Below are 285,970 nucleotides of genomic sequence, written 5' to 3'. Positions count from 1 at the left end.
TTATTTTCTACAAAAATAACAACTGTCATAGCATCACTTGAAATAAAACAAATTCTGAAACAGATGAGGTATAAGAAAAACATATAAAAGATATATGCTTATTGGACTTTACAAGTGTCTATTTATACAATAATAATTTATAACACATGGCAGTGTAAATTATCTTTATAACACACGGCAGTGTAAATTATCTTTTGCATTTTATATTACTGAATTTATTATATTTTTTAAGTTTTGTTGTTCGTCTTTGTACTTTGATATCTCCATTAAAATTATCAATTAAACCTATTATTATACTTCTATAAATAATTATAACCTGTTTAAATTATTATATATCTCGGCAAGATATTTCATCAGTAGTATGCACAATGTAAAGTAATATTATACTTTAAAGCAATATTTAAATCCCTGATCAATTATTACAATATCACATTCTTTATTAGTGTTATTACGTTTGTTGTTTGAAACCGCCTGAACAAATAAGTTTATAACAATTGGATTAAACACAGTATAATTTAATCACTCATTTAAAAATATTATTTACTAGATTCATTCAGCGGTCAACGTAAATTCATGTTACATCAACTAATAAACAGTTAATTAAATGATAAATACTCTGCTTTCAAATGGAAAGAATCATTTGTTAAAATAATATTAGTTCTCAATAAACCTAGAACACACGAACTCTAAATAAAAATATTTAAATATTAACTTTATCTAACTTATAACACTCTATTCATACTTAAATATTATCAAAAACAGTAATCCCTTAACTTTCTCTGTTTTAAATAAAACAGAACAATGTTTTCAGTAGATATAGCAACTGATATTCTGATAAAATTAAAAATCAAATACTGGTTTCCTGTGATTTACTTTAAGAATCTTCAAATTGACCTTCTTCGAAGTTCTTCGACCAAACTAAAGTTCCGTCATTTAACATTTTCCTAACCCGGGATATTATTCGTGGCTGATGGGATTCAGCCGGACAATATAGAAGCTGTGATGGTCGATAAAACGTAAACGGTGAATACGTTTGCTTTCTTGGTTCTCTATTTTCTGAAAACAAAATATAGCATGCTATACCAGGAGATGATGTTAAAATAAATAGAACATCATCATTTGGATACAAAATCAGATTAAATGACTTGCAAAATAAATTTAAAACGAAATGTAAAGGATACAAGAAGAAAATGATTCATGTCCAGTGTTATTCCTTCACCTATTTTAGTTTAATCTTAAATGTGTTAAATTCTTACCATGAGGATCAAATTCATCAGCCGAATCTTCCGAAGTGTCCCAGTGTTCATTTGCGAACTGATTAGATGTGTTTTCAGGTCTGCAAAAAATAATTAGAATGTTAAATAATACATACATCTTTTATTCTAATTTAAAAATCTCAAACAGATGAAGTGCAATGATGAATCAATTCCAAGTGTACTTTGGGTGTTTCATGTGGTGAAAATGAAACGTAATTTATTGTTTAAAGATTTTCAAAGAAAAACATAATATTATATCATGTTTTCTTTTGCAACATCGATTATCAATCCTCAACATTAAGTACATTATCACAATCCTCAACATTAAGTCACTAAAGGAAAATTTAAGAAATTTTCAATTTGCGATATTATAAATTTTCAATTTTTTATATTTGGAAATTTGGAAATTTGATATGGTAATTTGATAATTTGGTAATTTGGTAATTTGGTAATTTGGTAATTTGGTAATTTGGTAATTTGGTAATTTGATAATTTGGTAATTTGGTAATTTGGTAATTTGATAATTTTGAAATTTGGGAGCCTGATATTACTACATTTGGAAATTTCTTAATTTGGTGTTGGTACATTTTTTAGTTCCTACATGCTTCGATTTGTCAATTTCTAGATTTCTAGACTTTTAGATTACTAAACTTCTACCTTTCTATGTTTTTTAATTTCTAAGTTTCTAGGTTTCCAAATTTCTATACTTACAGTTACACAGTTTTCAAAATTTCCAAATTTTTTAATTCTTAAATTTCATAATTTCTAAATGTCTCAATTTCTGAATTCCTAAATTTAAAAAATTGCAAAATGAAAATTCAAAAATTAAAATATTCATGAACCTATAAATTTATGCAGAAGTGATAAAAGTAGGTAAAAAGTAGAAAATTTGAAAACAATAATATAAAAAATATTAACGTATAAACAATGTAGGACTTGGAATATAAAGAATAGAAATACAATTCTAAACGTCGTCATAGAAGTGTTCATCGATAAAATTAAAGACCGATTATACCCCACTAAATACCATAAGATATAAATAAGTATAAAGAAAAAGAAAAGTGTGTATATATATATATATTCTTGAATTATGTTTTCATGTATCATACATTATGTACGTGTACACACATACGCAGAATTATCTATAACACACATGCGCGCACATGCATATATATGTATATTTTTTAAACGGATGAATTTCATAAGTGACCATATTCTGCATACGATTTTGTATGTAGCCGTGTGTAATTGGACACACAGAGTGGTTGTGCGTATAGATATATATAAATATATATATATACATATATATATACAATACAATATAATATATACAGATATCGTATATGTTTGTACCGTTAAAAAAGAGAATATAGGAAACAATAGATATAAACACAGATATATGAACTTAACAGAATTCTATATGCATAATGTACATTTGGGTGCAAGGATAGTTTCCTTTGAATTACGATTTGTCTTGGGAGAGGAGTTTTATCACTCACTTTTCATTTTGGGAACGCTAATGTGTAAATTTCAATTTTTGAAGTTTCCAAATTTTTACTATTTGAAATTTACACCTTTCTCAATGCCTGAATTTCTGAATTTTTAAATTTCTGAACTTCTGAATTTTTGAGTTTTTGAATTTCTGAATTTCTGAATTCCAGAATTTTTGAATACTCAAATTTTCGTACTTCTAAATTTCCAAGTTATCAGATTTTCAATATTCCCACATTATTAGGTTTCAAAAATTTTCAGATTTCCAAATTTCTAAATTTCCAACTTTGTAAACTCTCAGATCACATTTCTAGATTTTCAAATTTCTGAATTTGTGAATTTGTAAATTTCTAAATGCTCAATTTAATAAATCCCTAAATTTCCAAAATTCTCTGAAATTTTAAATTCTAAAATTCCAAAATTCCATAACTCCAAAACTCCAAAATACCAAAATTCCAAAATTCCATAACTCCAAAACTCCAAAATACTAAAATTCCAAAATTTCCAAATTTCACGCATATATGTATATAAAATATAAATCATCATCTTCCAATACCAACTAATTTAAAATCACTACAGATGCTTAAAATACATGATTTAATTTAGCAAAGAATTCAAAATGCTACATATCTTATCAGAACTTAGCACGTTCAAAACATGATACTCTTAAATATCATTAAACGAAGTAAATATTTTCCTTTTTTAATCTTTTTCTGATTATGTACTAAACATTCAATAAATTCCTTAGATCATTAAACATGTTATAGAAAAATACAGAAATTAGGAATTTAAAAACTAACGTCTTTAAAGATGAAAGAATTTTTGAAAATTTTAAGGTTTGGAAATTTTTAAATTTGGGGATTGGATAATTTAAAAGTTTGAAAATTTAATGATTTGTATTTAAAATCTTAGAAATTTAAAAATTTCGCAGTTGGAGAATTTGGGGATTTGAAAATTTAGAAATTTAAATGTTGAACATGTTATGATTTGAAAATTTGAGAATTTTGTATTTAATAACTGGAAGTTTAATAACTTAAAAATTTGGAAATTTGAATATTTGAATATTTGAAAATTTGGGAATTTGGGAATTTGGTAACTTGGTAATTTGAGAATTTGAGAATTTGGGAATTTGGGAATTTGGGAATTTGGGAATTTGGGAGCTTATGAACTTGGTAATCTAGTAATTTGGGAATTTGGAAAGTTGGAAATTTGAAAATTTGAGAATTTGGAAATTGGAAAACTTGATAATTTAAAAGTTTGAAAATTTTCCAATTTGAAGATTTGAAAATTTAAAAATTGAATGATTGAAAAATTTTAAAATTGAATGATTAGAAAATTGGAAAATTTTGTATTCGATAAATTCGATTGTGGAATTTAAATAGTTACTAATTTGCAAATTTGATAATTTAAGAACTTGAGTATATAAAAATTTAGGTTCAGAAATTCGAAAATCCCCTAATTAACATATTTGCAAATTCTGCATCTAACATCTGTGCAATTCGTAGATTTACTCGAGACTGAAATAATTTGCAAGTTAACAATTTAAAAATCCACTTTCCAAATTAAAAAATTTGAAACTCCAAAAATATATAAATTTGCACATTTAAAAACACGAAAACATTAAATCTAAAAATTGAAACTCAATACGGAACAAAGATATTATATGAAAAATATATTTCATGAATTATTATCAGACTAGTAAAATTTAATTTCACGATCGCATCCTTTTGAAAGCAGCGAATCAACCTTTCTGTATGAACAAGTTCCTGGTACCCACAATACAACGCTATAAGAGATTATTGAATGTGTACATTTAATCCGAGGACAGTGTACGAACTCGTAAACACAGGTACGTGTGCGGAAAGAGTTGTTTACGCACACTCACACAGCCGCACGCTTAAATGATAGATGCGACCATGCAAGAAACGGAAACGTACTGTCTTACAATAATGAGTCTCAAATGCGGGAACTTCCTTCCGTGCGCAACAAATAAAACTTAAGTTATCGCGACATTTTAAAAGCGTTAGAGATTTTCATTTAGGATTAAATATCGTTCTCTGTTTTTCTCCCAGCATTTCTTATTTCAGCGAGAAAAACGTTCGTGCAAAATCGACGGCAAATCTTTCGAATCGTAGAGAATGCGAGAAGTTCCGCGCCATATTTTTCATGGTTTTATAAATGTGTTATACTTTGTTTTAGGGGAATAACGAGCGAAGCTAACGGTGATTCACATTTACCATCCATTACATTTCATATTCAGAATTGCATATTTCAAGAGAAACATATTCCTATGCCACATATTAGTTCTTATCGCGCACTATATTATTGTTATTGCTATGATTATTTTACGATTTGTATTATTATTATTATTAATATTATTAATATTTTATTGCTACTGTTTAATATCACGTTAGTACAATTCTTGTCATTTAGAGTCGTTCGATGTACCGTACAAACTCTTTAACGGTACAGATTCATGACATTATTTATCGTGAATAATGCAAGGGAAGTGAACGAAAATAGTGTTTGTAATAGAACATTTATGCTTTCTATTTGTTATTAAGATCGTCGTTCAATGATTAACGGAAAGCGAAAATGTGTCCGCTAAGTTGGCGGAAGATAACCACGTGTTAACTTAGTGGACGCCATATTTTCAATGGATCGTAACGAATGTCGATCGATATCCGTTGTTACTATTATAAATTCTATTTCGTTCAAGCCTGATGAATTACAGAATTTTACTAGCGTACGTACGTTTATCGACGCAGGGCCGAATTAAATATTAAGATTAGGGTTAACCATTAAGGTTGAGGTTAACCATTAATTGAGGTTTTTGTTGTGAATTGTGTGTTTGAAAATTCCACAATTTAAGTCATGTGTAAAACTTATGTTTTATGGTTCTAAACTTACAAAGTACATTTCCAAAAATTCCACAAGTTCCAAGTTTAAAATAATAAAATGCTCAAGTCCGAAAAATTCCCAAATCCAAAGTTTTTAAAATAGTAAAGTCCTAAAATTACCAAGTTTCAAGATTCGAAAATTCCACGATCCAAATGTAGCCACATTTGCAAAATAGTAGAGCCCTCAAGTTCTAAAATTACAAAGTTTAAAAACTTTTAATTTTATAGTCCCAAATATCCAAAATGGCAGAGTTCGAAAGTCATAAATTTCCAAAAGAGTGAAATCCTAAAGTCTTAAATCTTCAATATAACATTTCCTTAAGTCCCAAAAGTACTAGCCCCACAATTAAAAAATTCCAAAGTTCTAAAATCCCAAAATTAAAAAATTCTAAGATCCTAAAATGCCAAATTTACAAAATAGTAAAGTTCTATAGTTCCAACATTGCCATGTCCCAAAATTTGACTAATCCACAGTCTTAAAAATCCAAATTGCTATAATAGCAAAATTCTAAAGCCCCAAATTTACCAAGTCCCAAAATTTCAAAATTCCGAAATGCAAAAATTCGAAATTTCCAAAATATTGAAGTCCTAAAACCCCAAATTTACCAAGTCTCAAAATTTCAAAATTCCACTGTCCAGAAATGCCAAATTTCCAAAATAGCAACGTCCTAAAACCCCAAATTTATCAAATTCCAAAATTCCAAAATTCCAAGATCCCAAAGTGCCAAAGTTGCAAAATAGCAAAATTCTAAAATCCCAAATTTACCAAGTCCCAAAGTCTAATAATTCTACAGTTCTAAAACCCAGTTTTTCAAAATAGCAAAATCCTAAAGTCCCAACTCTTCATATTAACATCTCCTATGTTCCAAAGTTCCCAATTCCCAAAATTTGTAAATTAAAAATTTGTGAATTTTAAACTGTACATTAGAAAATTTTGAGGTCTCAAACTCGTGTATAGTTTGCAATAGTCTGGGGACCCTAGAAGCTTTAATTCGGCCCTGCACCAGCGGGAAAAGTTGCGAATACAGGAATAAGCGAAATACGTGTTGATCGAAATTTATATGTATGTACACGTACGTATTCAAAGAACTTAGGCGAGAAACTGTCCCTCGAACGGCCACTACTCATTTAATATTTTAAGAAATACATATATAAAGTACACGCATATACATTTTCCGACATATTGTAAACGGTATGGAAGCGAAATTTTAAACAGATTCGTTCGCTAATGTTACTAAAGGTACTTAATTTCTGAAAGTAACAGGGTGCACTGTTTTTTTTTATCGTACGTATGTATTGATCTTTTAACATTTACACTTGCTTCGAAGAATTGTATTTAAAAATGATGTTTAGATTAATTTTTCAACGGATAGTTTTAGAACCCACAAAAACGACTGAACGAAAATTGAATACAGTTACAAGAAAAGATGAAAATGGAAAAAAATGATACGAAGAAAGAAAGAAATGTGACTCTTGTTAATGTTAATTTTATGCTAAAGTCTAGAATCTAGACGATTATACGAATACAAACCTCATTAATGACAGTGAAAACATGGATAACTTTATTTTAAAGATTGTATAGAGCATTTTCAGTATACATGTGTACGTATACATTTGTGTACAAAACGGAAATATATGCCTCCTAAATAAAATGAGCTGGCCTCTGCAAGCCCTGTTTTACGTAAGGACACGTGTTCTCATTTTTAAACCTTTCTCAAATTCAATATTTTCTTATTATTTAATAACATTAACGTCATCTTTAAACTACTTCAAACTGCACAAAAACAATTATTGTTCATAACAGAGAAGAATAAAGATATCAATATTAAATTGAACAATAAAATGATTTGTTTATTACATTATATCTATACACATTCGTATATTCAAAACGTAATACATTTTATAATCCAACACAAAAATCAGATCTTTGATTCAACTTTGGCTTATTTTAGAAACTAATAATTATTGCTATAGTATATATAAAAGTATAAAAAGTACAGTTGTGATTTCGCAAAATACTGCTAAAAGTACTGCGTAACATCGTGAAACTTGAAAACGAACATCCCTTGCATAAGAGTAGTTTTCAAAAATCGATGGCTAAAACGTTTACATTCTGTAATGGCATTTCGCTACGGTTGAATTTTAATTTCCGGCTGACTAATTTGCGGTTTTGCCTGCGTCGTTTTCACGTTACTTGCGTATCCAGAAAGCAGCTCTGGGATTCCGCCGAATCCAATTTCAAAGCAATCGAAATGCAGTACGTAGTTGACCCGTGGTGCCACCAGGTCGACGCACATGTGCACTTTATATCCAACGACCTCGATATCGTAGACGCGAACGCAGACTTTTCCGACTGGTACATAAGGAATCACTATGCAAATTGGTGGTGGATTTCTCACTGTAATAAATTGAAATCGCTGATAAAATCGATAGCAAATTCTTTGGTCAATTTCACTGAGGGAAAATTTACTTTCAATTTTTATTTGAAGAATATTGAGAAACAAATAAGTATTATGCTAAATAGAAATTAAGATGAAAGAGTTACCTGAAATAGTCTGTAAATTTCACTGAAGGAAAATTATTTAACTTTCAATTTTTATTTTAAGAATATTAAAAAACATTATGTTAAATAGAAATGATTACCTGAAATAGTCTGTGAAAAAAGTTCTTTCCCGTCTAGAGTCAGTAGTATTTTAATACCAAGGTCTTGTGGTAGGTAGGTAACTGCAACGCACGTTTTCCCATTAACGATCTTCGGTATGTCCAAAGTTGCGCAGCAATTGCAGGTTAGATTTTTGCAGTAACAAGGAGCATTATGGGGACATATGGTAGATTCTGCGGCGTTCAACTTGTCTTTTAATCCGGTTTTCCAATTGTAGTAAACGGAGTTCAACCAATTTTCATCTGTCAACAAAACGAATATACATTAATGGTATAGTCACATTTGACATTACCGATCTTAAAGTAGTTAATTTTTTTTGTATGTAAAAAATATTCATTTTCCAAACTTTTAAACAATTCTTTTTCATTTTATTACGAACCTTTTTCACCATAACTCACAGCATTATAGATGTTCTGTACAACGAACAGCAGTAGGAAAACGCTGAGAAGTTTGATGGACATAGTTGCACGAAGAAATCGGAAGTTAATTCTTTTGAAATCTAGAAGTGTAATCGAACAGCTGAAAAGAAGATAGTCTGATTGATTGCAACCGATACAGTCGCAGAATAGGAGATTTAAGGTTAGAATAGGAGTCATGTATTCTTTCTACCTGCAAACAGTAACCGTTCGTTGTTGATTTTATCGTTTGGGCCTCGACTGCTATGGTCATTGGCCCAACCGTTCGTTCATTAAAATCAATCGGAGCTTTTAGCTTATTTTATCCTTGCATCTAGGAATAATAGGGCACTGAAGTATCGTCATGTAACAACGATATCTATTTGATACCTTTAATTATAGTTTCAATTAAGCATAAATAAATTTCTGCCTTAAATAATATTAAACTCTTGGTAATTACTTATTAACATTGTAAAATTTCAAATGTTCCTACTATTCTTAATTAATATTCAACACACATTATCACAGTAACAACTACAACTAATTTTTTTATTAAAAAAAATGACTAATTATAATTAATTATTACTTTCATTACTATAATGAAAGTAAATATTTATTACTTTAGAAAATTAAAGTAACGTGTAAAAGAATATTATCTTGCTTAATCGTTACTGTACTATGTACAATTACATGAAGAATATTGTTTAACAAAAATATGGGTTTCTTTGTTTCAAAATGTTTGAACCGCGAAATTGCATTTGTGGATAAAATGAACTGCTACAGAACTGAATTTGTAAACAATTAAACAAACGATTAATTAACATCTTTATCCGCCGTAAATTAAGTTTTTCATTTTCAGCTAATTTAATGGAAAATTCAGAAAAAGTGTAGATACTAATCGCACAATATCCATGTAAACAAAGATCGTAAACCTACCCCTTCTGACTTTATGTAGATGTACTTCGACGTGCTGTCAAATATATTCAAAACTAATCGTAGACGTGCACAGTAAACTATGAAAAATTGTTTCGAGTTCAATCACATCTCGTTCAACGGCTACAATGAACATTGTTTATAGAAACCCACTCTCTAAATAGAAACTATAAGGCATAAGGACAATGCAGATCACGTGTACGAGTTCACATTTGATCTGCACACCTTAATTGTGATTGGTTCGACTACGCTTGGCGATAAAGAGCAACGCGCATGCACGTTTGCAATATCGTAATATGAAACACATTTTTATATATAGGATGTACCTGATATTAACAGTGAACATTGGTATATTTTATGGGGATAATGAAAAACTAAAGTACTTTATAGTATAAAAGCAATAAGATACATAACAGAGATTTAAATGAAATTTCCGTAGGAAAACATTGTTAAATATTGAATATATGTTAAATATATTTTTCGTGCAAATAATTTTTTATTTATTTAATTTCATGCATATTATGGTGAACTCAAACAATAAAATCAGTGTTAATTGAACTTTTACGGAAATTGAATTAGTGGCGCCATCTCTCCGGCAAACAGGGTGAACTACACACTTTTGAAACAGCAGCTTCATTAGTTCATACACACTATCGATAGATGACGCCATGTGTATCTTCTCTCGTTTCAATTCGGTTAATATAGTTTTTATTATACAGATTTTTATTATACAGATTTTATTATTATTAACAGATTTTATTATAAATTTTGTATATCTAGATCAGTGTTATGTTTATAATTACATCATTATTTATTATGTTATAAAATGTAATTCGGCGAATGAGCTCATTTCAAGGCTTTAATAATTACATGCATACATAATATAGTTGACTTTATTAATTTATTTGATTATAATATGAATCAAATTACGTTGTAGTGCAAGGCCAATTATCTTTGAATTGTTTTGACTTTACCAAATTATTATCAATTTTTTAAAATAGTTAGACGAATCCTAATTAGCCTGAGGATTTCGGTCTTATATGTTGCCAACTAGCGGTAGAAAATAGGAACTAATTAAACTGCAATTTCGAAAGTGTGTAGTTCACCCTGTTCGACGGAGAGATGGCACCACTTATTCCATTTTTGTAAAAATTCAATTAAAATTGATTTTATTGGCTTAATTAACTTTAACATGCATACAAAATTCTACAATTCATGCCAGAATGAAACTATAAAAATACTTTTAAGTTTTTATATGAATTACTTTAAAATAAACCGTTATATTCTACAATGTAAACCTTTTTATAACGCAATGAATAAAATTTTTAACATTTTGATATTTTCTTAAATCTTCTTTCTAAAATATACAATAAAACAGCTTTTTTTAAAATAAGCATTGTGTATATTTGATTATTTATCGATTTCGAAAATGGCTTCAATTAGCATAATGTAATAAGATTAAGTACCCCCTAAAGATTGAAAGCGATCTCCTGCGGTTATGGAAGTCATGCTGTATATTAATATAAATAAATTCCGTACCAGTTTAAGAAGTAGCTTTTAAGTATTGAATATTTTATTACTGCAAATAATACAATTATTTTCTACAAAAATAACAACTGTCATAGCATCACTTGAAATAAAACAAATTCTGAAACAGATGAGGTATAAGAAAAACATATAAAAGATATATGCTTATTGGACTTTACAAGTGTCTATTTATACAATAATAATTTATAACACATGGCAGTGTAAATTATCTTTATAACACACGGCAGTGTAAATTATCTTTTGCATTTTATATTACTGAATTTATTATATTTTTTAAGTTTTGTTGTTCGTCTTTGTACTTTGATATCTCCATTAAAATTATCAATTAAACCTATTATTATACTTCTATAAATAATTATAACCTGTTTAAATTATTATATATCTCGGCAAGATATTTCATCAGTAGTATGCACAATGTAAAGTAATATTATACTTTAAAGCAATATTTAAATCCCTGATCAATTATTACAATATCACATTCTTTATTAGTGTTATTACGTTTGTTGTTTGAAACCGCCTGAACAAATAAGTTTATAACAATTGGATTAAACACAGTATAATTTAATCACTCATTTAAAAATATTATTTACTAGATTCATTCAGCGGTCAACGTAAATTCATGTTACATCAACTAATAAACAGTTAATTAAATGATAAATACTCTGCTTTCAAATGGAAAGAATCATTTGTTAAAATAATATTAGTTCTCAATAAACCTAGAACACACGAACTCTAAATAAAAATATTTAAATATTAACTTTATCTAACTTATAACACTCTATTCATACTTAAATATTATCAAAAACAGTAATCCCTTAACTTTCTCTGTTTTAAATAAAACAGAACAATGTTTTCAGTAGATATAGCAACTGATATTCTGATAAAATTAAAAATCAAATACTGGTTTCCTGTGATTTACTTTAAGAATCTTCAAATTGACCTTCTTCGAAGTTCTTCGACCAAACTAAAGTTCCGTCATTTAACATTTTCCTAACCCGGGATATTATTCGTGGCTGATGGGATTCAGCCGGACAATATAGAAGCTGTGATGGTCGATAAAACGTAAACGGTGAATACGTTTGCTTTCTTGGTTCTCTATTTTCTGAAAACAAAATATAGCATGCTATACCAGGAGATGATGTTAAAATAAATAGAACATCATCATTTGGATACAAAATCAGATTAAATGACTTGCAAAATAAATTTAAAACGAAATGTAAAGGATACAAGAAGAAAATGATTCATGTCCAGTGTTATTCCTTCACCTATTTTAGTTTAATCTTAAATGTGTTAAATTCTTACCATGAGGATCAAATTCATCAGCCGAATCTTCCGAAGTGTCCCAGTGTTCATTTGCGAACTGATTAGATGTGTTTTCAGGTCTGCAAAAAATAATTAGAATGTTAAATAATACATACATCTTTTATTCTAATTTAAAAATCTCAAACAGATGAAGTGCAATGATGAATCAATTCCAAGTGTACTTTGGGTGTTTCATGTGGTGAAAATGAAACGTAATTTATTGTTTAAAGATTTTCAAAGAAAAACATAATATTATATCATGTTTTCTTTTGCAACATCGATTATCAATCCTCATCTTTAAAGTCAAATCAAAGTTGAACAATCATTCCACTTGATCATTATGTAAAATGTAAAACATAATGACAAATATTAATGATTACAGTTTTTTAACTTACGGCAAACCAAAATTATAACAATGTTCGGATGAACTATCTGTGGTCGTGCTTGATGAAACTGATCCACTGTTGTTGTCTGACCATGGTTCCAATAAGTATGACTTACATCCATTGTATGTTCTACCCTCTTCTGGCCAATGTTCTCTCAAATCATTTCGCATATTTTCATAAGAAGTATTCCTATTGAGCTATTGATTTGATCTATTAATATAAAAATCCGTGATAATCTTTCGAAAATAAACAAAGGCAACCGTCGAATTGTACGGAAGATTAAAATCTAGCCGTCACATACGGTTAATTTGCCTTCAGCCATGAGGCTTCCTTTTATATCCTTACCGATAAATTGTCAGTTGAAAAGTAGTTTTGCTCAAGATCCACTCCTACTAAATTTGCTAGACTCTTGATCTTTTCTGGTACTATTTCAAATTCATTATCGAATAGGTCTAAATAATGTAAGTTACTTAAAGCTTCTATACTCTCTGGTAATTTGTATAAATGATTACAGCTCACGTTTAATTCTTTTAGTGATATTAATTCTCCAATGTTCTCAGGGAGAGTTGTTAGCTGATTTCTATGTATTATTAGACTATTCAAATTTTTCAATGTACATATTGCATCGGGTAAGCAAAATAGGTCATTACAGCTCAAGTCTATCATAGACAAATTAACACACTTGCCAATATTATCAGGCACTGTTGAGATTCCTGTGTTGCAGGCATTAAGTTTCTTCAGGCTAGATGGTTTTTTCAACTTTTCAATTGGTACAGACCAAAACTGATTCTTAGAAAGAAATTTGGTATTTCCAATTAACAGCTCTTCAAGACTTGTCATTTCTGTGATTATATTTTCTACTATTGAATTAAAGAGCTGGCAATTCTTTATGTATAATTTCCTTACATATGATTCTGTTAGGTTTTCTGGTAAATTGAATTCTTTAAATTTCGTATTGTTCAGTGATACTGTTTCAAGCTTGTTATATTTTGAACTCAATATCCAGTTTGGAAACAAGGGGCAAATACCGTTGTTTTCTGCATAAAATGTGTTCAAGTTCCTGCTCTTGGGAAACACGTTCAAGTATGCATTAAAATTTAGTGAAAAATGAAATATTTGTAAATTTTCTATTCCATCAGCAATGCAACTTGGGATTCTTTTAAAGTTATTACGATTAAGAAATAAATTTCTTAATTCACATAAGTTTGCATAAGAACTTGGTAAGTTATTTAATAAATTAAAACTCAGATCCAACTCTTTCAACTTTGATAAATTTTCTAAATTACTTGGAACTTCCCTTAGAGAATTGTTATTTGCTTTCAGTGTTTTCAAACTAATTAATTCACACACAACATTCGGAAGATAAAGAAACTCATTACTCATTAGACTTAGATGCGTCAAATTTTTTAAAATGTTCATAGAATTTGGTAAATCATTTAGTCTGTTATCAGATAAATCAAGGTAAACTAGATTTATTATTGATTCTGTGAAACTACTGAATAAATGTGGCAACTGATTTCTTAACAGTGACTTTTCTACAATTTGCAATTGTCTTGTATCTGAAATTTCTTCAATGGTACCTTTTTCTTTGATTATAGTTAAATTCTTATTCTGCACAATATTGCTTGGATCATTTTTTAATGTCAACCGTAACGTGTTGAATGAGTTTACCAAATTTAATTCTTGACTCATATTCATGGTTAAACAATAAAATCTGATTACAAGATATACATATGAGTATAAATGTCACTACAAAATAAATAAAGCAATATTTATATTTTTATTTCATACATCCGTATGAACGGTTATATTATAAACGACTATGCTACTTTCGGCAAAAGATATTACCAATACTTTTTTAAATTATTTCTAGTATAGAGCACATGTAAATAGAAACAACAAAAATTTAGGTTAGAAACTACTCAAATTCATAACAATAAACACCGACGCATTTCTCCCACAAGTTGCTAAAATTTCTAGATTTTTACTTTGCGACAGTGCTACGATAAAGGCGAAATCACAGTTTATTTCATTTTTACATATGTACATTTGTGGGTCAAGCTAGGGTATTAAAAATTGAAAACGATTATTTTTTATTTATAACAACCAGTGTTTTTATTCTTTTGAATGATTTTACATAAGTTTGTTTCGATGTCCTAGTAGTGTTAGGGACTTTTCCAAGACTAATTAGCTTCCCTAGAATAAGTGGCAGCCTAGAGCAAGAGATTCTCATCACTTGTCATAAATTTTCTGAAATAAATGCTTACCTTTGAAACTAGGTCTGTTTGATTGAGACGCTCCGCGCCTAACCTAACAATGTTGAACGAGCGAGTAATTTCCAGGAGTGTATTTCAGCCCAGAGTGAAATGTTTTCACCCCTTAAACCTGGACGGCTCAAGTTGGTCTCGATATGTCCAAGAATATTTTTTGAACGAAAATATATGTATAAAACTGTATATTTATCCGGAAATAGTGTTTTTAAAATGTATGTGTTGAATATCAAACGGTGGGTGTTTTGCAATATTCCCAATAACATCAAAACAAAAATCACAATAATTAAGGTTTCTAGATAATTATCAGAAGAGAAGTAATTAATTTATAAATATCATTTAAATTAATTTTTAAATATACTTTAAATTAATTTATAAATATGCTTTAAATTAATTGATAAATTTAATTCAAAATATCGAATGAAAACACAATAATTAAGGTTTCTAGATTATTATCAGAAAAATAATTAATTTATAAATATAATTTAAAATAATTGATGAATATAGTTTAAATTAATTGATAAATTTAATTCAGAATATCAAAAAAAAACAATAATTAAGGTTTCAAGATAATTATCAGAAAAATAATTAATCTGTAAGTATAATTTAAAATAGATATAGTTTAAATTAATTTGCAAATATAGTTTAAATTGATTTATAAATATAGTTTAACTTAATTAAAATTTAATTAATTGAATTACGTATAATTCATCTTACATAAAATTCGCAAAGTTTCAAAGTTAATTTTGTAACAACTTTGATTCCTAAAAACAACATCCAATGAATAATTCGTCTGACGAGTCGAACTTTCTTCGAACTTCTCTTTCGGTTGCCTTTTAAAAAAGATTCGGCAAATTACTCATAAACGTCACGTACTTTTTGTGACCGTATAAGTTTCTAACTGGACAATGCGGAACGAGGATGTGCCGCCAACAAATGATTACGTAATTGATGCTTTCGTCCAAATTTTTTTCTCTCGACAAACGTTTAGTTATACATTATACTTAACTACCATATGTTTACTGTGTGTACTTGAAAATTTTATCGCTATAATGGAATCATCACCTTATATGGCACTTTATTTTTGCGGTATACGTTTTTAAAAAATTGGAAAAAAGTGATAGGGGAGCTTCCATTTTGTAAATTTTAACATTATTAGTTTTAACAAGTCGTGTAAGTTAATTTTGAACATTTGACAACTTCCAATTTTGTTGAAACCTGAATTTCTAAATTTCTCCATTTTCAAATATTCAAAGATTCAAGTTTTCAAATTCTGAAATTTTAAAATACTCAAGTTTTCAAATTCTGAAATTTTAAAATACTCAAGTTTCCAAATGAAAAAGTTTCTAAATTTTTTATTATTCAAATTTGTAAATTCTGTCATTTACAAATACTCAAATTTTCAAATTCCGAGATTTACAAGTATTTAAGCTCCCAAAATCTGAAATTTTAAAATACTTACATTTTCAATATTTCCAAAACCCCAAATTACCAAATCCTCAAATTACAAAATCCTTAAATTACCACATTTCCAAATTACCAAATTACCAAATTACCAAATTACCAAATTACCAAATTACCAAATCCCCAAATTGCCCAAATTCCCAATTCCCTAAATTGCCCAAATTCCCAATTCCCCAAATTCCAAATTCCTAAATTCCCAATTCCCCAAATTCTAAATTCTTCAAATTCCAAATTCCCCAAATCCCAAGTTACCAAATCCTCAAATTACCAAATCCCCAAGTTACCAAATCTCTAAATTACCAAATCCCCAAATTACCAAATCCCCAAATTATCAAATCCCCAAATTACCAAATCCTCAAATTACCAAATCCCCAAATCTCCAAATTCCCAATTCCCCAAATTCCAAATTCCCAAATTCCAAATTCCCCAAATTCCAAATTCCCCAAATTCTAAATTCTTCAAATTCCAAATTCCCCAAATCCCAAGTCACCAAATCCTCAAATTACCAAATCCTCAAGTTACCAAATCTCTAAATTACCAAATCCTCAAATTACCAAATCCCCAAATCCCCAAATTCCAAATTCCCCAAATTCTAAATTCCCCAAATTCTAAATTCTTCAAATTCCAAATTCCCCAAATCCCAAGTCACCAAATCCTCAAATTACCAAATCCCCAAGTTACCAAATCTCTAAATTACCAAATCCTCAAATTACCAAATCCCCAAATCCCCAAATTCCAAATTCCCCAAATTCTAAATTCCTCAAATTCCAAATTCCCCAAATCCCCAAATCTCCAAATCCACAAATCCCCAAATCCCCAAATCCCCAAATCTCCAAATCCCCAAATTCCCAAATTACCAAATCCCCAAATCCGAAATTTTTAATCCTCAAATTCCCGAACTCCGAATCTGCAAATCCCCAAATCTGAAATTTTTAATCCTCAAATTCCCGAACTCCGAATCTTCAAATCCCCAAACGTCCAACCTCAAAAAACATTGAAATCTCCACACTTCTAAATTCCTAAATATTTAGTAACAATTCGAATACAAAACCCACCCCTAACCTAAACCAACATTACTACATCGCAAATCGAAGCGTTTCGATTTCGAAGCGAATCGATTCAAAGCATTAGAAATACTGTAGAGTACACTCCAAAAACTAATATTGAATGACGTATGCACAATACAGGAAGCAGTTAGAACAGTGACCCTGACGACATATTCCAAGGTCACATTCCTATTTCTTACAAGTACGCACATTTCAACGATATTTAAACAAGCTTCCCTCTTTTTTAACGTAGTCAAATTAGTTTTTGAAAAATACATTTGTAAACATAGATTCCTAAAATTAATTTCACCAAGTGATACAATTGAAATTATTAATGCACATGTTACATTTCACATACGTAACAACGTTTAATACTCGAATGGCATGAACAATTTCAGGTATAATAAATTGCGCATAACATTTACATGCAATGATGCAGCTAGCTTTAATTAAAATAAGCAACGTGCTGTGCACATTATTATAGCACAGAGAAGGCCGGTCGTTTTGTGAGCGTCGCGTTATGTGAATCGATAATGAATTATATATTTCACTTTTCTTTGACCAACAATAAATTGATCTAATGACACATATCGGAGCATATTGTTGAATGTGTCAGATGTCTTTTATTAATCGTCGAACAGATTTTTATGTGTCTTCCGCATTACGTATTTTAAATTATTCATTACAAATCAACACGTGCATGGTTAATTCATTTTGTTGATTGATTACAATGTTGAAATATTCTAATATTAATTTTGTTGTTATTTATTAAGGTTAGGTTAGGTTAGATTATTGTTTTGTGATTTTAGCGCAAGATACAATTTTAAACAGTTTTTAGATTAAATTCATAAATTTCCAAGTTGCTGAATTTAACAAGTTAGATCCAATTTCTCAAATCCGTAAATTCTTAAATTTTCAAATTAATAATTATCAAGTTTCCAAATTTCTTAATTTGTAAAATTCCCAATCTCTGAATTTCCAAATTATCAGATATCCAAATCTCTAAGTCGTCCTTTCTAAATTTTCGATCTCTAAGTTCCCAGTTTTCAATTTCTAAGTTTTCAGTTTTCAGAAGATCTAAATCTCCAACATTCACATTTCTGAAGTAAATTGATTATTAGTAAAAGTTACAAAGTGACAAAAAACACTTTGTAAGTTTTAGGGGTGGAAATTATTTCCTCAACTACTAAGACTGTGAACTGTTGACATTTTCTGAAAAAAGTATTGAGGACAAAAATAATAGGAATAAAGAGGATAAAAATAGTAGAATTTTGAGTACCTTGATAATGACTTTGAAGTTGACCTTAAAGTCAATTTTCAAGATCGATTAACACTATAATGCAACTTTTACTCTGAAAATAATTAGTCAACTCTGACATTTAATTTTAAAAATTCCATCATAACATACGTAACTAAAATCAATACACTGAGATGATTCTATTGCAAGTTTAGTATTGCCACACATGTTCATAACACGTTCATACTTTATCATACATGCTTGTAATACATTGATACTTTGTCACATATACTTGTAACACATTCATACTTTGTCATACATACTTATAACGCACTTGTACTTTGTCACATATGTTCATAACATATTCATACTTTGTCACATATGTTCATAACATGATCATACTTTGTCATACATTTGTACTTTGTCACATATGCTGTAACACATTCATACTTTGTCATGAATGCTTATAACATATTGTATCCTACATACTTGTAGCACATTGGACCTTTATCACACATGTTTATGATATACACTGCTCAAAAGAAATATGGCATAGAAAAAATTTAGGCAAAAATTGGCCAAATTTGACTGATGATAACTCCGTGAAAAATCATCGCAAAGTTATGCTCTTTTTTTTAAATTAAAGCTTGAGATCTCTACTTTAAGACCCTGTAGTTTGATTTTAGATTTGATGCATCCCTACCACAATAACACCGTAAATGTGAGGTCATGTTTGCAATATTGAAAATTACAAAGTTTGACGAAATGCATGGACTTGCCACATTTTTTTGGGGCGATACTGTTTACAGCAGCATAAATTACAAACCTTTATCTTTAATTTCCAGTATGTGAAAAACCGCTACCATTTTTTTCTGCAAAGATACAGAACTTTAAAGAAACCCTTGCATTTATGGCATATACCGCCGCCATTAGCATTACCCGATGTGCAGGTCGGAGAGGTTGCTGGACAGATTTTGCACATTATATGGCTCTGACAGGAGCCTTTTCTGTGTGTATTTGTGTGTGAGAATCTGTGTGTGTGTATGAATTATCGTCGAGAAGCCTCGTTGAGAATCATTCTCGAATTTTGCAGTCCCAATTCAATTTGATTGCTTCCATATTCTGCAGTAAGTCCAAATTTGAACCCTATAGAAATTTAACAAGACAACCTACCAATCTGTAAGATCTATCGCAAGTCTTAACTGAAATTTGGAATGACATTCCACAGGAAGAAATTAGGGCTTGCATTAACATGAGTAATCGACTGCAAGGGATAATTCAACAACGCGGTGGAAACACGCGTTATTAGAATTCAAACATACAGACACACAGATACTCACACACAAATACACACAAAAAAAGGCTCTTGTCAGAGGCATATAATGCGCAAAATCTGTCCAGCAACCTCTCCGAGGTGCATATCGGGTAATGCTAATGCCGGCGGTATATGCCATAAATGCAAGGGTTTCTTTAAAGTTCTGTATCTTTGCAGAAAAAAATGGTAGCGGTTTTTCACATACTGGAAATTAAAGATAAAGGTTTGTCCTTTATGCTGCTGTAAACAGTATCGCCCCAAAAAAATGTGGCAAGTCCATGCATTTCGTCAAACTTTGTAATTTTCAATATTGCAAACATGACCTCACATTTACGGTGTTATTGTGGTAGGGATGCATCAAATCTAAAATCAAACTACAGGGTCTTAAAGTAGAGATCTCAAGCTTTAATTTAAAAAAAAGAGCATAACTTTGCGATGATTTTTCACGGAGTTATCATCAGTCAAATTTGGCCAATTTTTGCCTAAATTTTTTCTATGCCATATTTCTTTTGAGCAGTGTACTTTATCATACATGCTTGTAGCATATTGGTACTTTGTCACATATAGTAGTAACACATTCATATTTTGTCATACATGCTTATAACATACTTGTACTTTGTCATACATGTTCATAACACGTTCATACTTTGTCATAAATATTTGTAACATATTTATACCTTGTTACACATGCTTGTAAAACATTCATACTTTGCCACATATGCTCTTATTATATTCATACTTTGTCACACATGCTTCTAATAAATGTATTCGTTTCGTCAGTTTCTTACATGTGCCAGTGGTCATAAAAGTGATACAAGACAATATACCAAAAGAATTAATCTATTTACTTATTTGCATTATACAGATTAATTTTACTACGTTACAGGTAAACTTTTGTTCAAATATATGAAAACCAAATTGAACGAAATTTTGCAATTAAACAAAATTTAGTTCACAATATACAAATTTAGAATATTTCAACAATAATTGGCGGAAAGTTTAACATCGAAATTCTTTCAGACTTTTGACTTCCATAATCACCGACACATATTTACTCTTCCGATATTTACTCTACGTTTGAAAAGTTTCATGAATTCTTTCGGAACTATTATTAACCATGTGCTATATTGACGTGCTCCACGTGACACTGGTTGAAGTAAACTTTTATATTCTCGGAACGTTTGAATCTAAGGATAATTGTAATTTGCACATTTAAGGATCGCTAAATGCAAGACAAGCATGACATTTCAACTTTCTTCACCTTAACATTTTAATGAATAGCTCGTTATGTCTGCATCTGTCGAACAAATCGTACAAGGGGTTAATTACCTCCATAGTCTCAGCACATGTACATTTATTAGGTACTCAATTCAGAATGGTAATGTTAGAGTCACCGTTCAAAGGTTTACTATTTTTGAGTATATAAGTGTGTGAAATTTCATTGGAATCGGCGAGTGGCGGTTGGTAGCGTTATTTGTCAGAGTGGGAGAGTCAGGAGCGTATTATTCACCCCTCTTCGTCGCCCTGTTCACGAACACAGGTGACCGCGTCGTTTCATGATCACTCATAAAGCTCGCTTTCGAACGATCGACCAATACAGAGGCCGCGAAACGTTCCCGTGGTGTTGTTCCGCAAATTCTTCCAAATCGCGAAACCGTGCAGACTTTCGAAAATTCGTCACGTTCACGGTGTAATCCTCCGCGTAATTCCCGAAATTCATGTCAAATGTTCAGAACATCTCGTAGAGTTGCCGTGATCGTCGTACGTGGTAAATTCGGAGTGTGACGACCGGGAAGAAATCGTTGGCTCAAATTCGTATTCGCGATAGCAAGCATGAAGTTCGCCGGAGCGTGGGTGGTTTTTTTGTTGATAAAACTTTCGTATGCCGGAAAGTCGGTGGAGATTCTGCCATCGGGTGCGCTCAGCACCCTCGAGGAGGAAGAGATCCTTCGAGTTCTGTCGCACAATAAAAGCTTCTCCACGAACAATTTCACGTTGGTTGAATTAATCGGACACCTGAGGAACTACACGATCGAGCCGAGGAAAGAGACGTGGAGGAACGAGAAATATGAACATACGAATCCGTTTTACGGTGAGTTTTGATGTAATAGAGTTATGTTATCATGTAAGAGACGGGGGTTATTCATGTAGAAGAACGTAGGGATTTTGTTTATGATTTTATTTAAATATTAAAGGTTTTCAAGTTTACATATCTATGTACATATCTACATTATGAACTACACATAAAAAATACTAGATGTTTACTATCTAGCAATGTAACCAAAAAATGGACGAACTTACATGAAAAAGGGGGTGAAAAATATAAATGAAATTATTTAGTATCATTTCATTTTTCAGAAAATTAAATCTGAAAATTTATCATGTTTCTAAAAATAAATTTACGATACAAGCAAGAATATCATTAAAATAAATTAATTATTAAAATCAATAAATTAAAAGTTGCTTTAAAGTATTTCAACAATTAATAAAAATTGAAAAATAAACAATATTTACAAATTTTTAAATTGTAAGACTTGAAGACTTGAAAATTCGAAATTTGTCAAACTTCAAAATTTAAAAATAAAAAACATGAACTTCTAAATTTCATCAAGAGGGTAAATACTTGAATACATCCACCAAACGGGTAGATACTCAAATAAATTCACTGTATGATGAATACTTGAATAACCGTAAATATTCGAATAAATCTATCAGCAAGTATTAGATACTTGAATAAATCCACCAAACAGATAAATGCTTGAATAAACCCATAAAACAGATAAATACTCGAATAGTTCATCAAATAGATAAATACTTTAATAAATTCATCAACGCGATGTATGCTGGAATAAATCCATCATACAAATAAATACTCGAATAAGATCACCAAGTAAATAAGTACTTGAATACTTCCATCAAACAGAGGATTGGCTTGAAAAAATCTATTAAATAAATAAATGGTCGAAGAAATCCACTAAATAGCTAAATACTTGAATTCAGAAAAACAGATAAATACTATAATAAATCCACCATACAGATGAATCCTTAAATTCAGCAAGCAGATAAGTACTTAAATTCAGCAGTGAGATAAATACTTGAATAAATCCACCATACAGATAAATTCTCAAATAAATCCAAAAACAGTTGAATCCTTAAATCCACCAAACAGATAAATCCTTAAATTCATCAAACAGATGAATCCTAAAATTCAACAGTCAAATAAATACTCGAATAAATCCAGCATACAGATAAATACTCAAATAAATCCAAAAACAGATAAATCTAAAATTCAGCAAACACATAAATCCTTAAAATCAGCAAACAGATAAACATTTAAACAAATCCACCCAACAGAATACTAAAATAAGTCCGTAAAACAGGTTTTTTTCTATAAGTTCATGAAAGAGCTTCAATCAAAGCCACCAATGATACAAACCGATATCGAATAACGGAAAAAGGCAAAGCTACTTTCGATATTTCGAAAGATGTGTTACTGATGTTTGATTTTCATTCATGTGCAGTGTCTGCATACCGCGTGCGATTTCGTTAGCCATTGTATTGTGCGCGCATGATGTCAACTAAAGGAAGCAAACGACAACACGAAACTCTTCAAAAGACTGCTACGTTTTATAAATAGAAAGCGTCTATAATGTTCCCTATAGTCGAAAATAACACGATAAAGGAAAATGTTACGAACTTGGACGGAATTACTTACAATACTTTCTCTGTGTTTCAACACGTGCGATATTGTTTCTAAATTTTTACGCGTTGACCTCGGTCCGCGATCAACGTTGCAATGTACGGTTGGGTGCAGCACATTTTTAATCTTTTCACCTTGTATTTCTATTATATTTACATCTGCTACCTACATATTAGATATTTCCTGATGAAAATAAAATGCTGCCTTTCTGTGTTTAAGAATATTTTACCAGTTATAATTTTGAGATGAATATGAAAGATTTTTGTAAATTTGTAAGTTTGCAAATTTGAAATAGAGGTTTCTGATTCAAGGATAATTTATAGAAATAAAAATTTCATTTGTAACCTTGACAATTTCTGAACTTGTCTGCATTTAAAAATCTGAAAATTATGTTATTTCTCAGTACAAAACTAGGAGATAGATAATTTTTTAAAATTCATTTAATTGAAATTTTATAGTGATTCCACTTCTGAGGGGTGTCCCTCTAAGTACGTCACTGAAAACTAATTGTATATTAGTTTTGACAAAAAATATTGATTTCATTCTCTCCTGAGTTTCAAACTGAACACCACAATTTTTGCAGTCATAAAAAGCACATACACACGTGGTTAAAAATAATTTTGCAGTAAACGATTGCACAATTATCGACACCGTGATAACCGCAAACATTCAGTTCAAATTAAAGAACAGTTTTGTCTTTACCGTTTCAGATTACATCATGAGATGTATACATGGTAATTTTATAGTCTTACGATGTGACAACACCATTCTAGGAGTTCATTAATGAAGTAAATTCCACGTGGATGTTAGCATAAATCAAATAATGATTAACCGAAAAGGAAGTAGCTTTTCTAATTTGATACTTTCAAGTGTATCTGGTAGAGAATTGTGACTCTGCAAAAAACAGCTTCATTAATGCTAATGCTTAATACATTGAATTAATCTTTTTGGAGATATGTTTAGATTAATTTAAATATACAGAGTTCGAAATAATGATGCGATTTAGCAGCTAAGATGAATATCTCGAGTTTGATTCTGAACAGAAATAATTATGTGAGATAGAATATGGAAGGAGATTATTTTAAATTTTTTGGAGATATGGTTAGATTAATTTAAATATACAGATTTCGAAATAATGATGCGATTTAGCGGCTAAGATGAATATCTCGAGTTTGATTCTGAACAGAAATAATTATGTGAGATAGAATATGGAAGGAGATTATTTAAAATTTTTTGGAGATATGTTTAGATTAATTTAAATATACAGAGTTCAAAATAATGATGCGATTTAGCGGCTAAGATGAATATCTCGAGTTTGATTCTGAACAGAAATAATTATGTGAGATAGAATATGGAAGTGGATTATTTTAAATGTTTTTATTCGTGCGGGAAGATAATTTGAAGAAATTGATGAACGTAATAATCGCTCATTTATCTTCCAAGTTATTCGTTACCTTGACATTTTCGGGTACAGCGATCAGGAACAAAATTTGGAGGACATATTCAGATGTAGGAATTGTAACCTAACGGGATTGATTCTGTAACTGGTTATGTTATAAAGTTGCGGAGTTTCTGAAGAATTGAAAGATTTGCAAATTTGAAAATTTGTGGATATGCTAGGTCGGTAATTTAGACATTTGAGAATTTCGAATTTGGGTAATTTAGAATTTAAAAATTTGAAGGTTTGAGGTTTTGAGAATGTGGAAATTTGGGAAACTTGGAATTTGATGATTTCGAAATTTGGGAAACTTGGAATTTGAAGATTTGGAAATTTTGGAAACTTGGAATTCGAGGATTTGGAAATTTTGGAAACTTGGAATTTGAGGATTTGGAAATTTTTTAATTCAAATAGTTTAAAGTTTGGGACTTTGGTAATTTGTGTATTTGGGGGACTTAGAGAACTTAAAGAATTTGGAACTTTTAATACTTGGAAATTTAATAACTTAGATATTTAGTGATATTTAGAAATTTTAAGTGATATTTAGAAATTTTAAGATTTGAGACCTTTGGAAGTTTGGAAAACTGATACTTTAGGAATCTGGAAAATTTAGAAAAGTTGAAATTTTTATTATTTGGAAATTTGAAATTTTTTAGCTTTGAAATTTCAGAACTTGCAAATGTAGAAACATAGAAATTAAGAAATTTGATAATTTAAAAATTTAAAGATTTCAATATTTGTAAATGTAGGAGTGACAAAAGTGGGTGATTTGAAAATTTAAAAATATACATAGAAATTTAGAAATATAGAAACATCAAATTTGTAACTGGAAAAATTTCTAAATATAGAACTATATCAAATTTACAAAACTTTCAAATTTTCAAGTAACTGATTAGAAATTTGAAACCTTGATGATTCATAAAAAATTCATAGCATTCCAGCCGATAAAAATAGACAATATTGCAGTAAATAAAAAATTTTAATATTTCAATAATTCATTTGAAAAATTCATAACATTCCAGCAGATAAAAATAGACAATATTGCAGTAAACAAAATATTAAAATATTTCAATAATTCATTTGAAAAATTCATTGGTATGTTACAGAGCACGTATCTTCTCGTCTACATATGTGCATAATTTTCATAAGTGATTTCATTCAGTATGGAGTGATAATTATGTACTTAGTCATTTAAAAATTGCAATCACTAATTCAATGTTAATTGCAAATTCCACAAATTGTTTTCACGATAAAGTCATCGTTGTATCTCTAAAAGTTCATAGTATTACTATTACATACTTGCCTCATTTATGTAACAATATAGTGTGATGTGTTATATAATTTATATAGAATAAATAATTATAATGTTATCTAATATTAAAAATATAACAAATTACACGCTTATAAAAATACTTTAAAAAACTGAAAAAAGAAGTATGTAAGTCTTTTTGTAATTATTATATAAAAACTTTTAAGTACAATTTTTAGTATCACTGTTTTGATAGTTGATGTGTTATACTTTCATACGGAAATTTATTTTTTATGTTCCTAGTTAGGTTACGTTAAAATTACAGAATTAGATTACATCACAATTAGGTTAGCTCCATTTAAGACTAGGTTTGATTAGGTTGGGTTATCAGATCAGAATTATGTTGGTACTACATTATATCACAATTAGGTTAGGTTCATTTAAGGCTAGGTTTGATTAGGTTGGGTTATCAGATCAGAATTACGTTGGTATTAGATTATATCACAATTAGGTTAGATGTATTTAAAGTTAGGTTTGATTAAGTTGAATTATCAGATCAGAATTACTTTGGTATTAGATTATATTATAATTATGTTAGTTCCATTTAAGATTTTGTTGGTTTATGTTGGGTTATTAAAACAGAATGATATTGGAATTTGATTATATCACGCTTAGGTTGGCTCCACTTAAAGTTAGGTTTGGTTAGGTTAGATTATGGGTTATATTATATAAATTTCACTTTAAGTTAGGTAAATCAGTTACTCAGATTAGATCAGTTTAAATTGAATCATTGTTGTATAAATATTTAGTTAAATTAATAGCTAAATTACTACTTAAATTCATACATGTTTTCACACATACAAATTCACACATAAATACAATAAAAACTGATAGAAATGTACAGAATCACATAAAAATCTTCGACAAATACAAGTTAATTGAAAATTAATTATACACAAACATAAATTTCATACTAAATCTTTCGAACATAACTCTGAAATATGAAATCACGTAACTGAAAAAGTTTAGGACTTGCATCACGACGCGCGAGAATTAGAACTGTAAGAAAACAAAAAGCGGAAGGTGAGAACACAAACATAAAAATTCATTACTTTAGAAGGTAATCAATTCATTATCGTCAATTTGCACCGATTGAAGCTGAAAAAAATTATCAGCACGCTGTTTGCGTGGATACTGCAATAAAACAACGACAATTACTTGAAAAGCTTTTTCGTTTTCAAGAAGCTATTTCGAATATATTTTTATGCGATCCCTAGTATATTAAAAATAACTATTTTTACTATACATGGTCCGTTATTCAAACATAATCGATTTTAATTGTACATATATCGTTTTTAATAGCAAAAATATATATAGAACAGTATTTATATTTTCTTAACTAAAACATATATTTGTTATACTTAAATAATTAAGTTATAATAATAATTACAAAAAATTTATTTTAAATTTATTAAGTTTATTATCGTTTTGTTTGCATATAGTGTAAAAAGCATCTAATAAAATTGTATATAGTGTAATAGATAATAAAAAAAATGCGTGTGTTTTTATGTATCAAAACGCTGGGGTTATGTTAGCATAGGGTTAGGTTAGGTCAGCATAAGATTAGAGAGATTTGGTTATGTCGGAATAGTAATAAGTCAAATTAGTTGTTTCACTGTCAGGTTAGGTTAATCTATACTTCTACTAAAATTAATTTAAATTAAAATTAAAGGTTAGGTAAGGTTATATTAACTGAAGTCTAGGTTAGGGTAAGGTTATATTAACTGAAGTCTAGGTCAGCTCAGCAAATGTCATAAAAAATACAGTAGTAGATGTTTCAAATGTTTGAAAACCTTTCAAATACTTGAAAAGATAAGTTTTCCTCGTCAAGCTGTATTTTATAATTAATATTGCATCTTCTTCTATGCTGTTGATGAAATAAGTCAATTTGTCATGAACATTTCTTCGTATTTTCTCGTGTCATGTTCTTTTAACATTTAGACGTGTTAATTGAATACTTACATAGTCTATTCACTAAGCATTAAAGAATGTTTCTAAAGATGCGAATCTAAGACTTCTTAAGTTTTTAAACTAGAAATTTTCTAGTAAATTTTATTATTTTTTAATCTGAAAATTTTTCAATTTGCCAATTTTGTAAGTTTTTGAACGTGGCCTTATAAGCTTGAAATACTGAATTTATGAATTTATAAATTTGTAAATTTACAAATTTAAAAAACTCGTAAATTTTAAATATTTTATTTTCTAAATTTGAAATTACAGAAATAGAGAAAAGTATGAATTAAAAAGGGACAAAAGAAATTCAAATTTCAATTAAATATCCCTTAATTTTAGTTTAACTTTAAGTTAAAATTACCAAAATTAAGATTCAGTTCAAAAGTAACTTAAAGATTATTTTTCATTAAAATCATTTGTAAAAGTGTAACCAATCCGTCGATCATTTTGATCGGTGATGTGTAACACTGTTCATTATTCAAGTACATCAGCGAGTGTAATGACGATCGAAGATAGTTACTTGCGTACATGTTACGAAACACCTTTTATCAAGTTTGCTAACATACTACTCATAAAGCAATGTATATTGCAACTGAACATCAAATATCTATTGTTGAATGATAATATATAACAAAATTGTCACTTAACCTCTGTTTAGAGTACCAGGTAATAAATACCTTAAATCTTCAATAGAAAAGTCAGATAAAAATATTTAATTCTCTTTGAAAATAATTATGATACTGTATATATACATTATTTTAGTCGCAAAAAATGTGGACCGACAAACTTTTCTTCTCTTTTGTCATTCTTTCTATTTATATTGGTAATGAAAAAAATATTATAACTTTAGATAGTTATGATCACATTATACACAAAATTAAGTTAAGTTTTTCCATATGAGCTTAAATAATTTTAATAAATGAAACTTATACTAAAATAACATGTATTCACTAAACGAAAATAACATTAAAAAGATGTAATAAAGTCATGTAATACATGGATGATTTATTATAATATTACAATAAAAACAAATAAAACACAATGATAACGTAATTCGTGCGTATGCAGTTTTCCCGCCTTTTTTATAGGGAACCATTTTGTAACACCTTTCAATTACAAAATGGTGTCTACAAAACTTCCCATACAAATATGTTTATTACACGCTAAAAATTAGTATTAACTTTTTTATTTTTTAAAAAATTAAAAATATTTTGCAAATAATTTAATTCCCAAAAAAGATTTTATTTTCATAATGTAAATGCATGTATTATTATTTGTTATTTTTGTTTCCAACAAAAAACGCCGAACCTTAATCTGAAATATGAATCATCCAAGGCGAACGAAATATCCCGACATTGACATTTAAAGACTTATAACTCTATTTATAAAAAGAAATTTGTTGTCCATTACGTAACTACGTGCCCAAAAATATCAACGGATTAAATTCATCTGAGAACTGAAATTCATAGGTGTCCATGAATACTTAAATATTTTTGTTGCTGATTTATGGTTGCGAGATATTTTGATCATAATCGATGCTGTCTGAATGCTATCGTGAATAAATGACAGATGTATTCTATTATTACGAAATGGACGTTTACAAAGGCGATATATCCGGTTCTATTTTCAGTTCGTCGACCGTAATTGCAACAAAATGTCGTTCACCATTTTGTTGCGACAAAAGGGTGGAAATCGGGTCATCCTCTGTTGTAGTTATATTATTAATTCCGATGAACATTAGCTAAGCATTACGAAAATGATTTTAACTCTCACTTAGAACGCACTTTCTTAAATGTTCGTATGAGAATAATTTCAAACTCTCAAATTCACAAATTCTCAAATTCTCAAATTCTCAAATTTCCGAATTCCTAAATTCTCAAATTCCCAAATCCCCAAATTTTCAAATCCCTAAATTGCTAAATCCACAAATTTCCAATAATTCCATATTGCTCAAATTCTCAAATTCCAAAATCTCCAAATTTCCAAATCTCCGAATTCCCAAATCCCCAAATTCCCAATATTCACCAATTCCCAAATCTCTAAGTCCCCATATTCCCAAATCTCCGAATTCCCAAATCCCCGAATTCCCAAGTCCCCAAATTCCCAATATTCACCAATTCCCAAATCCCCAAATCTCTAAGTCCCCAAATTCCCAAATCTCCGAATTCCCAAGTCCCCAAATTCCCAATATTCGCCAATTCCCAAATCCCCAAATTCCCAAATCCCCAAAATCTCTAAATCCCCAAATTCCCAAATCCCCAAATCTCCAAATTCCCAAAATTCACCAATTCCCAAATTCCTAAATTTCTGAATTCCTAAACTCCTAAGTTCCAAACATTCACATTTCTAAATTCCCCTATTATCTAATCCGAAAATTCCAATCATCTCCATTTCCAAATCCCTAACTTTTCGAAATTCTCAAATTTTCAAATTTCTACATTGGCAAAACAATAATTTCTCAAATTTGTCTACACTCAACCCTTCCAATTTTCAACTCTACAAACGAGTCGTACCGTTAAAACATGAGTCCGATTCGTGGGAACGTTCTGAACCTGTCTCGACCTACGTCTGGCTACGAATAATTTACAAACTGAAAGAATGCCTTCGTCAAAGGTTTCACATGTGTAACAGAGTGCCAAAAAAATCTTGACTTGCACACAGAACACGTAGAGTCATTGCTTCATTGCGTCTTGCGTGAATCCCTATGAAGTGAAACGATTGTAGGAGAGTGAAAGTCTTTCTTAACACGTCTCTTGTCACCCTGCTCGATGTCGTCACAGTCTCCTAATGTCTGAACACGCGATACCGCGTCCTTGGATAGTAATCTTTGAACCCTTTTGTTCTCCTTGCTTTTATTTTGCATTTGTTATGCATTATACTATATTTGTTATGGTTAGGTTATATAATTGTTAGGGTTAGGTTATATACTTATCGAGATTATATTATACAATCATTAAGATTAAATTACACAGTTACTAAGGTTAGGTTACATACTTATTGAGGTTCGGTTATTTCAGGTTACGTTATACAATCATTCAGATTAAATTACATAGTTATTAAGGTTAGGTTACATACTTATTGTGGTTAGGTTATTTTAGGTTACGTTATGCAATCATTAAGATTAAATTACACAGTTATTAAGGTTAGGTTACATACTTATTGAGGTTAGGTTACGTTATACAATCATTCAGATTAAATTACATAGTCATTTAGATTACTTATTGTGGTTTAGGTTCTTTTAGGTTACGTTATGCAGTCATTAAGATTAAATTACACAGTTATTAAGGTTAGGTTACATACTTATTGAGGTAAGGTTATTTCAGGTTACGTTATACAATCATTCAGATTAAATTACATAGTTATTAAGGTTAGGTTACATACTTATTGTGGTTAGATTATTTTAGGTTACGTTATGCAATCATTAAGATTAAATTACATAGTCATTTAGATTACTTATTGTGGTTTAGGTTCTTTTAGGTTACGTTTTAAGATTAAGTTACATAGTTATTAAGGTTAGGTTATATACTTATTGAGGTTGAGTTATTTTAGATTACGTTTTGCAATCATTAAGATTAAAGTACACAGTTATTTAGGTTAGGTTATATACTTATTCAGGTTAGGTTATTTTAGGTTACATCAATTTGAAGGTTAGGTTATATACTTGTTAATGTTACAGTACATAAACATAATTATTGAAGTTAGATTATATACTTGTTAAAATTAAATTATATAATCGTTAAGGTTACATTACATAATTATTTAATAACAATAATATTACTGATCAATTTTAAATATGCTTATAATATAGACAAACTTTAAATAATTATTATTAATTATTAATAATAAACAAATTTGCTACAACATTTACAATATCATTACTATTAATTATTAATGAGAAGTGAATGTATTATAACATTTACGATATCATTATTATTAACTAAAAAAATGAATTGCTTTCACAGAAGTATAAATCAAAATTGATCGTTCAAGGACGGATAAATGAACCCAACAAAAACAAGATTGGTCATTCATGAATTAATTAATTAAAACAGTTAACTCAGCGTTAAACAAAAAATTGAAGAAAACTACAATGCTGTAAACAAAAATTCTCTGAAACGATGATATGACGTATAACAAATTCAAGTTACAACAAGAATTTCGTTAATTTCATTAATATTATTCCATATTTGTTTTTTACTATAACACAACTTCTTTAACTTGGAACAAATTAATTTTTGCCAAGGTTCAACAACATTCTCCCGCAGCTAAAGATATATTATCGCATCAAATATTGCTAGTCATCCACAAAAAATTAAATTCAAACATTACGTGCTACAAGGAAATAAATCTACAAATTTTATTTCACATTTTGATTACTCACTCCACTGAATATTAATGAGCACCAAATTCTTATGTAATACGTATCTACGAATAAATTTAAAAATAGAAGCCACTGAAACTAGTTTCCAGAAATCCCGTTAATATAAGTAACCAATAAAAATACGTGCGTTGTAAAATTTCGCGAATACGCAGAACCTTTTTGCTCGTTACGTCAAACGGATTCTAATAAACTATTTTTTTACAGATGAATTTTCAGAAGAAATTGATCGTGAAGCAAGAAGATTGTTACAAATTCTACCGGCGTATTACCCAGGTGTTGGTCGAGTGAGCCAAGAATGCAAAAGGGACGCTGGTATTTTTTATCGAGAACTTGCGAAATTTACTTTATGGGCCCTTAAAAGTAAGTACACGTATCTGGAAAGAATTTTAAAATGTTCCAATTTATTGATAGTTTTGTACCTTTTCGAAACATGTATTACATAGCTGAGACATTGTGTAGTAATGGAGACTGGTGTGTAGAAATATATGTTCAAAAGTTTGGTAGATATTTTACTACTATTTTTTCCTTGAATGTTTCCGAATTTTTAGTTTTTAGAAAAATTTTGAAGATTTTCGATATGTAGATTTGTAATTCACCAATTATATCTACAAGTTTTTAAATTTTTAAGTTTCTACCGTTTTAGTATGACCTCAGATTTGTGAATGATTTATTGAACGTTCAATTTGTAAATTTTTTAATTTACAGACCTGTAAATGTTTGAATTAGAAAATTATTATGTGCACAAATTTTTAGGATAGACATTTGTAAATTACATCTGCAACCTCTGAATTTATAAATTTTCATCTTCTGCAACCTCTAACTGACTAAATTTTCGTCTTCTGCAACCCTTAACTTTCTACATTTCCATCTTTTCCAAACCCTACATTTTTTCATTTCCATCTTCTGCAACCCCTAATTTTGTAAATTTCCATCTACTGCAACCCCTAGCTTTGTAAATTTCCATCTTCTGCAATCCCTAACTTTCTACATTTCTATCTTCTGCAACCCCTCACTTTCTAAATCTCCATCTACTACAACCCCTAACTTTCTACCTTCTGCAACCCCTAACTTTCTAAATTTCCATCTTTTGCAACCCTTAACTTTCTAAATTTTCATCTTCTGCAACCCCTAACTTTCCACATCTGCATCCTCTATAACCCCAAACTTTGTGAATTTCCAAATCTTCAAATCCATACACTTGCAACTTCCAAAATTCTCAAACCCCTAAATTTCCAAATTGTCAAATTACCATAATCAAAACTTTTCAGCATTTCAAATTTGCAAATTTCTAACTCCTTAAATACCTAACTTTGCACATTCCTAACCTCTAAAAATCTCTAAAATTGCAAACTTCCACAATTCGAAAATAGCAAATTTGCACATCTTTAACACCTCAAGTCTCCAAACTATGCACATCTTTAACATCTCAAGTCTCCAAACTATGCACATCTTTAACATCTCAAGACTCCAAACTATGCACATCTTTAACACCTCAAGTCTCCAAACTCTTAAATTTCAAAATTACCAAATTATCAAATTCCAAATTGCAAAATTTTCAAATCATTGAATTAAAAAATTTTCAAATTATACCTTACACATGAACCTCAACACAAATTCTATGTTACTGTTATAATAATTATGCAATTACTAAAATATAATCATAGAAATTTTTATTACATTCACATCCATAAGTTTTTTCACAGTTTTCACATTTTATGAACAATGAAACACATTTAAACAATCATCAGTATTCAAAATAATATACAATTCAGTATCAAAAATATTGCTTCAGTATTACTGTAAAAATTTAGTATTACTGTAAACTGTGATCACATCACACAATAAAGCACACGTTATTTTCGTGAGAACTTCGCAGAAAGGCAGAAGATACCTATAATCTCATTTTCAAATCAGAAAATAAAAATTCAGCAAGAGTTCTAGTCCCGCAAATAAAAATGTATTTATACAAAACAACATCGTCACTATGCTGTGTCTACCTGGCTACGTCTCACATATTCATTCTTCAAAAAAAAAAAAAGTGAATGACATTCTCCATGTTTCATTCAAATTCAAACCACATCCGGCATAATACGTACACTCGTCAGCAATATTAAACAATCGTACAAATTTTATTGTAAAAATTTTTTTTCACATTAAAGATTAAAAATTGTCGATGATGCACCACTATTCAAATTTTTGGGTTATTTTAATTATATGTAGGGAATTAGTAATATAGAAAAGTTTAGTGTAGCACATTTTAAATTGTAGCTACAGGAGAATGTTGTTATCACGATTAGGTTAGGTTACATATAATGTGGACATATAATGTGTATAGTCGTGTGGGACTGATTGTGTACGTGAGGTCATAAACCTGCCAGAAGCTACTCAGTTTTAAAATGCAAAAGTGATAAATCTGAGAATTTATAACTTTGTAATTTCTGTTATTAAAGTAATGTTGTATTTTTTAAATTTGAGATATGAAGATTTTAAATTTTGAAAATTTTTTATCTTCTGGATTTGGAAATTTTGTATTTTTTGCATTTGAGGTTTGAAGATTTGAAAATTTGAAACCTGGATGATTTTGGATTTAAAATTTGAGGAATTGGTCATTTTCAAATTTGAAGCGTTAAAAATTTTGTATTTTCGGGACTTGAGATTTGAAGATTTGAAAACTTGACAAATTTGAAACTTAAAAGATTTTGTATTTTCTGCATTTGCGATGTGAAGATTTGAAAATTGCAAGCTTTGAGGATTTGAAGATTTAAGGATATATATTTCTAGACAAGAAAATTTCTCAATTTGTACTTGTAGGTTTCTAACTTTATGAATTTCTGAACACCCAAATTTCTAAATTCGAAAATTCAAAAATTTTAAATTACCTAAATTTCTAAATAAGAAAATTTCTGAGTTTGAACACTCAGTTTAGCTTCTAGCCATATAAGCTTCTCAATAGCTAAGTTTCCAAACTTGAAAATTAGAGAATTAAAAAACTTAAAACTATCTAAATTTCTAAATGTGAAAATGTAAAATACTTACAGTTCCCTAAATTTATGAATTTCTGAACAGCAAAATTTCTAAATTTGCACACTTGAAAGTTAATCTTTAACGCTCCAAGTGTGCCCCTCAAGCACCGCCGATGAGCGGCGTTACATTACTCAATTATAATTAATAAAAATATTATAATCAAAATTATATTACTTTTGAGGTGAATAAAGAGTGTTCCACTTTAACCCTTTGGGTACATTTGACGAGTGAGACTCGTCATCTGTTTACTTGGGCGAAGTTACGGTGGACGAGTCTGACTCGTCATTCGAATTTAAGAAGACTTTTATATATTAATCCATATAGCGATAAATTAAATCCGACCCATGGGCATAAAAATCTTCAAATAATTCAGTACTCAAAGGGTTAATATTATTATTTGCACGTTATTGTCGTATTTAAAATCTGGCACATAAAAACTTGCATTTGATGATGAGAATAAATTGCAGTTGTCGACCCATATTCACATTTAAAGGTTGAAGCGTTAAGGCTTAATTTACAATTCACTTAAAAATTTGGAAACTTGAAGCTAAAGTGCAAATTCTAGGGTAAAAGTACTCCATTAGCCCCAGGGGTAGGTCTGATCTACAACCCACACCAAGCACCCCAATAATTTAATTCAAAAGAACTCATTCACTTTTATTTGCATTCACCGCAATTTTCTAACCTGACGCTTTTATTTTTGTTTCCAGTGTACGACGCAACGGCAAAAATGCCATCCGGTCTCCTGAGCGGAAACCTAAATCAATTTGGTGACTTCGATGAATGCATCGGAATCCAGGGAAGCGAAGGAATTCAAGGTCAATATTGCTTGACGTATCTGCAATTGAGTATCGACGAAACACGTTCAGATCTCAAGAACCTCGATCGCCTTCTGCATTCTCACTATGCTTTCAGAAGCAACATTACTGATGTAAGTACGTAAATATGTTTCTATTTTCATTGACATACCAATGCAAAATTTCGCAATGTCAATGACATTTGGAAGACAATAAACATTCGAAGAAGTGTTTATTGCTTCTAGGATTGCAACATGCTCATAACCCCTGTCGTACGATTTGTCAGGTGCGTCAGTCGGAACTGGCCATTCGCTGATATAATAATGAGACGAGTAAAATAGAAGTGTTATGTCTATTTTATATTCTGCGATTCTTAACTGGACAAATTCTTGACTATGTAATTGGATTTGGGTGTTGAAAGTTTCATTAGGATTTGTATTATTTCAAATGTGAGTGCATCACGAGTTAGATTCAATGAACAAGGGTTAAGGAAGATGTGTTGGGTACATTCTTTTATGATTAATATTAGACACTGATTTGTCGATAAATACACTGAAAATAATAATCTATAATAGGTGCACCTGATAATAAAGTTTGCAAAATCCATAAATCCCCAATCCTCCAATAATTTCAAACTCTAAAATTCTCAAATTCTCAAACTCTAAAATTCTAAAATTCTAAAATTCTAAAATTCTCAAACTCTAAAATTCTAAAATTCTAAAATTCTAAAATTCTCAAACTCTAAAATTCTAAAATTCTAAAATTCTAAAATTCTCAAATTCCCAAATCCCCAAATTTCTTAAAGTGTTAAGAAAAATGTGTTGAGAACATTCTTTTAATATTTATAAAATTTTTTCAAAACAAATACGTCTTTCTGATCCAATAAACATATACCAAATTATTTGCAAAAGAACTGATTCAAAAACATAAAATAAAATAAAAGAGATTAAAAACTGAAAATTAAAGAGACTGCATTGAAAAAAAATTTCAATGAAAGTGACTCCAGATTTAAAATTATTCTGAAGTCTATATTAATACACAGAACATTGACGCAAAACTATATAGTGAATGAATACAAAATCAATCAATTGACATGCAAGAGCTATGTAAATCAAAGTGCCTCAGAAGAAATTTCTCAGAGAATAAAGAACATGTAGTCGAATCGCAGTTGTGTCGAAAACGAGGACGTAATATGAATTTTAAGTAAGACATCTGACACCTTAAAGCATGCAGATCATTCTAAATAGCATGATGACGCAGTTATAAGTTAATTTTGATTCTAAACTATGAATAGGCTCTTTTGTGTTCTTAACCAAAAAAATGATAAAGTTACGTCACCGTATGATTAAACGATGACTCTAATTTTAGATATTAATTTAGTATTAAAACATTCAAAAAAACCTGTTTTGCAAAGCATTTTTGGTAATTGTTTGTTTTATTTACCGTTTTCTGAAAGTCACATTTTTTAGATTCATTGTAGTAGTTAATATTGTGTAGATGAGAAGGGTTTTAACGAAAAGTAAGTAGGTTAATTGGACCTAACTCAACCTTAAATTAAGCAAACATAACTAACTTAACCATTATTGAAAGCTTTAAAGTATGACTTAAAATAGGAAGTCATATATGAAGTCGAATCTAATCAAATATAAACTAATTCACCTAATTCTTATTAAATCCTTGCTACTCAATAATACTATTCATGATGATTTACGATAACTAACCTAATCCTTACCAAAACCTTATTACTCAATAATACTATTCAAGATGTTCCACTATACCTAACCTAATTTTTGCTAAATCTTTACTACTCAATAATACTATTCAAGATGGTCCACTATATCTAATCTAATCCTCATCAAATCCTTACTACTGAATAATATTATTTAGGATGATCCATTATACCAACCCAAACCTACCATTATCCTACCTTGTCAATTCAAATCTTCACAATACTACTTAAGATAGTAATCTTAATAACATACAACATATATAAACGTATAATTTAATTTAAACAAAATAATTTTCAATATTTTAGTCAAATCAATATCACTCCAAATTCATAATTCTATATAACCACAAATACATGTATTATTTAAAAAAAGTCAAGTAACATTAATATTTCATTAAAAAGAATTATTTAAAAAATTGTTAACATTCAAATACATAGCGAATTGAAAAATAATTTTTGCTTATAACCTTTTATTGCATATTGTTAAAAACATTTTAAAAATGGTTGTCATATACACTAAATATATTCTGAAAAAAATTTGAAAAAATAGTTTTGAAATTCTCTTACTATTCTTGCTCGCTTTCTATTATGACCGTTAAGTCATACAAGCGTCATATCAATGTAATAGTTTTAGACAACGTAATTGTAGAACGCGATTCCTAGTTAGAGTTGTAACACGTTTCGCATTGAAATTACACCCTGTAGTCTGAGATGTGACAACAATACCAAAACATAGTTTACAAGATAGTTATTTCGTTTTTGCACAATCACTGAATCAATAAATTCTTGAATTACAAGCAGATATCTACAGTTACAAATTTTTCTACATTAATATTTGAAATAATGATTTTACACTTTTCATTTTGAAACAGATATACAATTTTAATTTTTGGGCCTTGTATTTAAATGACACGACCTTGCAGTGATTCAAGGTTTTACTTTATTGCAAGTAGCGTTTCGAATTTATATTCTTTCGTTCATTATGTGGAAATGAAAGACCTCATTTAAAGAATTGAAAGTGGCCCTTGAGTAAACTTGATCATTTTTTACCTTGTTAGTCACATGACTATAATATATATTTATTTCTTTTAAGAAATGTTCAAATACCATTTAAAGCATGAAGGTGAAGTGAAGTAAGTGCAGACTGGTTTTTTTAAAGTTGGTATTTAAACGTAAGTATTTTCAGTCTGCTATGTAAATACTTAACGCTGTCGATATCGAACGCTTTGCACAATTACTACTATTTAATTAATATTAACTAGGACCTTAATTTTCCTTGTACATTTTGATTTTGATAGAAAATTGTTTAAAATGTCAACTACTCTGCACTTTCCCCGAAAATGGGGTAAGAGCGTAACTTGAAGTTAAATACTTTGAAACTTTATTTCATGTGCAATGAGGCAAGAGCAGAATTATTAACAAATTTACTATAAAATGCTTTTTACTGCATTATGCAAGTACTATATACTGCAAACAAGTACTCTTAGCTGAAATATAAAAGGGGATATAGTGAAACAAAACATACTAAATGGAGAAATTTCGCTCATATTGTAATCAAAATAGCCTGTATACGCACTTGCCCTGTTTACGAACTTACTCCACTTCACCTTATGAAAAAAAAAATTATTTTCTAACGAAACTCTCCAGTTTAAATACTTTTTATTTTCTAGCCTGGACACAGAGTGCCCCGATTCAATATAGTGAACTGGGGAGTATGTACACCAGCATCATGTAGTTCCAAAGATGTCGAAACGTCTGTTCGTGACATTGTCACAAGATACACCTCTCAAACAGGTCTCAAGGTTACAGTGAAGGTGAATGAAGAAATGTGTCAAGTAAAGAAAGAATCTATTCCAAAGGATACCATGTATGTTAGGTAAATGTCACCATTTTTTTTATAAAAATAAAATATTTATTAAAACTAACTTTTTAACACGTTGACTGTTGGATATACTTCTTTTTCTTCGAACAATATAACAAATATAAATTAAATTAAATTAATGTGAAAATTCTCAAAAATTTATTTTACGATTAAATGTTATATTATTGGAGTATATAATGAACCATCAAAGCTACCTATGATATTTTATTGTTGCAAGAATTCAAAATGTGATCAAAATAGAGGGTGACGCTATCCAAAATGGCGGCGTTAGCGAATGAAATAACAGTCAATATGTTAAAACAATGTTTATACAAGGCTTCAATAAAGCAATATTTTTTTTCAGTTTATTGTTTATGGCCATGTTTGTTTTAACAATCATAGCAGCATACTATGATCATTACGAAATACCTACTAATGAGCTACTGCTATGTTTCTCCTTAAAACGTAATTATAAGAAGCTTGTATCGTTAGAACGAAGTCAGAATGACATACCTACGCTCCATGGTGTGCGAGCAATAAACGCTGCAATGTTGCTTTTAGCTCACAAAAGCATGGCTCTTTTTTTTAACCCATATGTAAATAGAACAAATATGAGTGAGGTATGATTGCATTATTTGAAAATATTGGTATTGTTCCGCGTCAAATCGGTTTCTTTTTAAATTGTATTAGCATATTGCGATGGGACAACATTTTTGGAGTAAAATTGAGATGGGTGAAATAATTTGACTTGAGGAATCAATATTGTAATGATTCCAAATCTGTAAATTAATAAATTCGCAAATGATCAAATTTCTACACTTTGTAATTCTAAAATAGTTGAAATCTCAAATGTTTAATCCAAATTCCTAAATTGTTAGATTTAAAAATTTCAAAAATTTCTAAATTAGCAAGTTTGAAAATTTCTAGAGTACTAAATTCCCAAACTTCCTAATTCTCAAGTTCCCAAATTTCCAAACTCTCAAGTTCCAAAACTTCCAAATTCCCAAATTTTCAAATCACCAAACTTGTTTTAATCCCAACACCCCACATTCCTATATATCTCAATTCTTCAAAATTCATAAATATTACATCATACAGTAGACTTTCGTTATATTGCCACCACCATCTACTGTACATTATTTAAAAAAAAACAATGCAAATTAAAAAGTAATCGATTCGACGCAAAATGATCATGAACCGATTTGACAAATGTAAAATGTACTTTTAGTACCTTGGTAAACCATGGACAGTGATAGGAAGAGCGGCTAGTCTTTACACGGATCCATTTATAATGCTCTCAGGACTTCTAACGTCGTACTCTTTTATTGGTAAATTAAAGAAGACTGGAAATTTAGACATAAAAAATGAATATTTATCTCGTCTGATTAGGTAATAAAGATAATTTATACTTTAATATCAGTAACTAACAAATTACCCTTAATCTATGTATATTGTTTTTCTTAATAATTGATTCTTAATAAACATTCTTTCTTTTCCAGACTAGTTCCATCGTTAGCGGCATTAATGTTATTTTGCACTTATATAATGCCACACATTGGTTCCGGACCGCAGTGGAACTTGGTAGTAAATGAACATGCAAATATTTGTAAAAGAACATGGTGGAAAAATTTCTTGTTTATACATAATTATTTTGGATTCGAATCAATGGTACGAAATTACATTTTATGAAATTGAAAGAACAGATGTATTGAGAAGTACTTTATGAGCATCTTCTTTCATTTTAGTGTCTCACGCATACTCATCATTTAGGTATAGATACTCAACTTTTTATGTTGTCTCCTGTAATGGTGCTTCTTCTTCACAAAAGTCCAAAGATTGGAGCTATTATACTTACTATTTGTGCACTATTTTCGACTGCACTCCGATATTTTGTAACATATTATAAACAATTGAGTAACTACATTTTCTTTGGCACATCGTAAGTAATAATATTAATAAATAATTATTTACTTCAACTATGTTTACCAATATAAATCAGAAACCTTAATTGTACATACTACATTGGACATCCATGTATAATTTTAATGCTGCATACGTGTTCACAGAATTAAGCAATTATTTGAAACTGCGAATTACTCGTACACTCTACCATCCCATAGGCTGACTGTTTATATACTAGGAATTTCTGTGGGTTATTTATTAAGATATTTGCCTAGGGATTATAAGATGAATAAAGTAAGCAAAGATACCTACATTTTCAAAATATGAAATCATTCAATTTAATAGATTTTTATATCTGTTTAGACATCTGTACAAATAGGTTGGATTGTGTGCACGATAATGTTCTGTTTAGCATTTTTTGGTCCTGCACACATGGGATCAATAAGTTACAAATATAATGCAGTAGATGCAGCGATGTACAATGCATTTGCACCTATTGGTTGGTGTGCCATTTTTGCTTGGGTCATTATAATGCACTATACAGGAAATACAAATGGTAATTGTATTAGAAAGAACCAGTATGTTCTTGAACATGGTTGTTTGAAAAAATGTATACGTTCAGAGTAAACTAAAATATACATATAATTTCAGGTTGGCTTAGTAGGTTTTTATCATGGAAAGGATTTTTGATCACTACGAGGATCAGTTATGCGATATATCTGACCCAATTTCCCATATATTTTTACAATGTAGGAAAAACCAGAAGTGCTGAACATTATGAATTCTTTAGTATGCAAGTAAGTTATTCACATTTTTTTTTTATATAAACTTCAATATATCATATACAAGTACAGATATAATGTTAGAATGTATTTCTTTGCAGTTCAACTTGAACGAATTGGTATGGATTATTGTCTTATCAATAACTCTTACTTTACTAGTTGATACACCAGTGCAAAATATTAAAAATTATCTGATGAAAAAATCTCCAGTGCCAGAACCTACGACAAAACTACTGAAAATACAATAACTGTGTTTTACCAAATATTTATTTGTACAATCAAAACTATTGTAAATAATGTTTAAAATTTTCACCTTTTGCAATTAAAATCTCTAGACTTGCCCTCATTTATGACAATAATTAAGATATAATAATTAAGAATATTTGTAATTTATATAAATATTTTCACGATTTATATAAATACTTGTAAATATCTATTTTTGTAATTTTAATTTTATATATTTACAAAATATTATAAATTTTATGTACAATTTGTACCTAATTAATTTAATCCAATGTTATTTATTTCCAAATACCTTTTTTATTACTATATTATGTTTGAAAATCTATTTTAAAATATATCATTTAACAAATCCGATGTTTCGTTCTTTTTTAATTTTCTATTGGAAAATTTTGTTATCTTATTCTTTGTCATAGTTATTGATTATTATTAAAATATTAATATATCATTTAAATTACTGAATTTATATCCTTTATTATCCCAATTCAGAATATAGTGAAAAATGACATATATCTGTTTACAATTGTTATAACATTTAACAGGTTGAACACAGAATAGGTAAAATATAAAATTTTTAAATATGCATGCGTATATATTACTTAAATATATTTTGCTATTATAGTGCAACTTATTTTAATTAAAACATATTACTATTTGCAAAAGATTATACAACCTTCACTAAGAGAATATTAATTACTTCATACAATGAAACCCCCGAATCTTAGTAGCATTCATTGCTATTTTCAATTTCAAATGTCTGCAAAAAATCTTGCAACCTATGTCTGTAGATACAGGGGTTTTAATGCATATGTATATAAAAATGTAACTACAATACTATGGTTGTATTTTAAGAAACCTTAACTTACAAATATAAAAAACAACAATGTGTTTAATAATATTTACAGTATAATCATTTAGAAATGATGATTTTATTATAAACTCTTAAATACATAAACATGGCAAAAACCGGAATTACGAAAAAACAACATAAACGAAAGTCAAAATAAAATAAAAAGGTTAAAGTAATTCATACGAGACGCAACGAGCATTTAAATTGAGATCAATATAATATGTAATAATAATGTTTCGTTTTTTAAAGTATTAAAAGTAGAAATTTCTATTATTCATTGTATTCTTATTTCTAGAAACATTATTCGTATATATTAATGATTAAAAGCAGAATCGTGTAATAGATACATGTAATCATTTATTGCATTAATGAAGCTTTATAGTACTTAACTATTAATTATATATTATGACTGGTAATTAGAAATATATTACTAATATACTTTCAGTTACGTATTATAATCAAATAAAATAATTGTAAAAGGTACAACTACGTCGGAAATAACTCTATAATAGGATTTTCTGTTCATATGTGTTTTTTAAATTCAATATTTTTTCAAAAACTAGTAAATAATAATATGTGTAATTGGTAATATACATGAAAGCATTTCAACAGTGGTTATTTTATATAATATATGAATTTATATACCTGTCTATTACTGCTTCCAATTTTCTGAACTTAAATTCTTCAGATACTTAAGAAAAATCTCGATTTGTTAATACCGCAGGAGCAATTAATGACCAAACATATAATCCTAAGCACATCCAGGAAGATATAATTTTCACCCACATGGAAGCAACATTGGAATTCAAAGTATCCAGATTGGAATTTGGTCTGTAAAATAATTATTATTTAGATGTTTAGAACAAAAGATTACACAATTTTGTTCTAAAATAAATAATAAAATACTTACTTATACCAGTTTGTAAGTGTCATCATGACATATAAAGTAGCAAGAGCAAACATAAGATGGAAGAAACTCCAGTTGTAAGCTACCGACTCCTCTTCATTGTCCCAAACTTTTGCTTCGTTTCCAGCCTCAGAATCCGGGTTACGACCTTCTACCGGAGTATAATCTGGTTACATTTAGGAAAACGAGAAATAACTCAAAGAAAACATCTAACTACAGTGTTTTATCAATTTCTCAAATGTGCCTGTTAGGATTATTAGCATAGTAACATCACCAGGTACTATCACAAATATTTACAAAATGTTTAATAACCAATATTTTATAACATCATAATTATACTAAAATAAAAATTTCTAATGTTCATCGTAAAACACTAACTACTAATATTCGATAAATCAAAAGAAAGTATCAGAAAATGAAAAGCGAAAATATATAAAACAGGGAAAGCAGACACACGCTAATTACAAAGTAAACATATTATATTTGCCAAAAACTATAAACTTTGGAAATATATCTTATATTTTTCGCAAAACCTATTATTTGGCGCGCAACAACTACTACATATACTATATCTATTAAAAATTAAAAATTAACTAATAAATTTACATGAACATGTAAAAATATAAAGTTTCATACATGTAGCATGGTGATAAATTTTTCAATGATAAAATAAAATAGAAAAGATAAAAATATCAAATTTAAAATATATTTTAACGTAATAGTGTGTGCCTACCTCCATTGTCTATAAGATTCTGGTCTTCTGTATTCCTAACTGTACAAAGAAAAAGTAATTAATTAAAAAGATTTTAATAAATTATTAATATACGTTTAAAAGTATAAACACATAATATTTCTAAAAAATATAAATAGTTAGAGTTAATTTAATTTACTTTAAGACTGTTTAATTTAAAGTACAGACAGCATCCAGTAACTATAAATTGCATATAGATTATATTTTTACATACCAGCTCCATTATCCTTAACCAGAACGTTCTCGGACATTGTAATCTTGGATGATTTGGATGCAGTACGTAAAGAACTATACAATACACAGCTGAACCATATGATTAAACCAATGATACTTTCTTTATCAAAAGCAACACGATTTTGAGCATCAGGATCATTGCCAGAAATCAACTGTAGGAATCCAGGATTACATGTACGCTCTGTAAATAACAAAATATTTAATATCTAGAAATGCATATAAATATCATTAATGTAGATACATTAATTAAAGTGAATCATATACCTGGATTGTTTGAAATTCCACTCCAAGTTAGATAAACAACATATAATGAAACAATAGATGATTGCAGCAGGCCAGAACGTGGATAATGTTCTTGCACTATTGGAAGAATTGATATGGCACTAGTAATTACGCACAAGATCAGATTAAATGATATGAAAAATTTGTTCAATTCACAACTATCTGCCTACAATTGAAAAAGACAACAGATTTTAATAATGCTAACGTAACAACTAAATTACGTTAAAAGATGACAGAATCTTACATGTGTAAAGTATACATAAAGCAATACAATTCCTGTGATAGAAACAGCATAGTTAAACAGTGTTGCTCCCAAAAGTGCAGCATACCTGTGTAATCCATTAAATTATAGACATTTTATAATAAATTAAACAAAAAATGATGCTATACAGGACTATACATACCATCCTTTTGATTCAGTCTCTTCATAATTTCCTACCCAAGCATCTGCCCATGAATGGGCGAAATCAACTATAAGAATTAACTGAATAATAATAAAGAGAAAACCTCCTATCATTCCAAAATACATCCATGTTACTCCAAATGATGTTTCAGGAATAAAAAAGGCACCAATAATTCCACCAATTATTAAAAGATATTTAATAGCCCAGAACCTGGAATAGAAAATCACACAATAAAACTATTCTTCAAGAACATACAACACATAATAGTACAATCTATCATACCCATTTTGTATAGGAGCCCGAGGATCTTTAGAGCTTCTTACTCTGATCATTATTATTGACATCAAGAAGAAATAAAGAGCTATGATAAAACATATTCTATACACGGCTAAGTAACCAACAGCAGATTTACAATCAACGGCAAATGTTGAAGGAATATAATTTGTACTATTGGAACAAAAAGGTACCTGCAATTATAATGCAAATAAAGAATATGTACATTTCTCAGAAATAATTTGATCCTGTGTTTCAAAGTACCTTTTTCAGGGCATCCTGTAAACCAGGAGCCAATGTAATACAAGCAGCAATAGTACCCAACATTAATAGTAGTGCATACATAATGCGAGTACTTGTACTATTACGGCAAGTTGGACATTGGGAACAACAGAAACTGCAGGCTGTGCTCCCACAAAGGCAGGCAAGCTGTATAACAAAACATACAAATTGATATAAATTATGTAATGGCTCATCCTGTATACTGAATAAATAAGCATTAATGATATTCAGAATCTCAGACCAACACTTGTTATTCATTCTTTGAATCTTTTAATAACTATTATCCAATAATCTTTCTTATCATAATATCTTCATATTTATAGTTTGGATAGTCATTCTCGTCATTTTATTTTTTTTATTATTAATGTCTTTTATATGTATAATAAACTTTGAAAATATGTTACAATATTTAAAAAATATAAATTTGTATAAGGAAAATTTATTCAGCCTTTGAATATTTCAATAAAATTGTTTAAGTACAAACATTTGCATGTTAAAAGAATATTGATGTGTTTCTCTATAGTGCTTAGAAATATAGCACAAGGTAATAATACAATTAAAGACATAATGAGATTTTTGCACTACAACCAAACTTTGGTTTAATACTGATTTATTAAAGAAAAAGTATAATGTCGAAATATAGCTTTTAAACCTAACAAATTAGATTTATAACAAAAATTCAAGTCGAAATTTGTATGTGAAATGTTTTTCGACTGCAACAAATTCAACATTATTTATTTACTCCTTTACCTGGGCCGTGGAACAAATGAGACCCATTGTGGTATTCTTCTTTGATCAGTTTATTGAATAATATAATAAGACGTACAATTTACACTATCATTAATTGCACCATATATTACAAAAGAACAAACAATACAATAACAATGGCGTCCTGACAGATAAGTAAGCCAGGTAAACCACTTCTTGGTATCAGCTGACATATGCGCATATACTTTTATCATAGACAAAATATTAATGTAGATTTGTCTTTTATCAGAGTTTACATGAGTTCGGAGGCATATGAACAAAGCATAATGAACCAAATAAAGTAGATTTAGGACCGCATATGAGGAAACTGGGAAACCCTCGTCTCTCTTCGTCGCTCTGTAAAGAAAAGACAAAGACAGCAGCAATTTCATTGACTAAGAATTTTGAGGCGAAAAAGCAACATCTTTTCATACTTTCTTTCTTAAAATATTCTTTACATGATTATACATGATGCTATAGAGTCCAATTTTGCGATCTGACTTTTATAATTGTATAAAAAATGTATAAATATATATGTTTCAAAGACCTTTGAATTTAATCGATTTGCGCGGAATGCAAAAAAGTATGACTTTCCATAGAACGAATAATCGAACTTGACGATGTAAACACAATTTATAATCAATATACAACTACGAACGTTTGTTGTAATATTTTACATAAAAAAATTTAACAATTGAGCTGAATTTAAAAACTCATGTAATTGATAGTTTTAAAAATAACTTTAAAGTATTTATTTAAAACGAAATAAAATCGTTTGGGGTTTAAAGAAAAAAATTGATGAAATACTTGTTACAAGTGTTAATTAAAGCTTTGATTTTCATCTATTATAAATTATAATTTTTGTATAAAAATAAATCAGTAATCGCGATATTAAGTTACTTTTATAAAATTCATCTAATTCCATAAAAACATGCAATTGCTGAGGTATTTCATAGATGATTACGTGTTTCAATATTTTTGGATTTCTTAAATTTCCTTGCATGCAATGTAATAACTGATTGGTTTTTAAACACGTTTGACCTCTGTAAAAGAAATTGGAACCATTGCAATTCAAGTTGGTTGAAATGTGACTAATAACTCGATATATGTATGAGGTCATCCAAAGCACGTTGATACTTCAACATTGTTGGAGGTGTAAGCGCAAATTATTAGCGGAACGAAGTTCGTTATAACACTTGCATATAACTTGAAATTTACACATAAAACTAATTTTAAGCTATAAATAACACGTGTACGCATTTATAATCTATTTTAAGAAATAAACTAATTTTAAATATTGCATAATCTACTGCCTATAATGTGATAGTTACTGCGTATATATATAAAATTTTTGTGCGTATTTTTGACTTTTAATACATGCTTCTAATTACTTGCTTATAAATGCTAATAGGTGCTTATAAACGAAAAACTTTGCTAATAACTTTAATTGTACAAATGTTACATTAAGATGTTAAATGTTGCTTAAACTAATTAATAACAACTTATTTAAATATAATTTTAAAGAATTTTTATAGTTTCGTTAAAGTTATTTTATACTTAATTTTATTTTGAATTACATCTTACTGAACATTTGTATTCACTTATATATAAATATTTAGAGGTAATTTTTATTTTATCAGCATAACATATTTGATATGATAACAGTTCATGATTATCAGATCAACTTGAAAAGCTATAATTATGATGTCAAATTATACTTCATGATTATCATGATTAATGTCATTCTTAAGCGTAATTTGTATCACTTATGAATAATAACAAATATCTAGATAATTACAAATAAACTTAATAAATAATTGTTACTTTTATCGCTCTTTGTTTCGCTTCTTTGTTTTTTATCTACAAAATTTATTATATATTAAATATAATAATAAATCATTTATAAAGTAACTGGTAAAATGATTGTTTTAATTTTCTTTTTGCTATCTCATTTTTACATGATATTGTATTGCATTAAAAGATTTATATTGTTAAGGAAATTTTTCATGGATAAATGTATTATTTCTTTCACAGGCATGTTAAAAGGATAAATTAACTGAAAAACAAAGAATTTATTTTTATACATAACAAAAGTTATGTAAATTATTAGAAAACACAATAAGAAATAAAATATTGATAAATTATAACTTATTAATTATTTAATAAAATGGAAGACAAATGCGAAGATAGTAAGCGCCCTAAAATAAACTGGCCATATATGACCATAAGTTCATTGACCATATCATTTTTAACCAAGTTGGCAACTGCTGGTATTATTTGGGGATGGGGATATCTAAATTTAAATATGGCTTGGTTAATTGCACCAATTGCTTTGGCAGCATGGAAACAAGAACGTAGAAAAGATAATGAGTTAAGAGTAATTACTGCACAAGCCACTGTAATGGCCAAAGAAAAAGAATTAATAATTGATCGATTAAATGAACTACCTTCCTGGGTTTACTTTCCTGATTTTGATAGGGCTGAATGGTTGAATAAAGTATGACAATTTTATTATTAAAGTTTTCCTTTATTCTTGCTGGTTTATTCTTGAATTTAATTTAATTTACTTTTTAAGGTTTTATATAAAGTCTGGCCAAGCATTAATCAATTTTCTCGTGAACTTTGTAAGCAAACTATAGAGCCTGCTATTGTTGAGAAACTGGCAGAGTATAAAGTAAAAGGGTTTCAATTTGAAAGATTAGTTTTGGGACGCATTGTAAGTTGATGTTGGTATTTAATTGTCAATTGGTATCTATATTATTATCATAATTATACATACAATAATTAATTTGTATTTGTATTTATAGCCCTTAAAAATTTATGGAATTAAAGCATATGATAAAAACACCTCAAGAAATGAAGTTATTATAGATGCTGACCTTATGTATGTGTTATTTATTTATATTAATATTTTCTGTTTTATTACATTTATTACTCCTAATATTTCTTTGATATTACCTTTTAATATTCTCCTAAATAATTTTATAGGTATGCAGGGGATTGTGATATTACGTTTTCTGTTGGAAATATAAAAGGTGGCATTAAAGATTTTCAGGTAACTACTGATGAATACAAGTACTATTATCATCTGTTATTTTATTACTTACATTTATTATTAATTTCTAGATACGTGGAATGATGAGAATAGTTTTGAAACCATTATTATCTGCAATGCCAATAGTTGGAGGTGTTCAAGCATTTTTCCTAAACCCCCCAGCTATTAACTTTAACTTGGTGGGAATAGCAGATGTTCTTGATTTACCCGGATTTAAGTAAGAATAACAATGTACTAAAAAATTAATATATGATTTTTCCAATTTATTAATAATTATTATTAATAACTTTTTACAGTGAGATTTTAAGGAAAACAATAGTTGAACAAATAGGAGCTTTTGTAGTATTACCAAATAAAATTGTTATCCCATTAAGCGACTCAGTACCAGTTGAATCATTAAAAATACCAGAGCCTGAAGTAAATAATATATTTATAAACATTCATAATTTTAAACATAAGCAAACATAAAATAATAAACTATTCTTTGTACAGGGCGTTTTAAGAATTCATGTAGTAGAAGCAAAGCATCTCATGAAGAAAGATATTGGAGTGTTGGGTAAAGGTAAATCCGATCCGTATGCTGTTATAAATGTTGGAGCACAAGAATTTAGAACAAAAACGATCGATAATACTGTAAATCCAAAATGGGATTTCTGGTGTGAGGTATGTACAGCCTACATTTACATGAAGTTAAATATTTACTGCACGATTTTGACTAAAATTTTTCATTCAAAGTCATACAAATTTTCAAGTATAACATTTTTTACATGGTAAGAAATAGTTTTTTAAATGTATGGAAACACAATTTAGTAAGTATTTATTACCTAAGAACATATACAATATCTTAAGACATTACATTGTTTTTTTTGATTTCGCAATTTAGCTTCATAATTTTATCATCATATTAGTCTTATTGTTTTTCTATGTTTATACACCACTTATAGGATGTTGTCAGTCTAATATTGTAACGATTTAATATACTTCAATAAATGAGTGAATTGTTCTTTATTCTAGAAATGCATAATATTATTATATTACAATAGCTAGAGCTTTAATTCTATAGACTGGAAACATCTTAATTTATATTAATCTAATTCAGTTTCATAGTAAGTACGTATGTATGTATGTTACGTGTGATGTGTTATGTGGAACCAGTGTGCTGTGATGTCGGCCATTGCTCAACAAATTACTGTGCTGCTGTGGGACTATGATGATACTAAGGGTGATGAAAGTCTTGGAAGGTATGAAAATATAGTGTTTTACGTTTATTTTACAAAAGCTTTGTATTAAAGATAAAATGCATTACACAAATTTATTATCTTCTTTTATTTACTATGTCACTGTTTTATTCTAGTAAATATTTAAATGATTGGAACCTGATTTATATTAATATATTTGCTATTTAATTACACCCCACTTATTTTTATAATATATTTTTATTTATAATGCACATTAAAAATATTGCTATTATTTATGTAAAACAGAGGCATGTTTGTGTTGTGTTAATTTATGGTATTTGAACAGTTCAGAAGTTAAACGGTTAAAAATTACTTCTTTCAAGAAATTTTACTTTCTAACAACATCATGTTGTTCAAAATTCAATGAACTTATTCATAATGATTAATTAATTTATAGCTTCTGAGTTGCTCTTAATATTAGATATGTGAGTGGTGTTTGAATGCATATTCATTGTATCATCAATCATTTAGTGCTTTATAATATATATATGACATTAAATTTATCATACATAATACTAGATGTTTTAGCACTGGAGTAAAATCATAACTAACTTGTTTCAACTCTTAATGGCTAAGTACTTAAAGGTTGTAGAGCATCTAACAAATACATAGCAGACCTTGGTTTAATCATCTTATTACACCAACGTTTCTTGTAATATTCTTTTGTATATAAAATTTGGTTATATAATCATACACGTCAAATATGGTAGTATCATTTTTCGATTAATCGATTACATATAAATGGAAGCAAATAAACTCATAATAAATTTATTCATTCTTCACTATACATATTTGATCATTGGTCGCCAGGACGATACTGTTTCAAAAAGCATATTGAATGCAAATGCCTTCTCAACATAAATAGTCTCCACGAGGATCGGCTAAATTTTTTATTTTATAAGATACGAATTTACAGTCGGTGTGGAAAGTATTCGTACAGCGACCAATTTTAAATAAAATGTTGTGCGTAAACGTCAATTACAAATTTTAAGGGGAAAAAATGATGAATAAATATTCTTGGGTGTTTGTAGAAAAGATGTCGTGAAAACTAAATTTTATTTTCTTCAGGATTAACAAAAATATACAATAAGAACAATTGAATGTAAGAAATCGTCGCACAGAAAGTATTCGTACAGTTATGAATAATGAAAAATAAACTATAAAAGAACAATATATTTTTTATATTTTAATAATTTGTAGGATTGCCTTTGGATTTTATAATAGCATTGAGTCTTCTTGGCATGGAATTTATTAAATTGGATGTTACAGCCGGTTCTATTTTGTTCCACTCCTCTAACAAAGCGATTTTTAAACTTTCTTTTGACGAAATATTATGATTACGTATTTTTTTTTCGAGGTAATCCCATAGATGTTCTATGGGATTGATATCTGGCGATTGAGGTGGCGTTTGTAAATATTTTGGCGTGTTGTATAATACCTATTGCCTTGTATTATATGCAGAATGCTTTGGATCATTGTCGTGTGTGAATATAAAATTGTTTTTAAGACCCATTTTATTTGCACTAGCATGGAGATGTTCTTTTAAAATATCAGTATAAACTGTGTGGTTCATAATACCGTCAATAAAATGTAGAGATCCCACTCCATTTGCACTCATACAACCCCAGACTAATACAGATCCTCCTCCATGTTTTATCGTCGGTTGCAAATTTTCTTTTTTGAACTGTGTATTTTTCTTCCTCCACACTGTAAATCTTTTTTTAGAGTTAAATATTTCGAATTTGCTTTCGTCAGTAAAAATTACTTTATTCCAATATTCGATTGGAGTATTAATATGTTGTTTCGCGAATTCTAATCTTTTCTTACGGTTAGTAAGAATTATTTACAAAATACTTTTTTCGTGCTATTCGACCATGATATTCACTACTTCTCAAATAGTCACGCACAGTACTAGCTGACACATCTATGCCAGTGTTGTTTTTAAGTTCCGTTGCAATTTGTACAGCAGTTATACGTGGGTTTTGTTTCACTTTACGAATAATTAGTCGTCGATCATACTCGTTTATCTTACGCGGACGCCCATTTCTCCTTTTATTTGATACAGTTTTTCGTTCTCCGAATCTATCAATTATGCTTTGAATGGTAGATCTTGCTCTATTCACTATGGAAGAAATTTCACTAAGTGATTTACATTGATTGTGTAATCGAATAATAATTTTTCGCTCTTCTTCCGTCGTTTCGCGACTTTTACGACCCATATTGCAGTATATTATAAACCAACTTATTTCTATTAGTGCTCTGTACAAACTAATAATTTTTGTTTTTATTCGCCACAATCCGAAGATCGTGTTATGTTTTACATTATTAGTTTATTTTTCATTATTCATAACTGTACGAATACTTTCTGTGCGACGATTTCTTACATTCAATTGTTCTTATTGTATATTTTTGTTAATCCTGAAGAAAATAAAATTTAGTTTTCACGACATCTTTTCTACAAACACCCAAGAATATTTATTCATCATTTTTTCCCCTTAAAATTTGTAATTGACGTTTACGCACAACATTTTATTTAAAATTGGTCGCTGTACGAATACTTTCCACACCGACTGTAATTCATTACTCCTTAGGACGAGAATAAGATTACTGTGTAAATTTTAGATTTTATTTTACACACAATACGTTTACGTTTCTTGATAACATGGTATAACTTTTGAACGCGGAACGTTTTATAGTTGTAACTTAATTTTGAGGTAGTTTTGTTGCATTATAATTGATTACTAAACAGAAATGATAAATTCTAATTAGTATTATTGTATTACACGTTAACTTAGTATACTATGGATGTTGTATTAATGTGATTATTAGTAATGTGTAAAAATAATTTAAATTGCTAATAATGTGCTATATGTTTTGTAATTGTGTATATATATATATATTTTGGCTTTCAGTTGAATTTACTTTAATTATTTTTATTGCAATCAGAATTTATTTATCAGAACTATAACAAATGTAATAATTTTATTTTATTTTAACTATAAATTTTGTTATTTAAATTTTTAATCAGTTCAATAATTAATAATTAATTTAGCAAAAATATAGTTTTTGGTAATAAATCTACCAACATTTACATGATTATAATATATATTTACTCAAGTTTCAGTTAATTTTATAACATATAGCAATGTAATAACCCTATAAATTGTTTTTTAAAAATAGAGCCATAAATTTATTATACTCAGGTATCCAAGTACTGGAGCTGGACATTATCTAAACACAAAATGTGTGTGTATGTTCTATTAGAATCTACATTCAGATAATCTTTTATCTAGATAATGATCAACTCCGGTATGTGGATACGCGGGAATCATACATTCGCGGCTCTTTTTAAAAACCAATTTGTTTGTTTCACATGAATGACTAATGTGATAAAAGAAACTAAACTAAATTATATGATAACAGTTTTTAATGGAAAAGAGCTTGGGAGCTTGCTACAACATGGTGCTTATCCACCTGTTTGACAAAGATAACGCTGGTCAAGATGATCCACTTGGCAGGTACTGCTGCTTCTAACAAGTATAATTATTCAGGCATAGAATGCATTTAGAAGCTCGTATAGAATGTAGAAACATTTCTAGTTTAGAAGAATGTTACTCCTTATTCTGTGCTATAAGTTATGTATGCTCAGGTGTAGCATAGGCTTCTTTTGATTAAGAATAAGCGTAAGAGGAAAAGCTCCTTATTATTTGCCTTTGATTTTGGGAACATTCGGGAGGGAATTATCTAGGCTTTGCCAAAGTTCTTCTTAAGTTTTTCCTAGGACTCTAAGTCCTACCTAGGTTTTTCTGAGGTACTATATCATAGTTTCCTTCCAAGTTCTAGATCATAGAACCCAGGTACTCTTAGGCTTTCCCTATGTCTCTAAGTGATAGGCACTCAGCCTAAAGAAAACTTAGGACTTACGCATCTGGGAACCTAAACATTTGAAAACATAGAGATCCAAGGACTTAAAAATCTAGAAACCTGGGGATCTGAAGACCAAGAAATCTGGGAACCTAAGAATCTGGAGACCTAAGGAGACCTAAGAATTTGGAGATCTAAGAATTTGAGGATCTAGGAATTTAGAAACACAGGGATCTACAAAGTGAGATCTGACAATATAGGGATCTGAGGATCTGATTTACAAATCTAGAGGTTTGTAAATCTAGGGATTTGTAAACCTAGGAATCTGGAAACCCAGGAATCTCAGAACTTAGGATGCTGGGATGAATTAAGGAGAACTTAGGACTTAGTAACCTAAAGAAAGTCTAACCTAGCCACTTTTTCTCTTACGCTTTCTTCTAATTAAATAAAGCCAGCAAAGAGGCCCACGTTGTATCCGAGTATGCTATGCAGTATTTTCAAAAATAAAAATTATAATGCTACTATAGTGCATGTAAAGACGATTTTGCAAAAATATGAAAATATGTAGAGTATATATTGAAGATTAGGATATTTTGTTGTATATAGCATCTAGAAGAGGTTGGTGCATTTGGGGGTTTGTCTTTGTTGTTGTACTTGTTTCTCTAAAACAAATATTTTTATTTGATATATCTTTTCTTATTATAAAAAACAATGAAGATATTTAAAATTTAAAGCCTGGATGACTCACCTTATGTCATCATATTATTATATATTTGAGGAAGTTTTATTTGTATCATAAGAAGAATGCTACTTAAATGGCTATGAATATACATAATGTACATTAGATTATTTGCCTTGTTTTCGTTTTCAGAGGTTATTTACACAGGGTGTTTCAGATAGAATAGTAACTGATAGAAATCTGAAATAAACAAAATAATCATATTGGAGCATCTTGTACTCAAGAATTTTGCGCTAGCTTAAATTATAATAATAAAATGTTATGTTCTCTTTGACTTTGAATAATTATTAATTCTGCATTTCATCAAACTTAAACTCACATTTCAATTTTCTATTACCTGTCGGTCTTTGTAGCATCTACTAACACTAAAATATTGCTATAAACTAAATGGGCCTTGACTGGGATAAGATTTGTAAATACTATTTCTTTGAAATCTCAATTTTTATGGAAAAATAAAAAAATAATATTATCATAATTCAGGACTTAATTCAGGACATAATTCAGGGTTAAAAAACTTGTTTCTTTTTTCTGTTAAGCCTCGTACTGTATCCTTACACCCTTGTGATTCTTACTTCTTTGATCCTCATCATTCGGTATCAAACACTTTTCCTACGTTTGTATTTCAAGTTTTGTGACACTTACAATCATTGACATAATCCTAAATACAGTAGAGATTGGTTAAACGTTCACAGTTTGGACCATATCAAAACGCTTAGGATGATAGATGTTTTAATAATTCGAATGAACGAAAATGAAAGAACGAGCATGAGTGAAATGTTAATACTTGGCAAAAGAATGCGGTTTGATCCGCTCGCTATGGGCCCGCTTGCTATCGGCTTGCTCGCTATTGGTTCGCTCGCTAATGGTCCATTAATACTTACTTACAAAATTTGAAAGAATGTATGGGTTGAACTTGTGTGATCAAATAAACATATTGTGGTTTGTCAATCCAATTTCGAGCATTTGTGAGAATAATGACAAATGATTAACCAGACTCTACTGCATCTGCATCTCTTGAGCATACTCACTCATCCACTCATGTTAGATATTCGCGTACTCTTCACTATACCATCACTATTATGTATGCTAATTTAAGTTGATCCATAATTCATAACATGTTCCATAGCTATTAAGATTATGACTGTAATGTCTTCATTTTTTTAATTGTATCAGAAATTCAAATGTCGGTGCTGTCTCTAAATGTCTAAAAAGTCGACGTCGTTTTCCCAAATAAAATTCTATAACTTTTATTTTCTGCCAAATGGTTAAATATTCCATATTTAATCTTTTAATTTTTTTTTAAACTTTAAATAGCTGGAATAAAAATGAACAAATGTAAGTTATAACAACTTTAAACTTGTGAGTGAATTATGGACCACCTTGCATTAATTTTATATTGTATGTTAAATAAGTTACAATATTAAACATACCATTATATTTTGTTTTATTAATATAGGGCTACAATTGAAGTCAGTAGAGTAAAGAAGAAAGGAAATATTGATACAGTAAGTACAAGTTATGAGATATAATTTTATATGTAATAATAAATTGTACTAATAATATTATCTTTGTAGTGGGTGTCATTAGAACAAGCTAAACATGGAATGGTTCATTTAAGATTAACATGGTTTCAACTTTCAAAAAATGTTGCTGATCTAAAAACTGTATGTATCTTCAGTATAATACTTTATGAGTATAAAACATTTTTGATTATTTCATCTCTTTAATTCACACAGGCTCTAATTGAAACACAAGAACTTCGTGTAACATCAATGAGTACAGCTCTTCTCATTCTTTATATTGATTCAGCTAAGAATTTACCAGTAAGTATAAACTTCATTAATTTGTAACAGTAAGTTAGCATTAGTCTTCCCAAAAGTTGTTTCCTCTGTGTCGGACAAATAATAATCAAAAAGTTACTATTATTTCATAATTAATCACTAATTGTAAGAGTTTCATTTGATCTCTCCTGTGCAGTTAAAACATTAATATGATGGGAGTTCGAAAATCATAATGAATAAATCAAATTAAATAAACTGTGCCATTTCAGTGTATTCGAGGAAGTAAACAACCAGATGTTTATCTTGAAGCAAGTGTTGGTGGAAGCACAAAAAGAACAGCTACCATGCTACGTTCTTGTGATCCAATATGGGAACAAGGTTTTACCTTTTTAGTTAGTAATCCAGAAACTGGAATTTTGCACATAAAGGTTAAACATATCTTCTAATATTTTATTTTTTTTCAGTATAAAAATTATATGTCTAATACATATCAAATTTTAGATTACAGATGAAAAAACTGGTCTTATAATAGGAGAAATGAGTTACAATATCTCGTTGCTTCTGAAAGAGAACAATCTAGAACTTTCACTGCAGCCTTTCGATTTGCAAATGGCTGAAGCGGACAGCAAATTAATACTTTCTATGTCATTAAATGTACATATGATTTTTTAAAATTATTTACATTTAGTGAAAAATAAAAATTAATAACCAAAATTATTTTATTACCAGATTTTAAAATATGAGGAACCTGAATCTACTCCAGAGGAAGATGATGATGATCATGACATTAATCAATTGAATAAAAGGATTGAACGCCAGGAATCAAATATTAGTAATATATCATCTAGAACTGGTAAGTACATTATTACTTATGTGTATGTTTATGTTACAGTATACTTAATATTTTGTTTAGTTCCACCTAGTCCACTGAAAAAACAACCTTCAAAAGAATCCGTCAATAGCGCAATGCATAGTACTGGATCAGATACAGCAGCTGGACTGGAAGATCAGGTTCTAGGAGAGGAGGAATTAATTGTCGCTGACGTTAATGCACCCCTTAATGAAAGTCCAAAGTTAACTCATAGAAATTCAGCTATTACATTATCTGCTGGTGAATCCAAGCTAGGCCGAATACAGTTATCATTACGTTACAGTGTACAAAGGCAAAAGCTCATCGTTGTAGTGCATAAAATAGCGTACGTAATCTATTGATGTAAAATTAGGAAAACTTTATAACCTATTAATCAAATGCTTTATCGTTACAGAAATTTACCTCTACCACAAAATGATGTACATAATATACCGGATCCGTATGTGAAGTTATACCTTCTTCCTGATCGCTGTAAGGAAACTAAACGTAAAACAGCAGTAATGAAAGATAATTGTAACCCAGTGTTTGATGAACAATTTGAGTACGTCGTTTCTCAAGCTGATCTGAATTCCCGCACATTAGAAGTGACTGTATGTACCCAAAAGGGCTGGTTATCGACTGGAAGCAACGTTATGGGCCAAGTACATTTAAATTTAAGCGAAATTGATGTCACAAAGTCGTTTACAAGTTGGTACGATTTGCAACCAGAGACTAAGGACTAGAAAATAAGGAAAGGCAAGTGGAAATTCGAGCAATTCTTTACGTGTTTTCGAAAACAGTCTGTTGAATTTCCACCGTGCGTTTCAAAGCGTTGATTGAACATTACGATCTGATGGGATAATACATGACAGATGCTTGAAGCTGAAGATACTTAAAAATGTTCCGAACTATTTGATACTTTAGTCAATACAAGTTGACAAAAGAAGGACAATGACATGTATCTTTTTGCACTTGGACCGTCCACTACTAAAAGAAAGTGCTTTTAGTAGTAAAATTTGATTTATGTATAACTTTATTTTTATTTTATACTATGTATACTTCTGAAATATTTTCAGTGATACCAAATGTCTACTTCACTATTAGTATTTAGTACGTGTTACATTTATGATCTGCACAATATCAAAATCGCTTTTGATAACATTTGAAGCTTAATATACTGTGTAAAAATTTATTAACGTTTTTAAAATGTTTAAAATTGTGAACTAAAATTTATTTTATTTTTATTACTAAAATGTTTTTTTTTTATATTTGTTGCCATATTAATATTTATACATAAAATGCATTTATCTATATTTAATGTTACACAGTGTTGATCACTTTACCGATAATATATATATGTAAGTTATTACATAAAAAAAATCAAAGTAATATATACACATACATTATATTTGAACAAATTTTTGCTAATAGTATTACATAATACTTGTGTTTTGTGCCTACTGGTAAAATACTACCAGTATAATACTATAAACTGTTGATAGTAATAAATATATGCAATTTCAAACTGCGACTTTTCTGAATTATTTCTCTAATCAAGTCCATGGAATCATCTCCAAGGTAACAAAACAATATAGATGTAACTCATATTCTTACGTCAATATCTAACGTGCAAAGTTGTAAAGTATTTCGTTCTAAAGTTATTATTAATTTATTTGTGTTCACTTAGTGTAATACAGCTTTTACAAAATGCAACGTAATCCTTCACTTCCCTTTTTACCAGGATTTAATTTTGATACAAATGTAAGTCATTTTGTTTTCCCACAATTCACTGACATTTCACGATATATTAACCAATAAATATTTTCAAGTCACACATGAAGAGCTAATGTTTATGCCGTCTTATAATGTATATATGATATATAAATACAAGCTTAAATTGTATAATAAATTCAGGATATTCTGCGCTTCTAGCTTGGGCGAACAAAGTTCCATAGAAATCAGTATTTCGCGAAGATACACGATGGAGTTTATTATTTGTCCGAAAAATCAGATGTAGGAGATAATGTTCGCTATCCGTCTATTTATGCTCGCGGAGAAGTTCTAGAATTGCCGTCTTGGATTACTTATGATGGCCAAGTATGACTCGAAAAATTAAGTAACTACTTTAAGAACCAAGAAAAGTTTGTACGGACTTAATATTGATCTAATAATACCAACAATGAGTATAAAATATACATGTGTTTAAAATATTAATAAATATAATAAAAAATATATCATTCTGTCACTCTGAGTATCTCATTTTTATTTTTAAAAATATACTTTTTTAGAGATTGATGTTTAAAGCATACTTTCAAGAAACTGTTCAGGAAAGATGGAAGGCAGCTTACCAGATTCGGGTAGTAAATATTAGCTTCTTCTTGGAAGATGCAACAATGAAAATCTCTGAACCTCCTACTAGCAATAGCGGCCTTGAACAAGGTTCAACGACGTACCCTTTCCTTCAGTATTTATCATATTTTTTGTTATTATACATTTTTATAAAACATAATTGTGCTTATTATATCTTTTATATATTATATTTCATTGAATTTTCGTTGTTAACAAGTTGTACATTGATTGAGCCTCTTATTGTATTCAAATTTTTTATTTTGTCTGTTTTCATTTATGCTTTTAAGTATAAAAAACAATTTTTTATGTAGCAAAGAAGTACAGAATTATAATTATTGTTTAAGCCTCTTATTGTATTCAAATTTTTTATTTTGTCTTTCTTCATTTATGCTTTTAAGTATAAGACAATTTTGTATTTAACAAAAAGATAGAGGATCATAATTATTATATAATTAGTTTCTATGCATACAATATGAGGTTTAAATATAGAAAAAGGCGATAATTATGTTATTTGTAAATAACAAAGTTGCAAACGAATTTTAATGCATTTTTCAATGTAGAAATCATTTTATAATTGTTATTATTATAGCGGTAGTCTCTGTATTTGAGATTTTTTTTTTAATAGAAGTAGATGATTTTATTTAAATATATTTTTTATCTAAATTAAATATTGAAACTTCGAACTTAAATAGGTGTTCTTGTAAAACGACAAAGAATCCCAATGCCTGATCCAGCGAGATTCAGATTTTATGATATCATTGATTTAAATATTGGCAAAGAACTGGAAATATTTGGGAGAGTTTACAAAGTTGTAGACTGTGATCAATTTACCAGGAGGTTTCTACAACGTATGGGAATACCAGTACCAGATCCCATCAATATACCAAAAGATCCATATTCGGAATTGCTAAAACGTGTAAGCGTATAATAATAATTGTTACTAAAATATTAAACAAAGATCATCACTGTATCTTTCATACGTGAAAGCTAAATAGTTTTCATTTATCTCAAATTATATTTATTCACTTACTTAAAATAATTTTTAAATAGACCAATTTTTTCAATGATTTTCAAAATTGGCAAAATAGGAAACATATCCGAAGAAACCTAATCGAAGAATTGACACTCGCGGCGATTTTTTAAAATATGATAGACAAGTACTTCGATTTTACGGTTACTGGGATGATACGATAAATCTTTATGGTCTCGTTCACGATCTCGAGATTTATTATTATCTCGCTGATGACACAATGCAAATTAAAGAGAATGTGCCACCAAATTCTGGACGAGATTCAGGTTTCATGTTTCTGCGACGAATGAAGGTTCCCAAAGTAAGATATTAATTTCTTTTTTCGAAATATCGATTTGATTCGTCAATATAAAGCACATGTTCAGTTTATATTTCGAAACTACTTTTTTAAATGATATGTGAAGGAGGGTTGGCGTAATTAAATTATCGTATTGTTTATTAAAATTGTTTAGTTAACCAGTTAACTGTGGCGATCTTTTTGCAAAGCGCGCACCAGTGTGTGTCGCGATAATCAAGCGGTAACGAGTTAGCTTTCAAGAATTTATGAATTCATCTCAAATCATTTACACTTTTTATTTGTTTATTTCATTTCATGTTGACCTCTAAACATTTTAAACATATTACAATTTACGAATATAATTTAGTTTTCGCCAAAATTACAATTTAAATATCAAATTGTAACAAAATTTTACGCATGACGGATATAGTCGTCATGACACAAAATTCTGCCACATCTGCATGACGGATATAGTCGTCAAACACACTTAACTGGTTAATATAAATTCGACAACCTTCCTATATACTTCCTAACAATGTTTTCTAACTTATGTAATTAATAAATAGACTTCTGAATATAGTTTTACGTTGAACTCGCACCAATTGGAGAACAAGATCCTTTTACTGTTCTAAATGTTATGGGAGAAGATGCACAGAATGCTTTTTACACAGTAGATCCTTTGTATCCGAAGAAAAAAGGCAAGGAATTTTATAAAGATAATGAACTCAGCATCGGTGCTGAAATAAACGTTTTTGGAAGGAAGATTGTTATAACGGATATGGACGCTTTTACGAAGGAATATTACAGGTAAAATTCAATTTGGGTATTCGCAATATTCTGAGTTTTTAAGTTTCTAGATTTCTAATGTTTTTAAATTTTTTAATTTCTGAATTACTGGATTAGTGAATTTCTTATTTTTCGAATTCTTAGAGTAGCGAAATTCTAATTTTTCGAATTCTCAGATTTTTGAATTCTTAAATTTCTAGATTCTAGATTATCGAATTCCTAAATTCCCGAATTCCATGATTTCCGGTTTCCTAAATTACCGAATTCCTAATATTCCCGAATTCCTAAATTACCGAATTCCTAATTTCCTGAATTCCTAAATTACCGAATTTCTAAATTCCCGAATTCCTAATTTCCCAAATTCTTAATTTCTCGAATTCCTAATTTCCCGAATTCCTAAATTACCGAATTCCTAATTTCCCGAATTCCTAAATTACCTAATTCCTAAATTACCGAATTCCTAAATTACCGAATTCCTAAATTACCTAATTCCTAAATTACAGAATTCCTAATTTCCCGAATTCCTAATTTTCCGAATTCCTAAATTACCGAATTCCTAATTTCTCGAATTCCTAATTTCCCGAATTCCTAATTTCCCGAATTCCTAATTCCCCGAATTCCTAATTTCCCGAATTCCTAAATTACCGAATGTCTAATTTCCCGAAATCTAGAATTCCCGAATTCTTAATTTCCTGAATTACTAAATTCCCAAATTTCTAAGTTCCTGAATTTCTAAATTCCCGAATTCCTAAATTCACGAATTTTTAATTTCCCGAATTCCGAAATTCCCGAATACTTAAATTCTTAAATACCTAAATTTAAAAATTCTAAAATACATATATTCCCTTTAAAAAATTAATAATAAAAAATTCTCAAAATCTTGAATTTCCAAGTTCCCACATGTGTACATTTCCAAATTCGTATACTTCCAAATTATCAAACTTCTAAATCCCCAAATACCCAAATTTCTGATTTAACATTTGAAATCCTTCAAACTTTCACATTTCAAGATATCCAAAATCTCAGATTCACTTCCTAAACCCAGGTTTTTCATAAAAACATGAATTATCATTTCCAAAATTTATTTCATTTTATTCTATTCAGAAACTTATATATTAATTTCATTATACAGAGTGTCTCACAACTCGTGATTGGTCCGTGTTTTTGCTTAATAATTCAAAAACGAAACTTCAAACCCTATCTTTGCAAAGGGAAATCTTATTCAAAATTGTGTCCTCTACCATCCCTTTCCTGGATTTACACGAGTTGTGAGACACCCTGTACACAACTTTAATTGAACATGTTAATCATTATTTTAATGTTTCACACTCATTTTCTTTAATATCAAAGGAAAAAGTATGGTTTGAACGATTTTACGCCTTTGGAGAGACCTCCAACGAATGGCGAAGTTGGTATGGAAGTAAAAAAGTATATTCCACCGTACAATGGCTATGGATCATATGAAGATTCTCTCGGAAATTGTTTCAGTGTATTACCGAAACCGCCTAAAACAGATATGATTAAATTTTTATATTACGACAAGTATGCTTACTATGAAATGCAATTATTTTTTCCGATTAGAATATTGTGATCATTCGATCGGTTTATTTTTAGGCAAGGTTTCGATAGCTACGTTTTGAGATTCAGAGCGAAATTAATATCGAACATACCGGAAAATGAAGATCGATTGTTCATTATCAGAGTTTTTTTAATGGACGACGCTATTTCTATTTTTGAACTGGCGAGAAGAAATTCAGGTGACAATTCTTTCCACTTTTTTACGCTCTCAAAAATATTTCTTTTGAAAAAAGTTTGAAAAAAAGTATTTTTGTATTTTTGACTCTTTGTAGTCAGATACTCTTATTAACATTTTTAATATCTTCTTAATTAAATGTGAAATCTTCTTCTTTTAATATCTTCGTAATTAAATGTGAAATTTTGAGTAGGGTGAAGTGGGATAAGTGCAGACTGGTTTTTGTACAGTTGGTATTTAAACGTAAGTATTTTCAGTCTGCTATGTAAATAGCAGATATAGTACGCTTCTACTATATCAACGCGTCGATATAGTACGCTTTGCGCAATTACTACTATTTAATTAATATTAACTAGGACCTTAATTTTCCTTGTACATTTTGATTTTGATAGGAAATTGTTTAAAATGTCAACTACTCTGCACTTTCCCCGAAAATGGGGTAAGAGCGTAACTTGAAGTTAAATACTTTGAAACTTTATTTCATGTGCAATGGGGCAAGAGCAGAATTATTAACAAATCTGCTATAAAATGCTTTTTACTGCATTATGCAAGTACTATATACTGCAAACGAGTACTCTTAGTTGAAATATAAAAGGGGATATAGCGAAACAAAACAAGGAAACAAACATACTAAATGGAGAAATTTCGTTCATACTGTAATAAAAATAGCCTGTATACGCACTTGCCCCGTTTACGAATTTACTCCACTTCGCCTTATATATTTTTTTATTGTAATTGGGATTGAAATCCTTTTATTTTTATTGTAATAAAAAATTGTGCACGTTGGTTCAAGGTGCACAAATAATAAAATATGAAAACGTTGGTTCATCGTATAGAAATGTTTATGTATATTAAAAACTGTATTAAAAAATGACGAGAATTAACAAAATTTTATTGATGAATTTTTCAACAATTAATGTTCTGATATTATTTGCAGGTTTTAAACGGTGTCTGTTCCAGAAGAAAATGCGTGTAATGTTACCGAATCAAGAGATATTTGCAAGCGAAGAACCGAAATATTACAAACCAGAAGATTTCTACATCGGCGCACGTGTAAACTTGAATGGTTTTATTTTCGAAATGACCACCGCCGATATTTATGCTCTTCGCTACATGGAATTGAATTGCGATAAGGTGTTATACATCGCTTAACTTCTTATTAAAATGCAATTTCTTACATCTGAAAAATATAAATTAATTTTATCTTCTATTGTTCAGTTTCCAAAAGCTAATGCTAAATTAATTATGGAAAAATTACGAGAAATCTTAAGACCAGTTTATAAAGAGTTTGTACAACAATACGTACCTACGGAAAAAGGCGAAGGAGATTATCAAGTACTACCTTACGAAAATTTGAGGTACTTCAACGAATTTGGTTTTGGTAATTTATTGTTAATAATAACAATATATCGAAAAAGTTTTGATAAATTGTCTATTTGAATTTTAGAAAAGCTATACATCAATATGCAGATGGAAAAATAACAGAACATGAAATAATTACGATTGCACGACACTTTACTTCTTACGATAAAAAAGAATTCTTTAATCGAGAATACATAAGGTAATTTTAATAAACATCATTATTTTAAGTAGCATGATTTTTTAAATAAGTTTCATAATTTAATAAATTATAAATACATAATGCTGTGTTTTTTGCAGGAGAATAATACATACAGAAATTTTACGACATTTGTGGATCGATTTTGATCGTCTGGAAGAAGATTTGCATCATTGGGATAGAAAAAGGTCGGGATTTTTACCTCGCAATACGGTTTTTACTGCACTTCGTGGAGCTAGAGTCCCACTGGATGTTGAACTTATAAATGCCGTGCTCGATTGGTATGTAAATACTAATTTAATAGTTAGTTTAATAATTAGTTTAATGAGTAGATTAATAACAAGTTTAATACTTGTTATAAATATTTTAAATTATACAAATAAAGTTGACGGAAGTGTGATTTTTCACAAGTTAAAATAAAAATATTAATTCTTACCTCTTCTCACCTTAAAAGAGACACAAGTAATTTTAGCAACTGTATTCAGTGGTATACTAAATTAAATTAAATTAAATTATCAACAGAACTAATAAAATTAAAATTTGAATTCAAGCAATTATTACAAGTTACCATTTACTTTACATTATGAGATTAATTGATTAACGAATAATCTTTGATATTTGTTAACTGAATGAAACCAATAATTAAACAAAGATACTCTCAATCGTTATCGCCCTCGCTATTTTTCTTTCTGTAAATGAATAAAACTAAATAATGTTCTAATATTATGATCGTGGTTCAGTAATAGTGTTTTAAGAATAATTAATTAGTGTTCAACTGTCGACGTTTCGAATGTTACTAAATTTCTTATTAAGATTATATTTTGTTATATATGAATAAAGAATAAGATTAATAATTAATAATAATGCAGTGTTCACAAAAAAGAGGACGGAGAAGTTGATTACATTGACTTACTGACACTTATGAACACAAAAATCAATCCTGCTCCTCCGGTAGTACCAACAAATATCAAGGTACGTATTTTCATTGCTATAATAATTACCTTTTACGCTATACTTAATTTCTTGAACTTAGAAGCGTAATAATTTTAAAAAGAAATGTTTTAATTTTTATACCATTGTTTATTATCATAGAAGAATCAAGACTTCATTATCATCTTGTAGAAGATTATACAGGATGTTACCTGTAACGCTACTCGCAATTTTTCTCCCACTTGCCACTTTATGAAAAAAAGTTTAGGGCAATATTTGAAGGATATGAAGTGCAAATAGATATTAGTAAAGCAAATTTTGAAAACAGTTTGTTCTCTTGGCAAAGTCAAGATCACCTTGGGTTTTTTAAATTGGAACATACATTTTTTTTATTCATAGCTTTAAAGCACATCGAAACGAATTCAAACCACATATTACATGATATTTTTATTAACATATTACTTGATTTATAGAAGTGGAAATGTGAAGTAAAAGACCGGAATATTACGTGATGGAAGACGGCATGTATTTTGAACATGTAATTAAATAAAGTGTATTTTTCTTACATTCTAGTCGCGTGTTTACATTCAGTAATCTCTTCGGAATCAAATAATGGTTACTCTACCAAAGTCAAAAGCTAAGTACTTTACATTTCCTCTTCTGTAATTCAAGTAATATGTTAATAAAAATATCATGTAATATGTGTTTTAAATTCGTCTCGATGTCCTCTAAAGCTATGAATAAAAAAAATGTATATTCCTATTTAAAAAACCCAAGGTAACCTTGACTTTGCCAAGAGAACAAACTGTTTTCAAAATTTGCTTTACTAATATCTATTGTGCACTTCATACCCTGCAAACATTGTTCTAAATCTTTTTTCGTAAGGTGGCTGCGAGTGGAAGAAAAATCGTGAGTAGCGTTACAGGTAATCCTTTATAACAATATTTTTTAATACAAAATCAAATTTGTTTTAGGCGGAATTTTGGTGGGTGTCGGAAAAAGAACCGGATGCCCTAGTTGCCATAAATTGTTGTGCCTTCCTGAAAGAATTAAACATCAAAGACGAAGAAAAAGAAGAAATTATAAAATCTCCCGATACGGAGATATCTGACACTGCGTGTAAGAAATTTATAAAATAAATTGCCAAAACAATTTTTATTTTAAATCACGAGAATATATCAAACACATAAACAGCCGATGCAGAATGAATAATAATTTGATAAAAATGATATTTATTAAAAATTGCATGTAATTTCTATAATCCTGAAACTTGGATTATTGGGGTAATAAATTTATGCTTCTGTATGCTATGTCCTGTTTATTATAGAATATAATTTTTAATATAAACTACGCAAGTTTAGCGAATTATTTACATTTCACTGTTTATGTCTAGGTCCAATATACGGCTAAGACAGTGTTGTCTCTATAATGTTTTAATATTTCGGAAAATGTTAATCGACAACACTGTGCTATATTCACAACATATCAAGGACACGAAATTCAATAAATAGTAGAGCAGATAAATAAGAATTCTACGAATATTTTATTCTAATTCATGAGGTCAACATTCACGCTTCTTTTTGAGGAATTGAGGAACACTTCAACTATCGCTTGACTTTTCGATCGTTAGAATTTCTCATGTTCTCAATTTAAGTCTTCAACTTTGAGCAAATTGAAAAATTTTAAATATATCGCATTTAAAAATTTTTAGATTTCTAAATGTAATGGACTTTTGAATTTCTAAACTTTTCAGTTTGTACGTTTTCGGATTTCTACATATTTTAATTTTTAAACTTTTTAAATTATTAAATTTGTAAATTTATATGTTACTAAATTTGAAAATTTTCGAATTAAACAAATACTTGAATTCTAAAATTTCCAGATTCTCAATTTTTTAAATTCCAAATTTTCTAATTTTTACATTTCTCCAATTTCAAATTTCCCAAATTCTAAATTTCCTAAATTCCAATTTTCCCAAATTCTAAATGTCACAAATTCCAAATTTCCCGAATTCTAAATTTCTCACATTCCAAATATCCCGAATTCCAAATTTCTCACATTCCAAACTTCCCAAATTCCAAATTTCCTAATTTACCAATTCTCCAAATTCTCAAAGTTTCAAATTCTGAATTCCTTAAATTCCTATCTTCTCAATTTCCCAATTTCCGAATTCCCATATTTTCAAATTCCAAAATCGCGAAATCCCAACATTTCCAAATATCCCAAATAGCAAAACAAATTTGCAAATATCCAACTTTTTCCGCTACATATTAAACAATTTCATCTAATACTTCATATTACAATAAAAATAATTCAAAATCGTCAGAATAATCAAGTAAATTTGTCTAGAAAATTTCTGCTTTTTGGAATAACCATTAAATAAATATAACGTTCTCCATAAAAATAATAACGATCGAAAAGTCAAAAGAAAGTTTAAATTATTTGGGCAGTGTAACTTTTAACGCATTATTCATAATTTTTTATATAATTACGACGATCTCTAAGAACAATTAAAACTAGACGTACATTTTTCAAATAAAATGATTTACCGATCGTTTATACATAATGAATGACTTAATGAATTTCTTATTTTAGATACATTACCGTTCAAAAATATCCGGACACTTGCTTTCGTTACGCAAAACATAATTGAAGTTTGTACGAAAGGTATTTAGGGCTATTATATCATTTGTAATAATTATTATTATGTTTTTTGAGGTATCATAACGTAATAGAATTAACTTTTAAGTACAAATTATGCAATGAAAGTGTGAAAGTAAAATTCATATCCAGAAGTACAAAGTCCAAATTTGTGAATCTAATGACACGCTTTCGATTCCAACAAAAATTCTAATTTCTACTTTGTTTCATTTCTAGGATGCAGAACGTATTCAGAGAGTTCTTCGATATGTTTCAAGTATTTGTAAACTGTTGATAGACGTTTAGGTTCCCTCGATGGAAATAATAATGGAGGTAACGCTATACACTCGACAGTTTTGGTTTAGTTCGTCGAATTATCAATCGAAAAACGTTCCAGTATTCTGACCCTTGCAGAAAAAAAATCGATGTTAGTTACTGTTGCAGATACGTAAATAACTTTTATGCAACGCGAATATATATTTCGCTTGTGTTCGGATACTTTTGAACGGTAGTGTATATTCGATGAGATTTTTTCTCGTGGTATTTAAAATCTTCCAATTTCACTTGCACTCGTACGTTTTTATGACTTTTCTGCATGTCTTGCATTTTACATAGCAACAGCTAATATACTTGCAGTCACATCTTTCTAGAACCTCTTCTGTTTTAGTTGTGTGACCTCGACCACAGCAGAGATATTCGCAACCTTCGTAACCCGTACTGCTGCCATTACATTGTCTGCAAAAAACACAAATAATTTTTTTTAATATCGTAATGTGTTAGGTTCTTGATGTGTTAGATTGAAATTTAAAAATTTACAAGTTAAATGAAAAATCGGGTTTCTTGATAAGGTAGAATTTTATTTTTTGAAATGGTGGATTGTTTCTAAAAATAATAATAATATAATATGAAATAAATTGCAGATATTACATGACGACGATGAATTTTGTTACAAAAAATGAAAACACGTTTACATGTTTGAAGGATTTTTATGAATTCTCACATTTTTAATTTTTTAATTTTCACATTTACAAACTTTTAATTACTCAAATTTAAAAAATATTAATGTGTTATTAGTTTTGTAAACTTTCTGATTTATTAAGTGATTTTCAAGCTTCTTTTATTAATTTACAAATCTACAAATATTTTAACTACCAAATTTTTAGTCAACAGTTTTTCATTTTTACATTTACAAGTTTTTAAAGTTTCAAATTTAGAGACTCAACAATTTTCAAATTTATTCACAATTTCTTAAATTTAGATATTCATAAATTTTCAAATTTATAAATGTACATATTTCTACATATACATGTTGTATACATAGTATGTATGTATACTATGTACATTTTTTTTCTTTTTATTTCATGAGTAAAATTGAAAAATTGTCAAAGTGAATTTTTTCATTTTACCAAGATGTCCATTATGATTTTGCAAAATTTATTTCTGTTATTTTCTATAACAATTAATTTGAAATCTTTGTTAAGTACTTGAAAATAGATGAAGTCAATATAATTGTTTCTTTAATTATTCAATACATATAATTGAGTATTTAAAGAAATAAAACTATTTCCTTTTAGAATTTCTTACAAATTGAACATAAGTTAAAGCGCTAAATAAAATCGATTTACCTGCCAACAGTTCCGAGACTTCCTCTCTTTTTATCGGGAAGACAGTAATCGGGGCTTTTAGTGGTATATAATAGATTATCGTGGTGATATAGTGGTGGTAACCTTCCACCTGATCTTGGTCTAACTTCTGCCGCTGTCGCGTATCTTCGGAGTAGACGACTTCCGGCGGCAACAGGTCCCGAAGAACCGAGTCCTCTCCAACAGGTTCGCACGCTACACGATCCAGAAACTCCGTGGCATTTGCATTCCAACGTTAAGGACTGTTCTACTGCCTTATAGTAACAGCATCCATTAAAGTTAAATACAGATGTCAACCCACGAGTTAGCGTTTGAGGTTGACCCAAAGTAAAAGAAGCCCACAAAAAGAAATCATAACTATTAACAAAATAATACTATTTTAATTATTGTATACTAACAAAACATTGTAATTACCCTCCGACCAGCACGGTTGTTGTGCATATTAACGGCGTGCATAAATTTCGCAGTGACGCCTGTACCAGGAGGAGTAGCACCCTGAAGAAATCTCTTGGCTATCCGGGACGCGGATCTAACGTCGTCTCCGCAACCTCCCCATTTAAAGGAGTTCCTAGCCGATGGAGGTCCAAAAGAAACCGACGTGGCGGTAAAAGAGGAAGGTGAAATCAGTGCAGACGGCGAAGGTGGTTCTCTTCGTGGTGGAGTTGCACACGAACAAGCTGCGAGATTACCCAAAGCACATCCTCTTGCGAGCCTCCAAACTGCTGCTGCAGCCGACATTGCGTAAACGAACGCCTGTTCTCTGGTACCTATTTTACAGAAACATCTCAGATTTTATTAACCAGTTAACTGTGGCGATCTTTTTGTAAAGCGCGCACCAGTGTGCGTCGTGGTAATCAAGTGATGACGAGTTAGTTCTCAAGAATTTATGAATCCATCTCAAATCATTTACACTTTTTATTTGTTTATTTCATTTCGTGTTGACCTTTAAACATTTTAAACATATTACAATTTACGAATATAATTTAGTTTTTGACAAAATTACAATTTAAATATCAAATTGTAAGAAAATTTTCGCATGACGGATTAGTTAATTAACACACTTAATTAGTTAATTTATAATTTCAGCAAATTGAGATAACGTAAGTTATAGCACTATACGTAAAATGGTATCCCTTAATGGTAATATTTCTATTACCATTAATATTTATATTATCGTTTAGTCAGTCATTTACAAAAACATCTTACATTTTATAAATTTATAATTTCAGCAAATTGAAATAACATAAATTATAGCTCTATACGTAAAATGGTATTCCTTAGTGGTAATATTACTTTTATTTAGTTACTTTTCAAAGGGATTAAATATGATATGCGCAGTTGTTAACGGTGCATATTAATCATACGCAGTAAAGTTCTTACTCTTTATCTTAACATATTCATCGTATAAACTTTACTGTGCATATTTAGCATTTTTCGCTGTTTATCTTAATTCATCAAATTTTCAAATTACCATATTCCTAAATTCCTAACTTTCAATATGCCCAAGACAAAAATTTTCATACTTGTAAATTTGCAATTTCCCAAATTCCCAAATTTCCAAATTCACAAACTCCCAAATACCAAATTCCAAATTTCTCCAATTCCTCAAATTCCTCAAATTCCTCAAATTCCTCAAATTTCAAATTCCTCAAATTCCAAATTCCTCAAATTCCAAATTCTTCAAATTCCAAATTCCTCAAATTCCAAATTCCTCAAATTCCAAATTCCTCAAATTCCAAATTCCTCAAATTCCAAATTCCTCAAATTCCAAATTCCTCAAATTCCAAATTCCTCAAATTCCAAATTCCAAATTCCTCAAATTCCAAATTCCTCAAATTCCAAATTCTTTAAATTCCAAATTTCCCAAATTTCAAATTCCTGAAATTCCAAATTCCTCAAATTTCAAATTTCCAAAATTCCAAATTCCCCAAATTCCCTAAATTCCAAATGTTTCAAATTCCAAATTCCAAATTCCCCAAGTTCCAAATTCCCCAAATTCCAAATTCCCCAAGTTCCAAATTCCCCAAATTCCAAATTCCCCAAATTCCAAATTCCTCAAATTCCAAATTCCCATAATTCCAAATTCCCCAAATTCCAAATTCCCCAAATTCCAAATTCCCCAAATTCCAAATTCCCCAAATTCCAAATTCCCCAAATTCCAAATTCCCCAAATTCCAAATTCCCCAAATTCCAAATTCCCCAAATTTCCAAAATTCCAAATTCCCCAAATTCCCTAAATTTCAAATGTTCCAAATTCCAAATTCCCCAAGTTCCAAATGCCGCAAATTCCAAATTCTCCATATTCCAAATTCCCCAAATTCCAAATTCCCCAAATTCCAAATTCCCCAAATTCCAAATTCCCCAAATTCCCTAAATTTCAAATGCTCCAAATTCCAAATTCCCCAAGTTCCAAATGCCGCAAATTCCAAATTCTCCATATTTCAAATTCCCCAAATTCCAAATTCTCCAAATTTCAAATTTCCAAAATTCCAAATTCCCCAAATTCCCTAAATTCCAAATGCCCCAAATTCCAAATTCCCCAAGTTCCAAATTCTTCATATTCCAAATTCCCCAAATTTGAAATTTTCGCAGTAAAGTTATTACCCTTTATCTTAACATATTCATCGTATAATCTTCACTGCGCACATTTAGTATTCTTCGCTGCTTACTGCGCATGTGTTACTTAAAGTAACCTTGAATAATTTTTCATAATAATTTTAAAGATTAAATAAAGATAAATAAAGGGTAATGACATTTATACTTGCTACTAAAAATGACTCTAACAATGTTCTTGTAAACGAAAATAATGCACAGCATTTTTAAACACGAAAAGAATATATATTTCATAACGTGATATTTGGCGGGAATATTTGAAAACATGTTTATTTTTTTATTTGTTCAATAGTTGAACAGAGAATTCGTTAATAGAAAATTAATAACATTCGAATATTTGAACTTTCATAAATTCGTTAAAAAGTTCTGTTTATTTAAATTCAACAATTTACGGTTTGTTAAGCCGGTACGTAGTATATCTTTCGTAATGACGTTCCCGTCACATCCAAAATAAATAATTACTCATTTACGATATTTCGGGATACACGGAATTACGCCCTATTAAAATTTTAGGTGTTGGAAGGACCATAAATTTGGCCATTTTCTACCGTCCTCTTCTCGGATGTCGGCAATTAATGAGGTAGAAGGGCGTATCTGTGCAGCGTTTTCAAATGAAATTGGTAATAACCAGTTCGCGGTACCTTTTAGAGATACTACATTCACGGTCTCTTCTCTGTTCGTGGCCGGCTCGAAATAATTGAAGGAAAGCTGATTAGCATACCGATATATCACGGATCGAATAGGGGGGCCTTTTGAGTCCTTGAATATATATTAAGCAACTATGTTTTTCATTAGCAGCGAAACCCAACGCGGGCTTCTCAGTTTTCTCATTAACGAAAGATTTTGCTTGAGAACACTTTCATTTATAATGTAATTATCGTTAAATGCGAACAGAGGTAGGGAGTGGATGTAGGCAGAAAGGACGGAATTATTGATTTGATAATGACCACTAATTGGCTGTCTCTTTGAAGTCTTTCTATTCATCGTACCAACTTTTCGTTTTCTTCATTTTTTTGCCAATTGCCACCATAATCTTTGTACTGTATAGAGTATGAATAAATGGAATTTGTTCGTGGGTGGTTGTAATTAATTGTACCAAGTTATGAAATGTTTCGCGATTTTTTATATTATGCAATAACATTTAACATTTAGGTAATTTTGATATTGTATAGGGGTTGTAGACAATTTGCTTGGAATATTATTTAACGATTTTTAGAAAATTAAGCTTGAAGAAATAGGAGAATTTTGGTGTAAAAGAATTAGTATTTAATGATAATTTAGCTGTTAACTAGAATTTTTGGGGTGGCTCTTTAATACTGTTAATGTTTCACACCAGGGATGATTTAGTGGCCTTTGGGAATTTGGGATTTTTAGGGATTTGAAGTTTTGGAAATTTTGGGAATCGGAGATTCAGAATTTGGGGATTTGGAGATTTGGGGAAGTTTGAATTTGGGAAATTTGGAATTTGGGGAATTTGGGATTTGGGGAATTTGGGATTTGGGGAATTTGGGATTTGGGGAATTTGGGATTTGGGGAATTTGGAATTTGGGGAATTTGGAATTTGGGGAATTTGGAATTTGGAGAATTTGGAATTTGGGGAATTTGGAATTTTGGGAATTTGGAATTTTGGGAATTTGGAATTTTGGGAATTTGGAATTTGGGAAATTTGGAATTTGGGGAATTTGGGATTTGGGGAATTTGGGATTTGGGGAATTTGGGATTTGGGGAATTTGGGATTTGGGGAATTTGGGATTTGGGGAATTTGGGATTTGGGGAATTTGGGATTTGGGGAATTTGGGATTTGGGGAATTTGGGATTTGGGGAATTTGGGATTTGGGGAATTTGGGATTTGGGGAATTTGGGATTTGGGGAATTTGGGATTTGGGGAATTTGGGATTTGGGGAATTTGGGATTTGGGGAATTTGGGATTTGGGGAATTTGGGATTTGGGGAATTTGGGATTTGGGGAATTTGGGATTTGGGGAATTTGGGATTTGGGGAATTTGGGACTTGGGTAATTTGGGATTTGGGGAATTTGGAATTTGGGGAATTTGGAATTTGGGGAATTTGGGATTTGGGGAATTTGGAATTTGAGGAATTTGGGATTTGGAGATTTGGAGATTTGAGGAATTCGGGGAATTTGGAGATGTGGAGATGTGGAGTTTTGGAAATTTGAAAAATTCAAAAATTCAAAAATTCAAAAATTGGAAACTTGAAAATCGAAAATTTATAAATTAGAAAACTTGGGAATTCGGAAATCTATAAATTTGGAGATTTGAAAATTCGAAAATGTATAAATCACAATATCTGCAAATTTGGATTCTAAAATTTGAAAATTGGGGAAATAAATTATTATTTTAGAAATTTTATGACATCATAATTCAGGAAACTAGGAATTTTTAAACGTAAGGATTTCAAGACTTGGCAATTATACTTTATTATAAATTACACACATGCAATAACATTACATAAAAATGAATACTAACAATACATGACAGTTTTCCACATAAAAAACGAAATTCCTATTTAGGAATATTATTTAAAAAAAATTTACTGAGATAATTAAATTTTAAAAGTTATGACAGAAAATATTCTTCCCTGACGTGAATGATTAAAACTATTAATTTATTACTTATGAACACTTATTTTGTTTTATATGACTTATCCACTTCAGAATCACATCTTCATATCCAAAGTTCAATTAACTTCTCAAAATTTATTAGCGAATTAATATCTCTTCTGCAATAAAACCATACAAGAGTAAAGATAAAACTTCTGAAAAGATAAATTCGACTTGTTCCGTTAAATGGATGTTGCAATTTACATGTAGTTATAGACTCCCAGGCTATAAGGAAGCCATTTTTGACGCGGAGTATCATACGTTAACAAATTTAATGGCGAAAATGTACATGTTTGTGTTAGTATGCTTTCTCTGATAAATCAGTTCGCATATTAGCGGTACAAGTATATTACGTAGGAGTTGATATGTCATTCTCTACCCGTGTCGAATCATTATTTCTATTTACAACCATAATCTTGAATGTATGGAACATTTTAATATCTTCATTTACTTGTACGTAAATTTGATAAAAATTAGTTCTTTGAAAATTGGTAAATATATTTAATAATCTAAAATTTCTATATTTCTAAATAAATTTGAAAACTAAAAATGAAATTTGAAGACATATTCAGATTTCATTTCAAAAATTTTGCTATTCTTGTATAACACGTCACTAAATAGATGAAAAAAAATCGCAATATAAATTTATGAAATGTTAACATTAAACCTACCAGCGTATTTACACTTCGTTTGAAATTAATAATGAAATTGAAAAATAAATAAACAAACAATAAAACATGAATTACTATACTCGTTCTTCTATACTTCCTTATTTCCATGAAAATCAACATTTCAAGAAAATTACTTAAATTGTGTAACTTATAATAAGAAACTTGTAAGCCACTTATTTGGCTGGCTTAGTAATTTTGATGTTAAAAATATGATTCATAAAATACTATTTTTAAAGGAAAACACAGAGAACAATGTTTTTTAAATGACTTTTAAAAAATTCAACTTGTATAGTAACCAAATAATATTTTTGTCTAAGAACAAATGACCAATGTGTACCGATGTCAACCCAATAGTTGGCACGCGAAGAGGCAGGCGCAGGTGTTTACATGCGTTGTGTCTTCAATTGGTCAGAATAGAAAAATCTTTACATTCCCAAATCCCTATATTCCTAAATTCTTACATATCCAAATTTTTGCAGTTGTAAATCGCTGTATACTCAAATTCCTAAGTCCTCAAATTGGTGCATTGCTAAATTGGTACAATTCCAAATCGCTACATCCTCAAATTCCTTCATTCCCAAATTTCTACATTTCCGAATCTCTCCATTCTTAAATTTTTACACACCTAAATCGGTATATCCACAAATTTTTACATCCGCGAATCGGTAATTCCCCAAATCACTACGTCCCCAAATTTCTACATTACCATTGGTAGATTTCCAAATTGCTACGTTCCTAAATCGCTATATCCACAAATTTCTACATCCCTAAATCGGTATATCCCAAAATCGCTAGGTCCCCAAATTCCTATACCCCAAATTGGTATATCCCCAAATCGTTATGTCTCCAAATCGCTACATTCCGATATCCTTACATTCCCGAATCCCTCCATTCTCAAATCTCTATATCCTCAAATTTCTACATCTTCAAATTGCTATGTACCCAATTAGCTACGTCCCCAACTAGCTATGTCCCGAACTAGTTACGTCCCCAACTAGTTACGTCCCCAACTAGTTACGTCCCCAATTAGCTATGTCCCCAACTAGCTATGTCCCCAACTAGCTACGTCCCCAAATAGCTACGTCCCCAACTACCTACATACGTCCCGAACTAGCTACGTACCGAACTAGCTACGTCTCCAACTACTTACGTCCTCAACTAGCTACGTTCTCAACTAGCTACGTCCTCAACTAGCTACGTCCCCAACTAGCTGCGTCCCCAACTATCTACGTCCCCAAATAGCTACCTCTCCAACTAGTTACGTCCCCAACTAGCTACGTCCTCAACTAGCTACGTCCTCAAATAGCTACATCTCCGACTAATTACGTCCCCAACTATCTACGTCCCAAATAGCTACGCCTCCAATTGGCCAGAATAGAAAAATGAACGCCTCACACGTCTTTTCGACAGTAGTATTGGCTCGAAAAATCACCAATTAAACCAAAAACAATAACAGTCCGCAAACGTCTCTCAAGCGAGTACAATTACTTGCATTCAGCAGTTGTTATTGTCATTATTATTCTTATTTACCAAAATGTAACATTGGAAGTCTTCACACTTGTGTGGATAGACCTTTTACTATGAATCGACCTTACGCGCTAACTCATGAGTCGACATCGATACTGATCACAATATTCGTGTATACATAGAAACGCACCACGTATCTAGTCATATTAGGCAACTTCCTTCTACATTTTAAATTATAACATACCCGTAAGTAATTCGGGAGTATAATTCGGTGCACGTTCAATGCTGCTGCAATTCCACCTACGATATCGAAATGCTTGCTGACACACAGTCGAAGTATCCTTCGCTGCTTGCACTAAGCTGGGCATCACGTCTGGCGCTGCTCTACATGCTCTTGCTTGTTTTCTTTCTAAAAGACCGGAGCTTTTCGCACTGGTACATGTCTCCCGTGTCCATATAAAATCGTCTCCTGTTCGACCGAGAGCTCTGCAATATAAAACGTAACGATATTTAAATGTAAATGTACAAGTGTAAATATTGGATATTACACATTTACGATATTCTAGAATATCTTCACGTTGTTGCGAACAGAAGCACTAAATTAGAGGAAGTGCTCTAAATATGGCCTACCACTTTTATTTCTGTGTATGCAGTTCTCGTTGAAGATCTACAAAATGTAACTCCTCAATAGTTTATGTATAAAAGGCGTTTGTTAAAACTCGGTATTTTACAATTTAGTAAATTTCCAAATTTACAAGTTTTCAAATTTTCAGTTTTTCAATTTTTCAATTCTTCAATTTTTCATTTTTTCATTTTTCCAATTTTTCAACTTTTCAATTTTTCAATTTTTCAAATTCCCCAAATTCTCTACATTCCCTACATTCCCCAAATTCCCCAAATTCCCCAAATTCCCCAAATTCCAAATACCTCAAATTCCCAATTCCTCAAGTTCAAAATTTTCTATATTCCAAATTCCCCAAATTCCAATTCTCTATATTCCAAATCCCCAAATTCGAAATTCCTCAAATTCCAAATTTCAAATTCTCCAAATTCCAAATTCTCCAAATTCTCCAAATTCCAAATTCCCCAAATTCCAAATTTCCCAGATTTCAAATTCCGAAATTCCCAATTCCCTAAATTCCCCAAATTCCCCAGATTCCCAATTCCTCAAATTTCCCAAATTCCCCAAATTCGTTAAATTCTGCAAATTCCCCAGATTCCCAATTCCTTAAATTCCTCAAATTTCCCCAATTCCCCAAATTCCCTAAATTCGTTAAATTCTGCAAATTCCCCAGATTCCCAATTCGCTAAATTCCGCAAATTCCCCACATTCCCCAGATTCCCTAAATTCCAGAATCACCAAATCCTCAAGTCACAACATCATCGAATCGTTCAATCTAAAAATACACAAATTTATTAAATATTAAAATCTCCCTAATTGCACCATCTCCGCAAAATGCCCTTCATCAAACAGTATTCCCCCATAAAAATATCACAGTTCCTATCGCGTATTTCGAGTTATTCGAAATTTTCCCGTGCTCCGGGAATGAAGTTAATTTCTCGTAGTAAAGGGACGATAAGTTTTTCATGTATGTAGGCACAGTTGAGCGAGAACCGTAAATCAGGGGTGAATTTCGAAAATTATAGGGCGTGAAGCTGAAAGGTGCCTTTAAGCGGCGTGGATGGATACGTGTATTGCCACGGTGCAAACCGTGCGAAGAATAATTACAGACACCTGAAAGTCGAAATGGCTCGAGCACGGATACGTCTAGACGTAACAGCCCTGGGAATGGCCGGCTCACCAACCCTGTGTCAGGAACCTACCCTCGAAATTACCCTATCAAAAGCCCGTAGCTCTAATTCATTATTCCGTCGCTGACTGCTATGGAGAATGTCGTTTCCAAGATGCCGTTCGCCTTATGTGCTCGTCTTCTTCGTTCGTGGCACTCCCGGAACTTGTTATTTGTTACGTTGAGAAACCGAGCGACCATAAACGTTCGCGTTTTCTGTTTTCGCTAGCGTGCAGCGCTCCGACGATTCTTGTCTTGCCACGCACGCTTCTTTCTCCTCGGCCATCGTGTACATTTGATACGTTAATTACCATTTAAACTTCACCGAGTGTGAGTTAAGTTGTTCCGAAACAAAAGAAAGATATAACGAATACAAGCAGCTTGATTCAAATGGGAACGTCCGACAACGGCATGCAACCTTGAACTCGCTACGGATCGTGGAGGGTGTAACGTGTGTACTGTGTACATCCACGATTCTTGTATTCGACGTGGAGACTGATTTCGGGATTTGAGGACTCGGAGTTGGTGATTTGGGAAATTGCGAATGTAGACAATTGGGAATTTAGAAGGTTGCATTTTGAGAATTTTGGCAATTGACAGAAAGATTTGAGAAGTTTGGTAATTTGGTAATTTGGAAATTTGGAAATTTGGGGATTTGGGGTTTTGAGGATTTGGGGATTTGAGGATTCGGAGATTTGGGGAATTGGGGAATGAGGAATTTGGGGAGTTGGGAATTTGGAGAATTGGGAATTTGGGGATTTGGGGATTTGGGGATTTGGGGATTTGGGGATTTGGGGATTTGGGGATTTGGGGATTTGGGGTTTTGGGGATTTGGGGATTTGGGGATTTGGGGAATTGGGGAATGAGGAATTTGGGGAGTTGGAAAATTGGGGAATGAGGAATTTGGGGATTTGGGGATTTGGGGATTTGAGGATTTGAGGATTTGGGAATTTGGGGAATGGGGAATTTAGGGAATTGTGAATTTGGGGAATTGGGAATTTAGGGATTTGGGGATTTGGGGATTTGGGGATTTGGGAATTTGAGGATTTGGGGATTTGGGAATTTGGGAAATTGGGAGTTTGGGGAATGGGGAATTTAGGGAGTTGGGAATTTGTAGAATTGGGAATTTGGGGAATTGGAAATTAAGGGATTTGGGAATTTGGGGAATCTTGGGAATCTTGGGAATCTAGGGAATCTAGGGAATTTGGAGAATTTGGGTGTGTGGTAATATACAAATGTAGAAATTTAAGAATTTGAAAATTTGTATGAATAGAAGATATGCTATTTTTACCCAAAATATTTAAAATCGTAAATTAACTATAAATTCATATTCCAGTTTTGAAAATTAACTAACTACACGACTTTCTCTTAATTACGAAAGAAATATGGGAGTTTACAGGGAGATGTTTTTCCGACATCATTCAAACTTCACTCTTTTATTTTTGCAAAATATTTGAAAACCGATCAGCAGCCTTCATTAAGAAACAACTCGTTACGTACGAAACTGTAGCAATTATTTCGCTTGACACCAGGAAGAAAAGGAAAAATATTCACGAGAAAATGATTAGGAAACCGTGAAAACAATTTTAAAAGAACACAGATTGAATGTTTCACGAATGACACTTGACAGATTGAGCATATAATTATGCAAATTGCTTGTCTGAAACACGTTGGCTGACGGACGGTAGTTATTTCAATATAAACCTGTAATTTTTGTAACTTATTGCTACAACAAAAGCTTTCTCCAACCTTTAAAACGTGTTAATCTAATAGAGCTTTTATTTCTTTTATAAATTCATACGTATTCGTTTAATGTTTCAATCTATTAATAAGCAAGATTTTTTCAATATTTCTTTTAAATAAACTTGTTTTTATTTTACAAATTCTCTTGTTGTTAATATTTATCTAATTCTTTCAAAATTAATTTTGACTGAAATTGATTTTGAAGATATTTAAATTCATTTCTTTAAATACACTTATATATACATATTTAGTTTTTCTTTAGATTTAATAATTCTACATATGTGCTTTTATATAAGTGAAACACAATTTACTTTTAATGCAATAGTTATTAAATACAATTTTTCATAAGTAAACTACAATTTACTTTTAATACAACAATTCTACGTATGTGAATATTATTCATATATCACTTCTTTCATGTATTGTTAATACTCCTATATAAGTAAAACACAATTTACTTTTAATGTAACAATTATTAAATACAATTTTTCATAAGTAAACTACAATTTACTTTTAATACAATAATTCTACATATGTATGTGGATGTTATTCACATATCATCTCTCTCATATATTGTTAATGCTTTTATATAAGTAAAACATAATTTACGTCTAATGCAATAGTTATTAAGTACAATTTTTCATAAGTAAACTACAATTTACTTTTAATACAATAATTATTAAACCTAATACTTTTAATAAGTAAAACACAGTTACATAAAAAGTCATTCTTAACCTCAAAAAAATCACCCCTGAAAAAATGAATTCCTAACCTTAAAAAGTCGCGCCTGCAAACCTTACAAAATTTGTCGTCAAAAGACTTAACTAGATAATTTTAAAACCAAAATTTAGTTTTACTTCAAAATTTAAAGTTTCTTCCCACATTTAATTTTGAAATTTACTTATTACATTTGAAAAACATGAGAGCGTTAAGAAGATGAAACATTCGTACGAGAATGTATAAGAGTCCAAAGAGTTAACCAAATAATTTTAAATCTAGATTTAATAGTTTCCTCTCGCATTCAAAAACTTATTACATTTAAAACATATGGCGTTATAAAAATAATAACATTCGTACGAGAACGTATATTCATAAATCCTACCATAACGAGTGTCCTGACAGAAAAGGTGTGTGCCTAAGCGTTTTACAAGTCAGTTTATACGTGTACAGTATACGTCATGTCAATAGCTGTTTTAATTAGCCAATGAACATATTTTCGAAGCACTCTTAACGATCGTAGAAAGATCTTGTCTCGCGAGACCACCTAGCACGTAACAAGTCTGGCGACTTGTTGAAAAAATTTCATCCGAAGAATATCATTCGCTGCGTGTTTCGCTGATACACAATCATTGTAGATTAAATTAATGAATCCAGTTTCTTTACGAGAACTACGTCTAATAAAATATGTATATCGCTTTCCAGTTCTATCAGCTACATATGTAAATCACATCAAACGGGATACTTACAATATGTTTCAAAGATAAATACAGCAGCTCGTAGATTAAATGGAAATCAAAAATTGCATGTTAGTAAGCACGGTGCGAGGAAGAAGGAAATTCTGGAATATGGCTGTTTAATGCGGTGTTTATAGCGGGTATTCATTTTGGGACTTTGGGGTTTTCTTTATTTTGTGAGCTTGGGAATTTTGGAAATTTGGAATTTATGGATTTTGAAATTTTGGAATTTTTAAACTTTGAATTTTAGAAGTTGTTTTACAATTTGAAAATTTTTGAATTTGGGAATTTTAGGAATTGAGAATTTTGGGATTTGGGATTTTTAGAATTTGAGAATTTTGGGATTTGGGGACTTTAGAATTTAAGAATTTTGGGATTTGGAGTTTTTAGAATTTGGGAATTTTAGGATTAGGGGTTTTTAGAATTTGAGGTTTTTAGAATTTAAGAATGTTGGGATTTAGGGTTTTTAGAATTTGAGAATTTTGAAATTCGGATATTTTGGAATATGGTAATTTTAGGATTTGGGATTTTTAGAATTTAAGAATGTTGGGATTTGGGGTTTTTAGAATTTGAGAATTATGGGATTTGGGATTTTTAGAATTTAAGAATGTTGGGATTTGGGGTTTTTAGAATTTGAGAATTTTAGGATTTGGAAAATTTATAGTTTGTGAACTTGTGACTTTTTGAATTTTGTATCTTAGAACTTTGGAATTTTAAAACTTAGGAACTTTGTAACATTGAAATTGTAAAATTGCACAGCTTTGAAATTTCGAAATTTGGAATTCAAGGACTTTAAGAATTTGGAATTTTTGGAGCTTTGTAGAACTTGAATATCGGAAATTTTGGAATTTTTGAGTTTTTGAATTCTTAAATTCTTGAATTCTTGAATTTCATAATTTTTTTATTTTTTGTTTTGTAACTTTAGATTTTTTTAATTTTTGAATCTTGAAACTTTATAACCTTTGTAATTTTTCACTTTTTTGAATCGTCACGCGTTAAGTTAGGTTAGAACATATTACTTACATTGAACAGAATTTTTAAATTCTTGAATTCTTCAATTTCATAATTTTTTAATTTTTTGTTTTGTAACATTAGAATTTTTTTATGTTTTTAAACATGAAACTTTATAAACTTTGTAATTTTTCATTTTTGGAATCTTTACGTGTTAGGTTGGGTTAGGACATATTATAATAGAAGTTCAGTCATTAGAACCCTACATTTTTAGAATTTAACAATTTTTTAAAATAATTCCTTACAATTAAATGATTCATAAAAAACTGCATTTAACAACTACATAAACTGCATATGCCACTACATGTACGACACAATCAAATTCTACAAAGTATCCATTCATCACACAATCTATAACCAATGTATCTCATAAATTCCAGAATTTTTTATTCATCTTTATCTTGATGTGTCATAAATACATAAACATCCTGCATCCATTAATAACCTTCCAACAACCACAAAAAAATCAAATTCCCGCGAATTCTACGTAAGATGATGCATTTGTTAGTCTTTTCGTGCCATTAGAATCCGTGTTCTTTTTACGATAGCCATTTTGAAAATTATCCTGAAGGAACCCCGACTATAAATTGAAGACGCACTCTTTTACGCATTCCTTGATGTGAACGTACGTAAGGAGCAGCTTATCCTCAGGGAAATTCACGATCGTTCTCGCTCGGACATTCTTATGAAAATAAGCGGTGCTTAATAAAATTCTGTGACGTGCGTTCCGAAATGGCCGAACGGACAAGTACCCCCGCTGTCGGCTGCAATTTCGAAATTCGTTTTGACTCGTGATATCATAAAATGGCGTTTTTATGGGGCCGATAATAGGTCGGCGCCTACGATTCTTGGTTATGGTTCTTTCGTGTGGTCACAGGTACATACAGTCACCGACAAAAATATTAACATGGCTTTTAATTATATAGGATGTTCGTAAATCGTATGAGGGGATGAATTTGTATAATAATAATATAGGTCCAAAATTTACTGTAAAATTTATTCGGTTTAGACTTTATTTTATGGTGAAAATTTGTCGAAATATTTGTAAAAAAATTTGCTTATGGTAAGAGTGATAATTTCAGCAATTTTTATGGTTGATTAGCAGATGTTATGAATTATAAATTGGTATAGTTATAACTTATAAATTGTATATTATAAATTGAGTTGCAAATTACAGATTGTATATTATAAATTTAGTTATGAATTATAAATTATGTTGTAAATTAAGTTAGATTAGTATATATAATTATTAGTATTCATAAAATTATTGTTAGTCCTCAATGATGTTGCTTATGTATTTATCATACTTTCAACTAAAGTCATCATGTTAATTCTTCATTTGTACCTATATTAAAATCTTGAATTATATTGAATTATATTGAATAATAAATTTATAAATATTATAAATTACTATATTTTGTTATTAATATTCATAAAATTATTGTTAGTCCTGAATGATGTTGCTTATGTATTTATCATACTTTCAACTCAAGTCATCATGTTATATCTTCATTTGTACCTATATTAAAATTTTGAATAATAATAAATTTATAAATATTATAAATTACTATATTTTGTTATTAATATTCATAAAATTATTGTTAGTCCTCAATGATGTTGCTTATGTATTTATCATACTTTCAACTAAAGTAATCATGTTATATCTTCATTTGTACCTATATTAAAACCTCGAGTAATAATAAATGTATGTTATAAATTAGTACATGTAATTTTTAATATCCGTAAAATTATTATTAGTATTTATGTATTTATGTATTTATCATTCGACTAAACGTATTAAACACATATTAAATTTTAAATAACAGTAACAATAACATATTTCAACTAACCATTCAAACTACAAGATCCTTAATCCTTGAATTGATGTTACAATTTTCAAAAGTCGTTTATAATTCAAAAGACAAATTAATCCGCAAATTTCATTTTGTTCTCATTCAATGTTTGCTACGTAAACATAACTGGATAATTAAATTAACAATTTAAAAATCATTCAACAGGTGATTTACGAGGAATGATTCACACAACAGTTATACATATGTGATGGTATATGTACGCATCATATGCAGCAAGTAAGAGCATACAGCATTACACGTGGATTTTACGAATAGGAACGTAATCTTGTACCAGGTTAACCTCCATTAGCGAACTATTATAATGAAAGTTATTATCAATCGATCATTAATCTCGAGTCTCTGATTTCCTGTTCATATTTCTTAATGTAAGCCACAGGTTGTACTGACAGGACGAAGCAGACGGGTCTAAAGCGGAGAAGCATAATATAATTAGCTCATTTCTAACCGAATGATTAATGGCGTCTTTCCAATTATTGCTTGTTAAGATACTTCATTATTTTCGACTACAAAATGTTTACAGGAAAAAATGTGATTTGGGGATTTCGCATTTGCTGAGTGAATACTTTATTATTTAATTATTGGTATTATTATTGTTATATTATTATATTGTTATTTATACTGTTGCATTATATTGGTAATAAGGTAATTTACTTATTGTAGTAATTTATGTATTAATTACATTTATATATATTTACTTCTTTAATTTTAAATAGTTTTTTTTTAGATGGCATATTGAGAATTGATCCTAGAGAATTAATCCTTTGTTACATTATGCTAGACATATGGTGTGTAATATACTTTCACTTGCAATTTTCGAATTCTCAAATTTACAAATCACAAAATTTTTGTTTCTAAGTTACTAAAATTCCAATCTCTAAAATTTCTAAATTTTTCCATTCTGAAATCTTTAGATTTTCAAGTTATCAAATCAATAAATTTTCAAATTTTTAAATTTCAAAATCACTACATTATTCAATTCTAAAATTAACAACTACCAAATTAACAATTTTAGCAAATTGTCAGAACTCCATACTCCTCAACTCGAAAATCTCCAAATCTCCAAATTCATTCCCAAATCTTTAAATCTCCAAACCTCCAAATCCCCAAAACGCTAAATCTTCAAATTTCCAAATCTCCAACTATCCAACTCTCCAACTCTCCAACTCTCCAACTCTCCAATTCTTCAACTTTCCAACTCTCCAACTCTCCAACCGTCCAATTCTTCAACTCTTCAACTCTTCAACTCTCCAACTATCCAACTCTCCAACCGTCCAATTCTTCAACTCTTCAACTCTTCAACTCTCCAACTATCCAACTCTCCAACTCTCCAACTCTCCAAATATTCAAATCTCCAAATCTCTAAATCTCTAAATGTCTAAATGTCTAAATCTCTAAATGTCTAAATCTCCAAATCTCCAAATCTCCAAATCTCCAAATCTCCAACTCTCCAAATCCCCACATTCCCAAATTTCCAACTCTCCAACTTTCTAAATCCCCACATTCCCAATTCTTCAACTCTTCAACTCTTCAACTCTCCAATTCTCCAACTCTCCAAATCTCCAAATTCCCACATTCCCAATTCTTCAACTCTTCAACTCTTCAACTCTCCAACTCTCCAACTCTCCAAATCTCCAAATTCCCACATTCCCAATTCTTCAACTCTTCAACTCTCCAACTCTCCAACTCTCCAACTCTCCAAATCTCCAAATCTCCAAATCTCCAAATCTCCAAATCTCCAAATCTCCAACTCTCCAAATCCCCACATTCCCAAATTTCCAAATCTCCAACTCTCTAAATCCCCAAATCTCCAAATCTTCAAATGTTCAACCTTACAAATCCTATATCTCCAAATCCCTAAATTAACAACTTCACATATTACCAAACCCAGAATTTACCAAAACAACAAATTTCCATATTACCGAACTACCTCGATCCATCTAAACCCTAAAATTTCTAAATCTCCAAATTCCAGAAAACCTGCACCTCCCGCAACCTCCATAAAAAACTTGCCTACCGAATCTCCGCATTTAATATGCGTGAACAAAGCTCCTCCACAGATCTAATAATATAGGACCTAATAAATTCACGCCTTTTCTCATCCCGTGTTTCCCGTATCCCCACAGAGTTCTTACAAATCGTTGCTTCTTTCTCCCGCGAGGCACGAAAATATTCCATTATCATTTATATCGGAGATGATCGTCGGACAAATCTCGGTTCCTCGCGTAGCTGCTCACCGACGTTAATTACCAAAGTGTTTCAGGTTGAATTTGATCGCGGCATGGAACACAGGGCATAGAGAAGGGTCGCTGAGGGTCTGGAAAAGCGGAAACAGAAAGAAAGGAGGCTGCTCGGCGTCGGATGATGAATGAAGGAGTGATGGTGGTTTTGCGTGCAAAACCAAAATGCGAGCTGATGGGGAAGTGAGCGCGAAACGAAGACAGCAATGGCGGGTGTTGGAACAAGGTGGGAGATTAGGGGTTGCCCGCGAATCGTGATTTATAAATGCCATTTCCAAGAAGCCTTTCCTCGGGCCCCTTCTCGCCCTACGTTGCTCTTTTCTTTTGCTTATAATCATCGATACCGAGCGACAACGGGGAATAATTGACGGGCGACTTCGGAAATTGCGAGCATGATTCATACTCCTTCTTTTATTCTGACAAGAAAATCACCCCGAGTGTCCTTCTCGCGGGCGAACATTACGTCCTTTGGATCACCGATGTCGCTCAAACTTTTTATGCTTGTAGAGCACATGGAAAGTAGTCACGTTATATAACTGTAGCGCGTAACTTGCTGGAATAAGGGAGAAATTTACGGTTGAAATCTATCGAGAATTGCGGCACGAGTGTCCTTATGAGGAAGCATTTCATCCTTTGAAACAATGACTTTATTTGAAATTTGTCTAATTATAGAATATGTAGGAAGGAATGTTGCGAAACTATAGTGCGCAACTCTTTCAAATAAGGGAAAAATTTACGCTTGATATGGGGAGGTTAGAATAAGGGTAGTTACGAATTTGCAAACTAGAAGGTTTGGATTTTTGCAAAATTGAAAATTAAGAAATTTGGAAATATAGAAATCTGGAGATTTGGGGATTTGGAGACTTGGGGTTTAGGAATTTGGGGATTTGGAGATTTGGAGAATTGGAGATTTGGAGACTTGGAGATTTGGAGATTTGGGGATTTGGAGATTTGGAGATTTGGAGATTTGGAGATTTGGAGATTTGGAGATTTGGAGATTTGGGGATTTAGAGATTTGGTGATTTGGAAATTTGGAGATTTGGAGATTCGGAGAATTGGAGATTTGGAGACTTGGAGATTTGGAGATTTGGAGATTTGGGGATTTGGAGATTTGGAGATTTGGAGATTTGGAGATTTGGAGATTTGGAGATTTGGAGATTTGGAGATTTGGAGATTTGGGGATTTAGAGATTTGGTGATTTGGAAATTTGGACATTTGGAGATTTGGGGATTTGAGGATTTAGAAATTTGGAAATTTAGACATTTGGAGATTTGGAGATTTGGAAATTTGGAGATTTGAGGATTTAGAGATTTGGGGATTTAGAGATTTGAGGATTTAGAGATTTGAAGATTTGGAAATTTGGACATTTGGAGATTTGGGGATTTGAGGATTTAGAAATTTGGAAATTTAGACATTTGGAGATTTGGGGATTTGGAAATTTGGAGATTTAGGGATTGGAGATTTGGGGATTTGGAAATTAGGGGATGTGGATATTTGGAGATTTCGGGATTTGGAAATTTAGAAATGTCAAAGTTTGGTAATTTAGGGAATGAATTTGGTAGCTTAGGAACTTTACAATTTTTAAATCTTCAAATTTTCATGTTTAAATTTTGGAAAATTTGAAATTTTGGGTGTTTAAACGTTTGAAAATTTGAAAATATAAAAATTGAAGTACTTTAAAATCTCGGAATATAGTAATTTACGAATGTAAGGACTTAGAAATTTGGAAGCTTTGCGATTTGGAAATTAAAGAATCCTGTCACTTGAAAATTTAGAAATGTACTAATAACAAACTTTAGTTTAGAAAATATGTTAAAAGTCCACTTTCCCCAACTCACAATTAAATATTATCACTATCTCTCCTTATATGATATTTTCGATTTATCATCTTCGTACACTAATGATAGTTACGATCATTTTCCCGCCACTTCAACAGTAGTTATAAAAAGTGGTACACTTTCATGCTATTATTCTAGGATTGCTACAAAATGGCTGCTTGACAGTTGCAGGAAACAATGATTGATTTAAAAACATCAATATAGTAATATTACTCCACCGTAAAAAAATACCTGGCTCGAATGAATAGAAAGCTTAAAGTTTGCTAAAAATGGCGGTGTAACCTGCTCATCAACGTCCTTAATACACAATTAATTATTAATCGCTAAATAACTATTTTATAGGAACGGCTGATATTAAAGACATTCATAAAATATTTATGCAATTATTTTCAGTGTACTTCGAGCTTCAAATCAATGCTCCACATATACTATGCTGCGATACTTTCATGTCATCAGATGTCAGACATTTTGTTATTCGAAAATCGAATATTTAACATAAATTTGTTAACACGTTTGACTTAATAATTTACAAACATTAGAAATTGCAAAAATTATTAAACGAATTTAAAATTATAATGTTTGCAATTGTAAATGATTCAAGATTAAAAATTTGAGATTTGTCAGATTATTCTAAAATTGAGTCTCGTTATATTGCCGTATAAACGAAATAGTAAAAAATTAGTAAAAAATATTGGTAATAGTAAAAAATTGTGATTATGCAGTATGCATTACGTTTGTGATAAGCAATACATTGTGTTCACCAGAAAGTAAATTCCCGCAAAGGTGGCGATATAACGAGAGTCTACTGTATAAGGGACATTAATCAGGTATCGTTATCCTCAGCGTTATCCTCATTTCTTAACCGTGTTTTCTGGCGTTAGATTTTTATAACAAATCGACTCACTAATTACAATAAAAAACATAGGAACACTGTGCAACCAGCATAAGAAGTGTTTAAATATGTAATAAATCCTCGTTGAGGCTTGTTGTTCTTCAAGGCTCGTTCGAAAAAGAAACCAAGTAGGAAAGAAAGCCTCATAATAGAATAAATGATTCTTGTTCCGCTTTCGTTCTGCATTACGTATACGTGCACGTACGGTACAATCTTACTTGAATAGTAACTCATTTGTTTTTTGCTAACGGACCGGCATTGATCACCGGTCTTCTTTCAAACTTTTTTCATCGAACATCCTTTGCTTGTTACCGAAAGATTCATGAGCCTCAGGTAAATCGGAGCCATTATAGGTGACCAGGTATAGATGAGTTTGCATTCTTTCGTCCTTTTTTTGTTCGATAAAATATATACTTAGGGGCGCATTGACACTTTTGGGAGATACAAATATTAATATGATTTTGGTATCTTCGTATGCATTTAATTTAAAGTATTGTCTGTAAAATAGTATTTCAGTTTTAGAAGCGGAAGTTTGGGATTTTGGATCTTTGGAACTTGGAGTTTGGAATTTGGGGACTTTCGGATTAGGAGGCTTTAGGAGTTTGGGACTTTGGGGTTTGGGGACTTTGAAGTTTGGTGACATTGGGACTTGGGGAATTTGAGGTTTGGGGACTTTGGGGTTTTGGGATTTTGGGGTTTGGGGAATTTGGAGTTTGGGGAATTTGGGGTTTGGGGAATTTGGTGTTTAGGGACTTTAGGGTTTGGGATTTTGGGGTTTGGGACTTTGGGGTTTTGGAACTTTGGATTTGGGGACTTTAGGACTTAAGGAATTTGGGGTTTGAGGACTTTGGGGTTTAGGGACTTTGACGTTTGGAAATTTTGAGATTTGAGGACTTTGGAGATTGAGGACTTTGAGTTTGGGGACTATGGAGCTTGGGGACTTTGGAGATTGAGGACTTTGAGTTTGGGAACTATGGAGTTTGGGGACTATGGAGTTTGAGGACTTTGAAGTTTGGTGATCTTGGGACTTGGGAAATTTGGGGTTTGGGAATTTTAGGGTTTGGAGATTTTGAGGTTTGTGGAATTTGGGGTTTGGCAACATTGGGGTTTCAGAACTTTGGGATTTGTGGACTTTGGAGGTTTGAAGATTTTATGATTTAGGAGTTTTGGGATGTTAGGACCTTGAAATTCTTAGATTGTGGTACGCTGAAACTTCAGAAGTTTGAGATCTTCTAGCTTTAGATATTCAGAAGTTTGGAATTTTTTGACATTGAGAGTTGATATCTGAAATTTGGGAATTTTGTAAATTGGGGATCATAGAATGTGAGACTTAAGAACTGTGGACATTTAAGATTTTATGATTGTAAGATTTTGTGACGAGGGAATTATGGAATTTCAAAACTTCGGGACATCAAGAGTTTTTTAATTTGAAGACTTTGCAACATTATATCTTTATAACTCTAGGATTTTGATGCTTTGAAATTTTTGAACTTTAGAAGTTTGAGATTTTTAAACTTTTGAATTTATAATTTTGGGATTGTAAAACTTTAGAGGTTCGGGACTTTGAAGTTTCAAAGTCTTGTAATTTATAATATTGGGATTTAAGAACTTATAATATATTCCGTTGAAGTAATATTTAATATAATATAATGTTCAATATAATATTCCGATTCGGAGTAATAGTGCTTTGAAATTTCAGAAATTTGAAACTTTAGATCATTGAAACTTTGAAACCTTGAAATTTTAAAAGTGAGACTAAACCTTTAGAAAAAAAAATTAAGACTGAAACTTTGAAATTCTTGAACTTTCTTTTAAGGATTTCTGTAGCATCCCTGTTACTCTTCATACTCCAACCACGTGCTTAGTTTGTTTTCTGATTAATTCACCCCTAAGGATACTAAAATCAGGAATTAAAATTTAAAATGGAAGCAATTTCAGAGTTACAACGGAGTTAATCTTGGACTCAATATGTTTTCATATTTGTTTATCATGTGTCACATTGGGTTATTTCAAATTTGCTCTGATTTTGACATTGTAAATATATAAAACTGTGATATTTCTCATTGTGAATATATAAAAAAAGTCTGCAAAAATCCAGAGAAATAGTTTTAATTATATAATTTGAGGTTATGCTAAAAGAAATTAAAGAAGTTTAAAATACTTAATTTAAGGTTATGCTAACAGAAATTAAATAAGTTTCAAGTTCAGAATTTAACATTATATTAAAATAAAATTAAATACATAATTAATACATAATTTAAGATTATGTTAAAAAATTAAAGAACCTGTCTGTGAAATTATTTTGCAATACCAAAGTAATTACAATTAGCAATTATTTTGCATAATCAGTATCCCATAGGAAAAATGATACTTATCGACACAGTTATCGATACACGAATAACATAAAGCGGTTTCAACGTTGTACATTAATTTCTTACTTACAACTTTCGAAATAAAATGTCGCACAACTTTTTAAAAAATGATATCAATTAGAGGCAAAAACGTTTATCTCTAATGTGAAAAAATAAACGAACTAACCTACCTCTCGAATTTGTAGCTAAATATTTATTTTGCCGATATAATATAATATTATATTATATTGTTAATATAATAATAAGATATAATTATACCCATACAATTTACATAATTAATATTCCTATTAAAATCTCTCATTTCCTTACAGGGATCTTCTACATCCTTCATTGCCTTAAACTTCTCATCGTTCAAAACCTAAACTAAATTTTATCTAAATTAAATCAAATGCAAGATTTAGCCATTTCAAAGTAATTTGTATACATTACATCCAGTTATTTTTATTAGAATAAAGATTTCATAAAATAACCCCCCTTGTTGGCATAAAAATCTGAGACATCTTATCTCATAACAGACCCTAACATACCAATCCAGAATATTCCACAATAAAACAAAAAGAAAGTATATTACTTACAGCCACTTGATGCACTTGCCACCTTGAACCAGCAAGAGGAAAAGCAGCAACCAAGCTTTAGCGCCGCTTCTGTTCATTCCAAACATCTTTGTTCACTTTACATTCTAAAAGATCAGCATTCTTCTTCCGCACTTAACAGAAATCTCTCCGCATATCGTTCATCGAACACACAATCAAAATTATTTCCTAAACACTGTCTGAAGGGTTGTCACCATTGCTAGCTCCATCGTAATCAAATCCGTACAAGAATGTTCACATGCCCGTTTCCAAGCGACGTCGTACCGATTTTCTTCGTTGTTCAAATAATATAAACCGAAGATTAACTAACGTCTCAAGTTGACAAGAGAATCGCGATGGAATAAATTGTCTATTTAAAGACACGCCTCCGTTTCTTTAATTATATCCGTCGACAGAAAGACGAAGCGGCCACTCACAAATCACACGCAAACCCCTGATTTATAATATCTGCTGGCTGGATCTCTAGCATCGTAATTACACTCGATTTCCAAACGGTCCGGGTGAAAACGTCTCGTGCACACTCAGTGATATTTCGTTTCGCGTACGATGATAGCCGATTACGAATGTACACTATTTGGTCGATAGATCAATTACCGGAACACCTGAAACTCGCACTATCCTCAATGATCTGCGACCGATCCGCTATCGGGGAAGTTCCTTCGCGCCGTCCCGTGCTGCAGGGAGTCTGCGTGGTTACAGGTGTCCGTCGAGTCGTCCCGCAGGATCTACCGGTCGACGTGGAGGTGGAATCCTCCTACTACTACTCTATTTCCTCCTACTTCATCTAGTCGTTTTTCGTTGGATGAGGAACCGACCACCGGGGATGCCCATTGGAATACAAACGCCAAGGATCCAGGATCATACTGATGGATAAAGGACAGTTTACAACTGGGAATCCTCATAATTTTATCAGAACTAATTTTACTGAAGAAGCTTTCCATAACTTATCACATATATTAGTTTATATACAGTTTACATGCGTCACGTGCACAGTTTGCATATATCAGTCTGTGATAGAAGATTATACATGAAAATATAAAATACAAACGATAAGTGATTTTCAGTAGGTTTATGGGACTTTGATCTGTCGAAAGCTGATTTTACAAAAGATTTTACAAAGGCAATTTTGGTTGCAATTTCTCTAAGCGTTAATTTACTTCCTGCAGCTTTAACTATTGATTGCTTCAATTTTTAAATTTTTTATTATAATAGAAATTTTGTAATATAACATTTAGAATTATCCTAAATAATGTATGAAAAAGTGAATGTATGAATGTATGAAAAGGTAGTCAAGAAATGTTTGTAATTTTACAATGTGATTATTATACTTATAATAAACTTATTTTTGTCCATAAAAAGATATATTACTTACTGAATTAGCAGTGCAATACTCATAAACGAAAGAATATTAACATCGAACATGAAGATTCCAAAATAAAAGTAAAACCTTTGAAAATTTTGCAATTTGAACAAATCTTCAAGTGTCAAATCAAATGAGTCTCAAACAGTCAAATCCTTCCATATATTCTGTTTATACCACAAATTATATGGTTGTTATTTCATAAGATTTGCTCAAACATTTCAACTATCGCTAATCTAGTTCTTGATAAAGTGATATTTTGTAAAATATTCGTAAATAAGATACCAGACTAATTCTACTGATCGAGTTCGATGTTTCTTTAGCTTGGCCAACGGTTAATTAAATATAAGCTGTTTCTGCCATTACATGCTTATTACTGATCCAGTTGAACTGCAGAAATATCAATAGGTAACAATAAGAAATGTAGCAAAAAGCTACCATGTGCTGAACAAATTGCAGGTATGATTGGCAATTAGTTTGGAAGAGAAAGCGGAGTAGTATATTATTCCAGAACCCGGAGTCACCATTACGAATATCACCGAAAGTATCTCGAAAGGTCTAAGAAGTTGATTCGTTCTCTATGGATCATTTACTTCGTGTCTTACTTCAAAGATTGCTTACATATTTTTTAATTTAATGTCTTAATAAATAACTGATGCACTGAACTGGCGCCTTCACTGGAGACACCAATGTCTTCAAATTTAATATTAATAGAAGATAGATATTCAAAATTAATATTATTTCTAAATTAAAATCGCTAAATAGTATTGGTGTAAAATATGTAAAGAGAAGAAACTTTAATTTACAACGTTTTAAACAAATATTAATAATGAACTTTTATAAACAATATGACTGAGTGTGATCTCATATTTCACTGAACATGAGTTATAATATATGAACCAGTTACTTTAGTATTAGAGTAAAATATCGTACATACTAAATTTATTGTAAGTATATTTTCAATCTAAGCGTAGGTAAAAGTTCAAATTATGCGTTTGAAACTCAAAATAATTATTTCGGTGCCCAAATAGTAATCTAGAGAAAACGTACGTACTCTATAAGTTACACGTACCTAACCTCAAAAAAGTTGCTAACAAAGAAAGTATTGGTGAAATTTGAAGAAAGTAAAAAATTGTACTGACAATATGAGTGATTTATAAAATGTTGATGATAAAAATAATCTTAAAACTATTGTTAACAAAGAGTATTTCCAGAAACTTGCTAAGAGAATCCAGAAAATATTAATAATGAAGGTAATCTGTTCCTCGCGTGATCGTTCACGTTGAAAATTGAAACAAGTCGATGCCAAAATAACGAAGGAACATCTTTCTCTTCATCTTCTAATTTCGCATCTTGGTAATCTCCTATCTGCGATAAATAAACCTCTGTCGGACCTTCATTACGTCGTTAAATTTAGATTGGATACACCCTCTGTTTACGAAGTCTTATTTATTTATTACACCCTCGCTTTTACGATAACATACCACGTAATGATGGATATTCAAAATTTTATCGTGCAAGTTTTCGAATAATTCATACTTAAACTTCAAGACACTTCAAATTTTATTTGGAGACTTAAAATGTCTTGAAACTCCTAAAACTTTGATGGAGACTCTTAACGTTTTTGGATTTTGCAAGATTCATTAAAATTTTGAAGAGCGAGGAACTGCCAAGTCTCAAGATTTATTTGTCTACACTTTTAAAAGCTTTTTTAGATTGAAAAATATTCAGTTTGCACAATGAGTTGTGCACAGAAATAATACTTGAATATTTTATTGTATGCATATTGAAATGAATACTTATTTCATGCAAAGAAATATGTAATTATAATTTTCTGATGCTAAACAAATATACATATTTCAAGTCTTATAGTGGATTAGTATACTGGAGATGTAAAATATAATTAAAATTGAAAGAAATGCAAGTGTTTAGGCCCGTTATTAAATTTTTAGAATTTAGTTCCATAGCGAAGGGTCAGATCTTCGGTTAATTTCTTTACCTATAGCAGCAATAACACCCAAGGAGTCGTTACATTGTATCGAGTATTTTAGTTTATTGCCTTACATCTGATTTCCAGAACCTTAAGCTTAACAGTAGAGTCCGTTATTTTCAGTTTCTATTCATGTCGAGGTACTGCTTGGTTTTATTACTTGCTATGGTCATTTTTTGGGAAAAACCCATGTTCTTCATACGTCACAAGCCTCCATTTCCACCCCATTTGTACAGCCAATAGAAATTAAGTATTTTTCCCTCACCCTCACCATGTAAAAACTGTAAGCGTGTAACGTACCTTCATGTTCATAAGAAAAATGTCATTCGCTTCTCAATATTCGACATAGCAACATCTTGTATTAGTTTGTATAGTCTCCAAGTTTTGGAGTGGTCCTTCGAGTAAGGAAATAGTTATTTACTTTAAAATAAACACGAATTTAGTCGGCACACCACGTGCAATATTCAACAAAGCTCGAACGAATTTATTTCAATCACGAGCGTTAACAGCAAGAATATATAATTACAAGAATGCATATTTTTAAATTTATACACAAGAAAAATTCTGAACATGTGAAAATTGATTTTATTTCTGAACTTTACATACAAGTTTATAACTTTTCTTTAGTATCTATTAGAAAACTTATAGCAAAACATTTATTGATGTTCTAATTTTTTGTATGCAGTGTAAAAATACATTAAAATAAAAAGGATCCAAAAAGAGATCGAAACGTTATTCTAAATTTAAAAAAGTAATTTTGTACACAAATTTAGTTTGTGAAAGAATTTTCGCTTGTTGTATTCATGAAAAGGCCCAAAATAGTAAAAATGTTGTCATAAATAATAAAAAGTAATTTTACGTATAAATTTAGTTTGTTAAAGTCTTTTTTTACATGCAAAAATGAATTAAAACGCTATGACAAATATTAAAAAATAGTTTAATAAAAGAGTTATAGTAAAATATTACTAAACAAAAATACGGACATTAAAAAGTTTAATATCTGTATTTTTGTTCATTTCAAATACTATTTTGCTCGTGTTCACTTAAGATGCAATCTAGAAATTAGTAATAATTTATTTTCAAGATAATATGTAAAAGAATGTAAAACTTTGACTAATAAATAGACTACACAATAGTGATTACTTGGTGACCGCTGACCGGAACCTAATCACGACTATTATCTGAGCAAGTAGATGTTCAAGGAAGTGCTTGGCTCATGTTTCACCAGTTTGCTCGTCTCTGACTACGTTGTAGAAGAGAATAAGACATTGAAAGTAAATGTGATAGAATGAAACGCCATTTCTAATTCTTCTAACTTAAAGTCATTTAAACGTGATGGTGTTCGGTATCACTTTCATCTGCCATTTGTAATTGTCACTAATTCGACGGAAACAGTCTTGCGAGTGCAGAGCGTAGAATGTGAAAACTTGTTTGCTTTTATTTTCACATATTACGTAAATTATTAGTGTTATGTAATCGTTGTAATGAGATCTGAATTTAAAGGTGTACTAAGTAATGACTTATTGAGGAAAATTTATGAAGGTGATAATTTATTATAGTGAACATTGTCTTAGAAATGTGGATTGAGTTTTTGAGTGGAGGATTTGGGGATTTGGGGATGCGGGGATGCGGGGATTTAGAGATTTGGGGATTTGGGGATTTGAGAATTCGGGGATTTGGAGATTTGGGGATTTGGGGATTTGGGGATTTGGGGATTTGGGGATTTGGGGATTTGGGGATTTGGGGATTTGGGGATTTGGGGATTTGGGGATTTGGGGATTTGGGGAATTTGGAATTTGGGGAATTTGGAATTTGGAGAATTTGGAATGTGGGTAATGTGGGAAATTTGGAATTTGGGATTTGGGGAAGTTCGAATTTGAGGATTTGGGGATTTGGGGATTTGGGGATTTGGGGATTCGGGGATTTGGGGATTTGGGGATTTGGGGATTTGGGGATTTGGGGATTTGGGGATTTGGGGATTTGGGAATTTGGGAATTTGGGGATTTGGGAATTTGGAGAATTTGGAATTTGGAGCACTTGGAATTTGGGGAATGTGGAATTTGGGAATTTGGAATTTGGGGAATGTGGAATTTGGGGAATTTGTGGAATTTGGGGATTTGGAGGTTTGGGAGTTTGATGTTGTAGATTTTGGAAATTAGGGAATTCGGGAATTTGGAGATTTGGAGACTTAGGGATGTGAGAGTTTGGTGATTTGAAGATTTGGAGATTTAGTGATTTAAGGATTTCAGGATTTCAGGATTTGAAGATTTGAGTATTCGGGGATTTGAGGATTTGAAAATTGGGAGATTGAGGATTAGGAGATTGGGAGACTGGGAGATTGGAAAATTGGGAAATTTAGGGATTTAGAAATTATAAAATTTACAAATTTGGGTATTTATGAATTTCGGTACTTGAGAATTTGAGAATTTGGGAACTTGGGAATTTGTACATTTGGTCATTTGGAAATTTATAAATTTGCAAATTGAGGAATAAAATATTTTGCAATTTTGGAATTTAGGGATTTGCTCCTTTGGAGACTTCTAAGTTTGAATATCATAGAATTTGAGAACTTAGGAACTTGGAAATTGAGGATCTGGAAATCATAAAATTTGAAAATTTTCAAATTTGTAGAAGTAGGCAATTGGAAAGCACAAATATTAGGGAAGTTAGTAATCATAAAACTTAGGTATTTATATATTTTTTAATTTCCAGACTAAGAAATTTAGAAATGTAGAATATAAAAAATTTAAAAACCTAAATCCTCATATTTTTAAAAGTTAGAAAATCTTAGAGTTCGTTAATTAAAATATTTGAAAGCTGCTACCACAGAAAAACGTCTTCGTAACACTCCATTTCCATTATTGTCAAAATCACAAACAAATACAGATAAATAACATAATATATTTCTTCGTCTTTGACTATCTTTGACTACTTTGATACTTTGACTATCATTAAAGTATTTATTACAATTCCAAACAACTTAAATTCCAAATGAATATTTTCTTCGTATAAATTATTGAACATAACCTCAAAATATCGTAAAACTGCAAGAAAAAGATCTAAAGCATTTTTTAAAGTCTAATCCTTCTTTTCTTCTAGTCTAATAGGGGGATTGGCATCACAGTTCATTTAGCAGTTTGTATGTAATAAATATTAGGAAAAAGTCAGCTGTGTGCACACGTTGACTTTGTACGTAATCACGAAGGGGGTAGACGTAGAAGAAGCCTGTGAAATGAGGGGTAACTTTTGCGATCGCGCAGAGGGTTTGAGGTTTAAGTCGCTTTTAATAGCCAAGCAGCTGTCGCCGTATCTGTTTGTCCTCTTTTTATGGTAGATGTCTTCGACGAATAATGGCAAGAAATAATCTGGAACGAAAGAAGCCGCCGTCCTTTGCAATCCTTCTCGAATAAACGGCTTTTAACCCGTCCTTTCTCCATTTTGTATACCACTGCGTCAATTTACGCGCTATGATCGTGAAGCATGAAAATATCCATTCAATTATTAGTAATATTGTTAATAATAAATAATCTGCTGGTGCATCATATATTGTATATCTTATTTTTTATTTTTACGACATTTTCTGTTTCTTGTTTTTAATATGTGAACATTTTGAGTTTCGAAATTTCTAAGTTTTTTTATTTCTGGACTTCTATCTTTCGGTATTTTTAAATTTTTACATTTGTGAATTTGTGCGCTTCAAAGTTTCAATATTTTTAAATTTCTCTGTTTCAAAGTTTCGACTTTTTAAAATTTCGACGTTTCTATAGTTCTACGTTCCTGCAATTCTACGTTTCTACAGTTCTACGTTTCTACAATTCCACGTTTCTAGAATTCAACGTCTCCACAATTCCACGTTTCTACAATTCCACGTTTGTACAATTCCACGGCTCTACCATTCCAATTTTGTACAATTCCACGTTTCTACAGTTCCACGTTTCTAGAAATCCACGTTTGTACAATTCCACGTTTCTACAGTTCCATGTTTTTACAATTCCACATTTCTAGAAATCCACGTTTGTACAATTCCACGTTTCTACAAATCAACGTTTCTACAATTCCACGTTTCTACAATTCCACGTTTCTACTATTCTACGTTTCTCCAATTCCACGTTTTTACAATTCCACGCTTCTACAAATCCACGTTTCTACAATTCCACGTTTTTACAATTCCACGTTTCTACAATTCCACGTTTCTACTATTCTACGTTTCTGCAATTCCACGTTTCTACAATTCCACGTTTCTACAATTCCACGTTTCTACTATTCCACGTTTCTCCAATTCCACGTTTTTACAATTCCACGTTTCTACAAATCCACGTTTCTACAATTCCACGTTTCTACAAGTCCACGTTTCTGCAATTGCAAGTTTCTACAGTTCCACGTTTCTACAATTCCACGTTTCTACAATTCTACGTTTCTACATTTCTACTTTTCTGCTTCTGCACATTTCTACATTTCGACGTTTTTCCAGTTCTATGTTCCCACAATTCTAAGTTTCTACATTTTTATATTTCTAGATTGCTACATTTTGAATTTTCTAAATGACTAAATTCTTAAATTTCTGATTAACTAAACTGTAAGTTTGAAAATTTCTAAAGAATATTAGAAGTGATGTAAGTAATATTTTTTATTAATTTTTATTTGTACATGTAAAGAAGTTTTGATGTTCTGAATTTGTAAATATGAAGGCTATAATTTATTTCAGAATTAGTAATTTATGTTATAATTTCTCATCTGTGTTATATGCCAGTCAAAATAAGTGATATTAAGTCCACAAATGACAATAAATCTATATAAAATGATATTATATCTGTAAGTGATTATAAATTTGTATTAAATGATATTAAATGTAAAAATGACAATAAATCTGTATTAACCGATATTAAAAACAAACTGAAATTTTTATTTAGATAAGGATCTTTAACACGCGAGCTTTACCTTTGCAGTGAATAAGTATTATCCATTATTAATTACAAATGTTACCTATTAATTCAATGGGAATATCAGATACTATATTAAATATATTTAGATGTAATTTCTCGCATAAAGTATTACCTACATTAGGGAAAAAGCAGGGTAAATCTAGGTAGGCGGGTGAAACCGGTTACTCCTGTTTTTCAGTGATAAATGTTGCTATTGTTCAACGCACTTTTAGTATCCATTCTAGGATGTCATTATGTCAGTTTGTGCTTATCACTGCACGTAAACAAACAACAATTTGCATTTAAACGAGTCAAGAAAGTTTTAAGCTGGAAAAATTTGATTTTGTCTGTGAGTACCTAAGGAAGAGTTATCTGAGTTGTATCATTCTACATATTTTATATTATTTTCACACATTTACAATAATTTATTCAAGAAATAATATTGAAGAGTATAGCTTATTATTTGAAACAATTATTACTGAATGCTTAATGTTTTTGTAAAATTAAATTAAATTGTTTGGAGTTTTCTAGGTACATTATGTAAAATGTACAACTTAAGAAATTGATCTATTAAAATTATTTTTATTGTTCTACAGAATTATACATCATCTAAAAATTTAAAAATACAAATAGAAATGATGGATAATACATCTATATATTACTAATGAAGCTGTTTATTAATTTATAATTACATAAATACATTAAAATAAGTAAAAATATATCTAATATATAAATATATAAACAATATTATATTTGTAATAAATTTTGTTATTATTTATTGAAAATGTGATATTACACTTTTAATAGTGAAAATACCACATTACAATTTATTTAAATATTTTGAATATTAAAATTTTTTATTTAAATATTATTTTCGTTAAAAATATTTATATTAAATACAATATTGATATTAAATATAAAATTTCAAGATATTTTCTACTGAGAACGTCATTTTTATATAAAATTAGGTGTACGAATTAAATAGTTAGGTTAGGTATGCTCACTTCATATTTTAATATTTTTAATAAACTCTCTAAAAATTATACAGTAAAAATTTGTGAAGAGAAACAAAACCCTGTTGGCAAATATTGTAAAATCATAAAAAAAAAATGTATGAAAAGAATTGGAAATGTGTGAAGAATTTTAAATACATGAAAACCTTGTTTTATCATAAAATTTTCAAAAATTCAAAAATTCAAAGATTCAAAAATTTGTGAAAATTATAAATCAAACCCCAAGACAGAGGTTCTCTTTATCACCGTGAAGTTTTATAAAGATTATTTTCGCAGTAAGTGTCGTAATGTTGGCAGGAAAATCGAAAATCGAAGAATAAGGACCACCCTATCGCGCATGCATAAGATCGCAGATTGATTATTCCGATACCGCACAAAATTAATTTCAAATTAAACTGATATCCATTATGAGAACGTTTCATCTGCATAATCTCAATATAATAACGGTAAAAAGAAGAGGTTCATCCGCTGTGAGAAAGTTTTTCTTGTACTTTCATCAACGCTTAATTCTTCGGTTCAAAATTGTATATTTTCGCGCCACAACTTATAACAAACTACAGTTCCTTTTTTAACGATGATAATTAAAATTGAATGTAAATTACAGTGAATATTTATGATTGAATTTTTCTTCATTATATTAATCAGCGATATTGTCTTTTTTATGTTACATTTATGATTTGGGTCAATTTGTACTTTCTGTTGTGAAACAAATTGGTAATTATCATGTAAATATGAACTCATTTTAATTATCGGCTCGTTAATTATATTTATCGCTATAATTTATTAGATAAGCGGGAGTCTGACCAGTAATATTTTTACTTTCATTGTGAGAAATAAATTTGAGATTAATATTTGTATTATTCAGAAAGACTAGTTCTAAACTGGCGGACAGTAAATTTTTATCTGGAGATTTAGAAAGTTGGGGAATTTGGAATTAAGAAATTTTAGATTTGGGAATTTGGTAAGTTTTAAATTTGCTAATTTACTGATTTGGGATTTGAAGATTTGCAAATTAGCGAATTTAGAGATTCGATGATTTGGGAACTTGAAGATTTGTGAATTTCAGATTTGGTAAGTTGGAGATTTAGGAATTTTAGAACTTGGGAATTTAGGAATTTGGGGAATTGGGGAATTTAGGAAAATTGGGAAGTCTGAGGAATTTGGGGTAGTTGGAAAATTTGGGGAATTTAGGGAATTGGGAATTTAAGATTTTGGGGAATCTGGAGAATTTTGGAAATCTATGGAATTTGAGAAATTTGGGGAATTTGAGGAATTTGACGAATTTGTGGAATTTGGGAATTGGGAATTTTGGAATTTGAAAATTTGGGAATTGGGGAATTTGAAAATTTGGGAATTGGGGAATTTGGAAATTTGGGAATTGGGAATTGGGAATTGGGAATTGGGGAATTTGGAAATTTGGAAATTTGGGAATTCGGAGAATTGGAGAATTTGGAAATTTGAGAATTGGGGAATAGGGGAATTTGGAAATTTGGGAATTTAGGGAATTGGGGAATTTGGAAATTTGAGATTTTGAGAATTCGGAAATTTGGAAATTTGGAAATTTGGAAATTTGGAAATTTGGCAATTTGGCAATTTGGAACATTGAAAATTTGAGAATTTGAGAATTTGGAACTTTGAGAATTTGAGAATTTGAGAATTTGGAAATTTGGCAATGTGGAACCTTGAGAATTTGAGAATTTGAAAATTTGAAAAATTAATAATTTAGGGATTTAGAGATCAATAATTTATAGGCTTAAAATTTCGAAAATTCCCATATATCAACATTTCAAGTATGAAACACTTCATATATTTCACACAATTCGAGCCAACGCTGTTTTAAACACTCGCTAAAATACACATTACAAATCCAAAACTCTGCCAAATACATCAATTAGGTATTACATCAATTGTGAAAATATAAAAGGTAATTAAATAACATAAAAACAACAGTGCAAAATATCTCCGAAATGCAATGAAAATTAAATTTAAAATACCGCTAAAATGTTTGGTAACGCTATATCTATAAATACTATTTAAAAATTGCAAATATTTTAAAATATTTGTTACACGAACAGGTTTACTTAAACAAATTAACCAATTTGCAAGAATATTTTTAATAGCTACAAGCGTCGAGTGTTCAGGTAAAAATATTCATTATGGTTGAAACAAGAACTATCGCAATGTGAACACAGCACATTAAATTGCCAACTATTGCTGCGGTGTTAGGAACAAATATCGCAGCTCCGGAATTCATCCATGGTTCCCATGTATTGTTTCTTCTCCTTGGATCAGCTAACCAATCAACAGGATGTTTAATCTGTCGCATCAGAATGTGACCATAGTGTTCCAGATAGAGGTCTAGGTCCCTCGCAATCTGTAAACAATTCATAAATTATAGACATTTATTTTTTGTCAAACGAAAAACAAAATTATTTAACATGTATGATAAACTTGGTAAATGACAGAGGACCTTCAATGTACAGAGAATTTATGTGATGCTACCTATTACTATTTTCAAATCTATAAATTAGACAAAGGAACCAACATGATTCCTAAATTTACAAATTTACAAACTTCTAAATTCTGCAATTTTTAAATTTGTAAATTTTCAACTTTTGAACTTTGAAACTTTTAAATATTTAAATTCTCAAATTTTAGATTTCCAAATACTTCAATTCTCAAATTTTAGATTTCCAAATACTTAAGTTCTCAAACTTTAGATTTCCAAATACATAATTTCTCAAATTTTAGATTTCCAAATACTTAAGTTCTCAAATTTTAGATTTCCAAATACTTAAGTTCTCAAACTTTAGATTTCCAAATACATAATTTCTCAAATTTTAGATTTCCAAATACTTAAGTTCTCAAACTTTAGATTTCCAAATACTTAAATTCTCAAATTTTAGATTTCCAAATACCTAAATTCTCAAATATTAGATTTCCAAATACCTAAATTCTCAAATGTTAGATTTCCAAATTCCTAAATTCTCAAATGTTAGATTTCCATATACCCAAATTCTCAAATGTTAGATTTCCAAATACCTAAATTCTCAAATGCTAGATTTCCAAATACTTAAATTCTCAAATTTTAGACTTCCAAATACTTAAATTCTCAAATTTTAAACTTCCAAATTTTCAAATACTTGAACTTCCAAATTCCATACTTCTAAAAATTCTAAAAATCCCTAAATGCACTTAATTGCCAAATACTCAAAATCCCTAAAAGCACTTAATTTTCAAACTCTCAAAATTCCTAAAAGCACTTTATTTCCAAATTCCCAATATTGTAAAATCTCCAAGTTCCAAAAGACTTGATCAATAATATCCTAACATCTGATTTCAACAGGAAAGAAATAAATAACATTAAATGTATATTATATGAAGAGAGTTGTTCGTCCCATTTAGGCGTTAGATTGGCAACAGAATTAATATAAAAATTGTTAGTCGATTTTTGGCTTTATCGTTACTTCCACTTCCGCTGCGACCGTTAGAGACCGAAGATGTGCGTTAGTAGTTTAGATAGTTTTTCTTTCATATTATTATATTAGTCTGTGTTAATTATATTTTGTATTATCTCCTTATATTATAAAGCTTAAATATGGTTATGTACCTTTTTTATTCCATTGATATTAAACCTGAACATTATATCTTCCGCTTTATGAATCATGACATTTGAATATCACATAATTGCACTAATTTTGCCGTTTTCAATTTTAAAACGTGAAAAATGTTGAAAATTTATAGTGATCCTAATTGAATGACCAGGAATTTTAATATTTTCGTATTACTTACTCTGGGATATGCATCAGCGACGTTTTTTGTTTCACATGGGTCGTTTACGATATCGAACAAACATTCCGTGACATTGCACGTGGTGAACGCATGTCTGTAGTGATATGTCATATTCTGACACTGAACCGTTGCATCTCGTCGTAGCTGTATCATTGTACTTGGTTGTGTCACTGGACCACCCAAATGATAGGTGATACTTTGAGAAACAGAACTTCTTAGTACGACATCTGTATACGGTGGTATCTCTAATGTCCTTCCGGAATCTCCGTAAAAGCCGTCGTAGTAACCATTCTCGACTGATCCTTGAAAAATACATTTGAACGATTAATTTCTAATACCATTGTTTTTAACTTCTTCCCGTGCTTTGACGAGTCTTAACTTTACTCAAATTCCCAATTCCCCAAATTCCCAAATTCCCAAATTCCCAAATTCCCAAATTCCCAAATTCCCAAATTCCCAAATTCCCAAATTCCCAAATTCCTAAATTCCTAAATTCCCAAATTCCAAAATTCCCAAATTCCCAAATCCCCTGATTCCCAAATCTCCAAATTCCCAAAGACCCAAATTTCCAATATTTCCAAATACCCAAATTTCCAAATTTCTAAACTCTCAAGTTTCCAAACTCTCAAGTTCCCAAACTCCCAAATTTCCAAATTCCCAAGTTCCCAAACTTCCAAATTTCTAAATTCCCAAGTTCCCAAACTCTCAAATTTCCAAATTCTCAAGTGCGCAAACTCTTAAACTCCCATAATTCCCAAATCTCCAAATCACCAAATCACCAAATCCCCAAATTTCCAATATTCCCATATTCTCGAATTCCCAAGTCCCAAATCCCCGAATCCCCAATTCCCTACATTCCCCAACTCCCAAATTCCGAAATCCCCAAATCCCGAATTCTCTAAATCCCCAATTCCCCAAATCCCCAATTCCCCAAACCTTGAAATCCTTAAATTCCCCAAACTCCAAATTTCCGAATTCCCCAATTTCAAATCCCCAAACTCCCAAAATCCAAAATCTCGAAATCGCAAAATTTCAAAAAATCTCAACTACCTCGTAATAACTTGAATCTGCTGTATATTGCTCCTTCAGTTTTCTGAATTTCGTCGATATTCAACAAAAGTTTATCTCTGCCACGTCCGTATCCTTCGCTAAGTACCCGCCACAAATCAATACCATCGATCTGTCCTAAATCCTTTAAATCTCCTCCAGCTGCCGAGTAAAGTGTCGGCAACCAATCAGTTATATGTATTAATTGATTAGAAACGCGAGCTACTTTTTGTAACCTTGGTGACCATAGTGCTGCGACACTTCTTACACCTCCTTCGTATAAGGTGTATTTTGTCTGCAACGAAAAACAGTATACCTTATGTAACATGTGTACGTGTGAAACGAGACGAGTAAATTACTTCAAATTTACGCAAGGTTTCAATGTATTACGTAGTCACCCATAATTATCGTTCATTTTCTTGGTAAAAGTTTTATTTTGATCTTTTATATTAATTATAGGAATTTCGTATTAATCTTTTATTAATTGTATTGGTGACATTAGTACGACGTTAATTTTCTTTCTTTTTTGTTGATTTTGTATTAATTATATCAGTTGGGTTATGTCTGTGTTATCAGTTTTATGCTAAATGTTAATTATATTTTTCATATTAATTTTTATATATATATAAATAAAACACAAGTCAATAAATGGACAAAATTAACAAATATTTAAAATGAAGAAAATTACAAGCTGCAGATTATTGAATATTTAATTGTTTATGATTTTGAAATACCTTGGATGTATAACAATATACATTTCATTTGTTTAAGACAGATATGAAATTATACAAACAAATAAATGGAGAAATAAGTAAGTGACTAAACAAAGATATAAATAAATAAATAATCATAATTGAGCGTTTAATTTTCTAATTGTTAAAAATTATGGAACCCTAACAATTAAAAAAGTTATGAAACCATGTATACATATTACAAGATTTCATTTTAGAGAAAAAATATATAATTGCACAGCCAAATGTTTATGAGTGAATAAAGCAATACATAGATAGATATATAAACAAACGAACAAATAAATAAACGAGTTACAACTACTATAATAAATGTTAGAAGATTATATAATTTCTGAATGTTAAAAATCATAGTACAACATTGTATATTAATAAGTTTCATTTATTTAAAATATAATAATTTATAGATATAAAATTAAATGCACGAATAAATGTTTCATATAATGAGTTTACTTCTAATTATGTAAGAGTATCGATTTTAGAACGTAATGTAATTAAATATGAAATATGATGTAAGCTTACCCCTCTTAGGGGATAGTTTGAGCCCCAATTTCTGTATCTACCGACAGATGCAGCTCCATTATCAGTCAGAAATAAAATCAAGGAATCCCTCAACATTCCTTTTTCGCCCAATGCGTGAACGATACGTCCGACCGAATCGTCTAATCTTGACACCATTCCTGATACAAAAAGAAACAAAATTCATTTTATTTTTAATATTATGAAAACAGTTTTTTGTACTAACAATTATACTAATAATGACAACAATACTTATGCTAACAACAATAATTATTCTGATAATTATAACAATAATAATTGTTAGAATAGCAATTCTAATATTGAAATATTGCGGGAAAACAAAAAAGAAAAGGCTTCGTTGGGAGAAAGGGCGTTCGATGAGAAAATAGGGAAAAGAAAATAAGGTTGTGTAATAGGGAAAAACAAATGATTAACATTTCCGTTATTACTTTGTCTCTCCTCTTGTTCAGAAGTAAAAACATGTTGCATAGAAAGAAAAGTATTCAATGTCAAATAAATTTAAAGTTTTCTTCTTTTGTACTAAATAAATAGTTATGCAGTTAAAATAACCAATAGTTTGATTCCTTTTCTGCCTGTGTTACATTAAAAATAAAGTTAGAAGTTAACAATAATGTTAACAAGAATATAACGATAACTATGTTGATAACTATAATAACTTATTAATCGTAAAGAAGAGTAATGGCGGATAGAAAACAATGGCGGCAACTATTACTATTACAAAACGAAATGTCCTTTACGAAACAAGATAATGTACATATTATCTCTGTTTATAAAAGACTAATAACAAAACCAAGCTTTATGCATGTATAATTTCTTTATAAAAAGTTATTGCAAATAAAAGTACAGTAAGTATGTGTACAAATACTTTTTGACCCACTGCATGAATAAATATCCTTGAAGAGATTAAATAGTTTCTTTATTTACGTACTGGCATATTTGCGACGATTCGGTTCACGAATGTATGAAAACCTTCCATCATTATACTCATCTCTAGGTTGTTCCAAAGGAGCATGAACTGCTAGATGCGATATTTGAAGATACAGTGGTCTAGGGAGTTCGTGAGTTTCGATCATTCTCACTGCCTCTTTGGTGAATAAATCTGTCGCATATTCGCGGTTAATCCCGTGAGCTGGATCGTCACCACGATGTAAGTCGTATCCACTCATATTCTACGAACATAAATATAAAATACACATAGAGGAGTCTTAATTGTAATCACCATTAATCGATGGCTCATTCAAGACATTTTCAACTTTGTATTACGGGACGATATTGATTTTGAAATTTATATTGTTCATTTTACTTTGCAATTTATATTATTCTTCACATTTTGCAATTTATGTAAAACTGACAGGTAGAATGTAATGTGTTTACATAAATTATTTGTATAATATCTATACATATGTACTGTTTACATAATATCTGTATGGAATGTTTACATAATATTTAAACTGTTTATACATGTAATATTATACAGAACATACTGTACATAATATCTATGTATATAAACTACATTATTAATTTGTATTTATTAAATATAATACGTTGCAATAAAATGCTTTTGTATGCAAGTAAACATCATAGAAATTTTGAAAAAATTATCTTAAAAAACAAATTACTTTTGCAACATATCAGTTGTTTTATAGTATGTACTACTTAAATAACATATAGAACACCTATTGTAATACTAACATTGAAAAAGATGTTTAATTGGTCTTGTTTCGTACCACAATTCTGTGTATGAAAAATTATTACAAACACATATTAAATATTATTACTACAAGTACATTTAATAATTTTAATGCCATTTAACTCACAAATTGTCAATAACCAATGGCATGGCTGCCATTTTACGACAAAAAGCAGCGCCATTTTGTTGTTACTGCGCTTAATGCTGTACCTTTAATAGAATTTACTAATACAAGCATTATTATACTTAATTTTTTGTAAAATTAGAAAGAAAGCTATGTTAAAAAATTTCTTCTATGTTTTATTATAGATCCTAGTTTTTAGTCTTCCTAGTATTTAATTATTTAAATTATCAGTCTACATCACTTCCTAAAACCGAATTAAAGTTAAATCTCACCTGATTCGAATAGTGGTAATCGTAATATGAAATATGGCTGTTGTAAAATCCTAGAAAAAAATCGAATCCTCTGTGTAATGGCGTATACTGAGGTGTGTGATATCCCATATGCCATTTTCCAATTAATTTCGTCGTATAACCTAAATCTCGCAAATGTTCTGGTAATATTTTTATATCCAATGGAAGACCACGTGGTTCGCCACCACGTATACCATCGCCTTGCATTCCTAAATAAATCATTTACATTTTGAATTTTTATCTTTCTAAAATATAAATTATTTAGCTATAAATATACTTCATATAAAGTATCAAATAACGTAATGGAAATGTTATCCATTTTTTTAATGAATTCAATAAGTGCTCCAAATATTTAGCATTCAAACAGTGAAATTTCTAAAGTCTCAAATTTCCAAATTTCTAAATTATCAAATTTTCAAATTCTTAAATTCCCAAATGTCTAAATTTTTAAATTTCTAAATTATCAAATTTCCAACTTCCTCAAATTCCTAAATTCTGCATTTTTCCAAATTTCCACATTTCTAAATATCCAAATTTCCAGATTTCTAAGTTTTTAAATTTCTATATGGATATTCATGTCTTCAACTTTCTACCAAAAACTCCAACAAAGGGGACCGTAATAAAACGGTTGAAGGTAGGAACAGTCATTTACTAATATACGTACCAATTCGTATTGGATAAAGTCCGGTTAAGAAAGCTGACCTAGAAGGTGTACTAGACGGTAGAACATAGTGTCGATTCAGTATAATACCATTATACCCAAGAGCATCAATATTAGGTGTTGGTATCTGATTTGATCCGTGAAAACCGACGTCATTCCATCCCTAGAGGATATCATTCATCAATCTTATTTTCTCGTTGCAACAAATTTATCTTATACGTACATGTATATAAATCTAGGTTTAATTTTATGTATGTCAAATCATGGCGTAAATACAACACAAAATTCGCAACTCCTTCAATTTTCAAATCCCAAAATTCTGAAAATATAAAATCCCCAAATCTCAATACTCTCAAATTCTAAAATCTCTGAGCTTATAAATGGAAAATCTACAAATCTTACGATTCTCAAATTTTCGAAATCTACAATTCTCAAATTCTAAAATTTCAAAATCCTCAAATCTCAAAACTCTCAAATATTAGAAACTCTAAATCTCAAAATTTTCAAAATCATGGACTCTAAACCCACAAATCTTAAAATCCCAAAATTCTCAACTTCTGAAAATCCGAAACCCCAAATCCCCAAACTCCCAAATCCCTAAATCCCCAAATCCCCAAATTTCCAAATTCTAAAATTTTAAAATCCGAAAATTCTCAAATTCTAAAGAGCCCAAATCCCCAAATCCCTAAATCCCTAAATTCCCAAATTCCCAAATCCTCAAATCCCCAAATTTCCAAATTCTAAAATTTAAAAATCCCAAAGTTCTTAAATTCTAAAAAGCCCAAATCCCCAAATTCCCAAATCCCTAAATCTCCAAATCCCCAAATCTCTAAATCCCCAAAATTCCAAATTCTAAAATTTAAAATTCCAAAATTCTTAAATTCTAAAAAGTCCAAATCCCAAATTTCTAAGTTCTAAAATCTTCAAAGTCTGAAACCCCTAAAAAATAAGACAAATGTCCTATATTCGTATCTTCCATAATTAATGCAACAAAAAGTACGACGGAATATAGCATAAGCACAGCGGAAAGGAAGACAAACATGATTTGACAGTTATGATGAGTCAGAAGCGCCAGCGTACTTATTCAATGAGGAATTGTAGATGATTTTCAAACTACGATAATTATCTTAACTAAGGCCAATTTTAATTTAAAACACTTTCATGTGCAGTACGATTATTACAAATTAAACGACCTAGACTGGCATAAGTGTTACAAAAATACGTAGTTTCATTTTATAGACGTCATTTTGTTATTCTCCTTTTTTTCCAAATCAACCGGATATTTACTCGAAATAAATCTATGTCTTTTATAGCAAAGTATAATATAGACTTTTAAAAGCATAAAACAGGTGATAATGTTATTGACATAAAATATGAAAAATCTGAATAAGGTTAACAGAGTAATTTAGTTTCTTAATCGATTTAATGAGAGGAGCCATCGTTTGTCTTTGATTTTGACCAACTAAATACGTAAAGCTGAAAATTTCTAGATTCCCAAGTTTTCTAATTTCTAAATTCTCGAATTTTGGAATCCCTAAATTTTCAAATCCGCAAATTGTCAAATTTAATTTCTAAGAAAATAAATTTCTAAAATCGTAAATTTGCAAATTTATCTCATTTTCAAGCTTTTAGATGTCTAAGCCACAGTATTTCTATATTAGTCAATTCCAAATTCCTCCTTTTTCTAAATTTTCAAATTCCACTTCAAATTTGTAGGGTTGGAAGTTTTTCCAAATCCTACATTTTCTATATGTCTAAAAGCCTAAAATTTTAAATTCTTAAATTCTTAGATTTCTGAGCCCTCAAATTCTTGAATTTCTATAAACCTAAATTTCTTAATCCTCAAATTCTAAATCTCCCGATTTCTGAATTATTAAATTTCAAATTTTCTAATCTTTAATTTTCCTGATTCACGAGGTTCCATATTTCTAGATTTACAACTCTCCAAATCTTCAAATTCTCTAATCCTCAAACTCTTAAATTTTCGAGTACATAAAATCTCGAGTCCACAAATTTTGAAGTCCTTACATCCCCAAATTTGACAGTTTCCAAATCTCTAATTTTTGCAATTCACAAAATTCATAAATCTTCAAATTCTTCAATTTTCAAGTCCCCAAAACTCCAAATCCTCAAATTTTGACGTCTCTAAATCACAAAATCTCCAAATTCCCAAATGCTCAAATTGCACAATTTCCAAATAAACAAATTTATAAATCTCTACATTCTCAAATTCTTGAATTCTCATATATCTACATCTCCAAATCCATAACACCCCAAATTATGAATTTCCATAATTTCTACATTTCCAAATTTATAAATCTCCAAATTTCAAGGCATTCAATTCCTCAAGTTTCCAAAAATCCCAATTAAAAAGTGTACAAAAACCTGTAAATTCGTATTTTTCAGAATTCTAAATATTCGAAAATCTAGAAAATTTAAAAACAACGAACGATCGACGTTTTTTAATACTATTGCTAGCGAAGAATCCTGCGGCGCTCATTAACGTACAATCAAACAACCTCTCGAGCAACGGACGCATCAATTATAATTAGATACCTATGCATTACTTCGCAAAAACGTCTCGCAATTTTCTCAATTATTACAATTCATGCATAATGCTTTAGAATCATAATTTTGCAACATAATTCTGTCAGAAAATGCGACGAGAAAATCGCCTTAGCAGATACTGAGGAGCTACCCTCTGAATCATCCTTCCACCCTAATTATTGCACTGCGATGTTCCACAATTTATCATATATCACACTCTACGAAGTAAACATAACTCTAGTGATCTACATTCGATCCCATAAATTACGTATATGTATAATTTAACTGTGTAAATTACAAAGTAGACCAAGTAAATTGTATCATAAATGCACGTTCGCAATCTACTGATTTATTTAAAAATTTTCTTATCTATAAAAGTTATATTAAATTATATAATTTCGTTTTTTTCTCAACAGAGGATTTAATTATATTTTTTTACAGCTACCTTCACACTTAAGCCGTAAATTATTATACATTTTAATAACTGAAATAGCAAGACTTTTTTGTGAAAAATTTCCATTGATTCTACACAGTGGTTTTTGATTGGTGCCTCATCAAATATGGAAAGAGAAAAGCAGCATTTTCGGTATATTTTACTTGTTTACTATCGTAAAGGTAAAAATGCTGTTCAAGCAAGAAATTGTCAGATGTGTATAGAGAAGTATCAACAGAACGACAGAGCCAAAACTGGTTATTATTATTTATTCTGATCACTACAGAATTTTTTAAACGGTAAAACCTTCGCTTCAAACGAGGAGGTGAAAATTCACTTGCATCAATTTTTTGTCAGCAAGCAACAAAAATTTTATGAACGTGGAATTATGTTACTATCAGAAAGATGGTAAAGTGTATTAGACCAGAATTGACAATATGTAATAGAATAAAATATTTATTCACTATAAGAAAATCGTCTTTCGTTTCCTCGAAAAAAAAACGAAATTATTTTCCGAACAACCCAATAGTTTGCTATAATCTTACCAGATCATCTGCCATGATTACGATAATATGGGGTGCCGTTTCGTACAAACCAATCGCTCGTCCAACGCATAACATCAACAACAACAGCAACGTACTCGAAAATCGACACATTTTTTTGCAAAAATCCGAACAACACAAAGGAAATTTTGACGCGATAAAAGAAAACTGGAACACCATAGAACACTTCCTATTTCACACTTTCAGGCACAATTCAGAAATGACAGCTATTACGCCATTATGCTTGATGCTTATGAGAGAACTCCTGCGGGATGCAGAAGAATGAGGAACAGAAATAAATACGCTTACATAGTCCACCCACGAAAGAACATATCATGAATGGACCGTTGGGTAGAGAAGGGAAGGAAAGGGTAAGGAGCATACATCAATAATTACGGCAATAAAGAAGGTACATGTTTCAACTCGGTTGCTTCTCATGTTACCCATTATTCTGTCTAGTTACGTAATTCTATAGACTGCTTTTCTTATATTTTTAAGCATTATTTTCTGATCAAAATCATTATCGAAGTTAAGGGCTTCTGTCAAATAGATTACATTTTTAATAGTATTGCACTGTTCTTGTAACTTGATACAATATTAACTCGATTTATGAGCGCTCGATTGGGTTTTAAATCATGTCTATGAACAAGAGATTACTATGCCACTTTAAGTCAAACAAATTTTCTCGAGCTATATGATATGGTTATTTGCAATGGGGCAGAAATGTCACTGAAGAAAAACTTCTTTACAAGGTAAAACGCTTTAGAAAAACAACTGCGCTGAAGAACCTGGGCGGCAGTCACAAAAAGTATGTACACATTAACGCGACATTAAATGAACTGATGATGAACAATTCGCTTATAATATTTAAATGATCTTTTAAGAATATTTCAAGTTCAACTTTGACGACTCTGACTCGTGAGGCACTTCGGCTGTGACCAGTTTTACTCAGAATTTTAATACGCATATGGAGTTCAAGTCCAATTATAATCAGAATAGTTAACGATTGCACAATACCAAATCGACATAACATTTGAACTTTCTTTCTATTTTAATTGCAGCTGTGATTAGTTCTGACACACCTGATAAATCACAGTGGAATATGGCCGGCAGTCTTGCTGAAAACCATTCATCGAAGACCAATATATTCTTCCACAAAGAGGTTCCCTAGATTCTAAACCTCCTGTGGTGTACGAGCCTACAAAACCCACGTTCATCCGGCTGACAAACGCACTCGTACTCAAGCACTTAGCAACCACGCTCGTGCAGTATGCCTGAAGACCGAGACCCATGAAAGGATCCAAATCACTCTAATGCTTAGGTCACCTACATATCATCAACACTTAGAGTGAGGGAAAAAGGTTTTGCGACCCTGTTTTGCCAAATTACGGACTCTGATTGTATTATGGACCCCGAACTACTCTTTGGTAGAAACCTCCATCGCCCATTCTATGCTGAGTCTCATCTTTTTGGATTATTCTTGATACAGATTTCTCGTAAACTTAATAATTTCATACAAAACCTCCTTCTGTATGAGTCCAACTTCTTCGTCTTACTATCACTCGACTTCATAACTTCTATCTTCTATCATTTGACCTTCGCCTTCGAGTCAGAAATATATTGTATACATACATAGTGTACGTAGTACATATTGGATTTGTGGAGCGAAGCCTTACAATCTTCGTCGACCTGATCGGCCATCGTAAAGGTCCCAATTGCTCATAACCTTTTTCCTACCAAATTAATCAATTAGTTCCACCCCACATTCAAATCATAAAAATTATATTTGCCATTCTAACGAGTTGTGGAGACGTATTCGGGATTTCGTGGGACGAAACTTTATTACCTTCGACCTGATCGTGAGGGTCCCTCCACAAACCATTGCTCGTAAACAAATGATATGTGCTTTCCTTAATGACAAATATTTCTAAATGGATGAAATATTCGTGAAATAGTAGTAGATATAGTAGAGAATAATGAAGAATAGTAGATTCTTTGTTTCGGGATATTTAACCCTCTGCACTCGAAGGTATTTTTTTGCGAACTTTGAAACTTACTAGCTAAAAATGGTTATTGAGGTTAATGATGGCTTTTGAAGTTATTATTTCTCTACTAATAATTTCCACTAATGTCTGTTTCACTACGTTTATATGTATGTATATCACAAGTGCAATGTTATAGAATTAATTAGAAAATACTTATTTGTAATTATTGTATTAAATCGAGTGTCTGAGAGTCGACTTTCGAGTGCAGAGGATTAAACTTTTACCATTTCTCATCCAATAACATTTATAATACATAAAGTAAAGAAACATATCAAAAAGTCATAAATATATCTCACCTAAAATATATATTATGTATATCCTCTTTATTTACTGCAACCGTACATAAAATATTTCATGCATTAACATATTTATTCAATATGGATAACATTTATGCAATAGAGTGTATTTTACGTAACACAGATAAACAAGTTTATGAAATATGCAACAATCAGAAAAGAACAACTGATCAGAAAGTCATGTTAGAAGTTAACTTTAACAACTATTCGGAAAGTCGTGGATGTTTTGTAATTTGGATTGCTTCTGTATGCGCCATCATTGCTCGATGATTCAGGATTCTGACTATTTCGGTCATAAGTTTAGTTCGTGTTTCCTTGTCCAGTTCTCGTAGCACGCCCCCAAGGCGTTCTGCAGCGAGCATAAATCTGCAACGTGGTCGATCCACTGCGTACTCCGCCACGCATGGCTCCTCTTCTTCGGAATCTTCGTTATATGGCCGTTTTCGATTGCCGCTGAAATCTTGTTTAGCCGATTCGTCTGCTGATATTGGAACCATTTTGAGATTTGCTGTTTCTTCTGTGTTTGAAGTATTTAAACGTCGAATGTCAGTAACCTGTAACAAATTAATTTTTATTTATTAATGTTTATTAATTTTTAGTATCAACATTATTGAAAGGACAAAATAGGTATAAATATTTTTTAAATATATTGAAATAATTAAACTTGTATACATATAGTGTACATATGCTTACTCGTTAAATTCATAATACAGTCTCCAATTTAATTAGTTTTTTGTTCTCTGGTCTTTTCAGTCGATTTATTGCTATTTGCTGCTTCAAAATTACTATACTATCTCCACTTACTACATTCACTTTTTTAGTTGATTGCTATATTTAACTTTTGTTATCAGTGTATGATAAAAATTGAAATCTTGAAATTCTAATTTAGGAATATTTTATAACAGAAAATTGCAATCACTCGTAACTGACAAGTAAACCTACCCAAGTGTCACTCTCCGATTTCCATGAAATTTGGATATGTTGTAGTACATGGAAAATTAGGGGACACGTATTTTTTTTTAGCTGCGGTAAAACATACTTAGGGTATGAAACAACCCCCTAAAGTGTGAGAGTAAAATGGAAAAATTGCGATATTTTCGAGATCAGTGAAGCAATTTTGATGATTTTTGGTATGAAAGTATCTTTCGATAGAAGACAAAAATTGGCCTAGGTATGTTGGAAGGGGAGTGAAAATTAGGGGGTGAAATACCCCAAAGCGACCAATTTCTTGCTATAAAAAAATCGGTTTTGATCTGATCGAAATAAAATCTATTAAAACTTCAAGAGGAAAGTTAATTAGAGAACACGTATTTTTTTTTTTTTTTTTACATAAATATTTGGGACGTAAGTAACTCCTAAATTACCGCGCTCGTTCGGCACTACGCATGAAACACCTTGCAAAACTGTATCTCTTAACTGTTCGATCGTTTTAATATATCGGTTTTTTAGGTTACTGAATGGAAATCTGAAATCAAAATTCAATATAAAGGATCCTTTATGGCGGACGAAAACTCGAAAACCTACTTAAATAGACTGTATCTGTAACATGCGATTTTCAAAATATAATATAATTTCTGACATTCATTGTTAGGTGTGTAAGGTGAATCAAGCGTGTTAAGAACATATTGTATATTGTTTATAACAAAATGGTTTGAACAATATAGCTTAAAAATGAAATTTTTTAAAATCTGATGACAGCATTCATTGTATGCAAAAAATGTCTATGGAAACATCGATCACATATTTTATTAATTCCTTTGTTCAAATAATTTTGTTATAAACAATATACAATATGTTCTTAACACGCTTGATTCACCTTACATACCTAACAATGAATGTCAGAAATTGTATTATATTTAGAAAATCGCATGTCACAGATACAGTCTATTTAAGTAGGTTTTCGAGTTTTTGTCCGCCATAAAGGATCCTTTATATTGAATTTTGATTTCAGATTTCCATTCTGTAACCTAAAAAACCGATATATTAAAACGATCGAACAGTTAAGAGATACAGTTTTGCAAGGTGTTTCATGCGTAGTGCCGAACGAGAGCGGTAATTTAGGAGTTACTTACGTCCCAAATATTTATGTAAAAAAAAAAAAAAAATACGTGTTCCCTAATTAACGTTCCTCTTGAAGTTTTAATAGATTTTATTTCGATCAGATCAAAATCTATTTTTTTACAGCAAGAAATTGGTCGCTTTGGGGTATTTCACCCCCTAATTTTCACTCCCCTTCCAACATACCTAGGCCAATTTTTATCTTCTATCGAAAGATACTTTCATACCAAAAATCATCAAAATTGCTTCACTGATCTCGAAAGTATCGCAATTTTTCCATTTTATCCTCACACTTTGGGGGGTTGTTTCATACCCTAAATATGTTTTACCGCAGCTAAAAAAAAATACGTGTCCCCTAATTTTCCATGTACTACAACATATCCAAATTTCATGAAAATCGGAGAGTGACACTTGGGTAGGTTTACTTGTGAGTGGCATATGAATTTTTACATAGATACATATGAAACGTGAATATATATCACTCTTTATTTATTTTGAAATATGTACAGTATATTTTGTATACTTATGTAAACCATTTTATAATATGTAGATATAAATAATTTTGTTCAAATTTGTCTGATAAAAGTAATGTTAAATACATAGGAAGTGTAATATTTTCAAGGCTAAATATCATTAAAATTGTTTACTAAATTTACAGATAATAAAATTACAAATTGAAAGAGTTTTTCTGTGAATTTAAGGCGGTACTCAAAATATTATGAACTAAATCGTGAATCATTGAATCAACTACAAAATGGCGTGGAAGATAAGAAGAGGTCCAAAATGTGTAACAACTTTATTCTTAAAATTGCAGTATTTTACAAATGAAAAAGTATAGTTCATGAATATTTTAACTACATAAAAAAAAACTGTATAGAAATATTTTAATTGTATTGCGAGTGACCGCCATTTTCATTTGTCTAAAATTAAATTAAAATCTAACAACTAAAAAGAATTTTACGTATTAACATAACATGTCAAAATGTATAATAAAATATCATACCGAAATAATTTCGGAATTTAAATGAATTTGAAATAAGTATATTAAAAATAAAATTTTATAATTCATAAAATTGTACATTATATAACCTTCCATAATAACTAAAACTAATTGTAAATAAATTCAAATTAAAACTTGAGAAAGAATGAATGAATATAAATAAGCTATTTTATCAACCTCTTTCGCAAGCATCGCGCCATCTATACAACTAAATCAGTTCAAGTAAACGTTTCGAATAACTTTCCCTTAATTTTTCCGTCTGTTTCTTATAATTATAAGAATTGCATTTCACTGTATTCCTTTTCTAATAATAATTTTTCTGGTGCATTACCAGTTATGAACAAAATAAGACTTTATAAAACTCCTACGTGACCTTCCATAGTAACTAAAGGCAGCTATTATAGCAACTGCAGACTAAACTAAATTTAAGAAAATAACAAATATAAAAAACTATTAATTTCAAACTCTTCTTTGACCTTGGAATTAACCTGTACAACCTCGTGTAACAAAATGCAAATAAAAATGGCTCTAACGAAAAATTTAAACTTACGTTTATTTTCTTCACTTCTTTTCAAGCGTCTATTCCAGTTCCCAGTTAAAACTGTTTTACTACGTTTCACTATCTTGGGTCGTGTTTACCTGTGCTGAACTGTGTCCTTTTAGGCAAAACACTCCCTTTTGTATGTTCGCATTCTCCCACCCTGGTACAAGTCCCTTCCATGACCTTGCATCCCCTTTTCCAAGAGGACCTTGGACCCATTGTTGAACTGTAAAACCCATCGTTGGTCTGTGTGATCCATTGAAAATTCCCGGAAAACATGTACTTTGTATTCGTGTTGTTATTTTCTTACTTTTCTTTGAACCATTATTTTCTTAAGAATGAAAATTAGGAAAATAATATTTTTTTTCCACTATTTTCTTAAGAATGGAAATACAAACACATTTAACGTTAAAAATAAGGCACAATGTTCTCACAGGATCAAAAATGCTTTATTGAAAATTGATTACAAATATGTATAGAACAAAAAAAATGTACTATTTTTTGTTTTGTACGTAATGGAAATCTCAGAGGGAAAATATTTCAGGATTCCCAAAGTTTATTCATAATACTTAATTATATATTTGAAAAATTTAGAATGTTAATAATTTGAAAATTTGGGTATTTAAAAATTCAAGAATTCTAAGATTTGAAATCCCAAATTTGAAAATTTGAACATCTAGGATTTTAAGAATGGGGGAATTTGATGATTTAAGAATATCAGTCTTTAGAAGTTTGAAAAATTGGAAATTTGAATACTTGAAAAGGGAAATTCTGGAATTTTATAATTTGAAAATTTAGAAATTTAAAAACATCAGTCTTTGGGAATATGTATTTCTGAACGTTCAAGTACGCTTTTCCAGTGGGGGTGCATCCTCAAGTACCGTTTTACCGATCAGTAATCGAGTCCATGAACAACTACAAAACTTTTCTTCCTTTTCCTTCCGGATGTATAAGTACGTATTCTCTCAGAAATTTTTTAATAGAAAAATTTCTTCTTCAAGTCTTCTTAGCAACCGCATCGTATAGTTCACTTGTTAGAACGCACAAATTTAATTCCAAAAATATACCTTCTTACAAGGTCCCTCCGTCCAATTTAATGTTTTCAAATAAAAATATTATTTATTTATTCGAAATAAAAGAACTAGTGAACACCAATGTTGTCGACATGTATACAGAAACATTTGTTCGTCTTTAAATATATTTTATTTTATTTTTCTTTAAAATTATCAAACCCATATTATTTATATTATTTTTCTTTTTACATGTACGTCTCAAAGAAGTAATTAGAAAAAGTTTCGTCGAAATCTATGAGGACAATGGACATCGATAAATTTACCTTATACTGCAATGTGTTTTGAACCTGATACCTCCATCTAAATTTTCATTTATTTCCCAATCACTTTGCAATAATAATTTTGAATAAGATTGTTAAATTAAACGGTTTAATGTATACCTAACTTTATATCTTTATAGTTCGAAGACAATAATAAATATGAAACAACCTGCCTCTCCTTACTGGGGGAAGTTCAGTTACTTTATTGGGTAGCTTGGATATGCACATAAATTGTATACCGAAACCGCTCACGCGAAGTAACAATGAGAACCAGTCACTCAATTGTGAACTACCTGCTGAAATAAGCACTGCAATAGATAGACATGACATAATGCAGCACCGCAGAATCTTTGTCCTCTTTACAGTTATATTATACCCTATTGTAAATTCAGGTATAACAGGTATAGTGTATTACCATGAAAATGTGCATACAACTCAAATTTAGTATATACCGAGTTTTGGGCAAGATTGTAACTTGATTTTATTTTTTAATTTAATTTAAAATTACATTTGTTGATCTCTGTTACATAATTTTTTCAATATAATAAATATAACCTGTTCTGATATCAAAACCATTGAACTCTACTTCAATAAATGAAAACTGCAACTCAAAGAGAATTAGGAAACAAAAATGGCCAAACTTCAAGATTTCATTAGAGCTTTTTGAAAAATGGTATTTTTTCTTGTATTTCAATGATGTAGAGATGAAGATTGAAATCAAAGTGGTTGCAAGATTGAATTAACTGTTATACCTGTAAACATTCCAAATAAACCATACTAACATAAGTTGTAATAGTAATTATATTGTACAACATATTTACTTATTTGAACTTTTATTAGTATCAGTAAACAGAAGTAGTAGTGAATTATGATATTCCGAACATAAAATGAAAAACTAGTATGTTGATTATTGATTTCGAAACAACAGTAATATCTATATGTAATTAATACAAAAGTACTAAGCAAGCAAAATTTTCGTCATGATATTAATTATAAATAAAATTCGCAAAACAAAATTGCTTTGGAAAATATTTAAATATGCAATTTGGAAATCGTTCTATAATCGCAATGTTTAAAGTACATAAGGTGTAATTATAAGTGGAAGTCGTAAAAATGGAAATAATTTATTAGAAAAATGTACTATCTCATTTTATATGGTACGATTTTTCATTACCTCAAGAAAAACAATATACATTTTGAATACATTATAAACATCATTTATTACCAAAAAAAAAAATAAAATGTCAGACGAAAGAAATCCTTCCAATCACATTATATTTGTATAAAAGTATTCATCACAAATAACGTGACAAATAGTGACTGGCTGGAAAATTGTACTACATAGTGATGCTAAATCGCATATGCATTAGATATTTTCATAGTAATCATTGTTTTAAAGGAACCACCGTTATTCATTAAAGAATAAAATGAAAGATTAACAAATGTATTAATTGCATATACTGCGCTTTGCACCAATATTCTTAATATTTTTACACAAATATAAGTTAATCAATTTGAGATCATTCAATTAGTTTATGTGAACATTAACATCTTTAATGAACAAGGTGGTTTAATCGAGGGTACAAAATAGAAATATTCTCTTTGCAGCATTTCATTATAATGAAACACAAATTGCTAATGAGGCATTGTTCTTATCATAGACAAGAAAATTTGATACATTTGTTCACCAGTTGTCAAAACAAGCAAACTTTTTCATTTTTGTACCCATGAATATTATACCTTCATTTGATTTATTATGATACAGGTTTTTTTGTTTCTAAAAAGAATACAGCATTTATTGTTTTGGAGAAGTCTAAAGGTTTTTCATCTCCTCCATTTCAGTATCAAATATATTACGCACACTTTGATTGGGCTACTCGTATTCAATTATTATTATTTATTTACTTATCAACAGTACCTAAGGTATTCCACTAGCACATGAATTTTAATAAAGAATTAGCATATGCCATTGGCCTTAGATTTGGATGAGGCTGAAACATAAATATTTTTATAAAACAACTATAAAAATGCAAATAATTATAAATTAGCTGTATAACATACCACTCCTTCATATATTGTGAACTTCGGTTTCATGTCTTTACCGTTAAGCGTGATAAAGGCACCCCGATTACCCATAGTATCACTAAAAACAAACAAAATAAACATAATACATTAAAACTCACTAAATTCATGAAGTATTTTATTTAAGTACCAATAATTTGGAGCAGAAAACACGGTAATGCATTTCCCATCATGACCCATTTCATATCCCTCATTTTTCACTTCATGACTTCTTATGATATAATCTAGATTATTCAGGGCAAGGAAATTTTGTGTGACATCAGGCCCAAATTGAACACCGACTCCTCTTTTACTGGGTGCTCTTCCTGGTTGAGGTTGTGGATCTGACCATAATAATTCACACATTAACCCTTCTTCTGGTGGTTGCCTATTCCTATCAATTTCCCGAATTTCTTTTAGCGTGACATCGTCTCTTGAAAATAGACCACCATGCATTACCTACAAAATAAATATAATAAGGAGTATTATAATTAATGTATTTAAATTCAATAAGAGTTTTATTTAAATATACTTACGAGTACTCTGTTATTAAGACAATGAGCAAGAGGAAGCCAATTATAAACTTCTGTAAATAATTCTGCCATTTGAGCAGAATATTTTGCTTTGACTTCACCGTCGAATCCATACATTTGATTCATTGTAGCAGATTCATGATTACCTAAATGATACATCTTAGTATGAATATGTATCTCATTTTAATGATACAAATAAATCAACAGGTACACACCTCTAGACATAAAAAAATGATTTGGATACAACAATTTAAATCCAAATAAGGTGAATATACATTCTACAGAAAATGAGCCTCTATCTACAAAATCCCCATTGAATAACTATAATACTGTTAAGATGTATATATTATATTAACCAAAGTGCATGTATTAGTAATATATTTTGTATTAAAACATTAAAAATGCAATGATAAATATATAATACAATATAGTCATATTACAAAGGATACATAAGGGTTAGTTTCTGAAGGCAACCCATTAAATTGAAAAATGTTAAGTAAATCATAGAATTGGCCATGTATGTCTCCACAGACAGTAAATTTACTTTCATCCGGAATTGTGATATCGATTAAGCTTGGTTGTGCCATAAACAATGCTTTTACATCTAAAAGAATTTTATAAGCATATTTACGATGTAATTTAAATTGTTTTTTGTACCAACTCAATAAATCTTGCATAAATTGTAAAGTGACTTTTCCATCTTCAAGTTTAGGTCCTGTATATTCATCTTCGATAGCTGTAAAATCCATGAAAATAAGTTTAATTTTTTCTTAAAAATGACTCGAATGCATCATATAATTAATAATCAAGTATTAAATATAATGATCTACCCATTTCTTCTAAATTAATCATATCAGCTATATTCTTTTTGTTTGCTTCCACAGAAATTGCTTTTTCAAAAGCTAACATTTTTAATATTTTAGAACATTCTGTATATTTAAGCATTGCATCTTTATCGTTTGGTCTTGCCTTAGTAACAGTTTTATAATCCTTAAGAGCTAATTTGAATTTGCCAAGTGACATATGCGCTGCGGCTCTACGATAATATCCCTTTACATAATTTTTATCTAATTCGATAGCTTTAGATGCATCTGTAAGTGCATATCCAAAGCATTCAGTTTTTAAATACGCAAAACTTCTATTCCCATAATATACTGCCACTGTAGGGTTACACTCTATAGCTTTAGTGTATAATTCTATAGCTTTGGTATAATCTTGATCTAAAACAATAAAATATATTGGTTATATATAAAAATGAACGTATATATAATGATAATATTTAAAACAAAAATTTAGAAGACAAACTGGTATTCAGCCAATAATTATATTTATTTAATATTCGATAAAATATACAATAAAATAAAAATCCGATATACAAAATATATTACATATAAAGAAATATCATATTCATAAAAATAGCTATCAGAAATGAAAATGATTGTCTACGGTACATCTATACAGATCATAGAATAAATAATATAATTGTTTAAAATTGTTAATTAATTGCTCCAAAAAGCGATGCTTCATTTGTTAATTTAATGATCATTTACGTTGTAGAAGTTGGGTTAGTTTTGAATACACACGTGACTAAATGACACTAATCTAATGACGATTATAAATTTCTATAAATCTTTAGATTCTGTGTGAAAGTAAATTGCAGAAGAAAATTAATGAAAAAATTTTGTAAACACACTTTTGAAGCATTCATTCGCTTCTTCTTTAAATTTTTCCGCTTTTGCCGCATCTTCTGACGATATTTCTGTGATATATACTCCTGTGATCTCTGCGTTTTCACTCATTTCGTGTCTTGTACTAGCAAATTAACGAGTTCACATAAATTGATTTAAAATATATTGAAACGTAGGTAATAAATAACACATTAAGGTAACAATAACTTTTTTTTATATAATGGTTTTTACTACACCGCACTGAATACCATGAAACCTATTAAACTACTCCATGATACGATTCGATCGATCGAAGTCGAGAACCAACGAGAACTATCGATCATTACGATTCAAGAAATGACTATTTTACGATATCGCGTGAACTTGGCTTTAATATTGTAATATTGAAATGGCTTTGATACATTTGTATCTAACAATATCGATATATGTATATATATTAGAGGCAATATTTAGAAATGGCGAAACATGCAATAAATAGTGCACCTAAGTGCAAATCTAGCTTCCCTGGGGAAAAAGGGAGCCAAAGAAAACAGATTTCGACCACCCGCAATAACATCCGCGCACTCAAACGCATTATACCTAATTTACAACAGTCATTTTCGCAATCGATAAATAATAAAATATTTGTGAGTACATGCTTAGTTTTAAAAGCCAGCTGTTTTATTACGCATTTTACAGTTTAGACAGATGATTCTAACAACAACATCAGAAGATAACTTTACGATTTTTCTAACTGAAATTTACATTTATAACGAAAGTACCATAGCGGTTTAATATATAGAAATGACATACAAAACAATAGTTCATTGTGATGTAATTAATTAAAACGTTGAGAACGTTCTGGAGACCTCATCCTTACGTGCATTTGAACATTTCTATTTTCGAACGCGCAATCAGAAAATAGTATCACATGCGCCAGCTAACGGAAAAGCGTAAAATTATCAACGCAAAAAATTCCTTTCTGTTGTGATACAAGGCATTTTTAAGTTTTGTTAATGATTGAAAATTGTTCTATAAGATTCGTGATGTCAGAGAAATGAAACAGTAAGCTGAACAAGAAACTGTGGAAAATCGTCATGCTTCAGTTCCAATAAAATTTTGCAAATAACTCCTTTTTGTATTTGAGAAAACGGTTTTTGGTGATTCGTAAAAAAACTGTTTACAATTCTTATGTCATATCCTACATTACCGATAATGCACAGTATAATGAAGAAACTGGTTTAAACATATAATTTACACTTTCAGATTCGCGGTATACATATTCCAAATAATATTTTCTTGTTGACAATATGTATATTTGAGCGAGCGAGCCGAAGGCGAGCGAAACACTTATACTTGACTTTGCAACTTCTTTGTCCGCGTTTTTCTTTTGCACCACTCAACCAATTCTCGTCAAATTTTGCATGCACATGCGTATGTAAGTACATACAGATGGATATAGAAAAAAAAAATTTTAACCGAAATTTTCCGCACTTTGTCGACGTAGTATGGTTCCTGAGGCATTTAGAAACAAATTTCTATTAGGGTTTGATGCGTTTTGATGCCTAAAAAAAGCCAGAAAATCAATTTTTGTCGAATTCGGTCCAAAAAGATACAGGTGCCGCCATCTGGCGGCGAAACCGCGAACTAAACTGAAAAACGTATATCCGAACACGCGTTAAGGGGTTAAATAAAAATTGATTTTCTGGGCTCAATAGGCAAAAAAATGAATAGCTTATTCAACAAAAATTGCTTTAAAATGTCTAAAGAAGCATACTACGTCGTCAAAGTTGCGAAATATTACTTTTTATATTTTTCCTTAACGCGTGTTCGGACGTTTTTCAGTTTAGTTCGCGGTTTCGCCGTCAGATGGCGCCACAAATTTTCTCCATAAAATGACATTTTTTTTATTTTCTTTGTTAAAGCCTTTAGGAAGCTTTTGTTGCATTATTTTGCTTCTAATGCGATCACATAACACTTTTTGAGCCTCGGAAGGACTCAAAGTACGCTAATTTTCGAGAAAATCGCATTTTTATGTTTTCGTAGTTCCCACTTTCACCGCTAGATGGACGCCAATTTTTTAGTCCATGTTTCGGACTATTTTTCAATTTTCTTTTCTAGCGCTTTTAGGAGATTCTTGTGGCATCATATAGGTTCCAGAGAGGTCAGAGATTGATTTGTGACCCTCAGAAGTACTTAAAATTCGCTAGTTTTCAAGAAAATTGAAATTTTAGTTTTTCGTAGTTCCGTCGCTCGCCGCTAGATGACGCCACCTGTATCTTTTTGGACCGAATTCTACAAAAATTGATTTTCTGGCTTTATTAGGCATCAAAACACATCAAACCCTAATAGAAATTTGTTTCTAAATGCCTCAGGAACCATACTACTTTGTCAAAGTGCCGAAATATTGCGCTTTGCATGTGCAGTAGAATTGACATAGGCGGCTCATGTTCGTATCGCAATGCTGACACAAAATAATTAATTACTCATTACCCGAACATTATTTATGAACTTTTATGATCGAACCATGTAAATAATGCATTGCTGATCATTCTTTAATCATAAAAGTTCATAAACTGTGCTCAGAAAGTGAGTAATTAACAATTTTGCATACTCATTGTCGTGTATATTCCTCTTACGCGCCGCCCGCGCATGCCACGGAGGAATAATTACCGAAAAATCATATCCTCGTAGATTTTAATGCAAAATTGAATTTGCTCCAGCTTATATATTTGACTTTTCAACTTTTTTGTCCACGCTTTTCTCTTGCACCACTCAACCAATTCAACCGGATGACACGGTTGACTATTTTTGCTTTAGTGTGAAATTTTCTCGCTCGCTCAACATTGTTAGATTAGGCGCGGAGCGCCTCAATCAAACAGACCTAGTTACAGTATACGATATTGTCGCCCTTACCAAAAACGATCCCAAACCTCTACACTCTACACACATGAATAAATGCCGTCGGTAAGATGGGGAACTATATAAAAATAGTACAATTTTTTTCCGAGTCTCCAAAAATCAATAAAATGATGCATTTTCAATTTTCAAATATAAATTTCTGATATCACAATTTGACCATTTTTCTAATGTTGTGCAACGTAAAAATGTCCTGTTTCGCGACAAAAAGTTACTTTTTGTCCCGATAGTTTCGCACTCTACTGCTAAATGGCACCAAATATACCTTTTTTTATTGCGCGCGGAAATATTAATTTTGAAATACATATAAAAATGAGACTTCCAAAATGCTTTCAAACTGCTATAACATTATTCATAAAGATCGATTCTAAATTTCTAAACCCATAAATTCCCAAGTTTTGAAATAACAGATTTGCAAATTCCCACATTACTAAATTTGAAAATACCTAAATTTAACAGTTCTCTGATTCTATAATTTCCAAATTTCTTAAATTACTAAAACCTCAAATTTCCAAATTTCAATTTTCAAGTTTTTCAGTTTTCAATTTTCAGTTCTAACACGTGTAGCGACCATATACGCAATTTTTTTTATATATTATTCCCATTCTTCGCCGATCATTGGTTACATATAATTATTCAATACAGATTCTATTTCAGTAGTTCAATTTTAAAATGTATGTAAGAAAAGGAATAAAAAATGTTGATGCATATATAGATAAGATTTATTGCAGGTCAAAATATTGTACGTTCAAATTGTATATTCATAAGAACATCTCGTGACGTCAAGTTTTAAAGGTTAGTGTTGTGCGTACGTTTAAAGTATCTGGTTGCGCTTTCTAAGAAGAAAGTTCTTTGCAGACTTTTGATTGAACTTGACATCGCTGTGAAATCGTTCTTTTCGTTAATTTATTGTATGTGTATATTGCATCATATACATTAAAAAAATATTGTATATGTATGGTATTTTTAAATTTTGAAAAATATTTCAAGACAGTATATTATTGTGATGGCTAAAATAATAAAAAGTGTATGTTCTGCTGCATGTCATATAAAATCTTCGATAAAAAATTTTGGGAGCATGCAAGCAGCTCCTCTGCAGCAAGCTGCTTTAGAGGAACGTTGCATTTTGGTGGATGCGTTAGATAAACCTCTTGGTGAAGCTACCAAGCGAGATTGTCATACGGTTAATGCAGATGGACAAGTTCCTCTTCATAGGGCATTCAGTGTGTTTTTGTTTAATGGTAAAGGAGAATTACTACTTCAAAAGCGATCTGCTAGTAAGGTAAGCATCATTGATATATAAAAAGCATCATATTTGTTAAATAAAGTATATTAGATTAATACTAAATAATGTTCTTTATAGATAACATTTCCAAACCATTATACAAATACGTGTTGTAGTCATCCCTTATCTGAAATTCCTGAAGAAACAGAAGAACAGGATGCAATTGGAATACGTAGGGCAGCACGAAGAAGGCTTAATTATGAATTAGGAATCCCTTTGTCACAAATTCATTTATCAGATTTTCTGTATCTAACAAGAATTCATTATCATGCAGTGAGTGGATGTTGGGGTGAGCACGAAATAGATTATGTGCTGTTTATGCAAAAAGATAACATCACATTAAATCCGAATCCAGATGAAATTAGTGAACTTCATTGGGTATCACAATCCGACATTAATCAGTTTGTAAAAAGTATTAATTCTCCATTAAGTCCTTGGTTTGAATTAATTCTTAATCATAAATTGCCACTTTGGTGGGATAATTTATATACTTTAGAAAAAATACAGGATCATAATACGATACAAAGATTCATATGAAATTTTTATAAATTTTAAAAGCAAATGTGACAAAATTAAATAAAGTTTTGTAAATTTATGTTTTATATTATTTGATTATATGTGTCAAAAATATTTTATGGCTGGTAATTATAGAACTAATGCATAATAATAAAAAAACTAGAATATAAAGGTTTTGAAATAAAATGTAAATTTGATAAGTCATATAAATACACTTTATTTATTAACATAATATAGTGTACATACAAAGTAAGAAGATGTGTCACATGAAAACCAATTTTATAATTATGAAATAAAAGATGAATGAAATATTTTTAAATCATTCTTTTTATTGTAATTATATGTACAGGTAAGGAAGTATACGTGGTTTGTATATCTAGATACCAAAGTTACATTAACTTGTAATTACATAATTTTTTATTTCCTTATGTACCTGTTTATTACATTCGAAATCCGTTTAGCAGTTGCTTTTATAAAAGAAATATATCTTTGTTTATTTATTGAACATATGTATCTATGTTTATAATATATAAACAGAAAATATATTTGAGCATTGATAGCATATTATAGTAGTCTTTTAATATTAAGAGGATATGTGTTATTTAATTCTTCCTCACTTATTTTTTTAACACATGTATTTATGATTGACGAAAATAAAGAATACTAAAAATATATAAAATACCATAAAATATTTTTGTTTAGTATTATTTTCATTGTAAATAGACTCTGATCAAGGGTCAAACGTCACTTCCTTTTCTGTGATAGAGAGAATGGGATAGGAGTAAGTACTTTTTCCTGTTTCCCTCTTAATTACACTTATATTCAATTTGATTAATCATCTGGTTAACTCAAATTGGTAGGCAAAAGAAATCAATGGCTTGTTATTTTAACATTTTTTATTTGAATGCATACATTGCAAAATGATTACATCGGTTTCTTGTTTTCGTGGTGTAATTTTTAACCGAAGTCCATTAGCATTATGTAATACTAATTCGCTGATAAAACGAAGTTGATCTTCAGCATCTAAAGATATCACATGGAAATTTTTTAATACAAAGAGGCTAAGAACTTTTACCATCATTATGGCATATTTTGAGCCTATGCAGTTACGAGAACCTGCACTGAAGGGAAGAAAAGCATAAGAAGGATATTTTAGACCATTAGGCAAAAATCTCTCTGGTTTATATGCATCTGGATCAGGAAAATACCGAGGATCACGATGAAGTAAAAACGAATTGACAACAACTGTAGATCCTATTGGAATATTGTGACCCACTAAAATAAATTTAATATTGTGTCATAAAAGTAATAAAAAATTCTCTTTCTTTTTTAGTAGTTATACAAACAAATTCATACTATGTGTATTATACTTACAAATGGTAATAGGATGATAGATTTGTCTTGCAATGAGTGGAACTACTGGATAAATCCTCCAGCATTCTTTTATACATGCTTCTAACCATGTTAGCTTACTTAACAGATCTAAAGTTAACTTTTTTTCTTTTGTTACTTCATAATACTCATTAAGAATCTTTTCCTGAAATAACAAAATGAGATAAATAGTATTGTAACTATAATTTTATATTAGATCTTTTTCATTTTCAATGTGATAAGTTTTTTAATTTTCTTTTTGTGGATACTTTATATGTACTATTATTAAAACTAAATTTAAAAATCTGTGTTGAATGACTGCATATATTAGATACTTATGATGATACTTTGATGTATGATAAAAAATTGTATTACCTGATATTGAGGGTGCCGACCAAGTACATATAAAATCCAGGATACACTATTCGCCGTAGTGTCATGACCCGCGAACATAAACGTGTTAACTTCATCGCGAATATCATCATCGGTGAGCACTTTACCATCTTGCGATAATTCTAATAACAGATCTAGCAGAGCTCGATGTTTGTTAAATTGTACGTTACAGTTTTCATATTTTTTAGCTTTCCACTCTTCTTTTCTTTCTGCAATTATCTATTACAATAACAATAAATAACTTAGCGCTAATTGTCAAGCAGACATTAAGTTATTTACCACTCTTTAAATTTCCGTCTAAATTAATATTCTACTTAAATCAAATTGAATAAATATGCATTTTAAAGGATTGATATCCAATGACATCAAGGTCGTCCATTTGAATAATCTTCGGAAGATTTCAATTATCGCTTGTTGTTTGTTAAAAAATTATTTAAAAAGACGTAGAAAAATACAATAGTATCAAAGATATTATTTAAAAAAGAAATAAGTGAATCTACAGTAGTGCTTCGTAAATAAATAAGAAATAAGTTACAAATTCTTCTAGAAATTACTCAAAAGACTGTTGTTGACTTATATGAAGATTAAGTCATTGAAAGTAATATTTCTGAATAATTTCATCATAGAATGTTCGACATCGTACTTACTTTATTAACGAATTCATGAGTGACACGAAGTACATGATCGTGCTTTTGACCCCATGAAGTTAATTTAAAGATGGGATCAAGAGACATCCAAACGTTCAAAAATCTCCTTTGCGAGATAGAAGCTAGTCTAGAAGAAATATTACGTATGTTACAGTAATAAAAATTGAAATATTATTTCTAAAAAATAATTATATATTTACGTATTCACAGCCTGCACATATTCGTTTTTAAAATTTGTTTGTGCGTTGACATTACATCCCATGGAACTGTCTGTAATATCAGATAAAATTATTGAAAATAGTTTTTTGCATGAATGGCGAATCGAATTTATACATAAATTAAGATACAGCTTTTTTGTGTATGTATTAGTTTTTTGTGCATACATACTTATGTATAATTATCATTTTAGTCGCTACAGAGCGTTTCAAAAATTATGTTCGACTGGTAGATTTTATCAACGAAATTTGAATTTCCTTTATAATAAAAGTATTTATTATATAAGTTGTTAGTACTAACTAACACCAATAATTCATAACGCACTTTTTTTACACAAATTTAGAAATATTTTTTTATAGCATTTCGAATGTTAGCTGAATTTTCATTATATCGCAGTTTAGTTTTCTGTTTCATAATAAAAATGAATTTTACTGCGCAATTCATGTAAATTCATACCAATTAGGAGATAATAATTTAAATGCAGTCAAAATTTTGAACTAACACTTTTGAACTAACTCAAAATTTGCATAAATTTTCGTTGCGTCTATATTTAACAATATGGATAATATTATACAAAAAATAGAATAATGATATAAATATTATGTAAAACAAGGACAAATTTTACCACATATTATATCCAATGTTGCTCGTTTAATGTATGGAACAATGTCAAACGCAGGTTTATCAATTTCTTTCTTCAAACAGGATATTAATATTTCGGCTTCTCTGATTGTTGTTTTTAAATATACTTCTAGAAGACCGCTATGAAAGGTTGGCGTAAGCAATTTTCGTCGAAAGTGCCATTTATTGCCTATAAAAAAATATCTAGTTCATTTTATTGACATATGTGATTGTATTTCTGTGTTGGAGAAGATGGTGAGCTTCTGATAGGAAAATGGCGGTACAGGGAAAAGAATACACCATTACTTATTTGTGATGAAGGAATTTTTTGATTTATAATTGTTAAGACAGAAGTTTAGAAATTTGGTCGTTTTGTGGATTTAGGGAATTGGAAATCTAATATTTGGATATGTATATATTTAGGAATTTAGAATTTTAGATGTTTAGAAATTTGGGTAGTTGGAAGTTTGGGAGCTTCACAATTTGGAAATTTATTGAGTTTTTGGATTTGTATATTTGAAAATTTAGAAAACTAGAAATTGTGGAATTTCAGGATTTAAGGATTTGGTGATTTAGAATCTTAAAAATTTGAAGATTGGGTTTCGGGGATTTGAGAATTTGGTCATATAGAAATTTAAAAATTAAAAAATTTAGAAACTAAAGAACTTGAAACTATGAAAATTTGGTGAACTTAGAGATTTGGAAATTTGGTGAATTCAGAGATTTCGAAATTTGAAAATTTGAAACTTTAAAAATGTAGGAGAACAATTTGGAATTTGAAAACTCGAAATTTTAGATATTTAAAAATTCCACAAATTTTTGGCTTTGTAAATTTGAAAATTTGGAAGTTTAGAAATTTAGAGTCTACAAAATTTGAATACTTGAAAGGTTTAAACCTCAGGAAGGAAACTTGAGAATTTAAGAGTTTGGGAATGTAGAGAATTTATGAAATTTGAAATTTGAAAAACTAAAAAATTTGAGGAATTTGAAAACTTGAAAATGAGGATATTCAGAAGTTTGGAAACTTGAGAATTTAGACGATTAGAAATATAAAAATTTTTGGAATTTGTAATCTTTAATTTCATGTGACACAAGAATTTTAAGTATTAAGATTTTAGAATTTCATGTAATAAAAAAACAATGTAAAGTAAGATGATTTTTTCAAAATTTTCATTATATTTAAATATCTAACATTATTTATATTATTCATAAAGTATGTAATATTATGTATAATATACATTAGAAAATATTTGAGGTACTTACCACTGCTAGTCACTAACCCTGTACCAAGCCAGGGTCGCAAATACTTATATTCTAAACTTTTGTCTATGTGAATGCTGCTGCTTAACAATGGTTGTATTGCTTCTGCGTTGTAAAGAAAAATGAATGGACGCATTCCAACCCAAATTAGATGTATATCTCCCAGTTCTCTCCCCCATTTTATCATTTTCTTGAATGCTTCTAAAATACATACAAAGAATAACAAACCGATAACTTTTTATTCAAACTTAACACCTTCAGTGTTACTACTTCAGAAAAATAGTGAATTTGGGTAAATTGGGGTTTGAAAATTTGGAAATCTGAAAATTTGCAAAGTTGAAAGATTAGAAATTTGTATAACTGGAGATTTGAAAATTTGTGAAATGTATAAATATGGAAATCTAAAAATTTATCAAATTTGCAAAATATGAAAACCTGAAAATTTAGAAAATTTGCAAAATATGAAATTTTAAAAATTTATCAAATTTGAAACTTTGTATAATTAGTAAACTATAAAAATGTGAGAATGTGACAATTTGTAAATTATGAGACTTCAAAGTTTGTAACAGTTATAAAATATGAAAACCTGAAAATTTGTAAAATATGTGTTATATGAAAACCTAAAAGTTTCTAAAACGTGAAAACTCGAAAATCCGAAAATTTGGAAAAATAAAAATGTGAAAATTTACAAACATAACAATTTGAAGGTTCGCAAATTTACATCCTTGGAAATTTGAAAATTTAAAAACCTGAAACTCAAGAATTTGAAACTAAAAAATTTAGTTTGAGTTGTATTAATATAAATTGTAACTAACAGTTTTAATTATAGCATTAAATAAATTTATTAAATATCTATATAAAACGTGTCATACACATAATAATGAACTTTTATAATGAACTGTGCAAATAGTTGGTGTTTTAATCGAAACTGTTATTCCTCGAAAAGTTTCTTAAAACCTTCGAATTTGATTGGTAGTTTATTTAAAAAAAGAAATTCGCACGTGATTGCATGCAGTTACAAGTTGCCAGAACGTTATTCAGGCCACGAACGACCTCGACCTCCTTTTCTTTTTCCGTTTCGTTACGCGTGAGATAATAATAATTATCTTCAACATTTGATAGGGCTGAGATGGATAAATCTCTTTCTTCTTTTTGTTTACCCCCATTCTTTTGTACATACATTCGTGCAGTTTCATTTGCCTTTAATGTACCCAACAATCAAGGTGAACTTCTTCCAGAATATCAAGTTTTATCTGTAGGGAGTAGCAAACTCTGCCAGCACATGTGTTAGGAACGTTATTATTTATAATTGAACTAACGTCGAATTATTATTATTGTAATTATAATTCAAAATGTTTAAATATGGAAATCTAAAAATTTGTCAAATTTGCAAAATATGGAAACCTGAATATTTATAAAATTTAGAATAGAAAAGATAATGGAATTTAAAAACTTGAAAATTTGAAACTTTGTAAAATTAGTAAATCATTTTTCTGTAAACAATATACAGATTCTACATAAATACGTATGTTTGTAAAAATTTTTATTCTTCCACTACCAATTTATTTTTGATCATTAAAAATGGTTCAAAATGATTATGAAAATGTATTTTTATAAATGGTTTTTGATTATTTAATTGTAGTGTCCTAAGTGGAGTTGTAATGGCGTTCTATCAAGTTTTCGAGGTGTAATATTTCAAAAATTGGAATTTGTTGTTGACATTTTGGTATTTGATTTATTGTTATGAAAAATTTATTTTTAAATGGTAGTTAGAACTGGATTAATCATTTAGTCAAATAAATATATAAAGAGGGATTCAATGAATATTTTTTATTGATGGGTTTATTGTGGATTTTTTAATTATAAATCTCAGTCTCATTGTTCAAAAATTGAAAAATTCCTCAAAAAGCTCAAAATCGCAAAAATGAAGAAATCCTAGTATTTTAGAATTCTGGAATTTTAAATTTCTAAATTTTGCATGTTTAAAGTTTCAAGCTGCCAAAATTCCAAGGTATAAATACTCCAAAATTCCAAATTTAAGAAAATCTTTAAAATTTTTAAATTGCAAAATTTCTAAGTCTCGTGACATAAAATACCAAAACTTTAAAGTTCCAAAATTTCAAAATTCAAAAATTCAAAAGTTCCAAAATTCCAAAATTCCAAAATTCCAAAATTCAAAAATTCTAAAATTCAAAAATTTCAAAGTTTCAATGTTTCGAAATTCCAAAGTTCCAAAATTACAAAATTCCAAAATTCTAAAATTCAAAAATTTCAAAGTTTCAATGTTCCAAAGTTCCAAAATTCCAAAATTCCAAAATTTCAAAGTTTCAATGTTCCGAAGTTCCAAAATTCCAAAATTCTAAAATTCCAAAATTCCAAAATTCCAAAATTTCAAAGTTTCAATGTTTCAAAGTTCCAAAGTTTCAATGTTTCAAAGTTCCAAAGTTTCAAAATTCCAAAATTTCAAAGTTTCAATGTTTTAAAGTTCCAAAGTCCCAAAGTTTAAAAATTCCAAAATTTCAAAGTTTCAATGTTCCAAAGTTCCAAAGTCCCAAAGTTTAAAAATTCCAAAATTTCAAAGTTTCAATGTTCCAAAGTTCCAAAATTCCAAAATTCCAAAATTTCAAAGTTTCAATGTTTCAAAGTTCCAAAGTTTCAAAATTCCAAAATTCCAAAATTTCAAAGTTTCAATGTTCTAAAATTCCAAAATTCCAAAATTTCAAAGTTTCAATGTTTCAAAATCCCAAAATTCCAGAGTTGCAAAATTTCAAAAATTCCGATATTCCTAATATTTGATTTTGTCTAAAATAAACACAGCAATTAACAAAAGCTCATTTTTGTAAATAATGGCAACAGTGTATGACATAATTTCGAACTTGCTCTTATCACGGAATTAACTTTCATTGCCATAGTTAATGCGTTTATCTATTTGGGTTAAGCTGTCGTGATTTTGGTACTGCACTGGTCACTAACGCACGCATAAGTAAGGATTCATTAAAATTACACGTTAAATATATTTTTTTTTAAATATACATGTATGTTTTAACATTACATGTTCAGCATTACATGCTTATGAATTTCAACATATGAATATGTTTTCTTTAATTGATGAATTGAATAAAAATGCAATGAATGTCTTTTGACATCTATTGAAGGTTTTATATAACAAAGGAATATATTATTAAGATTGCTATTATGCTATGAATAACAAAAGATTGCAAATTAGAATTCAAATTGTATTAAAAAATAGTAGAGAAAATAGTTGTCTGTCAATTATTGGTATACGCAATTCTTAATCACTATTTCAAATTAAACTGATCTTTAATTTCACTAATTACAATTAGTTTTCCTTATCATTTTTTGTTGTTTTTATAATATATACTTGTAGTAAATTTCTTAAACATGTTTTTCAACATATTTAATACGTTATATCATGTTGCAAATATGTTGCATAAAATAATATGAAATTTTTGTATTTTGTACAAAACATAAATTGCAAATATTCATACTGAATGAAATTATTACAAAATTTTTCGTTTTTTTTTTAATTACAACTTCTTATTTCACCTTTTCAGAATATTCCAAACTTGCAAATGTCATATAGTTTTTATTTTAATAAATATCTTAAATAGAAAATTCATTGTTGCGTTTTTATTATTGTTACTTATAAAAGTTTAGAAGTATAGAGTCCTTTAATAAAAACAATAAAACTTGACATACAAAATAAAACAAGTTGTATTATCATAAAACTATTTATTTTAATTTAAGGAATGTATGATACTATTTACGTTGTTTAAGTTACGTTGTTTAAATGACGTCCACAATTTCATTTCATAAATACTGAAGATATTCAATTTTTCACAACTTTCTCATAGATGTGACTTATTTATAGACCGATGACCGTACAGATGATAATTTGACATTTTTAGCAATGCAAATAATATAATTTTTTAGTTTAATTTGTGAGTTTAATTTGTTTAGTTTAAACTCGCACATTAACATTCCATAAAAAATTCTATAAAGAGAATTGATCGTAAATCAAATTAATACTATCGTTTTTCAAAAGAACAAAACCATCAAACTTTTATTTCAATGACGTCAATGTATACGCGATATATGGCATGTCACACCTTGTTCAAATCTATATTATTCAATTTGTGCCATAGCGATTACTTTATCTTTATTCGATATCTTTATCATTGTTCCATATCGACGATAAATATGACTTCTTCCACGTTTTCAAAAAAATAGAATCTAATCATACTTTTAGACCTGAATTAAATCAAACAATTATTTTTTAGAATGCACTAAAGTGTTGCTGAATCATTTCTGAGCTACTCACTGACTTAGTGTTGAATTAATGCTGAATTAGTTTCTCTTTCGCCCTAAATTCGATAATTCTATTCGTTGACGTAGATGTTTGACCAAAAATGAGCTTCATCGCTGAAGATAATTTTTGTGCAAAGGTCTGGGTCATTTTGGAGCATTTTTAGATAGGAGTCGACAATTTTTCGATGTAGTACATGATTATTTGAGTTTAGTTTCTATGTCAATATCTACGGATACAAGAAATTTTTATCTAGGATTCGTTCAATTGATTTTTATGAACTGTGAGAAATTGATAAAATAGGATTGTTACTAACACTTTTTTTGGACAGTAGTATTTATTTTTTTTCGATCTAATGTTTCGTGGTCGTAATGGGGTCTTTTAATCGATAAGTGCAATTGTTGTTGCATAAACAATAATTCGAATAGTTTAATGGCTGATTTTAGCGGCCATATTGTGTAACATTTAAAATGAGTATACAAGGAGATTTCTTTTAATAAATTTCATAATAATTTCAGACTAACTTCATCATAATTCCACAATAAGTCCATAACAATTTTAAAATAATTTCACAATAATTTTGAAATAATTTTGCAATAATTTCATAATAATTTCTCGATAATTTCTTGATAATTTCTCAATAATTTCTGAATAATTTCTCAGTAATTTTCCAATAATTTCTCAATAATTTCCCAATAATTTAATAATAATTCCACAATAATTTCATAATAAATTTGAATTACATTCGATACAGAACTGCACTGTAATTATTCATAATTAAATGGCTGACGTCAAAAGTTAGAATTTCTACAAAATAACAGCGAAGGTTTCATAAAATTGACTGCAATCAATCAATTCTCCATCGTTTCTATTAAAAGACGCGTTACATCGTTTTTAACCAGAGTGTTGTTTAAAATAATAAACATTTTATGCCACTATTTCTACAAATCAATTTCACGTTAAAATTACTAATTATTAAATCACTATTTTTATAAATCAATTTTAACGAGAAATTGATATATAGAAATAGTATCAATTTTAATGTAAAGTATCATTTTATCCTGCTACATCCATAAATCAATTTCAATGTGAAATACATAATAGTTAAATAACATTGACACCCTGAAACGAAGTTCTTACACAAACTACAACTTGTATTGTCTACTTTTTTTATTCGATCTCAACTACGAACGTCTGCTCTCAATATCGGTGCACATTTTTGTACGATTACTTGTACAAATTTAAGTACATCCGAGGTTATCGCTATTTTGTCCGAGCGTGGAAAATAAATATACAAGAATTACATACATTCGATCTGACGAATGTCTTATAGCAATATCTCGTCTACTTATATTTTTGGACAAGTTTTCGTAACGTTGAGCAATTTAAAATAAACGTAATATTAAAATAGAATATCAGCATATTTCAAAATAAACAACTGTAATAACACAACTTTTAATGTAATGTTGAAAAATCATTACGAAATGTACATAGTTAATTTTTCTTGCTAAAATCTGAGTAATGTTACAAATATGTTGATTAAGAGATTTTTTTGGTAAATTTTAAATAATTTATAAGTATGTGTATTAAAAATTTTGTCATGTGTTATGTAGTTCTACAATATGTAATAGAAACGTTACAAATATATTAATTAAATTATTAGATTGTTTTGTTGGATTCTAAATAATTTATAATCAAAATCAAATGACTTCCAATATGTTACATAGTTTTATATGTAAGAAATACTGTTAATAATAGATAAATATTGTATGTCGACAACACGTGTTTCCAAGATAATAGAACTGCAAATTAACTTTTGTTCAATTTCCTTCAAAAGTTCAAATATGAGAAACACGAAATTAAATGATAGAGTTAGATAAAAACTGTAAATCTAATACAAATATATTTCATATTTAATATAAATAGTTATTGAAAAATTACAATGATTAAGTAGTATTTAATTATAAAGATTGCATGTTTATTTGCTGTAAATTTTATAGTGCAATAAAGTTTCCTTTTGTCAAAAATTTATAAACTGGATTATAATTTTTACTGCTTCTACCATATTTTTTGTAACTTATGGTGAATATTCTTGCGTACGTAAAAATATTATTTCTAGTCTCTTGTGTATGTAGAAATATTATAATATTGTGTACATAAAGTTAAATTGAACATGCTCAAATATTATGTACAATATATTCTTGTGTTGCGATCTTTTAGAGTGCACCATAAATAGACACTATTCCAACAAGCTTTGAATAATAATTATATAAATTGCGTAAATAAACGTATTATGTATTTGTTATCTCTTGTTTAGACTGAACAAATTATTTTCAGAAAATTATAATTCATTGTTCGCAAATAACGATTTCGTTTTATGCCTAATTTTTATTCAAATTAGTTGATTAATTACCAAATTAATTTATTAGAATAATCATTCAACTAAAATTCGTTTATCAGAACAATTTCTGTTATCAAAATAATCATCAAATGAATTAATCTGTTAGAATAATTATCTGAATAATTGATTCAAAGTAATACATTTGTTTATCTCTGCTATACATGTGTATTACGATTTGATATCACTTTACTCGGCAAGGAGTTAACAAACAAAATTGGGCTGAATCATTCTGAAAATATTTTAATGTACTGTGTGTTTACGATATTACGAATTAGCATTTCTTTCGCGAAAGGTAAATATTTGATAAAACTGTTGTAGAAAGAAATTTTACTACTCTTTTTTATCAACATGACAAGATGAAATTTTCAATGTTTGCAATATTTTTCGAGAATTATAGGTAACTTTTCATTTTTTAAATGAGATTGCATATTTTTCTGTACAAGAATCAAAGAACATTAAGCTTACAAAATATTATAGTGTTTGTAAATATTAAGGCTTAAAAATTAGTGTATAACAAATAATGTATAAAAATAGTGTAAATTAATAGTCTAATAAAAATATTGGAGTATGTTGCATTCATAGACTACAATATTAAAAATTGAAGTAAAAAACTAAAAGGAAAATACCAGAACAACTAGAAAAATACTAAAAAAGGTATGAAAAGAAGTACAATGTTACATAAATTAAAATACAGTTCTGAAAGATGAATGTAATGTTAAGAAATTATTAAGAATGATGCATGAAACATTTTAAATTTAAAACCTAGATATTTCATACAAAAAATAGAAATATTTAATGAATTATTTTTTAACATTATATTTTTATACTTTTTAAAAACAGAGAGTCTCAAATTCATTCAAAAATGTAATTCAAAAAAAAGTTGTACATATGTCTACCTTTTTTTTAATACAGAATATTTTTGTTTACACGAATCGAATTTGTAAATTAACACAAAAAAAATATACTAAGATCACATAATCAGATGATAGTTCAAAAGGTATTTAAAACTCTTATATGTATAAAATGTTTCACTTTTGCGTTTGAAATATACAAAGGACAATGTCCTTTAACACTACACTCTCATACTTTTTTACGGACAATATTCTGAAGAATTTACTGAAGAAAAAAAAATGCAATTATATTAAGAAAAATATTTTGATACAAAGAAAAATATGCAATTATATGAAAAAGAATTTCTTGTTATAAAGAAAAATATATAATTATATTAAGAAAAATATTCCTGGTATAAAGAAAAATATAAAATTATATTAAAAAAAATATTCTTGGTACAAAGACAAATATACAACTATGCTAAAATGAACATTTTGTCCCCTTTGTTTCTAAAAAAAAATATTACAAACACAAGAAATCTGTGTACTCTAACCACCACATTGTTTCTAAAAACAGTAAAACTCTTTCGACTTTCATTTTTCTTAAATACTTACAATCTGAGAGAAATGTCGCCCCATGCAAACACGCGTGTGTTTACAGAATAGAATTTTTAATCTTACAGTATTTCTTTGTCAAAAGCTATTTCGTCTGAATTTGATATTTGATTATATTGCTTACCTTCTGGACTGCAACATAATTGATACGCATTCCCAATGATAGGTAAAGCAGGAGGATAAGGCACCTTCCTCAAAGCATACAGAAATTTTCCTCGTCGCACTAGTAACAGCAAAACGATCGTCATTAAAAACGACGACAGAACTAACGTGACCCAGGATCCTTCCATGATGAACATCGCAAGAAGAACTCTTAATTCGTTACTTTATACATCGTTACATCCTCCAAATAAAATTACTATTTATTTGTGCAAAAATCTTGCGATAAAATTTAATCCCTCGATATTTTTATCGGACTCACAATTTCTGTGATCCGCGAACTGGCTGGAGTTCGAACAGGAGGAACGTGGGCGAAATTTAAAGATTTGTAAGGAGGGTTCTAACGGTCCATTTTGACAAAGTTAACGATCAGAAAACGAGGATGCGCCGTTGTGTTGAACGCGTGTTATGGAATGACTCCCCCGGTTATGCGAATCCGTACGAAACAGTCGCCCTTATATACTACTGAATGTTCGGTGTACTACAACAGCATGGCAGTGGCTAACTCCTTCACCAATAGAATCAAACACGTGGGATACGTGAATACGTTTGCATCGATATGCCGTATATTCCATGGATCCGATGCTGCGATACAAGATTATGATTCACAAACATTTTATACCTGCATAAAAAGCTTCGGTGATTTAGTTCTGTCTCTGCATTGTGTTATCGGCGAATAATTCCGACGAATTCCGTAAGTTGGATCTTTTTCTCGTTATCTACTCGGGGAACGTGTTTCTTATCTCGCAAAAAAAAGGTGTTGTGTCAAACAGTTTTGGACGAAAAAAGAAAGCAGTGTTGTTCGTACAAAAGAACGGTATCGGGACCGACGTCAAAACACTGTGTGTGGATCCGTCAAGATATATTTTTATCGACGAAGGCACAGTAGAAAATGGTCCATTAATTATCAACGACTAAACTTTCATATTCTGCAAATATTAATGCTGCCTTGTTTTTGCGGTAAGTTCGAATGGCAAGTCGTTTTTGTAAATGGGAGCTGTTGTTTGGTAACTTGTATTTTTAGGCAACTGGAGAGGTTGATGAATATGGATAGTCCTTGAAAGATGGATAATCCTTGACTTTATCATTTTTAAAAATGTGTGCTCTTTTAAAAACGTGACTCTCGTAATAGTAATGGGAAGTTAATAATTTGAACAACTTTTATTTTAAAAATTATGAAAAGTATGATAGTGTTATATTAAAGTAACTTTTAGGATTGAGAAATTTATTTCAAAAGAATTTTATTTGATAACATTAAAGACTAACAAGAAAATAATGATAATTCTTCTTGAGAAATGTAGAACATAATAATAAAATCATATATATTAAACAAAGTATTTATCTTTGAATTAAGAGACATATTTGAAAACAAAAGATACACAAGTTTACAACATTTTGCAGTAAAAGACAATGTTTTTAATAATTTATTAAACAAAAAACTTATTTATTTATGCCTGAGAAAATACAATTCTTTATTTATAAAAAAATGCAACGAAGGGCAATTTGATATATTTCAATTGATATTGTCTAAAATTGTAAAAGGAATTTTAAAAGATCGAAGTGCAGATAAAAATATTGCTAGATTTGCATGCAGACCAGATAATATCACATTAATATTCAGATCAATGAAATATATTCTCTTTAAAAACGTGTTTCGAACGCCCTTAAATTTGTAACCTTGATTTCGTTTGACTTTCATCGAAGTCAGCTTTACATATATGGGTATATACACATAATCAGAGTAGCCCCTAGAGTTTGCGGGGCCCGGGGCTAAAATTGGCAATATAGAAAGAGTTTGTTTCAATTGCACTACTTTGAAAATTTGTCATTTTTAAAAATCTGTATATTATTTTATAGATTATAGTATTTAATAAATTATTTTACATTATGTTACGTTACATTATTAGTAATATTACATTATTTAGTAGATTATATTTTTAGTATTAAATATAATTTATTATATTGATTAAATACAATAAAATAATAAAATACAATAATGTATAACCTTTAAATATAATAAGTAACAATAATTAACAATAATAAATCTACAACATGTAATTATATTATGAATTATTTTAAGGTAAATTGCACAGAAAATTTCTGGTTTATCGTCATAATATTTTGCAATTATTTACATTTCTTCTGGAGACCACAAACAAAGGTGTACTAAAAAAGTGCATTTACATTTCCATTCTTTTTAATGAAATTGCATAGTGATGAGAAACAGAAAATAAACATGCAACATTGTTTACTAAGTTGAGGTTAAGTGACTGCGGATCATGGGAGTGCATCCATCCGACTGGCGAGACTTATTTTAGCATATGAATGAACCATGTCCTTGTACATACTAGTCAATGCACGTCGTTTTAGTATGGAACACCAGTTGTGTTTTCTCTTTTTTACAAAATCGTATGCAATTGATAGAATCGGTTACAGTCGATCATGAAAGTCTATATACACTTTGTAAAAGGATTTAATTATTGCACTTTTGAAAGGATTCAGTTATTGCACTTTTGAAAGCATTTAATTATTGCACTTTTGGAAGCATTTAATTATTATGAAAATGAATGACAATTTTGTGTGATATGTTCGCTTGGTATTATGGGGGACAATATTAATTATATTTTTTACTGAAACATCCTTTATGACTGTGATAGGTGAATTTTCAAATTTACAAATTTAATAATTTGAGGCTTGAGAGTTATGAAGCTGGAGATTTAGAAATTTAAAAATAGGGGAATATTAGAATTAAACATTCAGAGATTTGTAAATTTGTAAATTTAAAAATTTTGAAATACTGAAATTTGGATATTTGGAAATTTGGAGATACCTATGATGTTGATACTGTTTTAAACTCTATTTGAAATAACAAAAATTTAGAAATTTAGAAATGTAGAATTGTAGAAATTTAAATATTTTAAAAATTACGAAGTTACAAAATTACAAAACTAAAATTAAAAAACTTAAAATGTACAAAACAATTTACTAATCTACCAAGTTAAATTTACAAATCTACAATTGTTCAAATTTACAAACCTAGATATTTTAAAATCTAGAAATGTGCGAATACAGCATCTTTGAAAAGTCTGAAATGAAGGAAAAAATCTATTCAAGAAAATAGTAAAATTTTCAAAATGTACAAATATTGTCAAAATTAGCCATACACAAATGTAGGTAAAATCAGATGTAAGCATTTTCTTTGTTTAAAAATTACGGTCATAAAAAATTCGAAAAATCGAAACACTATCAAAAGCCGAAAATTAAAATGAAACAAAAATTATTTCATATCCCGTTCTTTTTCACAAAAGGTATGTTTTGATATATGTTTATTATTGTGAGAGAACCTACAAAGCGTGTTTATTGAATCATTGAAATTGATACGATAACAAAATTATCGTATTTGATAAAAAATACACGTGTTGAAAAAATCGTAAGATATGCATCTGTAAACATAATTTGTTTTAGTGTACGTACTGCGAAAAAAGATAAGGAACTCCATTGAAGATGTGTAATTATGCAATTATAAAAATAGTTTAACGACAGTCATTACTCTTAGACACGATCTTTGTTGTTACCATGATCGATCGTTATATTTGTTAAACGTTTTACGATGTTGTTTTATCGAATTATAGTTCATAACTTGACTCGGGATAAAATTTTGCATTTTTATTTGTAGTTTGGTCAAAATATAAAAAAGAATATGTAAATTCCAATCAATAAATTACGAATCGAATACTTAATAAAAATAAAATCTTACAAAATTATTATTCGAAATAAAAAATAATGATTTTGGAAATTATTAACTTGACTGAATTGGCGATTTTTTAATAGTAATGTATTTGTATATTAATTTATTTTGTATCAGTTTAAATAGTTGATTTATATTAATGTATACAATTACTTTGTATATTAACATAATAATTAATAAATTTATTTCATTTATATTAAGTTGGATTAATTAATACAATTAAATTTTATAAGAATTTATATAATTTCATTTATATTAATTTGCATTAATGGATACAATTAAATTTTATACTGCTTCATATAAATTAATATTAATATTAACATGAATAATTAATACTATTTAATTTTATGACTATTTACATTCATTTATAAGAAACAATTTTATGTCAACTTAATTACTCAATTTATATTAATTTATGCAATGCAATTGCATACTAATTTCAACTATTAAATATACACATTTCTACGTACATTTAAAATTCTATGTACGTATAATAAAATATATGAATACTATCTTCGTGAAATCATACCTAATGTATTATTAATTTCTCTATAAAAATGAAGTTCTTTCCCGCAGACAGCAGGTAAACAAATACTATATCCTTCACAAAAAAGTAATCAATGCAAGTCTAAAAGCATAAAATTTTATTTCAAGTATTAATTTTATAAATCTCGTGAAAAAGTTATTATTTAAACATGAAGAGTCGAGATAAATAAGGATGCCGAAACAAAACTATGAAAATGAATGTAAATAAAATTTTAAATGTCAAAATTAGTATAACAACATTGTTTATCAAAACATTATTTATTGATGATTATTTCTAGTGAGAGAGTGGTTTTTTAAAAAAATGGCGTTGTCAGCCATTTTAACTGCCTTCATAAATTTTGTGTTTAAATCAGATCCGTTTTTTTAAATCGATTTTAATATAGCAATTTTTTTATTTTATTAAGAAAAAATAGAGATTGGACTTGATCTTCATTTTTAGCTGGAAAGCAGAATTCAATTATTGTATTATTAATTATTAATTCAGTTGCGTTAATTAAAGGATTTCAGACACGTTATTTATAAATAATGCCAATTACAAATGAGGCTTATCGATTACAAATAAGTATTATTAATAACAAATAAATGTTCTCAATTATAAATAAATAGTGTCAGTTACAAATGAAGATTATCAATTACAAATTAGTGTTGTTAGTACAATAAATAATGTCAATTTGAAAATTAAAAACTGCAATTTTGGAAATTTAAAAATTTCCAATTTCTCAATGCAAAAAATTGCGAATTTGGAAATTTAAAAATTGCTAATTTGAAAATATAAAATTGTAAATTTGAAAATTTAAAAATTGTTAATTTGAAAAGTTAAAAATTGTAAATTTCAAAATCACAAAATTGTCAATTTGAAAATTTAAAAATTGACAATGACAACCAAACTTTGCCAATATAGCATTACATAAATAAATTTTGTATCGATAAATATTTCCACCTAGGAATATGTACAGCTACTAATATTTCCAATTACAAATGCTACTAACAAATAAGAGTAACCACCATAAAAATATTAGCAATTACAAATAAATATTGTCAACACAGTTGAACGCATTCGTCACAAAGTAAAATTTATGCAAATATATTAAATAACGTCATATTTGGGGAAAACGAATGATTCTTATAACTTTTATTTAAAATACACCCAGTTCAGGACAATCACGCAGGTAAACAGGTATTTCGTTGATAGCAGAATGCGCAAATTATTGAATGCGCATGCACAGTATGCACACGTGTATGCAATATGCCTGGTTTTACGAACCGAGCATGTTCCACGTGCCTGACCTCAGCTTCTGATCTTCCACGAGTTAACAAACAAGTAACCTTCCGTTACATAATACCTTGCGTTTCCACGTGTAATGTGATCTGCTCGAATCAGGAAAACTGATTGTTCGTAGCTGGAAAAGAATTCCTTATGGTATACTAATATCGTCGGAAATAGTCGCAGACCGCATTTACATTTTTTCTTGTTACCGGCGCCTTCCATTAAATTGCGCAATAAGTGTCACTCTCTGGAACGCAGTTTCACAAACTACGACCATTCATCAAATTAGCCATAAACGTTGATAATGTTGCAATTTTTGCGGTAGCGATGGGGCGATAGTGTTGATGTATTATGGAGGCAAACGGAGACAGAGTTAGGAGTAGATATGTGCAATTCTTTCATTTTCAAATTTGCAAATTGGCAATTTTATAATTTTCAAATTGGCATTTTTTCAATTTTCAAATTGGTAATTTCTTAATTTTCAAATTTGCAATTTTTCAATTTTTAAATTGGTAATTTCTTAATTTCCAAATTTTCAAATTTGCAATTTTTACATTTTCAAATTAGCAAATTTTTCAATTTTCAAATTTGTAATTTGTAATTTTTACACTGTGAAATTGGAAATTTGTAATTTTCCAAAATTGCAATTTTCTAATTTTCAAATTAACAATTTTTCAATTTCCAAATTCGCATTATTTGCATTTTCAAATTGGCAATTTTTCAATTTCCAAATTTGCAATTTTTACATTTTCAAATTAGCAATTTTTCAATTTTCAAATTTGTAATTTTTACGTTGTGAAATTGGAAATTTTTAAATTTTCAAATTTATAATTTTTTAATTTTCAAATTGACATTTTTTAAATTTTAAAATCTGCAAAATTTCGCTTTTTGAAGTTTTCAGGGTTGAAATTTCCAAATATGCAAAATTTAAATTTCCAAATTTTCAAGTTTGAAATTTTGGAAAATTTCTAGTGAATTGCAATTGCAGTATTTCCATATTTCTTAATTTTCAAACGTCCTACCTTAAATATTTCCAAATCATTATATTACCTTATTTTAAATTTCCAAATTTCCAAATGAATATATTGTCAAGTTCTTAATTTTTAAATTCCCAGATCTCTATATTATCAAATTTCGAATTCCTACATTTCCTTCTTTCTAAATTTCGAAATCAATTGCAAAATTTTCAACTTCTAAATTCCTTTCTAAATTTTTCAAACTAAAACTTTTTAAAACCACAATTGAAAATCTCGAAATGTTAAAAACAAAATGAAAGTGAAAGAGTAACGCTCTGTTAAAGAAGACAATATCATAACACATTTAGTTTGGAAAATTCTGTATTATCAACCAGTGTCAAGATTAATGGTACATATTGTATAGATAACTGAACGTCATATTTGTTACAAAGTTAATGACCTACTTTGCAACAGAGAATGGTGTAATTAAAGATTATCATTAATTCGTTATTTAATCTTAAACCTTGTCCTGTATTTGATTGACGTTAACGTGTTTGCAATTATTAACGTTATTTGTTTCATCTCCACGTGCAGCAGAATTCTTGATATTAAGGTGGTCGTGTCAAGAACACTCTAAATAATTATGAAATTGCTTCAGAATTCAACTGATACGCATAATACAGTAATGGCATCTAAATGTTGGCAAAATTTCGAAAAAGTTAATCGCGCAGAAATAACTGTGTTTTGAAATATTAGGGGCACCGAAAAGTAATCAAAATTTTGTTATCTAGCGAAAAATATTTATTTATTAAAGAAATTTTAAATCAACAAAATAATTTCCATCACTTTCTAACGCTTTTTGCCAGCGTAAAGGCAATTATTCCCTTCCTAAAAAAGTCCTTCGATTTTTCATAGAAAAACTTTGAAATCATCGAAGAAATTTTGATTACTTTTCGGTACCACTAAGATATCTATAGTCATAGACTTTTCTAGTGAAAATGGCGATTTGGAGGAGGGAGGTCTTGTCCGCCGTTCAGTTTTTGTTTACCGTTAACTTTTCGAATTTTTGAAGTAACTATCAGATTTTTAGCTTTTAGAACTAGTTAAAAATTTTAGATGTTTGAGGAATTTGAGACGTTTGAGAAAGTTTGAATATTTGAAGAATGTGAAGAGTTGAGGAATTTGAGAGGCATGATAATTTTGAGGAATTTGAGAGACTTGAAGAACTGGAGGAACTCGAAGAATTTGAGGGGCTTGATAACTTTGATTTTGAGGAATTTGAAGCATTTGAGGGACTTGAAGAACTGAAGAAACTCGAGGAAATTGAGGGGCTTGATAAATTTGAGGAATTTAAGGTACTTGGAGAACTGGAGGAATTCGAGGAATTTAAGGGACTTGATAAACTTGAAAAATTTGAGGAATTTGGGGGACATGATAAATTTGAGGAATTTAAGAGACTTGAAGAATTGGAGGAACTTGAGGGATTGGAGAAATTTAAGGAATTTGTGGAATTTGAGAAAATCCTGACCGATTTTAGGAATTTGAGAAATTTGAAGAATTTGAAGAATTTAAGAAATTTGAAAAACTTGAGGAACTTGAGAAATTTTAGGAATTTAAAAAATTTGAGAAATTAAGAAGTTTATACAGTTAGAAATTTAACAGTTTAAAAATTTGGGAGTTTAGAAATCTTAAAAGTTAGATTATTGGAAATTAGTAAATTTGAACAATTAGAAATGTGGAAATTTGGAATATAAAAAAATTTAGATTGCTGGAAGTTTAAAAAATTAAACAATTAGAAATGTGGATATTTAAAACTTGAGATTGCTTCTATTGAAACTTAATTGAAACTAAATTTAAAAATTTAAATAACTGAAAATTTGAAAATTAAAAAATTTTTACTTTTGAAAATTTGCACATTTGAGTCTTAAAAATCTGAAATCTAGCAATTTGAGAAAATGCATCTAAAATTTGAATATTTTTAAACAGGAATATAAAAGGATATATTTATATGTAATAAAAGTGGTGATATTTTTAATTTCTCTAAAAACTCAGAAGTTTATACAAAAATATACAATATATGCTCGAAAAGAATTAGAAAATGGAGATGGTTCATCATGCAGTTTCAATTTGAATTGTTATTTTTGAAAGATAAACTTTTTAAAAGAGATCGATAATCATCATTGCAGCAACAGATAGCGATTAATCGATGTTCTCTGCAAGTATTTGCGTGAAGAAATCGACAATCCGCCAGTTTACATTGACGGGGTAAATCCTGGACATAGAAATCCGTGCAGCAACATGCATCGTGCAATAATTTTTCTCCGCAGTAAGGATAAACCGAACTGTCGCACAGAGGACATCTTCTGAAAGCAAAAATTTCTTTAATGAAGAATATGATGTATGAAGTCTTATTACAGATATTGAATAAGATTTTTATTGAAAAAATGTATGGAATTAAGTACAACGTAGGATACCTTTGGTTAAAGGCAAATGTACAAGAAAGGGTACTTTGCATTCTTCATTTTGGGGATCAAATAGAGGATTTATTTGAATCTTTAAATTACTTATTTTCCGAATTTTCAAATTTCTAAATCTCTAAATTCTTGAATTTTCTAAATTTCCATATTCCCGAACTTTCAAATTCCGAAAATTCGTAAATTCCCACTTTCCCAAATTCCCAAACTCCCAATTCCCCAATTCTCCATTTCCTAATTCCCCAAATTCCCAATTCCTCAAATTCCCAATTCCTCAAATTCCCAATTCCTCGAATTCCCAATTCCTCAAATTCCCAATTCCTCAAATTCCCAATTCCTCAAATTCCCAATTCCTCAAATTCCCAATTCCTCAAATTCCTAATTCCCCAAATTCTCAATTCCCCAAATTCCCAATTCCTCAAATTCCCACTTTCCCAAATTCCCAAATTTCCATTTCCCCAATTCTCCAAATTCCCTAAATTCTCAATTCCCTAAATTCCCAATTCCCTAAATTCCCAATTCCCTAAATTCCCAATTCCCTAAATTCCCAATTCCCTAAATTCCCAATTCCCTAAATTCCCAATTCCCTAAATTCCCAATTCCCTAAATTCCCAATTCCCTAAATTCCCAATTCCCTAAATTCCCAATTCCCTAAATTCCCAATTCCCTAAATTCCCAATTCCCTAAATTCCCAATTCCCTAAATTCCCAATTCCCTAAATTCCCAATTCCCTAAATTCCCAATTCCCTAAATTCCCAATTCCCTAAATTCCCAATTCCCTAAATTCCCAATTCCCTAAATTCCTAATTCCCTAAATTCCAATTCCCTAAATTCCAATTCCCTAAATTCCCAATTCCCTAAATTCCGAATCCCCAAAATTCCTCAAATTCCACAGGTTTCCCAAATTTCGCAAATTTCCCAGATTTCCCAAATTTCCGAGATTCTCCAAATTCTCTAAATTCCCCACATTCCCCAGATTTCCCAAATTCTCCAAATTCTTCAGATTCCCCAAATTCCCAATTCCCCAAATTGCTAGTTTCTTAAATCACTAAATCTCTGAATTCCTCAAATTCGTAATTTATCAAATCATAAACCACCACATTTATCATTTTGAAAATTAGTCACTAAAAAATGGAGCAATGGTATCCCTTTTTCTTACATCACTATTTCTCCCTAAGGAATCCTACGATACTTGCTTAAAAAGTAGAAGAATATCAAATATAACATATCTTTAATATCATAAATAAGTGACTGCTTACCTATTTAATGGCGATCTGTAAGTATCGTTGATTGGCAAATTTTCAACGTTGTCCTGATATGTTTCTTTTGTATTCAGAAGTAATTCCTCCTTGATTTCACTCGTTTGACTACTGCTTACATTTTCTCCACCTTATGCATCAAGAAGTACAATATACATTTTAACAAATTATTTATTGTATAAACAAGTAACTACAGTAATAGAATAAAACAAAGAACATAGTGATCTACTACTGGTTTCGCAATTCGAGGGTTTAGAGTTAGTCGACGTTAACTTAAAAAAATTCATATTTTCTGTTAATGACAAATTTACGATCACAAAAGTCGTACGTTTCGACCACAATATTGTTATTATACTGATCTGTTTTTATATTTTTGAAGCTTTTAATGTAAATTATAACTAATAATTTTTATGGTATTGTTTATTGGATAATAAAGTTAATTACGTAATTAATTATGATTAATTTTTAATTAAATATATAAAATGTGTCGTATGTGGGTTGCACAAATAATTAACCGAGTAATGACATAATTAATTTCAGTATTTATATAAATTATGATATGACACTTTTTTGCACTACACATAGTATTCTGACATTTAAATATTTTTGTGACTGACTGTAGTTTCGAAAGAGGTGTGAGTCCATGGTATGCAATACTAATTCACCTTTTTAGAATAGTAATTTATTCCTGACTCTACACTGAGTATATTACACTGCCACCACTCGTCAAACAAAAATATTTTGTTTTCTACTAAAATAAAACGGAAACAAAGACGTTTACTATACAATTCACTATACAAATTTTCCGCTGAAACAATAAAATGACAAATTGACTTGAATTCAAATTACTTGACACAAAAATTATTTCTTTTAATAAGTTTTCCCTAAAAGTATAAATAATTTCTAATTCCACACTTTTAGACCAAAGCTCTCAAATGTCAAAAATTCCGCAAACTCCTGAATTTTCAAACCATTTCCAAACTCCTAAATTTTCAGACCATTTGCATATTCCTAAATTTGAAAATTAATACCCAAAAAATGGAGTGATGCCTTTCTTTTATCTCACCATTTTCTCTTATTTAACACACAAAACCCTCACACATTTAAATTAAAATTAGTTGTAAAAGATAAACCGGTTCTCAACGAATCATATTTAATCGTGAAAATATCACAAGGTCAATTATACTCACTTAATTCAGCAGCACCGTGAAAACTGACTGCTCCGATCACGCCAAGTATTGTTACAAAAATATACATCTTGCCGTTAAAATTGAAACACACTTTTGTCGTCAATGTTAGACAACAGACTTTCGAGGAAGCTAAATTCTATATGGCTTTTACTGAAATTTCTTTCGAAACTCAAGCGACATTTACACACACGCGACTACGGTTTCTTGCGAGAGAATTTCAAGTAGCCGAGGTGCCCGTTATAACTGGACCAAACCTTCTTCTCTTAGTAAAGATTCGAAAAGCAAAATAAGTTAACGCATAGGTGGCTTCCGAGATATAGCGGAATCGTGATAATGTTCATGCTTGAAACAATATAAAACTCGAGTGAAATACTAACATAAAATCTGAGAGACGTGCCTTATTTTGAATGTGGAGCACGGCCATTTTTTGTTATTGCGAAATGTGTGCTTTAGGTAAATTGCTTATTTAGTAAATTGTTTATTGTTTTTAATTGTAGCTATATAACAATAGCTTGGTTATTGATTTGTGTTATGGATTATACTAAGTATTTAGTAGACTGACATATTTAGTATAGTGTAAATATTTGGTGTATAATATTTAGTACATTCAGTATACACTTACGTTCAGTAGACACTTTGTACAAGACTTAGACAAAATTAAAATCTATACAAATTTATATAAAATAGAAACTTGACGATTTATGTTAAAAGCTATACTAAATATTTAATAGATTGATTTATTTAGTATAGTGTAGATATTTGGTATATAATATTTAGTATAGTCAGTAGACACTTACGTTTGTACAATTCTTATACAAAATTAAAATTTATACAAAATAAAAACTTGATAATTTATGTTAATAGCTTTACTAAATATTTATTATAGTCATTTTTTTGGACACTTTTAGGATTATACAAAATAAACATTTTAAATACTGAAGCCTCTCAAACATTCAGAAATTTAAATACTGAAACTTCTCAAAATAAATATTTTAAGTACTGAAACCTCTCAAACTAAGAATTCTAAATACTGAAATCTCTCAAAATAAAAATTTTAAATACTGAAACCTCTCAAACTAAGAATTGTAAATTCTGAAATCTCTCAAACTAAAAATTTTAAATGCTGAAACCTCTCAAAATAAAAAATTTAAACACTGAAACTTCTCAAAATAAATATTTTAAGTATTGAAACTTCTCAAGGTAAGAATTTTATATATTAAAGCTCTTCAAAATCAAAATTTTTTATACTTGAGCTTCATAACATAAGAATTTTGAATTTTAAGCCTACCCAAAATAAAGGTTCCTAACATAAATATTAAATACTAAATATTAAATTTCAAATATTAAAGCTTGTCAAAGTAAAAAAATAATTAAGTTCTCTGAAGCTTCACTGAATAAAAACAGTAATTATGAAAGTTTACTGCAATAAAAATTTCTAATATTAAAACTAAAAGATAACATTTTTGCATAATAAAACTATCCAATACAATGTTTCAAACATTATAAGTTTACAAACCGAAAATTATAACTATTAATGTGATATTTCTATTAAATTTAAAAATATCAGAAATATCACGAAATTATTCCAAATCTTCACTTTCCTACGTAAATTCACGTTTTAAATCTAAAAATAATAGCGTGTTAAAGCTTAAAAAGCTTAAATGAGTATATAAATAATATCCTATATGCTCGTTTATATTATGCAAGATTTACACTATTTCTACTACGATTTTGTGTATAGCTCTTTTAACCAAAAAGTGTCTTTTGACGCCTTTTTGTTGGAATGCAAATAATTGCCAAAACTGTCGGGATTTCAAATTATCAGTTAAATGTAAATAATTTGAGGAATATATTTATTGATACATTCATGTGTTTTTATTAGAGATTATTTAATCACGTTGTAGATTCTAACCCAATTCCCGAAATTTCCATTTCCCTAAATTTCCAATTTCCTAAATTCCCAAATTCCCAAATTCCCAAATTCCCAATTTCCCAAATTCCCAATTCTCCAAATTCCCAATTCCCTAAATTCCCAATTCCCCAAATTCCCAATTCCTCAAATTCCTAATTCCCCAAATTCCCAATTTCCCAATTCCCCAAATTCCCAATTTCCCAATTCCCCAATTCCCCAAATTCCCAATTCCTCAAATTCCCCATTCCCCAAATTCCCAATTTCCCAAATTCTCCAAATTCCCAACTCCCAATTCCCCAAATTCCCAATTCCCCAAATTCCCAATTCCCCAAATTCCCAATTCCCCAAATTCCCAATTCCCCAAATTCCTAATTCCCCAAATTCCCAATTCCCCAAATTCCCAATTTCTCAAATTCTCAATCTACAATACATAAATACAGCGGTGTACACTAAAATCCAAGATGGCAGAAAATAAGCGAATATCAAAGTTATGTCGCAACTCCTGTATTTTTCGTTACAACTGAAATCGGGATTCTCTAATCTGATAATAATAGATATGATACTGCAAAATGGGGTATATATTTATATGTAAAATGGTTTAAAATTAGGCTCAATAATGAAATCCTTAAATCACCAAAAGACACTTCATGGTAAAAATAAGCATACCATACACAAATTTTAAATTCTAAGATGAGCTTGAAAAAATGATATCGCTGAATATATTTAACTACTATGAAAAGTCAAAAAATTACTTGTGGAGAAATGATTCAACTTAGAGAGTAATTTCAAGTTATTCCCTTCCCGTACTTTGACGAGTCTCACTCGTGACTCACTTACAGCTCAAATGTGACAAACCTTACTCAAATTTTGAATACTTTTCAACTTGAAATTTTGGTCTAGCTATAAGTTACATTATCAAGGATCCCTGAATATAAAATAGTTAAAATATATTAATTTTCTTTGTTCGTTTTAATGTTATAGCCCTGAATAGTTAGTCGTGACTGACGCATCTGTTAAATAAATGGCACGGGAAGGGTGTCTCTTGTCACTTTTAGAAATAGCGTTAAATGAAGGCAGACGGTGAAATAAAAAGAATGTTCTACATAATTCATATGTATTCATTTTGATGCGTTCTATTTGTTATATAGTACAAAATACGGGTTTTAAACAATATATCTTACTTTTCTATGTAATAGTAAGTTATGTACATAAAATCGCAAAAATTATCTTGTTATGCTAATACAATATAGCTACTTTGTAAGTTGATACACAATTTGGTTTCGTTGTCACATGTGTATAAACGTTCATTGGTTTTGTATACTTTTCGCAAGTCGGTGGAAAAATAATTTAATAAAATAATTTATATTTCGTGTAAAACACCTGGTATCAAACGTTACCGGTGAAATGGGCTATAGGAACAACCTGAGTACTGTCAATATCACCAGGAACTTCGTAATATTTGTGTCTGTGTATCTTTCGGCACTATTCGCTAAAGATTTCCCTGAAAGAAACAAAATTTTGTTGTTAGTAATGAAATTATATACAGAAAGATTAGATCAGTGATACTTTTATTGCAATTCATAGTTCTAGTGATAAGAGAAATGATGAATGATTATGAGCGATTTTCAATTTTTAAAGGTTCAAGAAATTTTCAGACTTTCAAGTTATTAGACTTCCAAATACATGATTTATCAAATTTTCAAATTTTTAAATGTATGAATCTCCAAATTCTCAATTTCTCAAATTTTCAAAATCTTAAATTCTCAAATTCTCTAAATTTCCAATTCCCCAAATTCCCAATTACCCAAGTTCCCAAACCCCCAAATTCCCAATTCCCCAAATTCCCAATTCCCCAAATTCCCAATTCCTCAAATTCCCAATTCCCCAAATTCCCAATTTCCCAAATTGCCAAATTCCTAATTCCCCAAATTCCCAATTTCCAAATCACCAAATTCCCAATTCCCCAAATTCCCAAATCCCCAAATTCTCAATTCCTCAAATTCCCAATTCCCCAAATTCCCAATTCCCCAAATTCCCAATTCCCCAAATTCCCAATTCCCCAAATTCCCAATTCCCCAAATTCCCAATTTCCCAAATTCCCAATTCCCCAAATTCCCAATTCCCCAAATTCCCAATTCCCCAAATTCCCAATTCCCCAAATTCCCAATTCCCCAAATTCCCAATTCCCTAAATTCCCAATTCCCCAAATTCCCAATTCCCCAAATTCCCCAAATTCCCAATTTCCCAAATTCCCAATTCTCCAAATTCCCAATTCCTCAAATTCCCAATTCCCCAAATTCCTAATTTCCCAAATTCCTAATTGCCCAAATTCCTAATTGCCCAAATTCCCAATTCCCCAAATTCCCATTTCGCCAAACTCCCAATCCCCCAAATTCCCAATTCCACAAATTCCCAATTCCCCAAATTCCCAATTCCCCAAATTCCCAATTTCTCAAATTCTCAAACTCCCAAATTTCCAATTTCCAAAATTCCCTAATTTGTAATTTCACAAATTTTTAATTTTCCAAATGCCTAGTTTTCCAACTTCCCAATTCTTCCAATTTTTACATTTTCACATTCTCTAATTTCCAAAATTGAAGTCAAGTAGTTTGAATAATTATAAATTAAAAAATTTTTTAAATTCAGAAATTTAAGAATTTTAATGTTCGATGATTTATAAATCTGTCAATTTATAAATTAGAAGATCTAGAAGAGTGAATATTTATGCATTTGTATATTTGCAAGTTTGAAAATTTAGAAATTCATAAATCTCAAAGTTTGAAAATTTAGAAATTTGTAAATTTCGAAGTATGAACATTTAGAAACTCTTCGATTCAGAACTTAAAAAATGTAGAAATTTATAGATTTCAAAGTTTAAAAATTAAAAATTTGTAAATTTAAAAGTTTGAAAATTTAGAAACTCGTCGATTCAGAAGTTTAAAAGTGTAAAAGTTTGGGGATTTGGAAGTTTGAAAGTGAAAAGATGTGAAGATTTGGAAGTTTGTAAACTTGTTGCCTTCAATTGGCTCTTTTCCTGAATCACATATTTTTGTCCACCGCGTATATAGCTAATGGAGTGTGAAGTTTACGGTAATGGAGCAGCACTAACTGGTAGGGAGCCAACTGAAGTTTGCTACATAGCAAAAATTGAGCATCAACTTTCATTGAATGAAGTATGGAAATCCGTATTGTTGACATTGAGATCTAAACTAACTGGAGCGCTATCTGTCTTGAGAAAATGGAAGGAATGGAGACGACAAAATGATGAAGTTCTTATAATGAAGTCAGCGGCTGATATCGAATTTGTGTTTACTTATAAATATCTGTACTATCATGTAATAAATTGTTTCTATAACTGTAAATAAATGTAGACTAATGTAATTAATTTCTTGTTTATATTTACATTATTTTATTCAAAAAAAATTTTATATTACATTTTCATTATTTTATCAAAGAAGAGCCTATATTACATTTTCATTATTTTATCAAAGAAAGCCTATGTTACATTCTCATTATTTTGTCTGTATTTAACAAAAATTTACATAATATTTTCATTATTTTATCCAAAGAAAGAAATCTACATTACGTTTTGATTATTTTATCCAAAACAACTATATTACATTTTCATTACTTTATTAAATCATACAAAATGGAGCATCAATTAGTGAAAAAGAGAAATCAAAATGTATCTTTGTAAATAATTTATTAAAATTGAAACTATCTATTAACATAATTTCAGTGTAATAATAGGTCATGTTACATTTCTTTGTTTTATGTGTATAACTAATTTTAAAAAACGTATTTTTCAATGGTTCATTTAAAAAAAAAAAGAGGAACAAAATATTTGTTACATCTGTAATTATTGAATTTTTTAATTATCAAATCTGTGCTTATGTATTTAAAAGAGAAATTAGTAAATGAATAGAAAAATTATACTTACAAGTAGAAGCTAGGTAGGAATGACAGCAACATTCCCGTAACCTCGTGTACTCGGCACAGTCTTTGGCCTGTACTTCACATTCTTCTGGTCCGACGCGACAAGTGTGCTTAACGAAGAGGAATACCTCTAAAACAATAGATTGATTAATGTAGGATAGAAGTTTAATAACAAAATCAACGAATATTCGTGATAAATTAGGTTTGAAAGACTTTAAACAAGAATAGATTGGAATACATATATGTATATCAAATTCAGTGATAGATAAAATGTACAATAGTAAAATAATAATAAAATAAAATGTATCAAAGAGACTTTAAACAAACTGATATACATATATCGAATTCGATAATCTATAAAATATATGAAATAAAAGAATAATAAAAAGGTTTGCAAAATATTCTGGCAGATACGTAATGATAAAAATAATAAAATAACTTGGAAAATATTCCAGTTGGTACATCATAATAAAAATAATAAAATGATTTGTAGAATTTTTTAGTTGGCACGTAATAATAAAAATAATAAAATGACTTGTAAAATAATCTAGTTGGTGTACCATAATAAAAATAATAAAATAATTTTTTTTATTTTATTCTAATTGGTGCATAATAATAAAAATAATAAAATAACTTGTAAAACATTCTAGTTGGCACATAATATTAAAAATAATAAAATAATTCGTAAAATGTTCTAGTTACTACACAATAATAAGAATAATAAGAGAACTTATAAGATATTCTGGCTGATACATAAATCGTCATCGAACAGTAACATAATTACTTATACAAGTTTCACTTCTTTCATTTTACCATTTCACAAAAAATAATTGGTAACACAATATTACTAAATATTATTATAATAAAGGAATTTTTAACAAAATTATGAATAGTTTCGAATTAGTTCAGAAAATTCGAATATTTCATTTTGGTTTACAGATCTATTTTGAAGTTGAATTAAAAACATAAACTGTATACGCTTTTTAGTTCCAAGAGTTTTTATTGATTTTGGAAGAATAGAAAAGTGCAGAGACATGTAATTTACGAAACTGATCGAAACGAACTTACGTATTCGACACATGCGGGTGGAGCGTGCAACAATGCAATTCTATTTCCATGATCGTCGTTATTCGCATACTCTATCCTCGCAGTAACTACTATTATGGCTAAAACCACGTGAATTTCTTTCTTCTTATACAAATATTACTTCTCAAAATTATTTATATTATAAACTCAATGAAACATTTGTAACACTAAAATTATGTCTTATATTTTATATCTATTTTGATATCACTTTTATTTAATTTTTTAAACTGAAATTTTGCTTTTAAATCTTTAAATCTTTCTTCAAATTCTTTTATTTAAATTTTCCTTTAATTTTTATTTAAATTCTTTTATTTCAATTTTCCTTAAATTTTTCTTTAAATTCGTTTATTTAAAATTTCCTTAAATTTTTCTTTAAATTCTTCTGTTCAAATTTTCCTTAAATTTTTCTTTAAATTCCTTTATTTCAATTTTCTTTACATCTTTCTTTCAATTTCTTTATTTAATTTTTCTTCAAATTTATCTCGAAATTCCTTTATTCAATTTTTTCTTAAATCTTTATTTAAACCTCTAAAGTCTTTATACAACATATTTTTATTATTTAAGCTTCATAAATTTTAATCAACATATATTTAACTTTGAAGGATATGTATAAAATTTATAATCTCTGTTAATGAAACCTCAGAATAATATTATTCCGAACATTGACCTTGATAACATATTTAAACGTCAACCAAATCGTAAATGATACGAATAAAAATTACATTCTGTACAAAGTATCAATTTCATGCAACATAAAATATAACTTATAAAGCAATAAAAAGTAATATAATATGATAAAATGTAATCTATAAAGCAAGAAACTGAGACCTACAGAAAGTTTATTCAACTGAAAGATTCGAGGAATTATTATAATTAGACATTCGATTAGATGAAATTATTTTTGGTGCTAGAGTTTTGTGATTGATAAGTTGTACACTGATAAAGAACACACATGATACACGGAGAGTCTCCGTTAACGAATGTATTGATCTTTTTGTGTGACTCAGCTAATATATCTACCCCATCTGGACATTAACATGTAGATGAATAACAAGAATGGATCGCTAGCACAGGATAATTTTTCCCACATGTGGTTACACTTCTGCTCAGGTGTATTTACCTGGTCGATTTTTATTTCGTCTTGTAATAGAAATAAAGTTGGAGTTATTTTTAGAATTGTTACGTTAAAATGAGTGTTGATTAAATACAAGGTTTTGTTATATTATTTTACAAACAGAATGATCGTATAATCATAGTCATAATGATTACAATTGTAATGAAAATTCTGTAGCAATAGGTTAATGAAAATTTAAAAAGAATAAAGTTATATTAAACTAATAATCCAATGATGTTAAAAATGATGAATTCTTAGTATATAATATTTTCATTGTAAATAAATTGTTAAATAAATTGTTAAATTAAATTGTTAAGATCTCATTGTGTGTTTTTATGAAATAGAATTGCTCTTTATTGATTATGAATAACTGTGAATAGTTATAAATTAGTCATAAGATGTATTAAATAATGATATGTGAAAATTTGAAGTTAACTTGTAAAAGTGAAGTCACAAAATTTTTGAGATTATAAGGTTATCATTTTTTTGAGACTGAAAATTTGTAAAATTGTAAATTTGTTAGGCAGTAAATTTTCTTAAGATTGTAAATTTATAACATGGAAATTTGGAAAAATTGTAAAGTTGTGAGATTGTAAATTTTTGTAAGGCTGTAATTTTAAGATAGTCAATTTGTAAGAATGCAAATTTGGAAAAATGCAAAGTAAGAATGTAAATTTGTAAGAATGCATTTGTAAGAATGTAAATTTATAAGAATACAAATGTGTATAACTAAAAATTTCTAAAATTGTAAATTTATAAATTTGAAAATGAATCAGTTGCTAATTTAAAAATTTTAAACTACCCAAATCTTTGGAGTTGAAAAAGTTGGTAAATGTGTACATTTTATAAACCCATGAATAAGTAAATGTAACATCCATGAACTTGTAAACTTGCAAACTTGCAAACTTGCAAACTTGCAAACTTGCAAACTTGCAAACTTGCAAACTTGAAAACTTGTAAACTTGCAAACTTGCAAACTTGCAAGCTTGTAAACTTGCAAACTTGCAAACTTGTAAACTTGTAAACTTGTAAACTTTCAAACTTTCAAACTTTCAAACTTTCAAACTTTCAAACTTGTAAATTTGCAAACTTGCAAACTTGCAAACTTGCAAACTTGTAAGATTGTAAACTTGTAAACTTGTAAACTTTCAAACTTGCAAACTTGAAAACTTGTAAACTTGCAAACTTGCAAACTTGCAAACTTGCAAACTTGCAAACTTGTAAACTTGTAAATTTATAAGTTTGTAAATTTGTGAGATTGTAAATTTGTAAGATTGTAAATTCGTAAGATTGTAAATTTATAATATTGTAAATTTGTAAGATTGTACATTTGTAAGACTGTAAATTTGTAAGATTGTAAATTTGTAAGACTATAAATTTGTAATACTTTAAATGTGTAAGATTGTAAATTTGTAAATTTGTGAACTTCTAAACATATAAGCCTACAATCTCACAAACTTATTTAGCAAATTTGAAACCTACTAATTTTCTCAATTGCTAACTTAATAACCAATCAAAAAATTCTTGTTTAATAATAACCTTCCTATACCTTCACATCCTCAATTTATACATACACATTATTATACACACAACACAATAGCTCTAAACAAATTCGATTTCATTTCACATTGTGCATACAAATTATTATTCCATCGTACACTTTTGTAATCTCCATGACACTATTCTACTGTTATCATTATCGTGGCACGAAGTTTCCATGAAACGTTACACAATTGCATTTCGCCAATGTTCGTGTATTTTTCACGCACGAATTGTCTACTTACACGCGATCGCTGTTTTCAGACGATTTCTAACGTAAATAAACCAAGAGCAAAAGTTACATATGCCAGATACAAGTGGAACACGGAGCGGAATTCGGGGAGATTAGTAAGAAAGCAAACATGCCTATTTCAATCTGAATCTATTAAATTTGTTAAAAATATTTCGATATTTATACGAAAAAGATCTGCTTCATCGATTTTTTTAATCTTCATATACGTCAAGGTCAAATTTTTTATTAAGTTTATTTTCTGAGATATTGATATCATTTATAAATTTGAGTTATGTTAACTCTTTATGTTTCACATATTTTTTAGCTTTGAATAAGTAACAAATTATATTATCAATTTGATTTTCATATTATATAAAATTTTATTTTATTTTAATCAAAGTGCTTGTATTAAAAAATGAACAATTTTCAGCAAACAATTTTCTGAATAAAGTATTTATTATTTATTATAATAATTTATTATCGAGTAAATTTAATTTCGAGAACTCTAAAGATTCTATCAATTAACAGTTAAGTAACAGAGAAAAAAATAAGTATGAAATCTTTTGATACGTTATATTACATATGGCATAAGTTACTTTCTCGTATGTTCCAGAGAACGAACTTGCATAAAAAAGAACATGTGGTTGCATTTACAAAAATTAAATTGAATCCCCCTACCACTCGACCTTCAAAGTAAGTTTGCATCATATGGTGGTTTCTCTTATACCAAACCACTCTAGATTGAAATGTTTTGTTCGCAAGTTTAATTCGTTAAATAGCCTTATTTTTTATTAGTTACATTCGTTAAATATTGCGAGATAATATTTTGTTTTATTATAATATTTTTCAAGGTAATATTTTGTTTTGTTATAATATTTTGCAAGGTAATTTTTGTTTTATTATAATATTTTGCAAGGTAATTTTTGTTTTGTTATAATATTTTGCAAGGTAATTTTTGTTTTATTATAATATTTTGCAAGGTAATTTTTGTTTTGTTATAATATTTTACAAGGTGATTTTTTGTTTTATTATAATATTTTGCAAGGTAATATTTGTTTTGTTATAATATTTTGCGATATAAAATAAACACCCAAGATATTCTATTTTTCTACGTTTCTCAATTAGCCTTTTTAACTATAAAAACGTAAAGAACTTTTCATACTTAATTTTCCTAGTATTAAGTACTCAACATTCATCAGATATTTAATATCAATAATATCAATCAATTTAATATTTAATTAATAGTAAATATCAACATAATTAAGTAAGTAATTATATTTGCTATTTACAATATTTACTATCAATATTAATTTATTAAATATGTCGATATTTAATATTAACATTAATTCATTAATCCGATATTCCAATATTTAACATCAGTAAAATTACATATGAAAGTGTTTTTGTATTTTCATACTTGAAAAACAATATTCAGAGAAAGATTAAATAAGACAATCTGTATATTGAAAACCACATAAAAGCGAGCAGTGATTATTAAGTGAAATTATCCTGAACGTTAACCTTGGTAGTGTGTATGAAGGTTAAAGAAATCAATGAAGCGTGCCTTTTTTTCTATAAATGTGTATATACCAATTTCTTTTTTCTAAACAGAAGAACATTCGTTAAAAAAGAATTTAAAAACTTTAGACTTGGAAATGCGATACGTTTTTTATGCTGATTGTGACACTTACTATTAGAACTGCCGTCGCAGCAACAATGATCACTTATGACGCTCCCATCTTTACAGTAGGTCATCTCTGAATCCGTACAAGGTTTGCATCCTGGAATTGGACCTGCAGAATTTAAGAGAATATTATAATTTTGTTATTATGTATGTTAACCGTATGTTATTATACATTATATTTATTCATGTATGTAAATATATTTAACTGTATGTTAGTTATTTCTTTGAGTAATAACAATTAAGTGGATGAAAGTGGTTAGTTTGAAATAATTTAGTTATAGCCAAAGAATGGAGTGCAGGGTTGAATGATCTATGTAAGATTTAAGAAACTTTGGTGCTTTATGAATTATCAAAATTGAAAACAGGAAATTTTTAGTACAATTTTATTTTTTAAAAGGAGATTTTGGAATATTGAAGCTTGAACGGCATTTCTGAAATGCCGAAGTTTTGAACTTTGAAGATTTGAGATCTTGGAATTTTGGTGTTTTGCTACTTTGGTATTTCAAGATTTTCGAATTTTGGGTATTTGAGGTTTGGAAATTTGAAATTTCAGAACATCGGAATTTTGGAACTTGGAAAATTTGCAAAATTTGAAATTTAAGAGTTTGAGAATTTGGAACTTTGGAATTTAGGAACTTGAAGAAATTGAAAATTTGAGAATTTGGAACTTTTGTGACTTTGACACATTGGAATTTCTGAATGTTAAGAATTTTGAAATATAGGAACTTAAGAGTTTGAGAGTTTAAGACTTTGGAATTATGGGACTTGAAGAATTTGGGACTTTTGAGACTTTGATACATTGGAATTTCTAAATGTAAAAAATTTTCAAATTTGGAGATTTGAGAATTTGAGAGTTTTTAGACTTTAATACATTGAAATTTTTGAATTTTAAGAACGTGCAAGTTTGAGAATTTAAGAATTTAAAAATTTGGGAGTTTTCTGACTTTACTAAATAGGAATTTTTTAATTTCAAATATTTAGAAATATAAGAATTCTGCAATGTGAGACTCTGAGACTTTTGGAACTCCACAACATTTGAATTTTGAAAGTTCAAGAATTTGCAAGTTTGAGAGCTTAGAAATTTTAGATTTGAGGCTATAGATTTAATTGTAGTACTTGGAAATTTGAAATTATTTAACATCAAAACTTTAAGAATTCAGAATTTATGAACTTAAATACCTTTTGAAATTTTAAGATTTAAGAAAGTGTGATTTATTATAAATCAATGTCCTTAGCATAAATTGATTTCACTTAATGATTAATTCCATATTGCGCAATAAATAATGACAAATAAGATGACTCAGAATCTATAATTCCAGCGAATTAAAAAGCATCGAACTAGCGACCTTATTACTGAACTATTCTGTAAGTAGGTACCTACTATTTATTTAAAGGTGCTTATTTAAACTAATGGGTGTGTTTCCATTACCTTCGACTTACAGTGTTATTAGAATGTACCGCATTAAGTCGAAACGGAGTACACGTATGATTCATGTTAATTAATATTCTGAGGTTTTACGCAAGTGTTTTAAAATCGTGTCACGAATGTGCACGATACCAGCATTGTTCTTCAATTTACTTCAAATCGTTTTTGATTTTCAATTACTTTTTTGATTAATTACTTACTTCCGGTTTTTAACTCATTTTTATTGATCGATGGCTTTCGATTTTTGACTAATTTTTATTAATCGATGGCTTTCGATTTTTGACTAATTTGTTATTAATGAAAGCTTTCAATTTTAATTAATTTTTTATTAATGAATAGCTTTCGATTTTTAGCTAATTTTTTATTTTTAACTCATTTTTTAGTAGGAAATGTTCGAACCGAAGTTTTCGATTTTTGATTAATTTTTATATGTTAATGAGGTTTAATTTTTAACTAGTTTTTTATAAATTAATAGTCTTCAATTTTTAGGTTATTTTTGCATATTAATAAAGTTTAATTTTTAACTAATTTGTTATCAATTAATAGCATTAAATTTTTAGTTCTTTTTTATATATTAACAAGATTTATTATTTAACTAATTTTTGAGTTATTAATAGCATACAATTTTTAGGTAATTTTTGTACATTATTAAGCTTCAAATTTAACAAATTTTTTATTAAAAAATATAATTATGTATATTAATATGCTACACATTTTCTCCCTTATAATTTCAAATCATGTGTGTGTCACTTCAAACAATCACCAATATTTGAACAACATTATTTGAAGAAACAATCACCATTGTTTGAACAAGATACAATTTATAACCCTTTTCACCATCAAGTTTTAAAATAGCAAAGAACAGATTCAGAAATTTGAACTACAGTTATGTAATTATTTACGTTCGTTTTGTGTAAATATCCACTGTGAAGAACCGATAACGTAAGTTCATGAAGCTAATTCACTGGAGCCAGGATGTTACCGAAGTATGTATCCGTTTAAACGGATCAAAGGCGCGGTTATTTTTGGAGGAAAGTTAAATAGATTTCCGCGCTACGTAAAAATGTTTTATAGACACGGAATGAAGTTGCACAAGAGGCTCGATATAGCGCTTCTAGTAACAAGCGCGAAATATCCAAATAAACATAGGTACCTGGATAAATTTCCATCTTCTTCGCTTCGGCGATTGCTTCTTCGTAGAGGACCTCATGTTCCACATAATACTCTTCGTCCGGATGATGATTTACTACTGTGACCGACTGGAGATCACCGAGGGTCAAAATAAGTATCAAAATTCTAATTATACCGATATTTTTCATGCTAGGGCCTCTTCTCCGACATCTTTGGACGTGATTGATACCGTGTTACCTTCAGGTACATTCTAGTTAGAACAATAAATTAAACAGATCTTTAAAATAAAGTAAAGTTACATTTCGGACTTGTGTACTTATTAGTTTCAAAATGGCGGACGTAAGTCGGTAAAGACGTTGGATACAGTAATAAAGTACATAAATTGTCAAAAATTTCTGGCCAAGTATATTTATTATATTGTTCAAAAATCATCTTAGACTAAGGAAAATTAATTTCAGTAAATATAATAGGTATTTGATATATATTTATACAATTTTTATTTATGTATAAAACGGCATACAACATTGTTCATAATATTTCGAGAGAAGGTACAATCTGTACAAATTTTCCAACAATTTTTTTAAATTAAGCAAATTATGTTAAACTTGTTTGATAAATATAATTACCTACAATTTGGGTTAAAAATAACAATAATGTAGGTTAAAAATAATTTCATAATTACACCTTGATAATCTACCTATAATTTAAGTAATACTTGCAGATGAGCATAAATAAAGAATTATAATATTTTTGAAGACCTGAAGCTTGGAGTGTTCAAAAATAAATAATAATAATTTTGTTTAAACATATTAATATATTTTTTATATATTTATAATACCTTGTTTAAATTTTAATTTTTTAAGTGATATAACACATGAACAAACTAATGTTCCTAGTAACATGAACATTACAGTAATATTACAATTTATAATTAAACTAAATTATATCAAAAATCAAATATAAACTAGAATTTGTAATTATAAGAGCATTGAAGTTACAATAAAACATTCTAGTGATAGTTAATATTTATATTAATTATTATATAACAAAAACAAAAGTTATGTTTGTAATAATATCATATATGAACAAAAATCATGTTTGTAATAATATCACACATGAACCAAAGTCATGTTTTTATTAATATCATACATGAACAAAAGTCATGTTTGTAATAATATCACACATGAACAAAAGTCCTGTCTGTAATAATATCACACATGAACAAAAATCATGTTTGTAATAATATCACACATGAAAAGTCATGTTTGTCACGTATGTAATACTATAATGAAATGTATACAATAATATAACATAACAAATAAAACAAATAAAAATCAAATAGCAGCTAGAATTAATTGTCAGTTTTAACTTGTCAGTGCGTTTGAAGGTGTAATCGCACATCATCGTTGAGAATTTTTATACCTTTTCCTATGATCCAGGTATTTCATGTGTATGCATGATTGTCGCAACCGGAAGTATGCGCAAAATTACACGATAAGAATACTGAGGGAACAGCAGATACTATTACGAACGATAACAAACGTCGTTCCATCGTCATCCAAGGTGAGCTCTGAAAAGAACCCTTTATGCTCGATAGAACTGTTACGAAGGTGTCATTTTGAGCCGTTTTCATGAACACCTGGTCGCTGATTCATTTTTTCCGCTTATTTGAACTATTTGATCGCAGTTTATTCGCGATACCTTTAATCAAATTATGATTTTGAATTTTTTATTTATTTATTGTTCGATCATTTTTTGTAAAATTTACAAGAACTGAATTATTCAGATTACTGTATTATATTTTAGTTAACTATTAAAATATTATTAAACTATTATATTTTAATTAACTATTAAAATATACTACTTAACTATTTTACTTAACTATTATATTTTAATTAATTATTAAAAATAATTTAATAATTAATTAAAATATAATAGAACTATTATAATGAAACTATTATTACAGAAATATTTCCTCAACTAATTTTTAAAAAATAGTGCAGCTAGAACAAAATAATTATATCAAAATTATAATATAGAAGCTATTATACCCTCTTTAATAATTATTAGTTAGAATGTATATTTGTTTACACGTGTTTGAAGTGCACTTTACGTGTGATAAAACAAAGGTACAACTGAAGTTCAAGGTAAATCACGCCATTGTGCCTTATCTTTGCATCTGTTATTCAAGTTAGATCGATGCTTCTAATATCGCGTGGCTGCACATAAAACATATGGTTGCCTTTATTAGCAAAGCTTTTGATATCGTTCACGTAATTCGTTGTACCTTGAGAATAATTTACCCGTCTAAATTTATGTGTTTTGTATTGCTATTCGAGATTCTGAGTAGCACTCATCGATTTCATTTTTTGCAGATTTCCCAGTTTAACCCCGGCTTTTTTTGTTCACTGCAGAAAAATTTCTTTCTGTGTTCACTTTTATTGCGCGACCTATAAACTGTTCATAAAAATTTTTTTAACATTTTAAAAACGTTTACTGTCCTTTTTTCTTTTCGCAAATATTACTTATTTTTATTATGGGGCGTATAAATTATTTATGGAATATTTTAATGTTTTGAAAATGTTCATGAGAATAGTAGATTTTTCTCTATTTAAAATCTTTTTAGTTTCAGAAATACATTTTTGGAATTTGCAAGATTGATCAAATAATGTAAAACACTTGTGAAGAAGAAGAAGAAGAAGAATTTACTCATTTTTGAAAATATTTATGAAAAAGTTTGTTTCTGGTAATGAAGAAGGTTAATTCAACAAATGGTTATTAAGAACAATTATTATTATTGTAAATTATTGTTATTAGTCATTGTTTATTTTAATAACAAAATTCATCGTATCACAGATTAATTGACAATATGAAAAATAATAATTTATAATATATTTCAACATTTACTATTATAATATCAATTACTTATTTTACTATATGCATTCATTACTTTCTAGTATTCAATAATTATCAAATTAATGATAATTAAAGATATGCAAAAATAATTTTTCTTCTCGAAATAAAATTTCTTGCAAACATAGTGAAGAGTATTCGAAGTAAACTTTTTCAGACAAGAAATCGAATATGAAAAGACTTCTTTCTTTTCCGACTTACTTTCGCACGTGGAATCGCCAGCTGGTCGTTTATATCACGATTTTTGGAATACCCTCTGTATTGCGGACCATATATTATAAGGTTTAGAATGGGGCCCCTTGACATGTGGGGCCTCCCCCCATTTTGTCCTGATTATTATGGTGGAACGCCTAACTCACATATTTTAGCAACTGTTTAAGCTTTGATAGCACAAAAATAAAAATAATCAACTTCTAAAAGATTTTTTACTACTAAACAATCATACTTAAATCTCATATTTCTTAATTTCATACCAAAATGTATGCAGTCATACCAAAATGTATAATTTTTCCTAAACGATCCTGTATATCAACTTCATAAAAATTTATAAAATTTATTTGTTAAAGAAGTTACTATTTAATTGCATACATATAGTTCTTCATAACTTTTAAAATTAAAATTATGTACAGTACTTCTTCAACTATCAAAACTAACATTAAAAATAACTATTAAAATAATGTATTTCACACAGTATTTTATTCATAACTTCATTTTATATGTACATAATATGTATATCTACATAACTTCATTTTAACTTCATTTTATATTTACAATGTTTTATAAATAAAAATTTGTCCTATAACTCTTTCGTTTTTTTATAAATAAAAATTTCCTATAACCGCATTCAAATACTTTAAATATTAAAAATAGCATTTCAAATAGCTTTCCCAATGATTAATATTAAAATAAATGAATAAAAATCCGACATATTCTGCAAAATTACAGTTCGATGCGTGAAGTGTTCCGATAAAAGCGAAATGGTGAAATAACGCAGAAATACGGAATAAGCTGGAGAAGTTACATCCATTGTAAGACATGACCTAATGATAAAGACAAACGATCGCTAATTACGTTCAATTAAGGGCTCGGCACGCAAAAAGAGAGCTGTGTCGAGTTTTTCTTCTTCTTGTGTTACACCTTCGTTTAGTCGGCGATGTTTGACTTTTCTTGCGCAGTATTCAAGGAACAGCGAAGGCAAATTAAAAATGACCATAAAGTGTTCAAGATTGATAGCGAGCACGAAGTTAATTAAGTTATTAGATACAATATGACAGAAAGCGGACACGGTTTATCTACTTGAGGAATTACGTCACGACAGTAGACGTTTTCTGGGAAGTTCAGAAAAAAGGAAGATATGGAGTAAGAAATACATAAAAATTGGAGTAAACCAAGGTTGGATATAAAAGCAGCATCCGTATAATCTTGTCGAACTTTTGTTACAAGAAATGAAATTTAGATGCAACATAAAATTGCAACTTTAGACGCTAACTCTTCGCTACGATACTTAACAATGAAGTAGAGAAACGGTGTCTATAAATAAATTTCCTTTGTGCTTAATGCTTACAATTTTCTAATAGAACAATGAACGTTCGAATAGAACAATGTTTGAGCAAAATGTGGAATATAAACTCAAATTCTCATTGTACTTCCTATCCAGCGAAAACACGCGTTTCGCGCTCCATTTTCCACCAATCGAGACCATTCTCTACCGATCGAATTTAAAAAACAAGAATGAACAAAAATATTCTGAGGAATACACAGTAAAATATCTTTATCTACATTAACCTCTGATCTCGTTAAATTATCATTTCCTTCTTTTCAGTAGAAAAAAAAAATTATCGTATCGGTCCCTCCAAAGCGTGTTTACGAAGCTTTAGTTGTGTAATTTTTACACGCTTCTTTAGTAACGTTAGTCAGATTTCGTATCTAATATTATTTATATTTCGTGTTTACCAAACATTTAAAAGTGTGATGGACTTTTATAAGTTTCTCATTTTATAGTTAAGTTATATTTATAAGACTAGATAGTAAATTTATAAGACTAGATTTATTTCAGTTTCATAATTATAAAATATAAATTTTTACTTCTATGATTTTTGCTAGATTCTTACCATTATATTTTCCTCAGATAATCCTGGACGAAATATCCATTTGTTTTGATGGCAAGCTCTCATAATCCCCAAAACGTCATAGTGAGATGCTAGCACAAAGCAATCAACATCAAACTTATTAAATAATCATCTCGTTGGATACACAGAAGATCGTCGATTAAATATTAAATTCAGTGATCGACTGAACGCGATGGATGGAAAGTGAAAAGTATAAAAATACGGCGTTATAAAGGTACGTCGGATTCGAATTGTACGAGCAACCGTTGAAGACTACGGGTCGCGTTGAACTGTCGGCCGGGGGCTGAAAAGAGTACATATTAGGCACCACCACCACCATACTACTCTTACTACACTCGTCACTACTATAAACCGTTGTATTCTATCTATTGTTACCTTCTTTTCGTTGCTGGAAACGTACAAACAAATCGATTAAAATTATCATCTTTGTTCCATCGTCTTTGCAAATCTGAAACCTGTGAGAAAGTTTTCGGGATCTTTGAAAATCTTGAAGTCTTTGTTCTTTAACCCTGAATAGATGCTGGGACGCTTGTAATTCAATTTCTTGATACTATTTTCATTTCTTTAGATTTTTCTGATTTGGAAAAATGCTTTTAGGCATTTTAGATTGTTTAGTTTCTGTCGAAAAATTCTAGTAGATATTTTACAGGTGTAGATTACAATTAATCAACACCTGCAAAACAATCGTATTAGATAAGTAAATTAAACGATAAAATTATTGAAGCAAATTTGTTATTTATATTATATTGAAAGTACATTTAAAGTATAGTACAACTATTTGCGTTTATTGCTATATTGCTTGTGCTTCTAAATACGAAATAAACAGTTAAATGATTAAATGTAATAATTAATAATTAAATATCTAATAGTTTATTACTGTGTCACCATACACTAGTATAATCATGTAGGAACATGCAACTTGTATAAAACTATAATTCGAAATTAGATATTAATACCTGTACCAATTTATTATAATTCCAAGACATTATTGTCTGTATTGTGAGGTGCGACTTTTTCTGTAATTTTAAGATAATCAATATAATCACTTTAAACGTTTATGCAACATAATATGACCTTTGTTTATTCTATTTATTAAATTATATGACGATAAGATATGCGTGCATAGATTTTATTAAAACACTGTATTATTCTTTTAAATTTTATTTAACAACTCCGTATACTTTTATTGCAATGCTTAACTGATGGTTAAGTTAATAACTTATTCATCAATTTTTATATCAGTGAAAATGTTTGAGAAATAAAAAAAAATTAGCAGTTATGCTTTTATAGTTACAAGACAAAAATTAATTGAAACGTAAAAAGGGAATCGGCAATTTAATAAAAGTTTACTACATACGATTGCAAAAGAGATATTTAATAATGTCTTTAGCGATATTTAATGTGATATTTAATAATATATTTAGTAATATTTAACAATGTTTACATCTGTATTACAAATTAGTTTGTGTGAAGTGCAAATATTCATGTTTAGCGCAAAACGTAAATTACGTCACGATTGTAAGTCGATATAGTAAGATAAAGGGTTAAATTGTATATACAATCACTATTACGGCCTAGATTTATAAGAACAAGACAAGCGTACGTGTGTATGAACATATAAAGCCGTTGTGAACGGCCGTGTATAAGGAGGCATTGAATGCCTTGCGAAGCGAAGGGTTGGTTTGCGTTACTTATTGATCTCGTCGGCGAATCATTCTATTATTTCGGTACTATATCTGTCTAAACTTTCTTGGAAAGCTGATTTCAGATTTTTTATCTGTGGTTGCTTCAATTTGAAGCAGCAGTTAGTTCATTGTTACTTTATTTTAAACACTAACATTTCGTAACTAGCTTCATTTATTTATACATTAAATTCGTTAGTAATAATAAAAGTAACAGCTTTTCTTTTATTAAAAAAATCTTGTTATTATTTTGCCTCCTTGTTTTTAATTTAATTTTGTTTTTTTATTTTACTGTTTTACTATTTTACAATATTTGTTCTTTATTATACTATTCAATTCTTTTATACAACTATTTTGCTATCCTATTTCATTACTTCACTTCTTCACTACTCTACTATTTTATTCTTCCACTATAATGTTTCACTCTTTCTCTTTAATTTTTACAACTAAATTACTATTTTATTATTTCATTATACTACTATACTACTGTTTACTCATTTGGCTAAAATTTCAAAACCTTCTCTCCTCTATTTCAGATTTCACATATTTTTACTTCTGAAGAATTTTGGGACCTCACTATATCGTAACAAAGAGTATACACTATACTATTACATTTTATACGTAAATACATAAGTATGTGTAATCGCTCTGATATTTGTACATTTACCAAACACTAATTACCCGCATATCTTTTGTGTACTATACTTGTAAACACCTGTTCTGTTTTACATGTCCATTATCTACTGCAAATATATGTACTAATAAACATGTCGTGCAAAATACCACTGAGAATAAATTGAAAATATCGATCAAAGTCGTTATTTCTATCGAGTAACATATTGTACATATGTATCATCTTTTCTGTACTATATTGATTAAGTGCACATAACTATGGAATTTTATATAAATTAACCATGTAAAGTTTTGGATAGATAAATTATTTAACTAAAAATTAAACGTAGTAAAGATATAAACGTATAAATGTAATCTGGTTCTGTCTTTTCGTTTGTATTTTATTTATTATGGGTGTGACAGTGCCTAGCCCTTACATGCTCTATGTACTTTCTATAATGACACATCCTGTATGTGGATCTTAAAATAATCGCGTAAAACGTACCATTTGTAGTTACAGTGTATCTGCTTGCAATTGGTAATAAAACTGACTGTTATCTGTTCGTAATAAAAGAAAACTTAAAATTATAAAAATTAACTTCTTTATATGTTAAATTACCTCTTTATTTATTTCGACAAACTTAAAACTTGTAAAATAACAATTAAATAATAATATAGGAATTGTTGACAAATGTGCATATGAATTTAATAAGATAATGTGTGCTGAAGTAATTATTAATAATGTCCGACCATTACAAACCAAATTCGAATATAAATCATGATGTATTGATCACTTGACCCATAACCAATATCGAAGGTTTTATTTATCAAAAATACTGAAATATTTATACACATCCTCTGCAATCTCCATTACATGCAAGCAATTTATTTAATTTCCTATAGTGTTAAACAATGCATGAATCAAAATGAATGTAGGCGATAAACGTACTTACATGCTGTTATGGATCATAACTGATTCATAACTGTTCTCTTGATTAATTGTGCAACCTTTAAACGATAATTTCAATCAGGCCATTTTACGAATATATATTCGAATAAGTGTACGAATAATTATTTAGTTATTCAATATTTTCGCTTTAATTTCATTACTGAAATAGAATTAAGTTTAAATGCGCGCCAGTGCCACATACCTTGAAATTCTACATTCTACAGCATTGCAGCAGTAGCTGAGGAATTTGAAAATGCATGCGCAAAAGAAATCGTCACTTGTTCAAACCCGTTACGTATAGTTTGTGCCGCATTGCACAGTTTAAGCTAGAAACGTCAGCACTTTAAATAGAAGTGTTTTAAGAGAAGTAGGAAAGGCACTGGGTGTTTAAAGTCTACACGCATTTCTTACTTACTGAAGATTATTGTTTATATTTATAATAAAACGTGAAAAATGTCTGACCCTGTTTTAAATCCCGTAAGTACTACTCTTCTTTTTAAATTTTATTTAAATTTATCATTAACCCAAAATAAATCCAGTATTTGCGGTGCAATTTTAATTGTATACTACAAAATTTAGTTTATTGAATGTAATACTTTCGATGTTTTTAATTAATTTTTGTAATAGTAACAAATTAAAAAAATCAAATGTATTTGACAGTTATGAAATTCATGCTGTAATTATATTTCAACTAGCATTTAAAAACAATTACGGTACAGTTATACTATATAATTAAACCTTTGTATTTTAATAGCAAATTCCTTATGTGGGTGCGGTGGAGGGTGGTCTAGTACCTGGTAAAATGGTAAAAGTCCAAGGAAAAGTTCCTGCGGATGCTGTAAGGTTTGCCGTTAACTATCAGTTAGGACCTACGTTAAATCCAAGAGACGATATAGCTATCCATATTTCACCACGTTTCCCAGAGGGATTTATAACTAGAAATCATATTAGTTCAATGGCTTGGGGACCAGAGGAAAATGAAGGCCCAATGTGGATTCAACCTGGACAAGAATTTGAAATATTTATTTTATGTGATCATACATGTTATAAAATTGCTATAAATGGCAGACACTTTACAGAATTTAATCATCGATTACCATACCAAAAAGTTACACATTTGGTTATTGATGGTGATGTAGAAGTAAATTCTATTGCATATGAGAATGTTACTCTTGGTCCTCCGCCTTCTCCTAATGCAATGGTTCCGCCAGATGTGCCTCCTGTTAATGTTGGGCCTCCAGGTAATCAAATACTTAATATTTCATTTTATTTTTAAAAATAACGTAATTATATGACATAATTCACTATAATTGGTATTGCAAGCAATATTAATGAATAGTTTCATTATAAGTATCAAATAATTTATAATAAATGTGAAATAATTGCAGGAGCAGGTGGATTGTATCCAACATTAGGTCCACAAATGCCACCAGGTGGATATGGTCCACCACCTCCAGCTGGTTATGGACCTCCCCCTACTACATTTGGAGGTCCTGGTTATAACCCTCCTCAAAGTTATGGCTATCAGCCTGGATATGAAAAGCCTGAAGAAGCGGATGCATTTAGTGGTTGTTTGGATAAAGTCGGTCTAGCAATAGGAGGATTAGTTGCAGCAGGAGGCATAGCAGCTGCTGCACATGCTATGAATGTACTTAATTTCAATAATTAAGCATATATTATATTACATTCTTACTTTTAAAAATCTATTAGTATTATATTAAATACATTAAATTCATTATAATTTTTAGAAAAAGAAAGATGAAGGTGAAAAGGATCATGAAAAATCAGATGCTTCTAAATTAAATGCAGAAAATGAAGGAAGTGGTTTAGGAAATCTTGGATCTCTTGGGGCAGCTTTAGCAAGTAGTTTAATGACTAATGCATTACAAAGTAATACACACGCACAACAAGGATATCCCCCCCAAGAATCGTCTGGTGGCGTCTTAGGTTCTATTCTTGGAGCATTAGGTATGAAATATATTTATATTATTTATCAAATAAATTTGATTAAAATAGGGAATAAGTTTTTCTTCAATAGACAAAATATTAATATATATGATAAAATAATATAATATTATACTGAGAAATTCATTTCATTAATGTTAATAAAAAAATATTGCAATTTACTCTTTTCTGATCTATATTTATTATTTAGATATAACATGAACTCTTTTGTAACTAAATTGAATAAGGTGGTGGTGGAGATAGTAGAGCACCAGCGCAACCACCGAGTCAACCAACTGATCCCTTAAAGGGAGCCATAGGATCCATTCTTGGTGGTGTTTTGGGAGGTGGTGGAAATCAACAGCCATCCTATCAACCTTCAGGAAATTATGGAAATTATCAACCTTCTGGTGGTTACACTAACCCTCAATCGAATTCCAGTTCAGATCTTTTATCAGGAATAGGCTCAGCGATTGGTTCTTCCCTGCTTAGTTCTGCTTTCGACAGTTTTGGCAAGCATGGCAAAGAGGTAAGCGTAAAGTACTTTAAAATTTATAAATATGCAAATTTCATAAATCGAAATCATAATTATTTATATTTTTGCAGAAGGATAATCGTGCGACGCCTCCGCAGACCTATGTACCAGCTCCTTCGCCATCTGTACCGACTCCTCCACATGATAGCTCTTCCACTCCAGGACAAAAGTTATCTGCAGATGAAATCTCAAAAGGCCTGGGCCTGGATGATTAACGTAAATTAGGATATAAATACATGTTAAAATATATACAATAGCCTTATGCTCTCTAATTAATTTATGCTATAAATTTAACTGATCTAATACAAATATATACATATTTTTGATGCTGTTAAAGACATAAAAGGCAGTTAATTGTATTTTTATTAAAAAATATTTTGTTAAACAGAGTCGGAAAGCTTAACAAAAACAGTTCCAATTGCATACTAAACAATTAATGTATTCAATATGTTCGGTTTAAGGGTATACACTATATATACTACTGTGGTATAATTTTTGAAAATGAGAAAAAATGTTTCATATAAAAGCTAGTTCACTTGATGGTTCTCTTTCATAACAAATGATATTATCTCTGAATACTCTATAGTGTTTAACACGTCAGCTATTTCCGATAAAAACAAGAAAGTATTAGTAAATTGTTACAAGAAGTTATATTCATATGCTTCTAGGAATTTGGGCTGTAACCGAGCCAATAAATATGAATGAATGACACATCGAACTTGGCATTCCTTCCTAAGATTTATACAAATAACAGCATAAATCGTTGTTCAAATATACTCACTATACATATCGTTGAAATGCGTAGCAAAATGGCACTAAAGGAAATATATAATTCCACTTAAAAAATTACATTGATATTAATATATTTGTAAACAATAATTAAAAAAGAAGTTGAGATCTTTTATTATATTTCTCTCAAATAAAGAGAGTGTGTTAATATTTTATATAGTTTGTTAATAACTAAAGAGTTTGTTTATATTTTAATAACTAAAGAAATAATAGTGCGTATACATTTAAACCGAACATATTGTACGTATATATATTACTGATAAAGTGTAAATTATAATGGTTTAAAACTACTATTTAGTAGTTTACTGCTAATTTAGTGGTAGAATAAAGGGTTGCAAGTACATAGTATAACTAATAAAATTTTATTAACGCAAATATTATTACCACATTTTACACAGTATCAGTAATATATGTATGTAATGTTGCTTTTATTGAATGACATGTTTAGTAAACATTACAAATAAAATTTGTAATGTAACGGCTCTAATATATAATTGTAAGCTTTGTACCTGAAGATGTTGGCAGCTTTAAATATAGGGTGTCTCAAGAAGATTGTATAGAAACTGCAATTGTCCAGTCTGTTACTATATTGTAATTTGTAATTTAATTTTCAAGATACAAATGTCTGAATATTTAACACTAGCCTCTCTTGCGCTCCCTTGTATTTTCACAGACCAGACAGCAGCAAAAATTTTTAATTTTTTTATTACATACAACAAATCTGCAGTTGGCTTCTACAATTTCATTGAGACATATGTGTATTAACAAATGGATAAATGCACCAAAATAGAGTATATTTTACTGTTTCTTGTGTTTTTGTATTATACAAGAAATATATATGCATACACACAGAAAGAGTACAAAATTTATTTATTAATCCTTGGTAAACAAACTGGTAAAACAGTAACGTTAACATCACCGCATGAATAACTTTAAACTTGAGACGTATGGGCACAAAAATACTCATTGGGCAACTGATTTGGGGTGCTTATTTGAGGGATTAATTCTACTAGCACTATTACTATTGTTATTACTCTAACTTACTTTATAGAATAATAATCTTACAATATTTTAAACAATTATACTGTGTCACATAGCGTTAACTCTGTATCTGAAAATTAAACTTACCAAAGTCCAATTGTATTCTTTTTATTATGTAATAAAATTTTATGTAAGAAATGTGTAGATAATTTTGTTATCAAAAATGGACTTGGATTAGTCTAACTTTCAGGTGTAGAGGTATTCCTTTACATTTTTACATAATAAGCAGGGGAAGTACTGTGTCACTTTAATTTTTACCCGCTATAGTAATTGCAGAATTATTGCAGCGACAGTGCTGCCAGTTATAATAGAGCGGTAGAAGCTGTCGGTGTTCAGAATATGAGTACCACTGCTATTTCGTACATTTCACCCATTTCTAAATTGAAAACAGAATTGAACCGTTTTCTTTGATACTTTTCCTAGGAAAAACTACTCGATCACTATACAGAGCTAAGAGAAGAATACAGTTTGCAGTTACGAGTGCAAGCAGATACATGTACAAAAAACGCCTAAGGATCCAAATATGTGTTGAACAGTGTAATCAAAGATATATGTATACAACCATTTTTTATTACTAAATAAAACTTATTTTGAAACCGTATATATTTGTGAAAACTACCTGTTAAATAAATGTATATAAATTTGATCTAAAATATATCGTGTTTGGCCTTATTTTAATTAGAAAAATCTAACAAACGGTTTAATTAGGATAGGTAAAAGTTTAATTAGGATAGAATAAAAAATAGAACAGTTTTATCATTCAATTCGTATTGTTTCGACAGACATTACGTATTTGACGGACCATCAAGTTTCACCAAAAAGAATCTATCCTTCACCTTCATATGGTGATGACGGTTATCGAATACAAAATAGATATTGATTATTTCGAACAGATATACAGTTTTTAATTATTCAAAAATTTTTCAACTACCAAGTTTCAATATTACAAGATCTAAAATCCCAAAATTTTAATGTAAAAGTCTTAAAATTCAAAAATTCCAAAATGTCATTTCGAAAAACAAAATTTTATGTTACAGTTCGTTTTTTGAATGAGATATTTTTGAAGATCCAAAAATGTTTTAAGTAATTGGGCTTTATACAAAATTTAATACACCCAAAATAGTATAAGTCTACCTGCTATACCTTTTGTGGATCCTACAGTAGAATAGTATAATTTTAAAAAAGGATCAAGATTGCAACCAATAGATAGCTCCGTCAAATTTTACTATTTCTAGCCACTGCAGTTTCCATTTGAACTTGTACGTAGAGTTCAATGAATCTCGTACGCTGACCCAAGTGAAGAACACAAACCGGTTGATTAGCACAGCAGGTAGTACAGTTCTAGGAAAATTCACGATATATGTATGTTTTCTTTTTACTGTGTACAAATAAGAGTTTTCAAGCAGCGACATTAAATGAAGACAAAACAACGTAGCAAGTAGCGGTATATGTACAACCCTGTTCATTGTAGGCTTCTTTTGAATGAGGACAATTGTAGGGAGCGAAACAACCCACTTTTTGTTTTCAATTTTGAAAAATTTATTATGTAAACTAAAGTTTCAAATTTCTTAATTTTCTGTGTTCACAAACTATAGATTTCTGTAATTTCCAAATATCCAAATCTTTAAATCCAAATCTTTAAATCCTTAGGTTTCCAATTTTCAAATTATGCAAGTTAAAAATCTCTAAATTTTCAAGTTCCTAAATTTCCAAATTCTCAAACTCTGAAATTTCTAAATTCTCTAATTTCCAAATTCCCAAAATTCCAAATTTCAAATTTTACAAATTCCCTAGCCGCCAGAATCTCAAATTATAATTTCACAAATTCCCAAATTTTCAAATTCTCAAATTCCCAAATTCCTAAATTCCTAAATTCCCAAAATTCCAAATTTCCAATTTTACAAATTCCCTAGCCTCCAGATTCTCAAATTACAATTTCACAAATTCCTAAATTTCTAAATTTCCCAACTCCTGAATTCCTAAATTTAAAAAATTCCAAATTTCTAATTTCACAAATTCCCAAACCCCAAATTCTCAAATTTCTAAATTTCCAATTTTACAAATTCTCTAGCCCCCAGATTCTCAAATTATGATTTCACAAATTCACAAATTACCAAATTCCTCAATCCTTAAATTTCCCATTTTACAAATTTTCCAAACCTCCAAATTCTCAAATTCCTAAATTCCCAAAATTCCAAATATCTAATTTTATAAATCCCCAAATCCCAGAGTCTCAAATGCTCAATTTTACAAATTCCAAAATTCCCAGATCTTCAAATTTCCAAATTCTCCAACATTCAAAATTCCAAATTCCTAAATTTACATATTTCAAAACCTTCAAATTCCTACACTTCTAAACTCTTTAATTTCCAAATTTCTAAATCCTCAATTCACCAAATTCTCATATCTCTAATCATTTAAGTTTTCAAATCCTCAACCACCGAAATTCAACTTTTTCATATCTTCAACTATTAAAATTCCCAATATATCCAAGTTGCTAAATTCACAAACTTCCAAATTTTCAGTATTCCAAATTTCCAAACTTCTCTAATGCTGAAATTCCAATAATTCAACATTTCTGAACTTCCAAATATTGACACTTATAAATCTGAACATTCACCAACTTACCAAGTAGAGGTTTCTCTATACCTCACATTAACCCTTTGCACTCTTATGTCGAATGTGTCTCAACATCACATTTCTCTTGGATCTCATGAATAATTCAGATAAATAGATTGGTTGAACATGTATATTATCATTTATTTACTACTTGTAATAAAAAAATTATAGTTGTTACATACTCCGCCCTGGTGCAACACATTTTATTGGGAACCCTTTCTATTTCGTAAATTAAGGAATCGGTAGGTGAAAGAAATTGGGGAGAGCAAAGAGTTAATTATTTTCCCTAGGGAACCCTGCAATGCTCGTTGCTGTACCAGTTCCGTATGTATCGGTATCTGCTCGTACCAACTTACCTCTGATTCGTCGGAAACCAACGAATCAGACTGCGTTTGTTACGAACGTGGTTACGCGACCACCCCAGTCCAGTCAGTCAGTTACGGAAAGCCGTACGAGCTTGACATACTTCTTGCAATAAAATACTTCATAACTTACAAGCGGTCACGAATATTTTCACAGTTTGCAATGTCATCCCCTGACGTAAAAAATGTAAGCATGGCAGACCGTCTGGATATTCTAGATTTACTAGACAGAGGTGTAAGCAGCAACGATGTCGCCAACAAGTATGGACTCAGTGTTAGGACAATAAGAAGATACTGGCAAAATTCGAGCTCCATTCGTGAATTCGGAGCGGATCCGCGACACCTCGGTATGAAAAGAAAGCGGTTACCCGTATACACCGAATTGGAGACCAAGTTGTACAATTGGTTTGTCCAAAGGAAATTATCAGGCGATCGTTTGACGGACACTCTTATACTAAAAAAAGCGAAAGAGATAGCCGCGGAGTGCGAGAGCGCCTCCAATTTCAAAGGCAGCCGAAGCTGGCTTTGGAATTCGAAGAAGAAATACAACTTGCGTCTCGCTGACATCGAGGGAGAGACCGACTCCGACGAACCGGCTGCGGACAGTTTTGTCCATAAAATTTCACGATTGTTAATAGAAGAAAGCGTCATTCACGAGAATTTATATAACATGGACGAATCCAGTCTGTTGTGGAAATTTCTCCCACGAAGAGTTTTAACCAAAACTGATGAAAAGACACAGAATACGAAAAAGGACAGAGTAACCGTAGGATTTTGCGCGAACGCCACTGGCACGCATAAGCTGCCGATACTGTTTGTACATAAATTCGCAATGCCCCGGGCATTGAAGCAGTATAGTCATACGTTGCCCGTGACGTACAAAAATCTGCCCAATGCTGGGATAAACGAGGACATATTTCGAGAATGGTACAGCAACGATTTTAAGAAAGCTGTGTGGCAGAGACAGTCGCTACAACGTCGCACGGGCAAAGTAATACTGATCGTCGACAATGTTAAGGGTCACAAGCTCAGAAAAGATGAGCTTGATGATGGCTATTTTAAATTAATTTGTTTACCTCCCCATACGTCTACGTTAATACAACCGATGGAGCAGGGAGTCATTGCCGAATGTAAAACCTTGTTTCGACATAAGTTACTTAACCGGGTACGTTTAACGATCTGTCACATACCGAATGTGACGTAAAGGGTGGAAATATTTGAATACACTGTATATGACAGCGAGGGCATTTTAGGATTCCACTGTGGTAAATGGTGACGTAATGGGAAGGGGCACAATTGTAGTCTACTCTAAGGGTGGTGATGTAACGAAAAATAACATTACATGAAATTTTCAAAATTCATTTAAAAATTGTTCTCAAATTTCCTGATTTCAAATTTCTCGAATTAAATAATGATAAGACTTTCTACATCGCCATTTTCCCTAGGGAATTTACCATACTGTGCTCGAGTACATAAATCAATCATTTACCAAAATGATAAACTCCACAGAATAAAAAGTAAAAACAATATGTAAGCTGTATAGAAAAATATGGATTACTTAAATAATTCGGAGAAGTTAGGTTTTTGAAAAAATGTTAAATTCGTATTAGAGATCATTTGATGGCGACCCAATTATTGGTATACGGGTCAATTCACAATCCATGTAACGTTACAATTAAAATATTCTCTAAACTAGCTGTTATAATAACACATACATGGTTCCACTTAAAAGAATCAAGTTGAGGTTGAGAGTTCCGAAGTGCCACTTTGAAAAATAGAATTTTATTGTAAGGTTTACGTCTTGATATCAAAATTTTTCAAGTGTTGAAACACCCAAAGCGATTCGATCCTGGTTAATAGTTCGAAGTGTTTTCTATTTATTTTGGTTCTCATAAATGTGCGTTTCCCACAGGCACTCGAATGTAATGGCGGCATCACAAACTTTTACGCAAATTATGACATTAAAGATTGCATTGATCTGATCAGTGAAGCATGGAATGAGATCTCTTCAAAAAGTATTTTTGATTCTTGGATGAAAGTGCTCGATCGAACGCTTTCAAATGACACTGTAATGGCTGGAGATCATACATACGATGATCAGACAACGACAGAGCAACTTATACCCAGTAACATTGTTAAGACAGAGATATTCGTTCACGATGAACCGATCGCACAGTTTTGTGATAACTCTATTGAGTGTCATAAGGAACAAATTGTAAGGCAACGTGCGTGCAGCAATGTGAACGCAGAGAGCTGCGCGCGCAGCGACCGAATCACGGAACAACATTCATCCAACATTGTTGAGACAAAAAACTGTGTGGACGATGGACAAACGGATCAACTTTTATCTGATAAAATTGTTAAGGCAGAGAATTGCGTTAATGATGAACAAACCACTGGACAAATTTCATCCAATAATGTTAAGTCAGAGAATCACATTTTCAGCGAACATATTTCATCCACTAACGTTAAGATAGAGACTTGTATTAACGATGAACAAAACTCGGGACAAATCTCGTCCAGTAATGTTGTTAAAACAGAGACTTATATTAACAATGAAGAAATCACAGGACAACTTCTGTCCAATAACATTGTTAAAATGAACACTTGTATTAATAGTAAACACACCACGGAACAAATCACAGATCTTCCGTTCAACGTTAAAACAGAAAATTGCTCGAACGACGAACAAATCGCGGGACGTTTGGGCAGGATATCCGGCAAGGAAGTGATGGAATGGATGTCCGTGTGTCAAGAAGAGGAAATATCGAGTGAGAATAAAGAATATGATGTATCACCTCTTTCTCCAGTAAAAAATGAAGAACTTGATCAGTTACTACAATCATTAGAAAAATTGAAGAGAATCGAACCAAAAATGAAGGAATCTGCGGAAGCAATAATTAATTACTATAATAAAAAGAGGAAACAAACGTGATTTATACTTCTGTCATCATTATTGTCATCGGGCGTTCATCATCGTCGTTATTGTTATACATTAAAATATTAATAAATATAAAATGTTAAATATTAATTAGACGTGTAATATTTATTTTATACTTCTTATATTAATTATAATACTTCTTACAACACAATAACATTTGGTGACTTTTATTGGAACAAACATGTTTGTGACCGTTAAAAAAGATCTACAGGTAAGAATTATACATTACATTGAATTTAAAAATATATATGATAAAAAAATGAACTGAATACGGTAAACAAATTCAGGGATAAAAGAGATGGAAATTTCCATCGTCGAGTTCCTACATCAGTGATCCTCAACCTTTTTATAAATATGCACCGCCAAAATTAAAATTTTAATAAAAACTTCCATACACAAAGGAAAGTACATATGTTATACAAAACAATTTTAAAAAGATTATATACTTAATTATATTACTGCCATAAATTTCATTTCGCTTCGAACGATTTGTAAATATATCATAATGGCGGGGCTAGTTGCTTATGCAGCTTAAACGAGTCTTTATAGTAAAGTCTCGTTAATTGACCAAGGTAGTGCCTACGATAATACATTATCGTTATTTCCAGTTTTTGGAATCGATTTCCAGAAATATACCGGCGGCGTAATACATCTAAAAAATGAATAAATGATGCAGCTGCAGCTATATACACTGAGCATGATGGGATTCTATAAACAAAATGGCGACGCAGGAAAAAGAAACCCCACCATTCGTTAATTTTTAGGTGAAAAATTTTCAAGTTTACGAAGTTTGAATTTTTGAAATTTGGAGATTTCCACATTTAGAATTTGTTAAATTTGGAAATTTGAAAATTTTAGGACTTGGAAATGTATGAATTTAAATATTTACAAATTTTATAATTTACAAATTTGAAAATTTTAAATATTTTGAAATGTATTCTCAAATCTGCCAGCACTAAACTACGAAATTTCTAAATTTCTAAAAATTCTATTGTAATCTTGAAAAAATGAGAGGTAACAATATATATTTGAGCTTCCCGCCACACTTCGAAGCACCTGAAATCGCTCCGACTCGAATTACTTGCTATCTACGTTTGACTAAAGATTTGCAAAACCATTATAAATTCAGAAACAAAATTAAAAAAAGTCTTACAGAAGAATGTCCACGTATTACGGTTAATTAATTTATAAAAACAATCGTTGATAACATATCAATACATGTTATGCAATAAAAGAGATATCCCATAAAATGTTAATTTTTAATTAACAATTATTAGTTTGTGTTCATATATAAGTTTCATTTATATAGTGTCCAAATATTTGTATGACCGATTGTAGGCATCTTATTGTATCATAATAATGTTTTGAAAATATTTATAAATATATACATATAATATACATATGTATATTACACGGTGTAGGCATTTTTCATATTGGTCTCTATATCGGTGAATGTTTGCAAAGATGAAATAATAGTTTGTAAAAAAAAAGCAAAATTAATATCTTATTTTATATATTTTTGAACAAACGCTATGAAAAACTACTTGTGTAATTAAATTTGTATAATAAAACACTTATCAAAATTGAAATACGCGTAGACTAATTATTGTTATCGGATAATAAAATAATGCAAAAATTGATATACTTTTTCTTTTATTTGTTATAAATTAATAAAGACGTATAAATGCAGGATTAAATAATGCAATATCCTTAATTTGTTTTCAAAGTTAAACATATAAGAAAAAAATGTATATTAATTTATTGTTTTATTTTTCATCACACTTACAAACCACGTCAACGATATACATTAGCTAAGTCGATTATTAAAGCTAATGCATTATTAATTTATCTATAATTCTCGACGGTATTATAATTTCGATTATATACGATTTAATGACCATTTTCGAACATGTTTATATTTGTAATAAGAAATTGAATCCTAAATAATTACGGTATGAGTTGTTAATAATTTTACATATTTGAGTATGCTGAATTTGAGACTTTTTGTACCAATTGTAAAATATGTTGTAAAGACAATTTTAAATACGGTGGAAAAGAAGATTTATTTTACTGCAACAGTCTTGTACTGTAAGAGATTCTAATATTGTATGGGACTCTTATAAAGATAACATAAAAATGATAAAATTTAAAAGAAGATAGAAAAAGATTAACCATATTTAATATGTGAACAAACTTAGTTATTATAAAAATATATTTCAAGGAATCACAGATTCATTATGTACAAAAGGAAAAAGATTAAAGAGCTGAAGGTAACACGAGTTTAATCGGAAGAATCAGTTGTAGTTGAAATGGTTTGCGATAAAGGCTTAGATCGATTACAATAGCTCCTTCTTGCTACATCCACCTTTTTTCTAAAGTATTCTAAATTTTTTAATTTTTGCTCGTGATCTGAGCTTTCAGCATCGTTTTGATCTTTCTGTGTTTGTTCATGTTTCTCGGTTGTAGAAACTCCTGATGTAATACCACTGTCAGGAGTCGAAGGAACTTTGCACGATTTATTCACAGGTGTCGATGGGCCATCTTCTTGAACTTTCGTCGTACTAACGCCGTTCAAATAACTTTTCCAGTCTGGTTTCTTTTTCTTTGTATCATAATCAAATTTCTGGCGTTTGCTTTTATTTTTGGTAGTATCATTTTTTGCGTTATTTTTACATTTTTTGTGTTTTCTTCTGTGTATCTTTGTGGAAGTATCAGAATCAATTTTTGCATATTTTCGCTTACCAGAACTATCATTATCTTCTGAACTGCTACTGCTATAATTTGAATGTTTTGCATCACTTTCAATAGCATTCACAACATATTGGGATCGTCTAGAAACTACACCAGAACTGGTACTAGGCTGAGTCGTATCAACTAGTTGTTCATCACTATCTGAATCACTATTAATTTGTAACACTGCACATTTTCTTCTAGCTCTACTTCTTCTATCAGAAACTTTACCGTGTTTTCTTTTTACACCTTTTAATTTTGATTTTAATTTAGATTTACACTTAACTTGTGCATTGTCCCCGTCACTAGCTGAACCTGACACTGACGGTTCGGATATGGCAGCAGAAGCATTATTTGCTGGTGTTTCGCAATCCGCAGCTGCAAGTCTCATAAGTTTCTCTCGCCGGTATGCTATAAGTCGTGTTATACGATTTGGAGGCTGCAAAGGTCTTTCAGGAGCTACTCCTCCAGAAGATCCAGGTGGTGTTATTGCCAAAATACGTAACCATTGTCTATCCAATTCACCATCAGACGAAATAGATTCTATAAGAAAAATGTATATATTATATAAATATATAAATATGATTTTTAGTTTAATATAGTAAAGTATAGTATAAAAAGAACATACCATCAGAATCACTAACGATAAAAACACGTTCTGCTGAAAGATTGCTTTCAGAATCACTGGGTGTTCTTGGTACTGTTGACATGTCTTCTGAACTCCAGCCTTCCACTTCACGTTGTACCAAAGAATCAAAGAATGCCATCATTCTTGAATCTTCTCTAGTTGATTGGTGGCTATAATCGTGTGTCATGAACTGACCACTACTCAACACTAATCCAATGTATTCATTATGTGTAAATACTCTACGTTGTCTCTCCTGTTTACCATCTTCCCTCTAAAAACATAAACATATAAAGAACAATATATATAATTAGAAAAATAGAATACAATTAAGTTGTAATAATGTATACTACCTTTAATCCACCCAAACAGTTACTTCCAAGAGGAAATGGACTCCAAATCTTGATCAGCTTTTCAACTCCAGATGAAGCAATAATACAACTAGCTTGATTGTATCGTACTTGATTAACGATAGATCTATGTCCACGTAGTACCATATGTGCAGAATTTACCCATTTTACATCTTCGGAGGGAATTTTCCACATATATAAATTAAAGTCATCAGAACCTAAATACAGTTAATTACTTAGTTATCACATATACAAATTCTGTTATTATATTGAAAAAAAATTATAATCATTATAGTATACCAGAAAGAACATATTCATCATTATCTCCTGCAAAACAACATGATTTCATTGTACAGCTGTTATAATATCCAGGATGATCAAATTGACACAAATGAGTTGAAGAATCAACAGCATAAAGTATGGGAGGCAATCTTCTTCTCAAAGCTAATAATCTATTCCCAGCTGCATTAAATGTAACATTCATACAACTCTGGGCTGAGCTTTCATTTCCATAACGTAGTACTGGTCTAAACATAAAAAAAAGACAATTAACTTGTTCCATTTTAAAATTTTCATGAAATAATGGTATTTCTTACTCCAAAGGTTTTCGTATATCCCATAAGCTAACACCTTCTTTGGCATTGGCAGTAGCAAGCATTCTAGGTTCAATGGGATTAAACATTACAGAATGAAAAGCAGTTTTATACTGTGCTAAACAAAAGGTTTCCATAGCACTAGATCCCCGTATATCAAAAATTAGAACTCTTCCATCATCACAAGCACTTGCAAATACATTATCATTATGTGGATGAACTGACAGTCCGTAGACTGGTTTTTCATGCAAAAAGAAATTTACAACATCACCCCTATAATGGAAGAAAAACAACAGTTCAAATTGTACGTAATTATTTGTAAATTGCTTAAATTAACAGTATCCATACGTTCGTAAATCATGAACAATAACTTGATCATCATTTCCAGCAGAAAATATTTTTGTTTTACTACTGTCATAACCAAGACAAAAAATGTTACTAATGTGCTGCGCTTTCATTACAACAGGTTTACCCACATTTTGTATCGTTTGCTCTACTTTCCATAATAAAACCCGTCTATCATCACCACCTGTCAAATGATTAATATAACAATTTCATGATTTGTATTATGTCTCTCTTTGAGCAATCATTCCAAAATATATCTTGTAAGCAAGAAACTTTAGTTTTGAACAAAATGTCATGAATATTTATAAAATATAATTATAAAAGTGATATTTTTATAAGGATATAAAATTATTCGTGACATTATACGGTCTTAATTTTCCGTCAAATTTAAATGTTCAAAATCGACGGGCATATCACCGTATAAAATAAAATAAGTGAAATACGTTATTGGTTACCGGAAACAAGAAGATCTCCCTGATTCGAAAATTCGATAGCATTAACGCATCCATAATGGGACAGTAGATCCTTTCTGAACAGATTTTCAGAATTTTTGAACCTAGCGTTAACGAGGCGTTTACAGTAATCGACTTTGTCATTAATTTGTCTTGCGATTAGATACGAAAGTGGATTACAATCAGAAAGTTGGGCCATTTTTTTTTACAAATACTGATATGTATATAAAAACGGATAAAACCGTCGTCTTCACCCTTCGTCTCTTTTTTCCATGTATCCAATTACACCTGTATTTTCTTCTTTGTTTAAATTCTTCGTTAAACTTGTAAATCTGGAGGCTAACTCAGTTGTCAGTACAAGCGGACAAATCTATAGAACAGGGACAATTTATAGCCGTAATAAAATTCACGGAATTATTATAGGTTACTACTATTAAAAGTTTTGCCGTGGTCAATCTTATATTTATTATGTGACAGACGTGTCGCGAGTATACGCCTCATAAACTCACGCAAACATAGTCGACACAAGGCGAGTATCACATATGTAGTATGTAGTAATTCTCTTGAGGATCACTGTAGTATGTGGTGTCTAGCGCCATCCTTGTCCTGCTCCTTGCGTTGCAGTATAACAAATTCGGCGCGAAATAAATTAAAATATGAATTTCACATTTACTTATTTCTTAGCTACATTTTAATAAGAGATATCGCGATAAATCTTTTCCTATCATGTTTCATAATTCATAATATTATTCGAATTTTAATCAATACTGTTAGTTACTAATTATTAACTATTTTTTATGTAAAAAAAAAAACAGTATAAGGGAAATAGTCATTATGATAGAAAAAAAGTAAATTTTAATGCCAAATTCAGTTTCTATAATATATAAGAGGTAATTAACTATAAAAAGAAATTTTATTAAATTTCTTGATTCTCAACGTCGTTTGAAAATTTAACCTAACTTAACGTAAATAAATTTGAAGGCATGTGGACATATAGTTATAGTTGCAGGGCCGAATTAAAACCTCCAAAGGCCCCAAACATTTACAAGATTTTAGTACCTATGTGTTTACATATATTTAATTAGGAATATAAACTATATGACAAGATTTTGATTTCCGAATTTTGAAGATTTTTAATTCTCATATTTTAATAGTAATACCTACAGTGTAGCATTCAGAAAAAATTTGATAAATGAACATACCACACAGAAGTTTAAAAAATTCCCAAAATAACGAATCGTGTTCGAATTTATGTAGATTCTGGGACATTCGATTTGAAATACATATCTATGTTTAGAGTATAATGAGATATTTAATAATATCACTGTCCAGTACCTATGTTATATACGTGAAGAGATATACGGGGTCAAATGTATTATAAGGTGTGTATTATTTTAATTTAGGCTACTATCTTGCAAATAAAATATTGCGTTCATATATTGGCTGAGTGAAATGGCGAAGGAAAGAAGTCAATAAAAGCGAATTACGATATCTGCAATAATAGGACTTACATAGCAGATACGATTATCTAGTGTTCTGCTTGAGTCATACAACGAACACTAATGAATTATATGTATATCAACGTGTAATATTCATTGAGACATGTTAAGGAAATACATATAAAGATTAGCGTTAAAGACGCATTAGATGTGCGAGGTGAAAAGTTGAAAATTGCCTCAACAATGGGGTTGTCAAACATAATAAAAATGCTCTTCGTTCAATGAATGTATGCTTTGATATCCTGCATGATTTAGGTATCATATTACTTTTATAACATAAATATAGTACTTGCATTTATATAGATACAACAATACATTTTTATCCAGCTCTTTCCTTCACCATTTATTTTTAACCAATATGTAGTAATACTTTTTACTTTTTTGTTTTTATTCACCATTAATTTGCGAGACAGGTTGATTAAAATAGTCTGTACCCTGCAATATATTTGACCCCTTGTATCTCTTCACGCATATAACGTAACAAGGTACTGGAGGGTGTGATATTATTAAATGACTCATTGTACTTTAAGCATAAATATGTATTTCGAACTTGTTTACGAATGGGCCAAAATCCGTATTAGATTATGATATCATTCTTTGAAAAATTCTATTATGATATGGTTCTTTGAAAGCTTGTAAATCTGAAAATTTACAAATCAAAAAGTAACGAATATTCTTTTCTGATATATCCGACGGCTATCGTGGTTACTGCATGTACATTATGTAAGCTTATGTACTTGATAAACTATTACATATATTGTATATATAGAGATATATATATACATATATATGTGTAGTATAACAGTAGCCTACAGTATCCGCATAAATTGCTTCACGTGTACTCAGCGGTATCTCTATTTTCCTATATGTCTGCGTACATATATAAGGAAGACGTTAAATGATGTCTAAATGATATGTCATGCTATTGCGTAGTCGAACTTCTTAAAAATTTGTTCAGTATAACATATCCTACATGAGTTGCAAGTACCATAGTGAAACGAACAATTTTATTACTTGCAAACAATTTTAGGTTAAATTTTGTAACAATTAGTAATGTATTCTAATATGCGTGCAATTATTGCAGTATTTTGTGTATTCCTCGGCTGTTGCAGCAACGTCGTTTTTTTAGAGCTTCTTGTTAAGTAAATATTATATTTATTTTATTAATTATTGTATAAGATTGTGTAATAAATTATCTTCAAGTGTATACATACAGTAATTCTTGATTTTTGAAAAGCTATAAGTATCATATTTTAAATTCAATTATGAAAAAGTAATAATGGAGTTTTTTTCAGAGAAGACCCAGGTAGTGGAAATCTTATTACATTTTTACAGTTCCTATTTATATCGGTAGAAGGATTTTTATTTACTTCAAAATGTGGGACCGTAAAACCTAAGATAGGAATAAAAGATTATTTTTTACTTGTAACAATGTTTTTTGTTACTAATGTTTGCAATAATTATGCATTTAACTTTAATATACCTATGCCATTACATATGATATTCAGAGCTGTAAGTACACCAATATAATTTATATATGTACATAATTATTATATGGTATGTATCTTATCTAGGGTTCTCTGATAGCCAATATGATTATGGGTATTATTATCTTAAACAAGAAATATGCATTTAGCAAGTATTTATCAGTATTTATGATAACTTTTGGAATTGTCATCTGTACGATTGTTAGCAGTAAAGAAATTAAATCATTACAAGCTAAAAATGTTGAACAAGTACCTACCACTCCATGGGATGATTTCTTCTGGTGGATATTGGGTATATCGTTACTGACTATAGCATTATTTGTATCTGCCAGAATGGGTATTTATCAAGAAGTATTACATGAAAAATATGGAAAAAATGCAAGGGAAGCATTGTATTATACGGTATGCTTTCATTTGTATCATATTACTATTTTACTAATAGAGTTAAAATAACATGTATGTAATGATAAATACTCTTTTCCAGCATCTTTTACCTTTGCCATTCTTCTTAACTTTGGCTCCTAATATTTGGGAACACTTGACATATGCCCTTGCATCAGATACAATGCATGTGCCAGTTATTAACTTAGGTGTACCAAAATTAATTGTATATCTTGTAGGAAATATTCTTACACAGTATCCTTCTTTTAATATCAAAAGAACATACATTAAAAATTTAGCATATTAATTTATTTATTATCCTTAACAATATTTTTAGATACATGTGCATTAGTTCTGTTTTTGTATTAATAACAGAATGCACATCCCTTACTGTAACTTTAGTAATAACATTAAGGAAGTTTTTGTCCTTGATCTTCTCAATAATATATTTCAAAAATCCTTTCACAATCTATCATTGGATTGGTACCATTTTGGTGTTTGCAGGGACTGTGATATTCACGGAACTAGTACCAAAGATTGTAGATAGTTTGAAATCAACACAGAAAACTAAGAAAGTACAATAATAAACATCATTGAATAAACAAACAAAATGTTATGTACTATTAATCCAGTATAAATAAATAGAAAATGTAAGTATTCTTTTACTCATCAGAATTATAAGAACTACATGGTCTTTTCTATATATATTTTTTTGTTTGTACATTGTACAATATTTTAATAAATAGACGTTTTTCTCAGGAAATACATTATACTATAAACTAATTTTGTTTTAACGAAAAAAGTAAAAAGATATGAATTTTATATATAATGAATATTTTTCACGATATTCTATTACATATAAAACCTATAACTTTTTAACTTTTAACATTTATAGAAAGATGTTAAAGAACAAATAAAGTAACAGCAGACATTATAAACGTGTGTTTAAATATTTACGCTCTTCTATATCATAGTAAATAAGTTATACACTTATACAATGAATTTGTGTAAGATTATAAAATTAATACGCGGCATATATATTAATTTATCGTGATCTGATAAGAAAATATTTACATAAAATATTTTTTGAAAAACTATAACAAGTTTGTGGAATGAAAGTAAGAGAGTATTAAGAGGTATATATATAATGTGTTGCTAATTATAAAATCATCCATTTTAATTTTTTTACTGCAATATATACAATGAATCACTAAAATAAATTTCTTTTATTAAAATTTTAAACAATAAAGATAAGTTGAATAATATAAAGTCACTGCATGTGTTTTTGTATCATATATAAATTTTTTTTTTTTTATTATTATATTATTATTTACTTTTAATTATGTAAATATTTCTAGTTTTATGAGCTTTAGGTCCACAGCATTGTCAAAAATATTTTTATGACACATAAAATGTTTCAGTAGTTAAAGATTAATAACGTGATATTATATCGACAGTACAAGTATGTATATTTTTATTTTATGCAATACTTACATTTTTTCAGCTAGCAACAATTATTGTTTAATATTATAATAATATAATAGATATGGTCGTAAATATTCATATATATCTCACGTTTACCAATACAAAGTTACTCGGTAGATTGTCTCAAAAACTAAAAAACAGATTCATAATATTAAATTACAATTTTGCTATTGAATAATTTATCAAAATTATTGAATTGAATATCAAATTAAATTTGATGTTTGTATTGATATAAAAATGTAATATAAATTATGCAGAATTACAATGAGGTATATGTTGATTTCATTAAGTATGTATAGTGTAATATTAACACTCTACTTTTCAAAAATTAGTACCATGTATTGATAACACGCACATATGTTGTAAGTACAAAACTACTGTTTTCGAGAAAATATAGTTTAAAGTTCTTAAATACTTTTCTATTATTTCAATAAATGATTGGTTTATCTAACGATTTTGAATATCTACAAATATGAATCATACGCAACAAAACAAAGATTGTATGATATCGATGGGTATATACTACACCGTTGTTTATTTCACCTTTTGATAACCTTGAATTGACCAATGAAGGTCATATTAAAATTTTTATATGTAATAGCTTTTTTTACATAGATTAATTCTGCAGAATATTCTGCGTAAAAAAGTATTAGGGTACAATGTCAAAAAAGTCAACAATTCTACAGTTCTACTGTATTAAATTTCAATATACTAACTGTGCGCATATTAAATTGGTACGTACGGTAGGAACTTCTTATGTATTATATACATATACTAATTTCGCCTAAAATAGTATATACTTACAACATTTATGCAGTAACTACGTCAACGATATAATCACACAGTGTCTTAAAAGATTGTACATTGCGAAAAAGTAATTAATCAATGACAAAAGAAACAGAAAAGTGTTTTATCTTTCTGTAAGTGGGTCGCTCAATAGATATATAAATACTCTTTGTATAATTTATGACTATATTATTCATTTAGTTTATATAAAAGTTTGCTAGATTTTCTGAAAGTTGAAAAATTATAAATTAATTCCTAATTATTGATATTCTAGGAATGAAATCCCAGACTGAAGAATGATATCGAATATTTATATTTCTTTTGTTACCGAGAATTAAAAATTTTCTCAATGTACATTATTTTTTTGGGTACATTTTATAAACGAAAAAAAGAAATAGAATAAAATAAATTAATATTAAATTAAAGAAATAAAAGTGACACCTTCAATATAATTGTATAAAATATTACCTTGCAATGTTTTATATTTTATTATAGAAAATAATACTTAATCTAATACAAATACTAAAAGTAACAATGCTTAAAATTACAATCTTATATGGTATCTATTCAACTAATTATCTGTCCTTTAAAACGTCAAAATTGAGTAAAAAACCGCCTGTTTGTAACTTAATTTACATTAGCATAATATAATAATAAACTCGTATTTTTACTTGGAGAACATGAGAGTTTTAAAGTGTTATGTATAGATGTAGCATGCAAAGTTGTAATATAACTATAATCTAACGTTAAAATAAAATGATTTAAACTTAATATTAAAAAATAATTTTAACAGAATAAAGTTAATTAAAAAACAACCGTTAAAAAAAATATATTGGAAGTTGACGATGATTTTGAAGATCAATCGTGTAATTTTTCACGTTATAGAATTTGAACGATAAATAATTTTCGTCGAAACTTCATAAAAGTTTATGAATATTATTAGCAGTTATAGAATGACTATTATATTTTAAGATGTTTTGTACTATCACTAACAATTAAAATGGAACAGGTTCAGGTTTTTCAACAACTTTAAAAATATTTGATAATTCGTCAACTAAAGTTTCATATCGATAAGCTACTCGAATATCTGGTACATTTGTTCGAGTAATATCATTACCAGCTACTCCTTCCTTAGTGTAATTTGGCCCTAGCCAATACTGCTTACTCTATAAAATAAAGTAAATTATTTATATAATATTTTTTTATTTATCAAAAACACATGTTTTGATATATATTTCATACCTTATGTGGAAAACCGCTCATTAGCACTGAATTACGTGCTAATTCACACATATCACATGAACTGAGTTTCCACACTTGTGCAGCAATACTATATTCTTCCATTAAAGGTTCCTAAATAACATTTTCATATAAATACACAGAAAATTATGAAAATAAGCACAAATAAATAGCACAAATATTAAATAGAATATACTAACCTTATGTATTGTACTAACCTTAGTAAAATGAAACTGAAGAGGATCATCCGTAGATAGACTTATGCATAATCCTCTTGCTAAATATTCTGGAAGTGGATTACGATGATAATTTAAAAACAAAGAATTGTTACTGAGAGGTGACATAGCAATCCCAATTTGTGCCAGATAATATAAATATTGTAGTACTGGAACTTTCCGAAGCAAAAGACCATGCGAAATATTTTCTGCCATCATGTAACCACACACCAAATGTTGAATGGGACCGGCTTCACCGCAATGAGGTCTAAGAACAAAGGTATTTAAACCCTGCTCCCTGCAAAACATATTTCATATTAGAATTACGAAGATATGATTTGGATTGTCACAATTAAATTATGGTTCACACTGTAAATTGTTGTGATTAACAAAAGGCTTCTAAAACATAGGTATTATGCGAGAGCTGTAGATCATAATGCACATTAATATCAGTGCATTTTTAGTTAGAAATTTCTTTCTTCTGATCATCGTTTACACCTAGAAGCCTCAATGTTAAACGTAACAAAGTTATTTTACATTAATTGGCAATTGAAGAGATATCTTTGAAAAATTAAACTTACGCTCGGAAATGGTTCAAAACAGTCATATTAGCGTATGTATAGTATTGATAATAACCATAGGGAGGATTTTCAATGTCAACCCATTCTGCAGGTGGACAAACATCTTTGTCGAACAATGGATTTTCAGGCTTGCTTTCATCATCAACTGAATCAAATCCTATTACCTGTAATTAAATAAATTATACTAGTTTATAAAATTACTAAGTAATTTATCAAAATTACTTACATATTGAAGAAATTTGTGTAATTCTGGATGAGAATTGGGATCATTTGTCACTTCAAAGAGTGGTAGGAAGATGTTATTCAAAATCTCTTGGAAGTTTGTCATCAACTTGTTTAATTTGAAAATATCACTGTAACCAAACAATGATTTATAGTTAAGAAATATTAATTATAAATTCTAATATATAACGTTTAATGCAGGTACTTACTAAAGTCGAGGTATCTGAATGAGCCAACGAACATTATCCGAATAAACATTACTCTGAATAGCCCATTTTGCTAATTTGTCCCATTCCTCTGGACTTTTGCCGTAAATCGAGAGACGTAATTCTGCATTCTGATATTTCGATTCCTCAAGGTCACTGGCCACCTCCTTAATTATTCTCGCAAAGAATTTGCCGTTCAAATAATTATCCGTTTTCAAAAATACCTCACGAAGTCTACTCTCGCCGATCGGATTATACTTGGCATTGAATTTATCAAATCTATGGAACGTATTCCTATCCTAAAATACAGATTATATATAGATTTTATACTTCAAGTTTACCTTCCTAAAAATGTAATGCGCATTTACCGCGTGCACGTCTAACATGTCCACACTGAGGTCATAAGTCGTCAAATTCATAGACTGAAATACTTCTTGTAAGGTCATCGTTTCTCCACTTTTAGAACACGTGACAACCTCGTCTGCGTGATTCTTCAAAGTCTTCTTGATAAACCTTAGCAAATGTTTTTGATTCATGCAAGATGCTGCGTGAATATGTGTATCAACCTGAAATTAATAAAAATGTTTCAACAATTTTGCTTAAATCTACACTATTTTCTAATTTTATAACAAGCATAAAATATTAGTTTTTTTTTTTTATAAGAATTTAACTCTAACAATTCTTTAGAACAGGTGATATTTAAATAATTATGTTGCAAAATATTTTTGTATGGTATAAAGCTCCAAATTGGATCTTTGTAAAATACAAACTTTTTAATTAATATAGTAGCTTAGGAATTGAAATACAGTAACTCTTTAATGTAATTATTTTTGTATACGGACCTTCCTGATATTATAGAAGTCTCTATGTGGAACTGCCTTTTGACTCGCAAGTTCTCTAAGCTCATTTAACAATACATGTAACTGGAATTTCGATGAAAGGTAACTCAGCCTTCTGTAGCAAAACGATTTTAATGGGCCATCAGCGATCATTGTACAGAGAAGGTTCATGTCTCTGACAAAAGTCGCTAAATCAGGGTACGAGTAAGGAATAGGCTTTTCATTAGCTAAATCTTCTTCGCTGGCGTACACATTGAAAACACCATTAACAGGGGAAATTTTGTAATTCTTTGACGGTGGAAATTCGCATTCCCACGGATCTCCTCTAGATGCGGGTGCGTGTACGGGATGATCTAGTAATAACATTATAACACGGGACAAATATTATTGTTATTTTAACGAAGCTAACTATTATTTATACTAAATATTTTCTATCTTTATCATTCCGTGTCTAGTTAATTTGAGATCGATGTCAGAAACTTTATTCCAAAAGAAACTTAACATGGTCTGAGATTGTGTTTTACTGATTTCATTTCTTTAAAACATACGACTCTTTAAATTGTACAACCTTAATCTATTTATACAAAATTCATTTTTCAAACAAATTCAAGATCAATAAAATGATGATTTGTCTCAGTTTTTCTCAGCTCTTCTCAGTTTTATATTCTGTCTGAAAGAAAATTCCTGACATCGAGGTCGAAAAGTAACCGATTCACTGTGGAATCAACCTATATTTAACAACCCAAACATATTGAGTTTTCAAAATAGACATTCTCGGAAAGGGTATATGAAAAACTGTTATTCTATGTTCACTACGTATTTCTCATCTACAGTTACCATTTTCCGCTTCTACTATCAGTTACAAAACATCCTGACAAAAAAGAATAATTAAGTACAATGAAGTATAAGTTTATATCATTTAAATAAATACCTGCAATAGCTTTACGGTCGTCATGTTGAACTTCATCATCAGAGTTCACTGGTTTTTTGTCAACACTACGCAAGAATCGTGAAGTTATAGATGGAAAGCTTTGTTTAGAATTGTTCATGTATTTCTCGCGTATTGCCAGTGCTTGTACCAACAACTGGGATGCTTGTTGAAGATCTTCCAGGGGAACCTAAAAACATTTAATATTATAAACTCTATAATACGTTCATTATATTCTACTTTAATAGAGGCTTTGGGAAATAAAATTTTAAGGCAATACTAATTAACAAGTTAATTACAGCATTTCTTATGGACTTCTGTCAGTACAGGACACGTGTGTATTTACATACATTTTTCAATTTATTACCGTAGTATTCGATATTTTCCTGCGTCTGGGGCTCTAAGAGCAGAGCAGGAAATAATGTCATGCATACTTTATCCAAAGCTTATCTTTTTTTCTACTTCGTGAATGCATGTGTGATAATATGTGATAACCGGGAATTTATGCAGCAGGAAAATATCGAGGTCCTACGTGGATTTTAAATTATAAACGATAAAAGTAAAATTTGTTATCGAAGGCAAGGTAAATTTATGAAGAATGTAATTTGTTTAAAAATTATAATAGCGGGTTTACAGCTCTAAAAAGTACATTAGACGTTAGAAATAAAGGAAATGTTACTGTTACGTGTATGTGCATCTATTAATAGTATAGTCTGTGGATTTACTTCTTTAAAGCGGTGACACAATAAGATTTCTTGTTAAAGCGTAAGTTATGAATAATTGTGAACTGTAAAGACGAAATTTTGTAAAAAGATCGAGGAAGCTTACGGAATGACGAAACTCAGGATAGATGACGGGTGGGGATGATGATAGTTAACAAAGGTTTCTTGCATAAGACGGCACTCTTAAGGCTTCTTCTGGTAGAAATTTAAAATAGGATATATGTATACTCTTACACAAAACAGGTTTTATACAATCAATGTATACTGTATTTATCATGACGTAATAATGCATAAAGTATATGCGCGTAATCTGTTAATCATTCTCGACAATCCAATGAAAAATTCATACTAATTTTACTGAACATGTCAAGTTTACTTAATAAAGTAAAACAAGGAATAATTATTAAAAGAAATCTCTATAACTTGAACATATTTAAAATTTTATAATTCTTATGAATCTTATGCAGAGGGTGATCAAATTATTAGAACCACAAAAATATATTTTTAGTAACGGATGATGTTGCATACAATTTCTCCAAATATATTTACAATCGGTAACTCAATACTTCATTATAATATAATAAGAATTTGAGGTATTTAGAACTTACTCAAAAAGTAATTGTTTTAACGCAAAATCGTCGATGTATGTAGATGGTTCAAATAATTCGATTACCAATATTTATTAATTTATTAAATTAACACCGTTGTATTATGTTTTAACGTACCCCAGAAGTATCTTCTCCCGATATGGACACTCTTTGGAAATGCGGTACCAAATCATTATCCTCGAAATTAAGAAGATGGTCAATTTCATCCGGTACACCAGGTCCAAGTGAAGGTTCATAATGGCTACGACGTTCCTCTAAATCTTTGGCAGCTCTGAAAGAATATTCTAAATATAATTGTTTACTCACAACAACGGAAAACTTTATACGTAAAACAGCAAACGTTAAATAAACTTGCTCGTAAACGAATTTAGAATAAAGGTCTTTAGGGTAGATAACACTGGATTGTTAGGAGAAAAAATTTAAATAAACGCGAGTCGAAAAAATGATCATAGTATATAACTTTACACAGTAATTTTTGTTTTGAAAATCTAATGTATGGAATATGAAAATTCTAACAAGATACTTCAAATTTACAATGAATCACAGAGTGAGCGAAGAAAAATAAACGTGTGAGTAATGTGTAATGAGGAAAATCGAGAGTAACTAGAATTTTTGTGTGGATTAAACTACGTCAATTAGGTTTTTTAGTGTAAACGACTCACTAGTGGTTTCTAGCAAATTTTGATTTAGGGAGTTTGGAATTTTGTTATTAGGAGTTTTTTTAGTTTGGAAATCTGGAAGTTATGAGATTGGTGATTTAGAAATTTAGGAATTTGGGGATTTGGGAATTTGGGAATTTGGGGATTTGGAAATTTGAGAATTTGGGAATTTGATAATTTGGGAATTTGGGGATTTGGAAATTTGAGAATTTGGGAATTTTGCAATTTGATAATTTTATAATTTACAACTTTAAGAATTTGGTAATTTTGTAAGTTAAGTTTAGTAATTTTATAATTTATAAATCAAACAATTTTCTATACTTAAAATTTGAGTATCTAAAAAACACAAAAATTTGAGAACATTAAGCAAAAAGAACTTTTTGTCTCACCGATAATTTTTCTTTTACGACTCCGTGTATTAGAAATTTTTCCTCCACTTTACAAGCGGTCATCAAACCCCAAATCCTTTATATTTTATCTCAAGTATTTGTCTATTAAATGTTTCATCAGGATTATATGTTTCAGAAACACGTATTGATAAGGCAAAAACGATATAATCCATCTATAATTAACTGAAGTTCAAATCACAGTGAACTGCGATATTATTTATAACACTGTTCCTTATTTAGCTTATCAAAATTGTTTATAGCAAATGATGTTTCATTAAGATTTCTGATTACTTGTTAAAAGTGTGTTTTCCTTATATTATTTCAATTCTAATCACATTTTATTACCTTTGTTTTGGAGGTATTTGTTCGAGTACCCAGTAGGCATTTGTTACGTGAATGAACAAATTACGTTCAGTAAATAAATAATACTTTGGGAGGTTCCAATAAACATTCGATAAAATAAATTAAAAGTACAAAATAAAAGACATAAGTTTACTATACTAACTAAAAGTTTACCAGTAGAAAAAGATCCCAAAACCAGAAATTAAAAAGAAATTAAATTTTGTGAATATGCAAAGGTCCACCTGTTTTCAAACTTTCTTTTCTTTTTCTTCGCAACTATTGAAAATAGTAGATAATTAGATAATTAAAAGCTGTACGTTTTAATGTATATATGATACATTATTTTTTAATTTCATAAGAAAGAGTTGTTGAAAAGACTAATAAATTTTTGAACGTAACTTCAAATAAGGGTAAGAGGCAGTGTTTTTTATTTCTGTTGATAACACAGACCGATCTTCTATAGTACGTCATTTATGTATGAGTCGGTAATATAGTTTAACATGGCAAAATAAATAAAAGAATATGCAATAAAAAAGACTGAAATTACAATTTTACTTTTAAGAATTTAATATCATAAATGAGTGTATAGAAGTTTGAATAAAAATAGGTTTTTCGTAAACTAAATAGGTTTCGTAAAATCATTTTAATCGGTGTTATAACCATTTTAAAATTGTTTTATTCAGAAATACATCGACATATTCACAAACTTTACTTTCTTGATTTTCCGGTTTCGAAACTTTTTCTTGTGAGCTGATTGTTATTAGTAAAATGGTATTTTTCTAAATATTTTTCGTTGATAAAACGAGTATATTGACATATTTATTTTATCAACAAAGAATATTTAAAAAATTCCATTTTACTCTTTTAGTTATTAACAGACGATTGCAAATATAAAACAATCCTACTATTAAATTTAATAATTAAACTTAAATTAAAAATTTAATAATCTGTTTTGTAATTTTCATAATCAGCTTTCAGCATAATAATGGCATAAAAATAGCATAATCAGCTTTGTACTGTAATGTAATAAATTCCTAATTCATTTGTGATTTATTAGTAACAAAAAATATTGTATGTATATAAATTTGTACAAATAGAAGCAGAATGTTTGATACGATACGCTATTAAATATTATGTGGGACATTAAAAGGGCAATACACAAGCAAAGGATTATATAAAAATAAAAGTCTCTAGCACTACTATACATAAATCCAGCTTCTGTAAATTGATAATATTCTAATAGAAAAAGATTTGGTATAAAATTCTGAAAAATGTCATCCGCATTTCTCAAAGTATCTTAATTTTTAATCGCAAATAATTTTTACACTAAATATCTTATTTTAACTTCGTTCTGAAGGAAGTAATGATTACTGCTTGCAATAAACTATGCTAAATTAACAGTTATTATTGTACGATGTTGAACACACACGAGTATTACACCTTAAAATTATTTCTACCATATTTTACAATGATTTGCAAGAATAACTCAGTTTTAAGAATAACGCTTCATTGCTTTGCAAAATTAATTTCAGGGTCCTATATGATTGGCGTACGTACAATTTACGCTTTTATGACGAAAATTATATATTGTTTTTAACAATTAAGGATTAAAATTGATTTTCAAAATCTCCACATTTCGCCTAGGTATACTGGCAAATCTTTCCTAAGGGAAATGGCGGTATGAGAGAAAGAGGATAAACCACTCGTCGCACAAATTGAAAAATAACAAACTTTTAAACTTAGAACTTTGGGAATGTGAACAATTTTTAAATTTAGAAATTTTGCATTTTGAGTATTTGAAAAATTAAGGATTTAGGGATTTAGAAATTTAGAAATTTAGAAATTTAGAAATTTGAAAATTTGGAAAGTTGGAAATTTAGAAATTTAGAAACTTGGAAATTTGGAAATTTAGAAATTTAGAAATTTTGGAATTTGGAAACTTGGAAACTTGGAAATTTAGAAATTTTGGAATTTGGAAACTTGGAAATTTAGAAATTTTGGAATTTGGAAACTTGGAAATTTGGAAATTTAGAAATTTTGGAATTTGGAAACTTGGAAACTTGGAAATTTGGAAATTTAGAAATTTAGAAATTTTGGAATTTGGAAACTTGAAAATATGGAAATTTAGGCATTCAGAAATTTTGGATTATGGGATTCTATAGATTTGGAAATCTTGAAATTTCAAAATTTAATTACTTCAGGTTTTCAAGTTTAATTAACTGATTTTCTGAAATCAAAAACAAGTAGTGAGAAGCTCTTTCCCCTGCAATAATTCTTGTACAAAGAAGTCTACATTATACCAGAGTTCAACACATTAATATTTCCTAGAAAATAATTAGTTTATAAAGGTAGCTTTGACAATCAAATTTCCGTTTGTCGTTTGTCCTTTGACAAATTTCATTTACTCATAATATTAATTTCTGTATAATTCTGAGTAATATCTATTTAAGTACTATTTAAAAAATAATTTTAACAATGTACAAATCATTTTAACTGATTAACCAAACCTAATCCAAATTGTACTATTAATATTCTTCAAAGTAAAATTCCACGAATTATCATTTCCTCATTACTCCTGTATTATTTACCCTCGTTCGTACATCGCCATTTTCTCCAGGGAAGCTTCCCTTTTATCGATGTGAATGCTACTTTCCATTAACAGTATTTCCGTAATATCACTTCAAACGATACAAATACATTCTTCGACAAAATGAAATGAATTTATATATAATGTATCGAGTATACTAGCACGTATAGATATTTAAACTCTAAATAGTAATGATAAGAATTTCCTTTAAGGGGATGTAAGCAAGCGTTAGAGCATTTTAATTTACCTTAAGAGTATTCTATTATCCCTGAGCCACCGTTTTGATTCGTTCGCACCAGCGAACATGTTATACACGATCCTCGTACTTTTACGTCTCTTACATGTACGCTGATAACGTAAAGAAATTCAATATTTCATATTGCCTCTCTGTTATTTGTCTTTTTAAAAACGACTAATTATAAACATTAAAAAAAGTAGCAAATTAAAATCAGTGTTGTTATTCATATCTTATCGGTCTCTTTTTTATACATTCAACTTCGTGTTCTTTACTGTATCGTTTAGACTGATTGTATTAACTTTATTTTTACAAATATTATTTATTTCATTGTGCAAAATGCTGATCACGAAAGAACCTTTACTTTTAGCATTTTGTAAGTATTTAAGGTGATTATGTAGAATAGAGCAGGATAAAATACTCCACCATTTTACGCATTTTTTATTTTATTTAATTTAAGAAATAAATTGTAAAAAATAGTGGTCAATGGTGGTCACTTATTATTACAAAGCATTGTCATTATTCTTATTACTTAGTTACTAACTATTTATTGTTATTAGTTTGTAACTATTAATTATAAAATGTTAACATTTATTAAAATGTTACTTTTCTTCTCCTAACATTTTAATAAATGTTACTTTTACTAATAACATTTGTTAATCAAAATATACTATAATTAATAGTTACAAAGTAGTAACAATAAATAGTTATTATTTATACAACATTTATATAACATTTTAGTTTTATTCTATTATTGGTAATGTTATTAATCATAAATATAAAAATTCAGATTTTATAAAATAAAAATGGAGAACCCATGATACCACTTTTTTCTCTAATGTTCACATTATTGTTAATATCCTATATGAAATTACTCATTGACCTTTATAACATGTATCAAGATCATTGAAACAGATGATGTGCACCCTATTCTACATAATAACCATACTTAATAAATAGCAGGTTAGATACTGATCAGTACACCTACTACCATTAATATTTTCCTAACTTTCGGGTTTAATTATATTCCTCGTAACAAAGTATCAACGTATAATTATATAAAACGCATGCGAGACATGATAATGACATTAACGATTGAACTAATTTAACGAATGTGATTTTCACATATCAGAAAAATCATAGATATTAATATCGTTTATACATGAACGGTTACAAATTCATAATGAAACTAAAAAGAAATTACATTTAAAAAAACTGTTAACAAATTTGGAAAATAGTACAAATAAATTCTAAAGAATATCTAAGTTATTCCATCAATTTTCTACATTCGATATTTTACGCTAAATTTTGAAACTGATTTAAAAAATGTTAATTAACATTTCTACGTATTAATCAAATTTAGTCGACTATAACAATCTATTTGCTGCCAACGAGTAAAATTGAATAATTAATCGCATGAAAAGTGTCCGCTATTTTTTAAATTAATTAAATGAATTTTTCACGCAAAAGTTGCTGCACGATCGACACAATTCGTGTGAATAAAATTTTTGTCAGTTGATACGATCAACTCACATAACTTGACCTCAGAGATACCCCTTGCAATGTCACGGTAGGCTATTGCAAAGCTTATTGACGATCATAATGTAATCGTGCGCGAACATGTTTTGCATTCGTGGATCGAAAATAATTTACGTCTCGTACAATGCATACCAAGCTGTTCTGATCACCTCGATGGTCACCCAACTACTAAACGAACCACTGTCGCGAAGGCTAGTCGCAAACAACCCCTTCTCCTTACTCTATATTGTACATATGTATGTACATTGTCAGATTAGAACGCATAAGCACACTTGTACATTCTATTCCCCTATCGACGTAATCTTCCACTACATTTTAATGTTAGGCAATTCCCCAGATCTCTGTATAATTGTTTTTTCGAATGTATCGATGGCCCGTGTAATATGGTAGCCCGGTGACACGTGGAATTATAGCAATTTGAATTTTCCCGCCGGCCCCCTCAAACTTTATGCCGTCTTATACAATATTGAAATTAGTTTATTTTGAATATCGGCTATATGATTAACGATTACATACAGTCATTTATAAAATATTCTCCTCGTAACTTAAAATATTTGTCTTTTAAATTTTGTACTCCTGAAGGTTTCTCATTTTGCGTCACGGCTATCGTAACACGAACAAAATTTACTGTTTGTGCAGCAAAATAAAGATTAAAGAAAATTATATTACTATTCTGTATATTCTACTGGAGTAGAAGTTCTAAATGATAATAGTTATCAGAAGTTTTGAAATATTATGTAAAATACTATCTGCTATTTTCTCTTTGATCTTTTTATAAAAGTATATTCGCGTTACGTAAGTTACAATGAAAATTTTGATTAATCAGTATCTTTCTTCTATTTGTTCGAAACAGAAATTGTATTATTATAAAAGTAGAATTATTTATGTATCCTATGACATCAACCCTACGTATTTTTGCTTTTAATAGTTTAACAGAATATAATTAATTATCTGTTAAATTTATTCAAAACAAAATTACCAAGTGAAATGATTTTCCACAATCTGATATGAGTGATGAACAAGTTTTTTTTATATAAAATTGTTGAAACAACTTGAATGAAAAGAGTAGCTCATATGTGGTCCACATGGAACACAATATATTGAATACATTTAAATATTTAAAACCTTCGGGATTTTCTATCGGAAATAACAGTACAAATAATATTACTTACTTGACGGTCAACTGTCTTTGGATTAAGAGCTTCTTTTCAATTTGTTCGATTGGAAATTGTGGAACCTCGTAGGGAGCTGAAATCTCATTAGGTAATTCGTGTGATGTAAGTCTTAAGGAAGTTCCACCTGTACCTGTTCCACCTCCTTCCAATCCAAAAACTGGGCTTTCACTCCCTGTAATCAAAAAATAAAACAATTTTATAGGTGAACATAGCTAATTATTTTTGATCATTTTTTATCACTATGATGTCTGACTTTTTCCTGAATTTAATTTTAAATTGAAAATAAAGTATATAAAATGTGAAACATAAAGTAGAATGTTTTACTTTTATGAAAGTTAATTTTGATAAAAATAGATTTAATTTAAAATAGGAAACCTAAAACGAGTCAGTTTGACCCCTTTGATAGTTCTAGTGGTAAAATGATCATTTCTCTTCTAATGCAGACTGCATTTCCAGAGAGTTGACTCAAGGGTAGGGCTGCCAATCATGTTACATTCGTTTTCTTTTCACACATATACACGCACATCTACCCAGTAGACAGATCACGTGTACAGTCTCTGCCATAATATAGCACGGTCGAAAAATATATAAAAAGTGTCGAAATGATTCTTTAAGAAAAATAATATTCTACAATTTCATTTGGGTTTGTGTAAAAAAAAACGTTTAAAGTACAACGAAAGAATTATCAGTACAATACTGAAGCTAAGTCTTAAAATTGAAGGTAAAATATGATTCTGGAAAAGTCGAGTTCACGCGTTATTTGACAAAGGATTAATTTGCAGCTTTGCTATATCATGACGAAGATTTTATTGTTGTTACCATATGGTATAATTGTCACGACCTTTGAATCAACTATTGCTACAGCAAATATTACTTTGTACAAATACAGTATTGCCTTGCTAATTATTCCTAATTTGAGAAACTGACCAGTTTTAAGAGAGGTAATATAATAAACAAATTAAAGCTTAATTTGCAAATTAGTGTAATTTTGGTTAAGTTTGACTAAATTTAATTATTGGTTAAACTTTAATTTTTGATTTGAAAATTATTCAAATTAATTATGAGTTAAAGGAAGCTGAATTATGAATTAAATATTGGTTATTAATTAGTATATTAAAATCAGAGATTAGGAAGTTAATTTTAATTGTGATCATGTTTGACGAGATTTAATTAATGAAAAATTAAATAAAAATGATTAAATTTGAATTAAATTTTCAATTTGAAAATCATTCAGTTGACGATGACAAATTAAAATAAATTAATAAATAAATTATTCTCAATTAAAACAAATTGTATTATAAATTAAACATTGGTCAGTGTCCAATTCAACTAAAAACTTAATTAATTAGTAGGAACCCGGGTTTCATTACTAACAATGGAAATGTCCAGTTTATTTTGACGGTGGACAAATATTGAAACAGAATTTTAATCAGCTAACAAGCCAATAATGTATAACGACATGATTCGATTAATATTTATGAAAAAGGAGATGCTAAATGAATAATGGAAGGTGAAGTAATAAGTTAGCTCATCTTTCCCGGTTAATCGATTATGTTTCTAAAATAGATTTGAAATTCCAGTAGTCATAAATTATTTATTATCATCAGATTTTGAGTAAGAATTATAAATAGTTCTCGGTATAACAACGGTATTCCTAAGATAAATAGAAGAAATTTAATCCGGAAAATTACCATCGTTTTTGGCTTGTCCTGTTTTCTGCAACCATTCGGTGACGGAATTATGTTTATATCCATTTAAATAGTCGTTTTCATTACCCAACACCATCTTGTAAAGTATATAATGTGTCTAAAAAAGTTTTTAGAATTCCAGTATCAAATTGTACACCACATCTATGTATAGCTTTAATCGAATTTATCAATCGTCTATAATCATACTATAACTGTAATGCATTGTGATTACCCTTGTGAATAGATTTTTTAAATTTCAAACAATAAGTATAAGCATATCTTCATGAGTTTCAAACCTATCAAACTGGAAGAGTAAACACCGAAAAAATACACTCCACAATTCCATAAAATTTTGTTAAAATATTTTTATTCGTAAAAAATTTTAAATATTTTATTAAGTTAGAAATACAAAGTTTTTCTGAATTTGATTAAGTCAGTCGCCATTTTGAAACGCGCGAATCCTCACGCATTCAAAAATTTAATGCGCTTTAACTGTATGAAAATACTTCTTACAGTAATTATATTAAATACAATAGTATATGTTTACACAACGTTATAAACATTTAAATATTAAACAATCAAACTAATTTGTTCAAATATTAAGGTCTGAAAATAATAAGGTCTAAAAAAAATAAAGGCCTAAAAAGTGCATTGATTTAAAAATCTAAGTGACTAAACGATTTCTTTCGAAAACTATATAAGAAGGATATAAAACAGATTTTGTTTTCGTTCACGAAAATAAAACTGCTCGAGGTGCTGGCAGTGATCCTCAACGTCAACGATCCCTCGACATTTTCTTGGCAGAGCTGATAAATCAATAAGCTTATCGTAACTCAAAGATGATAAGAGCATAAAACTCGATGAACAATAGTAAGACTCACTGTTAAAATATATACAATTCGATAAAAAACAAAAACAATGTATTAGTCAATCTGTCTGGCCAGAAATCTTTAGACAGCTCGTCTTTATACGTTTGATCAATTTGAATAAAAAATTATCAAATATTTGTTTCTGTTGTGCAGTAATTCTCGCAGACTTTCTTGCATGTGTTGCAAGTATGTGTAATATAGTACGCGCTTATGTATAAACAAAGTGTTGGCGCTCTGCGATAAAAGTGTGACGACCGACAAATATTTAATTTTTACGTAGTATTCTTTCATTTATCCCGATTAGCGAGATATCTGTTGCTTTTGCCTCTAAATTTATCAATTTTTTATATCCATCAACCCAAAAAGCATTAACTTAAAAAAGAAGTAATTTAATTCTAACTCTTAGTACTTAGAAGTTAGAATTAAACTTCTAACTCTAACACTTAAAATCGTACGATAGAATTTTGCATATTTTATATAACTGGTAGTGGAAAATCAAAAACAAGACGAAACTAGTCACAAATTAAATGTTGACAGATGCATAAGATAGTATCACATTTATTGAGAATGTGTTTCTAACAATACACATGTGTCACTTTAAAACCGGTATAAATTTCGGTGCTTGAAAAGTGCATATACGCAACGTTGCACGATCGAGCGAAACATATCGACGAGCACAAGACGATCGATATTTCGAAAATTCTTGAGAATATCACAACGTATACTAACACTTTTGTTAACACGACGATTTCGAAAATTACGATATGTACAAACACGTTTACCCTTGACTCGAATACTTTCTGCGCAAAAGTGGGTACAAAATATTTCGAACGAGATAAACAAGACACGTTTAGTCCGTAATTGAGAGGGCACTGACCACTGCTGTTAACTGGTCACAAGTATCACATACACTAACTGTAACGTTGAGTTGGCACTTGTAGACTTAAGATCCGTGCGCACGCTCGTACAGTCGTACACTACCAATCAAAAGTATGCCACCATCTCGTACAAAATTACGCGAGATAAATTCTCGAGCCGTACACGAACGAAATCTATTTCGATATTGTTTTTTTCTTTTCATTCAACGTTACAGGTGTTACGAGTAGCACTGCTGGGTTTAAACTGACTGCAAGTAATTTCTTGTGAATCATACTTATGCGCATTTGCAATGAGTCATAACAAAATTCTTAGAATTGGGAGATGTTTATTAGAGGTAATATGAGAAGTGTGCAGAGGCGGGAATTTTTTCTGGATCGAGTTGAGTTCCCGAAAGTGTTTCAAGAATGCTAGGATTCTCGACAATTTCGAGAATCTGAATCATGTTCAGATACACGATTCATCTGAATCTTAACATTCTTTGTGTCGATATGTACATATGCTGTTTTTGACGAGAGTTTTAAATCTTGTTTGCGATATAGCTTATATCGAACGACTAAAAAAATGGTGTACTGCTTTTGGGTTCTCTTAAAAATGTAAGGTTGGTATACCTAACACATACAATTCGTTTTTTACTTTCTTGTTTTACAAAGTTAGTGCAAAGTATCTATTACTCAAATCACTGTATAATCGAAGGAATTTGTGTTTACATATTTCCTCTAAATAATTTTCAAAATTTTGCACTGCTTTTTGTGAGGTTAAGTCTACTACCAACTTATACTACCAACATTTTTATAGCTGTAAACAAACTACATATTACCAAAAATTCTCTTACATTATACTGTGAGATCCGAAAACGTTTTAAACCGGAATTACAATTAGAAATTTTAAATTCAAGTTAACCCCGAAAAGTCATTCTCGAAAGTATCTCCATCCGACCTGACCCAATCTCCCAACTCCTTCCAACCATCTGGTTCCTGGTATTTTCGGGTTCTCATATGCCTCTAATGTTTGGACTTACAACAAAACTTACTTATGTTACAAGCTGATAATTTTCTATCGTGGTTTCAGAGATACAGTCTGTGACAAAAAGATTGACTTGTTTTTGCACGACAATTTTTAATTGTCATAAAATTGTGCTGCTTTCTGTACTTACGTTTGAGTTTGAATATTATTTAACAAAATTAAATTCTGTAGGATTTTTTATTAAAAAGTACATTGTAATATAAAGATTTAATGCAATAAACAAGTAAATTCATTTGGAAATGAAGAAATAAAAACATGTACTAAAACTACATTGTTCTTATTTAAATATTTTGTACTGTTAGTTTAATCAGTTGCAAAATTCAGACACTTTGAATTACTCAATCTAAAATGTGACTAGATGTGCTATTTGTTCACTTATTTATCACAGTTACTTATAGAGTGGTCATTTATCGAGCAGTCACTGTACCTGAAGAAATCTGGAAAACACGAATTCTGATATTCAAAAGTTTTTCATTGCAATATTGTGTTACAGAACAACAATATATAAAAAAAATAGGCTTGCAAGATTTGTATGTGTCTCGAAAAGAAATTATAGAGAAATCGCTACCGATTCTTCCTTATTTTCACCATGATTAGAGACCGTCTAAATCAAATTTTGGCACTTATCCAAAGATTAATTTGAAATACCAAGAACCTTGATTTTCCCGAAATAAGCAGATATTGATACTAAATATAAATATGCATGAAGTTTGTGTATTTTCATAATTTTATATTTCTGACGTTCCATTTCATATTCTTTGTTTATAGCCTGCAAAATTGCTATCATTTCATTTCCGATATTTTTCTTATTCTGATGATCGATGAAAACCTTATAAATTTTTATTTTCTAAGTCGTGACATTTACATATTTACAATAATTAAAAAATTCTAGATTGTTCTGGAGAAGCAATAAGTGTGCTATCTTTTTAACCGAGAATATAATTATAGTTTGACAAACGGTTACAGTTTTTTTCCATCATCGACTACGCAGTTTTTCCGTGCGTTTTACCTTGTCGTTTTACTTTGCTTACATACCACTACACTTGCTGCTGGTCTACAAGAAATGATTAGCAACTGTCAATCCGGCCACTGCTCTTGGCTCAAGATGTTGCCTTTGTCCTTCATAAAATAACAACATAAGCGAAACAGTATTCTACGCTAAATACAAATTTGAGAACCTTTTGTCTATCAGTCGCTTTTTGAGGTAAAGAAAGTAATGTGGATTTTTGGTTCTAAAGATATTTTGTGGATAACAGCGTAAGTTATTTGGCTGCACTTTGCGTCAAATTTTGCTTCGACGCAACACTGCACTTCTATGAATTCTTCCTTATGAAATGATACTCATTAATTTATTACTAAGAATATATTAAAATAACGACCGAAGTGAAAAGAACAAGCAAAACGCACCGACAGAACTGCTGAGGTTGAGTACACTGGCTGTGTTTTGCTAAACTAATTTCAGAAATTTATTTTAAAGTTTTCTGTTAAAAAATGCATCTATCGTATGGTACAGTTAAATTTTCTTCAAAACTTAGTTTTCGAAATAAAGTAAATAACGTTTGAAAAAATGAATGCGTTTTGAATGTCTCTTTCACTTTAATTATTATTGGAACGTGTGTAATTAAATGTTCATAATGTAGTAAATTATTTACATTATTTCATTCGTAAGATTCTGTAAAATTGTTTCAGTTCATAAGAAACTGAAATGCATCAAACTGCATTCACACTGCTGTTGTAAAAGCCTCAAATATTTTTAAAGATCAAAATCAGTAATTATTTAAAAATTTATTTTTTTAAAAAACAATAAACGATATGAAACGCTTATGGATTTGTATTTAACTCATAAAATCTATAGAGAACGATTATCGTAGATTAAAAAATCGAAAGAGATTCAAAGTCAATCAGCATCGTCTACTACTACTGCTACATGACCCATTTTTTGTAATAAAAAATTTAACATCGCTACTCGTTGAAAATAATGCAATTTTCGTGCAGCATTTCAAAACTTTGTGCAAAATGCATTTAAAAAATGTATGTATCTACATATATAGATTTGTTATTGAAACATAAGATGAAAAGAAGATTCCAACATTCGACGCAAGAGTGCGCTGTCGGTAACCTGCGCACTATCGCGATATTTTGAAATCTTCTGCGCAGGACTAATTGAATTTTGAGTCATAAACTCCTTACTGATAAGTAACTAGAAAAACAAAGTTTTTCCTCTGTTTTAAATTGAAAATGTTAACTACGTATAATACTATTTATGCGCAAAATAAAAATTTTACTAATTTCGTTTGTATTTAACGTATATAAGTTCCTTTTTTAAAATAGAAATACTAATAAACTTATAATAAACTTTATTATTATTAATAATAAACTTATCCAATTAATTACCTTTTGTTTAAAAGCAGTAGGTAAAATGTGAGACAAGGTTTTTTGCGTATATACTATAAAAATAGATGATGATACATGTTTTTAATTTCTAGAAAGAATTTTCAAAAAATATTTTGTCAGAAAACACGAGGAAAAAGCCTTTCCAAATTAATTATTTGAATAATAATTTTCTTGTGCTAATACTCTAAATAATTTTACTTCATTACTTATCTTGAAATTATTAATTTGCACAAAAATATCGAAAGGAATTTCTTGCAAATGAAATGTGATATAAATTTCCTAAATTCTGTTAAAATACGTTTCTTGCAAAGTAATAGTGTAGTTAAACATTATTTAAAAATAGAAATAAACATCATACTATTTATATATAAATTTACGTTACTTGATCAAGTTTCATGTTAATTTCAATTAAAAATGTTTAATGATTACCATCATCTTCAGGATCTATAAGAAAGTTAGGCAATCTCAGACAATAGAAATAGTCATTTTCCCTCGAAGTAACGCCTCTGCTTGACATTTTTCAAATCACGAATCACTCACAGCAAGTCAGAAATAATTTAAAACACTTGATAGTATTTGATTGCCGAAAAACGTTTCATAATAATCTGACAATTAAATTCTATGTTCCACTAAATTAATTCGTAACACATTTGTCTAAACAAATACTAGTTCGTAACGTCTGCAGAATAAATAAAAAATCACTGAAAAATATACCGATACGCTAAACTTAAAAGCGCGTTGTTACGTGCACACCGCGATTTTACAGCGAATGTATACGATATAACACGTCGAAAATGAATAGTAATAACTGTGCTGAAAACGCAAACACACTTATATAAAACAACCCAACATGAACATCGAATCTGCGTATTTGACGGTGCGCGACAAAGTAAAATCGCGGAAGATGGCGATTACTGTTTGAATCATTGAACAGGATACACTGTCGCCAAAAGAACGAGTAGCCTTGTTTTTGCTTGCGTACTAACACTTGAACACTAGCAATGTGCCTAAACGAACAGAGAACCTTCGTACGGTGGCAAAAATACTATTGGAGACCGAACGAGCAAGTACAACGTTGAAAACAGAAAGATGTTAGGCTCTATGCCAAATTTTGAAAACTCGAAGTCATGCAATATCTTCATACGCATATAATTGTTCTTAAATTTAAGAACAATTGTATGGCGCTTCTTCTAATCATTAGGACATATAAAGGAAATTAAATACACCGACTCGATTATCTAATAATATTTTTAAATATATTCATATGCCATAATTTGTTACGTAACTTATATCTCAATCAACTGTACGAGGCCGTGTGTCAAAATGTTATGATTTTATAGTTAGATCTACAAGGTTTCTATGTATTAACAAGCGGAGAAAGTAGTTAAAACGTATAAATTATTGAAACTTTTGCGTAGTTTCAAAATAGATAACAGCTTCTACGAAAACGCTCCAATTTTTTCGCCAACGCAGTGGTTATCAAACTTTTTCGATTCACGACGCTGGCGATGTATTATAATTTTGTGCGGTGTCCAAAATCAAAACATAGGCTTATAGTTGTAATCCTTCGATCATCAATGATTCTAAAATTACATAGATTGAATATTATATAAATAAATATTGGAAATATTGGACCCGCAGTTTGAGAACCACTATGTTAATAGATAAGATAAATGGTGACAATAGAAGAGACAAGAAAGGTGTTCCACCTGTGACGATTTCACATGTTATGACGTAGCTGGTAAAAACACTAGACTTCCTTAGGGGAAATGGCGGCGTAGAAGCATCTCAGCCTGCTGCGTAACTCTTGATCATGCATTATGCCTTAGACGAAATACTTTTAATAAATGTTTACTCGCAAAAGCGGGTTGGTTCATCTAGTAACGAGTAGACTCAATACAAATCTCAGTTGTCGAATAACCAATACGTGTCTAGAAACTTCCGACGCTGAAATACAATGTGGCTCCCTCTGCGCCATTATAGGCTCAAGGAAATCTGCGTAAATACACCGCAAAAGCAGTACAAGAACCTCCTGCTCGCACTTTTGAATGTCCATTCTTTTTTAGGTCTATTTCTGTTCGATACGATGCTTGTCAAAAACCATCCTTGTCTGCGAACAGCGCCACAACGCAGCGTGGTGTTCACCGCGAAATAGATCATCATATGAATGTCATAACCATTAATGTTTCTCCCACGGTACATTAAATTAATTTCAGTATATTGACTTAAATTTGGAACAGTAATTTGACAATTTTTAGACTGTCATTCACTTTTTTCTTTGATAATAGAATCTTTCCTTTTTGTGGAATTTCTGTGTGCACCTTTGTCTCCACTTCATAGACATCAAACCCGAACGATTTAGTTCCTTTTAAGAGAAGTTTGTTTTTTTTCCTTGAAGTGATTATGCACTAATTAAAAAATTACCTGAATCACGTAATAGTCAAACCGACTTTTAACACCCATCTTCTACAAGGTGATTTATATTAGAGCTTTGAAAAAAATTTATTTGTCAGTTTGTAAGATTCATTCTACTTTTTGGAGAACTCTCTGACGCAGCTTTATCATCATAAATAAAAATATTTAAAAAAAGATCTTTTATTAATAAACAAACAGAAAACAGTATCTTGAAAAAAATTTGCAATTTGGTCATAAATTGTAGTCATCATACTAAAAGAAACATGATGTTGCCGACATGTAAGTAATGTTCTTACAATTTTAAAAAAGCTACAAGGACAGAGCCAAAAGTGTAGGATTATTTATATTCCTTGAAATTTTTATCCATTTTTCAAACCTCAAATGTTCCAAAAGCTCAACAAGTTTTAAATATCTTAAAAAATATAAATGGTACGTGAAAATTTTTTAGACGAAAATTGTATAAAGGAGCACATACCATGTTTTCATCTATTTAACCTTGTGATAGCCTTGTCAGGCTTTGTGAAAGCCATGTTTACATCTTTAAAGGAGATGGTATATTTTTTTAACATGGACTGATTTTTCGAAACATTCTGCATAAAAAATTAAAAAAGGATAATATAAAAAAAATTAACAGTTTGTGAAATATTTTGAACTGAAAAGTTAGATATTTCTCAAACTGATTTTTTTGACATCGTGTTCTGATACATGTTTACATGATCGATCAATAAAATAAATAATATAGGCAAAAAGAAAAAGCAAGAACACTATAAAAATATTATGCATAAATATAATTTTTACAGCGTGAAAATGTATATTTTTTATCATGCAAATAGCATTATAAACGCATTTACGTGTGGACGTAGTGTTGAGAACCGCTGTAATAGGTAATTACGGATCACCTGATTATAAATTTTCTAACAATGCATGCTTAAAAGAGATGTAATAGTGCTGATCACATCAGTCTCACAGACTAAAAACGTTAAAAACGTTTATAAAACTGAAACGTTTAGTTTGATCAGCTATTCGATGACAAATGTCATTTCTTACGTCAGAATGATCAGCTAAAGTGGCGATAAACATCACTGATTTATTAATAACTCAAATACTTAATTATCGCATCAGTCTATGTGACGTTCATTCTAGGGTTAATCTGTGCAGGTAACTTCAAGAGTAAATAATTCAAAAACTTTTGAATAACTGCCCTTAAATGGGGGTTGATTTGTAAAGCAGAATTATCCACATTTTCTAAAATGTTTTCTAGAATACCTTGTACAACTCAGTCTACATATGGAAAAAAATTAAAATATGTAATGCTAAACGTAGGCTAAAGATAAAAATGATGAAACGAATGGAATAAAATGGGCGAATAAATAAGAAATTGCTAAAGATAAAAATGGTAAAACGAATAGGTGAAAAATAAGGAGCAACATAAAATATATAAAAAGTAATAAAAAAAATAAATTATAAGGTATAAATGATGTCACGCATCAAATATTTATTTAAAATATCAGACAAAATATTAAAATGTAACTTACGATCGCGATGGTGGTCAACATCGTGCGTTGTTGTTGAGCTGTCAGCATCACCTTCTCCGCTAATTTCGTAGCAAATTCTATCGGTTCCACCATTTATATCGTTCACACCATTTACGTATACTAGATCCTCCATGCTTCTGTAAATATGCACGATTTAATTTTTCGCGACGGTAAACTTCAACCTCAAATTATGTCAACGTAAAATCGTCATTGTATTCAACAGCTACAGGAAACAATTACATACAATATCATTAAGATCATACATTCTGATAAATCCGAATAAAGCTCGAATATCGCCGTGATCTCATTCGATAATATTCGAAAGCCTGAAAAAGTGATCTGAACATTCAGATGATTTTGTGAAACGTATTCAGCTTTTTGCTTTTATAAATAATTGACAGTATTTAACATTTGAGTCAAGGAGAATTTCAAGACAAATATTTTATGTGTCAATGACCCTCTTGTGCAGGCCTTGATGATTCAGGGCATCAGTGTGCCACAGGGTAGGCCTTAGGACAACAAAGTAAAAATAGTGACATAGAGGAAAACGCCAGCCTATGCATTTTATATTTCCTTTCCCTCTTTTTCTACATCCACTGGTGAACGATAAAATCTCTGCCACAAGAACACGTCCTTGAACATACTAATTTTCAAGGTAAAATAAAAGCGTATAAATAAAAGGAATATTAAAAGTTTGTTCTGTCCAAAACAGTGTAATCAACAAGGCAATTTTCTAAATGTTTCCCTCACATTTTAATGGGTTTTTGATAGACTATGAACCTGTATGGTTTCGAATTCAAACGATCAACAGTTTGATCTCGTTATTCGAATTTTATTGTATTGCTGTAAGGCTGTAAAAAAGGGAAAATTATTTGAACTGGAAATGTATGTACATATATTGCCACTTCTAACAATGCTGTTCTGGTACAAAAGTGATGACGTCAGAAACGTATAAAAAAATTTCGAAACCACTCAAAACATATGTACATACGGAAAATTGATAACTAAACTTTGGTAACATATTTTACTCATAAGGGCGAAAGGAAAGAGCTAGAAACAGTTCCTTGTCGACGTACAACTTTTTATTTACATCGAAATTCGAATTATATGAATTGCGTAGAAGCGTCACCAATGTTTTTCTATTAGGAGTTAATAATATAGTAGAGTGAAGTATTTTGACATTGAAAAGATTATACTTAATTGGATGAGGAAATTATTTTAAGCAACTTCTCCGAGTTTTAAGCACTCCAATCACAGAGTATTTATACATCGTAAATGATATATTTCCGGATCTATATTTACATGACCTTTTTTCATGTTTTACGTATTACAGTTTGGAATACGGTACCAAAGTTCGCCACCTACTTTTTCGTCGTCTTATATGTACGTAAATAAGTAAATATTAATGTTTTCCGACAAAAATTAAGTTTACTTTATATTTCATCTTATGTCCAAAAATGGATTTAGCTTGTTCAAAATTAACTATTACGATATAAAATAAAAATGATCGGAAAAATATTAGAATTTTGTAATGTTGAAGAAATAGTAAATTTTTTAATTTTTAATGAAAAAACATGCAAATTTTTAATTTTACCATATTCCGGATATATTATACGCCACATGTAGTAAAAGAAGAAAATTATCAACTGTTGCAAATCAGTTTAAATACGTTTTACATATTATAAAATAGTACGTGCAATATTCCTATTAAACCTAATTGATGTCAATGTTTATCTTGCGAGATAAAACGATTTTAAATTGATTCAAAATTAATTGGCTAATTAAAGAGAGTGCATAATATTGTTAACGCATAATGATAAAATAAACGTTGTTTAATTTCCTTACAGTATCACGAATTGGAAAATAAATTCTCACTTTCAATCAATTAGAAACAACATTTGACAAGTAGATAAAACGTGATTGCTAACTATGAATGGTAAACACTGATTGTGAGTGAAACAATCAGGGACCACTGTTTATCAATATTCAATGTTCCAATGAACGTATGTATTCCCAGGAGCATTCAATATGTCTTTTAATCACTTTTCGTATAGAGTCAATAAAATCACTACGTCATAATTTGATGATAAATTATGTACACGATTGTCATAAAATTATGTATTTTATTAAAGAAGTAGAAACAAAAATGTATTCGAGTAAATGTTCACAAAGCACTTTTAAATAAAGAACACCGTATACAAAATCTTTAAAATGCTGGAACGTGCTGTTAGCCACCGACTGTCACTACACATTTCAGCCACGATGCGTCGAATAGGATCGTACCTACTTTCTCACAGACCTTCGTACAAACTTGAATAAATCGATCGAAACAATAATTTGCACATATGAATTGGTTTAAATTTATAGTAAAGTATTACTAACTTCAATCATTTTCAACGTAATGTACCCTTGAATTAATATATATCATTACGTCTTTATTATATTTTCAGTAGACAAAATCATTGAGATATAGCCTACCTGGAGAGCGTGAATTCCGGTTGGAAGTAGTAGAGATGATGTCAAGAGAAAGAGAATAGATGTTTGATAGTCTATCTCTTTTCTAACTGATAATCCTATTATAAATTTGTACATATACTGAAAATTAATTTCAATAGATTTTCAATTACAATGAATCGTATCAATTAAAGTACGAAGCACAAGCGACGTTTATTCTCGGTTGTGCACGCTATGTCACCATTCATAACAATACAACTTGCAGTACCAATTTTGAAACGGTAACCATGAGCAATATTAATGCATTTGATTTTTCGAATTTATTTTAGTAATCATATTAGTTGATTTGTGTACCACGTGAAACTTCTTGATATCTTCAAGGTTTAGTGCGCCTACTGCTTATGGTGCATGGATGTAGACAATTGTGTGGACTATATTTCACACATGCGTAGTAAGAATGAAATGACAATCCCACTTATTATCTATTTCTTTCCAACAAAGAGACCCAACTTCACACCCTCGGTTCACGCTCCAGGTAGACTATATGCATACTCTGTTCGACGAGAAACCATTATACTTATCGTACGAGTTTTCATTCGTTCTGCGCAGGTTATCTCTAATTGGTCGACCACATTTCACAATCAACATCAAAGCGCATGCGCATTTACAATTTGCATGGCGCCAAATGCATATATCCAGTGGTCTTTTATTTCGTATAAAGTCTGGAACTTGCAAAACGGAATCTTTAGATTTAAGTTTTTTAAAGAATTTCAAAAAGGTTAACTTAAAAATTTAGCAATTTAACAATTTAGGAATTTGTCAAGCTGGATATTTGAAAGCTTGGAGATTTAAAAATTTTAGAATTGTTAGTATCGACATGGTAGGAAAACAATTGAAGTTAGCCGCGTTGCGCAAATCGTGTCTGAACAATGCACAATCTTTTGTTGAACAGGTTATAGTGCAATGGACAAAATATAACCTCACACGTAATCATAAACATAAACCTTGTCTTATTTATTGTTTACAGTATGCAGAGTTAATTAATAATTTTTACATTAAATCATACATTGTTATTTTACAATCTTTAGTTGTAGATCTAAAAATGTTTGCATATTGCTATTAGATATTTGTATTTTCCTCTCATTGTTATAAAATATAAATCTGTTTGAAAAATGTACAATATAGTAAAATTATTTAGTGTACAATAAACATAAAAATATTTTAGAAGCATCTGAATTAAATGTTTCATCTTCGGCCTTAAAAATGTTCTAACATTATAATTTAACTACGTGCAAGAAATGTGCGCTGTAGAATTGACGCATGCTGGTATTGTTCGATTTTATGAAAATCTCTACCATTTAATCATGGACGGACTGGTTTTTAAATAAACTGAAAAATAGTAGTTTCTTACGAAATTATAAAAAAAATATAAATTGCCTTTCAGATTTTCATTTATATATGTTGTATATTGGATGTTTCATAATATGTAGGACTCACTTTAGAAATTGAAAACAATAAAAAAATTTCATATAAAATATGTCTTATTTGTTTATGGTGAATTTTGAATTATAAGCACTCTAATAAAGGATACTAATACCACTTTTTCTAAAGACTTTTGATGTTCTTCATATTATCATACAAGCATGTTTTATGTACCTTGAAATCATCTTTTGTAAAAGGAATCAAATATCAAATGATACAACATAAAATGTACTGCTTTAGTTTGTAAATAAGGTCTGTTGGAATATATGAACTTTCTTTGCTCTTTTCAATCACTGACTGAATTCTTAAAGTGGGTTTAACATATTATAGGGTACCCTATATATTAAAACTGCAATATTATTTGGAAGAAATAAAGATGTGTTCAATACTATTACAAAATTGCCTTGTTTTGCTTATGAGCACATCTAATTTGGCATTAAAAGAATAAAAAGGAAAATGTAACAATTATATGAAGCTATAAACAAATTTCAATCAAAATTGCTTTCAAATTTTTTGCATTTCAATTAAAATCAAAATCACTTTCTGCATTTGAAACATTCCTTTCAATTGTACTGTCTGTGTCAGAATCTAATAAAGATTTGATTACATCTTTCTTTTGGTTTGATTCATTTTCAGCTACTGGTTTTACATTTTTATTTTGGGGCATGTTAAATGTTTCTGAAACTTCTACTTTCTGATTGCTTTCTTCTTGTTGTGATTGTTCATATTTACAAACCTCTTTATCTTCATCTTCTTGCATAATTTCTGATTGATTAAAATTATCATTACCCATATATTCAACAGACTGATCATCAGTTTCAATTGCTCCTTTGTCAGCAGCTTGGTCTGCATTAGATTGTTCATAAGATGGATACTGTTGATTTAAATTTTCTTCATTTTGCACATTAGAAACTTGTTCATATTGATTTTCAGGTTCAGACTGTTCATTTGACTCTTGTATGTATTCTGTATACTCCTGCTGCTGATTGCCATCAGGAGACACATTTTGATCATAATTTAGATCTTGATTATTTTCATATGAAGGATTTTGATCATAATTGTATTCTTCATTTGAATTAAATTGTTGTGTTTCAAAATCATGCATATAATTTTGGTCTTGATTAGAATCTTCATTATAATCTTTATCTTGCATTATCATTTCTTCTGTATTATTTTGATTTATATCAGATATTTGATTTGTATCATAGCATTCTTCTTCTTGTACATTATCAAATTCTTTCTGTTCAGCATATTCATAGTTACCTAATTCTTGATTTTCTGTGATATTCTCATTGTTCTTATAATAATCTTCATATTCCAATTTCTTATCAGGCAAAATAGAAACCTCATTTAATTCATTTTCACAATTGTCTACAGTGTCTTTTTCTAATTCAGAATAATCATTATTTGCTAGATATAATTGATCATTTGTGTTACCCAAATTTGTTTCCTGTTTAGAATCCTGCTTTTCTAGTTGACTTTCCCCAAGCTTTATTTCATTTATTGTTTCAACATCAGTAACATTTTCTTGATTAAATTCAGAATCATTGATAATTATGTTACTTTCGCCAAATTTATCTTCAGCTTTTTCAGTTAACTCTATTTCATCTTCCTGTTTGTGAGCAGAATCTAAATTTTGTGGTTTTAATTCTTCAGCGATATCAGAGAAATATTGATCGTTTTGCGGTTTCTTTGAAACATAAGTATCATGTTCTTTGTAATTCTCCTCATCATGTAAATTATTATCATTCTGTTTCATGAACTGATCATTTGGTAAGTCGATCGAATCAACATTTTCGTCTTCTTGCAATTTAAGTGGTTGTTCCTGTTGCATCGGCGCATGCATGTTATTTATACTATTAAAATTCCGTTTCTCAGACTTTTCAATATCTTCATGTGAACCTAATTTTGGCTCATGCAACGCAGTATCAATGTTAATTTTATCTTTCGCTACCGATGTTTCGTGTCCTTCATCCGTGTTCGAATATAGGACGTTTCTTTCTGAAACTGGAATATTATTACTCGTAATTTGAGTCGACCTAAGATTTTCAATTTTATTCCCACATTCTTCTTCAAAATCATTGACATCATTCAGATCTATTGTTCTAGATGCAAGATCATCCGCCAACGCAAAAACCTTCTCAATATCTTTAGGAAAACTTTCATTTGATTGATTTTCAGTATACAACTGTCGATCATTATTTAACAATGTTTCATTTAAGGCGCTAATATTTGTACTTTGTTCTTCATCAACTTCTTTCGAACTTTGAATATCATGATCACGATGTAATTTGTCAAGCTTAGCAATGTACTTGTCTAGTTCATTCTCCAATATTGTTGTTGTTCTGCTTTCGTTTTCTTGTACTTCTTCATTTTCTGATAAAACGTCTGTATCTAAATCTTTTGAAGTCATCACTGAGCGCATAGAACTATTGCTAACAGATTTTCGCGGACGAGCAATATTTTTCAAAGAAGAACTCAAGTAACTTTTGAAGGAACGCGTAGGTAAATTAAATATTGGATTCGTGAACGATATACTTGGCGCATTTTGTTCGATAATTACTGGCGTAGATCTATAATTTACTTCGTCAACGTTGTTTAGCCGCAAACGAGTATCATTCAATATTTTATTGTTTTCTAGTCGAAGAGAGTGCATGGTTACTGTTGGCTTAACATAATCTCGTGAAATTTCTGATCTGGATTGATTTTGGAATACATCCAACAACTTGCATCGCGACGGCGCCACTTGAATCGTTTCCATTCGCTTTATCGGAGATTTAGCCAAATACGATAAATTCTGTCCGCTTAACGAATTCAGAGGAAGATTGGATAATGGTCGTGAAACGTACAAATCAGAATCTATTTGACAATACGGGAGTTTATATTGAAGATGTTGTACCGGCGAATTCTGAAACGATGGACTCCGAATGCCATTTTCTTGAGTTATTTGACGTGTTTGTAACGAATTTTGATTATCACTGATTTGTTGATTTAGGGGTTTTAATTGCGTCCCATGCTTCTCATCATTATAATTCTTATTCTTTATCCCATCAATTAAATTTTGATCCGTTTTATGATCCAACCAAACCATTTGCGACGATGGTCTATCTTTTACTTCAGGAGATAAACGTTTCACAGTGATATTTCTTTTTAAATTCCTGTTCTCGCTTTTCATCCTATCGATGCCATCGATAGTATTTTCTGGTAGACTATGAATTGCATACATTTGACGATGGTAATCTTCATATTGTGCCTAAAAAATAAGAAAATATTCCATATTGCAATACAAGTTTTTCGTTACATCTTCGAAATTTCCAATTTTCATATAGTCACATGCTGTGCATTGTTATAAACTGACCCGCAAGTGCTTTTAGGAATACACAAAATCTCGGACGCATGAAAATAAAACGTATTTAAATTGTGAGAAAAATTATATTTCAAAACCGTGTTTTTATCAACTACATTATCGAAAATAAATAAACTCACTTTAAGAACGTTAAGTCTATTTATTTTTGCAGTCATCAACATAAGACTATTGTCTACGCTATTCACTGTTTCAAGAAGTTTGTGATTTCTGTCATTCTTCGTACGTTGTTCCTCAAGAAATTCTATATATCTTAAACGCAATCGACTTATACACGTATAATGCCTGAAATTTTAATAATTTTATCATTTCTTTCGAATAACAATTTTTTTCAACTCGAATGTTCTATTATTCAAATAACGGTTCTAGAATGTTAACATATTTTTTAGAATGCTAACATTATATGTACAGTCGGGTGTAACGAACTATATAAATGATGAAATTTTGAAATTCAAAAATTTTTTAATTTTTGGGCTTGAAAAATTGGGAATTTGTTTTAAAAATTTTTAATATTTGGAAAATTGAAAATTTCAAATTTACATATTTAATTCCCTGAAATTGAAAGTAAGTAGTGGCGAACTGCCTTTGCACAAAAGATGTTTACATTATATGTAAGTATACACCTATGTGTAATGTAGACTTCTTTTGGTAATGGGGAAAGGCACTGCAAAGCAGAGTCCCCCACCACTTGCCTTTGACCTTGAGAGAACTAGAAAAGCCTAACCTAGAACCGTCTCTTTGTCCTAACATGGGCAAATAAAACGTGATTAGACATTTCTATTCCAACACTTTTTCAAAACTAAGTAATCTTAAATTGTTTTCAAATGTACATTCATAAAATTTTCGTAACTTCTACTGCGGTCAATTGTGTCCTTTTCTTCTCCTTTCCCTATTACATATATGTGAAATAAATAATTATTTTACTTTTTATCCGTAACATTAATTTATACTAAAATATAGTACTTCATTTGGTAAATATTTGAAATTTATCGTGAGAACAATTTTTAATTTTCCAAAATTTCTATTTTTGGGTAATGTCACCTTTAGTTGCAATTCAAGCCAAATAAAAAAAGTGGTATATTTTAAGTTTAAACGTATGCTACCATATATTAAGAAGATGTATGATATTCTTTCATAATGTTTTTTTACAAAGAAAAATACAAACATGGCATTTATGTCTGAAACTAATTATAGCTTCAAGGTAAAGGTTATGTTTACACATATTGATTAGAACATCCGTCAAAACTAGGTCAGTTTCAGATCAATACACAATCTCTAAAATTCTTACGTATTATTACGCAAAATAGAAATAAAGCTGAAAATGTTTGTTAATGCTTGTTTTGTAAAAAAGAATTTTTTTGCATCTTTCCTCTGCGTGAATTGCTTCCTATTCATACATCAAGGCGTTTACATAAATTATACATAAATTACAATTAGAAACATACCTATTACGAGATTCTTGCATCAGTGTTTTAAATCTCTCTTCCAACCGTATCCTTTCTTCTTCGCTGTATCGGTTGTGTAATAAGTAATATAAAATATTTTTATTATCGTTTACATGCAATTCTTGTAAAATGTATACTTCACTTACCTTTTTCGTAATCTCTCCTGCAACTGCAGCATTTTTTTGTAATAATCATAGTTATCGTAAAACGATGTCATACCATTAGATTCAATTTTGAATTGTCTCAAAAAATCTAAGCAATCGATCATAGGATTATCGATCTTCGATATTTAGCGCTTACTACGAAAAATGTTATCCAAAATTAATATGTTTTGAACGATATTTAAAAGTACAATAAAATTTTTAAAAAATAAATACTACACAAATACTTTTTAAGTTACTAATGAAATAAATAATTTTAAAATTAACAAAATAATATTTGGAAAAGTATCTTACGTGTTATGATGGCAGAAACCTATTTGATTTTAAACAATAATTAAGTTCCAGCAAATGCAACAACCATTATGTGTGCTCAACGAGTAAACTGTAACTGTCATATGAATTCACGTCATAGGACAGCGGCGTTAGGGGATGTTTCAGCAAATAATCACGCAGGTGTTGTTGCTCCTTCTTATAAACGGCATCACGCAATAATAATATACATATGTATGTATATAAAATCAAATTCTAATGTACTAATAATATAAAAAACAAAACCTTCATTATACAGTCTAATACATGTAAATAAATAACAACTTGCAGACTTGTTTATTAGACTAACACATTACACACGTATTAATTGCTTCTTATAACCTCCGCTGTCATTATTTGCTTAATTTGATAATCACAAAATTATGCATCTAATTTTTGAACGAGTACTTCTCTAAACAACTTTCATAGTAATGTTTAATGTATTAATTACAAATTTTTTATGTTAACTTAATATATTATTATTTATTTTAAATAATAAATATTTGTAACATCGATAGCATTGAAATGTTAAAAAACCAATTTAAAAATGTTTTTCTATAGTTACATACTCCTATAAATAAACCACCAAAAATTGCATAAATTAATTTTGTAAAACTACTATACTTTTCATTCCTTTTTTGAATGCAGTATAACGTTTTATTCCTTATTTGGATGCAATTGCAACTTTACTATATAACCTACAATAACACAATTGTATTTATAATCTTATAATTTCTAATTTCTTAATCATTAAAACAGACAATTTTTATATTATATATATGATACATAAAGATTCTTTTATGCTGAGAATACTATATTAATATATGTTTTTTTATAATAAAATATATACATATAATATATACAACATAAGTAAAGAATATATATGTATTTTTTAACAGAATAATGGCAGTTTCAATCAATGAAATTTGTGAAAATACTAAATTGGCACGTGAAATGGCATTGACTGGAAATTACGATACATCTGGAGTATATTACCAAGGCGTTGTTCAACAAATTCATCGATTACTTACAAGCATTGCAGATGCAACACGGAAAGCTAAATGGCAGCTTATTCAACATCAAATTGTTCAAGAATTTGAGAAAGTAAAAGCAACGTCAAATACTTTACAGCTTTTTAAAGTTGATACACATGGAGAACGATTATTAGGTATTAGTATATTATTCATAAAAAATATTCATCATTAAAGTCGATGACAATAATATAATAAAATTTACTAAATATACAGGTAATTCATGTTTATCATTTGAAGAACCTACAAGGGATCCGACTTTATGGACTTATAATAACTCAGATCATTCATGGAATCCAACAGTATCAAAAGATCCAGATGTGTGGCCACCATTGACACCTGCAGAACAAAAGTATAAATTTTTAATAATATTAGTTACAAAGAATTAAATATTAACTTAAATATTTATAAAGCCATTAACTATGTTCCGTTACTAAAAATACATTATATTTATAGAAGTATTAGACCACTGAAAAGTCAAACAAAACAACAAAATCGGACTAGTACTCGAAAACCTGTCGTTACAGGAAAAAAAGTAGACATTAAACCAGTTGTTAGAAAGGATGATAAAAAAGCATCAAGAAAAGATGACACGAATAAAGTTAGTTCTAATGTTTATAATGACTTATAACTTTTGTTTTAATTTTGTATTTATTATAATAATGCTTAAATATTTTTTACAGGAAAAATGTGAGTCTGACAAAGTAGATATAGAAGTAGAAGAACGCAAATTTGAACCATCTGGTAGTGACAGAGATTTAGTAGATTTATTAGGTAAACTATATACTTATACATCAGTAATTTTAAAAAAAAGTTGTTATATATTCATATCAATATTACAGAAAGAGATATTGTTCAAAAAAATCCGAACATTCATTGGGACGATATAGCTGATTTATATGAAGCAAAGCGATTATTAGAAGAAGCTGTTGTACTTCCAATGTGGATGCCAGACTTTTTTAAAGTATATACATATACAAGTATTCTATATCATTTATACTTCATTCTATAAAATATGTGTTGTATATTCAGGGAATTCGTCGACCTTGGAAAGGAGTACTTATGGTTGGACCACCAGGTACTGGAAAAACAATGCTTGCTAAAGCTGTGGCAACTGAATGCGGGACAACATTTTTTAATGTATCATCTTCTACACTAACTTCAAAATACAGAGGAGAATCAGAAAAACTTGTTCGTCTTCTGTTTGAAATGGTAATTATAGTTGTCAGTAAAACCAGATATTGTTCCTTTACGAAATAAATTTATTCAACCAAAAATTATATTTTTAATTTTACAAAATATATCGTATATATTTATGTAGGCAAGATTTTATGCACCTAGTACGATTTTTATTGATGAAATCGACTCTCTATGCTCCAGAAGAGGATCTGAGTCTGAACATGAAGCTTCACGACGAGTGAAATCTGAACTTCTTGTTCAAATGGATGGTATAAGTTCAAACAGGTAATTCAATTATACATATTGAAAAAATAATATTTAAGCTGATCGATTATAAAATATAACATGACACACTTTAGCGAAGATCCAAGTAAAGTTGTAATGGTACTGGCAGCAACAAATTTTCCGTGGGATATCGATGAAGCTCTACGAAGGCGATTGGAAAAACGTATTTACATTCCATTACCTAATCGTAAGTTTTTCCATAATTTAGTAAAATTATTTTGTATGATTTAATTTTATCAATCTATCAACGTATTATACAGATGAGGGTAGAGAAGCATTATTAAAAATTAATCTACGAGAAGTAAAAGTAGATTCATCGGTAAATTTATCGGATATTGCCAGAAAGTTAGAGGGTTATTCTGGCGCAGATATTACAAATGTTTGCAGGTAAATAAAATTATTACCTATTTTATTAAAATTATTAAATATTTTTAATATACAAAATTCTAAAATATTTGTAAACACATGTATAGAGATGCATCTATGATGTCTATGCGGAAGAAAATTGCAGGCTTAAAGCCTGATCAAATTAGACAGTTGCCAAAAGAAGAATTAGACTTACCTGTATCTGCAGCAGATTTTGATGAAGCTGTTGAAAGGTGTAATAAGAGCGTTTCCCAAGAGGATTTAGAAAAATATGAAAAATGGATGAGTGAATTTGGTTCGTCTTGATATCATTCCATTCAGAAAATATAAGTATACAATAAGTCATTTATTTAAAACAAAGTCTTTTAGATTTTCTATTTGTTAATGCAAAATATAAACTGTTATTTCTTAAAATATATTTATCACTATTGTAATTCACAATTTTTTAAGATAATATTTTTGACTATTTTATTACTTATTTTTTATTTTTAAACTTTCAAAGTAAATTAAAAGTATTTTAAAATTTTATATAGTTATACAAAAATCATTGACCTTGTACAGTATAGTGCATAGAAAATATTGTAAACATAAAAGTATTATAATATCAGGTTAATTACAAAACATTAATCATGAAAATACTTGATATTTTTAAAACTTTTGCATTATTTTATCATTTAAGACAGATATATGTAGTTTGAAAATTTAATTCGTATTTATGATTTTAGTTTAGTTTTTAAAAAATAAATATTCTGTGACAAAATTGAAAAATATTTTATTTGAAATAATGAAACTCTTACCTCTCCTAACAAGTAAGTTTAAATAATTTTATAGACTCAAAGTATATACTTATGTAAATTTATATACAATATGAAAATTATATTTAAGAAAATAATGAGTGATAATTAATTAAAACTTTTGTTTTGTCACCTATACGTTTTTTGGAGCACAGCCTTCTTTTCTTAATCGTTTTGTCTCTTCATCAATATTTTTTGAATCTTTTGGTGCTTTATAATTTGCTACATGATCAACTCTTATTGTTCTACCTAAAATCTAAATTTTTATTTTCCTTATAAAATTGTTAAAATAATTATAATATAATGAATAAATCACAAAAATATTTATATACCTTGGTACCATTAAAATTGTCAACAGCTAGTATGGTACTTCTTTGATCTTCATAACATAAGAAACCATACCCTTTTTGTTTTCCTGTATCTTTATCTCGAATTAAGTTTATATTTACTACTTCCCCATATCTACAATAATTCATAATTAATCTCCTTTTTCTTTTGGAAACATCCGCTAAATGAATGAAAATATTTCGAGCACTTTATCCTTACTGTGAAAATATTGTTACGACGTCACCTTCTGTTAAATCATATGGTAAACCACCAATAAAAATCCAAGCACTGTCCTTATACTGATCATGCCAAGATACTTTTCTATCAGTTAATAATTCTTGTTCTCCGAGCTTTTTTATATTTTTTACGTTTCTAAAAATATTATGTATATAATTAAAATTTTTTAACACAAATATGTAATGTGTCATAACAAGAATATTAATTTAGTAATCATACAGGTACTCACGTTAAAGGATTCATATTTTATACCGTACAAAAATCATATACATAAATTTTCAATGTCTTATGCAGTATAAAAATTAATATTAACAGTTGTTTTTCATCAACAAATATCTTAAAAGATAACCTTAAAATTTGTTTACATGCTCCTCATAAGAGTACTTGCGCATTACTACCGTCTGACAGAGGATGAATTTACGCCATTAAGGCCCGCGCACATATAAAGTTTTTGAACTTTTCCATAAACTATTTTTTTGCACTGATTAAATTTTCATTTATAACTCAAAAAACTTAAAGAAAGTGTGATCACTTCGTGTGCAATATCTAATTTGTTGTTTCTTTTTAAATAAAATGTTTTTTATACATATTTATTTATCTTTTACATTTGTATAAATAACTTAATTAATATAACTAATCATATTATGTTTTTATATCGTTATTATAACGGTACCTGTATATTTTTTATAAGTTATAAATATGATAAATTTTTGTAATACATATTTTTATTATAAAAACCGTTTTTAGTGGCATTTTAGTTGACACTTTAGAATTAGAATCAATGATCCTTGTCATTTTTGTTCATTGTTACATTTAGAAGATTAATAAATAAAACAAAATGTTACACATCATAATTACAAATGTCTTCAATTCGATTTTAAATCGAATTTTCATTTAAACGTTTACATTTTTTACGACAGTTATTGTATGTTTACACATATTATAATTTTTGTAATCAATAATAATTATACGATACTATTAAGAACTAAACTGACTATAAAACAGAGCAATAGCAGGATCTTCGCATTCACACGTGATCAATACATCTCGAAATTTATCCAGGATTTGGAGCAATTGCGATCTACGAATATTTTCTAAATACATAATCTCTTCCAAATGATGATCTCCATTAAAATAACCAAGACGACATAGTCTATCTAACAATTTTCTATCATCAGAAGGAATATCATAATCTTCTGACTGATAATTATATATTTCAGTTTCTTTGCGAAAAGATATTGATAATTCCTCTGCCATATCTACCGAGGATCCTTTCGAAATTTCACTTAAATTCCATGTGTTGTTACTATCTATAATCTCATTCAAATTATGATTCATTTCATCCTTCACATCCTTAGAACAATATATATATATATAGTACAATAAATATATAATTTATGTATGTATAATACAAACATTTATTTTATACTTACCAATACTCTACCATGCACCATTGGCATGTATTGCACATAAGTATGTAATTGTAGAAGTAAATGGTTCTTTAACAACCATATTATTATTTTCACTAATTGTGTTTGTTGTTGCAATTGATTCAATGGATTTAATTTTTGACTTATGGATGTTGGTAATGAAAAATCACTAAGAACCTAAACCAACAACAACTGTTATTGTATTTTATATGTAATGCAAAATACATTAAATGATAAATAAATTTTGAATATATACTTGCAAAAGGCAGAATCCAGGAAATTCTTCAGAAAATACTTCTAATAATTGATTTGTAATAATAGCGTCTGGAGAAACAACATAAACATTACTTTCACAAAGTGGATAAATTATGGTGGCTTTAGCCCAATACACTAAATGACCAGTTAATTGGAAAACTTGAGTAAGTGTCAAATCAGAATCAGCAGCCAAAGTTTGTAAATTTTTCAAAGGACTATACATTTGAATTAAACGTTTAAGAGCTGGAGAAGAGTCTATTGGAAGTGAATCCAATAAATCTAAACGTTCAATGAGCAACAATAAGCCATGATAAGGTCTTAAACTATTTAAACATCTGTAATAAAATGTAATATTTAATATTTCATATATGATTCAACATGTTAATCATTTGCCACAATACTAGCCTGTCTATTATTTCTGGATTAATAACAAATCCCTTCTCATGAGATTGATGAACTTTTTGTGGAAGACAAAAACGCACTTGAATCCATTTATTAATCATAATATTAATTATACCAGAAGTACTAAGACTACTAAATACAGATTTCAAATCACGTGCAAGTGAACTTCTTTGTAAAATTAATTCATATGGTGATTCATCACAATCACTTTCACCTTCAGATCTAAAAATAAGTAAATTATCTGAATTATCTATTTCTTTTTCATCAAATAATATAAATAGTAAATGCTTATACCTAGTAGCAATTTCATCATGAGTAGAGACCATAATTTTAATTTCTTCTGTTAAAAATCCACATCTCCTTTCTTCATGTCTTAAAGCTATTCCAAGTCTAAAATAAATCACTTTCAAAAATTACATTTCTATCGAATTTAATTTTAATGTTATTACATACTACAGAAATTTATTTGTTTCTAAAAATTTTGCAAGTATATCTTTTTTAGTTTTATGTTGTAAAAAACAAATTAGTTTCATCTACATATCAATTTCCATGCTAATTAGAAGTAATATAAGATGCTATTGTATTTATCCATATTATAGATGAGATTCATATATTTACACTTTTATTGTATTAAGTACCAGTTTTTATTGTATGCCTTTATATCCATTGCTTATAACTAATAATGAAAAAAAAAGATATTAATAACTTATACATAATATAACATATAACAAACCTTCTACTCAAATCGTAATAACATTTTACTATAGAATGACTCGCTTGTGCTTGAAGAGCAAAGACTATATTAAATAGCATAGAAGAATTGACTTCTTTTAATCCATGAGATGGAACTAAAGTCGGATGTCCAACGAAACGAACATCATTTACTTTTAGCTCAAACTTTTGTTCGCATAATTCAGGTTTAACAGCAAATAATGTTGATAATACTTCATCATTCACTCCAGTTAAGTTTCCATTACTTATATTAGAAGTTGGAAAAGGTAAAGACTGTTAATAAAATACGTTAGGTATTAAATTATCTTTTTTAATCATTTTTATATTATACGTAAAAATCATAGCTTGTATTGATAATATTACACTATCATACAAGACTAACCTGTAATAGGTCTTCTGTAATAGTGAGAGAATACGGATTTCTCTTTTTAGTATATTGATTAGAATCTCGTGTATGCTTTGTCGTATGTGGATATCGAAACAACAGTCTATCACCTTTGCTATCACTTTTTACAAGAATTATACTCAAAGGATTTATTTCCATAATTGCCACAGAGGTTACATAGAACTCTATTCTCTATATAATGAATGAAAACCCAATAGACTTTAATTTTAATTTATTTATCACTAATAAATTAATAAGTACATTAGATGAAATTTGTAAATATTTCAAACACTAAATGTGGACACGTTTTTCCCATCTTTTCCAAACAAAAATTTTTTGACGTATCGTATCAGGCACAGTGTACAATACAATATCGCAACCACGTGGTATGCGCAACACACTGGGTATTTAATTTTAAAATGCGTATTCATTCATTAGTAAGTAATCATAATTTCGCCTTTTTGTAATGAAAAAATATTACTTTTGGGGATAATTGAAATTACAAGAAATATATATTATTATTGAATAATAAAGCTTTTAACGCTTAATGTATCAGTAAATTATATTTTAATCTAATAACAACTAATATAATTTTATTTTATTTATTGCCAAATCCATTTTATTTATTTATGTGTAAAAAAGAAAGTTACTTATTTTTACGGTTAACGTACTTTTTTCCACGTATCTGTTAAGAACGCTACAGATATTTAATTTATATTATTTTTAATGAAAAAATGTATTATAAGACTTAACAATTCTCATTTATCTGTTATACTTGATGGTAGATATAAATAAAGTTACAAAATTGTAATTAATCAATTTTCTTAACTATTTAATATAAGAAGTACAGTATACACGATAAATTCAGTCTTCATAACATTTGTGTTGCTGATATACTTGAATGTATTTATTTTATTAGTTTTGTGCATAACAAAATAACAAAACTTTATTTAAAGTAACGATGAAAATATATATTAATATTACTGCAATTGTAATATGCATAAACCAAAAATATAAGTAAACAAACGCAAAACTATAAAATAAAAAATAAACGGGAGTAAATACAGTTCGCGAAATTTTCTCCGTCGCTCAATAGAACAACGCGTGCGCTTTTCTTCGGCAAAAGTCGATAGCTACCCTAATAGTACTTGTACAGGGGTGTGTTGCTTGACGGTGAGAGTCTACTTTTTACTGTCATTATCGAGTGATATGTGCTTATAAAAACGTAATATAATACAAATCATCATTCCCACAATCTGTTAATATTAATTTATCGTTAAATAAAGGAATGTAAAGAAAATATTAAATCTCACGGTGTTTAATCTTAAAGAAATGAATGGAAGCTAGATGAAGCTTAATAACTGCTTAGGTATTAAATTTGTATTAAAACGCAACGGTGTTAATGCTATAAGCAATTTTGTGTCATTGACTTATTTTAAATAAATTATACTTTTTTAAACTTTTTTAAAAATTTACAGAAAAATGTAAAAAATTAAACGAGACATAAGCAAGAGAATATTAAAGGATCATCCTTCGTTTACTTTACTTGAATTATAGATGAAAGATTTAGATTTAATAATGAATAATTCGGATTGTGCGTCGTGCACCCTCGAACCGCCACCCGACATTCTCCATATACCACCACCTCCGTTTCCAACTGTTCTGCAACAAGGCTCCGATTTCTATTTACATGCGGATTTGTTATCGTTTTTACCGCATCTGAACAACAGCCCATGCAAACATTTCTGCGATCGGCGATCCGAAGGGGTGCAATATATAGAAATGCCTCAACAAGGTTTCCTATCCGATTAATCACATTAATCTTCTAAATTAAATCGTCAGAATTTATGTTTAAGTTTAATTTAATTTTATAAATCAATTATTATTTAATTTTATTTTATTAATTTATTATTTAGTTTAATTTTTAATTGTTTGTATTTTGTACGAATTGAAAGCGATATGTGTTATTCGAATTTTTTAAAGGATAATAAAATAAAGTACTCAAATTTTAGGTACAGTGTTTGATGACACGTGGTTATTGGTTTTAATATCATCTTGCGTCGGTGTAATTTTTATAGGCATAATATTAGCAACGTTATTCTTAAAGTGCAAATTGTAAGTACTGTTTTTTGATTATGTTATAAAGTAGTTATGGACTGCAAGCGCGGGCATTGATGGATAGATAGTCAATTTTTCGATTTGGAATTTTTAAATTTACAAACTTGCAAATTTCTAAATATGAAAACTGCAAAACCCAATATTTTTTAATTTGTAAATTATTAATGATCTGTCCATCATTGTTATAGATTACTGCTTACGGGAAAACAATTAAAATCACCGAGTACAAATTACAACACGGATGAATTATTTAAAACCTAATTTTACATTTTAGAGAATTAAATACGTTAACTGATAATTTTGCAGTAATAGAAGTGGTAAAAGCAGCGTGATTTCCATACCAAACGTAACATCTGGCATACAAACAAAAATGGGAAGAATTCAAAACGAAGCTGTGCTTTATCCTTGCACGACTGACGCTATGCAAGACAGTCGCGTTATGTGGGCTACACTTACACCCCGTGGTACTACCAGACACTATTTAGAAGAACATACTTATGAAACGATCGGCGCTGGACAATTTCATAAACGTACCTGTTCAACTACACCAACTGAACATGTAAAACTTAAGGCAATTTAATAATATTACGTCTATACGTATAATGATACTTATTAATACTCTAGAAAATTTCCACACTATTCTAAAAACCAATAACAATAAAAGATGAAGGAGTCAGTTCCTTCATTTTCACAGTTACTTATAATAGTTATATTGCCACGTGTGCTACAATAGAGATGGCAATATAACAAAAATTTACTATTTACTTTTTATTGATGACGTTAAGAAAATAAATAAATAAATGTAAAATAAAAATCTTAAAAAACACAAATATAAAATATTAGTCTGTCAACTGCAAAGAATTAATTCTATAGCTGTGTAATTATACAGACCCGCCGCTAGAGTTTACGGGGCCCAGGGCAAAAGTCGAAAGTTTTTTAATTTGGAAATTAAATTTTTAAATTTAAAAATTTGAAAGTTTAAACGCAGAGCCCAGGTGAAGTGACCACTTTGCCCTAACGGCGGTACTGTAGTTAGGTACATATTTTTTACAATTTCGCGCTTAAAACATGAACAAATTTTAAATATTTGAAAATAGGTTGTCCATTTTTCAGACTTACGCAGATCCGCCGGTCACTCTGCCGATTCAGAGTCAGCTGAAGGACGATGAAGCATTCGATAATACCGCATTCGTAGATTATGAAGAACCTTTAACAAAATCTGATTACTATCAACTTAATGATACTTGGGAATCAAATGATCTAGGCAATATTTTATTACGTATAATTTCAATTAATAAATTTAATTCATCTGTATAATTCGACGTTACTTCAATTGCAGGTATGCAAAAAGGTACATCACGTCCGCGCGTCAGCTCACCAACAAGAATTGAACACCCAAATTTGCCACCGCTTAATCTTTATCCTCATAAACATTCGTTTCGCAAAAATTCTGCTGGGCCACAAGCTTCGGATACGCTTCTAAGAAATAGTATTACATCGTCTACGTACATTCCTACCATATAAATCTTATTATCGTATTTCATCGCACTTAAGGATTTCTATCGTAAGCAACGTAACAGTACATTTTATATGCATTATCTACATACTCGATTATTCTAAATGACATAAGTGAAATGAAATAATTTAGTTAAATCCATCCAACTTTTTTTCATCTAGAAATTACGAATATAGTCATGTGATTAGGATTATGCATGTTTATATACATTACGATATATACATGTAAAATTTATACTATGATAAATGAAAAAGTTAGAAGAAATTGAAAGATCAGTATTATTTTATTGTAAATTCCTATATACCTTAATATCCTATCCATAAAATATAAATTCTCATTACACAATAACATAACAGATGAAATTTTTAAGTTCATCATTTTATGAATGAAAACAAGCTGCATCTTTATCAATAAATTTTTTTTATATATGCACTTTTGGTATGAATGTATAATAATACTGTTCACATTATCATTTCTAAATTCACATTTGATTATATCAATCACAGTCATTCAATGGACTAATAAATGGGCACAAATGGATCATAATTCATCAAATTTTAAACCGTATTGATTAAGGATCATCAACATTTAAACATTTTTGTAATAGGGAACTGTGAGGCAAACTTAATCTTGTTCGTAAAAAGTTATACGCCTTTGACAAATAATAGTATAAAGTTGAGGCAAAGTTTTTAATTTCTTCACTGTACTGTGCATTACAGCTAGTAGTAGAAGAATTTTGTAATTCATTATTTAATATATCAACAGAAAAGCCACTAAAATGGCTTTTTAATGTATCTCCTGCTGTTTTTGTAGATTTATTATTTTTATTCAAATGTTGAATCGAGTCTCTTGTGTTTCTTATTCTAATATCTCGTCACTGTAACCGCTTCTGAAGTACTCTTATTCTATTACGCAATTTTATTATTTCTCTGGATGGTGCCAAATCTTCTGAAAATGTTTGAATACCAATATCCTGTTTATTAATAATTAGGCTGATGTCAGGATCTTGCTATAATTTTTTGTAAACAATAAATAAAAATAATTTTCATCAAAGAGTATTTATGTAGTTCCACTTTTCTTCTGAAGTACCTGTGAAAAGTAACATCTCCATTTTTGGTCCACTAACTTTTACAAATTGTAATACAATATGCTTTAACCGTATTTTTCTTCCGTATATACGTTTTGTGATTATATATTCAAAACCTATTACTAAACTTATTTAAACTCTAATCAGCTGGAATGAAAACTGCGTGATTTAAAAACAGCTTGTTTTATTACACAGAATAAGATATTAGTTTGCGAAAATCCCACGGGAATCCCTGCTTTATTTTCATAGACACGAAACGTAATCATACAAATAAAAGTTCAATTTACACGGTTATATTAAAAAAACCTTTTTTGCTCAATCACTAAACAATCGAATTTAGCGGTTTCATTTTTTGAGAGATAAATACGATTATAAACAATAAATGAATCGCTGTACGTAGAAGTTAACTTCACAGCAATGATATTACAATATCAAAGCTAACTTCAGTCAGTAGTGTAATAAAGTAAACATAACCTGAATTTTTACAAAAATGGTAAGAAAATGTTTATAATAAAGTATTTAAGTCGTTTTAATTAATCTGAATACAGATCCGGCTATAGTTCTAACATTACTAACGAGTGTTGTATAGAAAAGTAAAATATATAATAATAATAACATAATTCTTAAATAAAAATTGTAAAATTTTCTGCAGGACGTACAAAAGCATTCTGTGCATACTCTAGTATTCCGATCTTTAAAAAGAACGCACGATATGTTCTTATTAAATCAAGGTACTTTACCACCTGTGGATCTTAATTTGTAAGTATATTATTTACCATTAATGGAAGTATACTTAATCAAATACTATGATAATACTTTATAGACAAAAGATGAAAAAAACCATAAAAGCAAAGGACTCTTATGGTCCTGTATTGGAACGTGTCAAGAATAACAATGTGATGAAAGCACAGAAAGAAAATGAAAATGCAGATCCTCCTCCACCAGGCGGTATGTTTACATATTTATATATGCATAGACAAAATAAAAGTTTGTTATTGTTTTGATAAAAACTAAATTTACAGATGAATCTTTTGGAGGAAATAGTATTACTGCTACTGTACCTTATAATAGCACACAAAATAGTAATATAATAGCAACAACACAAGCAAGTTCTGGAGGAAATGTAATAAATACTCTTATAACACAAAAAAAGACAACTTCTATGGCAAAACCAAAATGGCATCCGCCATGGAAATTATACAGAGTTATTAGTGGCCACCTTGGTTGGGTTAGGTGTTGTGCCGTTGAACCAGGAAATGAATGGTTTGCTACTGGTTCAGCAGATAGAGTAATTAAAGTAAGATATATTTTATTAAATTGTATGAAATTTTGTATATAATATTACATGTTTGTGATTAATTTAAAAAATTGTAGATATGGGATCTTGCAAGTGGTAAATTGAAAGTTTCTTTGACTGGTCACATAAGTAGTGTCCGTGGACTTGCATTTTCTCAGCGTCATCCGTACCTATTTTCCTGTGGAGAGGATCGACAAGTAAAGTGTTGGGATCTTGAATACAACAAGGTTATTAAACATAATTTAAATGATATGTAGTATTATAATATACAATACATTTATAATTACTTTCATCTACATTTTTAAAGGTTATAAGACACTATCATGGTCATTTATCAGCTGTATATTCAATGGCACTCCATCCTAGTATAGATGTATTAGTAACTGCAGGTAGAGATTCTACTGCAAGAGTATGGGATATGCGTACCAAGGCAAATGTACACACCCTTGTTGGTCATACTAATACAATTGCTAGTGTAATTTGTCAAACAGCTGAGCCACAGGTATTTCATTACATTGTTCGTCAAAAAGTATTTAACATTTTATAACATTTTTATTCTTTATATCAGATTGTCACTGGAAGTCATGATTGCACAATAAGGTTATGGGATCTAGCTACAGGAAAATCTAAAGCAACTTTAACAAATCACAAAAAGAGTGTGAGAGCTGTGACTTTCCATCCATCTTTGTATGTATTTATGTATAAACTGTATACTATGATTACGCCCATAATTAACTTACACCTTTTATTAGGTACATGTTTGCATCAGCATCTCCAGATAATATTAAACAGTGGAAATGTCCAGAAGGCAAATTTATTCAAAACTTATCAGGTCATAATGCCATAGTTAATTGCTTGGCTGTTAATGCTGATGGTGTTTTAGTTTCTGGAGCAGATAATGGTACAATGCATCTGTGGGATTGGAGGACAGGGTAAATGATGTAGCAGTTATATCATTTTATTTCATGTGTAGTTTATAGTATTACTCATAAACATTATGTCAATTTTAAGATATAATTTTCAACGATTACAAGCACCAGTTCAACCTGGTTCAATGGATAGTGAAGCTGGAGTATTTAGTATTACATTTGACATGTCTGGCACACGAATGATTACAACAGAAGCAGATAAAACAATCAAAGTGTATAAAGAAGATGATACTGCTGTAAGAATAATTTATTTGCGAAATAGTCTAGTATAATTAATTTATTTTATAGATAAACTTAGTACAATCGTCTTATTCATATATTTTCAGACGGAGGAAACGCATCCTGTAAATTGGAGACCAGATATAATAAAACGAAGGAAATATTAAGCATTTTTATATGTAATAAATATTAACTACAGATTTGTTATAAAATCTAATTTTTAAAATGAAAAAATTAATGACACAGTCTTAACTTTATAGTTCCTCGTCCAAATCAAATTCTTCTTCTGGAAAGTTTCCTACTTTCACATGCATTGGTTTCACAAATCCACCATATTTTGGTAAACACTCAAAATATTTTTTCCCATTAACTCTGAAATAAAAAAATATACAAAATCATGATGCTGTGTAAAAATAAAAAAAGAGCAAATAATATCAATCTTACGTTCCATCATTTTTGCCAAGTGGTTCATCATATTTTACCCCTATCCACCAACCTTCTTTAAAATCAGTTTTACCTACAAACGAAATAATATGTAATGATTGAAATTAATATTATGAAAAAGTGAATTTGTTATATACTTACCAACATACATAATGGTAGCTCTACGTTTTGGTTGATTTGGAACAGTAACTTCACATCGATCACCAATTTTGCATGCCTGGGCAGCTGCTGCTTCTGCCTCTTCTTCTTGTTTCTTTTCTTCTGCTTTTCTTTTCATTTCTTCTTCATTGTATTTTCCTAATTTATTTTTTTCCAAAAATGCTTTTACTGTATCTAAAACAAAAAATTAAGAATGTTTGATATAATAATTATATAGAAAAATATAAAAAAATCCAACTTCTTATATTTAATTTATAACTGTTTTATGATATTACCTGTTCGTTTAGCATATTCTTCTTCAGATATTTCAAATTTTTCAATATTATTTAAATTTTCCTCAGTACGAGAAAAATTGTCTATTACCTAAAATGTTCAATATATTTATATTATAATTATTACAGTAATATCATTTTAGAAAATGTTCATTTACAAATATTTTCATTCCATCATCGATAGGGTATGATCCTAAAAGACGTTGACCATCATCTAATTTACAAATTAGTTTGTCATTTTTATCATACACTTCAATCTTCATTGTTGCAGGATTACCACCAGTTAACAATTCCAATTTTCCCTTTAATAATGGAAAATAATAATGTAACATATTGTGATAAACAATAATTAATATGTAAGAAGAGAAATACCATGTAATTTTTAATAAATGTTTTTACCTTAAATTCATCGATTGTTATTCCTTTTTGAAATCTGCGTTCTACGCAACATGAATTTCGACTAGAACTGGTAATACATAAATTGATAAACTCCGGCGTTATTACGGTATAAGTAGTCATCTTTACTTCAATCGAAAAAGAATCTTGTTAAGAGTTCCACACTTTTTAAACGGTGTACTTTAGTTATAGGTTATTTAGGTTATGACGCTCAAATCAGACAATACATAATATATTAAATATGAAATTCGTTTATTAAAGAATAACAGTTACAATTGTCAATAATAAATATAATAACATTTATATGATTTGCATGTTATATGCGTATCAAATATTAAATTGCAAATGAAAATAATAACGTATTTAAATACACTGTCAATTCACTCACAAAACGGAGTTGTCAAAACATACAAAACACCATCTGACGGCAAAAGTTTAATCTTTATACAATTATCTGATTGTTTACATTGGAACAATTAAATTTTGTCAGTAGAGTCAGTTTTTGGACCAACGTACTTCTGATTTAACGTTCATTTATTGAATGGTTATTTAACAAATCAAATCATACACAAATACTTCAAAAAATAAAATATATAAGTACTGGCATAAATTAAATATGTAGATATTTATGTCCTAACTACTTTTTTAACAGTACGTTTATTTGAAACAGAACATAGTACATTATTTATTTTTAATGAAGGACACATATACAACTGTTATATTGCTTATAATTAAATATTAATTATTTAAATAATAAAAATATTTTGTTTATTAAGAAAAAAGTTATTTATTATACCATTTTTCAACTTAGTTTTACAGAGTACTAATGTTTTCTATATTAGAAAACAATCAGTATTTAATCTTTAAATAAAAATATATTTCTAATAACACAAAAGAAATCATACTTTGTAATTACTTTTGGAATTATGGTAGTAATAAAAGAAATATTACTTTTCAATGTCGTTATTAGTTTACACTTTTTAAAATACTTTCCACCATAATAAACTCTTTTGTGCTAAATTATATTTCAGATTTATGGAAGTTACTGCGAACTACTTAATTTATCTTTCATAGATGGTTACATAAATGTTTCTTTTTATAAAAGCTTGGATTTTAATATTTCATAAACCATTTTATTCCGAAAATATGGCATATCTTGTTGTGTAAATGTGATCTTTTTATTTGCACAAATATATTCGGCAAACATACAAGAAAATACTCCACAATCACTTCCATTCATTTGTAATGGAATATTTTTAACAGATTCCAATTTCCAATTACTGGTATCATATGTTTTTTTCTTTTTATCCAAGCTTTCATTTTCCAAATATTGTCGTAAGGCGGATAAACATTTTGGATTGCTACCACCCATACTATCGTAATAATTAATAGTTTTATCTCTAAAGTCAATTATCGACATACACCAATGAATACCTAAATGTATAGGAACAACTACAAGATCCTGTGCAAAAATATCAACTTTTTTTGTCCAACGTTTTAAGGATGCATATCCACCATTGATTAGTTTTGGATAAAAGAAAGTATTCATAGCATGTACCTTTGGGTATTTGTCATTTGCACTTCTAGCTATTAATAAATTCATATAAAAATTAATGACTTCATCGTTTAACCAGTTCAAATCAGCTAATGTGTGAATATCTTTTCTCGTAATTCTTAAACCAAAGTTTTCTACAAGAATTTCATCAGGTGGTCGAGGAATAAGAGCATTTCTTACTTCTTGTAGCATTTTCTCTGTTAAAGTAGGTAATTCTGCTTCTTCTAGCTTTTCGCTTTCATCCAAAACAGCTTCACATAATCTCATGGATCTAGCTAAATGCTCTTCTAAAGCAGCTTCTCTTGCTAAACGATTATGTTTAGATAACATACATGTCATTTTTTTTAATTCTTCTGCTTCCTTATAGCGTTGCTCTATACGCTCATTGTATCGTTTTGTTATTTGAGGAACAAAATCCTCCCTCATTACAGCTTTGGCTGATAAATGATCTCTTAATGTATTTTTTGCTACACATTCCATACTTTTATTGTGTGGGGACTTTTCAGTGCAACTACTTTTACTAGAAGAGGGTTTTTTATCATGATTGGAATGGACAAATGCTACTTCGTCCGGTTTATCATTGTCTAAAGTAATAACTATTTCTTTGTTCCTTTGCTTTCTCTCTTTACTTGAAACATTCCAACATGATCCGGAACTGTCATATTTCCTAGAAATTGGTTGTGTTTTAGAAGAAGGAGTTGAAAAACTAAATTTCTCTAAATCTATTACTTCTGGAGGTTCTTGTGTCTGTCCATTTTCTTCACGTTTATCGCACATAACGTGTATTCTATGTGGTAGAAAATTTTGTAATAGTTCTTCATACTGATTTTTTTCTCTCAGACGATGGGTTTTATTCAATGTTAAACATTGGTGGTGCTTGTTAATGTTTTGTACCCTTTCACTTGTATTATCAAAGTAACCCATATTTAATTTATCGTAACACGGCTCGCGTTTTGCTGATGAAACAAATGATGACTTACAACAGCTAAATGACTTTTCTCTATTGCATTTACCATTCGCCCTACTGAATGGATTAGCTGGAATAGGTTTATGTTTGATTATAATTTGAACGTCATCATCGTCATCACTGTCATTTTTAATTTCAGCAGGTTCATCTTCCAGGTCAATAACTTCGTGATTGCAACACTGCTTTTTTGAAGTTACAAATTCTTTCTCTAAGCTAAACGAAACAGCTCTACGTTTCCTAGGTGTTTCGTCTACCCATCCAAAAAATTTTTTTAAAAAATCAAATATCAACATGATTATTACAAATAAATAGTTGCTTGCAACAGAAAGTCCGAACGTTTTCTATTAGTATGTCCATTCAATATATTATAGGTATAATATGTTGTATTATTTTTCATGTAATCCTGAAAATGAAATCGATCTTCTATTAATCACAAAAAATCTTAAAGATAAAATTTAGTATATAAATAAATCTCCCACATTTTTAAACTTCTGTTCTGGTATAATACTTATAATATATGTATCTAATAATCTCTGATTTGAATATTTATTGAACCGAAATTCTTAATTCAAGTAACCTACAACAACTTTCATAAGTATCTTACGTAGTTTATATCAAACAATAAATGTAAATAAATACAAGTATACATTAATAGTAAATTACAAATTTTAAATAGGATTATAAATATACTTACAAAAAGCATTAACTTCACTTAAATTTGTAGAAACTGTAATTTTACGTAAGTAATCGGTACATTTTAGTATCTAATCAAAAAATTAAGGAAGCTCATATGTCATGTATATATTTCACACATAAATTTAAACGTAGCAAATAATAAACTGTATGATTGTATCGTTCAATTGCATTAATTTTAATGTAGAAGGATTGTCAACTCCCGCGTATTTTACGGGAAAATTTACGCCCTTTCGTGTCAATTCTACGAACTATTTGTTTATACTGTTGCGCTTTCAAGTGAACTTGGTTTTAACACGGTGTTAATCGTTGGAATCAGTGTGAACTGTCCTGTATATTTCTATATTGTACAATTTTTGAACGTTACTTCATACTCAGTATTTATAATCACTTATAATGTCATTACTATTCTTTTAAGTTCATGTATTTGTTTTCTTATTGATTGAAAAATACATTTCATAAAAAGGATTTAAATAATTTATGTATTACTAGAATATGAAATTTAAAAGATTGATAAATGTAATTGAGTATACTGATAGTTATGTGTATACAATTAACAGTATATACATTTGAAAATAACATGTTGTATAAATCATAATAATAAAAATTGCAAACATTTATACAGTAAAAGTAAGAAGTAATCAGATTTGATGGCTAATACTAATCAGGGGTTCATCGCTGTTCATGTTGGTATGTTTTACATTTTATTTTCTGTATATACTTTAATAAAAGTTAAACAAGCTAATTAAATTAGAAAAACATAACAATAAAAATTGTATCATTGGTGCATATTTTATTAGGAGCAGGGCGACATTCAGAAACCCTAAAAGAACAATATCAGAAATTATGCCGTCAAGCATGTAAAGCAGTAAGTTGTTTTCATTCTTTATTTACATTATTTTAAATTAATGAACAATAATAAAATATACATACTTTCATAGGGTATTCATAATCTAAAAAATGGTGGTAGTTCATTGGATGCTGCAGTGGAAACAGTAATTATATTAGAAAATTCTCCTTTAACTAATGCTGGATTTGGTTCCAATCTAACATTGGAAGGAACAGTGGAATGTGATGCCAGTGTTATGGATGGTACTACATTGCAATTTGGAGCAGTTGGTGCAGTTAGTGGAATAAAAAATCCTATTTTATTGGCAAAACGACTCTGTGAACATCAAGCAGTTAAAATTGCATATGGTAGAATTCCACCAAGGTAAATATTTAAGTATAAAATATTGAATAAAATGCAATTCAAATTAATGAGATGAATTTTTACAATTATGTTACGATACAAGTTTCTTAGTTGGAAGTGGAGCACATATTTGGGCACAGGAAATGGGAATACAAACTGTACCTCCAGAACAATTAATATCTAGTATGTAACATACTGTGTTTTATTAATGTGTTAATTATATTTTTCTAATCTTCTACCATAATTTTTAGCGAAAGCACAGAAAATGTATAAACATTACAAAAGAAAAATAGAGAATTCTGACACAGAAACTTATAAGGTAAATCTTTTATTTACATTTTTGTAGATTATCTTTAGAATATTTAAATTTTTAATATACCAATATTTGTCTTTAAAGTACACTAAAAGAAGAATGGATACAGTTGGTGCTGTATGTGTTGATAAAGAAGGAAATATTGCTGCAGCTTGTTCTAGCGGTGGCATAATTTTAAAATATCCTGGGAGAGTAGGCCAGGTATGCTGTTTCTTTTCCTTAAAGTTATACAATTTTATTTAAAATTGATGTTTATTTTTAGTTCTTTTTATTGATGTCAGTTATAAAGAAAATATAACATTTTAATTTTAAGGCTGGGATGTGGGGAGGTGGTATATGGGCATGTAAAGATAAATATGCCGTAGGAACAAGTACATCAGGTTGTGGAGAACACCTTGTTCGCACTTCACTTGCACGGACAGCTGCTGAAGCTATATCCGATAGTTCATGTCCAACTCTTGGCTTACATCGTGCTATGAACGTTGATTTTATCGGTGAAAACCCGTAACTACTTTGTTATTACTTTCCAATATAAAATATCTCTGTTGTAGAAAATAGGCGTAAATAATTTATTCTATTATTGATAAATAAGTATTTTTTTTAGATTCAAAGTTTTTACGCGGACTTGATCAAAAACTTGGCGGTGTTATTGCTATCCGATATGCAGCTGAAGAAGGATTAGGAGATTTTCTCTGGAGTTATTCAACTAATTCTATGATAATAGGTTACATGAATTCATGTGAACAGGCAGCAACGGTATGTTTTGTTTATGTCTAAAAATAACACTATATAAATGTAAATACTATAAATACTAATACATTTTTCTTAGAGTCACATGGCTGTTCTGTCAGCTGATGAAGTTGGTAAAAAAGCAATTGTTGAAGGAATTTGTTTCAAAATCAGATAACATTATTACGAATCGTGATTACATGATACAAAATGTTATGTTGTTATTTTCATGAATTAGAATTGTTCCAACACTCCTTACACAGGCATTGCATTATCTTCTAATGCATCATCTACTAAGGTATTACTGAATTACTGAGCATTTTTAATAATGATATTATCATGTAACATAAAAAAGGAAGCATTGTATGAATCAACAAATTATATTTAATAAATTTAAATACATGAATATACACGAATGTTTTCATTCTGTTCTCATTGCTAAAAAATGAAAACAGAAAATTGTGATTACTCACATTTGTGGGTTTGGAACAAATTACCCCTAAATATACATACACCTTAATGCATGTTAGAACAAACAAATGTTATAACGAACGTATATATAGACCTAGTTACGTTCATTTTAGTATATTCTCTTGTATTATTAAAATGAATAACACATTTATAAGCTTCCAATATCATTAAATCTTTTGAGTTTTTCAGGAAATATATCTTTGAATAAAACAGGATCTGCTCGAAATTCAACTGACTGTAATGGCATTGACCCATAAATTGAAGAAAATTTATTTATGCATTGTGTACGTTCCACCATATGTGCTAGATCCGCTGAAAGCATTTCAGTATTTGTACACTCTGGACATCGAAATTTCTTCTTTGGTGTTACCTGCGATGATACAATTATAGTCGGTATATGTCTAACATATTTCAAAATTTAGCAAATTTGTATACGCTTACTTTTATCGGTGCTTTTTTCGTAATGTTTGCTACTAAAAAATTCATGGCAATGTCTTCACAATTCATGTGATCATCAACCCATTCTTTGATATCACCTGGCATGGCGGTAGTATACATATAATTCCAATACTGAAATAATCATATTTTAATATGATTTAATACATTACACTATAAATGAATAATTAAATTATATAGTTTTGTTACTTTATGATGAAATGCAGCTCCAGTTAGGACCATCGAAATACTATTAGTCCATTCACTTTCATACTTCCAACAACTTGTACCATTATCCCAGATGTGAATTCGAGATGGAAAACCAACTATTCGATCGGGAAATTCTCTCCAAACCTAATCATTATTTTTAATCTTTATTTTTAATTTTTTTGTATATGTCCTGAACTGTTCAAATACTTTTAGCAAACAAACCTCATAGGCAAATTCTACTTCGTCTGCAGTTAACATAATAATGTCATCATCTATTGACAAAACTGCTTCAGTCTCAATTTCATCATATGGATAAAATCTGTTAGATAATTTATTTTCTTTTGTTTGTATAACTTTTAATGGTTTATTTAATTTTGGCCACCTAGATGCTACAATATGCATTGAAAAAAATTAAAATGTAATATTGAATAGTATAATTACATTAAACTGGTATTAAAAGAACTTACAATGTGGTGGATCTTTATGTTGATTATTCCAAATTACTAGAACTTTACTTAAGCTTGGTACTTTAACAAGCTTATTAATTAAAAGAAATAATAATTCTAATCTATCATATGTTAAAATTACCGCAGTAAATCCTCGAGTTTTTGGTGCGGTAATAGGTAAGAAAAGAGGAGATGTAATATCCTGTACATTCAATATAACAAATTATTATTTTAAACTTATAATTGTTTAATTATAATATCTCATACCTACCTTACGAGGTGACACATTCCAGAAAGTGTAATCTCTAGCTAAATGTGGAAATACACGATCTGCAAGTATTTCTAATGTTGTTTCTGTAATTTTTTCCATAGATTTAAAATATTTTTCATAAAGCCATGCACCCTGTTTTTGAAGTTCTGTAATTCGTTTTGGTGATACCTTCTTTAATACAGATATTACAGATAAAATATCTACTTCCCGTATAAATATAGCAGCTCTAAATAAAAATGTTTAATAAACATATGTATTTGTCACAAGTTTATTGATATATAAAAATTATTAATAAAATAGTCATAAATTTTTACCTAGTCCAATCAATTACATCATGAAAGGGCATTGCAAGAGAATCAGCTATAATTACAGGTATAGAACCTGTAGCCATACATTCTAAAAGTGTACTTTGCCCAAGTCTTGCACCCCGAATTACTAAACAAAATGTTGCTGTCTGACAAAAACAAAGTTTAAGTGTAACATAAGAATTTCTTTCTAATAAGAAAATTTGTTATTACTTTACATACTTGAAGTACATCAGGATATTTATAAACATCTATTCCTGCACATCGAATTGTACTATTCATAGAACTATACTGTAAACATGGTCCTAATATTAATATATCCTTTGGTGATAGGGATTTAATTTCTAATAAATCTTGCTCAAAAGCAGAGTTAATATTAATTTGAGATGAAATAGCTAACCACAATCTAAAATAAGTAAGTTATTTATATTATATGTAGGCATTTAAAAGTATGCAATTTTGTGTTACCTTGTATCACTAATATTTGGTTTAAAATTATTTGTTAAAGGGCTGTATACTGGTAAACTGATATCAAAACCTGATCTATATGTTAACGATGACATTCCAGCTCCTGCAATCATTGCTTTTCCAACTGATACATCAATGACTGTGTTATAATCAGGCACACTTCCAGATACCATATTAAATACAACATGGTTTTCTCCATTATTCCAGCTAAAGCACATACAACAAAATTACAATATTATATGTTGCTTTAAGGTATAATAAACATTAAAATAATAAAACACTTACAATGGTAATGATTTCAAAGCTTGTGAAACTTCTTGTAATTTTAATCTATTTTGATTCAATGTATCAAGTGATGGTATAAAAATACATGCTTCATATGGATTTGGTGTATAAAATTTACTTGAAATTATAGTAAATAAAATCTGATAAAATTCTTTTGACATTTGACTTGTAACAGGTCTTTCTAAAGCATCTACATAGATTTTTGGCGGATAAATGTACACTAAAAGCTTATTTCCTTGACTACCACAGCGATAAACATTAAAACAACTAAAATATGTACAAGATGAATTTGTGGCATCTGCCGTTGGAGAATCTGCATCTATTGTATGTACAGGTAAAGAATTCAAATCGTTAAAAACAATAGCATTATATACTGAATGCTTCTGTGTACTTTCAAATGTAAAGATATATGTTGCAATCAAAATAATAAATAATGTAAACATTAATAAATATATTACAAAAACATTATAATAATGATTGGAAATTCTATTTGCTTTATGCGCTATTTTTGTTGGAAATACCATGTCGAATTTTTTTCTATTTTATCACAGTAATTTACAATTATTTAAAATTCTTCATAACTTATCGTATATTAAATATAAAAATATATGCACAGACAATAAATATAAAATTCATATAAACTTTATTAAAATCACATGATTTACTGTATAATTCAAATTTTATTTCTTCATTTTCCTAAATAACTACACCTTAATTTATATAATTCTTATTTCACAATTTGCCAAAAGTAAATAATAAATCAAAATTTATCCTTTGAAATGATAAAAAAAAGTTCAAGGATGTGCACAAAAAAAAAAGTATCTCAAATTTGTCCACCACATTAAACAACTTTCAACTTATTTTATTAAATTATTTTTTTATTTAAATGTTATATTTATCTTTTTGTAGAAAAGAAACAATCCCTTTTTCGTGAAGTAATAACATTTCAATACATGGCATTCAAAATACTGTTTTGTAAATGTAACATAAACACCACCATTTCACATCGCGCGGATGTGTGTAGATTAAAGTTGCATTTTCAATAATATTATAAGAAAATGCATCCAATGCACATATATGTAAGCAGAGTGGATATGCACTCTCTAGTGATGAAATATAGTTTATTTTCATATATGTGTATTAGATGCATTTCCTTATAATATTATTGAAAATGCAACTTTAATCTACACAGATCCACGCGATGTGAAATGGTGGCGTTTATGTTACGTTTACGAAACAGTATTTTGAGTACAATGAATTACGAGAAATATTAACACAGATATTAAGTTAAGTGACTTAGGTCATATTGAGCAATATGCCTGCACAAGAAGTTGCGGTTTTACAACCGCCAGCAACTGAAACAGAAGAAAATAATGCACCTTCTTCTCAGCCGATTGTGGGCATTATTTATCCTCCACCGGAGGTTAGAAGTATCCTTTGACAATGCTTTCTTATTGAATCGATAGAATATACTCTGCTATTGTAGATCTGTTTGTAAATAATTAAGTATACTTGTACTATCAAATATAAATATGTAGTTATTAAATCATAACAAATTGTTTTCATAGTTGTTGGTTATGAACAACTATTGTTGCTTATTTTTGTAAAGCGCAATGTTACATCTATATGAATACTTTATTTATGTAAGAGTTAATCCAAGCATAACTTTCCTTATGTAAAAATTTAGATATCGTTGACAAGACGGCCAGTTTTGTGGCTAGAAATGGACCAGAATTTGAATCAAGGATTAGACAAAATGAACTGGGAAATCCAAAATTTAATTTCTTGAATTTTGGTGATCCATACCATGCATATTACCAACATAAAGTAAAAGAATTTAAGGAAGGGAAAGGTCAAGAACCATCAATAGGATCTGGACCTGGAAAGGCAGTGAATCTTGCAGCTCATCAGAAACAGCAAGAAATTTTAAAACAAGTGGAGCAACCATTTGTTCCTAAAGATCCACCTGCAGAATTTGAGTTCATTGCTGATCCCCCTTCTATTTCAGCTTTGGATTTGTATGTGTTTTGATTCATTTTTATGGATCATACATAATTATTTATTAAGATGCATCATAAATTAAATGTTCATTTTTTCTAGGGATATTGTTAAGTTAACAGCTCAGTTTGTAGCTCGTAATGGTCGTCAGTTTTTAACTAATTTGATGAATAGGGAACAGAGAAATTTTCAATTTGATTTCTTACGACCTCAACATTCATTGTTTCAGTACTTCACAAAACTTTTAGAGCAATATACTAAGGTATGGTTTTTTTTGCACTTTAAACCTTGTTGTTTAATTATTTATTTAAACTGGTATGAATTTACAGGTATTAATTCCTCCCAAAGATTTATTACCACGTCTTCGTGATGAAGCATTTAATATGGACAAAATTTTAGAACAAGTTAAGTACCGTGCAGAGTGGTTAAAATACCAAGAAGCTCAAAGGCGGAAAGAAGAAGAAGAGCTGGAACGTGAAAGAGTTGCTTATGCACAAATTGATTGGCATGATTTTGTTGTAGTTGAAACTGTTGATTATCAGCAATTTGAAGTTGGTAATTTCCCAGCACCAACAACACCAGATGAAGTTGGTGCTCGAGTACTAATGCAGGTAATAAAATGTGGTTTATATTCCATTGTTTTATTGTACAGTTATAAATCTTCTGTTCTCAATGAATTATATTTGTAGGAAAGAATAGAAGAAGGCGAAGATGTTGAAATGCAAATTGATAGTGAAGGAGAAGATGAAATGCAAAATCGAACAGAAGGTGAAAAAGATCGTGCAAAGGATAATAATCAAGTAAGTATTTTCTGTCATATATTACGTACTTATTTCAAAAGTACGTGTTCAAAAACTTAACTCAAAAAAGTGCAAGATTTGAGATATCTATGTACTTATATAATACCTATATAATGTTTATATTTTAAGGTGCAAGATATGGAGGAAGACTCGAGCGATGAAGATGATGTATCACCGCCAGGTGATACTCATAAGGTCAAAGAATCGAAACCACGCGATAGCAATAATATGCAGCCACCACCGTTACCTCCTACACCAGGAAATGTTGTTGTAAAGAAAGGATATGATCCTAAACAACATGGTAAGTAAACAACATACAGGGTATCCCAAAAGTAAACGATCAGATTTCATTTCAAAAATATAGTTTGTCGCAGTTATTAGAAACATCATGTTTGTAAGTCATATTAAATTATATTTATCTTTACAGGGAGCAAAGTTGCACGTCCTGCTGCGCCTGATGAGTATTTGATATCTCCAATTACGGGAGAACGTATACCGGCAAGTAAAGTTCAAGAGCATATGCGAATTGGATTATTGGATCCACGATGGGTTGAACAGAGAGACAAACATCTCGACAAATTGGCTCAAGAAACAGTATTTGCACCTGGTACAGCTATTGAAGCCAGTTTGAAGCAACTTGCCGAAAGGCGTACGGATATTTTCGGTGTCGGTGATGAGGAAACTGCCATCGGTAAAAAGATCGGGGAAGAAGACAAAAAGAAGGATGATAAAGTCACGTGGGACGGTCACACGTCGAGTGTGGAAGCAGCAACCAGGGCTGCAAGAGCAAATATTACTCTGGAAGAACAAATTCATCAAATACATAAAGTCAAGGGACTTCTTCCGGATGAAGAGAAAGAAAAGATCGGACCAAAACCCGCTAATCGTGCAGCTGAACTGTCGCATATGGCTGCAGCAGCTTCGAAACCTCAAGCTACGTTGAAAGCACCACCTAAACCACCAGCTCCAAAGCCTGTACCGGTCCCAACGCAACCACCACCACCTCCAACCATGAGTATGCCTACTATGGGTATTCCACAACCGATGATGCCACAAGCACCGATGATGATGATGGCACCTATGCCTCCAATTCGGCCACCGCCTCTTATGAGTAAGTTTATAAATTTTTAGTAAGTATATTATAGTTTCATTTATACTAATATTTTTATTTATTTGCTATCAGCACCAGCAATGTCGCCATTTATGCCAACACCACCTCCCATGCAACCACCAATGACGTCCGCTGTAAGTGTTCCTAACTTTGAGTATTTGATATTTGAGTAAAAAATAGTTTTTAATATTCATCTGATTATATTTTTAGATGGGATTGAAGCATCCTAATGAACCAATGGAAGAAGAACCTCAGACTAAGAAATTGAGAACGGAAGATTCATTAATACCCGAACAACAATTCTTGGCTAGGAACAAGGTATGGTATACATGTTTATAACTTTAGGATTCTCAGTTATTAAAAAATGATTATTTATTTTTTAGGGTCCTGTTCAGTTGAGTATAGCTGTGCCAATGATGACAGAGAAAGCAGAATGGAAATTGAATGGCCAGACATTGAATATTACTTTACAAGTAAGCGATACTGTATCCACAATGAAAGCCCTAATTCATGAACAAACTGGTATGCCACCTGGCAAACAGAAGTTGCAGTACGAGGTATAATATAAATTATTTATTTTTTACAAGCTTTCAATAACGATCTTGTGTTCAATAATAATATATTTTTGCTGTGTTTTTTTAGGGAATGTTCTTCAAAGATAATAACACTCTCGCATACTACAATTTAACATCTGGTAACGTAATCAATCTATTTCCAAAGGAAAGAGGTGGTAGGAAAAAATAAAGTAGATAAATACATATTTAAATATATGTCAAAAATTTTACACTGTCTGTATGTAAAAATCAATTTTCTCTTTCCTGAAAAATTGAAAAAATATATTAGCAATCAGTGTTATAATTTTGTAAGGTAAATAAAACACATTTTAAATGGAATCAAATTTAATTCTTCATTACAGTTATCTGTTTTACTTCATAATTGTAATAAGTTAGCATTTAATAAATTAATCTTGTATAATATAATAAAATTTATAAATATACAAATACAAAATTAGTTTCCGAGTTATAAGCTCAGTTATTATTTTAAAAATTGCACTTAGGTTACCTTGTACTTTTATCAGTAAGGCATTAGCGATTGATATTTAACTAGTTATTTAATAAAATATTCGAAGAGCAGTTGCAAAATATATAAACGTTTAATGTTTAGTATGTTTTTCAGCAATAAAATCTGCTTTTGTTGCACTATTTTCTAACACGTTGATTGACGAAGTCAAAGTGAATATGCGTTATAAGGCATTAAGATATTAATTATAATTATTATTCATACAATTAATTTTAGACTTTGGAACTTTGTAATATTTGAATTTTACGATTTTGGAAGATTAGAATATTGAGATTTCGAAACATTACTTTAGTTTTGAACTCCTGTTTCTACTAATGACTTGACTGTACAAAATTTGAATCTCACTGATGACGTCCACGACAGTCAACGTGTTAAAAACTTTTTTTGTAGCCTTTAGAGTACGGAATGGAGGGCTTCGAGACTACTAAAATGTACTATTTTTATAGAAACAGACGTTAAATTTTAATATAATAATAAAATATCAGAAAATGAATTTTAAGGGCTATTCTAATAAATTTTTACTGTAGGATTTAAGCGATTTTTGTCATTTACTATTCCAAGCTAGGCTCCATACTCTAAAGGTTAAAAAGGAAGTAAAGAAGACTTACTAAAATTCAAATCAATTAAAATTTTAATATTTAAAGCTTAAAAGCTTCTAAAAAATGCTCATAAAATGTTGTATAAAAATCTAAAAATATCAACAAGAAATGCATTAAATGCGAGAATGTTTTCCTATCTTTTTTCTTTTCTTAAGCTAACATTATGCATTGTGAAGGCCTCTTCGTTTTAAATGCTTGTATCTGAATATGTAATATCACCTACATATTCTACTTCGAATTTGTTTTCTTTTTAATTTGCTCTATTATTTTCCGATAACGTGTGACCATCGATTTGTATATCTGAAAATGCAAAGAAAATTTATTTTCAAGAATTGAAAAAAAGCGAAGAGGTTCTAATGTGCTCAGGTTTTAACTTACTGATTCTGCGTCATCGTAGGGATGACATACTAGCTTCGGTTCTGGCAAGCATCGTGTTATTTCATCAAAGTTACATTCGTTTCGCAACAAACCGTGTTTCGCTTGATAGGCTGCTCCCATCATCGCCGAATTAGCTATCTCCTGTTAGAAGTGAATACAAAGTATTAAGCAAACATACACTGTGTAGAATTTTGGCAACGAGGATTAATGAGGAACATATTTGAAGGGCTTCATGCTAACTTCAGTAATGTATACTGTAATTTGACATAGTAGATAAAAATATAGGTCTATCTTTTAATTTATTAGAAGAAGAAACTTTTAGAGAATGAAGTTTTAAATTTTAGAGTATTGGAACTTTGGAAATTGCAAGTTTGGAATTTTAGAATTTTTGAATTTTAGGACATTTAAACTTTGGGAGTTTGGAATCCTGGGACATTGAAACTTTGCAAGTTTAGATTTTTAAGACATAGAAATTTTGGAATTTTTGAATTTTGGGATATTTAATCTTTAGGAGTTTGGAAATTTGGAACATTGAAACTTTGGGAGTTTAAATTTTTAAGACATAGAAACTTTGAAAGTTTAGAATCTTGGGACATTTATACTTTAGGAGTCTTGAATCTTGAGATTTTAGAATTTTTGGATATCAAAACTTCAGAATTTCAGAATTTTAAAACTAACACATTTTGTTATATTATTTAATAAATAAATATCAATTATTACCGATATATACACCGGGGAATTAAAAACATCGGAAAGCACTTGTAGTATGGCTTTGTTTGTAGACGCACCTCCTGTTGCAATGACGCGTGTATTAGGCCCTATAAAAAATATAAAGATAAAAACAAATGTTTGACAATTTACAAAAATATAGTCTTTTACATAATTATTATTGTTTCTCAAATTTCAACGAATAATCGATTCATAAGTTATTTCTGAAAAATTACAAAATAATCTTACCAATAACAAAACCAAAGTCTTCAGCATGAGCTCTTTTCGCGACGAATTGACCTTCGATTAAAGCTCTCACTTCAACCTCTTTCGAGCTATACCGCGAAATTTCATCGTTAGCTTTGTTGAATCTATGATCACCGATGACGAACGGTAATATTTCTTGTGCATCGAAGTATAACGCCAAATTTCCGAAATTACCACGTGGCGTGCTTTCCAATAACTCATTAAAAATTTGCCAAGAACCCTGAGCTGCGGTGTCCCGTATTCTTTCTCGAGTTAGAGATCCATTTTTAAAACTGTAAATTCATCATTGAAATATTGCTAATGCATTATATCGTTACAATATGTATTCTTGTTATATCGTCACAAATTTTAGTAGAAATTATTCTTATCTCTTAGTAAAAATTATTTTATTTTTTTGTAATTTAACTAAATATTTAATAGCCAATTAACAGTAGGACTTTTATTAAAATAACACGTTTTAAGTGATGTTTGTAAAGCAACAAAAAATTGACCAAGTTTTTTTATTACAAGAATAAAACCTAACCATGTTTTTTTATTACAAGAACAGATTTAACTAAAATTTAACCGCCAGTTAACAGCAGAACCTTTACTAAAATAACACGTTTTAAGCAATGGTCGTAAAGCAACAAAAAAATGTTCAAAAGAGGGTTAAAGTGTTCTTATCGATTGAAGTTAAATTTCAGTAAGAAAGTTGGAAATAAAATTCAAAGTAAAGTATATTTACCAAAGTAATGCCATGTAAGCATTTTCGTTAATTGGATTGCAGAATACATGTCCTTCCAAGACAGTCTTCGGTTTGTTCAATGACAAAAACAAAGTATCACTCGTTCCCAAACTGCAAGCGATATCTCCTTCCTTCAGTCTCATTCCTACACATCAATAAACGAATTATAATAAATATTATCTGATTTTTGACATTATTTCATTATCGCAATAAATTTAATTTTAACTTGTGACAAATTCCGTATGAAATTTTGATATGTTTTGAAATGTAATCTTGTTTAAATAGAATTACGACATATTTTATACGCTATTAAGTTTGTTGCAATTTGCTAAAATACCGGTATTCGACATTAGCGTGAAAGAAACCGGTTCGTGGGAATTAGCATTTTTATGGTCTAACGTGGAAGATTCGCAAAAGTTTCGTTTTGGAGGATTAATTACCGATTGTATTATTTTTAGCGATGTTGCTATATGAAGTTATTGATACTTGTAAAATAGAGTGTATTTGTAGATTTATAAGTTAAGCTAATATTTTATAAATATACAGGGTGTTACCTGTAATGCTACTCGCGATTTTTCTCCCACTTGCCACTTTATGAAAAAAAGTTTAGGGCAATATTTGAAGGATATGAAGTGCAAATAGATATTAGTAAAGCAAATTTTTAAAACAGTTTGTTCTCTTGGCAAAGTCAAGGTAACCTTGGGTTTTTTAAATAGAAACATACATTTTTTATATTCATAGCTTTAGACGACATCGCGACGAATTCAAAACATATATTACATGATATTTTTATTAACATATTACTCGATTTATAGAAGTGGAAATGTGAAGTAAAAGACCGGAATATTACGTGATGGAAGGCGGCATGTATTTTGAACATGTAATTAAATAAAATGCATTTTTCTTGCATTCTAGTCGCGTGTTTACATTCAGTAATCTCTTCGGAATCAAATAATAGTTACACTATTAAAGTCAAAAGCTAAGTACTTTACATTTCCTCTTCTGTAAATCGAGTAATATGTTAATAAAAATATCATGTAATATGTGTTTTGAATTCGTCTCGATGTCCTCTAAAGCTGTGAATAAAAAAAAATGTATGTTCCTATTTAAAAAACCCAAGGTGACCTTGACTTTGCCAAGAGAACAAACTGTTTTCAAAATTTGCTTTACTAATATTTATTGTACACTTCATACCCTGCAAATATTGTTCTAAATTTTGTTTCGTAAGGTGGCTGCAGGAGTGAGTAGCGTTACAGGTGCACTGTATTACAAAAATTTGATTGTATTTGATTAACACTTGAAACAACTGTAAATAAAGTTATTTCTATTAATAATAATTATTATATTAAGTAATTATAAGCAAAGAAACTTAGTAAGGAATCATAGTCTTAAATGTAAATATAATAAAAAATAAAACAATATAAAATGAAGGAAAATTAAGTAAAATAAAATAGATTTGCTAAAATAGAATTTCTACCAAAATTTCGTTGAAATTATCGAATACTTCTGTACATTAATGATAAAATCAGAATACCAAACCACACGAAAATTATTTAACGGTTCCCTTAACACGATAGATCGCAAGTTACTGTTTGAATGAAAAACCTCATAAATCATTTACCATGGGAGTCGAAAGTCTGCGCGGCAAATTGGAAACCTTATTTGCGTGAATATTCATGAGAGATCAAACGTTCGGGATCAAAACTTGTCGTCAGGAGGCGAAATAGTGCGTATAAATTGATACTGTCGCCTCAAAGCGAAATATGTCGGTGTCTGAAACCGTGGGATTAACATGAAACCCGGAGTACACTTGAATGCATCATAGACTACCTTTGGATAAGTATAAATATGAGAACACAACAATTTTTTAATTTCGAAATTAGTAGTAAATTTGAAAATCTTTAAATCATTTCTAAATTTTTGTATTTCTATATTTGTACGTTTTCAAGGTTTTAAATTTCCAAATGATCAAATTTCATAATTCTGAAATTTTCATATTTTTTAGATTTCCATATTTAAATTTATTTAAATATTTAAGTTTAAATTTCCACATTTCCAAGTTCTTAAATTTCTAAATATCCAATTCGTCAAATTTTAGAATACTTCCTAAATTTTCAAATTCTCAAATTCCTAAATTTCTAAACTTTGAAAATCTTTCTAAATTTTCCAAACTTGGAAATCTGGAAATGTATCAATTAAATTTAAAAAAGTGAGTGGCATTTTCTCGGAGGTTTTTAAATTTCCCTCGGAGAAACCAGCTTTGCTGCCGACTGTACCAGTATCGCTTACCTATCAGAGAACCTGAATTGTCACCCGTGAACGCAATTATCCTGCATGCCTCGTCGAAGCCGAATCTTTCTACGAAATAGGATGAAATTGGGCCGATATCGCTGCACGAGAAAACAGGTTTACCTAGCTTTTCTCTCAAACCTGAAGCGCAAGCCTGAGCAAACAGCAATTCGATTGTGGATATTGAAAAAAGTACATGCAATATATAATTTAGATAAGCGAAATGTTTTTAATTATCCTAACGCAACCCGTTCTGAAATATACGTTTTACATAGGTTTAGCATTTAACCTTGTTGCTATAATATTTTTCTCTGACAACTTTAAAAAATGATAATAATTAAATAGTTTAATTTTTCTTGAAATATCATGTGCTGAGATATGCGAAGATAATTAAAAAGATAATTTAGAATTATTTTAAATTTTTGTTACATAAATTAATCGTTAAATTGTGATCGTAAATTAAGCAGGTTTGATTAACAAGTGTTAGTATAAATTATGAAAGAAAACTGTAGTGTAACTCTTTTTCAATTTTAATATAATTACATTCTTTTAATTATGGTTCCTTTTATTTCACAAGATTTATAAAAATAATTTATAATGATTTATAAAAATTTTCAAGAAAATAATTTATTTTATTTATAATAAGTGATTGTATGTATTCAAACGTTGAAATGAGTTATTGTGTATTATATTCAGACATATATTTCTAATTTGCCAGATACCCACATGAATTACCTAGGAAGAATTATCATGTGCCGAATTATCATGCGTCGAAATACCACGTGCCGAATTATCATGCGTCGAAATACCACGCGTTGAATTACTACGCGTAGAATTACTACGCGTGGAATTACCACGCATCGAATTACCACGTGTTGAATTACCACGCGTCGAATTATCACGCGTTGAATTACTACGCGTGGAATTACCACGCGGTGAATTACCACGCATCGAATTACGACGTGTCGAATTACCACGCGCCGAGTTACCACGCGTTGAATTACCACGCGTCGAATTACTACGCATCGAATTACCACGTGTTGAATTACCACGCGTCGAATTACCACGCGTTGAATTACTACGCGTGGAATTACCACGCATCGAATTACGACGTGTCGAATTACCACGCGCCGAGTTACCACGCGTTGAATTACCACGCGTCGAATTACTACGCATCGAATTACCACGTGTTGAATTACCACGCGTCGAATTACCACGCGTTGAATTACTACGCGTGGAATTACCACGCATCGAATTACGACGTGTCGAATTACCACGCGCCGAGTTACCACGCGTTGAATTACCACGCGTCGAATTACTACGTATCGAATTACCACGTGTTGAATTACCACGCGTCGAATTACCACGCGTTGAATTACTACGCGTGGAATTACCACGCATTGAATTACCACGTGTCGAATTACTACGCGTGGAATTACCACGCATCGAATTACCACGTGTTGAATTACCACGCGTCGAATTATCACGCGTTGAATTACTACGCGTCGAATTACTACGCGCCGCTAAACTCACGCTCTGATTGGTCCATGTTTTTCCTTAATAATTCAAAAACAAAGCTTCAAACCCCATTTTTGCGAAGGGAAATCTTATTCATAATCACGTCAGCTACTCCCCATTTCAGGTTCTACACTAGTTGTGAAACACTAGTACATCGATATGTTTTGATATACCTATATCTTGATAGCAATATGTCCCCATGTTCCTATCTTTTGATACTGCTACATTCCTGTACCTCTACGTCTCTACATCCGTAGTTATATTTAAAATTAAAAAAGAGTTTTTGTTTAACTACACACTTGATTCAGTATAATCGAACAATTCTCTTGCACAAAAAAGATGTATCTATACCATAGATATTAATATGTTTTTTGTTTATTTGTCTTGACGTGCAGAACAAGATTTGCAAAAATGCAAATTGAAAAGATTTATACACACAAGAATGAAAGCAAATTTAAATAATCTACATGCATCTTGAATTAATATTAATTATTGTAAAACGGTTTTACATAGTGTTATCTCATGAAATTGAAATTGGATATGATTAATTATTTATCAATCGATTATTATAATGATCGGTGATATATTACCTCTAGCAACACTTCATCCCAGTCTTTCGTATGAATATTTAACAAGTTCATTCCAGATCCATCGGACCAATCGATGGGCGCGAAGTCGCCCAAAAATAAAGACGCCACAAAGCTGCTAATTAAAGAGATTCGCTGGAAGAAATCAGAAATAGGTATATTTTTATGTGGAAAATAAAATTTGTCTAAATAATATTTCTTTCTTAGTTGTTGTGGGTAATATATAAGAATCTTAATTTTATATTTGTTAATTTCAAACAGTATTATGTAGTATTAATTTAGGAATTAATCCCTCATTCTTGTAGGGATTATATTGTCAATAATCAAACTCCACACACTAATAAAGTAGTAAAAAATAAAACTAAAATTATTCTTAATAATACAGTTCTTATTGCAATATAAGAATTGAACAAGATAACAAATAATGCATAATTTCACTGACAATGTATATATGTATAAATCAATGTTAATGTATGATATAAATTGTACAAACTGTGATACATACAAACAATTGTATTTACAATTTGTAGCACATACAAATAATGTAATATACTACAATTATAATAATTGCATTATAGATCTTGTGATAGACTGAAACTCTTGATTGATTAAACGAAAAGTAACAAACCTTTAATCCATAAAAATTCGTCTGTTATATGACGCAGATACGATGTGTGTAAGACTTAATTAAATTTAACTTGAATTGTATAATTATGTTAATAATACAATAATTGCAATTATATAACTATATAAATAAAATAATAATTGCAAGTGTATAATTATATAAATAAAATAATAATTGTAATTATATAATTATATCATAATGTAAAATTAACTAAATAAATTTAATCTCTATATCTGCGATCCTTATCAAGTTCGTCCAATCTGCATATTTAATTTAATTTGATTCATACTTCACACGTAAAATCAAAATAAAGCGAAAACTTTCAACAGAACTGCAGCCTTTGCATATCTCTAACATTAGCATTTAATTGCGTTATCAGTAAGCGATAGGTAGAACGCAGTCATAAAAATACGAAATTTTGTAGAAACAGTCTTACCAACCACGATCATATGTATATCTCAAAAATGCAATCGTTAATTTAACAAAATATCTTTAACAGCAACATTTCCAACGCTCGCACCGTATTATCCGTTTAATCTTTAATGGCAGCAGTTTTTCTGCAATCGCAATAAGAACGACCTAAATAGAGTGACATCGAGCAACACGGTATCTATTGAAGAGAACAGTTCAAACAGGCAACAGTAATCGTTCTTATCAGCCACGTTAGTTCGCTATTCGATTTCTGTGAAACTAATGAGCCTCCTCGCGCAGAATTCAAAGTAGGGTACACTATTTAATTATTGGCACTTTAAGTCTGGATTTATGGACGATTAATGATCACTTGTATTAAAATTGAAAATGAACTAAGTATAAATAATATGCAAATTGTACGATGAATTTTTATCTCGACAAAGGCTACAATTACATTTGGATAAAAACTTCTTAATAATTTTCGTAATTTAGAATAGGAAATTTGAGATCCGCCATTTTGGATTCCGTGAATCTTGCGGTAAGCAAATTCATAATACAATGCACTGTTTTCAAGTGCATATTTATAATTTTGGGGGTAAAATAGTATATAAGGCACAATAAGGAAGTTTGAGATTTCATATCTAATATTTTATAGTATGTCCACAATGGTGGTTTTCTTAGGATAAGAACACGTAATATATTACTTTGGAAGTTTATAAATTCATTGTATATTTTTATATTTCTAAATGTTCAAGTTTTTGAATATTTGAATCTTTTAATTTTTAAGATTTGAAATTTGGAAATTTAGAAATTCCAAGTTCCCCAAATTTTTAGATTTCCAAATTTATAACTCTTAAATCTCTAAATTCTCATATATTGTATCTAGATTCCCAAGTCCGGAATTCCAAAATTTATAAGTCTCTAAATTCCTGGTTCTTCAAGTTTCTGCGACCCCAGATTTCTAGATCTTCAAATTTAAAGATTCCCAAATTCCTAGATCTGAAAATCTCTTTGACCTGAAATTTGTAGACTGTCAAATTCCTATAAACCAAAATCTCAACCTCCTGAAATTTATAAGTCCCTAAATTCCTAAGTACCAAAATTTTGAGGTCCTAAATTTCTAAATTTCCATATTCATAAATTTTTAAATCTCTATACATTTCCATGTCTTCTAACTCTTAACACATTTAAAATTTTTCAAATCCTCAAAAATCTCACAAGAAATCAGTCTTATGGAATGCTCCTTAAACCGCTGTTTACAGTTTTCTTTTTAGGGAAAGTATATTTATTCTTCACTGTACTCACAAATTAATAGAACTTTTCCTAAATAGACATATTATTAGACCGCGAATGTTTGTCCGTTTTTGATATATCGAAGTCTACAAGATAAACATAAATTATGTAATTTACAGATTGTGGATCTAACTTATGAGTAGATTACACAGTTTATTTATATTTTGCAGACATTTACATCATAAATGCATAAACATCCGCAGTGTATTAATTACAAACCAAAATATTATTCATTCGCTTATTTACTATATTCTAGTAAATTAGATTTTTAATGTAGAAGTACCAATAACTGAATTAGACGACTATTTAACCAGAAGTGAAGAAATAGGGCTACATGTATTATATACTTCGTTCAATTGTTTTTAGTTTTTTTTTTGTCGAATAAATCCATGAACATTTAAGTTAAAATTTTTCTAACATTTAAGTTAGTTAAAATACCATGAACATTTAAATTAGTTAAAATACCTCAGTATTGTTGTAGGCTTCCGGTCTCCTGCGAGCTATTTTTGCTATTTGAGGTCCTGAGAATCTTTCGTACGCTCGAGATCCCGTTATCTCCGCCAATTTCTGCAATCAACAGCAACAATTTCGCATCGAAGACAATTGATTATTGTGGTAATTAGTGAATGAGTTAATTGTGAGGTAGTTCAATGATTCTATAAGATCATTTGAAGTGTATGCTTTGAAACTGTACTACGATTACGATACTGTATTAGTGACACGATTCTTGTGATCGAATTTGTAGTACGATCATGGAAGTTGTACACTGGCCATCGAATTAGAACCACGTACGAAAATTTTACTTTTATGGCTATAACATTATTTCGCAAATTATTACTGAATTCGTTGATAACGATACATGCATAGCAATTTGTTACTATCGTGATAATAAATTGTGTGACGAGTGATTAAGTGCTGTGCATTTAGACTCGAGTGTCGAAAGCGTGTGAGGTCAAATTTGCCTACTCAAAAGACTAGTTTACAACCCTCCAACTTCATTATCTGAGTTAAAAAGAATAACAGATATTTGGGAAAGTAGTGAAAATATAAAAAAGATATAAAAAGAAAGGGTAAAAGCAAAGGGTGGAAATACAAGATATTAACATGTTAATAATGTTCAGTACTGTAATAGTGTATCATGATATTAGCTAATAAATTATGTAATTACAATTTGAACGGGTCTTTTAATTTTACGGAAAACGTGGAAAATGCTGAAAATTTATAGTGGTAATTCAATGGCCAGGGACTGTAGAACAATTTTTCAAAATCGAACTCTTATATACGACAATACATTATTGTATACAATATTTAAGAAAATGATAACTCCTCGTATAAAAGAAACCGAATTTTATTAGATTAATAATTGTTTAAAACTATTTGTATCGACAGTTGTGACCACTATCTTTATGCTTACATATTGTAAGTTTTGTTTTATATTTAAAACGAGAATTTACAAAGAAGATTACAATTTTTAAAAAGGATACCAAGGTTTCTTTAACGCAAAAATTACTCGAAAATTTCTTTTAATTAAAATTTGTGTTTGTCTTATTGAATACGTCCATGTGTTTAAAATCATGAATTTTATTAAATAAAATATAACAGTAAAATCTTGTAACGAAAAATTATCTTTCTTTTTGGCTGATTTTATCTTAGTCTATAAAACATGGCGTCGATCCATGAAGTCGCGCGACGTTTTTGGACATTAATTAACAGCAATTCCATTGTTAATGGTCAGAAACAAAGTCAATAAAATGCTTGATCGATTGTACAAAAAGATCGAATCTGCGCGACACAGAATTCAAATGATTGAAAAAATAAAAAAAAAGTGGAGACGATACCCTTCTAAAGATTTCTTTTTTTCCATCATTTTTTAGTTAACGAGAATTTAAAAAAAATGTTCCGTGTCAATAAGATCAGAAACTATGATAAAAGCTATACTGGTGGGTCTTGCAACGAATGTAAATTGCAAATTAATTCTCCTTCATGCATGAATATTCATGGAAATTACGTTTGAAGATATCTGAGAAATGCCATGCGTTTATTATTAACAAATTCTTGAATGGTAACGCGTTTCGAGATATTTTCTATGATACAAGGAAAATTAATTCAAACTAGAAGAAAATTTATAAAAAGTCAGTGGAGGCAAAAATCTTTCTTGTCATATTTTTGTAATGAAAAAGGAATAAAATTATTTTCTTAAAAGTAAGAAAGACTACTGTTTGTATTGTCCGAATAAATTATTTTATAGACTGTCAAACTGAATGCATTTATGTTTAAAAATTGTGAAAGAAATGTATACGTTTATAATTTAAATAGATTTTTTAATTTCATTTATTTATTTTATAAGATAGGAGTATGTTAGTAATGCAAGTTTACATGTGAAAATAAAAATGAGACACGAAAGAAAATGGTGGTACTTCGATAATTAAATTGATTATATGTATAAAACCTTGTATGACTAATGTTTGAACAATTAAATGTGTCATTGAAATTGAGACTACCATTAAAACTAAATGCTAGTACAACTGAGACTATTATTTAAACTAAATGTTACAAAAATTGAGATTATTATCACAATTAAATGTTTCTGAAATTAGGAATATTATTAAAATTAAAAATTTCCAAAATTGGAACTATTACTAAAATTACATATATTGTTATTATGAAGACTATGATTAAAATCTAGACTAATTTTATAATTAAAATGGAGACTATTATTAAAATTAAAAGTTACCAAAATTGAGACTATTACTAAAATTACATATATTATTATAATGGAGACTAGGATTAAAATCTAGACTAATTTTATAATTAAAATTAAACGTTATTAAAATTGAGACTATTATTAAAATTAAAAATTACCAAAATTGAGACTATTATTAAAATTAAATGTTACCAAAATTGAGATTATTATTAAAATTACATATATTATTGTAATAGAGATTATGATTAAAATCTATCCTAGTTTGATAGAATAATTTTGCATGCAATCAGAAATATAACAAAAAAAGGGAAACAGTTGCAGCATTCCATAGTACTCAATAAGAGAGAAACAAAGACTTGAATTTCTATAAAATAAAAAAACATACATGAGGGCCGCCCACGATTTCTTCCAAAACGTTGCATTCCTTAGTCGTGCTGGAATCCATCCACACGGGTGACTGTGTCACCGAAAAAGATGTGAGGAGCTGTTCGTGTAAAAATTTTGCAGGATCCAATCGCTGCAAATGATTTCGACTGCCCTTGCCCCAGTAAACTGTGCCATGTTGCTACAATTATAATTATTAAAGATAACGTTATCATTTAATACATACACTTTTCGATTCTTTTCAAACGCTAAAAACTGTACGTGTTCTATTGTACGAATTCTATTTTTGTTATACATACATATATGTATACATACTGAAACAAGATTTTTCTGTGATAATTTTATTTTATCTTTACTTTGTCATTACACTCGGGAAAGCTTTTACAGGTGATTGCTTAGTTCGAACAGTGCTGGGTAAATAAGTGCCTGTTAAACAGGAGCCGGACACAGGTGTTCATATTGCGAACAGTGATAAAGCGTTTAAGACGCAGAGAAATCATAAATTTTCAAATTTAATGATTTAGTAATTTAGTAACTTGGAAATTGGAAAATTCAAAAAGCTGAAAATTCCGTAATATATTGTACAAATATCAAATATCGATTTCCAAATTTGAAAATAATCATTTTATGAGTTTACCAACCTATCAATGTATCAATGTATCAATGTATCAATGTATATGTACAAAGATATCAATATATCAAGGTATCAATGTATCCATGCATTAATGTATTAATGTATCAATGTATCAATCTATCAATCCACTAATCTACAAGTTTACCAATTTACTAATCTGCCAATTCAGCAACGTATAAATTTTCCCATTTACCAATTTCTCAATTTATCAATTTACCAATGTATCAATTTTCCCATTTACCAATTTCTCAATTTACCAATTTACCAATTTACCAATTTTCCAATTTGCCAATTTACTAATTTACTGATTCGCGATATTTGTCTAAGAACATAAAAAACGTTTAAAAATAATAACGAAAAGAGCACCCAGATTGTCAGTTACGCACATAAGAGTAAAAAGGATTATCAAATTTTCTACACGTTTGTAGTAACTTGATTGTTTAAAGAGTTATGTTTTTTTACCTGTGCACATCCTGAAATGGCGACCACTTTGCTAAAATCGACACCACATACTCGCAATTTATCGAGAATCATATCTAAGGCCTTAACCCACATCAAAGTGGGTGCCACCACCACATGTTGCTCCTCCTTTTTCTGAACGACTCCTCCGTATGTTCTAAAATCATGTGATATTTAATTGATCAAGAAATGATCCATTACGAGAAAATTTATTAAAATAGACACCATTAAGCCAAAAGAATCATCCCCAATCTGAAGCAAAATGAACTATATCTGGTTTCAATATTTTTAATGATAATTTGTTGAAACTTGTGCTTTTTACCAACCAAGATAAAAACAGAGAATCATGCTTGCTACATTTATTCGTTTATCCAATGTTTTAAATATTTAACGTTACCCTCACTACATATTTTTATATCATTGATGTTGCTTTAAAAAGACTTAAAAAATAACTTTATTAAGAACACAATTTAAACTTAATTAGTAACATTGTAGTCAACAACATAATTTATATATTAAACTGATTAAGATTCAGAGTAAGATTAAAATTAAGAGTAAGAATGTAGTAAGAGACCTTATATATGCAATTCATTATTTACATATAAATTATCATTGTAAATCACTAAAAATATAAATGCAATTTCCACGCTTCCCGAGCAGCAAATCGATTCTCTCTTCAAGAATAAGCAATTCGTTTACTTCTAAATCGGTTTCTGCTTAAATATTATATTAAAATCTGTTTATACGAATCTTGACGTAATTAAACGAAAAAGTCGTGTTCCGTCGGATATTACAAACTAATCGTGTTAATGCAATTTCAAAAGATCAAATCTGGCGAGGAAAGTTTGAGAAAAGATGCAAAATTTAGTGGACTGAAATAAACGAGAAAAAAAAATTAATATTACATGCATAAGCGCATCGGGACATAACTATAAAACATACCTAAATTCTGGCAGATCATTGTCGAATTGTACACTGGTTTCGTGGAGAACGGCGAGATTATTATCAACGACTACCGCTTTCAACTACAACGGCCAAAAATATTTGTTAATCACTTTTTTGCCTGATATCCAAAACTGTCTTTAATTTATTAACCCACTAATCTTGTATATCTACGCGAGAAAACAAGAATGTTTCTACTGGAGATATAGTTAATTAGTTACGCTACCCTACAAAACGCGATTATAAATTTAATGCGAAATCTGAAATTCAATGCGATGTCTTCTGGTGAGTTTATCGTGCGAACGTGTAAACAACTATTTCACGATCACAAATATGCAGTTCTACATCTGTTACTTAATAGGGCAGTGGTTCTTAACCTTTGCGGAGTTTTCGAGAAAAATTTTTGGAATATTAAAATTATTAATAGAAAGATCAGAGATTTTCAAATTGTAGGATGAGACGAATTATTTCTTTCTAAAGTGTACTTTGGGGAATTTGGAAATTTTAGATTTTGAGAAATTTGGAGATTTTGCAGTTTGGGAGTTTAGGAAATTTGAGTTTGGCCTCATCAAAAAAATTGCAACTTGGAAATTTTTTACTTTGAGACTTTGGAAATTTGGGGAATTTAAGTTTGTGGTTTTAGAAATTTGGGAATTTAGCCATTTGGGGATTTGGAGATTTGAAAAGTGCAAAATTTGGAGATTTCGAAATTTAGGGGTTTGGGAATTTGGAAATTCAATAATTCAATAATTCAATAATTCAATAATTCAACAATTCAACAATTCAACAATTCAACAATTCAATAATTCAATAATTCAATAATTCAATAATTCAATAATTCAATAATTCAAGAATTTAAAAATTCAAAAATTTGAGAATTTGGTCATTTAGGAATTTAAAAAAAATGGAATCTTAGGATTCACCAAATTTGAAAGTTTGGAAAATTTGGGAATTAGGCAATATTTTAATTTGAGAATTGCAAAAAAGAGTGGAAGCTTTAAATTTGAAAATATCAGAAATAAAGAATCTACAAAATTTGAAAATTTGGAGAATTATGAAAGTGGAACTTTAATGATTTCAGAGCGTGGAAAAATGTTCGTAAGTATTAGGCAATTTTAATTATTCTTTGAACTAATGCTTTAGTGTTCCGCGTTTTTCTCTACGGAGAAATACACACTTTTATCGTAATGTTATCGTCGCGGTAGATAATTGTGACCCAGTCCACGCGCGTCACACACTGCGAAACTATTATCTATCAGCAAAGATGAGCTTATGTATCACTTTAATAAGCTGTACCGTATTTACATGTCTTTCCAAATACGAAGGTAAATTACAGCAAATTTATTACTATAAGTTCTATGAATTATAAATAAATTATATTCTCTTACGTATTCGTTTCAAAACAGATTCCTCCACAGAGTATACATTAACATTTTTTTAATTATTTCTGTTACATATGCTTGTAGAGATAAGATAAAATGTTAAGAAAACATTTAAAAGTAATTTAAATTTTATTGCATAATAGGAGAGAATAATTAAAACATATGCTCTAAATATCACATCTTAAAAAGTATTTTATATTTAAAACAAGAGTAGCTGTTCTTGTTAGAAAATATATGTATATTTAAGATAAAAGAATGAAGATTTAGATACACATTAAGCTTGAAATACATGATCTAATACAAATTTGCGTAATCTTTAAAAACAAATGGAATTTGTATAAAAAAAAGCTGCATCTAAATAAAATATTCGTTCTAAATAACAATTTTTCTTTGGTAAGTTCAAAATAAACGCGCTTTAAATGCGCGCATGCGCACTGAACGATATACGGCAGGGGCCAGTAAGGTAGCATCATAAAGATACAAAATAACTCTTGAAAGCAACAAATGTCAACTTTCTGTGACTTGCTACTGTACAATTACATCAATTATTTCTACGTGATACGTGAAGCATTAAAACCGGTACAAGAAAGATCACAAATAAAGATAAACGTCTTGGAGGAAAGTAAGAGCGAGAGAAATGGACCTTGTCAAGCTGTCACCCATGACTCGTGTCGACCATAGGTTTTTTTGTACGATGAGGATATGTGACGTTCGACAGAGATTACTCATTAGACAGAAACATATGAATCATAACAAGTAGAAGATTACGAATTAATTTTTAAGAATTTACCTGCTGCGTGCTGAGATCTAGCCCTAAGTATGTCCCGTTCGAATCAGTGCCCATATTTCGGTAATCGTAAACTGTCACGAAACGCGACGAAATCGTGGAACGAATACAGCTTGCGGAGACAGCAGTGGAACAAGCAGGTTCGAATAACGCGTTCGTTTCACCGTGTGACCGTACGCCACTTTGATTCACAAGAAACTAATGTATGAACGTTCTAGTCCGTACGTGGTCTACGCTCGTTCTCAGCACAAGTCGAGGAGGCATCGTTACGCGCTGTTTCGCGTTCATTACGCGACGCAACGCGACTAAACGGGAGTAATCTTATCGTTATTATTAATAATATAAGTCTGTTTCGTTGCGTAAGACAGATTAACGCTCGACGAATGTCGGTATTCTTAACGTTACTTGTCCTTTAAGACATTCCCATGACATTTCGTGTGACTGAATGTACAGTTGACGTTCCACGATAGTGAGGTTAAGTTTCCGTCGATACTGGAGCGTGTAGAATTTCTTTACCGGCGGATCTATGGTGTAGGTGGTTCATGATAATCGTATTATCTTCATATACCTGTGAATTTCTCACAAGATAATTGAATGACTTATAACGATTGTTAGACTGAATATAAAAGACGCTCTAATTAATGCACTTATGAATCTTTTTTACGCAGCATTTATTTCGGTTAGTACACGCTTGCACAAAAGTTTGTACCATATATTTTTATTATAATAAAACTACATTTTATTGATTTTAACTGGTCAAACCAATGATTATAATTTGCATTTGTGAGCAGAAATTTTTAATTTAATTTTATTTAATATTTAATTTTCAGCTTTCCAGATTTTCAAACTTGGAAATCTAAAAGCTCAAAAATTTCATATTTTTAACTTATCAAATATTTAAATATTCAATTAATATAAATTAATTATAATTAATTTTAATTCTTGTTTTAAAGCGTATTTATAATTTGATAATTTTATTTTGATATTTAAATGCACTATGTTTATATTATATATAGTACTATAAAATTTTGAGTGGTAATGTACAATACAATGCATGCTTTTTCCTGTAACACATAATCAAGCTAACGTAGCTAGAATTATGAAATAAAGGAAATCTACAAGATAATAAAATGACGAATATGGTACAGATGTATACGAAAAAATAACTAATTTCTTTTCGTTGTTTTAATTTTCGTTATTAAAACTTTTCTGAATGTGGCAATATAATACGTAATCATGTATTGTGTGACGATATAACGCATAGTCATACAACGCATGGTGATGTAATGCGTAGCTGTAAAATTTGTGGCGGTATACCACGCAGTCATATAGCGATAGAATACGCAGCTATATACCACGCGGCGATATAACGCGAAGTAAAAGATTTTCATAAATATCTTCGACAGATTTTTACAAATATTTTTCATATTTTAGATTTATTTTTGCATTTACAATATTTACTATTCGATGCATGTTATAAATTGCAGTGCACACTATGAATCAGCTACATTATGCAACATGTTTTGCAGTTGAAAATTATTCAAAACAACTGTATCTATTTCGATACGTGTTTTTGAACAGTCTAAAATAGAAGTAAATTTCTTTACATTAATATGTAGAATTCGCCATACTGGTTTTTAAACCGGTTTAGTTCATGACTACACAAACTGCATATACGCGTCTACGACATTCTACTGACGCGAAAAAGAAATCACCGAAACGTGATGGAACTATATGTACTTAATATTATGGAATTTTAATTAAAAGATTGCGTTAAGGTATTATATGTATATGCTAGTATTTTAATGGAAATTAATTGAGAAGATAATTATAAATCTTTAATTGGTTCTTGCATATCAATGGAACTAATTTAATTATTTACTTATGAAATATAAGAAGGAAAATAATTAATATAATTTTTTAAATCTACAGGTAATTACATAATACAAAATGAATGAAGATAACAAAATGGACAAAATGGACAAAATGGACAAAATGGACGAAATGAACAAAATGGACAAAATGGACAAAATGGACAAAATGGACGAAATGAACAAAATGGACAAAATGGACAAAATGGACAAAATGGACAAAATGGACCAAATGGACAAAATGGACAAAATGGACAAAATGGACAAAATGGACAAAATGGACGAAATGGACCAAATGGACAAAATGGACAAAATGGACGAAATGGACGAAATGGACAAAATGGACAAAATGGACGAAATGGACGAAATGGACGAAATGGACAAAATGGACAAAATGGACAAAATGGATAAAATGGACGAAATGGACAAAATGGACCAAATGGACGAAATGGACCAAATGGACAAAATGGACAAAATGGACAAAATGGACGAAATGGACGAAATGGACCAAATGGACAAAATGGACAAAATGGACAAAATGGACGAAATGGACGAAATGGACAAAATGGACAAAATAGATAAAATGGACAAAATAGATAAAATGGACAAAATGGACAAAATGGACAAAATGGACGAAATGGACGAAATGGACAAAATGGACAAAATAGATAAAATGGACAAAATGGACAAAATGGACAAAATGGACGAAATGGACGAAATGGACGAAATGGATGAAATGGACAAAATGGACAAAATGGACAAAATGGACCAAATGGACGAAATGGACCAAATGGACAAAATGGACAAAATGGACAAAATGGACAAAATGGACGAAATGGACGAAATGGACCAAATGGACAAAATGGACAAAATGGACAAAATGGACGAAATGGACGAAATGGACGAAATGGACAAAATGGACAAAATAGATAAAATGGACAAAATGGACAAAATGGACAAAATGGACGAAATGGACGAAATGGACAAAATAGATAAAATGCACAAAATGGACGAAATGGACGAAATGGACGAAATGGACGAAATGGACGAAATGGATGAAATGGACAAAATGGACAAAATGGACAAAATGGACCAAATGGACGAAATGGACCAAATGGACAAAATGGACAAAATGGACAAAATGGATAAAATGGACGAATTGGACCAAATGGACAAAATGGACAAAATGGACAAAATGGACGAAATGGACGAAATGGACAAAATGGACAAAATGGACAAAATGGACGAAATGGACAAAATGGACAAAATGGACAAAATGGACGAAATGGACGAAATGGACGAAATGGACAAAATGGACAAAATGGACAAAATGGACAAAATGGACAAAATGGACGAAATGGACAAAATGGACAAAATAGATAAAATGGACAAAATGGACAAAATGGACGAAATGGACGAAATGGACGAAATGGACAAAATGGACAAAATAGATAAAATGGACAAAATGGACAAAATGGACAAAATGGACGAAATGGACGAAATGGACGAAATGGACAAAATGGACAAAATAGATAAAATGGACAAAATGGACAAAATGGACAAAATGGACGAAATGGACGAAATGGACGAAATGGATGAAATGGACGAAAAGGACGAAATGGATGAAATGGACAAAAAGGACGAAATGGATGAAATGGACGAAATGGACAAAATAGACAAAATGAACAAAATAGAAAAATAGACAAAAAGACAAAATGAACAAAATGGACATAATGAACATAATGGACAAAATGGACAAAATGGACAAAATAGACAGAATGCACAGAATATATAAAATATGATAATTGATGAATTTGAAAACTGGGTATCTCAAAATTCAAATATTTCACAATTTGAAAATATGAAAGCATATTACATGATTTTCTAATATCGCAATTTGTAAATTTGTGAATTTGAAAACTTTCAAATTAGATTCCCCAAAACCGAAAAACCCAAAATCCAAAGCAATTAAGAAACTGTTTATAGCTGCCTACATCGTCCCCGAATGCAAACCACAATAGTTAACGATTACACAAATAAATCTCAGCATCTACTAACTTAAAAATCTTTCTCCTCCCTGCGTTTACCGTTTTTCCTCTTTCTCACACTTCCATTCCTCCTTCTCGACACACTACCATCACATAGTTGTTGCTACTACTGATTGCACCGTGATGCAGCAGACTACCACCCAGTATCGGACATCGTTACACGCTCGCCCACGGCTGCTCGTTTTCATCTTTAGGAAAAAACAACGCCATGCATTACAGGAACGATACTTGCCGCAAATTATTATGGTTTTGAGGTAGTTCTTGATAATTGTTTTTCGGATACAGTTTATGCCCGGACCGTATAATGGCCTGGGTTCCGAGGAGCATTTTATTTTTACGCTACCCTCGGTCTCCATAGCTCCTCGTTGAATTCTTGAAACCAACCAACGAACATAACTGAGCTATGATTCATGTTCGCATGACGGATAGGTTTTAATCCTTTCTAGATGGAATTTCAGTGAGCTTAATCTTAGCATTGATTATTTATCGATAAACGTCGATGATACCGAGCTGTTATCGTTAATATATCAATAAGGATACGGACAGAGGTGATTGGTACAGTAACAAGATTCCAAATTGTTAAATTAAAGAATTTGTCAATTACTATATTAGCAGATTCTGAAATAGCGAAACATATAAACAGACAAAAATATAGAAACAAACAAATTCCTATATTTCTCAATTTGCAACTTTTCATATTTTTTCTCAAACTCCAACATTTTCAAATTCTTATATTTTAAAAATTTTAAATACCTAAGCTTTTAATTTCAAATCCCAGATTTACAAATTTCCACGTTTTCAAATCCCCTAAACTTTTAAATTCCTAAATTCCGAAATTCGTAAATTTTTAATTCAGCCAATTCCTAATGTCTATATTTCTGAACATCCAAATCTTTAAATTCAAAAATTTCCGGATTCAAGTTTTGTAAATATCTAAATATAAAAATGTATCGTCATAAAAAGTTGCGAATTTACTAGCCATCATTCTCCCTATTAAATTCTACCACGCTAGCGAGTGTGCAAACACGTAACGACGTACGAAGAGAGCAAGAAATAAGAGGGATGAGACGAGGGTGCCAGGGGGTCTGGCCCAAGCCTGTTTGTCGGTCCCGTTGCCCTATAATCGTGATACACAGATAATGGTTTGGGTTAAGGGACGCCAGGATGGACCGAGACGGTTTGCGGCGTCGAGGGGAACTCGAGGAAGGAGATTCGAGGAGAGGACGCATAGGAGCCGCCAGCAATGGCGTCGAGACAGGGCAGTTTCGGACGCCCGATGCCTTCTTCGACTGGTCGACACACAACCAATCGAGCGAAACTTTCGCTGGCTCGGCTCGCTCCTCGTTTGGCAAAGCTTTTCTTTCGATCTTTCTATCCACGGGGACACACGATGATTTCTGATCCTGCGACACGAACCTGAAATGTAATTATCGAGAAAGCCCATTGGAGAACGTTCCGCTTACGCTGTAACTCGGCTATTGTAAAATGTGAAAGTATTATGCTGTCTGATTCCAATTCAATCTCGCGACATTCGAAGGGGATTTATTTTTATCGAGCTACAAATTAACCCCCTTATGAGACGGGATATTTTCTCCTTCCGTTGCACGATATTAGGTCATTGATCAAGGGACTGTGTAAGGAGAGCTGTGTTGTAACGTCCAAGTTTATATTCAGTAGAGTCGTATAAAGTTCGTTCAAACTTTGGCGTGCCTTACGGGTTCGCTTGACACGGAATTCCGGACGTTGCTGTTTCTTTTTGGTCTGCGGAAAGAGGTTAATCTTGTAGATTGCAAGAATTTTTGAAAGTAGAACGAGTAGATAAGTCATAGGTTAATTGCGAGATTCACGTTTACACTTTGTACAAGTCATAATGAAGTGTGCGAGAATCATCAGATTTGAAACATTTTTATAATCAAAGAACATTTAACTTTCATTGCTAATAGAACATAGACCGTTTAGATCATGTACTTTCTTTGGGAAGTTTAAATTTAAAAGTTTATTTTATAAATTGAAAATCTTCAAGTCTCCAAATTTACAAAAACAGTAATTTCTAAATTTAAAAGTTCATAGATTTCCGTAATTACAAGTTATCAAATTCACAAACCTTTAAAGTTAGAAATTTTCAAATCTAATTTAAAAATATTTATATTTATAAAATTACAAATTTCCAAATATCTGCATAATTGAATTCCCTAAATTTCCAAAATTCACCATTCGAAATTGAAAATTTGAAATTCCTGCACACTTAAACCCCAAATTTCCAACTTCTCAGATCTTCAAGATCCCATGACTTGAATTTCCAAATCACCCAAAATTTTTAACGAAGATCGTTTCTTGCCAGAGGCCATCTCGTGGCGCGTGTCTCTTGACAGTGAGTTGAATGCGTGTTTAACGCGCAAAGAAACA

At 29.6% G+C, this 285,970-nt stretch overlaps 28 protein-coding genes and 2 long non-coding RNA genes across 105 annotated transcripts; 14 read left to right on the top strand and 16 right to left on the bottom strand.

Annotated features, from left to right (window-relative positions):
* Positions 1 to 7,472: 7,472 nt before the first annotated feature.
* LOC143264855 (uncharacterized) lies at positions 7,473 to 8,802 on the bottom strand. The gene is made up of 3 exons (XM_076533822.1): positions 8,689 to 8,802; positions 8,291 to 8,551; positions 7,473 to 8,045 (listed from the first exon to the last, which is right to left on the bottom strand). Exons 1-3 carry the CDS (start codon positions 8,768 to 8,770, stop codon positions 7,777 to 7,779), a joined length of 612 nt encoding a protein of 203 aa, XP_076389937.1. The 5' UTR covers positions 8,771 to 8,802; the 3' UTR covers positions 7,473 to 7,776.
* LOC100879172 (nose resistant to fluoxetine protein 6) lies at positions 8,752 to 43,591 on the top strand. Of its 5 annotated transcripts, none has more exons than XM_076533815.1 (12): positions 8,752 to 8,888; positions 33,191 to 33,346; positions 36,721 to 36,941; positions 40,207 to 40,412; positions 40,762 to 41,017; positions 41,626 to 41,786; positions 41,897 to 42,065; positions 42,143 to 42,336; positions 42,464 to 42,593; positions 42,663 to 42,855; positions 42,951 to 43,096; positions 43,183 to 43,591. In XM_076533815.1, coding segments are annotated over exons 2-12 (1,824 nt in total). In that variant the 5' UTR covers positions 8,752 to 8,888; positions 33,191 to 33,345; the 3' UTR covers positions 43,330 to 43,591. The 5 variants fall into 5 exon arrangements, with proteins under 5 accessions (XP_076389930.1, XP_076389928.1, XP_076389929.1 ...); XM_076533813.1 differs by lacking the exon at positions 8,752 to 8,888 and adding an exon at positions 15,190 to 15,358; XM_076533814.1 differs by lacking the exon at positions 8,752 to 8,888 and adding an exon at positions 15,240 to 15,379.
* On the bottom strand, positions 11,078 to 14,786 carry LOC100879060 (uncharacterized). Its single transcript, XM_003699499.3, has 4 exons — positions 13,219 to 14,786; positions 12,883 to 13,070; positions 12,488 to 12,567; positions 11,078 to 12,287 (listed from the first exon to the last, which is right to left on the bottom strand). The coding sequence occupies exons 1-4, from the start codon at positions 14,569 to 14,571 to the stop codon at positions 12,106 to 12,108; spliced, it is 1,803 nt and encodes a 600-aa protein (XP_003699547.2). The 5' UTR covers positions 14,572 to 14,786; the 3' UTR covers positions 11,078 to 12,105.
* A 639-nt stretch (positions 43,592 to 44,230) lies between the features above and the next one.
* On the bottom strand, positions 44,231 to 48,253 carry TMS1 (serine incorporator TMS1). Of its 6 annotated transcripts, none has more exons than XM_003699482.3 (10): positions 48,055 to 48,253; positions 47,287 to 47,451; positions 47,032 to 47,216; positions 46,750 to 46,959; positions 46,590 to 46,674; positions 46,328 to 46,511; positions 46,044 to 46,244; positions 45,812 to 45,850; positions 45,082 to 45,244; positions 44,231 to 45,002 (listed from the first exon to the last, which is right to left on the bottom strand). In XM_003699482.3, the coding sequence occupies exons 1-10, from the start codon at positions 48,079 to 48,081 to the stop codon at positions 44,864 to 44,866; spliced, it is 1,398 nt and encodes a 465-aa protein (XP_003699530.1). In that variant the 5' UTR covers positions 48,082 to 48,253; the 3' UTR covers positions 44,231 to 44,863. The 6 variants fall into 6 exon arrangements, with proteins under 6 accessions (XP_003699530.1, XP_012139114.1, XP_012139121.1 ...); XM_012283724.2 differs by having other exon boundaries at positions 45,082 to 45,229; XM_012283731.2 differs by having other exon boundaries at positions 45,082 to 45,226.
* A 799-nt stretch (positions 48,254 to 49,052) lies between these two features.
* Esyt2 (extended synaptotagmin-like protein 2) lies at positions 49,053 to 61,109 on the top strand. 5 transcript variants are annotated; one of them, XM_076533810.1, is made up of 17 exons: positions 49,053 to 49,206; positions 50,086 to 50,548; positions 50,627 to 50,767; positions 50,859 to 50,935; positions 51,040 to 51,106; positions 51,178 to 51,323; positions 51,403 to 51,523; positions 51,599 to 51,769; positions 55,768 to 55,862; positions 58,404 to 58,452; positions 58,522 to 58,611; positions 58,684 to 58,770; positions 58,998 to 59,156; positions 59,230 to 59,382; positions 59,458 to 59,581; positions 59,642 to 59,924; positions 59,994 to 61,109. In XM_076533810.1, the coding sequence occupies exons 2-17, from the start codon at positions 50,219 to 50,221 to the stop codon at positions 60,319 to 60,321; spliced, it is 2,421 nt and encodes an 806-aa protein (XP_076389925.1). In that variant the 5' UTR covers positions 49,053 to 49,206; positions 50,086 to 50,218; the 3' UTR covers positions 60,322 to 61,109. The 5 variants fall into 5 exon arrangements, with proteins under 5 accessions (XP_076389925.1, XP_076389924.1, XP_076389923.1 ...); XM_076533809.1 differs by having other exon boundaries at positions 49,064 to 49,233; XM_076533808.1 differs by having other exon boundaries at positions 49,064 to 49,303.
* A 96-nt stretch (positions 61,110 to 61,205) lies between these two features.
* LOC100879286 (EF-hand domain-containing family member C2) lies at positions 61,206 to 69,773 on the top strand. Of its 3 annotated transcripts, XM_076533811.1 has the most exons (15): positions 61,206 to 61,339; positions 61,511 to 61,675; positions 61,867 to 62,017; positions 62,620 to 62,843; positions 63,016 to 63,258; positions 63,815 to 64,041; positions 65,371 to 65,562; positions 65,635 to 65,777; positions 66,711 to 66,907; positions 66,992 to 67,131; positions 67,221 to 67,334; positions 67,433 to 67,612; positions 68,201 to 68,303; positions 69,236 to 69,380; positions 69,655 to 69,773. In XM_076533811.1, exons 1-15 carry the CDS (start codon positions 61,286 to 61,288, stop codon positions 69,669 to 69,671), a joined length of 2,295 nt encoding a protein of 764 aa, XP_076389926.1. In that variant the 5' UTR covers positions 61,206 to 61,285; the 3' UTR covers positions 69,672 to 69,773. The 3 variants fall into 3 exon arrangements, with proteins under 3 accessions (XP_076389926.1, XP_012139224.2, XP_076389927.1); XM_012283834.2 differs by lacking the exon at positions 69,655 to 69,773 and having other exon boundaries at positions 69,236 to 69,569; XM_076533812.1 differs by lacking the exons at positions 61,206 to 61,339; positions 61,511 to 61,675; positions 69,655 to 69,773 and having other exon boundaries at positions 61,906 to 62,042; positions 69,236 to 69,568.
* A 559-nt stretch (positions 69,774 to 70,332) lies between these two features.
* On the bottom strand, positions 70,333 to 96,619 carry LOC100879400 (protein Wnt-11b-2). 2 transcript variants are annotated; one of them, XM_012283819.2, is made up of 5 exons: positions 95,701 to 96,619; positions 80,159 to 80,400; positions 72,959 to 73,311; positions 72,527 to 72,798; positions 70,333 to 71,636 (listed from the first exon to the last, which is right to left on the bottom strand). In XM_012283819.2, exons 1-5 carry the CDS (start codon positions 95,784 to 95,786, stop codon positions 71,462 to 71,464), a joined length of 1,128 nt encoding a protein of 375 aa, XP_012139209.1. In that variant the 5' UTR covers positions 95,787 to 96,619; the 3' UTR covers positions 70,333 to 71,461. The 2 variants fall into 2 exon arrangements, with proteins under 2 accessions (XP_012139209.1, XP_076389934.1); XM_076533819.1 differs by lacking the exon at positions 95,701 to 96,619 and adding an exon at positions 84,550 to 85,087.
* A 10,162-nt stretch (positions 96,620 to 106,781) lies between these two features.
* LOC100879509 (arylsulfatase B-like) lies at positions 106,782 to 118,722 on the bottom strand. 2 transcript variants are annotated; one of them, XM_076534038.1, is made up of 8 exons: positions 118,501 to 118,722; positions 113,900 to 114,059; positions 113,218 to 113,444; positions 112,060 to 112,300; positions 111,114 to 111,271; positions 109,846 to 110,137; positions 108,796 to 109,097; positions 106,782 to 107,377 (listed from the first exon to the last, which is right to left on the bottom strand). In XM_076534038.1, the coding sequence occupies exons 1-8, from the start codon at positions 118,708 to 118,710 to the stop codon at positions 107,141 to 107,143; spliced, it is 1,827 nt and encodes a 608-aa protein (XP_076390153.1). In that variant the 5' UTR covers positions 118,711 to 118,722; the 3' UTR covers positions 106,782 to 107,140. The 2 variants fall into 2 exon arrangements, with proteins under 2 accessions (XP_076390153.1, XP_003699551.2); XM_003699503.3 differs by lacking the exon at positions 118,501 to 118,722 and adding an exon at positions 117,422 to 117,744.
* LOC143264886 (uncharacterized) lies at positions 118,161 to 123,362 on the top strand. The gene is made up of 3 exons (XR_013038872.1): positions 118,161 to 118,226; positions 118,480 to 120,386; positions 122,476 to 123,362. It is a non-coding gene; the product is annotated as an uncharacterized LOC143264886 (long non-coding RNA).
* PpD3 (protein phosphatase D3) lies at positions 119,768 to 129,298 on the bottom strand. Of its 4 annotated transcripts, none has more exons than XM_012283929.2 (10): positions 128,979 to 129,298; positions 128,116 to 128,505; positions 127,947 to 128,021; positions 127,735 to 127,889; positions 127,501 to 127,606; positions 127,289 to 127,431; positions 126,904 to 127,211; positions 126,753 to 126,834; positions 123,368 to 126,682; positions 119,768 to 120,313 (listed from the first exon to the last, which is right to left on the bottom strand). In XM_012283929.2, exons 1-9 carry the CDS (start codon positions 129,082 to 129,084, stop codon positions 126,623 to 126,625), a joined length of 1,425 nt encoding a protein of 474 aa, XP_012139319.1. In that variant the 5' UTR covers positions 129,085 to 129,298; the 3' UTR covers positions 119,768 to 120,313; positions 123,368 to 126,622. The 4 variants fall into 4 exon arrangements, with proteins under 4 accessions (XP_012139319.1, XP_076390154.1, XP_076390155.1 ...); XM_076534039.1 differs by having other exon boundaries at positions 123,368 to 123,584; positions 123,669 to 126,682; positions 127,735 to 128,021; positions 128,979 to 129,297; XM_076534040.1 differs by having other exon boundaries at positions 123,368 to 123,584; positions 124,240 to 126,682; positions 127,735 to 128,021; positions 128,979 to 129,297.
* A 3,163-nt stretch (positions 129,299 to 132,461) lies between these two features.
* Idi (Isopentenyl-diphosphate delta isomerase) lies at positions 132,462 to 133,991 on the top strand. Of its 2 annotated transcripts, XM_012283944.2 has the most exons (3): positions 132,462 to 132,666; positions 132,730 to 133,153; positions 133,235 to 133,991. In XM_012283944.2, exons 2-3 carry the CDS (start codon positions 132,878 to 132,880, stop codon positions 133,691 to 133,693), a joined length of 735 nt encoding a protein of 244 aa, XP_012139334.1. In that variant the 5' UTR covers positions 132,462 to 132,666; positions 132,730 to 132,877; the 3' UTR covers positions 133,694 to 133,991. The 2 variants fall into 2 exon arrangements, with proteins under 2 accessions (XP_012139334.1, XP_003699534.1); XM_003699486.3 differs by having other exon boundaries at positions 132,462 to 133,153.
* A 559-nt stretch (positions 133,992 to 134,550) lies between these two features.
* LOC100879619 (cytochrome P450 4c3) lies at positions 134,551 to 146,938 on the bottom strand. Of its 2 annotated transcripts, XM_012283982.2 has the most exons (9): positions 146,775 to 146,936; positions 146,478 to 146,576; positions 138,184 to 138,381; positions 136,925 to 137,110; positions 136,284 to 136,353; positions 136,084 to 136,210; positions 135,419 to 135,655; positions 135,047 to 135,209; positions 134,551 to 134,947 (listed from the first exon to the last, which is right to left on the bottom strand). In XM_012283982.2, the coding sequence occupies exons 3-9, from the start codon at positions 138,365 to 138,367 to the stop codon at positions 134,559 to 134,561; spliced, it is 1,356 nt and encodes a 451-aa protein (XP_012139372.2). In that variant the 5' UTR covers positions 138,368 to 138,381; positions 146,478 to 146,576; positions 146,775 to 146,936; the 3' UTR covers positions 134,551 to 134,558. The 2 variants fall into 2 exon arrangements, with proteins under 2 accessions (XP_012139372.2, XP_003699552.3); XM_003699504.3 differs by having other exon boundaries at positions 146,478 to 146,938.
* A 135-nt stretch (positions 146,939 to 147,073) lies between these two features.
* On the top strand, positions 147,074 to 163,249 carry LOC143264754 (uncharacterized). Its single transcript, XR_013038681.1, has 2 exons — positions 147,074 to 147,472; positions 162,933 to 163,249. It is a non-coding gene; the product is annotated as an uncharacterized LOC143264754 (long non-coding RNA).
* Positions 155,041 to 177,698, bottom strand: LOC100879727 (uncharacterized). Of its 4 annotated transcripts, none has more exons than XM_076533238.1 (7): positions 177,430 to 177,698; positions 177,037 to 177,337; positions 172,035 to 172,262; positions 169,463 to 169,564; positions 163,805 to 163,930; positions 156,763 to 156,892; positions 155,041 to 155,389 (listed from the first exon to the last, which is right to left on the bottom strand). In XM_076533238.1, the coding sequence occupies exons 3-7, from the start codon at positions 172,198 to 172,200 to the stop codon at positions 155,152 to 155,154; spliced, it is 762 nt and encodes a 253-aa protein (XP_076389353.1). In that variant the 5' UTR covers positions 172,201 to 172,262; positions 177,037 to 177,337; positions 177,430 to 177,698; the 3' UTR covers positions 155,041 to 155,151. The 4 variants fall into 4 exon arrangements, with proteins under 4 accessions (XP_076389353.1, XP_076389352.1, XP_012139341.1 ...); XM_076533237.1 differs by having other exon boundaries at positions 155,041 to 155,392; positions 177,430 to 177,696; XM_012283951.2 differs by having other exon boundaries at positions 155,041 to 155,392; positions 177,037 to 177,696.
* A 2,911-nt stretch (positions 177,699 to 180,609) lies between these two features.
* On the top strand, positions 180,610 to 185,207 carry LOC100879836 (uncharacterized). 3 transcript variants are annotated; one of them, XM_012284016.2, is made up of 7 exons: positions 180,610 to 180,774; positions 181,052 to 181,538; positions 181,686 to 181,945; positions 182,046 to 182,265; positions 182,490 to 182,770; positions 182,848 to 182,992; positions 185,030 to 185,207. In XM_012284016.2, the coding sequence occupies exons 1-6, from the start codon at positions 180,751 to 180,753 to the stop codon at positions 182,989 to 182,991; spliced, it is 1,416 nt and encodes a 471-aa protein (XP_012139406.1). In that variant the 5' UTR covers positions 180,610 to 180,750; the 3' UTR covers position 182,992; positions 185,030 to 185,207. The 3 variants fall into 3 exon arrangements, with proteins under 3 accessions (XP_012139406.1, XP_012139398.1, XP_012139391.1); XM_012284008.2 differs by having other exon boundaries at positions 184,874 to 185,207; XM_012284001.2 differs by having other exon boundaries at positions 182,848 to 185,207.
* A 7,497-nt stretch (positions 185,208 to 192,704) lies between these two features.
* On the bottom strand, positions 192,705 to 196,238 carry LOC100879947 (DDB1- and CUL4-associated factor 5). The gene is made up of 8 exons (XM_012284039.2): positions 196,133 to 196,238; positions 195,627 to 195,993; positions 195,175 to 195,355; positions 194,830 to 195,099; positions 194,534 to 194,760; positions 194,237 to 194,451; positions 193,887 to 194,157; positions 192,705 to 193,801 (listed from the first exon to the last, which is right to left on the bottom strand). Exons 2-8 carry the CDS (start codon positions 195,820 to 195,822, stop codon positions 192,810 to 192,812), a joined length of 2,352 nt encoding a protein of 783 aa, XP_012139429.1. The 5' UTR covers positions 195,823 to 195,993; positions 196,133 to 196,238; the 3' UTR covers positions 192,705 to 192,809.
* A 1,675-nt stretch (positions 196,239 to 197,913) lies between these two features.
* On the top strand, positions 197,914 to 202,089 carry Efr (ER GDP-fucose transporter). Of its 3 annotated transcripts, XR_013038680.1 has the most exons (7): positions 197,914 to 198,264; positions 198,418 to 198,634; positions 198,697 to 199,011; positions 199,094 to 199,245; positions 199,328 to 199,640; positions 199,886 to 200,452; positions 201,536 to 202,089. XR_013038680.1 is itself a non-coding variant. In XM_003699508.3 (5 exons), the coding sequence occupies exons 1-5, from the start codon at positions 198,176 to 198,178 to the stop codon at positions 199,572 to 199,574; spliced, it is 1,020 nt and encodes a 339-aa protein (XP_003699556.1). In that variant the 5' UTR covers positions 197,915 to 198,175; the 3' UTR covers positions 199,575 to 199,753. The 3 variants fall into 3 exon arrangements, 1 of the variants encoding a protein (XP_003699556.1); XR_013038679.1 differs by lacking the exon at positions 199,886 to 200,452; XM_003699508.3 differs by lacking the exons at positions 199,886 to 200,452; positions 201,536 to 202,089 and having other exon boundaries at positions 197,915 to 198,264; positions 199,328 to 199,753.
* On the bottom strand, positions 201,726 to 233,892 carry LOC100877755 (AMP deaminase 2). 35 transcript variants are annotated; one of them, XM_012284197.2, is made up of 16 exons: positions 233,751 to 233,892; positions 233,442 to 233,594; positions 233,296 to 233,358; positions 224,551 to 224,687; positions 213,878 to 213,919; positions 213,745 to 213,820; positions 206,939 to 207,092; positions 205,495 to 205,681; positions 204,567 to 204,916; positions 204,093 to 204,290; positions 203,728 to 204,023; positions 203,523 to 203,649; positions 203,297 to 203,460; positions 202,701 to 203,013; positions 202,504 to 202,614; positions 201,726 to 202,427 (listed from the first exon to the last, which is right to left on the bottom strand). In XM_012284197.2, the coding sequence occupies exons 2-16, from the start codon at positions 233,561 to 233,563 to the stop codon at positions 202,257 to 202,259; spliced, it is 2,511 nt and encodes an 836-aa protein (XP_012139587.1). In that variant the 5' UTR covers positions 233,564 to 233,594; positions 233,751 to 233,892; the 3' UTR covers positions 201,726 to 202,256. The 35 variants fall into 35 exon arrangements, 29 of the variants coding, with proteins under 29 accessions (XP_012139587.1, XP_076389331.1, XP_003699536.2 ...); XM_076533216.1 differs by having other exon boundaries at positions 213,745 to 213,919; XM_003699488.3 differs by having other exon boundaries at positions 202,719 to 203,013; positions 213,745 to 213,919.
* On the top strand, positions 233,820 to 237,097 carry Kat60 (katanin p60). 2 transcript variants are annotated; one of them, XM_003699489.3, is made up of 11 exons: positions 233,820 to 233,960; positions 234,665 to 234,933; positions 235,013 to 235,148; positions 235,253 to 235,397; positions 235,480 to 235,570; positions 235,639 to 235,760; positions 235,829 to 236,008; positions 236,118 to 236,260; positions 236,335 to 236,447; positions 236,521 to 236,647; positions 236,734 to 237,097. In XM_003699489.3, exons 2-11 carry the CDS (start codon positions 234,669 to 234,671, stop codon positions 236,930 to 236,932), a joined length of 1,521 nt encoding a protein of 506 aa, XP_003699537.1. In that variant the 5' UTR covers positions 233,820 to 233,960; positions 234,665 to 234,668; the 3' UTR covers positions 236,933 to 237,097. The 2 variants fall into 2 exon arrangements, with proteins under 2 accessions (XP_003699537.1, XP_012139494.1); XM_012284104.2 differs by lacking the exon at positions 233,820 to 233,960 and adding an exon at positions 234,073 to 234,193.
* LOC100878052 (RNA-binding motif protein, X-linked 2) lies at positions 234,968 to 238,354 on the bottom strand. Of its 2 annotated transcripts, XM_012284069.2 has the most exons (5): positions 238,214 to 238,354; positions 237,967 to 238,119; positions 237,753 to 237,882; positions 237,554 to 237,676; positions 234,968 to 235,135 (listed from the first exon to the last, which is right to left on the bottom strand). In XM_012284069.2, the coding sequence occupies exons 1-4, from the start codon at positions 238,225 to 238,227 to the stop codon at positions 237,554 to 237,556; spliced, it is 420 nt and encodes a 139-aa protein (XP_012139459.1). In that variant the 5' UTR covers positions 238,228 to 238,354; the 3' UTR covers positions 234,968 to 235,135. The 2 variants fall into 2 exon arrangements, with proteins under 2 accessions (XP_012139459.1, XP_003699538.1); XM_003699490.3 differs by lacking the exon at positions 234,968 to 235,135 and having other exon boundaries at positions 235,824 to 237,676.
* On the bottom strand, positions 238,210 to 241,607 carry Nprl3 (GATOR complex protein Nprl3). The gene is made up of 7 exons (XM_003699491.3): positions 241,186 to 241,607; positions 240,805 to 241,076; positions 240,366 to 240,461; positions 240,075 to 240,293; positions 239,671 to 240,004; positions 239,418 to 239,591; positions 238,210 to 239,337 (listed from the first exon to the last, which is right to left on the bottom strand). Exons 1-7 carry the CDS (start codon positions 241,345 to 241,347, stop codon positions 238,963 to 238,965), a joined length of 1,632 nt encoding a protein of 543 aa, XP_003699539.1. The 5' UTR covers positions 241,348 to 241,607; the 3' UTR covers positions 238,210 to 238,962.
* Positions 241,608 to 242,304: 697 nt separating this feature from the next.
* LOC100878279 (uncharacterized) lies at positions 242,305 to 245,092 on the top strand. 2 transcript variants are annotated; one of them, XM_012284275.2, is made up of 6 exons: positions 242,305 to 242,557; positions 242,667 to 242,983; positions 243,201 to 243,303; positions 243,613 to 243,877; positions 244,420 to 244,570; positions 244,646 to 245,092. In XM_012284275.2, exons 2-6 carry the CDS (start codon positions 242,746 to 242,748, stop codon positions 244,828 to 244,830), a joined length of 942 nt encoding a protein of 313 aa, XP_012139665.1. In that variant the 5' UTR covers positions 242,305 to 242,557; positions 242,667 to 242,745; the 3' UTR covers positions 244,831 to 245,092. The 2 variants fall into 2 exon arrangements, with proteins under 2 accessions (XP_012139665.1, XP_003699540.1); XM_003699492.3 differs by having other exon boundaries at positions 242,308 to 242,557; positions 243,613 to 243,865.
* Positions 245,093 to 245,269: 177 nt separating this feature from the next.
* Positions 245,270 to 248,807, top strand: Tango4 (transport and golgi organization 4). Its single transcript, XM_012284301.2, has 10 exons — positions 245,270 to 246,402; positions 246,562 to 246,668; positions 246,733 to 246,857; positions 246,932 to 247,206; positions 247,284 to 247,433; positions 247,514 to 247,708; positions 247,775 to 247,893; positions 247,959 to 248,138; positions 248,218 to 248,371; positions 248,462 to 248,807. Exons 1-10 carry the CDS (start codon positions 246,400 to 246,402, stop codon positions 248,519 to 248,521), a joined length of 1,368 nt encoding a protein of 455 aa, XP_012139691.1. The 5' UTR covers positions 245,270 to 246,399; the 3' UTR covers positions 248,522 to 248,807.
* TBCB (tubulin-binding cofactor B) lies at positions 248,395 to 249,757 on the bottom strand. The gene is made up of 6 exons (XM_003699493.3): positions 249,629 to 249,757; positions 249,388 to 249,531; positions 249,233 to 249,320; positions 248,940 to 249,131; positions 248,799 to 248,871; positions 248,395 to 248,726 (listed from the first exon to the last, which is right to left on the bottom strand). The coding sequence occupies exons 1-6, from the start codon at positions 249,746 to 249,748 to the stop codon at positions 248,609 to 248,611; spliced, it is 735 nt and encodes a 244-aa protein (XP_003699541.1). The 5' UTR covers positions 249,749 to 249,757; the 3' UTR covers positions 248,395 to 248,608.
* Positions 249,758 to 249,858: 101 nt separating this feature from the next.
* LOC100878504 (sentrin-specific protease 1) lies at positions 249,859 to 253,064 on the bottom strand. The gene is made up of 2 exons (XM_003699494.3): positions 252,842 to 253,064; positions 249,859 to 252,550 (listed from the first exon to the last, which is right to left on the bottom strand). The coding sequence occupies exon 2, from the start codon at positions 252,438 to 252,440 to the stop codon at positions 250,722 to 250,724; it is 1,719 nt and encodes a 572-aa protein (XP_003699542.1). The 5' UTR covers positions 252,441 to 252,550; positions 252,842 to 253,064; the 3' UTR covers positions 249,859 to 250,721.
* A 156-nt stretch (positions 253,065 to 253,220) lies between these two features.
* Tasp1 (Taspase 1) lies at positions 253,221 to 257,960 on the top strand. 3 transcript variants are annotated; one of them, XR_001095884.2, is made up of 11 exons: positions 253,268 to 253,530; positions 253,641 to 253,708; positions 253,782 to 254,053; positions 254,136 to 254,215; positions 254,284 to 254,351; positions 254,430 to 254,546; positions 254,659 to 254,839; positions 254,950 to 255,101; positions 255,175 to 255,372; positions 255,735 to 255,938; positions 257,721 to 257,960. XR_001095884.2 is itself a non-coding variant. In XM_012284337.2 (10 exons), the coding sequence occupies exons 2-10, from the start codon at positions 253,491 to 253,493 to the stop codon at positions 255,250 to 255,252; spliced, it is 1,056 nt and encodes a 351-aa protein (XP_012139727.1). In that variant the 5' UTR covers positions 253,221 to 253,359; positions 253,466 to 253,490; the 3' UTR covers positions 255,253 to 255,482. The 3 variants fall into 3 exon arrangements, 1 of the variants encoding a protein (XP_012139727.1); XM_012284337.2 differs by lacking the exons at positions 255,735 to 255,938; positions 257,721 to 257,960 and having other exon boundaries at positions 253,221 to 253,359; positions 253,466 to 253,530; positions 255,175 to 255,482; XR_013038678.1 differs by lacking the exons at positions 255,735 to 255,938; positions 257,721 to 257,960 and having other exon boundaries at positions 254,659 to 254,849; positions 255,175 to 255,482.
* On the bottom strand, positions 255,436 to 258,504 carry sotv (exostosin glycosyltransferase sotv). Its single transcript, XM_003699495.3, has 10 exons — positions 257,966 to 258,504; positions 257,681 to 257,887; positions 257,435 to 257,618; positions 257,222 to 257,361; positions 256,908 to 257,133; positions 256,658 to 256,838; positions 256,413 to 256,579; positions 256,191 to 256,334; positions 255,987 to 256,115; positions 255,436 to 255,915 (listed from the first exon to the last, which is right to left on the bottom strand). The coding sequence occupies exons 1-10, from the start codon at positions 258,487 to 258,489 to the stop codon at positions 255,694 to 255,696; spliced, it is 2,124 nt and encodes a 707-aa protein (XP_003699543.1). The 5' UTR covers positions 258,490 to 258,504; the 3' UTR covers positions 255,436 to 255,693.
* Positions 258,505 to 259,110: 606 nt separating this feature from the next.
* Positions 259,111 to 262,772, top strand: Sf3a1 (splicing factor 3A subunit 1). The gene is made up of 11 exons (XM_003699496.3): positions 259,111 to 259,395; positions 259,653 to 259,983; positions 260,066 to 260,225; positions 260,293 to 260,574; positions 260,653 to 260,763; positions 260,893 to 261,064; positions 261,191 to 261,874; positions 261,947 to 262,008; positions 262,085 to 262,192; positions 262,258 to 262,431; positions 262,517 to 262,772. Exons 1-11 carry the CDS (start codon positions 259,281 to 259,283, stop codon positions 262,616 to 262,618), a joined length of 2,301 nt encoding a protein of 766 aa, XP_003699544.1. The 5' UTR covers positions 259,111 to 259,280; the 3' UTR covers positions 262,619 to 262,772.
* Positions 262,773 to 263,567: 795 nt separating this feature from the next.
* Positions 263,568 to 279,784, bottom strand: LOC100878841 (xylulose kinase). Of its 2 annotated transcripts, XM_003699497.3 has the most exons (12): positions 279,649 to 279,783; positions 277,477 to 277,559; positions 276,538 to 276,691; positions 275,443 to 275,622; positions 272,819 to 272,920; positions 270,028 to 270,159; positions 267,920 to 268,073; positions 265,631 to 265,775; positions 264,889 to 265,178; positions 264,652 to 264,749; positions 263,932 to 264,072; positions 263,568 to 263,853 (listed from the first exon to the last, which is right to left on the bottom strand). In XM_003699497.3, the coding sequence occupies exons 1-12, from the start codon at positions 279,700 to 279,702 to the stop codon at positions 263,782 to 263,784; spliced, it is 1,605 nt and encodes a 534-aa protein (XP_003699545.1). In that variant the 5' UTR covers positions 279,703 to 279,783; the 3' UTR covers positions 263,568 to 263,781. The 2 variants fall into 2 exon arrangements, with proteins under 2 accessions (XP_003699545.1, XP_012139767.1); XM_012284377.2 differs by lacking the exons at positions 276,538 to 276,691; positions 277,477 to 277,559 and having other exon boundaries at positions 279,649 to 279,784.
* LOC143264753 (uncharacterized) lies at positions 279,313 to 285,628 on the top strand. Of its 7 annotated transcripts, XR_013038677.1 has the most exons (3): positions 280,475 to 281,423; positions 281,578 to 283,818; positions 284,719 to 285,623. XR_013038677.1 is itself a non-coding variant. In XM_076533232.1 (2 exons), exon 2 carries the CDS (start codon positions 281,596 to 281,598, stop codon positions 283,216 to 283,218), a length of 1,623 nt encoding a protein of 540 aa, XP_076389347.1. In that variant the 5' UTR covers positions 279,313 to 279,437; positions 281,578 to 281,595; the 3' UTR covers positions 283,219 to 285,628. The 7 variants fall into 7 exon arrangements, 6 of the variants coding, with proteins under 6 accessions (XP_076389347.1, XP_076389346.1, XP_076389345.1 ...); XM_076533232.1 differs by lacking the exon at positions 280,475 to 281,423 and adding an exon at positions 279,313 to 279,437 and having other exon boundaries at positions 281,578 to 285,628; XM_076533231.1 differs by lacking the exon at positions 280,475 to 281,423 and adding an exon at positions 279,313 to 279,480 and having other exon boundaries at positions 281,578 to 285,628.
* Positions 285,629 to 285,970: the final 342 nt, after the last annotated feature.

This window comes from Megachile rotundata, chromosome 7 (genome assembly GCF_050947335.1).
Source record: "Megachile rotundata isolate GNS110a chromosome 7, iyMegRotu1, whole genome shotgun sequence".
Classification (NCBI taxonomy): domain Eukaryota; kingdom Metazoa; phylum Arthropoda; class Insecta; order Hymenoptera; family Megachilidae; genus Megachile; species Megachile rotundata.
This window is presented reverse-complemented; position numbering and strand designations above follow the sequence as displayed.

Bases quoted from the DNA above. Each gene is read 5' to 3' on its own strand.
- LOC143264855 (XM_076533822.1), bottom strand. From the start codon at position 8,770: ATGTCCATCAAACTTCTCAGCGTTTTCCTACTGCTGTTCGTTGTACAG. The intron at 8,552-8,688 runs GTTCGTAATAAA...TTTTGTTGACAG, and splicing joins TGTGAGTTATGGTGAAAAAG to ATGAAAATTGGTTGAACTCC. The intron at 8,046-8,290 runs GTAATCATTTCT...AATTTATTACAG, and splicing joins TTTTTCACAGACTATTTCAG to TGAGAAATCCACCACCAATT.
- LOC100879060 (XM_003699499.3), bottom strand. From the start codon at position 14,571: ATGAATATGAGTCAAGAATTAAATTTGGTAAACTCATTCAACACGTTA. The intron at 12,568-12,882 runs GTAAGTTAAAAA...TATTTTTTGCAG, and splicing joins TGTTATAATTTTGGTTTGCC to ACCTGAAAACACATCTAATC. The intron at 12,288-12,487 runs GTAAGAATTTAA...TTTTGTTTTCAG, and splicing joins TGATGAATTTGATCCTCATG to AAAATAGAGAACCAAGAAAG.
- LOC100879172 (XM_003699500.3), top strand. From the start codon at position 22,039: ATGAAGTTCGCCGGAGCGTGGGTGGTTTTTTTGTTGATAAAACTTTCG. The intron at 36,942-40,206 runs GTAAGTACGTAA...TTTATTTTCTAG, and splicing joins TCAGAAGCAACATTACTGAT to CCTGGACACAGAGTGCCCCG. The intron at 41,018-41,625 runs GTATGATTGCAT...ATGTACTTTTAG, and splicing joins ATAGAACAAATATGAGTGAG to TACCTTGGTAAACCATGGAC.
- TMS1 (XM_003699482.3), bottom strand. From the start codon at position 48,081: ATGGGTCTCATTTGTTCCACGGCCCAG. The intron at 46,245-46,327 runs GTATATGATTCA...TGTTATTTACAG, and splicing joins TGGAATTTCAAACAATCCAG to AGCGTACATGTAATCCTGGA. The intron at 45,851-46,043 runs GTATGTAAAAAT...TTCTTTGTACAG, and splicing joins GGTTAAGGATAATGGAGCTG to TTAGGAATACAGAAGACCAG.
- Esyt2 (XM_076533810.1), top strand. From the start codon at position 50,219: ATGGAAGACAAATGCGAAGATAGTAAGCGCCCTAAAATAAACTGGCCA. The intron at 59,383-59,457 runs GTACATATGATT...TTTTATTACCAG, and splicing joins TACTTTCTATGTCATTAAAT to ATTTTAAAATATGAGGAACC. The intron at 59,582-59,641 runs GTAAGTACATTA...TATTTTGTTTAG, and splicing joins TAATATATCATCTAGAACTG to TTCCACCTAGTCCACTGAAA.
- LOC100879286 (XM_012283834.2), top strand. From the start codon at position 61,286: ATGCAACGTAATCCTTCACTTCCCTTTTTACCAGGATTTAATTTTGAT. The intron at 62,018-62,619 runs GTTCAACGACGT...GAACTTAAATAG, and splicing joins CAATAGCGGCCTTGAACAAG to GTGTTCTTGTAAAACGACAA. The intron at 67,613-68,200 runs GTATGTAAATAC...ATAATAATGCAG, and splicing joins ATAAATGCCGTGCTCGATTG to TGTTCACAAAAAAGAGGACG.
- LOC100879400 (XM_012283819.2), bottom strand. From the start codon at position 95,786: ATGTTTGGAATGAACAGAAGCGGCGCTAAAGCTTGGTTGCTGCTTTTC. The intron at 73,312-80,158 runs GTATGTTATAAT...TCTGTAAAATAG, and splicing joins TACTCCCGAATTACTTACGG to GTACCAGAGAACAGGCGTTC. The intron at 72,799-72,958 runs GTAATTACAATG...TGTTACTATAAG, and splicing joins ACAACCGTGCTGGTCGGAGG to GCAGTAGAACAGTCCTTAAC.
- LOC100879509 (XM_076534038.1), bottom strand. From the start codon at position 118,710: ATGGGTCTCGGTCTTCAGGCATACTGCACGAGCGTGGTTGCTAAGTGC. The intron at 112,301-113,217 runs GTGAGATTTAAC...TTATGTTCGTAG, and splicing joins ATTACCACTATTCGAATCAG to AATATGAGTGGATACGACTT. The intron at 107,378-108,795 runs GTAAGTAATACG...AATTGTTTACAG, and splicing joins TCGCTGATGCATATCCCAGA to ATTGCGAGGGACCTAGACCT.
- PpD3 (XM_003699485.3), bottom strand. From the start codon at position 129,084: ATGAGTGAAAACGCAGAGATCACAGGAGTATATATCACAGAAATATCG. The intron at 128,022-128,115 runs GTAGATCATTAT...TGGATTTTACAG, and splicing joins GATTAATTTAGAAGAAATGG to CTATCGAAGATGAATATACA. The intron at 127,212-127,288 runs GTAAGTATATTT...TTTATTTTGTAG, and splicing joins GTCTTAATAACAGAGTACTC to GTAATGCATGGTGGTCTATT.
- Idi (XM_012283944.2), top strand. From the start codon at position 132,878: ATGGCTAAAATAATAAAAAGTGTATGTTCTGCTGCATGTCATATAAAA. The intron at 133,154-133,234 runs GTAAGCATCATT...TGTTCTTTATAG, and splicing joins AAAAGCGATCTGCTAGTAAG to ATAACATTTCCAAACCATTA.
- LOC100879619 (XM_003699504.3), bottom strand. From the start codon at position 146,652: ATGTTCATCATGGAAGGATCCTGGGTCACGTTAGTTCTGTCGTCGTTT. The intron at 136,211-136,283 runs GTAAATATATAA...TATTTCTTCTAG, and splicing joins TATGTGCAGGCTGTGAATAC to ACTAGCTTCTATCTCGCAAA. The intron at 135,210-135,418 runs GTAATACAATTT...TTGTTATTTCAG, and splicing joins GTCGGCACCCTCAATATCAG to GAAAAGATTCTTAATGAGTA.
- LOC100879727 (XM_012283951.2), bottom strand. From the start codon at position 172,200: ATGAAAAATATCGGTATAATTAGAATTTTGATACTTATTTTGACCCTC. The intron at 163,931-169,462 runs GTAAGTGTCACA...CTATTGTTTTAG, and splicing joins CTGCGACGGCAGTTCTAATA to AGGTATTCCTCTTCGTTAAG. The intron at 156,893-163,804 runs GTAAGTATAATT...TTGATGCATAAG, and splicing joins TTCCTACCTAGCTTCTACTT to GTGGAGAAAATGTAAGCAGT.
- LOC100879836 (XM_012284016.2), top strand. From the start codon at position 180,751: ATGTCTGACCCTGTTTTAAATCCC. The intron at 181,539-181,685 runs GTAATCAAATAC...AAATAATTGCAG, and splicing joins TGTTAATGTTGGGCCTCCAG to GAGCAGGTGGATTGTATCCA. The intron at 182,266-182,489 runs GTATGAAATATA...AAATTGAATAAG, and splicing joins TTCTATTCTTGGAGCATTAG to GTGGTGGTGGAGATAGTAGA.
- LOC100879947 (XM_012284039.2), bottom strand. From the start codon at position 195,822: ATGGCCCAACTTTCTGATTGTAATCCACTTTCGTATCTAATCGCAAGA. The intron at 195,356-195,626 runs GTAACCAATAAC...ATCATTTGACAG, and splicing joins GGGAGATCTTCTTGTTTCCG to GTGGTGATGATAGACGGGTT. The intron at 195,100-195,174 runs GTATGGATACTG...CTTCCATTATAG, and splicing joins ATTGTTCATGATTTACGAAC to GGGTGATGTTGTAAATTTCT.
- Efr (XM_003699508.3), top strand. From the start codon at position 198,176: ATGTATTCTAATATGCGTGCAATTATTGCAGTATTTTGTGTATTCCTC. The intron at 198,265-198,417 runs GTAAATATTATA...AGTTTTTTTCAG, and splicing joins TTTTTAGAGCTTCTTGTTAA to AGAAGACCCAGGTAGTGGAA. The intron at 198,635-198,696 runs GTAAGTACACCA...TATCTTATCTAG, and splicing joins TACATATGATATTCAGAGCT to GGTTCTCTGATAGCCAATAT.
- LOC100877755 (XM_012284125.2), bottom strand. From the start codon at position 233,563: ATGATCGATTGCTTAGATTTTTTGAGACAATTCAAAATTGAATCTAAT. The intron at 233,359-233,441 runs GTAAGTGAAGTA...CAACCGATACAG, and splicing joins CAGGAGAGATTACGAAAAAG to CGAAGAAGAAAGGATACGGT. The intron at 232,136-233,295 runs GTATGTTTCTAA...TTAAAATTTCAG, and splicing joins ATGCAAGAATCTCGTAATAG to GCATTATACGTGTATAAGTC.
- Kat60 (XM_003699489.3), top strand. From the start codon at position 234,669: ATGGCAGTTTCAATCAATGAAATTTGTGAAAATACTAAATTGGCACGT. The intron at 235,149-235,252 runs GTATAAATTTTT...TTATATTTATAG, and splicing joins TTGACACCTGCAGAACAAAA to AAGTATTAGACCACTGAAAA. The intron at 236,009-236,117 runs GTAATTATAGTT...ATATTTATGTAG, and splicing joins TTCGTCTTCTGTTTGAAATG to GCAAGATTTTATGCACCTAG.
- LOC100878052 (XM_012284069.2), bottom strand. The intron at 237,883-237,966 runs GTAAGGATAAAG...GAATTATTGTAG, and splicing joins GTCGTAACAATATTTTCACA to ATATGGGGAAGTAGTAAATA. The intron at 237,677-237,752 runs GTATATAAATAT...ATAAAAATTTAG, and splicing joins ACAATTTTAATGGTACCAAG to ATTTTAGGTAGAACAATAAG.
- Nprl3 (XM_003699491.3), bottom strand. From the start codon at position 241,347: ATGGAAATAAATCCTTTGAGTATAATTCTTGTAAAAAGTGATAGCAAA. The intron at 240,005-240,074 runs GCTAGTATTGTG...ATTTTATTACAG, and splicing joins AATCCAGAAATAATAGACAG to ATGTTTAAATAGTTTAAGAC. The intron at 239,592-239,670 runs GTATATATTCAA...TTGTTGGTTTAG, and splicing joins CTGGATTCTGCCTTTTGCAA to GTTCTTAGTGATTTTTCATT.
- LOC100878279 (XM_012284275.2), top strand. From the start codon at position 242,746: ATGAAAGATTTAGATTTAATAATGAATAATTCGGATTGTGCGTCGTGC. The intron at 243,304-243,612 runs GTAAGTACTGTT...ATAATTTTGCAG, and splicing joins TTATTCTTAAAGTGCAAATT to TAATAGAAGTGGTAAAAGCA. The intron at 244,571-244,645 runs GCAATATTTTAT...CTTCAATTGCAG, and splicing joins TTGGGAATCAAATGATCTAG to GTATGCAAAAAGGTACATCA.
- Tango4 (XM_012284301.2), top strand. The intron at 246,669-246,732 runs GTAAGTATATTA...AATACTTTATAG, and splicing joins CCACCTGTGGATCTTAATTT to ACAAAAGATGAAAAAAACCA. The intron at 247,207-247,283 runs GTAAGATATATT...AAAAAATTGTAG, and splicing joins CAGCAGATAGAGTAATTAAA to ATATGGGATCTTGCAAGTGG.
- TBCB (XM_003699493.3), bottom strand. From the start codon at position 249,748: ATGACTACTTATACCGTAATAACGCCGGAGTTTATCAATTTATGTATT. The intron at 248,872-248,939 runs GTAAGTATATAA...TTTCGTTTGTAG, and splicing joins AGCTACCATTATGTATGTTG to GTAAAACTGATTTTAAAGAA. The intron at 248,727-248,798 runs GTAAGATTGATA...TTTTTATTTCAG, and splicing joins CTTGGCAAAAATGATGGAAC to AGTTAATGGGAAAAAATATT.
- LOC100878504 (XM_003699494.3), bottom strand. From the start codon at position 252,440: ATGTTGATATTTGATTTTTTAAAAAAATTTTTTGGATGGGTAGACGAA.
- Tasp1 (XM_012284337.2), top strand. From the start codon at position 253,491: ATGGCTAATACTAATCAGGGGTTCATCGCTGTTCATGTTG. The intron at 253,709-253,781 runs GTAAGTTGTTTT...ATACTTTCATAG, and splicing joins GCCGTCAAGCATGTAAAGCA to GGTATTCATAATCTAAAAAA. The intron at 255,102-255,174 runs GTATGTTTTGTT...CATTTTTCTTAG, and splicing joins CATGTGAACAGGCAGCAACG to AGTCACATGGCTGTTCTGTC.
- sotv (XM_003699495.3), bottom strand. From the start codon at position 258,489: ATGGTATTTCCAACAAAAATAGCGCATAAAGCAAATAGAATTTCCAAT. The intron at 256,580-256,657 runs GTAAGTTCTTTT...TGCATATTGTAG, and splicing joins ACATAAAGATCCACCACATT to CATCTAGGTGGCCAAAATTA. The intron at 256,116-256,190 runs GTAACAAAACTA...TGATTATTTCAG, and splicing joins GAGCTGCATTTCATCATAAA to TATTGGAATTATATGTATAC.
- Sf3a1 (XM_003699496.3), top strand. From the start codon at position 259,281: ATGCCTGCACAAGAAGTTGCGGTTTTACAACCGCCAGCAACTGAAACA. The intron at 261,875-261,946 runs GTAAGTTTATAA...ATTTGCTATCAG, and splicing joins TCGGCCACCGCCTCTTATGA to CACCAGCAATGTCGCCATTT. The intron at 262,009-262,084 runs GTAAGTGTTCCT...TTATATTTTTAG, and splicing joins AACCACCAATGACGTCCGCT to ATGGGATTGAAGCATCCTAA.
- LOC100878841 (XM_003699497.3), bottom strand. From the start codon at position 279,702: ATGGGCACTGATTCGAACGGGACATACTTAGGGCTAGATCTCAGCACG. The intron at 276,692-277,476 runs GTATGTTTTATA...ACATGATTTTAG, and splicing joins AATGATCTGCCAGAATTTAG to AACATACGGAGGAGTCGTTC. The intron at 264,073-264,651 runs GTAATAATTGAT...CACTTCTAACAG, and splicing joins ATTCCCCGGTGTATATATCG to GAGATAGCTAATTCGGCGAT.
- LOC143264753 (XM_076533232.1), top strand. From the start codon at position 281,596: ATGAATGAAGATAACAAAATGGACAAAATGGACAAAATGGACAAAATG.